This window comes from Zophobas morio, unplaced genomic scaffold (assembly GCF_036711695.1).
Source record: "Zophobas morio isolate AGI-343-1 ecotype UQ-CSIRO unplaced genomic scaffold, CSIRO_AGI_Zmor_V1 ptg000040l, whole genome shotgun sequence".
Lineage (NCBI taxonomy): Eukaryota > Metazoa > Arthropoda > Insecta > Coleoptera > Tenebrionidae > Zophobas > Zophobas morio.
Window position 1 is genome coordinate 5062916 of NW_026972145.1, and position 284504 is coordinate 5347419.

General features: G+C 31.8%; 31 protein-coding genes, 1 long non-coding RNA gene and 1 other non-coding gene across 44 annotated transcripts; 19 read left to right on the forward strand and 14 right to left on the reverse strand.

Moving 5' to 3' along the window:
- Positions 1 to 822: 822 nt before the first annotated feature.
- LOC135140422 (zinc finger protein ZFAT-like) lies at positions 823 to 16025 on the forward strand. Its single transcript, XM_064070955.1, has 3 exons — positions 823 to 927; positions 975 to 2640; positions 15977 to 16025. Exon 2 carries the CDS (start codon positions 984 to 986, stop codon positions 2592 to 2594), a length of 1611 nt encoding a protein of 536 aa, XP_063927025.1. The 5' UTR covers positions 823 to 927; positions 975 to 983; the 3' UTR covers positions 2595 to 2640; positions 15977 to 16025.
- Positions 14388 to 19310, reverse strand: LOC135140423 (uncharacterized). 4 transcript variants are annotated; one of them, XM_064070959.1, is made up of 6 exons: positions 17087 to 17224; positions 16728 to 17035; positions 16573 to 16674; positions 16193 to 16517; positions 15174 to 16042; positions 14941 to 14953 (listed from the first exon to the last, which is right to left on the reverse strand). In XM_064070959.1, the coding sequence occupies exons 4-6, from the start codon at positions 16281 to 16283 to the stop codon at positions 14948 to 14950; spliced, it is 966 nt and encodes a 321-aa protein (XP_063927029.1). In that variant the 5' UTR covers positions 16284 to 16517; positions 16573 to 16674; positions 16728 to 17035; positions 17087 to 17224; the 3' UTR covers positions 14941 to 14947. The 4 variants fall into 4 exon arrangements, with proteins under 4 accessions (XP_063927028.1, XP_063927027.1, XP_063927026.1 ...); XM_064070958.1 differs by having other exon boundaries at positions 14388 to 15805; positions 17087 to 17229; XM_064070957.1 differs by lacking the exon at positions 17087 to 17224 and adding an exon at positions 19228 to 19310 and having other exon boundaries at positions 14395 to 16042.
- Positions 17146 to 19169, forward strand: LOC135140421 (zinc finger protein 845-like). The gene is made up of 2 exons (XM_064070954.1): positions 17146 to 17206; positions 17257 to 19169. The coding sequence occupies exons 1-2, from the start codon at positions 17164 to 17166 to the stop codon at positions 19134 to 19136; spliced, it is 1923 nt and encodes a 640-aa protein (XP_063927024.1). The 5' UTR covers positions 17146 to 17163; the 3' UTR covers positions 19137 to 19169.
- Positions 19311 to 19381: 71 nt separating the features above from the next.
- On the forward strand, positions 19382 to 20437 carry LOC135140351 (zinc finger protein 711-like). Its single transcript, XM_064070843.1, has one exon. It carries the CDS (start codon positions 19382 to 19384, stop codon positions 20435 to 20437), a length of 1056 nt encoding a protein of 351 aa, XP_063926913.1.
- Positions 20438 to 25694: 5257 nt separating this feature from the next.
- LOC135140605 (putative zinc finger protein 66) lies at positions 25695 to 28488 on the forward strand. The gene is made up of 3 exons (XM_064071224.1): positions 25695 to 25771; positions 25819 to 27230; positions 27278 to 28488. The coding sequence occupies exon 3, from the start codon at positions 27286 to 27288 to the stop codon at positions 28387 to 28389; it is 1104 nt and encodes a 367-aa protein (XP_063927294.1). The 5' UTR covers positions 25695 to 25771; positions 25819 to 27230; positions 27278 to 27285; the 3' UTR covers positions 28390 to 28488.
- LOC135140352 (zinc finger protein 142-like) lies at positions 25828 to 26883 on the forward strand. The gene has a single exon (XM_064070844.1). It carries the CDS (start codon positions 25828 to 25830, stop codon positions 26881 to 26883), a length of 1056 nt encoding a protein of 351 aa, XP_063926914.1.
- Positions 28489 to 34614: 6126 nt separating the features above from the next.
- On the forward strand, positions 34615 to 36992 carry LOC135140445 (zinc finger protein 711-like). Its single transcript, XM_064070991.1, has 3 exons — positions 34615 to 34675; positions 34723 to 35793; positions 35848 to 36992. The coding sequence occupies exon 2, from the start codon at positions 34732 to 34734 to the stop codon at positions 35605 to 35607; it is 876 nt and encodes a 291-aa protein (XP_063927061.1). The 5' UTR covers positions 34615 to 34675; positions 34723 to 34731; the 3' UTR covers positions 35608 to 35793; positions 35848 to 36992.
- LOC135140353 (zinc finger protein 711-like) lies at positions 35857 to 36957 on the forward strand. The gene has a single exon (XM_064070845.1). The coding sequence runs from the start codon at positions 35857 to 35859 to the stop codon at positions 36955 to 36957; it is 1101 nt and encodes a 366-aa protein (XP_063926915.1).
- A 6818-nt stretch (positions 36993 to 43810) lies between the features above and the next one.
- On the reverse strand, positions 43811 to 45234 carry LOC135140486 (zinc finger protein 418-like). Its single transcript, XM_064071058.1, has 2 exons — positions 45203 to 45234; positions 43811 to 45145 (listed from the first exon to the last, which is right to left on the reverse strand). The coding sequence occupies exon 2, from the start codon at positions 45031 to 45033 to the stop codon at positions 43852 to 43854; it is 1182 nt and encodes a 393-aa protein (XP_063927128.1). The 5' UTR covers positions 45034 to 45145; positions 45203 to 45234; the 3' UTR covers positions 43811 to 43851.
- Positions 45235 to 50649: 5415 nt separating this feature from the next.
- Positions 50650 to 52920, reverse strand: LOC135140596 (zinc finger protein 64-like). The gene is made up of 2 exons (XM_064071207.1): positions 52004 to 52920; positions 50650 to 51921 (listed from the first exon to the last, which is right to left on the reverse strand). The coding sequence occupies exon 2, from the start codon at positions 51910 to 51912 to the stop codon at positions 50704 to 50706; it is 1209 nt and encodes a 402-aa protein (XP_063927277.1). The 5' UTR covers positions 51913 to 51921; positions 52004 to 52920; the 3' UTR covers positions 50650 to 50703.
- On the reverse strand, positions 52337 to 52795 carry LOC135140354 (zinc finger protein 236-like). The gene has a single exon (XM_064070846.1). The coding sequence runs from the start codon at positions 52793 to 52795 to the stop codon at positions 52337 to 52339; it is 459 nt and encodes a 152-aa protein (XP_063926916.1).
- A 9898-nt stretch (positions 52921 to 62818) lies between the features above and the next one.
- LOC135140469 (zinc finger X-chromosomal protein-like) lies at positions 62819 to 64335 on the reverse strand. Its single transcript, XM_064071028.1, has 2 exons — positions 64139 to 64335; positions 62819 to 64087 (listed from the first exon to the last, which is right to left on the reverse strand). Exon 2 carries the CDS (start codon positions 64073 to 64075, stop codon positions 62903 to 62905), a length of 1173 nt encoding a protein of 390 aa, XP_063927098.1. The 5' UTR covers positions 64076 to 64087; positions 64139 to 64335; the 3' UTR covers positions 62819 to 62902.
- A 204-nt stretch (positions 64336 to 64539) lies between these two features.
- LOC135140416 (zinc finger protein 142-like) lies at positions 64540 to 67020 on the forward strand. The gene is made up of 2 exons (XM_064070949.1): positions 64540 to 64618; positions 64670 to 67020. The coding sequence occupies exons 1-2, from the start codon at positions 64576 to 64578 to the stop codon at positions 66559 to 66561; spliced, it is 1935 nt and encodes a 644-aa protein (XP_063927019.1). The 5' UTR covers positions 64540 to 64575; the 3' UTR covers positions 66562 to 67020.
- A 3774-nt stretch (positions 67021 to 70794) lies between these two features.
- LOC135140576 (zinc finger Y-chromosomal protein-like) lies at positions 70795 to 72342 on the reverse strand. Of its 2 annotated transcripts, none has more exons than XR_010282265.1 (2): positions 72003 to 72342; positions 70795 to 71958 (listed from the first exon to the last, which is right to left on the reverse strand). XR_010282265.1 is itself a non-coding variant. In XM_064071184.1 (2 exons), exons 1-2 carry the CDS (start codon positions 72087 to 72089, stop codon positions 70863 to 70865), a joined length of 1164 nt encoding a protein of 387 aa, XP_063927254.1. In that variant the 5' UTR covers positions 72090 to 72342; the 3' UTR covers positions 70795 to 70862. The 2 variants fall into 2 exon arrangements, 1 of the variants encoding a protein (XP_063927254.1); XM_064071184.1 differs by having other exon boundaries at positions 70795 to 71939.
- Positions 72343 to 72465: 123 nt separating this feature from the next.
- Positions 72466 to 74993, forward strand: LOC135140577 (uncharacterized). The gene is made up of 4 exons (XR_010282266.1): positions 72466 to 72880; positions 72934 to 73035; positions 73091 to 73415; positions 73566 to 74993. It is a non-coding gene; the product is annotated as an uncharacterized LOC135140577 (long non-coding RNA).
- Positions 74994 to 75775: 782 nt separating this feature from the next.
- Positions 75776 to 77679, forward strand: LOC135140420 (zinc finger protein 711-like). Its single transcript, XM_064070952.1, has 2 exons — positions 75776 to 76065; positions 76117 to 77679. Exons 1-2 carry the CDS (start codon positions 76023 to 76025, stop codon positions 77547 to 77549), a joined length of 1476 nt encoding a protein of 491 aa, XP_063927022.1. The 5' UTR covers positions 75776 to 76022; the 3' UTR covers positions 77550 to 77679.
- A 4498-nt stretch (positions 77680 to 82177) lies between these two features.
- Positions 82178 to 83772, reverse strand: LOC135140489 (zinc finger Y-chromosomal protein-like). The gene is made up of 2 exons (XM_064071063.1): positions 83714 to 83772; positions 82178 to 83649 (listed from the first exon to the last, which is right to left on the reverse strand). Exon 2 carries the CDS (start codon positions 83529 to 83531, stop codon positions 82227 to 82229), a length of 1305 nt encoding a protein of 434 aa, XP_063927133.1. The 5' UTR covers positions 83532 to 83649; positions 83714 to 83772; the 3' UTR covers positions 82178 to 82226.
- A 4369-nt stretch (positions 83773 to 88141) lies between these two features.
- LOC135140539 (zinc finger protein 711-like) lies at positions 88142 to 89244 on the forward strand. Its single transcript, XM_064071131.1, has 2 exons — positions 88142 to 88754; positions 88809 to 89244. The coding sequence occupies exons 1-2, from the start codon at positions 88195 to 88197 to the stop codon at positions 89236 to 89238; spliced, it is 990 nt and encodes a 329-aa protein (XP_063927201.1). The 5' UTR covers positions 88142 to 88194; the 3' UTR covers positions 89239 to 89244.
- Positions 89245 to 94504: 5260 nt separating this feature from the next.
- LOC135140598 (zinc finger Y-chromosomal protein 1-like) lies at positions 94505 to 96368 on the forward strand. Its single transcript, XM_064071210.1, has 2 exons — positions 94505 to 94781; positions 94831 to 96368. Exon 2 carries the CDS (start codon positions 94841 to 94843, stop codon positions 96200 to 96202), a length of 1362 nt encoding a protein of 453 aa, XP_063927280.1. The 5' UTR covers positions 94505 to 94781; positions 94831 to 94840; the 3' UTR covers positions 96203 to 96368.
- Positions 96369 to 96515: 147 nt separating this feature from the next.
- Positions 96516 to 97448, forward strand: LOC135140355 (zinc finger protein 492-like). The gene has a single exon (XM_064070847.1). The coding sequence runs from the start codon at positions 96516 to 96518 to the stop codon at positions 97446 to 97448; it is 933 nt and encodes a 310-aa protein (XP_063926917.1).
- A 238-nt stretch (positions 97449 to 97686) lies between these two features.
- LOC135140356 (zinc finger protein 737-like) lies at positions 97687 to 98982 on the forward strand. Its single transcript, XM_064070848.1, has one exon. The coding sequence runs from the start codon at positions 97687 to 97689 to the stop codon at positions 98980 to 98982; it is 1296 nt and encodes a 431-aa protein (XP_063926918.1).
- Positions 98983 to 99278: 296 nt separating this feature from the next.
- Positions 99279 to 101182, forward strand: LOC135140470 (zinc finger Y-chromosomal protein 2-like). Its single transcript, XM_064071029.1, has 2 exons — positions 99279 to 99368; positions 99698 to 101182. The coding sequence occupies exon 2, from the start codon at positions 99707 to 99709 to the stop codon at positions 101048 to 101050; it is 1344 nt and encodes a 447-aa protein (XP_063927099.1). The 5' UTR covers positions 99279 to 99368; positions 99698 to 99706; the 3' UTR covers positions 101051 to 101182.
- A 5359-nt stretch (positions 101183 to 106541) lies between these two features.
- LOC135140409 (uncharacterized) lies at positions 106542 to 124555 on the reverse strand. The gene is made up of 5 exons (XM_064070938.1): positions 124278 to 124555; positions 124023 to 124111; positions 115546 to 115703; positions 114631 to 115496; positions 106542 to 108545 (listed from the first exon to the last, which is right to left on the reverse strand). Exons 1-5 carry the CDS (start codon positions 124349 to 124351, stop codon positions 107837 to 107839), a joined length of 1896 nt encoding a protein of 631 aa, XP_063927008.1. The 5' UTR covers positions 124352 to 124555; the 3' UTR covers positions 106542 to 107836.
- On the reverse strand, positions 106576 to 107439 carry LOC135140357 (zinc finger protein 64-like). The gene has a single exon (XM_064070851.1). The coding sequence runs from the start codon at positions 107437 to 107439 to the stop codon at positions 106576 to 106578; it is 864 nt and encodes a 287-aa protein (XP_063926921.1).
- LOC135140407 (tyrosine-protein kinase transmembrane receptor Ror-like) lies at positions 107513 to 152303 on the forward strand. Of its 2 annotated transcripts, XM_064070937.1 has the most exons (11): positions 107514 to 107606; positions 107659 to 107813; positions 131974 to 132227; positions 136426 to 136916; positions 136968 to 137323; positions 137381 to 137525; positions 137848 to 137933; positions 137986 to 138104; positions 145649 to 146056; positions 146109 to 146341; positions 151447 to 152303. In XM_064070937.1, exons 2-11 carry the CDS (start codon positions 107768 to 107770, stop codon positions 152075 to 152077), a joined length of 2769 nt encoding a protein of 922 aa, XP_063927007.1. In that variant the 5' UTR covers positions 107514 to 107606; positions 107659 to 107767; the 3' UTR covers positions 152078 to 152303. The 2 variants fall into 2 exon arrangements, with proteins under 2 accessions (XP_063927006.1, XP_063927007.1); XM_064070936.1 differs by having other exon boundaries at positions 107513 to 107813.
- Positions 152304 to 157256: 4953 nt separating this feature from the next.
- LOC135140382 (uncharacterized) lies at positions 157257 to 163073 on the reverse strand. Its single transcript, XM_064070887.1, has 4 exons — positions 162954 to 163073; positions 162668 to 162826; positions 158567 to 158690; positions 157257 to 157496 (listed from the first exon to the last, which is right to left on the reverse strand). The coding sequence occupies exons 2-4, from the start codon at positions 162820 to 162822 to the stop codon at positions 157359 to 157361; spliced, it is 417 nt and encodes a 138-aa protein (XP_063926957.1). The 5' UTR covers positions 162823 to 162826; positions 162954 to 163073; the 3' UTR covers positions 157257 to 157358.
- On the forward strand, positions 158385 to 172684 carry LOC135140381 (U11/U12 small nuclear ribonucleoprotein 25 kDa protein-like). 2 transcript variants are annotated; one of them, XM_064070886.1, is made up of 3 exons: positions 158385 to 158495; positions 163839 to 164070; positions 172439 to 172684. In XM_064070886.1, exons 2-3 carry the CDS (start codon positions 163840 to 163842, stop codon positions 172682 to 172684), a joined length of 477 nt encoding a protein of 158 aa, XP_063926956.1. In that variant the 5' UTR covers positions 158385 to 158495; position 163839. The 2 variants fall into 2 exon arrangements, with proteins under 2 accessions (XP_063926956.1, XP_063926955.1); XM_064070885.1 differs by lacking the exon at positions 158385 to 158495 and adding an exon at positions 163441 to 163532.
- A 7-nt stretch (positions 172685 to 172691) lies between these two features.
- Positions 172692 to 181811, forward strand: LOC135140380 (carbohydrate sulfotransferase 11-like). The gene is made up of 3 exons (XM_064070884.1): positions 172692 to 172901; positions 181045 to 181296; positions 181344 to 181811. Exons 1-3 carry the CDS (start codon positions 172692 to 172694, stop codon positions 181755 to 181757), a joined length of 876 nt encoding a protein of 291 aa, XP_063926954.1. The 3' UTR covers positions 181758 to 181811.
- Positions 181743 to 193122, reverse strand: LOC135140379 (phosphoglucomutase-like). Its single transcript, XM_064070883.1, has 7 exons — positions 193005 to 193122; positions 192660 to 192909; positions 192162 to 192600; positions 191870 to 192066; positions 191554 to 191819; positions 182121 to 182445; positions 181743 to 182070 (listed from the first exon to the last, which is right to left on the reverse strand). Exons 2-7 carry the CDS (start codon positions 192900 to 192902, stop codon positions 181852 to 181854), a joined length of 1689 nt encoding a protein of 562 aa, XP_063926953.1. The 5' UTR covers positions 192903 to 192909; positions 193005 to 193122; the 3' UTR covers positions 181743 to 181851.
- An 18362-nt stretch (positions 193123 to 211484) lies between these two features.
- Positions 211485 to 218809, forward strand: LOC135140651 (alpha-tocopherol transfer protein-like). Its single transcript, XM_064071292.1, has 5 exons — positions 211485 to 212170; positions 212218 to 212368; positions 212418 to 212545; positions 218203 to 218444; positions 218500 to 218809. Exons 1-5 carry the CDS (start codon positions 212011 to 212013, stop codon positions 218749 to 218751), a joined length of 933 nt encoding a protein of 310 aa, XP_063927362.1. The 5' UTR covers positions 211485 to 212010; the 3' UTR covers positions 218752 to 218809.
- A 65-nt stretch (positions 218810 to 218874) lies between these two features.
- On the reverse strand, positions 218875 to 220233 carry LOC135140358 (cytospin-A-like; the record flags this gene model as incomplete). The annotated part of the gene is made up of 4 exons (XM_064070852.1): positions 218875 to 219305; positions 219356 to 219630; positions 219685 to 219792; positions 219849 to 220233. Coding segments are annotated over 4 exons (858 nt in total), but the record flags the coding sequence as incomplete, so codon positions are not given.
- A 91-nt stretch (positions 220234 to 220324) lies between these two features.
- LOC135140650 (putative leucine-rich repeat-containing protein DDB_G0290503) lies at positions 220325 to 279404 on the reverse strand. Of its 6 annotated transcripts, none has more exons than XM_064071287.1 (9): positions 279220 to 279404; positions 279079 to 279162; positions 256791 to 256849; positions 245069 to 245153; positions 244912 to 245018; positions 225614 to 226127; positions 225430 to 225563; positions 224396 to 225374; positions 220325 to 224340 (listed from the first exon to the last, which is right to left on the reverse strand). In XM_064071287.1, the coding sequence occupies exons 2-9, from the start codon at positions 279082 to 279084 to the stop codon at positions 220378 to 220380; spliced, it is 5847 nt and encodes a 1948-aa protein (XP_063927357.1). In that variant the 5' UTR covers positions 279085 to 279162; positions 279220 to 279404; the 3' UTR covers positions 220325 to 220377. The 6 variants fall into 6 exon arrangements, with proteins under 6 accessions (XP_063927357.1, XP_063927360.1, XP_063927359.1 ...); XM_064071290.1 differs by lacking the exons at positions 279079 to 279162; positions 279220 to 279404 and adding an exon at positions 256913 to 257155 and having other exon boundaries at positions 220325 to 224132; positions 224178 to 224340; XM_064071289.1 differs by lacking the exons at positions 279079 to 279162; positions 279220 to 279404 and adding an exon at positions 256913 to 257155 and having other exon boundaries at positions 220325 to 222943; positions 222980 to 224340.
- Trnac-gca (transfer RNA cysteine (anticodon GCA)) lies at positions 245362 to 245433 on the reverse strand. Its single transcript has one exon. It is a non-coding gene; the product is annotated as a tRNA-Cys (tRNA).
- Positions 279405 to 284504: the final 5100 nt, after the last annotated feature.

Below are 284504 nucleotides of genomic sequence, written 5' to 3' on the forward strand. Positions count from 1 at the left end.
AAAATTCTGAAAAAATTCAGGGACGTAGATCTCGACGTGCTGATTCCAAAAATATAGGGTGTTGATGATCACGGAGCAACATTTTCGAAAGAATCGCTACGAAATGCGAATTTTTGAGAATTTCAAAAAATTTCGATATTTCAACGGTGGATTCCGGAAAAACGGTTGGAGTTATCAAAAAAACGAGGCCGAAAGTGAGTTCTAGAGCTCGAAATCTACAAGAAAATGCGTTTGGTTGGGTTTCGAAAATGTCAAAATTTGGCCGAAATTTGAAGAAGGGGGGACCATTGGAAATAATTCACTTTTCAAAAAGTCGTCTAAAGATTCAGAAAAAATTCAGGGACGTAGATCTCGACGTGCTGATTCCAAAAATATAGGGTGTTGATGGTCACGGAATAACATTTTCGAAAGAATCGCTACCAAATGCGAATTTTTGAGAATTTCTAAAAATCTCGATATTTCAACGGTGGATTCCGGAAAAACGGTTACAGCTATCAAAGAAACAAACCCGGAACTGAAATCTAGAGCTCGAAATCTACAAGAAAATGTGTTTAGTTGAGTTTCGAAAATGTCAAAATTTGACCGAAATCTGAAGAAGTGGAAAAATTTCACTATTCAAAAAGTTGTCCAAAAATTCTGAAAAAATTCAGAGACGTGGATCTCGACGTGCTGATTCCAAAAATGTAGGGTGTCGATGGTCACGGAGCAACATTTTCGAAAGCACTGCACACAACCGCAGTTTGATTGGTTGAAAACCCAACGTCCTTCAAGGTCTCACCGTCGCATAACCTCTAAAGCAAACTGTTGTTTTATTAAAAAAAAATCGAAACGTCAAATGTGACTTAAGAATGTTAGGTTAGAAGTCTGGTTTTTGTAAAATTACGAACTATCGCAGGCGATAATATTTAGCTTTTTGACGAGACTTAGGTAACTAAAATTGCAACCGCTTCCGTAGTGTAATAAAATTTTTTTAGACGACGAAAATGTCAACTTTGGAGTATTCGGAAGCACCCTCAACACAGGGAATATCATCATGGAAAAACGCGCACAATTGTAAACTATGTCCATACTTTACAAAATCGTTGTTTCGTATGACGAACCACGTGAGGCGACACCGTGCATCTCTGGAAAAATTTACATGCGACAAATTCGAATTTTATTACTGTAAAGAGTGTGAATTTCAAACTGAATTTACAGTTTTGTTCAAACAACACATCAATAAATATCATGGTCTTAAAAGAGAATTATCAAGCGAGGATTTCCACATACAAAAGTACGTTTGCGAAAAATGCAACTTCGAAACAAATTTCTCGTTGAAGTGGGTTAAGCATAGTCTGACTTGCCTGGGAACAAAGGGCAAGGAAGAATCCGCATATCATCCCTATTTTAAGCAAACTCACGAAAAACGTTGGTACTACTGTACGAAATGTTCCTACAGAGCTAAAGTCAAATATACCCTAAAACGTCATACGGAAAGTCGCCATTTGAACGAACGATTTGCATGCAACAAGTGTCCATATGAATGCGAATATAAAGAAGATTTAAAAATCCACGTAAAAACGAACCACTCAGACGAACAAGACGTTACATGGCACGAATGCAAAAAGTGTCCTTTTAAAACTAGGTGGAAAAGAAATTTAAATATCCACATAAGCGAAAAACACGTAGATGCGGAAAAAATTAAGTGGTACGAATGTAAAAGTTGCCCCTTCAAAACTAAATGGGTATCAAATTTAAGAAAACACGTAATTTGTCAACACACCAAAGAAGACGAAATTAAGTGGTATGAGTGTGAGAGCTGTTCATACAAAAGTAAAAAAAAACAAAACTTAAAAGATCATGTAACTGTTCACCATTCAGACGCCAAATCCTTTCAATGCAAATATTGTGCATATAATACTAAATTGAAAAGTTATTTAAACGATCACATCAACAATCGCCACTCAGACGGAAACGATTTCTACGAATGCGACAAGTGTCTATTTAAAAGTAAACGTAAATCTGATTTAAAAGTCCACATAAATTGCATCCATTTAGACGAACAAGACGTTAAATGGTTCCAGTGTGAGCAATGTCCACTTAGAACTAAATTCAAAGGCCATTTAAACAGACACGTGAATACAATGCACGACGCAGACATTAAGTGGTACGAATGCGAACATTGTCCGTTTAAAACTAAGCACAAATCGTCTTTGAAGCCACACATGACCGTGAAACATCTAAACGAAGAAGAAATTCAGTGGTACGAATGCGAAAAGTGCCCGTTCAAAACTAAGCTGTTGTCGAGTTTGAAAAATCACGTGGTTTGTCGACATTTGGATGAAGAAGATAGGTGGTACGAATGTACGGGGTGTGCGTATAAAACTAAACGGAAAGATAAATTGAAGGATCATATAACTGTCCATCATTTGGATGTCAAGTCGTTTGAGTGCGAATTTTGTCCGTATAAGGCTAAATTGAAGCGTTATTTGAACTGTCATGTGAACACGTGTCATTCGGATGGGAAGGGGGTTAAGTGGTACAAGTGCGACAAGTGTCCTTTTAGAAGTAAAATTAGTTCGGCGTTAAATAAGCACATGAGTGTTAAACATTGATGCAAATGTTGTTTATTTGAAAATTGAGAAAATTTAATTGATGAATGTTAGTTCAAATATATTTTTTGTAGTATACCCAATTTATTATTTATCAACAAGTGAAAGTAGATTGGAGAAATTTGTGGAGTTACTGACACCTGCGGTGATTTTGCGCACTTTAAAAAATTGGAAAGATGATAAAAATCCTAATGATATGAAAATATTTGAAATTCTAGAGATACTGAAGTATGTAAAAATCTAAAATTTAAAAATCCAAAAATTGAAAAATCGAAAAAGTAAAACACATCGAAAAATCCAGAAGTCAAAAATAGAAAAACCGAAGAATTGAAATATTAAAAAATCCTAAAACTGAAATATCTAAAAACTGAAAAATCGAAAAATCAAAAATGTGATAGTCGAAAAATAGAAACCTTAAAAAATCGAAAAATTCAAAAATCAAAAACCTGAAAAATCAAAAAATTAAAGAATTGAACAACAGAAAAATCGAAACACTCGAAGGTCAAGAAATCGGAAAATCAAAACATCGATTAATTGAAAAATCTAAAAATTGAGAGTTTATAAAAGTCAAATTTGAAAAATTAAAAAATCGAAAATTTGACAAAATGACATGTGAAAAACAGAAAAATTAAAACCGCGAATTCGAAAAATCAAAAGATTAAGAAATCGAAACATTTGAAAAATTCGAAAACTTGAAAAATTGAAATATCGCAGAACTGAAATGAAAAATCGAGAAATCGAAAAATCTAAAACTTTAAAAATTAAAAAATCGAAAAAGTAAAAAAATCGACACATCAAAAAATCCAGGAGTCAAAAATCGAAAACTCGAAGAATCAAAATATTGAAAAATCCCAAAACTGAGATATCGAAAAACTGAAAAATGGGAAAACCTGAAAAATCCGAAAACTGAAATATCCAAAAACTGAGAACCTAAAAAGTCAAAAAATTGAGCAATCGAAAAATCCATAAAGTGAAGTCGAAAAATCGAAACCTTAAAAAAACTAAAAATGAAAAATCAAAAACCTGAAAAATCGAAAAATTAAAGAATTGAACAGGAATATCGAAACCGTCGAAAATCAAGAAATGGGAAAATCAAAACATCGATTAATTGAAAAATCGAAAAATTAACAGTTTATAAATGTCAAATTTGAAAAATTGAAAGATCGAAAATTTGAAAAAACGACAATTGAAAAACAGAAAATCTAAAACGGGAAAGTCGAAAAATCGAAAGATTAAGAAATCGAAACATTTGAAAAATTGAAATATGGAAGAGCTAAAATGAAAAATCGAGAAATAGAAAAATCTAAAATTTTAAATATTGAAAAATTAAAATACAAAAAAATTGAGAAATCTAAAATTTAAAAATCGAAAAAGTAAAAAGTCGACACATCGAAAAATCCAGAAGTCAAAAATGGAAAAGTCGAAGAACAGAAATATTGAAAAATCCCAAAACTGAAATATCGAAAAACTGAAAAATGAAAGAAAAACTGACGAATCGAAAAACTGAAAAATCCCAAAACTGAAATATCCAAAAACTGAGAATCTAAAAAGTCGAAAAATTGAAAAATCAAAAATCTGCAAAATCGTAAGATCGAAAAATTGAATAATAAGTAAACTGAAAAATCCTAAAACTGAAATGTCGAAAAACTGAGAAATTAAAAAATTGAAAAATTTTGAAATCGAAAAATCAAAAAAGTGAAGTTGAAAAATCGAAACCTGAAAAAATAGAAAAATTGAAAAACCAAAAAACCTGAAAAATCAATTCATTGAAAAATCGACAAATGAAGAGTTTATAAAAGTCAAAAATTGAAAAATCGAAATATTTAAAAATCGTAAAATTGAAGAGAAAAACTGGAAACCGAGAAATTGAAAAATTGAAAAATTAAAAATTAAATAATAAATAGGAGTAAACTGAAAAGTGCCCAAACTAAAATTTCGAAAAACTGAGAATTCGAAAGTTGAAACAGCAAATATAATTGGAAAGATGATAAAAATCCTAAAGATCTAAAAATATTTAAAATTCTAGAGATACTGAAGTATGAAAATCTGAAAGCTCTAAAGATTATAGATTTTTCTAGTGATTCTAGATTCTAGAGATTCTAAAGATTCCAAAGTGGTTTGAAGGATTCAAAAAATACACTCACCGGCAAAAAAAGCGAATCACCCAAAGTTTGTATTGAAAATGGTTCCTTTTTTAAACGTTTGGCTACAGTCAATATCAGTTTTGAAAAAATCACACAAAATATACTAACACTAGGTTTTTGCTTCTTTTTTGTACATGATATGAACCTCAAATCTGAAGATGATAAGTTTTTTCCAACAATGAGATTTGCAGTTGTGACGTTTAGAGGGCATTAACAGACGGTTTGTCATTGTGACTTGATGAAAACTGTTTTTTTGTCAATTAACATGAGTATTGTGGCCATTAATGCAGCACGAGCAATTGCTCTTATTCAGGATGGTCGAAGTTAACGGTACGTTGCCAATACGTTAGGGGTATCACAAGTGAGCATTCACAGAACTGTACGACGGTTTATTGAGACTGGATCATACAGCCGAAGACCTGATTCGGGTCGTCCAAAGAAAACATCGGCTCGGGATGACCATTTTTTAACGCTGACCGTGTTCCGTAATAGGGATACGACCGCAGTTGAGGCCAGAAATCAACTTGAAGAAACACGAGGAGTTAGTGTAAGTGAAAGAACTGTAAGAAAAAGGTTAACTGCAGGTGAATTGAGGGCCCGTAGACCTGCAAGTGGCCCAGAACTTCTCCCACGACACAGAGTAGCCCGACTTGCATTTGTTCGAGAACACGTTAACTCGGATCTTGCCCAATGGGGCCAAGTACTCTTTACAAATGAGTCGCAAGGTAGGCTCAGTGCAATATTGTTTCCAGACTAAGTTTTCATGGAGGTTCAGTGATGGCCTGGGCAGGAATTTCTGCCGAGGCTCGCACGGAACTTGTAGTGGTGGATAGAGGCACAATGAATGCTGATCGATATGTAGCAAATATTCTTCAAGAGCATGTCGTACCTTTTGCTCTTTTTATTGGCGATAATTTTATTCTAATCTATACTTATATAATAAAGTTGAAGCTTTTGTTTATTTGAACACGCTAATCTCAGAAACTATTAGTTCAAATTCAAAAAATCTTTTTGTGTTGGATAGTCCAGATATCATATCTACATATAGACTATATAACATCACGCTACGATCATGAGGAGCGAAGTAGCAATGAAAAATTCGGAAAAACGGGAAAATTATTCCTCCTTTGACAGCTTCCGTTGCTTACGCTGCTTAAACGGTTAAAGTTACGTAAAAATCATGTATGACGAAATTGTTCCCCTCTAAAAGTTCTAAAGAAAAGTGCCTGACAGCATACGTCTATCTTTTAAGGTCGAGTCAGTATAACCTTTTTTATGGTTTTGAAATTTGTTCTAAAATAATAATGCTTTATTTATATTAACAAAAATGAATCGCCGAAATGTATGTACGCTCATAACTTCAGAACGACTGCACCGAATTGGACGATTCTTTTTTTTACGTGTACCTTATTGTCAGGACAAGGTTTATATGTAAGAAAATTTATAAAAAATAAGACGGCTAAAAGATAAAAAAAAATTAAAAATGTTGCATGGGAATCGCCACTTCGAATGAATTTGAATAGTTGGCGTTCCTGACGGACCTTTCGCCTAACTGACGTGTCATACAAAACTATTTCTTCCGTGCGATTGTGAAAAAAGTATTATTGAATTTCAAATTGTTCTTTGTTTTTTCGTAAAAAAAAACGTCGTGTCTTATTAATTTTGATCTGCCATTCTATTTACCTATGTTCACTTTGTTGGTTTCGACAAAACTTCAAACTTTACCGTTATTCGAGGATTTAATTTGAAGTTTTCAATATTTTAAAATTCTCAAGACAAAATTTACAGGTTTGATTGACTGTGAAAATAATTCTCTGTCGTTTTATGAAGTTCATGACAATGCCGAGAAGACGACAAGCTGACATAAGTCCACGAAGTCAAACAAATGTGCGACGAACTACCTAAGGTGCAAATCGCGATGATTTATTTGAAGGGTAATTCGGATCCGGAAGTTGATCAGCGTTGTGCTCATAATCAACATCATAATCAAACATTGAAGCGAGACATTGGACGGTATGAATAAAACTGAGTAGATACTCATATTCGAAGTACGAAGTACCTACTTCATTATTACTCTCATATACCTGAGCATCTACCCGATGTACTGTGTATCTACTTGCAAACATTGTATCTCCCCGGACACAAATTGAACATTTACGCGTTTTGTGAGCATTTAATCTAAAAATGAGCATCGGCGTGGCAAATGACTATTTGTCCTTATAAATGATAAATTAAATGTAATATTTTTTTTCCTTAAGAATATAGAGTTAACAAAGTTAGTTGAGTTACAAAAGTCTCTTTTGCTCCACGTTGGCCACCAACGAGCGATTTTCTTGATTTTTGTGGAACTTTGCTGGTTTTGAATTTGAATTTTCTGTCCTCGATAGTTGATGCTCAGCAAGAACCACGGGAAGGTCTGGAGCAGATCTCGCTAGGAAAGGAGAGGGCTAGGAATTGTTAATGAGGGATAGAACGTTATACAGTACAATACAACGGAAATACAATACAGGTACCTACAATCTAGCTACAATGCAGAATACACTATAGATACAGATACAGATACAATTCAGATACAATACAAATGCAAAGTTAGTACCCAATACACCACCGGAAGAAATTGCACCAAAAATTGAGAATGTTGCAAAATGAAAACCCAAGCAAGCACACCGATGGAACTCGGGACGAAATCTATTGGTCGCAGCGCTCACACGCCCAAGGGAGAACGCAGCCGCATAAATCCAAGGTCGTCTTACCTCATTCTCAAAGAACGATGCAACCCAGCGTCTAAGGGCCAAAAGAACCCCCCCAGGCCAAAGCGTCTGACGACATGGAGAATTCAAACCCGGAACCAAAGAATGCACTGTTGCAAAATTAAAACCCAAGCAAATGCACCATGAAAACAAAGCATTTGCACCACTGGAGCTAAATTGGCAAGACCCAAGTTAAGTTAATAACACATACAATATACAGTACAAAATGCTTCAATTACAAAAGTTACAATATACAAATTTCTCCACGTTTGCCAACAAAGAGCGATGACTCTGCTCGCTCGTTGCTGTTGCCCAGCAAGAACCAAACAATACGAGGAGGTCTGGAGTGCGTCTTGCCATTAAAAGAGAGGACTAGGGTTTGATAGCATGGGTGAAGGACACCGTATTTTGTAAATTTGAACGCCGTAGTTTAAAAATGATGCATACGGTATTTTGTGAATTATGAACGCTGCACTTTAACAACATATTTAAAAAAAAAACGGGCGTTTTTGGGAAAATATCCACTTTCCTTCGTGTTCACAACACGTAACACAAAATATTTTCGCTAATATTTATTAACAATAAATTAGAAATTCGCGAACACGTGCTACTTTTAAGCCAAAACGCAGCTCCAGTGTTGCCGCTACCAGACCGGAATCAAAACTAAACACAGAGGATGGAAAAATGGACCTTTTATCAGGTAGCTCACGTGACAGTGACGTCATCGTACGTCACGATGAGATTGCAAAAATTATTTTTCATATTTTAGATTAGAAATTGTATATTTTCGGGATTAATTTAACAATGTTTAAACAAACTGATTAGTTTTTGCTAACCTCGTGTTCTTAGGAAGATGGATTTCGGCTTAATTATCATATATTGATAGTTATCATATTTGAAGATTATGAATTCTATTAATTATGTTTAAATTTTATTTAATTATATCGCGAAAATGTATAGCTTTGACCACCAACTTCAATCGTTTCGAAAATTTATCCAAAATGTAAACATTGTCGACCAAACGAATCACGGAATCCGATAAATTAAAACTGAAGTCGTACTTATCCTGTTTTCGGTCTTTTTCGGAAAAATATTCATTTTCGTCCGTGTTCACAGCACTAACACAACAAATTTTCCTTAATATGTATCAATAATAAAATTGAAATTCGCTGAAACGCTCCACTTTTACGCCAAAATGACGCGACGATCTCGCCGCCATCAAACAGAAATTAATACTGAACACAAAGGACCGTAAAACGTGACCTTTATACAGGTAGCTCACGTGACATTGACGTCATCGTACGTCACCATGAGACTGCAAAAATTATTTTTCATGTTTCGGCCAGGAAAATGCACATTTTCGGAGATAATTTAACATTGTTTAAACAAATTAATTTGTTTTTAATAATTTCGGGTTTGTAGGAAAATGCGTTTCGGTTTAATTATCGTATATTGATGCTTATCATATTTAAACATTATAAATAATATTAATTATGTTTAAAATTTATTTATTTATATCGTGAAAATGTATAGCTTTGAACAAGCGATTTCAATCGTTTCAAAAATGTCCCCAAAATTTAAACAAAGTCGAGTGAACGAATCACGGAATCCGATAAATTAAAACTGAAGTCGTACTTACCTCGTTTTCGGTCCTTTTCGTAAAAATATCCATTTTCGTTCGCGTTCACAGCAATAACACAACATATTTTCAGTAATATTTATTAATAATAAAGTAGAAATTCGCTAAAACGTCCACTTTTACGCCAAAATGAAGCGACGATCTTGCCGCCATCAAACAGAAATTAATACTGAACACAAAGGACCGCGAAACGTGACCTTCGGACAGGTAGCTCAGGTGACAGTGACGTCATCGTACGTCACGATGAGATTGCAAAAATTATTTTTCATATTTTGGCCGGGAAATTGCACATTTTCGGGAATAATTTAATAATGTTTAAACAAATTGATTTGTTTTTAATAATTTCGGGCTTTTAGGACAACGATTTTCGGTTTAATTATCATATATATTTATGCTTATCATATTTAAACATTATAAGTGATATTAATTGTGTTTAAAATTTATTAATTTATATCATGCAAATGTATAGCTTTGATCAACCGACTTCAATCGTTTCGAAAATTTTCCCAAAATTTAAACATTGTCGAGTGAAGGAATCACGGAATCCGATAAATTAAAACTGAAGTCGTAAGATAATTAGTTTTATTTATGCATAAATTGTGCAGTGCGTTCTTTCTAACACTGACCATAGAGAATCCCAACTCAAGGTGTCTACCCCATATTAACTGATATTTTGGTGACTCGATTTTTGCCTTGATGGTTGAACACTGTCACTGTTTTCCGTTTTTGTTGTATCGAGATACTACTTGAGCATCAACTGTTACCTACTGAAGTATTAGCATCATCTAGAAAAACTAGAAATATTTTGATTTGATATTCGAGTAGATACTTCGTATTTCGAGTATGAGCATCTACTGAGTTTCATTTATATCAACCATTGTCAAAAATTTGATCGAACGTTGTTTGGACAGAACTTCCTTCGCACCAAAAGTATAATGAAACATATTCAGCATTTTCGAGTTGAGTCTTTTCTTCACACAATTTTGTGATGACCTAATCAACATTTACGATCAACACGTATACCATCTTGGATTGGTGCAGTGTAATACTAAAAATAACTGTATTGTATTTCCAAAATTATCTGCGAAAATCGAGTGGGCCTTTCCATCAATTTTTTGGGGGGAATAAGTAAATATTCTTAACAATTTACCATGCTTATAATAACTTTAAAACGTCTGCAAGATCTCAAAGAAGTAATTTCTTCAACTCTTGAGTTATTCTCTAAAATAAATTGACTGATCCATACATTTTTTCGAGTCACTGTAAAAGCAGATCCAAAAAATATGAATGCAGTGATAAATTACGAAAATATATTGATGATATTTGGCACATTTTAGACAGGATTTTTTCGGCAAAATCTTGAAATGACGTCATCAAGTTTTTGGGCTTGATAAACAGATATATTTTGATTAAAAACCTACCATGCCAAGCAGAAACTTCAAAAAGTCTGCTATATTTCAAAATTCAGTTTTGCAATTCTTGATTCAATCAATAAAATAAATTGACTCAGTGATTAATTTTTTTGACACACCTCCTCTAAGCAAAACTAAAAAATATGAATGGAATGATAAATCACAAGTATAGTCTCATCCTATTTTGGACATTTTAGATAGGATTCAATTGGCAAAATTTTCGGCTGACGTCATCAATTTTTTGGAGGGAATAAGTAAATATATTTTGAAAAAAAAAATATGTATTATGCTTATTATATGTTTAAAACATCTGCAAGATTTCAACGCATTCGGTTTTGAAGATTCAAAATTAAATTGTGGGTGAAACGAAGTTCACGGGGTCAGCTAGTGCATGATAATGCTAGACCACATATCGCTAGAGTTGTACAAACCTACCTCGACGAATTGGGGATTTCACGTATGGAATGACCAGCACCGAATCCAATTGAGCATGTGTGGGACATGTTAGGTAGACGTATCAGAGCACGTGTGCCGGCCGTACAATACATAAGAGATCTTGCAGATGCGCTAGTTGAAAAATTTGACCAATTAGCCCAGGCTGAGATTAGACACCTCATAGAAGGCATGGGAAGACGTATGGCAACCGTAATGCAAGCTAGAGGCGGCAACAGTCGTTAATAATGATATGTTAAGTAGTCTTTTGTTGGTTTAACGTAATGGATTTTTTGGTATTTTTTAATAAACTCGTAATTGTTGCAACTTCAGCGAAGGTCCCGTTACCTTCTCATCTCCTTTGTCCTAGATAAACTAATTTGTCTTATAAATGTGACGCACACCAGAATTTATTGAAGATTTCTACAAAAATACTAATGATTCGATTTTTTTGCCGGTGAGTGTATAAAAGCTTTCACATATTACATACACTAGAAACTGCGAATTGTAAAGACACTTAAGATTCTAAATAAACTAAAGTTCTAATGTTCCAAATATAAAACAAATCCAACGAAATCTTAAAAATTTTAAAGAACCTGGGGGTACTAATGATCCTAGAAATTGCAGAAATTTTAGCACACTGGAAAGGCTCTAAAGGGTCTCAAGATTCTAAGGACTCTAAGGGGTCAGAACTAAAATTCTGTTTCGAATACTTGAAAGATTCTAAAGGTTATAGAGAAATTCCAGAAGGCCAAAGATTCTAAAACTCATAAAAATCGCGTGAACTCTTAAAATACCAAAGATTTAAAAAATTCCAAAGACTTTAAAGAAAACAAAAATCTTAAAGACCTAAAAATGCGTTCTTTAATTTTTATAAATCCTAAAAGCACTGAAGGCCTTGAACACCCTAATTATTATTTTATAAATCTTGGAGACTGTAAAGATTTCAAAGATTCCAAAAATTCCAAAGATTTAGACTTCTGAGTTCTATAAATTTTAGAAAATCTGAAAAAATTTAGAAAGTGTGAGAAGTCTTGAAACTATTGGTAAAGGTTGAATTTCAAAATTCTGGTATAACTGGAGCCTGATAATTTTAGAAATTTTGGAAGATGTGGAAATTCTGGTCATTTTGTTTACTTCGGAAAATCTGAAAAACCGGGCTAATTTGGAAAATCTGAACATTCTGGGAATTTCGAAAATCTTGCAAATTACGAAAATCCCCAAAAATTAAAACAAAATAAAAAATATTGAATCTCAAATTTTCAAAAGTTTACACAATCTTAAGATTGTAGATATTCTAAAAATTCCAAAGTTTACAAATGTTTGAAATATTTAAAAGGTTTCAAACCTTTCAAAAAATTCTAAAAGTCCTGATTTTGGCAAATGACATATCCTCTAAGAAAAGAGAGGGTGGGTGGGCGGGGCTAGCACCTAATAAAATAAGAGTGATTTTGGCAAATGACTTATCCTTTAAGAAATTTAATTAAATTATTATAATATATGACATTAGAGGCCCCGAAGCACTTTTAAATTCTTTCCTAGAACCTCAAGATTGTTTTAAATTTTTCAAAAAAAAAAACGGGGTTCCAAAATCAACTCAAAAACTGGATATCGAAATCTACAAGAAAATGAGTTCAATTATTTCGAAAATGTTGTTGACCTAACGTGACCTGTCCTGTTCTGACTTTTCTATTGTCTTAAATAAACAAATTTTAAACATTTCTGTGAGTATGTAAAAACCACAAAGTACATTCTTAAAATGATTGTATTGTATGAAGCAGAAATTAATAAGTATTGCTTTTCTTATCTGCATATCTGCAAAATTTTTATACCGAGCTATTTTGACGGAACTGTAAACATTGCTATACTTAAGTTGGCGATTTGGAAAAACGGTAGGAATTTCCGAAGAAATGAAGCCGAAAATGACTTCTGGATGTCGAAATCTACAAGAAAATGTTTTCAAGTATTTCGAAAATTGGTCGAAAATGTCAAAAATGCCAAAATCAATTTTATCTTATCAAATACTAGCCCCGCCCACCCACCCTTTCTTTTCTTGGAAGGTATGTGATTTGCCAAAATCAGTATTATCTTAGCAAATAAGTACTAGCTAGATCAGATAAAACTGATTTTGGCAAATTACATACCCTCTAAGAAAAGAGAGGGTGGGTGAGCGGGGCTAGTACCTGCTAAGACACTGATTACTATAACTATAACTATAACCACAGAATATCATACAGTAATGACAGCTTTTGAAAGCCCCATAAGAAATACACGTAACGGACCAGAACAACAATAATCGACCGTTGGGTAAGGACATGACCTTGAATTTTGGCTTGAAATTGTAGTGGCAAACCTTGTTACAAAATAAAATTTACCACCATGTCAACATTGTGCGTCAAATTTGACATTTTAGATGTTTGCTATTTAATATTGTAACTGTGACTTATTATTTTTACTGAATATAAAATGCGCGTTCGAAGAAATACATAGAATAAATAATCTTGTGGAAACTGTACACAGGGCGAAGGGGTGCGGTATGCTGGTATGGACACAGTAACGAGGGCTACTTTTATACATCGGCCACATGAAGGTAAAATTGAGTTGGTAGAAAATAGGTAGTTGATACGTTTATGTTGAAATTAACTTGGTAAAGTGACTTTTATTAATGAATAAAATAAATATAATCACAATTCTTTTTTATTGTTCAAAATGGTATTTTTTTCGTAGTCTCATACCACACTCCAAAAATTGGTCTCAGTTTATTAATATTCATCCGATGTTTATGATATCAGTTCCTTTTACATTATTTTATGGACGAGCTGTATTTGTAATTTAGGCAACCAATATTCCACTTCGTTTCAAAAATCCCGCTTACTAAAAACGGTTGGGTAAGGACCAGAGATATGTATATATCTTTGGTAAGGACACGTTGTTCCAATATTTGACGAGAGCATACGGTATTTGTGCCTAAAAACCTGTATGTATGCGCATGCCTGAGCTGTCATTGAAAAACCCGGTAAATTCAAACGTAGGTGTTTACACTTGTCATTTAAAAAATGTGGTAAATTGAAATATATGTAATCTCGGCGAATTACCAAAAGGATTAACCCCCACTTATCATAACAGAATTAGTATCGAAATGATAAATATAATTCATAATAAGTTGATCATCGTTTGTGTTTGCGTATAACCTGCCTTAAAATTTAATATTAATGTACTTAAGGTCACACCAAAAACTGTATAATCATGCTTTCCTCCAGACATACCTACTTGCATTGAATAACCAACGTATGTGATTATAATTGTATATGATTGTTGCTTCTTTTACCCAACATAATGAAACTTAATAATACAACTTTAGTTTTTTTTTATTAATTAATGTGCTATTTCAATCAAGCGTAACATACAAAAAACGCATAAAATAGAAATGTATTTGTAAAAAATGTGTATTTGCTTTATAGAAATAATCTGAATCAACAAAAAATACAACAACAGAATTCATCTTTACCTAACAGAAAAATACATAGTAATAGTAGCAGTAATAAAAATTATAATTACTAAATTGTAGAAATAAAATTTTCATCCTATTATTTATAAAGGTGATTCTATGAGAACCTATTAATAACCCATGTTACAAAAATCCACTCATTTCTCTAGTGGTGCTTCATATTTGTTCACTTACGGGATAATATTGCTGCGTCTCTTGCACTCTTTTCTTTGTTAAAGTCTTCTCGTTTTTTTTTTCTTAACCATCCATCAATATTGCTCATCAGTTCTTTAAAATCATCTATGTTAAGTGCATTCAAAGTGTTATTAAGTGACTCCTGCTTTAATTTTCGAAAAGTTTCATCATCCAAAGGCAACGGTGTTTGCTGATTATTTTCTATTAACATTTTTATTTCTTCATTTTTGTGCATATCACAATGATTGTGTTCATTTTCTGTTTCCATTAATACTCTTTTCCAATAATTATGTTCTTCTATATCTGTAAAAGTGTCTTTAGTCTGCCCTAACCCACATTCATACCGTTCCCTTTCAAACAAAGCAACCATATGCATGTTATTTTTTACCATAAACTCAGGACACTGGCATTTGTAATGATGCAAACAGATTTGGCAAACTACACAATACATGAGCCTACAATCATTTCTACACACTCTGTCTCCATGCACAACCTTATAAATCTTACTGGAATTAGATCTTACTGAAAACTCTCCAAAACCAACTTCCTCCACCATATTTTGTAAATTTTCTGCTTTTCTATGTCTGTCTCTTACAATTCTGCTTTGATACGTTTCTGTAGAAGGTCTTTCTGTTTCTATTATTCTGTTCCATTCCTTGTCTTCCACTACTCTGTCTAACATTTCCAATAACTTCTCTATTGTATTATTTCTCTTCTTATTCAACTCATCATATTTAATAAATTTGTTCAGACTTTCAATTGCCATATTTGTATTAATCCCAGCATTTAGTCTGTAACAGTGAGCCCACATTTTAATACGTTCCATATTCCGAAAATAATGTTTTTTTAAATAATTCAAAAAATTAATTTCCCCCGCTTCAAAAAGTATCTGAAAATAACTGTCGTATAGCTCTTTAAATTTATCTTCATTTGTTTCCTTTAAAATTTTTCCCATCTCGGTCTTCATATTTTTCTTCAATTCTGTATTTTTTAATTTTGCTTGAATGTTCCAATTTTTTCTAATATGCCAACTACACAATAAATGTCTTGGTTTTGTTTCCATAACGTTTATCCATGCATTATAATATTTTGGGTCATCATCTGTCATAAAATAGGTGGGACATAATTTTTCACCAACTTTTTTCTTTAAAGCATCTAAAAAAATTTCAAAAATTAACTGATATTTTCTACTAGACACTAAAAATGCAACGGGAAAACCAACACCCCTATCATCTTTAACTAAAACTGTTGTTAACTCCCATCCTCTAATATTTGTGTTGTGCGTCCCATCCATACAAATAATATTTGTGAATTGTTTCAATTTAGATTCCATCACCTGGTTCATAAAGCCCACTGCAAAATCTTCATTTCCAAGAATGGAATGCCTTTCCCCTACAAGCCAAGCTAAGCATGTGCTAAACAACCAACACCACCAACTACAATCTACATGCATGAATATTTCTCTTAATTCACAGATTTTAAACAAAAATTTTAATTGTAAAAAAACCACATGCTAACAAAATAATAAATCATATACATTACCAATTTGTTTAAATAAAAACCCATAATTTTGGCCACTTTGATTCCATTCATGGAAAACCTTTATTGTGTGTTGCAGCCATATCATCAGCATTTCTAGTTTTTGATAAACTTCGACTCATGTCTCTCAAATCCATTTTTGTTAGTAAGTGTAGTCTTTCCAATTTATTCCCTTTAATGGTCCGAGCTTCTTCTAATATTCTCTTTTTACATACTTCATTCTTCAATTTTGAATAAATTTCTTGTTTTTCATTTTTTGTCAACCCTTGATATCTCAGCTCATCTTCATGTCCTACATGTGTTTTTATATATTTAATTTTCACTGTTCCTATAAACAATTGATGCAATTAATATACAGTAAAGTGTGCACATAGATAACATACCTTCATCAAAAATTTTTGCAGTGATTCTTGATGGACAAGTACCACAGATTTTCTTACTACCCCCTGCCTTTGGAAATCTCTTAAACGCTTTACTTTCATAGCCTAAAATGTCCAATAATACAATATATTCTTAACAAATTACAATAATAATGTACCATTGTAGCTTCTGTTGCAGTTATAATATATCAGCTGATAGCGGTAACGCACATCTTTCTTTTGCTTTCGACTAATATATTTAACATCTCTTCGTTCGTCGCAAATCCAATTTTTAAAATCTTCATGACTTAGTATCAATTCTTCTACCTCTAATGTTATATTATGCTTTATTTCAAGCTGAGTTTTGAGTTCTTCGTGGGATTTCAAATTTCTCTCTAGTTCATCCCCACACATTGGACAAAAAATCTTTGTTTTGCAAATCCTACCAACACTTTGATCACGGTGAAAACGCCTAAAATGTCTATTCCTGGAAGTAACAAAATTAAAACTATAGTGACAGCAATTAATGATATTTTGCCTTTCCCGCCTTTTTGTAATGACACTAGGGTTAGGGATTTCTTCAGGCCAACTGTTTTTCGAAGTTGGCAGTCCTGAATGTTCTTATGCACAAATGCTGTATGCTCGAGATTAGATTTCGGTAAGTAATCAAACTGCGACTCTTTCAGTAGTGAAATCAAACAATTTTAGTCAAAATGGCAATTTTGGAATACTCGGAAACATTCATAGCACCGGGAAAGTCGTCATGGAAAAACGTCCACAACTGTAACCTATGTCTGTATTTCACGACGTCGTATTTCTTTATGGTGAACCACGTGAGACGACACCGCGCCCCCCTGGAACGATTTACGTGCTCAGAGGCCGAAATGGAACATTACTATTGCAAAGACTGCGATTTTAAATCGGAACTGTCGGTTCTATTCAAGTTACACATTAATAATCACCACGGACTTAAAAGAGAATCAAGTGAGGACTTTGTTTTACAAAACTACGTTTGCGAAAATTGCCACTTCCAAACAAATTTGTCGTTAAAGTGGCTGCGACACACTTCACAATGTACAGAAAAAAATAAAAATTGGTACTACTGTCCAGAATGTAGCTACAAAGCCAAATTCAAACGTAACCTAAAACTTCACATTGAAAGTCGCCATTTAAACAAACAGTACGAATGCGGCAAGTGTCCATTTAAAAGCAGGTGGAAAACTTCCGTAAGAATCCACCTAAAGATGGTCCACTTGGATGAGCAAGACGGTGAATGGCACAAGTGCCAAAAATGTCTTTTCAAAACTAGAATAAAAAGTCACTTGAGCAGACACATGAACAACTTACACTTGAACGAAGGCGACATTAAATGGTACGAATGCACCGAGTGTCCGTTCAAAACCAAGTATAAACAGTCGTTAAAGTCACACGTAACCGCAAAACACCAAGATGAAGAAAAAGTTAGGTGGTACGAATGCAAAAAGTGTCCATTCAAGACCAAACTAAAACCGGTATTGAAAACCCACATATACAACTTACATCCGAACAAGGAAGACGTTAAATGGTACGAATGCAAACAATGCCAGTTTAAAACTAGGTACAAAATATATTTAAACAAGCACGTAACTACGAGACATCTAGACGAGGAAAAAGTTGAGTGGCACCAATGTGAACATTGTCCTTTTAAAACCAAGTTGGAAAGTAGTTTAAAAAAACACGTACAGTTCATGCACGCGAACGACGAGGATATTAAATGGTTCGAATGTAACGACTGCCCTTTCAAATCTAAATATAAAAAACATTTAAAAACGCACGTGTTGGTGAAACATTCGGACGAAAAAATTAAGTGGTTCAAATGTAAACTGTGTTTATATAAAACTAAACGGGCAGAGAATTTAAAAACCCACATAAACAGTCGGCATTTAGATGAAGCCAAAATCAAGTGGTTCGAATGTCAACAGTGTCCGTTTTTTACTAGGGACGAAGGCGATTTAAACCAACACGTAACCGCGAAACATCCAGCCGAAGAAAAAGTTAAGTGGTACGAATGTGACAAGTGCCCGTTCAAAACCAAACTAAAAAGTAGCTTAAAAAACCACACAAACTACTTACATTTAAGCGACGCGGACGTTAAATGGTACGAATGCGACCAATGCCAATTCAAAACCAAGTATAAACGGTCTGTGGACGCTCACGTCACTGCTAAACATTCCGGCGAAAAAATCGAGTGGTACAAATGTAACAACTGCCCATACAAAACTAAACAACCCGAGCTTTTAGAAAGTCACATAAATTGTCAACATTTGGACGAAGCCAAAGCCAAGTGGTACGAATGTGCGAACTGTTCCTACAAAAGTAAAAAACAATGTGACTTAACCAAGCACTTAAAAGTGCATTTAGAAACGAAGTCGTATCAGTGCGGGTATTGTCCATACAAGGCGAAACGCAGCGACGATTTAAAAACTCACATAAATTGTCGACATTTAGATGGAGCCGAAGCGAAATGGTACAAATGCGAACGCTGTCCTTACAAGAGTAAAAGTGGAGCGTCTTTTTATAGACACAGACGGAACGCGTGCGGAATTTAGCAATTTTGTGACTCGAATAAATAAAAAATCAAATATTAATGTATTTTTTGTGTTAAATAGTCGTGACGTAGTGACATTTGAACGAGCTCACCTGTTCGTTGTTACCTGGTTGTTTCAATTTTTGAGGTTATGTCAACCAATGCAGACTTTTATTAACAAATTATTAAATAGTTGGGGCTCGTTGCCTTAATTAACGATGAAATTTGTCCAAAACGGTCAGTAATTAACCCTGTTCCAAGAAAAAAATGTCGATTTTGGAGTATTCCGAAACCGGGGTTTGGGGCAGATCTTCGTGGAAAAACGTCCACAACTGTAACCGCTGCCCATATTTTACCACCTCACTCTTTATGGTTAACCACGTGAGACGACACCGCTCATCCCTGGAAGAATTTACATGTTCAGACGCCAAAATTGAAACCTATTTCTGCAAAGACTGTGATTTTAAAACCGAACTGACAGTTTTGTTCAAACAACACATTAATAACTATCACTGTGTTAAAAAAGAGTGTACAGATCGTTTCCACGTACAAAACTACGTCTGCGATAAGTGCAAGTCGGAAACACATTTCTCCCTCAAGTGGTTTCAGCACATTTTGGGGTGCACTGCAAAGCCAGAAAATCTTCGAACTTACAACCAGTCTGACACAGTCCGTTGGCGACATTGTTCCCAATGTTCCTACAAAACTAAATTCAAAAGCAATTTAAACCGTCACGTCCAGAAGCACGACTCGGACAAGAGGTACGCCTGTGATAGGTGTCCCTTCAAGACTAAAACCCAGTGCGGTTTAACCAGACACATTTATTCGTTACATTTGAACGAAGAAGAAGTTAAATGGTACAACTGCAGCCAGTGTCCGTTCAAAACCAAGCATAAAAAGTACTTGAAGACGCACGTCGCGCTCAAACATCTAGCCGAAGAAGAGATTAAGTGGTACGAGTGCGAGGATTGCCCCTACAAGACTAAACTGGCGTCGCATTTGAAAAATCATGTGATTGCGCGACATTTGGACGAGAAGGAAGTGAAGTGGTACGAATGTGCGAGGTGTCCGTATAAGAGTAAAGCGAAGAGTGATTTGAAGTGTCATGTGAATGTTCATGTGGAGGTGCGGTCGTATCAGTGCGAGTATTGTCCGTATAAGGCGAAAGACAATGGTAGTTTAAAGCGGCATATTAATATCCGGCATTTGGATGGGGCTGATGCTAAGTGGTACAAATGCGAACACTGTCCGTACGTGACGAAAAATGGGCCGTGTTTTTATAAACACAGAAAAAGACATATCGGGGGTGTGGTTCGGGTTTAGTTGGGTGTGGTGGTGTTGATTTGATTGTATATAAGCTCTTGTTTTGTTTGGCTAGTGGTTTTTTGTTATGAATTTGAATAAAAACGTGTTTTATGTTTTATTATTTCTAACTAGTTTTCCTGAAGACCAAGAAGTAGTAAAAGAATGCTTAATAGTTTTGGGGAAATATGATTTTTTCGAAGTAACAAATGTTATGTAAATTTGTGTATAACTGGTTGCATAAACAACATATACAAGACACAGTATAGACTGTGGTATAGAGATCTGCATGATTTTGATGTTCTGAGGATTTGGGGATTTTGTTGTTTTGAGGATTTGAGGATTCTGGTGTTCTGAAAATTTGAGGATTATAGTGTTCTTAGGATTTGAGGATTCTGGTGTTCTGAAAATTTGAGGATTATAATGTTCTCAGGATTTGAGGATTCTGGTGTTCTGAGGATTTACGGATTATGGTGTTTTGAGGATTTGAGGATTCTGGTGTTCTGAAAATTTGAGGATTATAATGTTCTGAGGATTTGAGGATTCTGGTGTTCTGAGGATTTAAGGATTATGGTGTTTTGATGATTTAAGGATTATGGTGTTTTGAGGATTTGAGGATTCTGGTGTTCTGAGAATATGAGCATTCTGGTGTATTGAAGATTTGAAAATTTGAGAATTCTGGTGTTCTGAGGATTTGAGGATTCTGGTGTTCTGAGGATATGAGTATCATGGTGTATTGAAGATTTGAGGATTATGATGTTCTGAGGATTTAAGGATTTAAGGATTCTGATTTTCTGAGGATTTGAGGATTCTGGTGTTTTGAGGATTTAAGGATTATGGTGTTTTGATTATTTAAGGATTATGGTGTTTTAAGGATTTGAGGATTCTGGTGTTCTGGGGATTTGAGGATTATTATATGTTGAGGATTACGGTGTTCTGAAGATATGAGAATTCTCGTGTTCTGAGGATTTGAGGATTCTGGTGTTCTGAGAATATGAGTATTCTGGTGTTTTGAGGATTTAAGGATTATGGTGTTTTGATTATTTAAGGATTATGGTGTTTTGAGGATTTGAGGATTCTGGTGTTCTGGGGATTTGAGGATTATTATATGTTGAGGATTACGGTGTTCTGAAGATATGAGGATTCTCGTGTTCTGAGGATTTGAGGATTCTGGTGTTCTGAAGATATGAGGATTCTGGTGTTCTGAGGATTTGAGGATTCTGGTGTTCTGAGAATATGAGTATTCTGGTGTATTGAAGATTTGAGGATTATGATGTTCTGAGGAAATCCTCAAATGAGGATTTAAGGATTCTGGTCTTCTGAGGATTTGGGGATTCTGGTGTTTTGAGGATTTAAGGATTATGGTGTTTTGAGGATTAGGGGATAAAAAATTACGAAAAGGATGAAAAAAAAAAACGGAAAGAACGAGCACGAATAGGATGAAAAGCACGAAGAAGGACGAAAAGGACGCAAGAAAAAACGAAAAGGATGAAGAAGGACCAAAAAGGACGAAAAAGGATAATAAGGACGAAAAAAGACGAAAAAGGACTAAAAGGACGAAGAAGGGCGAAAAGGACGAAAAAGGAGGAAAAAGGACAAGAAAGGACAAATACGACGAAAAGTAGGAAAAAGAACGAAAAGGATGAAAAAGGATAACAAGCACGAAAAAGGATAAAAAGGATGAAAACGACGAAAAGGACGAAAATGGACGAAAACAGACGAACAAGGACGAAAAAGGACAAAAACATACGAAAAGAACGAAAAAAGACGAAAAGGAAGAAAAGGACAAAAAAGGACGAAAAAGGATAATAAGAACGAAATAGGACGAAAAGGACGAAAAAGGATAAACAGGACGAAAAGGACGAAAGAGGACGAAAAGGACGAAAGAGGACGAAACGGATGAAAAAGGACGAAAAAGGACCAAGAAGGACGAAAATGGACGAAAAAGGACGGAAAGGACGAAAGAGGACGAAGAAGGACGAAAAAAGACGAAGAGGACGAAAAGGACCAAAAAGGACGAAAGTGGACGAAAAAGGACGGAAAGGACGAAAAGTAGGAAAAAGGACAAAAAATGACAAGGGCGAAAAAGAACCAAGAAGGACGAAAAAGGACGGTAAAGAAGGAAGAAGAACGAAAAGGGCGAAAAAGGACGAAAAAGACGAAAAAGGACGAAATAGAACGAAAATGACGAAAAAGGACCAAGAAGGAAGAAAAAGGACGCAAAAGGACATAAAGGACGAAAAAAGACGAAAAGTATGAAAAAGGACGAAAAGGAATAAAAAGGACGAGGAAGAAAAGGACGAACAGCACGAAAAAGGACGATAAAATAAATAATAAACTACTTGATAAGGACGAAAAGTACGACAATGGACGAAAAAGAACGGAAAGCACGGAAAGGATGAAAAAAGACGAAAAGCACGAAGGACAAAAAATGACGAAAAAGGACAACAAGGACGAATAAGGACAAAAAGTACGTAAAGGACGAAAAAGAACGAAAAAAGACAAAAAGGACGAAAAAGGAGGAAAAAGAACGAATAAGGACGAGAAAGGACGAACAGGACGAACAGGACGAAAAGTAGGAATAAGGACAAAAAAGGACGAAAAGGATGAAAGAGGATAATAAGGACGAAAAAGGATAAAAAGGACGAAAACGACGAAAAGGACGAAAACAGACGAAAAGGACGAACAAGGACGGAAAGGATGAAAAAGGACGAAAAGGACGAAAAAGGTCAATAAGGACGAAAAGGAGGAAAAAGGACAAAAACAGACGAAAACGACGAAAAAGGGCGAAAACTACGAAAAGGACGAAAAAGGACGAAAAGAAAGAAAAGGACGTAAAAGGACGAAAAAGGACGAAAACGACGAAAACGACGAAAAGGACGAAAACAGACGAAAAGGACGAACAAGGACGAAAAGGATGAAAAAGGACGAAAAAGGACAAAAACAGACGAAAAGGACGAAAAAGGACTAAAAGGAAGAAAAGGACACAAAAGGACAAAAAAGGATAATAAGAACGAAAAACGGACGAAAAAGGATAAACAGGACGAGGAGGACGAAAGAGGACGAAAAGGATGAAAAAGGACGAAAAAGGACGCAAAGGACGAAAAAGGACGCAAAGGACGAAAAGGACGAATAAGGACGAAAAAGGACAAAAACAGACGAAAAAGGACGAAAAGGAAGAAAAGGACAAAAAAGGGCGAAAAAGGATAATAAGAACGAGAAAGGACGAAAAGGACGAAAAAGGACGAATAAGGACGAACAGGACGAAAAGTAGGAAAAAGGACGATAAAGGACGAAAAAGGATAATAAGGGCGAAAAAGGACGATAAAGGAGGAAAAAGGACCAAGAAGGAAGAAAAAGGACGAAAAAGGACGAAGAGGATGAAAAGGACGAAAACAGACGAAAAGGACGAAAAAGGACGAAAAAAGACGAACAGGACGAAAAGGACGAAACAGGATGAAAAAGGATAATAAGGGCAAAAAAGGACGAAAAAGAACGAAAACAGACGAAAAGGACGAAAGAGGACAAAAACAGACAAAAAGGACGAAAAAGGACTAAAAGGATGAAAAGGACACAAAAGGACAAAAAAGGATAATAAGAACGAAAAAAGGACGAAAAAGGATAAACAGGACGAGGAGGACGAAAGAGGACGAAAGAGGACGAAAAGGATGAAAAAGGACGAAAAAGGACGCAAAGGACGAAAAAGGACGCAAAGGACGAAATAGGACGAAAAGGACGAATAAGGACGAACAAGGACAAAAACAGACGAAAAAGGACGAAAAGGAAGAAAAGGACAAAAAAGGACGAAAAAGGATAATAAGAACGAAAAAGGACGAAAAGGACGAAAAGGACAAATAAGGACGAAAAAGAACCAAGGACGAAAATGGACGAAAAAGGACGGAAAGGAACCAAGAAGGACGAAAATGAACGAAAAAGGACGGAAAGGACGAAAAAGAACGAAAGAGGACGAAGAAGGACGAAAAAAGACGATGAGGACTAAGAAGGACGAAAATGGACGACAAAAGGCGTAGAAGACGGCAAAGGCCAAAAACGGACGGAAAAGAAGGAAAAAGGACGAAAAGGCCGAGAAAGGACGAAAAAAACCGAAAAAGGACGAAAAAGGACGCAAAAGGACGAAAAGGACGAAAAAGGCGAAACGTACGAAAAAGGACGAAAAGGGATAAAAAGGACGAGGAAGAAAAGGACGAACAGCATGAAAAAGGACGATAAGGACGAAAAGTACGAAAATGGACGAAAAAGGACGGAAAGCACGAAAAGAATGAAAAAGGACGAAAAGCACGAAGAAGGACAAAAAAGGACGAAAAAGGACAAGAACGAACAAGGACAAAAAGTACGCAAAGGACGAAAAAGAACGAAAAAAGACAAAAAGGACGAATAACGACAAAAAGTACGTAAAGGACGAGAAAGAACAAAAAAAGACAAAAAGGACGAAAAAGGACAAAACGGACGAAAATAGACCATGAGGATGAAAAGAACGAAAAAGACAAAAAGGGACGAAAAGAACGAAAAACGGCGGAAAACGAAAAGGACGAATAGGACGAAATGACGAAAAATACGAAAGGGATGAAAATAACGAAAAGGACGAAAAGAACGACGAATAGGACGAAAACGACGGAAAGAACGAAAAAGACGAAAAGGACGACTAAAGGATGAAAAGAACGAAATGACGAAAAGGACGAAAAGAACGAAAAAGACAAAAAGGACGAGGTTGAGGATTACGAAGTTCTGAGGATTTAAGGATAATTGTGTTCTGAGGATTGAGGACTTTGGTAGGATTATGATGTTCTGAGGATTTGAAGATTCTGGTGTTCTAAGGGTTTGAGGATTATGATTTTCTAAGGATATGAGCATTCTGGTGTTCTTAGGATTTGAGGATTATGGTGTTCTGAGGATTTGAGGATTCTGGTGTTCTGAGGATTTGTTATATTATATCCCAAAAATTTCGATAATTCAGAGAAGGTTTTAGAGAAAGTATTTAAAATATCTCAAAAACGTAACATAAAATTTAGGTTAGAAAAATGCTAGCTAGGTTTGCAAGAAATTAAATATGGGCGTTCAAATCGAGAACGAGAAAATAGAAATTCCGATTCCTCAAAATAAAAAAGAACTACAAGGTTTTCATCGCCGAAATAAGCGGTGAAACACAGAACCAGTGAAATTAATTTGATAACGGAGCCTCGTCCCGATTGGGTATTACTGGTTGCCTACTTATGTTGACATTATTATTTTTATAGCTGTCAAACAGCAACGCCCAGTCCAAATTCCAAATAGGTCAATAATGATGAACTGACGAAGCTTCTAGTTTATGAAAAATTTTATAATCACGGGATTTACGTAAGAAAAATGCCACAATTCTTCCCCGGTGTGACGATCGGTTTCAGCTGGCCTAAATGTCAACTTTGGAGTACTCCGAAACTGTTGAACCATGGGGACGATCTTCATGGAAAAACGCCCACCGGTGTGAAGAATGCCCCTATTTCACAACCTCACTTTTTCTTATGGTGAACCACTCGAGCCGACGGCATTCATCCTTAGAAAAATTCGCATGCTCAAACGCCAAAATCGAAGAATATTACTGTAAAGATTGCGATTTTAAAACATCACTAACGATCGAGTTCAAACAACACTTGAATAAAAATCACGGCCTTAAGAGACAGTTTGGAGACGATTTCATCATACAAAAGTACGTTTGCGAAAAATGCAACTTTGAAACAAATCTCTTGTTAAAGTGGCTTCAGCATTCTTCGACATGCACAAGACAGAAATCAAATCATCAAAGTGTGAGGTATCACTGTACTGAATGTCCATTCGAAACCGTACATAAAAATTATTTAAAGACACACATAACTTTGAAACATCTAGATGAAGAAAAGGTTAAGTGGTACGAATGTAAACATTGTCCATTCAAAACCAAACTAAAAAGCACTTTAAAAAGCCACATAGACCGCTTACATTCGAACGACGAAGACGTTAAATGGTACGAATGCGACCAGTGCCTTTTCAAGAGCAAGTATAGACGTTCTTTGGTGGTTCACGTGACTGCTAAACACACAGACGAGGAAAAAATTAAGTGGTACGAATGTAAGGACTGCCCGTACAAGACTAAACAAGCGGAACATTTAAAAACTCATATAAATTGTCGACATCTGGATGACGAGAGAGTTAAGTGGTACGAATGTGCGAAATGTTCGTACAAAAGTAAAGCAAGGTGTGATTTAAAAGTACACATGAAAGTCCACGTGGAGACTAAATCGTATCAGTGCGAATATTGTCCACATAAGGCGAAACGCAGTGGCGATTTAAAGCGTCACATAAATTGTCGACATTTACATGGAACCGAAGCCAGATGGTACAAATGTGAACACTGTTGTTACAAGAGCAAAAGTGGGGCGTCTTTTTACAGACACAAAAAAAAACACGCGGCGGATTTAGTTGAGGGTATTTAATTGTAACTATTTTATTATATTACATATTTATTTTAAATAATTATTAATATTACTATTATTAAAGTGAAATACGGAACGGGCCCACCTCTTTCTTGTTTCCCATTGACTCTCGTGTCATTGGTTGATTCAGTTTTTGAGGTTATGTGTACCCACACAGTAGTATAATTAAGTATAATATGTGTAATGTTCTAACTCAGATTATTATACCTAGTTTTCTTACTCATTTTTCTATTTTCTATGCATTTTTCCAAAAATCGTCACATCAAATGTGACGTCAAAATGTTAGGTTAGAACTCTGGTGTTTTGGAATAACGTGTCAAATATCCACTTTAACACGATTTATTGAGGTAACTAAACTCACAACTGCTTCTCTCGTGTAATAAAACGATTTCAGGCACCAAAATGTCGACGCTGGAATTTTCGGAAGCACTCGCAGCACTGGGAAGATCATCCTGGAAAAACGTCCATAACTGTAAACTGTGCCCCTATTTTTCAACATCGCTCGTCTTAATGGTGAACCACGTGAGGCGGCACCGTTCTACCCTGGAAAAATTTACTTGTTCGAACCCCAAAATCGAATCCTATTACTGCAAAGACTGCGATTTTCAAACGGAACTAACAATTTTGTTCAAACAACACATTAATAAGTATCACGGTCTTAAACGAGGCGATTTATCAAGCGAGGACTTCAGTATACAAAACTACGTGTGCGAAAAATGCCACTTCCAAACAAATTTCTTGTTCAAGTGGCTTCAGCATAGTTCGACATGCGTGGAAACGAAAGTGAATCTTCAAAACTTGAGCAAGCGCTACGCATGCTCCGACTGCCCATTCAGATCTCATTATAGCTCATGTTTAAGAGAGCACAGTCGTCTGTTCCACCTAGGTGATGAACACAAGTGCGAAAAATGTATTTTCAAAACTGGGTCGAAAAGTGTTTTAAAAAAACACGTGCATAATAACGATGTCGAATGGTGCAAATGCGACGAGTGTTCTTTCAAAACTAAGTGTAAACGATACTTAACATTCCACGGAATTTACAGACACTTAAACTTGATTCAATATAAATGCGAACAGTGTCCTTTTAAAACCAAACGTAAAGCAGACTTGGAACTCCATCTGAGTCGTTTCCACTCCAAACAAAACGATGTCGGATGGTCTGAAAAGTGCCCATTCAAAGCCAAATCCGGAAATAGTCTAAAACAACACCCACAACTAATTCACCTGAATAAAGAAGACGTTAAATGGTTTGAATGTGCAAATTGTTCGTACAGAACTAAAGCACGAAGGAATTTAGTGAGGCACGTAAAGGTGCATTCAGAGATCAAACCGTATCAGTGCGAATATTGCCCATATGAGGCGAAACGCATCAATGAGTTAAAGTGTCACATTAATTGCCGCCATTTGAACGGAAAGGACGTTAAGTGGTACAAATGCGAACAGTGTTCGTACAAAACTAAATATGGATCGAGTTTGTATAAGCACAACAAAGCACACGAGATTTAGATTTAGTGTTGTTTTTTTTAACATTCATGTAAGCATTGTGTAAAGTGTTATATTTTGAGACTACCTGTTTAAGATTTTTAATAAAAAATAATTGATGGTGGTTTAAATCTAAACATGCGGACTTTGTAGTTAAGCTCCGCCTCCCGATCTCATAACGAATAAAAAATTCATTACAATTGAGATGGGGCGGGTGGGCGGGGCTTATATTTAGCTTTTTGTCTTCTTCATATACATAGCCATCTTTTCACAACAAGAAACTTAAAACATGCCTAAAATGGTAAATTTCTATAGGGAAATATCGATTTTGCAATTACGCTCCGCCCCTCGGTCTGACAACGAATGAAACATTCATCACGCTTGTGATCGAGACGAATGGGTGGGGCTTCTATTTTGGTTTTCTTTTTTAATTATGTAATACATTTAGTTTTTTTTGTATAACACGATTACTTAAGAACACATTTAACATGATAATTTTACGTAGAAAAATAAGGATTTTACAATTAAGCTCCGCCCCTCGACTCACGACGAATAAGAAAAATCATCACAATTGAGATAGGGTGGGTGGGCGGGGCTTATATTTTTCCGTTTGTTCTTAATATGTGTATTCATATTTTCACACAAAGAAACTTAAAATATGTTTAAAATGGTTAATTCTTCTAGACAAATATGGAAATTGCAATTAAGCCCCGCCCCTCGATCTCACAACGAATGGAAAATTCATCACAACGGAGAATTGAGATCGGGGCGGGTATGGGTAGGGCCTAATCTTTGGCTTTATTTTTTACTTAATATACATAGTATTCTTTGAACAACACGATACTCAAAAACATATTTTTAATTTTTCATAGTAGAGAAATAAGGATTTTGTAGTTAAGCTCCGCCCTCTTGGCTCACGACGAATAACGAAAATCATTACAAGTGAGACAGGGCGGGTGGGCGGGGCTTATATTTTGCTTCTGTCTTTTTAATATACATAGCCATCTTTTCCCAACAAAAAACTTAGAACATCATTAAAATGGTACATTTTTGCAAGGAAATATGGATTTTGCAATTATGGGGCGGAGCTTAATAGTAAAATCGATATTTCCTTCTACAAATTTCCATTTTAAACATGTTTTAAGTTTCATGTTGTGAAAAGAAGTCTACACATATTAAAACAAAAAGACAAAATTTAAGCCCGCCCACCCGCCCTATCTCATTTGTGATTAATTTTTTATTCGCCGTGAACCAAGAGGGCGGAGCTTAACTGCAAAATACTTTTTTCTTTACCAGAAATAAAAAAATTGGTTTTGAGTATCGTGTTGTTCAAAGAATACTATATACGTTAGAAAAAAAGGCAAAATTTTAACCCCGCCCACCCACCCCGTCTCGATTGTGATGATTTTTTTTTATTCTTAGAAACTCGAAACACATTTAAAATGGTAAATTTTGGTAAGGAAATATGGATTTTGCAATTAAATTCCGCCCTCTTGACTTATGACGAATAAAAATATGATCACAATTGAGATAGGGCGGGTGGGTGGGGCTTATATTTTGAGCGTTTTCTTATTATACGTAGCCGTCTTTTCACAACAAGAAACTTAAAACATGCCTAAAATGATAAATTTCTATAGGGGAATATCGATTTTGCAATTACGCTCCGCCCCTCGGTCTGACAACGAATGAAAAATTCATCACGCTTGAGATCGAAACGGATGGGGGGGGGCTTCAATTTTGGTTTTCTTTTTTAATTATGTAATACATTTAATTTTGTTTGTATAACACGATTACTTCAGAACACATTTAACATGGTAATTTCATGTAGAAAAATAAGGTTTTTACAATTATGCTCCGCCCCTCGACTCACTACGAATAAGAAAAATCGTCACAATTGAGATAGGGTGGGTGGGCGGGGCTTATATTTTGCCGTTTTTTCTTAATATGTGTATTCATCTTTTTACACAAAGAAACTTAAAATATGTTTAAAATGGTTAATTCATCTAGACAAATATCGATATAGCAATTAAGCCCCGCCCTCGATCTCACAACGAATGGAAAATTCATCACAACTGAGAATTCTGATCGGGGCGGGTATGGCTGGGGCCTAATCTTTGGCTTTATTTTTTTCTTAATATACATGGTATTCTTTGAACAACACGTTACTCAAAAACATATTTTTAATTTCTCATAGTAGAGAAATAAGGATTTTGTAGTTAAGCTCCGCCCTCTTGGTTCGCGACGAATAACGAAAATCATTACAAGCGAGACAGGGCGGGTGGGCGGGGCTTATATTTTGCTTTTTGTCTACTTAATATACATAGTCATTTTTTCACAACAAAAAACTTAGAACATCATTAAAATGGTACATTTTTGCAAGGAAATATGGATTTTGCAATTATGGGGCGGAGCTTAATAGTAAAATCGATATTTCCTTCTACAAATTTCCATTTTAAACACGTTTTAAGTTTCATGTTGTGAAAAGAAGTCTACAAATATTAAAACAAAAAGACAAAATTTAAGCCCGCCCACCCGCCCTATCTCATTTGTGATGAATTTTTTATTGGCCGTGAACCAAGAGGGCGGAGCTTAACTGCAAAATACTTTTTTCTTTACCAGAAATAAAAAACATGGTTTTGAGTATCGTGTTGTTCAAAGAATACTTTATACGTTAGAAAAAAAGGCAAAATTTTAACCCCGCCCACCCACCCCTTCTCGATCGTGATGATTTTTTTTATTCTTAGAAACTCGAAACACATTTAAAATGGTAAATTTTGGTAAGGAAATATGGATTTTGCAATTAAGCTCCGCCCTCTTGACTTATGACGAATAAAAATATCATCACAATTGGGATAGGGCGGGTGGGCGGGGCTTATATTTTGCGCTTTTTCTTCTTATACGTAGCCGTCTTTTCACAACAAGAAACTTAAAACGTGCCTAAAATGGTAAATTTCCATAGGGAAATATCGATTTTACAATTAAGCTCCGCCCCTCGACTCACGACGAATAAGAAAAATCATCAGAATTGAGATAGGGTGGGTGGGCGGGGCTTATATTTTGCCGTTTTTTCTTAATATGTGTATTCATATTTTCACACAAAGAAACTTAAAATATGTTTAAAATGGTTAATTCATCTAGACAAATATGGATATTGCAATTAAGCCCCGCCCCTCGATCTCACAACGAATGGAAAATTCATCACAACTGAGAACTGAGATCGGGGCGGTTATGGGTGGGGCCTAATCTTTGGCTTTATTTTTTTCTTAATATACATGGTATTCTTTGAACAACACGATACTCAAAAACATATTTTTAATTTCTCATAGTAGAGAAATAAGGATTTTGTAGTTAAGCTCTGCCCTCTTGGCTAACGACGAATAACGAAAATCATTACAAGTGAGACAGGGCGGGTGGGCGGGGCTCATATTTTGCTTTTTGTCTTCTTAATATACATAGCCATCTTTTCACAACAAAAAACTTACAACATCATTAAAATGGTATATTTTTGCAAGGAAATATAGATTTTGCAATTATGGGCGGAGCCTAATAGTAAAATCGATATTTCCTTCTACAAATTTTCCATTTTAAACATGTTTTAAGTTTCATGTTGTGAAAAGAAGTCTGCACATATTTTATTTTATTTTTTTTATTTTTTTTTTATTTTCCAACGGGGTTACACCCAATTACAGGAAAAACTAAAAATTAAAATTAAAAATTAACAATAACAAGAAACAAAAAGACAAAATTTAAGCCCGCCCACCCGCCCTATCTCATTTGTGATGAATTTTTTATTCGCCGTGAACCAATAGGGCGGAGCTTAACTGCAAAATACTTTTTTCTTTACAAGAAATAAAAAACATGGTTTTGAGTATCGTGTTGTTCAAAGAATACTATCTACGTTAAGAAACAAAGGCAAAATTTTAACCCCGCCCACCCACCCCGTCTCGATTGTGATGATTTTTTTTATTCTTAGAAACTCGAAACACATTTAAAATGGTAAATTTTGGTAAGGAAATATAGATTTTTCAATTAAGCTCCGCCCCCTTGACTTATGACGAATAAAAATATCATCACAATTGAGATGGGGCGGATGGGTGGGGCTTATATTTTGCGCGTTTTCTTATTACACGTAGCCGTCTTTTCACAACAAGAAACTTAAAACATGCCTAAAATGGTAAATTTCAATAGGGAAATATCGATTTTGCAATTACGCTCCACCCCTCGGTCTGACAACGAATGAAAAATTCATCACGCTTGAGATCGAGACGGATGGGTGGGGCTTCTATTTTGGTTTTCTTTTTTAATTATGTAATACATTTAGTTTTGTTTGTATAACACGATTACTTAAGAACACATTTAACATGGTAATTTCATGTAGAAAAATAAGGTTTTTACAATTATGCTCCGCCCCTCGACTCACGACGAATAAGAAAAATCGTCACAATTGAGATAGGGTGGGTGGGCGGGGCTTATATTTTTCCGTTTGTTCTTAATATGTGTATTCATATTTTCACACAAAGAAACTTAAAATATGTTTAAATTGGTTAATTCTTCTAGACAAATATGGATATTGCAATTAAGCTCCGCCCCTCGATCTCACAACGAATGGAAAATTCATCACAACTGAGAATTGAGATCGGGGCGGGTATGGGTGGGGCCTAATCTTTGGCTTTATTTTTTTCTTAATATACATGGTATTCTTTGAACAACACGATACTCAAAAACATATTTTTAATCTCTCTAAGTAGAGAAATAAGGATTTTGTAGTTAAGCTTCGCCCTCTTGGCTCACGACGAATAACGAAAATCATTACAAATGAGACAGGGCGGGTGGGCGGGGCTTATATTTTGCTTCTGTCTTTTTAATATACATAGCCATCTTTTCTCAACAAAAAACTTAGAACATCATTAAAATGGTACATTTTTGCAAGGACATAAGGATTTTGCAATTATGAGGCGAAGCTTAATAGTAAAATCGATATTTTCCATTTTAAACATGTTGTAAGTTTCATGTTGTGAAAAGAAGTCTACAAATATTAAAACAAAAAGACAAAATTTAAGCCCGCCCACCCGCCCTATCTCGTTTGTGATGAATTTTTTATTCGCCGTGAACCAATAGGGCGGAGCTTAACTGCAAAATACTTTTTTCTTTACAAGAAATAAAAAACATGGTTTTGAGTATCGTGTTGTTCAAAGAATACTATCTACGTTAAGAAACAAAGGCAAAATTTTAACCCCGCCCACCCACCCCGTCTCGATCGTGATGATTTTTTTTATTCTTAGAAACTCGAAACACATTTAAAATGGTAAATTTTGGTAAGGAAATATGGATTTTGCAATTAAGCTCCGCCCTCTTGACTTATGACGAATAAAAATTTCATCACAATTGGGATAGGGCGGGTGGGTGGGGCTTATATTTTGCGCTTTTTCTTCTTATACGTAGCCGTCTTTTCACAACAAGAAACTTAAAACATCGTTAAAATGGTAAAGTTCTATAGGGAAATATCGATTTTGCAATTACGCTCCGCCCCTCGACTCACGACGAATAAGAAAAATCATCACAATTGAGATCGGGCGGGTGGGCGGGGCTTATATTTTCCCTTTTTTCTTAATATACGTAGTCGTTTTTTCAGAACAAGAAACTTAAAACATGTTGAAATTGGTTAATTCTTCTAGACAAATATGGAAATTGCAATTAAGCCCCGCCCCTCGATCTGACAACGAATGGAAAATTCATCACAACTGAGAATTGAGGTTGGGGCGGGTATGGGTGGGGCTTGATCTTAGGCTTTATTTTTTACTTAATATACATAGTATTCTTTGAACAACACGATACTCAAAAACATATTTTTAATTTCTCATAGTAGAGAAATAAGGATTTTGCAGTTAAACTCCGCCCTCTTGGCTCACGACGAATAACCAAAATCATTACAATTGAGACAGGGCGGGTGGGCGGGGCTAAATTTTGCCTTTTTTTCTTAATAGGTCTAGACTTATTTGGACAACAAGAAACTTAAAACATGTCTAAAATGGTAAATTTTTGTAGTAATCAACTTAAATCCTCGTACTATGATAAAAATGCAAAAAATAATGTAACAGATGTAAAGAAGCAGAAAAGTCTAGTTGGCTAAGATTAAGTAGCTAGAGTCAATATATCTACCGAAAATTCGAAATGGTACACCACCATTTAAAATTTCCCGGACCCGGAAGTGCGCTATTCGCTCCAATTTGTGTGGTTAGGTGTGTCGAAGTTGCACGTGTATGAAAAAATTTTAATCGTTTCTAGTCTTAATCCACCTGGCGAGGTTTGGGTAAGAAAGTGCCACCATTCTTCCCTCGTGTGATAAAACCCTTTTAGTCGGCCGAGATGTCAACTTTGGACTACTGCGAAGCCATCGCAACACACGGTAGATCGTCATGGAAAAACGTCCACATCTGCAAACTGTGCCCCTATTCCACAACCTTGCTTTTTCTTATGGTCAACCACGTGCGACGCCACCGGTCACCTCAGCAACAATTTACTTGCGACAGCGCCAAAATCGAAGCCTACTACTGCAAAGACTGCGGTTTTAAGACAGAATTGACGGTTTTGTTCAAACAGCACATCGATGAACACCGTGACCTGAAAAGTGACTTTCACGTAGAACACTACGTTTGTGGGAAATGTGGTTTCGAAACAAACACGTGGTTAAAGTGGCTCCAGCATACTTTAGACTGTTGTAGGGATAAGAAAGAAAATGACGACGTGCGTTGGTATTACTGTGCGGAATGTCCTTACAAAGCTAACGTCATAGATAATTTAAAACGTCACTTTGAAAGCACCCATTTTTCGAACAAACATACGTACAAGAAAGCTTTAAAAGTCCACTTGACGCGACTGCAGTTGGACGATCGAGACGTTGGGTGGCACAAGTGTGACAAGTGTCCGTTCAAGACTAAAACAAAAATTAGTTTAACTAGACACGTTAACACCTCACACTTGAACGACGATGTCAAATGGCACAAATGTGATGAGTGTCCGTTCAAAACTAAGTACGAAAAATCTTTAAAGACACACGTGAGTAGAAAACACCCAGACGTGGACAAAATCAAGTGGTACGAGTGTGATAACTGTTCGTTCAGAAGTAGGACTAAAACACAATTAAATCGCCATGTGGAGGTCCATATGGAGATCAAGTGGCATCAGTGCCAGTATTGTTCATTTAAACCGAAACGCAGCGGCAGTTTAAAGCGTCACAAATAGCCACAAATGTGTCAGATTTTAGTTGAATGTGTATATTTTGTGTGACCTAATCTTTTCAACAAGATTATGAATAAAAACGAATTTAATAGTGTTTGACATTTGTTGCAGTCGTGCCAACCGTGAATCTAGGTTGGCAATGCGTGGATGTGTCAATTTTTGACACATATTGAGGTTATGTGCAAAAATGTTAGGTTAGTTTTATCAAAACAGTGCATTTTTAATTTAAACAAACTATTGTAGCCCCCCGAAATGTCAATGTTGGAATATTCAGCACCCCAGGGACGACTTCCATCGAAAAACGTCCACAAGTGCAGACTGTGCCCCTATTTCACCACTTCGTTCTTCTTTATGACGAATCACGTCAGACGCCACCGGTCACCTTTATGTCTGAACGCCACAATCGAGCCTTATTACTGCAAAGACTGCAATTTTGAAACACAATTAACAGTTTCATTCAAACAACACATCGATAAATATCATGGTTTTAAAAGTGGCGCTTTTTCGACGATTTTCAACGTACGAAACTACGTTTGCGAGAAGTGTGATTTCCAAACAAACCTGTCGTTGACGTTGCTTCGGCACAGTTCGTTATGTACGGGACAGGGTTGGTATTACTGTTCCGAATGTCCCTACAAAACCGAAACCAAAAACTATTTAAAACTACACACAGACAAGCGCCACTTACACAAACGCTACGCGTGCGACAAGTGTCCATTCATGAGTACAACGAACCGAGGTTTAAAAAACCACATGAATTGTATCCATTTAGACGAACAACACGCCAAATGGTACGACTGTGAAAAGTGTCCGTTTAAAACTAAGCTAAAAAAGAGTCTACGGAGACACATAAATTCCCGGCACTTGAAGCACGAGGACGTTAGGTGGTACCCGTGTAAAAAGTGTTCATTCAAAGCTAAGACCAAAGCAGATTTGAAGATACACGTAATTCGGAAACATTTAAACGAGGAAGAAATCAAGTGGTACGAATGCGAAAGTTGTCCATTTAGAGCTAAACACGTGTCGAATTTAAAACGTCACGTAAATAATCGACATTTGGATGACGAAGAAGTTAGGTGGTACGAATGCAAACAGTGTCCATTTAGAACTAAGCACGAAAAATCGTTGAGGTCACACGTGAATACGAGACATTTAGACGAAGATAAAGTCAGGTGGTACGAATGTGGGGATTGTGCGTTCAGAACTAAGTATAAAAACAATTTGGGCATGCATGTCACTGCGAAACACGTAGACGAAGACAAAATTAAGTGGTACGAGTGTGGCAGTTGTCCGTTCAGGAGTAAAAATTCGTCGCATTTAAAACGGCATGTAACTCGTAAACATTCGGAGTAAAGGGTAAAAGTAATGCAAACATTTAACGACTGGTGTACCTGTAATATGTTTTATATTTTGACTTTTGATTAAAATTTTGAAAAAAAATTCGTCCAAGTTGTTTATGTAGAACTTCCCTTGCAAGATTTCAAAGCATTCGGTTTTACCCTATTTCAGGATTTATAGGATCAAAAAGTTCTCAGTTTTTCGAAATTTTAGTTTGGGGACTTTTCAGTTTACTCCTATTTATTATTTAATTTTTAATTTCTCAATTTTTCAATTTCTCGGTTTTCAGTTTTTCTCTTCAATTTTGCGATTTTTAAATATTTCGATTTTTCAATTTTTGACTTTTATAAACTCTTTATTTGTCGATTTTTCAATTAATTGATTTTTCAGGTTTTTTGGTTTTTCAATTTTTTTTTTCAGGTTTCGATTTTTCAACTTCACTTTTTTGATTTTTCGATTTCTCAATTTTTCAATTTTTTAATTTCTCAGTTTTTCGACATTTCAGTTTTAGGATTTTTCAGTTTACTTATTATTCAATTTTTCGATCTTACGATTTTGCAGATTTTTGATTTTTCAATTTTTCGATTCTTTAGATTCTCAGTTTTTGGATATTTCAGTTTTGGGATTTTTCAGTTTTTCGATTCGTCAGTTTTTCTTTCATTTCTCAGTTTTTCGATATTTCAGTTTTGGGAATTTTCAATATTTCTGTTCTTCGACTTTTCCATTTTTGACTTCTGGATTTTTCGATGTGTCGACTTTTTACTTTTTCGATTTTTAAATTTTAGATTTCTCAATTTTTTTGTATTTTAATTTTTCAATATTTAAAATTTTAGATTTTTCTATTTCTCGATTTTTCATTTTAGCTCTTCCATATTTCAATTTTTCAAATGTTTCGATTTTTTAATCTTTCGATTTTTCGACTTTCCGGTTTTAGATTTTCTGTTTTTCAATTGTCATTTTGTCAAATTTTCGATTTTTTAATTTTTCAAATTTAACTCTCAATTTTCAGATTTTTCAATTAATCAATGTTTTGATTTTCCTATTTCTTGACATTCGAGTGTTTCGATTTTCCCGTTCTTCAATTCTTTAATTTTTTTACTTTTCCGGTTTTTGATATTTCAATTTTTCGATTTTATAAGGTTTCGACTTCACTTTATGGATTTTTCGATTGCTCAATTTTTTGACTTTTTAGGTTCTCAGTTTTTGGATATTTCAGTTTTCGGATTTTTCAGGTTTTTCCATTTTTCAGTTTTTCTTTCATTTTTCAGTTTGTCGATATCTCAGTTTTGGGATTTTTCAATATTTTGATTCTTCGACTTCGATTTTTGACTCCTGGATTTTTCGATGTGTCGACTTTTTTACTTTTTCGATTTTTCAATTTTTCGATTTTTAAATTTTAGATTGTTTAATTTTTATAATTTTAGATTTTTCGATTTCTCGATTTTTCATTTCAGTTCTTCGATATTTCAGTTTTTCAAGTTTTCGAATTTTTCAAATGTTTCGATTTCTTAATCTTTTGATTTTTCGAATTCGCGGTTCTAGATTTTCTGTTTTTCAATGTGATTTTGTCAAATTTTCGATTTTTTAATTTTTCAAATTTGAATTTTATAAACTCTCAATTTTTCGATTTTTCAATTAATCGAATGATTTTCCCATTTCTTGACCTTCGAGTGTTTCGATTTTCCTGTTCTTCAATTCTTTAATTTTTTGATTTTTCAGGTTTTTGATTTTTCAGTTTTTCGACATTTCAGTTTTAGGATTTTTCAGTTTACTTATTATTCAATTTTTCGATCTTACGATTTTGCAGATTTTTGATTTTTCAATTTTTCGATTCTTTAGATTCTCAATTTTTGGATATTTCAGTTTTGGGGTTTTTCAGTTTTTCGATTCGTCAGTTTTTCTTTCATTTTTTCAGTTTTTCGATATTTCAGTTTTGGGATTTTTCCATATTTCTCTTCTTCGACTTTTCCATTTTTGACTTCTGGATTTTTCGATGTGTCGACTTTTTACTTTTTCGATTTTTAAATTTTAGATTTCTCAATTTTTTTGTATTTTAATTTTTCAATATTTAAAATTTTAGATTTTTCTATTTCTCGATTTTTCATTTTAGCTCTTCCATATTTCAATTTTTCAAATGTTTCGATTTCTTAATCTTTCGATTTTTCGACTTTTCGCTTTTAGATTTTCTGTTTTTCAATTGTCGTTTTTTCAAATTTTCGATTTTTCAATTTTTCAAATTTGACATTTATAAACTGTTCATTTTTCGATTTTTCAATTAATCGATGTTTTGATTTTCCCAATTCTTGACTTTCGAGGGTTTCGATATTCCTGTTCAATTCTTTAATTTTTCAATTTTTCAGGTTTTTGATTTTTCATTTTTTAGTGTTTTCAAGGTTTCGATTTTTCGACTTCACTTTATGGATTTTTCGATTGCTCAATTTTTTGACTTTTTAGGTTCTTAGTTTTTGGATATTTCAGTTTTCGGATTTTTCAGGTTTTCCCATTTTTCAGTTTTTCTTTCATTTTTCAGTTTTGGGATTTTTCAATATTTTCATTCTTCGACTTTTCGATTTTTGACTTCTGGATTTTTCGATGTGTCGACTTTTTTACTTTTTCGATTTTCAATTTTTCGATTTTTAAATTTTAGATTTTTCGATTTCTCGATTTTTCATTTCAGTTCTTCGATATTTCAATTTTTCAAGTTTTCGAATGTTTCCATTTCTTAATCTTTTGATTTTTCGACTACCCGGTTTTAGATCTTCTGTTTTTCAATTGTCGTTTTGTCAAATTTTCGATTTTTTAATTTTTCAAATTTGATTTTTATAAAATCTCAATTTTTAGATTTTTCAATTAATCGATGTTTTGATTTTCCCATTTCTTGACATTCGAGTGTTTCGATTTTCCTGTTCTTCAATTCTTTAATTTTTTGATTTTTCAGGTTTTTGATCTTTCAATTTTTCGATTTTTTACAGTTTCGACTTCACTTTATGGATTTTTCGATTGCTCAATTTTTTGATTTTTTAGGTTCAGTTTTTGGATATTTCAGTTTTCGGATTTTTCAGGTTTTCCCATTTTTCAGTTTTTCTTTCATTTTTCAGTTTTTCGATCTCAGTTTTCGGATTTTTCAATATTTTGATTCTTCGACTTTTCGATTTTTGACTCCTGGATTTTTCGATGTGTCGACTTTTTTACTTTTTCGATTTTTCAATTTTTCGATTCCTAAATTTTAGATTTTTTAATTTTTAAAATTTTAGATTTTTCGATTTCTCGATTTTTCATTTCAGTTCTTCGATATTTCAATTTTTCAAGTTTTCGAATTTTTCGAATGTTTCGATTTCTTAATCTTTCGATTTTTCGAATTCGCGGTTTTAGATTTTCTGTTTTTCACATGTCATTTTGTCAAATTTTCGATTTTTTAATTTTCCAAATTTGACTTTTATAAACTCTCAATTTTTCGATTTTTCAATTAATCGATGTTTTGATTTCGCATTTCTTTACCTTCGAGTGTTTCGATTGTTCTGTTCTTCAATTCTTTAATTTTTTGATTTTTCAGGTTTTTGATTTTTCAATTTTTCGATTTTTAAATTTTAGATTTTTTAATTTTTAAAGTTTTAGTTTTTTCGATTTCTCGATTTTTTATTTCAGTTCTGCGATATTTCAATTTTTCAAATTTTCGAATGTTTTGAATGTTTCCATTTCTTAATCTTTTGATTTTTCGACTATCCAGTTTTAGATTTTCTGTTTTTCAATTGTCATTTTGTCAAATTTTCGATTTTTTAATTTTTCAAATTTGACTTTTATAAACTCTCAATTTTTCGATTTTTCAATTAATCGATGTTTTGATTTTCCCATTTCTTGATTTTCGAGGGTTTCGATATTCCTGTTCAATTCTTTAATTTTTCGATTTTTCAGGTTTTTGATTTTTCATTTTTTAGTTTTTTTAAGGTTTCGATTTTTCGACTTCACTTTATGGATTTTTCGATTGCTCAATTTTTTGACTTTTTAGGTTCTTAGTTTTTGGATATTTCAGTTTCCGGATTTTTCAGGTTTTCCCATTTTTCAGTTTTTCTTTCATTTTTCAGTTTTGAGATTTTTCAATATTTTCATTCTTCGACTTTTCGATTTTTGACTCCTGGATTTTTCGATGTGTGGACTTTTTTACTTTTTCGATTTTCAATTTTTCGATTTTTAAATTTTAGATTTTTTAATTTTTAAAATTTTAGATTTTTCGATTTCTCGATTTTTCATTTCAGTTCTTCGATATTTCAATTTTTCAAGTTTTCGAATGTTTCCATTTCTTAATCTTTTAATTTTTCGACTACCCGGTTTTAGATTTTCTGTTTTTCACATGTCATTTTGTCAAATTTTCGATTTTTAATTTTTTAAATTTGACTTTTATAAACTCTCAATTTTTAGATTTTTCAATTAATCGATTTTTGATTTTTCCATTTCTTGACCTTCGAGTGTTTCGATTTTTCTGTTCTTCAATTCTTTAATTTTTTATTTTTCAGGTTTTTGATTTTTCAATTTTTCGATTTTTTAAAGTTTCTATTTTTCGACTTCACTTTTTTGATTTTTCAATTTTTAAAGTTTTAGATTTTTCGATTTCTCGATTTTTCATTTCAGTTCTGCGATATTTCAATTTTTCAAGTTTTCGAATTTTTCGAATGTTTCGATTTCTTGATCTTTTGATTTTTCAAATTCGCGGTTTTAGATTTTCTGTTTTTCACATGTCATTTTGTCAAATTTTCGATTTTTAATTTTTTTAATTTGACTTTTATAAACTCTCGATTTTTCGATTTTTCAATTAATCGATGTTTTGATTTTCCCATTTCTTGACATTCGAGTGTTTCGATTTTCCTGTTCTTCAATTCTTTAATTTTTTGATTTTTCAAGTTTTTGATCTTTCAATTTTTCGATTTTTTACAGTTTCGACTTCACTTTATGGATTTTTCGATTGCTCATTTTTTTTATTTTTTAGGTTCAGTTTTTGGATATTTCAGTTTTCGGATTTTTCAGGTTTTCCCATTTTTCAGTTTTTCTTTCATTTTTCATTTTTTCGATATCTCAGTTTTCGGATTTTTCAATATTTTGATTCTTCGACTTTTCGATTTTTTACTCCTGGATTTTTCGATTGTCGACTTTTTTACTTTTTCGATTTTTCAATTTTTCGATTTCTAAATTTTAGATTTTTTAATTTTTAAAATTTTAGATTTTTCGATTTGTCGATTTTTCATTTCAGTTCTTCGATATTTCAATTTTTCAAGTTTTCGAATTTTTCGAATGTTTCGATTTCTTAAATCTTTCGATTTTTCGAATTCGCGGTTTTAGATTTTCTGTTTTTCACATGTCATTTTGTCAAATTTTCGATTTTTTAATTTTCCAAATTTGACTTTTATAAACTTTCAATTTTTAGATTTTTCAATTAATCGATGTTTTGATTTTCCCATTTCTTTACCTTCGAGTGTTTCGATTTTTCTGTTCTTCAATTCTTTAATTTTTTGATTTTTCGATTTTTCAGTTTTTAGATATTTCAGTTTTAGGATTTTTGAATATTTCAATTCTTCGATTTTTCTATTTTTGACTTCTGGATTTTTCGATGTGTTTTACTTTTTCGATTTTTCAATTTTTGGATTTTTAAATTTTAGATTGTTCAATCTTTTGATATTTTAGTTTTTCAATATTTCTTAGTCTTTCGATTTTTCGACTTCCTGGTTTTAGATGTTCTGTTTTTCAATTTTTCGATTTGTTAATTTTTCATTCCCGATTTATCGAGATTTGATTGTTCAGGTTTTCGATGTATTCGTTTTTCAATTTTTTATTTTAGCCTATTTCGGTTTCTCATTTTTTCCAGTTTTCCATTTTTTCGTTTTTTTATTTTTCCGCTTTTCCAATTTTTCAAATTTTAACTTTATTTTTGTCGATTTCTCTATTTTTCAATTTTTCGACTTCATCACTTTTCGATTTCTCGTTCTTTTGATCATTCAATCTCTCAATTTTTCAATTTTTCGAATTTTAAGTTTTTTGATTTCTCGATTTATCGAGATTTGGATTTTCCGATATTTTGATTGTCAATTTATAAATTGTTCAATTTTTAACTTTTCGATTTTTCGATTTTGGCCTATTTCGGTTTCTCAATTCCTCGACCTTTCGACTCCATGATTTCTTGATCTTTTGATTTTTCGATTTCTCGGTTTTTCGATTTTCCAGTTTTTCGATGTTTCGATTTTTCAGTTATCCGACTTTTTAAATTTGGGAGTTTCGATTTCTCAATTTTTCGTTATTCGATTTTTAAATTTTACATTTTTTCGATTTTCTGATGTTGCATTTTTCGATTTTCAGTTCTTCGATATTTCGATTTTTCAATGTTTCGGTTTTACGATTTTTGAAGGTTTCGATTTTTCAAATTTTCGATTATTTTAATTTTTCATTTTTTTCTCACTGTTAATATCATACAGTGTATTGAAAACAAGTGTTTTTATTGGCATCGACTATTTAAATTTGGCGCTTGAGGACTCCAATGTCAATAAGGGTGGTTTTGCAAAATCAGACTGTATGTCGCATCTATATTAATCTATGCGTATACATTTACCCAGACGTTGGTTATGCAACCAGTTATACAGATAATATGTCAAAAATGGTATCGCTTTATATTTAAATTGATAGGTTTCCAAAAATTCTTTATTCCCCAAAATCAGTCTTATTTATATTCTCTCGTTTCCTAGCTAACTACTAACTATCTTAACTAATTAGATTACAATCTATATAAAAATGCGATTATTTAATAATACTCAATACACATAACCTCAAAAATTGAATTTTTATTCGAACGTATACATTTTTCGTACTGAGTGAAAAAAACACAATCTAAACAAAAAATATAATTATTTATTTACATTATTTCCACCATCACACAGTCGAATTAACCAAAACCGACCCGTGTTTTTTCCTGTGTTTATAAATCGACGTTTTGCTTTTATGTCTGTACGGACAATGTTCGCATTCGTACCACTTCGCTTCAGTCCCGTCCAAATGCAAGCTATTCATATGCCGCTTCAAATCAGCACTGCGTTTCGCCTTATACGGACAACATTCGCACTGATACGACCTGATCTTGAGATGAACCGTTACATGGTTTTTTAAATTAACTTTGGTTTTACTTTTGTACGGACATTCTTCACATTCGTACCACGTAACTTCGCCTTCGCCCAAATGTCGCACAGTTACATGGTATTTTAAATGTGAAGCCTGTTTAGTTTTGAAAGGGCAATGTTCACATTCGTACCACTTTATCTCCTCTGCGTTCAAGTGTTGCCTCATTATGTGTGTTCTCAAGTCTCCCTTTACTTTAGCTTTGAATAGACACACGTCACAGTGGTGCCACTTAAGTTCACCTTCTTTCAAGTGTAAGTAGTTTATGTGGCGTTTTAAGCTGCTTTTTAGCTTGGTTTTAAATGGACAGTTTTCGCACTGGTGCCACCGAACACTTTTTTCATCTACATGGATACAGTTTATGTGGATTCTTAAGCCTCGTTTGCTGGTACTTTTAAATGGGCACTGGTCGCATGGGTACGACTGGTTCGAATGGCGCCTTCCTACATGACTAACTAAATTCCGTTTGCGGGTGGCTTTGTAGGGACATTCCTCGCAGTAATACCAACGTATTTCTTCAGTTTGTTTACAAGAACTCACAAGATTTTCTTTGTTTTGGTTGCACGTTGAGACATGTTTGAGCCATTTCAACGACAGAGTTGTTTCAAAGTCGCATTTTTCGCAAACGTAGTTTTTGATAACAAAGTCTTGACTTGATAAAGTGTCTCTAAATTCCCTCTTAAAACTGTGATACTTATCAATGTGTTGTTTGAACAAAACTGTTAGTTCTGTTTTAAAATTGCAGTCTTTACAGTGGTACGATTCAACTTCGGAGTGTGAGCACGTAAATTTTTCTGAAAGTGAGCGGTGTCGTCTGACGTGGTTCACCATAAGAAAAAATGACGTCGTAAAGTATGGACATAGTTTACACCTGTGAACGTTTTTCCGTGAAGATCTTCCCGGTGTGGTGAATGCTTCTGAATATTCCAGAGTTGACATTCTGGTCGTATTAACCTAACATTTTTACGTCAAAGTAGATATTTTTATTTTTTTATTAATAACGGTTTGAAGCAGGTTGAACGATGAAAGGTCAAGTGTATTCTCGTTTCAGCTAAAACACAACGAAAATAATACCTACATGTAATAATTTTCATACAGAAATAATTACAAAAATTGTGTGTACATAACCTCAACAACCAGTGACATTTAAATTTGGCTGAGGGCGGATTTATAAGTACCAATATTTGTCCAAATAGGCGCATTTATATGCACAAAATTTCTTCTTCAGACAGATTCAGACATTTATTTAGGTAGTTAAATTTCGAAAATGACAAAAATTGGTCTAAGTTTTACAAAAGTTGTCTAAAAATTCTGAAAAAATTTAGGGACGTAGATCTCGACATGCTGATTCCAAAAATATAGGGTGTTGGTGGTCACGGAGCAACATTTTCGAAAGAATCGCTACGAAATGCGAATTTTTGAGAATTTCTAAAAATTTCGATATTTCAACGATTCGGGAAAAACGGTTGCAGCTATCAAAGAAACGTAGCCGGAACTGAGCTCTAGAGCTCGAAATCAACAAGAAAATTTGTTTAGTTGAGTTTCGAAAATGTCAAAATTTGGCCGAAATTTGAAGAAGGGGGGACCATTGGAAAAATTTCACTTTTCAAAAAGTCGCCCAAAAATTCTGAAAAAATTCAAGGACGTAGATCTCGACATGCTGATTCCAAAAATATAGGGTGTTGGTGGTCACGGAGCAACATTTTCGAAAGAATCGCTACGAAATGCGAATTTTTGAGAATTTCTAAAAATCTCGATATTTCAACGGTCGATTCCGGAAAAACGGTTGCAGCTATCAAAGAAACGAAGCCGGAACTGAATTCTAGAGGGCGAAATCTACAAGAAAATGTGTTTAGTTGAGTTTCGAAAATGTCAAAATTTGGCCGAAATTTGAAGAAGGGGGGACCATTGGAAAAATTTCACTTTTCAAAAAGTTGTACAAAAATTTTGAAAAAATTCAAGGACGTAGATCTCGACATGCTGATTCCAAAAATATAGGGTGTTGGGGATCACGGAGCAGCATTTTCGAAAGAATCGCTACGAAATGCGAATTTTTGAGAATTTCTAAAAATCTCGATATTTCAACGGTCGATTCCGGAAAAACGGTTGCAGTTATCAAAGAAACGACTCCGGAACTGATCTCTAGAGCTCGAAATCTACAAGAAAATGTATTTAGTTGAGTTTCGAAAATGTCAAAATTTGGCCGAAATTTGAAAAAGGGGGGACCATTGGAAAAATTTCACTTTTCAAAATGTCGTCCAAAAATTCTGAAAAAATTCAAGGACGTAGATCTCGACATGCTAATTCCAAAAATATAGGGTGTTGGTGGTCACGGAGCAACGTTTTCGAAAGAATCGGCGCCAAATGTGAATTTTTGAGAATTTCTAAATATCTCGATATTTCAACGGTCGATTCCGGAAAAACGGTTGCAGCTATCAAAGAAACGAAGCCGGAACTGAGTTCTAGAGCTCGAAATCTACAAGAAAATGTGTTTAGTTGAGTTTCGAAAATGTCAAAATTTGGCCGAAATTTGAAGAAGGGGGGACCATTGGAAAATTTTCACTTTTCAAAAAGTCGTCCAAAAATTCTGAAAAAATTCAAGGACGTAGATCTCGACATGCTGATTCCAAAAATATAGGCTGTTGGTGGTCACGGAGCAACATTTTCGAAAGAATCGCTACGAAATGCGAATTTTTGAGAATTTCTAAAAATCTCAATAATTCAACGGTCGATTCCGGAAAAACGGTTGCAGCTATCAAGGAAACGAAGCCGGAACTGAGTTCTAGAGCTCGAAATCTACTAGAAAATGTGTTTAGTTGAGTTTCGAAAATGTCAAAATTTGGCCGAAATTTGAAGAAGGGGAAAAATTTCACTTTTCAAAAAGTCGTCCAAAAATTCTGAAAAAATTCAGGGATGTAGATCTCGACATGCTGATTCCAAAAATATAGGGTGTTGGTGGTCACGGAGCAACATTTTCGAAAGAATCGCAACAAAATGCGAATTTTTGAGAATTTCTAAAGATCTCGATATTTCAACGGTCGATTCCGGAAAAACGGTTGCAGCTATCAAAGAAACTAAGCCGGAACTGAGCTTTAGAGCTCGAAATCTACAAAAAAATGTGTTTAGTTGAGTTTCGAAAATGTCAAAATTAGGCCGAAATTTGAAGAAGGGGGGACCATTGGAAAAATTTCACTTTTCAAAAAGTCGTCAAAAAATTCTGAAAAAATTCAAGGACGTAGATCTCGACATGCTGATTCCAAAAATATAGGGTGTTGGTGGTCACGGAGCAACATTTTCGAAAGAATCGCAACAAAATGCGAACTTTTGAGAATTTCTGAAAATCTCGATTTTTCAACGGTCGATTTCGGAAAACGGTTGCAGCTATCAAAGAAACGAAGCCGGAACTGAATTCTAGAGGGCGAAATCTACAGGAAAATGTGTTTAGTTGAGTTTCGAAAATCTCAAAATTTGGCCGAAATTTGAAGAAGGGGGGACCATTGGAAAAAATTTCATTTTTAAAAAAGTTGTCCAAAAATTCTGAAAAAATTCAGGGACGTAGATCTCGACATGCTGATTCCAAAAATATAGGGTGTTGGTGGTCACGGAGCAACATTTTCGAAAGAATCGCTACGAAATGCGAATTTTTGAGATTTCTAAAAATCCCGATATTTCAACGGTCGATTCCGGAAAAACGGTTGCAGCTATCAAAGAAACGAAGCCGGAACTGAGTTCTAGAGCTCTAAATCTACAAGAAATTGTGTTTAGTTGAGTTTCGAAAATGTCAAAATTTGACCGAAATTTGAAGAAGGGGGGACCATTGGAAAATTTTCACTTTTCAAAAAGTCGTCAAAAAATTCTGAAAAAATTCAAGGACGTAGATCTCGACATACTGATTCCAAAAATATAGGGTGTTGGTGGTCACGGAGCAACATTTTCGAAAGAATCGCTACGAAATGCGAATTTTTGAGAATTTCTAAAAATCTCGATATTTCAACGGTCGATTCCGGAAAAACGGTTGCAGCTATCAAAGAATCGAGGCCGGAACTGAGTTCTAGAGCTCGAAATCTACAAGAAAATGTGTTTAGTTGAGTTTCGAAAATGTCAAAATTTGGCCGAAATTTGAAGAAGTGGGGACCATTGGAAAAATTTCACTTTTCAAAAAGTAGTCCAAAAATTCTGAAAAAATTCAGGGACGTAGATCTCGACATGCTGATTCCAAAAATATAGGGTGTTGGTGGTCACGGAGCAACATTTTCGAAAGAATCGCTACGAAACGCGAATTTTTGAGAATTTCTAAAAATCTCGATATTTCAACGGTCGATTCCGGAAAAACGGTTGCAGCTATCAAAGAAACGAAGCCGGAACTGAGCTCTAGAGCTCGAAATCTACGAGAAAATCTGTTTAGTTGAGTTTCGAAAATGTCAAAATTTGGCTGAAATTTGAAGAAGGGGGGACCATTGGAAAAATTTCACTTTTCAAAAAGTCGTCCAAAAATTCTGAAAAAATTCAAGGAGGTAGATCTCGACATGCTGATTCCAAAAATATAGGGTGTTGGTGGTCACGGAGCAACATTTTCGAAAGAATCGCTACGAAATGCGAATTTTTGAGAATTTCTAAAAATCTCGATATTTCAACGGTCGATTCCGGAAAAACGGTTGCAGCTATCAAAGAAACGAAGCCGGAACTGAATTCTAGAGGGCGAAATCTACAAGAAAATGTGTTTAGTTGAGTTTCGAAAATGTCAAAATTTGGCCGAAATTTGAAGAAGGGGGGACCATTGGAAAAATTTCACTTTTCAAAAAGTCGTCCAAAAATTCTGAAAAAATTCAGGGACGTAGATCTCGACATGCTGATTCCAAAAATATAGGGTGTTGGTGGTCACGGAGCAACATTTTCGAAAGAATCGCTACGAAATGCGAATTTTTGAGAATTTCTAAAAATCTCGATATTTCGACGATCGATTCGTGAAAAATGGTTGCAGCTATCAAAGAAACGAAGCCGGAACTGATTTCTAGAGGGCGAAATCTACAAGAAAATGTGTTTAGTTGAGTTTCGAAGATGTCAAAATTTGGCCGAAATTTGAAGAAGGGGGGACCATTGGAAAAATTTCACTTTTCAAAAAGTCGTCCAAAAATTCTGAAAAAATTCAGGGACGTAGATCTCGACATGCTGATTCCAAAAATATAGGGTGTTGGTGGTCACGGAGCAACATTTTCGAAAGAATCGCTACGAAATGCGAATTTTTGAGAATTTCTAAAAATCTCGATATTTCAACGGTCGATTCCGGAAAAACGGTTGCAGCTATCAAAGAAACGAAGCCGGAACTGAGCTCTAGAGCTCGAAATCTACAAGAAAATGTGTTCAGTTGAGTTTCGAAAATGTCAAAAATTGGCCGAAATTTGAAGAAGGGGGGACATTGGAAAAATTTCACTTTTCAAAAAGTCGTCCAAAAATTCTGAAAAAATTCAAGGACGTAGATCTCGACATGCTGATTCCAAAAATAAAGGGTGTTGGTGGTCACGGAGCAACATTTTCGAAAGAATCACTACGAAATGCGAATTTTTGAGAATTTCTAAAAATCTCGATATTTCAACGGTCAATTCCGGAAAAACGGTTGCAGCTATCAAAGAAACGAAGCCGGAACTGAGTTCTAGAGCTCGAAATCTACAAGAAAATGTGTTTAGTTGAAGTTCGATAATGTTAAAATTTGGCCGAAATTTGAAGAAGGGGGGACCATTGGAAAAATTTCACTTTTCAAAAAGTCGTCCAAAAATTCTGAAAAAATTCAAGGACGTAGATCTCGACATGCTGATTCCAAAAATATATGGTGTTGGTAGTCACGCAGCAACATTTTCGAAAGAATCGCTACGAAATGCGAATTTTTGAGAATTTCTAAAAATCTCGATATTTCAACGGTCAATTCCGGAAAAACGGTTGCAGCTATCAAAGAAACGAAGCCGGAACTGAGTTCTAGAGCTCGAAATCTACAAGAAAATGTGTTTAGTTGAAGTTCGATAATGTCAAAATTTGGCCGAAATTTGAAGAAGGGGGGACCATTGGAAAAATTTCACTTTTCAAAAAGTCGTCCAAAAATTCTGAAAAAATTCAAGGACGTAGACCTCGACATGCTGATTCCAAAAATATAGGGTGTTGGTGGTCACGGAGCAACATTTTCGAAAGAATCGCTACGAAATGCGAATTTTTGAGAATTTCTAAAAATCTCGATATTTCAACGGTCGATTCCGGAAAAACGGTTGCAGCCATCAAAGAAACGATGCCGGAACTGAGTTCTAGAGCTCGAAATCTACAAGAAAATGTGTTTAGTTGAGTTTCGAAAATGTCAAAATTTGGCCGAAATTTGAAGAAGGGGGGACCATTGGAAAAATTTCACTTTTCAAAAAGTTGTCCAAAAATTCTGAAAAAATTCAGGGACGTAGATCTCGACATGCTGATTCCAAAAATATAGGATGTTGGGGGTCACGGAGCAACATTTTCGAAACAATCGCTACGAAATGGGGAATTTCTACGTAAATAACTTTCGAGCAATTTTTTTCAAACTTTTATTTGATAAAGTCGACAAATATAAAACGGTACAAGAAAAAACAATCGTTATACTGAATGACTAGCACCAATGTGCTTCTCTAAACCCGAATGTTTACGAATCGCATGCCGTTTTATATGCGACGAATTTTTACTCCTAAACGGACAACTCCCACACTCGTACCACTTAATTTTATCTTCATCTAGATGTTTCGCATTGACGTGCATGTTCAGACTAGTTTTATACTTAGTTTTAAACGAACAATCCACACATTCGTACCACTTAATTTTATCTTCGTCTAAATGCATCGTAGTCACGTGTGTCCTTAAAGATTTTTCGCGCTTAGTTTTAAACGGACACTCCTCGCATTCGAACCACTTAATTTTTTCTTCATCCAAGTGTCGATTCTTGACGTGACGGTTTAAATTAGACGCGTGTTTGGCTTTAAACGGACAACTGTCGCATTCGTACCACTTGATTTCTTCTTCGTTTAGATGTTTCCTGATTGTGTGTAGCTTTAAATCTGCTTTAATTTTAGCTTTGAACGAACACTTTTTGCAGTGGTGCCACTTAACGTCTTCTTCGTTCAAGTGTCGGGAGTAGGTGTGTCTTCTTAGACTCTTTTTTAACTTAGTTTTAAATGGACATTTTTCACACTCGTACCATTTGGCATCTTGTTCGGCTAAATGGATACAATTTATGTGATTCTTTAAACCTTGGTTGCTTGTACTTTTAAAGGGACACCGGTCGCACGCGTAGCGCTTGTTTAAATGCCGTCGGTCTATGTGAAGCTTTAAATAATTTTTAGACTTGGCTTTGTAGGAGCAGTCCCTACAGGAATACCAACGTATTTGGTCAATCTGGTTTTCTTTCGGAGAACTCACCCTTTCAACTAATTCGTCTTCATCCATGCATTCTGAATAATGCTGAAGCCACTTCAACGAGAAATTTGTTTCAAAGTCGCATTTTTTGCAAACGTAGTTTTCGATAACAAAGTCCTGACTTGATAAATCGTCTCTAAATTCTCGTTTAAAGCTGTGGTGTTTGACAATGTGTTGTTTGAACAGAATCGTTAGTTCTGTTTTAAAATCACAGTCTGTACAGTAATACAGTTCGATTTTGGCGTCTACACACAACGGGGAACGGTGTCGTCTCACGTGGTTGGTCAGAAGGAAAAACGAAGTTGTAAAATAGGGGCACAATTTACACTTGTGGACGTTTTTCGATGACGGTTTTCCTTGGGCTATGGATGCTTCGGAATACTTGAGTGTTGACATCTTGGTTGTCTGAAATAGTTTTATTACAATAGGGGAATGAATAGAATAGCAAAAAACGTTAAAAGTCAGACGAAACATACGAAATACTAACCTAACATTTTCCTTTTGCACATAACCTCAAAAATGTAAACTTCAGCAGCGTTGCTAAACCAAGCTAGCGTTTAATCGGAAGATGAACATTTCATAATGCATTCACGATCTTCTTCGATAAGGACATACCGATTTAGTCATTTGCAAGTTGTTTTTTTTTAGTTTAAAAAGGGTATTAAAAATAAGGTTATGAATTCGATCATCCAATCAGCATCTAATTATGAAGCTGCGTTGCCAAAGTTAGCTTTCCCTTAAAAATCGAAATCGAATTAAAATATTCTGAGCAAACGAAAAAATGAAACTTTTATTCAGAATTTGACATGTTAAAAAGTGTTTAATGACGGAAATTCACATGACTCCTTAAATCACCACTGCGTTTCGCTTTATACGGACAATACTCGCACTGATACGATTTAATGTCCAAATGCACCCTCACGTGATGTTTTAAATGATCTTTCGTTTTACTTTTGTACGAACAGTCTTCACATTTATGCCACTCGATTTTTTCTTCATCTAGATGTTTTACAGTCACGTGTAGCTTCAAAGACTTTTTATACTTGGCTCTGAAAGGACACTCAGTGCATTCGTACCACTTAACGTCTTCGTCGTTCAAGTGTAACGTATTAATGTGCCTTGTTAAACTGCCTTTCGTTTTGGTCTTGAAAGGACATTTAACACACTCGTGCCATTTAACGTCTTGTTCGTCCACGTGCATTTGGTTTATGTGGTTTCTTAAACTCGAGTTATATTTACTCCGAAATGGACACTTGTTGCATGCATAGCGCTTGTTCATATTGTGATTTCTTACATGACGGGTTAAATTACGTTTGAGTTTAGCTTTGTAGGGGCATTGCGGACAGTAATACCAACGCAATTCATCATTTTGAAGATTTTTTTTCCGTGTTGTACATGCTGAAGTGTGTTAATAATAATAATAATAATAATAATAAGTTTATTGTCCCACAGGTTTCCCTAATTACAGGACAAAATATAAAAAATACATAATAATAAATATACAAATAACTAAATAAAAAAAATAAATAAATAAATACGAGTAAATCAGCACTCTCGATCATAATATAAACAGAACTAACCCAAGAAAACATCACTCACGAGCTTATTAGCACATTTGCACATCACTGAAATCGGTGAACGGCATAAGACGTTCGTGCGTGGAGACGGCACATAAAAGGTAACTACATGTCGTGAAGAGAATTGCGGCACATTAAATTCAACTTTCGATAGTAAGGACGCACAATCAATCCTATTATTAATTAATTTTACAATAAAGTTCGCACACTGCCCATCACGCCGAGATGAGAGGGACATCAATCCATGACGCTGGAGCAGGATCACCATATCACAACCTCTACTAGGATAAAATCCGTCGAGTTTATATGACAGATATTTAAGGAACTTCCTGTGGATTCTATCTAGTGGCATATGTTGGCACAAATAAATTGGGTACCATATAATTGACGCATACTCCAACTTGCTCATCACAAATGAAAAGAAAAGAGACTTAAGCAGATCGATGTCATTGAAATATTTAGAGACACGCATTATGAAGCCAAGTGATTTACTAGCAGAACTGCTGACGCATTGTATGTGGTCATTGAAAGTAAGTTCCGAGTCAAATATCACTCCTAAGTCCTTAATAGATGTCTTTCGTTCCAATGATTCTAAACCGAAGTTGAAGCCACTTCAACGAGAGATTTGTTTCGAAGCCGCATTTCTCGCAAACGTAATTTTGTATGGTGAAGTCCTCACTCGATAAATCGTCTCTAGGTTTTCTTTTAGGGTCGTGATGTTTATTAATGTGTAGTTTGAACAGAATCGTCAGTTCCGTTCTAAAATCGCAGACTTTACAATAGTACACTTCAATTAAGCCCTTTGAGCACGTAAATTTTTCCAAGGAAGTTGACATTTTGGTGACCTAAAAGCGTTTTATTGCATTGTGGCTACCTCGGGACGGTTAAAACTGGAAGACATCGTCTGCGGTACTTGGTTTAGGAAATAGGATCTTCTGACACTTCGAAATGAGTCAGTTCTTAACCTAAAATTTCTACGTCAAAAATGACACTTCGTTTTTGCTCACGGCATCTGGCAACGTTGCGACTGGTCATTAACCAATCATAAAAAAGTCTTGAGGTCGAATTCAAACTAGTGCAATTTGAAATTTTATTTCAAATATAATTATATACATACAACTTAATACAATCACACACCAACTAAATCCGACACGTGTTTTTTTTTGTGTTTATATAAACATGATTTAGTTTTACTTTTGTAAGAACACTGCCCGCATTCGTACCACTTAGCTTCAATTCCATTCAAATGGAAGCTATTTATGTGACGCCTTAAATCACCCCGGCGATTCGTTTCATATGGACAATTTTCGCATTGATGCGATTTGAACTCCAAATGGACCTTTCGATGGTCTTTTAAATTAACTTTGGTTTTACCTTTGTACGAACAATCTCCACATTCGTACCACTTCACTTTTTCTTCGTCCACATGTTTCACGATTATATGTTTTTTTAAACAATTTGAGTGTTTAGTTTTGAATGGGCAATGTTCACATTCGTACCACCTTATCTGTTCTTCGTCCAAGTGTTTCCGAATTATGTGTACTCTTAAATCCGACTTCGCTTTAGTTTTAAATGAACACTCTTTACACTGGTGCCATTTAACGTCTCGTTCGTTCACGTGTAAGCGATTTATGTGCCCTTTTAAACTTCTTTTGACTTTTGTTTTAAATGGGCATTGTTCACACTTGTACCATTCAGCACTTTGTTCATCTAAATGGACACGATTTATGTGATTCCTTAAGGCTTCATTATCCGCACTTTTAAATGAACACTTGTCACAAGCATATCGTTTCTTTCTGACGTAAATCACACGTCGAGAATGAATTAGTTTCTTCCCTGTGCATTCCGAAGTGTGCTGGAGCCACTTTAGTGAGAAATTTGTTCGAAAGTCGCAATTTTCGCAAACGTAATTTTGTACGGTGAAGTCCCCACTTGATAAATCGTCTCTAGATTCTCTCTTGAGGCCGTGATATTGAGTAAAGTGTTGTTTGAACACAACCATTAATTCCGTTTGAAAACGGCAATCTCTACAGTAATAAACTTCAATTTTGGAGTTAGAACATGTAAATTTTTCCCTAGATCGGTGTCGTCTCACGTGGTTCATTATAAGAAATAGTGACGTTGTAAAATATGGACATTGAGTGCAGTTGTGAACATTTTTCTTTGAAGATTCCAACTCCAATGTTGACATTTTGGTTCACTAAAACCGTTTTATTACACCAGAGAAGCAGTTGCAATTTTGGTTACTTAATTTAAATTTTGTTGGAATAGTTAAAATTGGAAATTCTCACCTGTGATAATTCTAACAGATTAGAGTCTTTGTAGGTTATGAAACCAGAGAACATAGAGAAGCGTCCTCAACTTATGTTGGCAACAGTGTTCGTTTCTAACTAGGAATAAAATTAACTAGAAAAAATGTAATAATATTTTTAACGACGCGTTTTAGTTTCGACAAATTGACACTAGATTTACCAGAATATTACAAGCTGCTTATTTGTTTGATCTACAGACCAAAGCGCACTCAGGCCAATGTCGACTCTAAGCGTTCGGAAACGATTTGATTTATAAGCCACGATCCGTGACCTGATACACATCCTAACCTATAATTTCTTGCTGTTTCAACTTTCGAATTCTCAGTTTTTCGAAATTTGACTTTGGGGACTTTTCAGTTTACTCCTATTTATTATTTAATTTTTAATTTCTCAATTTTTCAATTTCCCGATTTTCAGTTTTTCTCTTCAATTTTACGATTTTTAAATATTTCGATTTTTCAATTTTTGACTTTTATAAACTCTTTATTTGTCGATTTTTCAATTAATTGATTTTTCAGGTTTTTTGGTTTTTCAATTTTTCTATTTTTTCAGGTTTCGATTTTTCAACTTCACTTTTTGGATTTTTCGATTTCTCAATTTTTTAATTTCTCGGTTTTTCGACATTTCAGTTTAAGGATTTTTCAGTTTACTTATTATTAAATTTTTCGATCTTACGATTTTGCAGATTTTTGATTTTTCAATTTATCGATTCTTTAGATTCTCAGTTTTTGGATATTTCAGTTTTGGGATTTTTCAGTTTTTCGATTCGTCAGTTTTTCTTTCATTTTTCAGTTTTTCGATATTTCAGTTTTAGGATTTTTCAATATTTCTGTTCTTCGACTTTTCCATTTTTGACTTCTGGATTTTTCGATGTGTCGACTTTTTACTTTTTCGATTTTTAAATTTTAGATTTCTCAATTTTTTTGTATTTTAATTTTTCAATATTTAAAATTTTAGATTTTCCTATTTCTCGATTTTTCATTTTAGCCCTTCCATATTTCAATTTTTCAAATGTTTCGATTTCTTAATCTTTCGATTTTTCGACTTTCCGGTTTTAGATTTTCTGTTTTTCAATTGTCGTCTTTTCAAATTTTCGATTTTTCAATTTTTCAAATTTGACATTTATAAACTGTTAATTTTTCGATTTTTCAATTAATCGATGTTTTGATTTTCAGATTTCTTGACTCTCGAGGGCTTCGATATTCCTGTTCAATTCTTTAATTTTTCGATTTTTCAGGTTTTTGATTTTTCATTTTTTAGTTTTTTTAAGGTTTCGATTTTTCGACTTCACTTTATGGATTTTTCGATTGCTCAATTTTTTTGAATTTTTACGTTCTCAGTTTTTGGATTTTTCAGGTTTTCCCATTTTTCAGTTTTTCTTTCATGTTTCAGTTTTTCGATATCTCAGTTTTGGGATTTTTCAATATATTGATTCTTTGACTTTTCGATTTTTGACTCCTGGATTTTTCGATGTATCGACTTTTTTACTTTTTCGATTTTTCAATTTTTCGATTTTTTACTTTTTAAAGTTTTAGATTTTTCGATTTCTCAATTTTTCATTTCAGTTCTTCGATATTTCAATTTTTCAATCCTAACCTATAATTCTTGCTGTTTCAACTTTCGAATTCTCAGTTTTTCGAAATTTTAGTTTGGGGACTTTTCAGTTTACTCCTATTTATTATTTCATTTTTAATTTCTCAATTTTTCAATTTCTCGGTTTTCAGTTTTTCTTTTCAATTTTACGATTTTTAAATATTTCGATTTTTCAATTTTTGACTTTTATAAACTCTTTATTTGTCGATTTTTCATTTAATTGATTTTTCAGGTTTTCTGGTTTTTCAATTTTTCTATTTTTTCAGGTTTCGATTTTTCAACTTCACTTTTTGGATTTTTCGATTTCTCAATTTTTCAATTTTTTAATTTCTCGGTTTTTCGACATTTCAGTTTTAGGATTTTTCAGTTTACTTATTATTCAATTTTTCGATCTTACGATTTTGCAGATTTTTGATTTTTCAATTTTTCGATTCTTTAGAATCTCAGTTTTTGGATATTTCAGTTTTGGGATTTTTCAGTTTTTCGATTCGTCAGTTTTTCTTTCATTTTTCTGTTTTTCGATATTTCAGTTTCGGGATTTTTTAATATTTCTGTTCTTCGACTTTTCCAGTTTTGACTTCTGGATTTTTCGATGTGTCGACTTTTTACTTTTTCGATTTTTAAATTTTAGATTTCTCAATTTTTTTGTATTTTAATTTTTCAATATTTAAAATTTTAGATTTTTCTATTTCTCAATTTTTCATTTTAGCTCTTCCATATTTCAATTTTTCAAATGATTTGATTTCTTAATCTTTCGATTTTTCGACTTTCCGGTTTTAGATTTTCTGTTTTTCAATTGTCGTTTTTTCAAATTTTCGATTTTTCAATTTTTCAAATTTGACATTTTTAAACTGTTAATTTTTCGATTTTTCAATTAATCGATGTTTTGATTTTCCCATTTCTTGATTTTCGAGGGTTTCGATATTCCTGTTCAATTCTTTAATTTTTCGATTTTTCAGGTTTTTGATTTTTAATTTTTAGTTTTTTTAAGGTTTCGATTTTTCGACTTCACTTTATGGATTTTTCGATTGCTCAATTTTTTTACTTTTTAGGTTCTCAGTTTTTGGATATTTCAGTTTTCGGATTTTTCAGGTTTTCCCATTTTTCAGTTTTTCTTTCATTTTTCAGTTTTGGGATTCTTCAATATTTTGATTCTTCGACTTTTCGATTTTTGACTCCTGGATTTTTCGATGTGTCGATTTTTTTACTTTTTCGATTTTTAAATTTTAGATTTTTTAATTTTTAAAGTTTTATATTTTTCGATTTCTGGATTTTTCATTTCAGTTCTGCGATATTTCAATTTTTCAAGTTTTCGAATTTTTCAAATGTTTCGATTTCTTAATCTTTTGATTTTTCGAATTCGCGGTTTTAGATTTTCTATTTTTCACATGTCATTTTGTCAAATTTTCGATTTTTTAATTTTTCAAATTTGACTTTTATAAACTCTCAATTTTTCGATTTTTCAATTAATCGATGTTTTGATTTTCCCATTTCTTGACTTTCAAGGGTTTCGATATTCCTGTTCAATTCTTTAATTTTTTGATTTTTCAGGCTTTCGATCTTTCAATTTTTCGATTTTTTAAGGTTTCGACTTCACTTTATGGATTTTTCGATTGCTCAATTTTTTTACTTTTTAGGTTCTCAGTTTTTGGATATTTCAGTTTTCAAGGTTTTCCCATTTTTCAGTTTTTCTTTCATTTTTCAGTTTTTCCATATCTCAGTTTTGGGTTTTTCCAATATTTTGATTCTTCGACTTTTCGATTTTTGACTCCTGGATTTTTAGATGTGTCGATTTTTTTACTTTTTCGATTTTTTAATTTTTCGATTTTTAAATTTTAGATTTTTTTAATTTTTTAATTTTTAAAGTCTTAGATTTTTCGATTTCTCGACTTTTCAATTCAGTTCTGCGATATTTCAATTTTTCAAGTTTTCGAATTTTTCGAATGTTTCTATTTCTTATTCTTTTGATTTTTCGACTATCCGGTTTTAGATTTTCTGTTTTTCAATTGTCAATTTGTCAAATTTTCGATTTTTTAATTCTTCAAATTTGACTTTTATAAACTCTCAATTTTTCGATTTTTCAATTAATCGATGTTTTGATTTTCCCATTTCGTGACTTTCGAGGGTTTCGATATTCCTGTTCTTCAATTCTTTAATTTTTTGATTTTTAGGTTTTTGATTTTTCATTTTTTAGTTTTTTTAAGGTTTCGATTTTTCGATTTCACTTTATGGATTTTTCGATTGCTCAATTTTTTGACCTTTTAGGTTCTCGGTTTTTGGATATTTCAGTTTTCGGATTTTTCAGGTTTTCCCATTTTTCAGTTTTTCTTTCATTTTTCAGTTTTTCCATATCCCAGTTTTGGGTTTTTTCAATATTTTGATTCTTCGACTTTTCGATTTTTGACTCCTGGATTTTTCGATGTGTCGATTTTTTTACTTTTTCGATTTTTCAATTTTTCGATTTTTAAATTTTAGATTTTTTTAATTTTTTAATTTTTAAAGTCTTGGATTTTTCGATTTCTCGATTTTTCGTTTCAGTTCTGCGATATTTCAATTTTTCAAGTTTTCGAATGTTTCGAATGTTTCCATTTCTTAATCTTTTGATTTTTCCACTACCCGGTTTTAGATTTTCTGTTTTTCACATGTCATTTTGTCAAATTTTCGATTTTTTCATTTTTCAAATTTGAGTTTTATAAACTCTCAATTTTTCGATTTTTCAATTAATCAATGTTTTGATTTTCCCATTTCTTCACATTCGAGTGTTTCGATTTTCCTGTTCTTCAATTCTTTAATTTTTTGATTTTTCAGGTTTTTGATCTTTCAATTTTTCGATTTTTTAAGGTTTCGACTTCACTTTATGGATTTTTCGATTGCTCAATTTTTTGACCTTTTAGGTTCTCAGTTTTTGGATATTTCAGTTTTCGGATTTTTCAAGTTTTCCCATTTTTCAGTTTTTCTTTCATTTTTCAGTTTTTCGATATCTCTGTTTTGAGATTTTTCATTATTTTGATTCTTCGACTTTTCGATTTTTGACTCCTGGATTTTTCGATGTGTCGATTTTTTTACTTTTTCTATTTTTCAATTTTTCGATTTTTAAATTTTAGATTTTTTAATTTTTAAAGTTTTAGTTTTTTCGATTTCTCGATTTTTCATTTCAGTTCTGCGATATTTCAATTTTTCAAGTTTTCGAATGTTTCCATTTCTTAATCTTTTGATTTTTCGACTATCCAGTTTTAGATTTTCTGTTTTTCAATTGTCATTTTGTCAAATTTTCGATTTTTTAATTTTTCAAATTTGACTTTTATAAACTCTCAATTTTTAGATTTTTCAATTAATCGATATTTTGATTTTCCCATTTCTTGACCTTCGAGTGTTTCGATTTTCCTGTTCTTCAATTCTTTAATTTTTTTATTTTTCAGGTTTTTGATTTTTCAATTTTTCGATTTTTTAAGGTTTCTATTTTTCAACTTCACTTTATGATTTTTCGATTTTTCAGTTTTTAGATATTTCAATTTTAGGATTTTTCAATATTTCAATTCTTCGGTTTTTCTATTTTTGACTTCTGGATTTTTCAATGTGTTTTACTTTTTCGATTTTTCAATTTTTGGATTTTTTAATTTTAGATTGTTCAATCTTTTGATATTTTAGTTTTTCAATATTTCTTAGTCTTTCGATTTTTCGACTTCCTGGTTTTAGATGTTCTGTTTTTCAATTTTTCGATTTGTTAATTTTTCATTCCCGATTTATCGAGATTTGATTGTTCAGGTTTTCGATTTATCAGTTTTTCAATTTTTTATTTTGGCCTATTTCGGTTTCTCATTTTTTCCAGTTTTCCGTTTTTTCGTTTTTTTTTTTATTTTTCCGCTTTTCCAATTTTTCAACTTTTAACTTTATATTTGTCGATTTCTCTATTTTTCAATTTTTCGATTTCATCACTTTTCGATTTCTCGTTCTTTTGATCATTCAATCTCTCTATTTTTCAATTTTTCGAATTTTAAGTTTTTTGATTTCTCGATTTATCGAGATTTGGATTTTCCGATATTTTGATTGTCAATTCATAAATTGTTCAATTTTTAAATGAGAGAATGAGAGAGAGTGATAAAGGGGGGAGAATGAGAGAGGCAGTGATAAATGGGAGAATGAGAGAGAGAGTGATAAATAGTAGAATGGGAGGGAGAGATAAATTTGAGAATGCGAGAGGGAGAGAGAGATAAATGAGCTCATAAGGTAATGAGATCACGAGAGATAATGGGAGATAACGAGATCATGAGATAATGAGAGATAATAAAATAATGGGAGATAACGAGAGATAATGAGAAATAACGGGAGATAATAAGATAATGAGGGATATTGAGCTAATGAAATAATGAGATGAGATCGTGGGATAATGAGAGAGTGAGGGAAGGATGAATGTGGGACATCAGAAAATGAGCTAAACAGAATAGGAGGAAAAGAAACAGAGAGTGAAAGTGAGAGGGTATGAGAGCACAATTGATGGAAATCGATAACAAATGAGAAAAAAGTGAGAAAAGACCGACAGAAAAAAGCAGGTGAGAATAAGACAGCGAGAGAGAAAAATGCGATCGCAGTCGAAGAATGAAAGACAGAGAGTGAGAACGACAGAAAATGAAAGGGAGCGAGAGGAAATGAAAGCGCGACGTTGATTGAAAAAGAGAGGAAGAGAGCGAAAATGAATGAGAAAATGAAAAGGAGCGAGAGGGAATGAAAGTAAGAAAGAATGGGAGAGACAGGTGGAAGAAGAAAAAAGCTAGAGAAAAAAGTGAGCGAGGAGAGAGAATGAGATATTAAGAGAGACAGGACGAGAGGGAGCATGAGAGCAAGAGGGAGAGAGTGAAACCGAAAGCGAAAACCATGAGAGAGAGAGAGAGATGGAGAACGTGAAATCGCAAGAGTGAATGCTAGAAAAAGGGAGCGAATAAGGGGGAGATACAGAGCGTCAATGAAATGAAGGCAAACACGAGAGATTGGGAAAGAAATTGCAAGAAAAAATTAGAGTTAGAGATATTGATAGCGAAGGAGGGAAGAGAGTGAGGGAGAAAACAAGATGAAGAGAAAATGAAAGAGAGCAGGAGTTAAAGTGGGCGGGGAGAATGAAACAACGAAAAAATGGGAAAAAGTGGGAGCGGTGAGAGCGAAAGAATGAGAGGGGAAGCGAGAGAAAATGAGAGAGAAAAAGAAGAATGAGATGTGATTTTGGCTGGAGGGGAGGAAAGACTGACAGTTATCGGACTTTTTAAATTTGGGAGTTTCGATTTCTCAATTTTTCGTTATTCGATTTTTGAATTTTACATTTTTTCGATTTTCTGAGGTTTCATTTTTCGATTTTCAGTTCTTCGATATTTCGATTTTTCAATGTTTCGGTTTTACGATTTTTTAAGATTTCGATTTTTCGATTATTAGATTTCTCGATTTTTCAAATTTTCGATTATTTTAATTTTTCATTTTTTTCTCACTGTTAAAATCATACAGTGTATTGAAAACAACCACAAAAATTGTCACTGAAAACATTTAAAAATTCACACAAAGTAGAACAGTGTTTCCAAACTTATCAATACTATTTAAATTTGGCGCTTGTTTTTGGCGGTTGAGGACTCCAATGTCAATAAGGGTGGTTTTGCAAAATCAGACTGTAAACAAATGACCAGTGTTGCCAGATTCCTCGTAATGAAGATCAATCGGAACTTTTCGGTACATTCCTTAAAAAATTCTGTAGATTTGATTCACGCGGCATCAGTCGTTAAAATGAGAAGAGGGTGGGTGGGCGGGTCGAAAAAGCACCAAATACGACAAACAAAAAAATTCAATCATTCGTTTTATTCTTTACAAGTGTAATATTTATTTAATCAATCAAAATAAATAAACAAAACTCACAAAAAACCTCCCCTACTCGTGTTTTTTTCTGTGTTTATAGAAACACGAAGGATTTTTACTTCTGTATGGACACTGTTTACATCGATGCCATTTAGCATCGTCTCCATCCGCGTGGCAGATGTTTACGTGAGTTTTTAGCGAACTATTCAGATTAGTTTTATACGGACAAAATTTGCATTGATACAACTTGTCGTCTGAATGGTGGATACTCATATGTAGTTTTAAATTAGACCTAGTTTTATTTTTATAAGAGCAATTCGCACACTCGTACCATTCCGGTTTTTCTGAATGAATACGATTTATGTGCTGCTTCAACGAACAACTGTATTTAGTTCTAAAATCGCACTGTTCGCATTCGTACCACTTCACCTTTACTTCGTCTAGATGTTGATACGTTATATGATTTTTTAAGCACGACGCATGTTTACTTTTAAATTGGCACTTTTCACATTGGTACCATTTGACTTTTTCTTCGTCTAGGTGGTGGTAACTTATGTGATTTTTTAAATTCGACGCCCGTTTGGTTTTGTACGGGCAATTTTTACATTCGTACCATTTAATTTTTTCTTCGTCTAGATGTTTCACGGTTACGTGAATTTTTAAATATCTTTTGTACAAGGTTTTAAATGGACATTCAGTGCACTGGTGCCATTTAGTTCCATAGTCTCTTTTTTTCCAGTGGACGTAATTGACATGTTGTCTTAAATTACGTTTCGCTCTGGCTTTGAAAGGACACTCGTCACATTTGTACCATTCGCCATCTTCGTCAGCCAAATGGTTGCTATTAATGTGGCTTTTTAAAGCTGCCTTCCACCTACATTTATACGAACACTTATCACATGCAAACCGCTTGGGTAAGTGGCGATTTCGTACATGTTGTTTTAAATTGTAGTTGAGTTTAGATTTGTAGGGGCATTCCGTACAGTAATACCAACGTTCGGTTTCCGAGCACGCTAAAGTATGCTGAAGCCACTTCAACGAAAAATTAGTTTCAAAGTGGCACTTTTCGCAAACGTAATTGTGTATGCTAAAGTCCTCACTTGACAAATCCTCTCCACATTCTCTCTTAATACCGTGGCGTGTACGAAAATGTTGTACGAATAGAATCGTCAGTTCGGTTTTAAAGTCGCAGCGTTTACAATAATAGATTTCAAATTTGGCGTTTTCACACTGGTGTCGCTTCATTTTTCCATTCACCTGAAACCGTTTATCACACTAGGGAAGGAACTGGTACTTTTATACTCATACACAAGCCTGCCCTATCCGAACTTCACCACATAACCTTAAAATTCTTCAACTTTGTTTAGGACGGTTTTTGCTGTGTCGCAGTTGGAAGCAGGTGCGTATTGTTTTGTGGTACCTTCAGGAACGACGGTGTAAATTAAGGGGTGCGTCGTGACGCGTCTGGAACGAACCCACTCATTTCCCCTAGATGTTATCTAGGGTTTTTCACTGGAGAGGTTGGTGGATACAGCGACCGCGAAAATATAAATAATTACAAACTTTTTTCTAACTCAATGCGTAAATAATTTCAAAAACGAGAAAACAGACTTGGAAAGTCAAATCGGAAACAATGTTATTAATATTAGTATTATTTTTGTGCAACACGTCAAATGATAGTGATTGCATCCGGTGAACGATTCAAGTGACAGCTATTTTGTTAGGTTAGAACTTGACTCCTTAGAATGTACGCAGACCAAAATTCGAATTGTAATCAACGAAATTCAGGTAACTAAAACTGCAATTAATTATATGTATAGTGTAATAAAACGATTTTAGGCACCGAAATGCCAACTTTGGAATATTCGGACGCACTTTCACTACAGGGAATATCTTCGTGGAAAAACGTGCCCAACTGTACACTATGTCCATATTTTTCGACTTCCTTTTTTCTTATGGTGAACCACGTGAGGCGACACCGCTCATCTCTGGAAAAATTTAAGTGCGAAAACGGCAAACTTGAGTGGTATTACTGTAAAGACTGCAATTTTAAAACGGAACTAACGGTTGTGTTCAAACAACACATTGATAAACATCACAGCGTTAAAAGAAAATCTGGCGAAGATGTATCGAGTGAGGATTTGTGCATTCAGACGTACTTTTGCGAGTGTGATTTCAGAACAAATTCGTTGTTAAAGTGTCTTCAGCATACTTCAGCATGCCCAGGAGAGAAGAAGAACGAAGAGAGATTCGTATTTTCTTCCAATTTTACACAAACGGATTTATATAATTTAAAACGTCGTGTAGAAAATACGGTCCAACAAGATGTTACATGGCACGAATGCAAAGATTGTCCATTTAAAACTAGGTGTAAAAGAAATTTAGAAATCCACGTGAGTGAAAAACATCAACAAAAAAAAATTGATTGGTTGGAATGTAAAAATTGCCCATACAAAACCCAATGGGTGTTGCATTTACAAAATCATATAATTGATAAACATACTAAAGGAGAAGAAATGAAGTGGTACGAATGTGACAGCTGTTCGTATAAAAGTAAAAAAAAATACACTTTAAAAGTACATGTAAAAGTCCACCATTCAGATGCCGAAGTGTTTGAGTGCAAATATTGTCCGTACAAGACTAAATTGAACCATCGTTTAAACGATCACCTCTACAAACGCCATTTGGGTGAAAGCGATCTTAAATGGTACGAATGTAATCAGTGCCCATTCAAAGCTAAACGCAAATTTCATTTAGAAAGACACATAGATCGTATGCATTCAGACGAACACGGTTCCGAATGGTACGAGTGTGAAAAATGCCCATTTCGAGCTAAATTCAAGCCCCATTTAAGAAAGCACATAAATACCGTGCACTGGAACGACGAAGACGCTAAATGGTACGAATGCGATCAATGCCCGTTCAAAACTAAACGCAAACCAAATTTAAACAAACACATAAACCATACCCATTTAGACCAACAAGATGCCAAATGGTACGAGTGTGAAAAATGCCCATTTAGAACCAAATTCAAAGCCCATTTAAAACGACACACAAACGACGTGCACTTGAACGACGAAGAAGTTAAATGGTACAAATGCAATCAGTGCCAATTTAAAACTAAACGCAGATCGGAGTTAAAAAATCACATAAATCGTAATCATTTAGACGAACAAGATATCGAATGGCACACGTGCGAAAAATGCCCATTTAGGTCTAAATTCAAAGGTCATTTAAAAAAGCACATGAAAACCGTGCACTCGAACGACGAAGACGTTAAATGGCACGAATGCAAAGAGTGTTCGTTCAAAACTAAGTATAAAATGAATTTGAAAGTACACGTGAATATAAAACATCTAAACGAGGAAAATATCAAGTGGCACGAATGCGACAAGTGCTCATTCAAAACCAAACGCTTGTCGTATTTAAAAAAACATGTGGCTTATCGACATTTGGATGAAGAGGTTCAGTGGTACGAATGTGCGGCGTGTTCGTATAAAACTAAAACGAAGGGTAATTTGAAAACGCACATCACTCTGCGCCATTTAGAGGTTAAATCGTTTCAGTGCCAATATTGCCCGTATAAGGCTAAACTGAAAAGTTATTTAAAGTGTCACGTGAAGCAGTGTCATCCAGATGGAAAGCGTGTTAAATGGTACGAGTGTGAAGAGTGTTCTTTCAAAACTAGAACTAGTTCGTCTTTAAAGAAGCACATGAGGGTTAAGCATTGATCCAAATATTGTTCTTATAGCAGTGAATTGAAAATGGATTAAGAAGGTGTGGAATTGTACAAAAGTGTATTGAAGATATTTTTGTACAAACTATTAGGTTATGCCACATGAAAAGTTCCAAGTTAATAAACTGTAACGTAAAGAGAATTGATTTAATATAGAAGGAGCAACGAGGGTCGAGCTAGAACTAAAATTTGTTGTTATTTATCTTCATTTTGGTTATGCAACCAAGTATACACAAAAATTGCCTTAACTGTATTTTTTGTTAAATGTCATCTACAATAACCGTCAGTTAATATTTTGTTGTTTTTCTTTTTGCCTTTTTATTTTAATATGTGTAGACTTTTTGCATAATATGAAGTTTAAAATGGAAAATTTGTATAAGGAAATATCGATTTTGCAATTAGGCTCCGAATGTTTGAAGTTTTTTGTTGTGAAAAGAAGGCTATCTGTGTTAAGAAAAAGAAGGCAAAATATAAGCCCCACCCACCCGCCCTCTCTCAATTCTGACGATTTTTTTTTATTCGCCGTATGTTTTACCTTTCTTGTTGTATAAGGGTAAAATGTAAGCCCTTGAGACAAATATCAATAAATTTTGTTGATTTAAACGTCGAGAACTATCTTTATAAGAATTCATAAGTACTGACAAAAAGCTACAGTGTTAGTGCTGTCAACTAGAAAAATGTTCCACCTACTTCAGGGGATTTTCCTTCAAGTTGGCAGCACTGTATGCCACCGCAATTTGATTGGTTGAAAACTCAACGTCGACGACAACGTAACTACAGCAGAGAACATAGAGAAGGCTCATAGTTTAAATTAAATGACGGTTGAAGACTCCTCGGCTTATGTTGGCAACAGTGTTCGTTTCTAACTAGGAATAAAACTAACTCGAAAAAATGTAATAATATTTTTAACGACGCGTTTTAGTTTCGACAAATTGACACTAGATTTATCAGAATATTACAAGCTGCTTACTGTTTTCTTCACTCTAATTCAGGTCACACGAATTACAGTTCGTCGTCTGAGAACTTGTTTGATCTACAGACCAGAGCGCACTCAGGCCAATGTCGACTCTAAGCGTTCGGAAACGATTTGATTTATAAGCCACGATCCATGATCTGATACACATCCTAACCTATAATTTCTTGCTGTTTCAACTTTCGAATTCTCAGTTTTTCGAAATTTTAGTTTGGGGACTTTTCAGTTTACTCCTATTTATCAATTTTTGACTTTTATAAACTCCTTATTTGTCGATTTTTTAATTAATTGATTTTTCAGGTTTTTTGGCTTTTCAATTTTTCTATTTTTTCAGGTTTCGATTTTTCAACTTCACTTTTTTGATTTTTCGATTTCTCAATTTTTTAATTTCTCAGTTTTTCGACATTTCAGTTTTAGGATTTTTCAGTTTACTTATTATTCAATTTTCGATCTTACGATTTTGCAGATTTTTGATTTTTCAATTTTTCGATTTTTTAGATTCTCAGTTTTTGGATATTTCAGTTTTGGGATTTTTCAGTTTTTCGATTCGTCAGTTTTTCTGTTATTTTTCAGTTTTTCGATATTTCAGTTTTGGGATTTTTCAATATTTCTGTTCTTCGACTTTTCCATTTTTGACTTCTGGATTTTTCGATGTGTCGACTTTTTACTGTTTCGATTTTTAAATTTTAGATTTCTCAATTTTTTTGTATTTTAATTTTTCAATATTTAAAATTTTAGATTTTTCTATTTCTCGATTTTTCATTTTAGCTCTTCCATACTTCAATTTTTCAAATGTTTCGATTTCTTAATCTTTCGATTTTTCGACTTTCCGGTTTTAGATTTTCTGTTTTTCAATTGTCGTTTTTTCAAATTTTCGATTTTTCAATTTTTCAAATTTGACATTTATAAACTGTTAATTTTTCGATTTTTCAATTAATCGATGTTTTGATTTTCCCATTTCTTGACTTTCGAGGGTTTCGATATTCCTGTTCAATTCTTTAATTTTTCGATTTTTCAGGTTTTTGATTTTTGATTTTTTAGTTTTTTTAAGGTTTCGATTTTTCGACTTCACTTTATGGATTTTTCGATTGCTCAATTTTTTGACTTTTTAGGTTCTCAGTTTTTGGATATTTCAGTTTTCGGATTTTTCAGGTTTTCCCATTTTTCAGTTTTTCTTTCATTTTTCAGTTTTTCGATATCTCAGTTTTGGGATTTTTCAATATTTTGATTTTTCGACTTTTCGATTTTTGACTATTGGATTTTTCGATGTATCGTTTTTACTTTTTCGATTTTTCAATTTTTCGATTTTTAAATTTTAGATTTTTTAATTTTTAAAGTTTTAGATTTTTCGATTTCTCGATTTTTCATTTCAGTTCTGCGATATTTCAATTTTCACAAGTTTTCGAATGTTTCCATTTCTTAATCTTTTGATTTTTCGACTATCCGGTTTTAGATTTTTTGTTTTTAAATTGTTATTTTTTCAAATTTTCGATTTTTCAATTTTTCAAATTTGATTTTCCCATTTCTTGACTTTCGAGGGTTTCGATATTCCTGTTCTTCAATTCTTTAATTTTTTGATTTTTCAGGTTTTTGATCTTTCAATTTTTCGATTTTTTAAGGTTTCGACTTCACTTTATGGATTTTTCGATTGCTCAATTTTTTGACTTTTTAGGTTCTCAGTTTTTGGATATTTCAGTTTTCGGATTTTTCAGGTTTTCCCATTTTTCAGTTTTTCTTTCATTTTTCAGTTTCTCGATATCTCAGTTTTGAGATTTTTCGATTTTTGACTCCTGGATTTTTCAAGGTGTCGACTTTTTTACTTTTTCGATTATTTAAATTTTTCGATTTTTAAATTTTAGATTTTTTAATTTTTAAAATCTTAGGTTTTTCGATTTCTGGAGTTTTCATTTCAGTTCTTCGATATTTCAATTTTTCAAGTTTTCGAATTTTTCAAATGTTTCGATTTCTTAATCTTTTGATTTTTCGAATTCGCGGTTTTAGATTTTCTGTTTTTCACATGTCATTTTGTCAAATTTTCGATTTTTTAATTTTTCCAATTTGACTTTTATAAACTCTCAATTTTTCGATTTTTCAATTAATCGATGTTTTGATTTTCCCATTTCTTGACCTTCGAGTGTTTCGGTTTTTCTGTTCTTCAATTCTTTAATTTTTTGATTTTTCAGGTTTTTAATTTTTCAATTTTTCGATTTTTTAAGGTTTAGTCTATTTTTCGACTTCACTTTTTTGATTTTTCGATTTTTCAGTTTTTAGATATTTCAGTTTTAGGATTTTTCAATATTTCAATTCTTCGACTTTTCTATTTTTGACTTCTGGATTTTTCGATGTGTTTTACTTTTTCGATTTTTCAATTTTTGGATTTTTAAATTTTAGATCGTTCAATCTTTTGATATTTTAGTTTTTCAATATTTCTTAGTCTTTCGATTTTTCGACTTCCTGGTTTTAGATGTTCCATTTTTCAATTTTTCGATTTGGTAATTTTTCATTCCCGATTTATCGTGATTTGATTGTTCAGGTTTTCGATTTGTCAGTTTTTTTTCCAGTTTTCCATTTTTTCGTTTTTTTTATTTTTCCGCGTTTCCAATTTTTCAACTTTTAACTTTTTGTTTGTCGATTTCTCTATTTTTTCATTTTTCGACTTCATCACTTTTCGATTTCTCGTTCTTTTTATCATTCAATCTCTCAATTTTTCAATTTTTCGAATTTTAAGTTTTTTGATTTCTCGATTTATCGAGATTTGGATTTTCCGATATTTTGATTGTCAATTTATAGATTGTTCAGTTTTTAACTTTTTGATTTTGGCCTATTTCGGTTTCTCAATTCTTCGGCTTTTCGACTCCATGATTTCTTGATCTTTTGACTTTTCGATGTTTCGATTTTTCAGTTATCCGACTTTTTAAATTTGGGAGTTTCGATTTCTCAATTTTTCGTTATTCCTTTTTTGAATTTTACATTTTTTCGATTTAACTGTTTGTTCTTCTGTAGAGTGGGAAGTGAATTAATAAGAAGTAAAAAAAGCTATAATCGTAATGTTTTCTGTTGTACTTCTTGCTATAAGATTTATTTATTTCAAAAGAAAACAATGAGACAACGGGTGGGAGGGCGGGGCTAACTTTAACTTTTTCCAACCAGTCTTTTATAAGCAAGCGATTACGTCAAAAATGACACTTCGTTTTTGCTCATGGCATCTGGCAACGTTGCGAATGGTCATTAACAAATCGTAAAAAAGTCATGAGGTCAAATCCAAACTAGCGCAATTTGAAATTTTATTTCAAATATAATTATATACATACAACTTAATACAATCACACATCAACTAAATCCGACACGTGTTTTTTTTTGTGTTTATATAAACATGATTTAGTTTTACTTTTGTAAGGACACTGCCCGCATTCGTACCATTTAGCTTCAATTCCATTCAAATGGCAGCTATTTATATGACGCCTTAAATTACCCCGGCGATTCGATTTATATGGACAATTTTCGCATTGATGCGATTTGGATTTGGACACCAAATGGACCTTTCGATGCTCTTTTAAATTAACTTTGGTTTTAGCTTTGAACGAGCAATCTCCACAGTCGTACCACTTCACTTTTTTTTTGTTCACATGTTTCGCAATTACATGTTTTTTCAAACTATCTGAGTGTTTAGTTTTGAATGGGCAATGTTCACATTCGTACCACCTTATCTGTTCTTCGTCCAAGTGTTTCCGAATTATATGTACTCTTAAATCCGACTTCGCTTTAGTTTTATATGAACACTCTTTACACTGGTGCCATTTAACGTCTCGTTCGTTCACGTGTAAGCGATTTATGTGCCCTTTTAAACTTCTTTTGACTTTTGTTTTAAATGGGCATTGTTCACACTTGTACCATTCAGCACTTTGTTCATCTAAATGGACACGATTTATGTGATTCCTTAAGCCTTCATTATCCGCACTTTTAAATGAACACTTGTCACAAGCGTATCGTTTCTTTCTGACGTAAATCACACGTCGAGAAAGAATTAGTTTCTTCCCTGTGCATTCGGAAGTGTGCTGAAGCCACTTTAGTGAGAAATTTGTTCGAAAGTCGCAATTTTCGCAAACGTAATTTTGTATGCTGAAGTCCCCACTTGATAAATTGTCTCTAGATTCTCTCTTAGGGCCGTGATATTGAATAAAGTGTTGTTTGAACACAACCATTAATTCCGTTTGAAAATGGCAGTCTCTACAGTAATAAACTTCAATTTTTGAATTAGAACATGTAAATTTTTCCTTAGATCGGTGTCGTCGCACGTGATTCATTAAAAGAAATCGTGACGTTGTAAAATAGGGGCATTGAGTGCAGTTGTGAACATTTTTCTTTGAAGATTCCGACTTCAATATTAACATTTTGATTGCCTAAAACCGTTTGATTACACTAGAGAGAGGCAGTTGCAATTAGTTAAAATTGGAAATTCTCACCTGTGATAAATCTAACAGATTGAAATTTTTGTAGGTTATGAAACCATAGATGCACAGACAGAAAACCAGCATACGGTATTGGTGCATAAGAACATTCAGGACTGCCAACTTCGAAAAACAGTTGGCCTGAAAAAATCCCTAACTCTAGTGTCATTACAAAAAGGCGGGAAAGGCAAAACATCATTAATTGCTGTCACTATAGTCTGAACCATGGTAGAAGGAGACATGGTATAGGCATACGCATCGGGTGTGACGTCAAGTGGGGTGAAATTAGCGCGAAATTTAAAATACAATTCGTTATCCGACAACTAATTGACGTATTGGACAGAGCACTGACAACTCAAGCTGAAATTCCCTAGACTTCCCTAGCGAAGCTCACAAGAGTCACAAGGTCGTTGATGCCACCTAACGTCACAAATGGATGCGCAGACCATTTTTAAATTGGTACATCGGATGCCTATACCATGTCTCCTTCTACCATGGTCTGAACGCGCTTTTTCTATATTCTTCCAGAATGGAATCCATAAAGTGTTCTGTCTGTGACAAACAATTTAATTTTGTTACTTCCAGGAATAGACATTTTAGGCGTTTTCACCGTGATCAAAGTGTTGGTAGGATTTGCAAAACAAAGATTTTTTGTCCATTGTGTGGAGATGAACCAGAGAGAAACTTGAAATCCCATGAAGAACTCAAAACTCATCTTGAAATAAAGCATAATATAACATTAGAGGTAGAAGAATTGATACTAAGTCATGAAGATTTTAAAAATTGGATTTGCGAAGAACGAAGAGATGTTAAATATATTAGTCGAAAGCAAAAGAAAGATGTGCGTTACCGCTATCAGCTGATATATTATAACTGCAACAGAAGCTACAATGGTACATTATTATTGTAATTTGTTAAGAATATATTGTATTATTGGACATTTTAGGCTATGAAAGTAAAGCGTTTAAGAGATTTCCAAAGGCAGGGGGTTGCAAGAAAATCTGTGGTACTTGTCCATCAAGAATCACTGCAAAAATTTTTGATGAAGGTATGTTATCTATGTGCACACTTTACTGTATATTAATTGCATCAATTGTTTATAGGAACAGTGAAAATTAAATATATAAAAACACATGTAGGACATGAAGATGAGCTGAGATATCAAGGGTTGACAAAAAATGAAAAACAAGAAATTTATTCAAAATTGAAGAATGAAGTATGTAAAAAGAGAATATTAGAAGATGCTCGGACCATTAAAGGGGATAAATTGGAAAGACTACACTTATTAACAAAAATGGATTTGAGAAACATGAGTCAAAGTTTATCGAAAACTAGAAATGCTGATGATATGGCTGCAACACACAATAAAGGTTTTCCATGAATGGAATCAAAGTGGCCAAAATTATGGGTTTTTATTTAAACAAATTGGTAATGTATATGATTTATTATTTTGTTAGCATGTGGTTTTTTTACAATTAAAATTTTTGTTTAAAATCTGTGAATTAAGAGAAATATTCATGCATGTAGATTGTAGTTGGTGGTGTTGGTTGTTTAGCACATGCTTAGCTTGGCTTGTAGGGGAAAGGCATTCCATTCTTGGAAATGAAGATTTTGCAGTGGGCTTTATGAACCAGGTGATGGAATCTAAATTGAAACAATTCACAAATATTATTTGTATGGATGGGACGCACAACACAAATATTAGAGGATGGGAGTTAACAACAGTTTTAGTTAAAGATGATAGGGGTGTTGGTTTTCCCGTTGCATTTTTAGTGTCTAGTAGAAAAGATCAGTTAATTTTTGAAATTTTTTTAGATGCTTTAAAGAAAAAAGTTGGTGAAAAATTATGTCCCACCTATTTTATGACAGATGATGACCCAAAATATTATAATGCATGGATAAACGTTATGGAAACAAAACCAAGACATTTATTGTGTAGTTGGCATATTATTATTATTATAAAAAATTGGAACATTCAAGCAAAATTAAAAAATACAGAATTGAAGAAAAATATGAAGACCGAGATGGGAAAAATTTTAAAGGAAACAAATGAAGATAAATTTAAAGAGCTATACGACAGTTATTTTCAGATACTTTTTGAAGCGGGGGAAATTAATTTTTTGAATTATTTAAAAAAACATTATTTTCAGAATATGGAACGTATTAAAATGTGGGCTCACTGTTACAGACTAAATGCTGGGATTAATACAAATATGGGAATTGAAAGTCTGAACAAATTTATTAAATATGATGAGTTGAATAAGAAGAGAAATAATACAATAGAGAAGTTATTGGATATGTTAGACAGAGTAGTGGAAGACAAGGAATGGAACAGAATAATAGAAACAGAAAGACCTTCTACAGAAACGTATCAAAGCAGAATTGTAAGAGACAGACATAGAAAAGCAGAAAATTTACAAAATATGGTGGAGGAAGTTGGTTTTGGAGAGTTTTCAGTAAGATCTAATTCCAGTAAGATTTATAAGGTTGTGTATGGAGACAGAGTGTGTAGAAATGATTGTAGGCTCATGTATTGTGTAGTTTGCCAAATCTGTTTGCATCATTATAAATGCCAGTATCCTGAGTTTATGGTAAAAAATAACATGCATATGGTTGCTTTGTTTGAAAGGGAACGGTATGAATGTGGGTTAGGGCAGACTAAAGACACTTTTACAGATCTAGAAGAACATAATTATTGCAAGAGAGTACTAATGGAAACAGAAAATGAACACAATTATTGTGATATGCAGAAAAATGAAGAAGTAAAAATGTTAATAGAAAATAATCAGCAAACACCGTTGCCATTGGATGATGAAACTTTTCGAAAATTAAAGCAGGAGTCACTTAATAACACTTTGAATGCACTTAACATAGATGATTTTAAAGAACTGATGAGCAATATTGATGGATGGTTAAGAAAAAAAAACGAGAAGACTTTAACAAAGAAAAGAGTGCAAGAGACGCAGCAATATTATCCCGTAAGTGAAGAAATATGAAGCAACACTAGTAAAAATGAGTGGATTTTTGTAACATGAGTTATTAATACGTTCTCATAGAATCACCTTTATAAATAATAGGATGAAAATTTTATTTCTACAATTTAGTAATTATAATTTTTATTACTGCTACTATTACAATCTATTTTTCTGTTAGGTAAAGATGAATTCTGTTGTTGTATTTTTTGTTGATTCAGATTATATCTATAAAGCAAATACAATTTTTTTACAAATACATTTCTATTTTATGCGTTTTTTGTATGTTACGCTTGATTGAAATAGCACATTAATTATTTAAAAAAACTAAAGTTGTATTATTAAGTTTCATTATGTTGGGTAAAAGACGCAATAATCATATACAATTATAATCACATACGTTGGTTATTCAATGCAAGTAGGTATGTCTGGAGGAAAGCATGATTATACAGTTTTTGGTGTGAACCTAAGTACATTAATATTAAATTTTAAGGCAGGTTATACGCAAACACAAACGATGATCAACTTATTATGAATTATATTTATCATTTCGATACTAATTCTGTTGTGATAACTGGGGGTTAATCCATTTGGTAATTCGATGAGATTACATATATTTCAATTTGCCACATTTTTTAAATGACAAGTGTAAACACCTACGTTTGAATTTACCGGGTTTTTCAATGACACCTCAGGCATGCGCATACATACAGGTTCTTAGGCACAAATACCGTATGCTCAGAAAACCACTTAACTATCTAGGGTTTTTTACTGGAGAGGTTGGTGGAATACAGTGACAGGACAGATGTCCATTAGGTTACTCTTCCGCGCAGACTAGCCCTCTTCCGTGAAGATATCGACGTTACATCTTTTTTCTAATTCAATGCTTTCCATTAAAAATAATTTCAAAAACGACAGAACACACGTGGAAAGTCAAATGTTGTTTGTATTAGGAATAACATTATTTTTAGTGCAACACGTCAACTAATAGTGATTGCATCTGATGAACGATTCGAGTGACATAAGGTTGTTTGCTGTTTTGTTAGGTTAGAACCTTTTCGGAATGCACTCAGAACATAATTCGGATCGTAATCAACGAGATTCAGGTAACTAAAACTGCAACTGCTTATATGTATAGTGTAATAAAACGATTTTAGGCACCGAAATGCCAACTTTGGAATATTCGAACGCACTCTCGCCACCGGGAATATCTTCGTGGAAAAACGTGCACAACTGTAAACTATGTCCGTATTTTTCGACATCCTTTTTTCTTATGGTGAACCACGTCAGGGGACACCGCTCGTCTCTGGAAAAATTTAAGTGCGAAAACGCCAAAATTGAATCGTATTACTGTAAAGACTGCAATTTTAAAACGGAACTAACAGTTTTGTTCAAGCAACACATTGATAAACATCACAGCAAAAGAAAATCTGGGGAAGATGTATCAAGTGAGGATTTCTCCATTCAGAACTACATTTGCGACTGTGATTTCAAAACAAATTTCTTGTTAAAGTGGATTGAGCATACTTCAGCATGCTTAGGAAAGAAGAAGAAGAGGGAGCAGAGATTCATATTTTCTTCCTATTTTATACAAAGGGATTTATATAATTTAAACCGTCGTATAGAAAATATGGCCTATTTAGATGAACAAGATGTTACATGGCACGAATGCAAACAGTGTTCGTTTAAAACAAGATGGAAAAGATATTTAAAAATGCACGTGAGTGAAATACATCTAAATAAAAAAACTAAGTGGTTCGAATGTAAAAAGTGCCCATACAAAACTGAATCAAAGTCGCATTTAAAAAATCATATCACTTGTAAACATACTGATGAAGGTGAAATTAAGTGGTACAAATGTTGCAGCTGTTCATATAAAACTAAAAGAAAAGACAATTTAAAAATACATCAAACGATCCACTATTCAAATGCCAAATCGTTCCAGTGCCAATATTGTCCATTTCAGACTAAATTGAAAAATCAATTAAATGAACACCTCTACATCCACGAAAGCGATATTAAAAGGTACGAGTGTGTTCAGTGCCCATTCAAAACTAAACACAAACCAGATTTGAAAAAACACATAAATCGTACCCATTTAAACGACCAAGATAGCGAATGGCACAAGTGTGAAAAATGCATATTTAGGACTAAGATCAAGTCCCATTTAAAAAGGCACATAAATAACAAACACTCGAAGGATGAAGACGTTAAATGGTACGAATGCAAAGAATGTTCATTCAAAACTAAGTATAAATCAAGCTTAAATGATCACGTGAGTGTGAAACATCGAAACGAAGAAAGCGTTAAGTGGTACGAATGCCAAAATTGCTCATTCAAAACCACACGCATGCCGTATTTAAGAAAACATGTGAATTATCGACATTTGGACGAAGAGATTCAGTGGTACGAATGTGCGGTCTGTTCGTTTAAAACTAAAATTAAAGATAGTCTAAAAAAGCACATAACTGCGCGCCATGTGGAGATTAAATCGTTTCAATGCCAATATTGCCCGTATAAGGCTAAACTGAAAAGGTATTTAAACCTTCATATGAATCGGTGCCATTCAGATAAAAAGCATGAGAAATAATACAAATGCCAAGAGTGTCGTGGAGAAGGTGTGGAATGGTACAAATGAGTATTGAAGATGTGTCTGTACAAACTAATATGTAGGTTATGCTGTATGAAAAAATTCCAAGTTAATAAACTGTGTGACGTAACGAGTATTGATTTAATATAGACCCAAACCAGAGAACATAGAGAAGCGTCATAGTTTAAATTAAATGACGGTTGAGGACTCCTCGACTTATGTTGGCAACAGTGTTCGTTTCTAACTAGGAATAAAATTAACTAGCTTTTCAATTTTTCTATTTTTTCAGGTTTCGATTTTTCAACTTCATTTTTTTGATTTTTCGATTTCTCAATTTTGAAATTTTTTAATTTCTCAGTTTTTCGACATTTCAGTTTTAGGATTTTTCAGTTTACTTATTATTCAATTTTTCGACCTTACGATTTTGCAGATTTTTGATTTTCCAATTTTTCGATTCTTTAGATTCTCAGTTTTTGGATATTTCAGTTTTGGGATTTTTCAATATTTCTGTTCTTCGACTTTTCCATTTTTGACTTCTGGATTTTTCGATGTGTCGACTTCTTACTTTTTCGATTTTTAGATTTCTCAATTTTTTTGTATTTTAATTTTTCAATATTTAAAATTTTAGATTTTTCTATTTCTCGATTTTTCATTTTAGCTCTTCCATATTTCAATTTTTCAAATGTTTCGATTTCTTAATCTTTCGATTTTTCGACTTTCCGGTTTTAGATTTTCTGTTTTTCAATTGTCGTTTTTTCAAATTTTCGATTTTTCAATTTTTCAAATTTGACATTTATAAACTGTTAATTTTTCGATTTTTCAATTAATCGATGTTTTGATTTTCCCATTTCTTGACTTTCGAGGGTTTCGATATTTCTGTTCTATTCTTTAATTTTTCGATTTTTCAAGTTTTTGATTTTTCATTTTTTAGTTTTTTGAAGGTTTCGATTTTTCGACTTCACTTTATGGATTTTTCGATTGCTCAATTTTTTGACTTTTTAGGTTCTCAGTTTTTGGATATTTCAGTTTTCGGATTTTTCAGGTTTTCCCATTTTTCAGTTTTTCTTTCATTTTTCAGTTTTTCGATATCTCAGTTTTGGGATTTTTCATTATTTTGATTCTTCTTCGACTTTTCGATTTTTGACTCCTGGATTTTCCGATGTGTCGACTTTTTTCCTTTTTCGATTTTTAAATTTTAGATTTTTTAATTTTTAAAATTTTAGATTTTTCGATTTCTCGATTTTTCATTTCAGTTCTGCGATATTTCAATTTTTCAACTTTTCGAATTTTTCAAATGTTTCGATTTCTTAATCTTTTGATTTTTCGAATTCTCGGTTTTAGATTTTCTGTTTTTCACATGTCATTTTGTCAAATTTTCGATTTTTCAATTTTTCAAATTTGACATTTATAAACTGTTAATTTTTCGATTTTTCAATTAATCGATGTTTTGATTTTCCCATTTCTTGATTTTCGAGGATTTCGATATTCCTGTTCAATTCTTTAATTTTTCGATTTTTCAGGTTTTTGATTTTTTATTTTTTAGTTTTTTAAGGTTTCGATTTTTCGACTTCACTTTATGGATTTTTCGATTGCTCAATTTTTTGACTTTTTAGGTTCTCAGTTTTTGGATATTTCAGTTTTCGGCTTTTTCTTTTTTTCCCATTTTTCAGTTTTTCTTTCATTTTTTAGTTTTTCGATATCTCAGTTTTGGGATTTTTCAATATTTTGATTCTTCAACTTTTCGATTTTTCAAATTTTCGATTTTTAAATTTTAGATTTTTTAATTTTTAAAATTTTAGATTTTTCGATTTTTCATTTCAGTTCTGCGATATTTCAATTTTTCAACTTTTTGAATTTTTCAAATGTTTCGATTTCTTAATCTTTTGATTTTTCGAATTCTCGGTTTTAGATTTTCTGTTTTTCACATGTCATTTTTTCAAATTTTCGATTTTTCAATTTTTCAAATTTGACATTTATAAACTGTTAATTTTTCGATTTTTCAATTAATCGATGTTTTGATTTTCCCATTTCTTGACTTTCGAGGATTTCGATATTCCTGTTCAATTCTTTAATTTTTCGATTTTTCAGGTTTTTGATTTTTCATTTTTTAGTTTTTTAAGGTTTCGATTTTTCGACTTCACTTTATGGATTTTTCGATTGCTCAATTTTTTGACTTTTTAGGTTCTCAGTTTTTGGATATTTCAGTTTTCGGATTTTTCAGGTTTTCCCATTTTTCAGTTTTTCTTTCATTTTTCAGTTTTTCGATATCTCAGTTTTGGGATTTTTCAATATTTTGATTCTTCAACTTTTTGATTTTTCAAATTTTCGATTTTTAAATTTTCGATTTTTTAATTTTTAAAATTTTAGATTTTTCGATTTCTCGATTTTTCATTTCAGTTCTTCGATATTTCAATTTTTCAAGTTTTCGAATTTTTCAAATGTTTCGATTTCTTAATCTTTTGATTTTTCGAATTCTCGGTTTTAGATTTTCTGTTTTTCACATATCATTTTGTCAAATTTTCGATTTTTCAATTTTTCAAATTTGACATTTATAAACTGTTAATTTTTCGATTTTTCAATTAATCGATGTTTTGATTTTCCCATTTCTTGACTTTCGAGGATTTCGATATTCCTGTTCAATTCTTTAATTTTTCGATTTTTCAGGTTTTTGATTTTTCATTTTTTAGTTTTTTTAAGGTTTCGATTTTTCGACTTCACTTTATGGATTTTTCGATTGCTCAATTTTTTGACTTTTTAGGTTCTCAGTTTTTGGATATTTCAGTTTTCGGCTTTTTCTGGTTTTCCCATTTTTCAGTTTTTCGATATCTCAGTTTTGGTATTTTTCAATATTTTGATTCTTCAACTTTTCGATTTTTAAATTTTAGATTTTTTAATTTTTAAAGTTTAGATTTTTCGATTTCTCGATTTTTCATTTCAGTTCTGCGATATTTCAATTTTTCAAGTTTTCGAATGTTTCCAATGTTTCCATTTCTTAATCTTTTGATTTTTCGACTACCCGGTTTTAGATTTTCTGTTTTTCAATTGTCATTTGGCAACTTTTCGATTTTTTAATTTTTCAAATTTGACTTTTATAAACTCTCAATTTTTAGATTTTCCAATTAATCGATGTTTTGATTTTCCTGTTTTTCAATTCTTTAATTTTTTGATTTTTCAGGTGTTTGATCTTTCAATTTTTCGATTTTTTAAAGTTTCGACTTCACTTTATGGATTTTTCGATTGCTCAATTTTTTGACTTTTTAGGTTCTCAGTTTTTAGATATTTCAGTTTTCGGATTTTTCAGGTTTTCCCATTTTTCAGTTTTTCTTTCAATTTTCAGTTTTTCGATATTTCAGTTTTGGGATTTTTCAATATTTTGATTCTTCGACTTTTCGATTTTTGACTCGTGGATTTTTAGATGTGTCGATTTTTTTACTTTTCGATTTTTCGATTTTTAAATTTTAGATTTTTTAATTTTTAAAGTTTTATATTCTTCGATTTTTCATTTCAGTTCTGCGATATTTCAATTTTTCAAGTTTTCGAATGTTTCGGTATCTTAATCTTATGATTTTTCGACTACCCGGTTTTAGATTTTCTGTTTTTCAATTGTCATTTTGTCAAATTTTCGATTTTTTAATTTTTCAAATTTGATTTTTGTAAACTCTCAATTTTTGTTTTTGCAATTTTTTCAGGTTTTCGATTTATCAGTTTTTCAATTTTTTATTTTGGTCTATTTCGGTTTATCATTTTTTCCAGTTTTCCATTTTTTCGTTTTTTTTTATTTTTCCGCTATTCCAATTTTTCAACTTTTAACTTTTTGTTTGTCGATTTCTCTATTTTTCAATTTTTCGACTTCATAACTTTTCGATTTCTCGTTCTTTTGATCATTCAATCTCTCAATTTTTCAATTTTTCGAATTTTAAGTTTTTTGATTTCTCGATTTATCGAGATTTGGATTTTCCGATATTTTGATTGTCAATTTATAAATTGTTCAATTTTTAACTTTTCGATTTTTCGATTTTGACCTATTTCGGTTTCTCAATTCTTCGACTTTTTGACTCCATGATGTCTTGATCTTTTGATTTTTCGATTTCTCGGTTTTTCGATTTTCCAGTTTTTCGATGTTTCGGTTTCTCAGTTATCCGACTTTTTAAATTTGGGAGTTTCAACTTTTTCTCAATTTTTCGTTATTTGATTTTTAAATTTTAGATTTTTGAATTTTACATTTTTTCGATTTTCTGATGTTTCATTTTTCGATTTTCAGTTCTTCGATATTTCGATTTTTCAATGTTTCGGTTTTACGATTTTTGAAGGTTTCGATTTTTCAAATTTTCGATTATTTTAATTTTTCATTTTTTTTCTCACTGTTAATATCATACAGTGTATTGAAAACAAGTTTTTTTATTGGCATCGACTATTAAATTTGGCGCTTGAGGACTCCAATGTCAATAAGGGTGGTTTTGCAAAATCAGACTGTATGTCGCATCTATATTAATCTATGCCCAAACTACAGTATAGATATCTATACTACGATTTGACGTTTCATTTATGCAACACACAATACACACACCAAATATTGCAAAGGGTAATTAATGCAAAAACTTTATTAATATTGGAAAGTACAAAAAAAAATCTTCACAAATTACTTTTGTTCTTAGTTTTGAAAGTACATTAGACTTTTTAGTCCTCCAAATGCCGCGCTTTTATGTGTTTCTTTAAATATGGGCGCGTTTTTGTTTTGTATTGACATTTTTCACAATTGAACCATTTGACCTCATTTCCCTTCATATGGCATGCATTCCCAATCAAATGCACGGTTAACACATGCCTCCTCAAATTCGAACTATCTCTAGTCTTGTACGGACACTGTTGACATTCGTACCACTTGGCGTTCTTCGCGTCCAAATGACAAACGTTCACGTGTCTCTTCAAATACGTGTTGCATTTACATCTAAACGAGCACTGTTTACATTCATACCACTTGGCGTCTTGATCGTCCAGATGCCGTGCGTTAATGTGTTTTTTCAAACTGCCTTTATCTTTGCTCTTGAAAGCACACAAAGTGCAGTGGTGCCACTCGATTTCGTCCTCGTCTAAATGCCGCGCGTTTATGTGCGAATTTAAACATTGTCGGGATTTCGTTTTGTATTCGCATTGCTCACAGTTGTACCATTTGAAGCCGCCTTGGTTCAAATGTATCGCATTCATCAGATGTCTCTGTAAAACCCCCTCGTATTTTGTTTTAAAAGGACACTCTGTACAGTGATGCCACGTGATTCTTTGTCCTTTCAAATGCTGGGTTATCACGTGCCGTTTTAAATTGGAAGTATCTCTAGTCTTGTACGGGCACTGGTGGCATTCGTACCATTTGCCGTCCTCTTTGTCTGAATGACAATTGATCACGTGTTGTCTCACACATTGGTTGTGTTTTGATCGAAATGAGCACTGTTTACAGTTGTACCATTTGGCGTCAAGGTCGTCCACATGTCGTGCGTTAATGTGCCCTTTCAAACCCGCTTTGTCTTTGCTCCTGAAGGTACACTCACCACAGTGGTGCCACTTGATTTTGTCCTCGTCCAAGTGCCGCTTTCGTATGTGTCTACTTAAATTTTTGCGGTTTTTGTTTTGGTAGTGGCATTTTTCACACTTGTACCACTTGATGTCTTTTTCTTCGTGATGCCCCTGAATGTGCTGTTTCGAATTTGGTTGGTCTTTACTTTGTTGACACTGTTTCATGTGACGTAACCATTTAAGCGAAAAATGCGTCTCAAAGCCGCACTTTCCACAAACGTACTTTTGATTATTGTGTTGTACAATTAAATCGTTGTTTTCTTGTTTGATTCCATGACGGTCTTTAATGTGTCGCTTCAAAAGCAACGTTAATTCGGTTTTAAAATTGCAGTCTTTGCAATGGTAAGAATCAAGGGGGTTTTCACAGTTGAAATATGGCAAGGCCGACTGATGAAAGCCAATGTGGTTCATCATCAGAAAAAACGATGTTGTAACGAATGGGCGAATTTTACAAAGGTGAACTTTTACCAGGGAAGACTTCCTGTGTGTCTTGTAAGCTGCGGAATATTTCAAAGTTTCCGTCTTTACTAGTCTGAAATTCATGCAGCATTGTTACGTTAAAAGTTTATTATAAAAACGAATCTTGTGTTACGTACCTGTAAATTAAATTAAAAACAATTCAAAATGTTTTCGACATAACCTCATAACGTTGGTACTTTTAGGGGTTTCATGTTGGTATTAAATTCGCTAAATAGATTCAGAGTATGCAACATGTAATACACGTACCTGTCATTTACATTTATACGTTCGAATCAAGTTCATTCAGCAGATAAGTAATTTAATGTTTTTTTAAGTTTCGTGACCTTTAGAGTTTGAAAAATTATGTCTCTTGTTTCCGTCCGAATTGTAAAATTCTTAGTTTTCTACGAGAAATTACCATGTGAAATATATTCTTAAGTAATCGTGTTTTACAAAGAAAACTAAATGTATTAATTAAGAAAGAAAACCAAAAGAGAAACTCCACCCATCCGTCTCGATCTCAATCGTGATGAATTTTTCATTCGTTGTCAGATCGAGAGGCGGAGCTTAATTGAAGATCATATTTGTCTACAAAAATTTACCATTTTAAACATGTTTTAAGTCTCTTGTTCCGAAAAGGCGACTACGTATTATTAAGAAAAAAATGCTAAATATAAGCCCCGCCCACCCACCCTATCTCAATTCTGATGATTTTTTTTTATTCGTCGTAAGCCGAGGGGCGGAGCTGAATTGCAAAATCGATATTTCCCTACACAAATTTACCATTTTAAATATGCTTTAAGTTGCTTGAGGTGAAAAGAAAGAAAACAATTTGGTTTTTGGGTGTTTCGATTTTTTTTAATTTTAAGTTTTTCAGGTAAATTTTATCCCCAACACTTCACTAGAAATTTACCCTATGTACACATATTAGAAAAAAGAAGGCATAATATTTATAAGTAGCTAATTTTTTACAACAAGCAACTTAAAACGTGTTTAAAATGGTAAATCTGTATAGGGAAATATCGATTTTGCAATTATTAGATAGGGTGGGTGGGTGGGCGGGGCTTACATTTTGTCTTTTTTTTTCTGAGTATACATAACCATCTTTTCACAACTTACTGGGATTTCAATGTTTTCATTTTTTGATTGTTCAATTTCTCGATTTTTTGAATTTTTAGTTTTTGATACGATTTTCTTTTTCAATTTTCAGTTTTTCAATTTATTAACTTTACGATACTTCAGTTTTGCTCGATTTCGATTTCTCAATTTTTGGACATCTTACTGTTGGGATTTTTCAATTTATCGATTCTTCATATTTTCGGTTTCTCGAATTTCTTCATTTTTCGAATTCTCAATTTTCCGATGTTTCAGTTTTACGATTTTTAAATTTTTTTATTTTTCGGTTTTCAATTTTTGACGTTTCTAAATTTTTCGATTTCTCAATTTTTCGATTAACTGATTTTTTGATTTTTCCGTTTCTCTATTTCTCTATTTGTCAATTCTTTCTTCAATTGTGATTTTTCAATTTTTCGATTTCTGAATTTTTCAATGTTTCAGTTTTGGATTTTTTCACTTTTCCGATTCTTCAATTTTCTTTCCATTTTTCAGTTTTTCAAGATTTCAGTTTTGAATTTTTTCACTTTTTCGATGTTTCAATTTTCCTTCCATTTTTCAGTTTTTCAGTATTTTAGTTCTGGGATTTTGCAATGTTTCGGGTTCTTCAATTTTTCCATTTTTTGATGTTTAGATTTCTCGGATTTTCAATTTTTCGATAGGTATTTTAATTTTTCAATTTTTAACTTCTAGATTTTCCGTTAATTTTTTTGGTTTCCTTGAAGTTTTGATTTGTTGATTATTCGATTTTTCAAGTTCTCGGTTTTCCAATTCTTCGATTTTTAAATTGTTTAATTTTTAGATCGTTCAATTTCTCGATTTTTAGATTTTTCAATTTTTCGGTTTACCGATTTTTTTTCATTTATAATGTTTCAATTTTTCAATTATTAACTTTTCGATTTTTCAATTTTCGTCTAATTTGATTTCTTAATTTTTTGATTTTTTGACTCCTCTACTGTTGATGTTTTGATTTCTCGATGTTTCAGTATTTGAACATTCCGATGTTTCGATTTTTCGACTTTTTGGCTTTTCGAGTGTTCAATTTTTTGAATTTTGAATTTTAGATTTTTGTTTTTTTGATTTTTTTGGTGTTTCGATTTCCCAATTCTTCAATTTTTCGATATTATAATTTTTCAATTTTTCGAATTTTTAAATTTTTGATTTTTCTTTTCTTTTATTTCTCAATTTTTGGATTTTTAAAATTTTACATTTTTCGATTTTACTATTTTTTGATGCTTGGATTTCTCAATTTTTCAAGTTTTCAATACTCATTTTTTCAGGATTTGATTATTGAGAACTTTTCAATTTCTGGATTTTCAATTTTCAGATATTTTAATATTTTGGTTTTTTAATGTTTCGATTTTTGGGTGTTTTGATTTTTCGATTTTTAAAGTTTTTGATCTTTTCACAACAAGAAACTTAAAACATTGTCAAAATGGTACATTTTGCAAGAAAATATTCATTTTGCAATTATGGGGTGCACCAAATGAAGACACTATTATCATAAAACAGAATAAGAAAAAATGAATAATATTGAAAAATGAAAGAATCGAAAAATCGAAATGTCAAAAAATGTGAAAATCTAGAAAATAAAAAAAAATGCATGCCTTGGGTAAAAATTCAATACAGATTCATAAACCACGAGCAGAGAAGTATGTCATTTTATACAATTTAATAGCTATTTATGGTATAAGTGAATAAAGGGAATTTTATCCAACGAAAAAACAGTTTAGCACACGAGGCGAAGCCGAAAGATTATATAAACATTTTATTCACCCTTACGATTAAACTATTGTTTTAATAGCGAGATTTAACATACGAAATGAGCATTTTATTAGTATAAATTGGAAAAATAACATTTACTATTGTAAAATTTGGACTCGTAGTAGTTTTTATATATTTACACAAAAGTATAAATTTCTTCACTTAGGACAATAGAAAAAGTGAGGACAGGTCAGCTCAGGTCAGGTACATAAAATAAGAAATAAATTTTATAGCAAATACTATAACAAAAAAAAAGATTAGTGCTTTTTACTTCCCGAGCGTAAGCAAAGGAAGTATTGTAATCAAGTCCGTCGGCTGACTCTCTACTTTTACGTTTTCTCGATCTCTCATAACCCCTAGAAGACGAAGAAACAGGTCTCCCATTTCCGTCTGTCTGTCCGTCCGTCCGTCTGTCCGTCTGTCTGCCGTCCCGGATTTTTATTAGACAGATAATCTCCGAAAGTACTGGACCGATTGTTGTGAAATTTTGTACTTATATAAGGAATATCATGTAGGTGGTAAAACGCTAACTAAAATTTGTCTAATCATCCCCACCACTTATGCGATGACGTCACTTCAAAATTGTACATAGTAAATGGGTTTTAAATTGTATAAAATAACATAGACCTACATCTGTAGTTTACGACTCCGAATTGAGTTTTTAAGTGAGTGAGTAATTAAGTGATTAAGTGATCACTAATCACTAATCACGAATCACGAAATCACGATCTCACAAAATCACGATCAGTGATCAGTGATTAGTGATTTTATTTGTTTGGTGGTTTGCAATCTTGGGGTTTTTTCTTTCTGATTTTCCTTTCGGATTTTTTAATTTCTAAATTTTGCAGTTTTATTTTTCAATGTCCTATTTTTTCCGATTTTTGAAGTATTTTTTAATTTTTCGTGGTTTGGAATTTTGGAATTTTTCAACTTTTAGTTCTTCGATTTTTAATTTTTCAGTTTCTCGATTTAAATTTTTAGATTTTTAAATAACAACCATTTATTTACGAAAGTGTTCATTACATAAATCAAACTAAACAAAATAAATCAATTTTTATGTTTAGTGTTCCGATTTTTAGTAGTTTGATTTTTAAGTTTTGATGTTTCAATTTTTCGTTTCTTCAATCTTACGATTTTTTAGAAATGTGTTAGATTGTTACATTTTTTACTTTTTCAATGTTGCAGTTTTAACATTTTTAAGTTTTTCATTTTTGATTATTATTAATTTTCTCGGTGTCTCAACTTTTCAATTTTTCGATTATTTAATTTTTCAGTTCCTCAAATTTTCGATTTTCCATTCTTCAATTTTTCAATTTTTTAGACATTTTAATGTTTCCTTCAATTTTGCGTTTTTTCTTTTTTTTTACAATTTTTCAATTTTTATATTTTCTATTTCCCAAAGTCTTAAACTTTTCGATGTTTCATTGTTATAATTTTTCGGTTTTAGTTCGTTTTTTCCGATTTTTGAACAATTTTTTAATTTTTAGTTATTTTATTTTTTGCTGGTTTTTCCTTTCCGAATTTTTAATTTCCAAGTTTTTCAATTTTTACTTCCCGAGCGTAAGCAAAGGAAGTATTGTAATCGAGTCCGTCGGCCGACTCTCTACTTTTTCTATTTCTATTTCCAAAGTTCTTAAATTTTTAGATGCTTCATTATGCATACTAGGTCCATGGTTGATTATCATAACCTCAACAAAACAATAAAGAACAAACCTAACTTATCCGTTTTTAGTAACAGAAAATGTTTATACAACGTTTCAACTGTGAAGCCTCCAACATCAACCCTTATCACTGCAAACACTGCTCCTTCCGAACTGAATTATCACTCCTCTTGAAACAACACTTCAGAGAATGCCACCTCACCATCAAAAAAAGCGACCATCCGCTAACTTCCCCTAAAATCGACATTCCGACCTACGTTTGCGAAAAGTGCGCCTTCGGAACCCACTTTTCACTGAAATGGCTCCAACACACTGTGACCTGTTCACAAAATCCAGAAAAAAACAACCACAACCTTGTACCAAATTGGTTTCAATGTGCCAACTGCACCTTCCGAAGCACCTACAAGCATTCCTTGACGCGCCACATAAACGCACGCCACTTTGACGACACCGACAACACCTGGAACAAATGTGACCACTGCCGGTTCAAAACCAGACAGGAGCGAAGTTTAAAAAGACACGTAAAGGCGCACCATTCGGACGATATCAAATGGTACAAGTGCGACATGTGTACATTCAGGAGCAAAAAAGAAGCCACTTTGAAAAATCACGTTCAGACGTGGCATGTGGACGTGAAATGGTACGAATGCGAAAAGTGTCCTTATAAAGGAAAACTAAAGCAATGTTTGAGCAGGCACGTAATCGCCCGTCATTTGGACGCAAAGGACGTTGAGTGGTTCGAATGCCAACAGTGTCCGTTCAGAACTAGACATAAGGGAAGTTTAAGGATGCACCTAAGCACCCAGCATTCAAGTGGGAAGAGTGTCATGTGGTATGAGTGCAAGGAGTGTCGGTTTAAAACCAAGCAGAAGAGGCATTTGCAGAAACACGAGGAAGCGATGCATTTGGGGGTTACGTGGTTCGAATGCGAAAAGTGTCCGTTTAGTAGCAAACAAGAGTCGAATTTAGCGCGGCACGTGAAAAGTGAACATGTCGATGAAGGGGGTGTTGAGTGTGAAGCTAAAAATGAGATATTAAATGTTAAAAATATTAAAGTGTATGGTTCTAGGCGACAGAGAACTGCAAAACCAACATGTAGACAAATTTCAATAATAAATAAATAACTTTGATTTGTCTACTTTACTACCAACATCAAGCAACTAAACTAAACTACCATAGATTAATATAGGTGCGACATACAGTCTGATTTTGCAAAACCACCCTTATTGACATTGGGAGTACTCAAGCGTCAAAAACAAGCGCCAAATTTAAATAGTAATGATAATTTTGGAAACACTGTTCTATTTTGTATGAATTTTTAAATGTTTTTAGTGACAATTTTTGTGGTTGTTTTCAATCACTGTATGATAATAACAGTGAGAAAAAAAATGAAAAATTAAAATAATAGAAAATTTGAAAAGTCGAGAAATCTAATAATCGAAAAATCGAAACCTTAAAAAATCGTAAAATCGAAATATCGAAGAACTGAAAGTCGAAAAATGAAACATCAGAAAATCGAAAAAGGTAAAATTCAAAAATCTAAAATTTAAAAATCGAATAACGAAAAATTGAGAAATCGAAACTCCCAAATTTAAAAGTCGGATAACTGAAAAATCGAAACATCGAAAAACTGGAAAATCGAAAAACCGAGAAATCGAAAAATCAAAAGATCAAGCAACCATGGAGTCGAAAAGTCGAAGAATTGAGAAACCGAAATAGGTCAAAATCGAAAAGTTAAAAATTGAACAATTTATAAATTGACAATCAAAATATCGAGAAATCAAAAAACTTAAAATTCGAAAAATTGAAAAATTGAGAGATTGAATGATCATAAGAACGAGAAATCGAAAAGTGATGAAGTCGAAAAATTGAAAAATAGAGAAATCGACAAACAAAAAGTTAAAAGTTGAAAAATTGGGAAAGCGGAAAAATAAAAAAAAAAACGAAAAAATGGAAAACTGGAAAAAATGAGAAACCGAAATAGGCCAAAATAAAAATTGAAAAACTGATAAATCGAAAACCTGAACAATCAAATCTCGATAAATCGGGAATGAAAAATTAACAAATCGAAAAATTGAAAAACAGAACATCTAAAACCAGGAAGTCGAAAAATCGAAAGACTAAGAAATATTGAAAAACTAAAATATCAAAAGATTGAACAATCTAAAATTAAAAAATCCAAAAATTGAAAAATCGAAAAAGTGAAACACATCAAAAAATCCAGAAGTCAAAAATAGAAAAACCGAAGAATTGAAACATTGAAAAATCCTAAAACTGAAATATCTAAAAACTGAAAAATCGTGAAGTCGAAAAATAGTAGAAACCTTAAAAAATCGAAAAATTGAAAAATTAAAAACCTGAAAAATCAAAAAATTAAAGAATTGAAGAACAGAAAAATCGAAACACTCGAAGGTCAAGAATTGGGAAAATCAAAACATCGATTAATTGAAAAATCTAAAAATTGAGAGTTTATAACAGTCAAATTTGAAAAATTAAAAAATCGAAAATTTGACAAAATGACATGTGAAACAGAAAATCTAAAACCGCGAATTCGAAAAATCAAAAGATTAAGAAATCGAAACATTTGAAAAATTCGAAAACTTGAAAAATTGAAGAACTGAAATGAAAAATCGAGAAATCGAAAAATCTAAAACTTTAAAAATTTAAAAATCTAAAATTTAAAAATCGAAAAATTGAAAAATCCAGGAGTCAAAAATCGAAAAGTAGAAAAATCAAAATATTGACAAATCCCAAAACTGAGATATCGACAAACTGAAAAGTGAAAGAAAAACTGAAAAATGGGAAAACCCCAAAAAAAATCCGAAAACGGAAATATCCAAAAACTGAGAACCTAAAAAGTAAAAAAAATGAGCAATCGAAAAATCCATAAAGTGAAGTCGAAACCTTAAAAAATCGAAAAATTGAAAGATCAAAAACCTGAAAAATCAAAAAATTAAAGAATTGAAGAACAGGAAAATCGAAACACCCGAATGCCAAGAAATGGGAAAATCAAAACATCGATTAATTGAAAAATCGAAAAATTGAGAGTTTATAAAAGTCAAATTTGAAAAATTAAAAAATCGAAAATTCGGCAAAATGACATGTGAAAAACAGAAAATCTAAAACCGCGAATTCGAAAAATCAAAAGATTAAGGAATCGAAACATTTGAAAAATTCGAAAACTTGAAAAATTGGAATATCGAAGAACTGAAATGAAAAATCGAGAAATCGAAAAATCTAAAATTTTAAAAGTTAAAAAATCTAAAATTTAAAAATCGAAAAATTGAAAAATCGAAAAAGTAAAAAAGTCGACACATCTAAAAATCCAGGAGTCAAAAATCGAAAAGTAGAAGAATCAAAATATTGACAAATTCCAAAACTGAGATATCGACAAACTGAAAAATGAAAGAAAAACTGAAAAATCCGAAAACTGGAATATCTAAAAACTGAGAACCTAAAATGTAAAAAAATTGAGCAATCGAAAAATCCATAAAGTGAAGTCGAAATCTTAAAAAATCGAAAAATTGAAAGATCAAAAACCTGAAAAATAAAAAAATTAAAGAACTGAAGAACAGGAAAATCGAAACACCCGAATGTCAAGAAATGGGAAAATCAAAACATCGATTAATTGAAAAATCGAAAAATCGAAAATTTGACAAAATGACAATTGAAAAACAGAAAATCTAAAAGCGGGTAGTCGAAAAATCAAAAGATTAAGAAATGGAAACATTCGAAACATTCGAAAACTTGAAAAATTGAAATATCGCAGAACTGAAATGAAAAATCGAGAAATCGAAAAATCTAAAATTTAAAAATCGAAAAATTGAAAAATCGACACATCGAAAAATCCAGGAGTCAAAAATCGAAAAGTCGAAGAATCAAAATATTGAAAAATCCCAAAACTGAGATATCGAAAAACTGAAAAATGAAAGAAAAACTGAAAATGGGAAAACCAGAAAAATCCGAAAACTGAAATATCCAAAAACTGAGAACCTAAATAGTAAAAAAATTGAGTAATCGAAAAATCCATAAAGGGAAGTCGAAACCTTAAAAAATCGAAAAATTGAAAGATCAAAAACCTGAAAAATCAAAAAATTAAAGAATTGAAGAACAGAAAAATCGAAACACGCGAATGTCAAGAAATGGGAAAATCAAAACATCGATTAATTGAAAAATCGAAAAATTGAGAGTTTATAAATGTCAAATTTGAAAAATTAAAAAATCGAAAATTTGACAAATTAACAATTGAAAAACAGAAAATCTAAAACCGGATAGTCGAAAAATCAAAAGATTAAGAATTGGAAACATTCGAAACATTCGAAAACTTGAAAAATTGAAATATCGCAGAACTGAAATGAAAAATCGAGAAATCGAAAAATCTAAGACTGTAAAAATTAAAAAATCTAAAATTTAAAAATCGAAAAATTGAAAAATCGAAAAAGTAAAAAAATCGACACATCGAAAAATCCAGGAGTCAAAAATCGAAAAGTCGAAGAATCAAAATATTGAAAAAACTCAAAACTGAGATATGGAAAAACTGAAAAATGAAAGAAAAACTGAAAAATGGGAAAACCTGAAAAATCTGAAAACTGAAATATCCAAAAACTGAGAACCTAAAAAGTCAAAAAATTGAGCAATCGCAAAATTCATAAAGTGAAGTCGAAACCTTAAAAAAACGAAAAATTGAAAGATCAAAAACCTGAAAAATCAAAAAATTAAAGAATTGAAGAACAGGAAAATCGAAACACCCGAATGTCAAGAAATGGGAAAATCAAAACATCGATTAATTGAAAAATCGAAAAATTGAGAGTTTATAAATGTCAAATTTGAAAAATTAAAAAATCGAAAATTTGACAAATTAACAATTGAAAAACAGAAAATCTAAAACCGGATAGTCGAAAAATCAAAAGATTAATAATTGGAAACATTCGAAACATTCGAAAACTTGAAAAATTGAAATATCGCAGAACTGAAATGAAAAATCGAGAAATCGAAAAATCTAAGACTTTAAAAATTAAAAAATCTAAAATTTAAAAATCGAAAAATTGAAAAATCGAAAAAGTAAAAAAATCGACACATCGAAAAATCCAGGAGTCAAAAATCGAAAAGTCGAAGAATCAAAATATTAAAAAAACTCAAAACTGAGATATGGAAAAACTGAAAAATGAAAGAAAATCTGAAAAATGGGAAAAGCTGAAAAATCTGAAAACTGAGATATCCAAAAACTGAGAACCTAAACAGTCAAAAAATTGAGCAATCGCAAAATCCATAAAGTGAAGTCGAAAAATCGAAACCTTAAAAAAACTAAAAAATGAAAAATCAAAAACCTGAAAAATCGAAAAATTAAAGAATTGAACAGGAATATCGAAACCCTCGAAAGTCAAGAAATGGGAAAATCAAAACATCGATTAATTGAAAAATCGAAAAATTAACAGTTTATAAATGTCAAATTTGAAAAATTGAAAAATCGAAAATTTGAAAAAACGACAATTGAAAAACAGAAAATCTAAAACCGGAAAGTCGAAAAATCGAAAGATTAAGAAATCGAAATATTTGAAAAATTGAAATATGGAAGAGCTAAAATGAAAAATCGAGAAATAGAAAAATCTAAAATTTTAAATATTGAAAAATTAAAATACAAAAAATTCAGAAATCTAAAATTTAAAAATCGAAAAAGTATAAAGTCGCCACATCGAAAAATCCAGAAGTCAAAAATGGAAAAGTCGAAGAACAGAAATATTGAAAAATCCCAAAACTGAAATATCGAAAAACTGAAAAATGAAAGAAAAACTGACGAATCGAAAAACAGAAAAATCCCAAAACTGAAATATCCAAAAACTGAGAATCTAAAGAATCGAAAAATGGAAAAATCAAAAATCTGCAAAATCGTAAGATCGAAAAATTGAATAATAAGTAAACTGAAAAATCCTAAAACTGAAATGTCGAAAAACTGAGAAATTAAAAAATTGAAAAATTGAGAAATCGAAAAATCAAAAAAGTGAAGTTGAAAAATCGAAACCTGAAAAAATAGAAAAATTGAAAAACCAAAAAACCTGAAAAATCAATTAATTGAAAAATCGACAAATAAAGAGTTTATAAAAGTCAAAAATTGAAAAATCGAAATATTTAAAAATCGTAAAATTGAAGAGAAAAACTGAAAACCGAGAAATTGAAAAATTGAGAAATTAAAAATTAAATATTAAATAGGAGTAAACTGAAAAGTCCCCAAACTAAAATTTCGAAAAACTGAGAATTCGAAAGTTGAAACAGCAAGAAATTATAGGTTAGGATGTGTATCAAGTCACGGATCGTGGCTTATAGATCAAATCGTTTCCGAACGCTTAGAGTCGACATTGGCTTGAGTGCGCTCTGGTCTGTAGATCAAACAAGTTCTCAGACGACGAACTGTAATTCGTGTGACCTGAATTAAAGTGAAGGAAACAGTAAGCAGCTTGTAATATTCTGGTAAAACTAGTGTCAATTTGTCGAAACTAAAACGCGTCGTTAAAAATATTATTACATTTTTTCTAGTTAATTTTATTCCTAGTTAGAAACGAACACTGTTGCCAACATATGACGCTTCTCTATGTTCTCTGAAACTACCAACATTTTTAGGTTATGTTTAAACCAATTCGACTTGATAACTTGTTTATATTTCAACCAACAGGTAAAAAATCCAAGATTCAGTTCTACAATCACGTTCGAACTAATTTCAGACTAGTCGAAATGGTGACTTTGCAATATTCCGCTCCCAAGAAACTCTCTCTGGTAAACGTCCACGACTGTAAAATCTGCCCATACGTTACAACATCGTTTTTCCTGATGATGAACCACATCCTCCGCCACCAGCTACCTTTGGTATCTTTCAACTGTGAAAACCCCCTTGATTCGTACCATTGCAAAGACTGCAATTTTCAAACCAATCTAACGCTACTTTTCGAGCGACATATTAAAGACCGACATGGAATCAAACAAGAAAAAGCCGACTCAGTTACCCAACACAATAATAAAAAATATGTGTGTAGAAAGTGCAACTTTGAGACGCATTTTTCGCTTAAATGGTTGCATCACATGAGAGCTTGTACAAGAAGTAGACACAAAGTTGCAGCGAATAGTGATAAAACTTTAAAGTGGCATAAATGTGACCAGTGCGAGTCTAAATACAAGTACAAACATTCGTTAAAAGAGCACAAAACTTTTAAACATTCGACTGATGAAAAACCCTGGCGTCAGTGTAGCGAGTGCTCCTACAAAACCAAACGGGACTACGACTTAAGAAAACACATGCGGGCCCGACACGGCATCGAAAAACCCGGATTAATCTACGAAACTAGTTGCATTAAGTGGCACGAATGTCAGCAGTGTTCGTACAAAACCAAAAAACAGTCAAACTTAAAACAACACATCCAGTGGCATCACGTCGACGAAAAAGACATCAAGTGGTACGAATGCCAGAAGTGCCAATACAAAACCAAATACAGCTCATCATTAAACAAACACATAAACGCGCGACATTTGAAAGAAGAAGACATCAGATGGTACAAATGTGACAAGTGCCCATACAAAGCCAAAGAAAGCGGGAGCTTAAAAAATCACACGATCGCGTTTCATGTAGACGAGCAAGACGTTAAATGGTACGAATGCAAAGAGTGCGAATTCAAAACTAAACGGAACTATTGTTTGAAAAAGCACCTCGTGTGCCATTTAAACGAAAGCAGTATTCAGTGGTTCGAATGTAAAGAGTGTCCCTTCAAAACTAAGAGGAGCAACTCGTTGAAAAAACACACGATTGTGCGCCATCTACCCGAAGACGATGTTAAATGGTACCAATGCGAACAGTGTCCCTTCAAAACTAAGGTCAGTTATTCGTTGAAAAAACACACGAGCACGTGCCATTCAGACGGAAGCGACATTAAATGGTACGAGTGCCAGAGTTGCTCGTTCCGAAGCAGACAGAGCTGGAATTTGAAGTGTCACGTGAATTGTAGACATTTGGGGGAGAAAGCGACGTGGTATGAGTGTGACAAGTGTACATATAAAGTGAAAAATAAGTCGTCGATGTCGATACACATGAGGGGACATCCATGAATCAATCTAGGTGATTCAAATGTAGGTTATGTAATTATAAAACCAAACAGAACGAAAATTTGTGCATGTTTAGCTAGCATTAGGAACACAATTGACTGCGGCAGCCACTCGAAGCTTGTTTTTGTTATTTTATTATTAATTTTTAAATAAATTAATCAAAAACAAATTATGGATTCTAGTTACTTTTGGTTTTTGCAGCTGTCATTTTGTCACTTTCTAGTGACTTGCATGTCATTTTTTTGAGGTTATGTTAACGAATTGCAGTTTTCAGCAATTTTCACGCTTTTCCCACACTGCAGCCACTTTTTGCGCGATGGACAACCACCCAGTGCACCGTTTCGACTGTGAAACCACCACCATCGAAACCTTTTTCTGCAAGGACTGCAATTTCCGCACACACCTCACCCTTCTTTTCAAGAGACACCTAAAGGAGCCCCATTTCAAGCACCCAAACGAAGACCTAGCCTACACCATCCACCAATACGTTTGTAAAAAATGTGGCTTCGAAACCCACTTTTCCATGAAATGGCTCCAACACATCACCACCTGTCTAAACACCGAGAAACCCCCCCCGAGAAAGAAAACCGTCCTCAAATGGTACAACTGCGCCCAATGTGGCCACTCTTACAAACAAAAACGCTCCTTAATGAGCCACCAAACCGAAAAACACTCCTCAATTCGGAACATTAAATGGTACAAATGTGAGTTGTGTCCGTTCACGACTAAACAAAACTCGCATTTGAAGAGCCACCAGAACGCGCGACACTCAAACGAGCAGGACATCAAGTGGTACAAATGTGACAAGTGTCCGTACAAAGCTAAACAAAATTCGAATTTGAAACAGCACGTCAAGGCGCACCATTTGCTCGAAGAGGAAGTCAAGTGGTACAAGTGTGATCAGTGTGAGTACAGGAGCAGGTACAAGGCACACTTGAAGCGCCACGTTGTTAAACATTCAGGCGAAGCGGCGGTTAAGTGGTTTAAATGTGATCAGTGTCCGTACGAAAGCAAGTTCAGTTTTCACTTGAAAACGCACATCACGGCGCGGCATTTGGACGAGAAGGATATTAAATGGTATAGGTGTGACAAGTGTCCATACAGGGCTAAGCAGAAGTCGCATTTGAACAGTCACGTGGCGAGGAGGCACTTGTACGAGGAGGACATTAAGTGGTACTGTTGTGACAAGTGTTCGTACAAAAGTAAGGAGAGTTGGCATTTAAGAAGACACATGAGTGCTCGGCACTAGGATAAATAGCGTCAATTGTAGCATTTTTAAAAATTTGGCAATAAAATTTTACTTCCGATCTAGGGAATTTCGTGTTACAAAATGTCAACAACAAAGTGAGGTTATGTTCATCAAAGTTATTTTTGTAATTTTTCACAATTTAAACAATTTTCGGTCGTTTCTGACCGTTTTAAAACCCCCAGCAATAATTTTTGTTGCGTAATGAACCGTCTATGACCCAAATCAAGTCTTTAGCAAAATGTCATTTCCAGATTGCTCCAACTCATTTTCTTCAAAAGCGAAAATTACTCGAGACGGACCTTTCAACTGTGAAAACTCCATCCTAGACAGTTATTGGTGCAAGAATTGCAATGTTCAGACACAACTGACGATTACTTTCAAACAACACACCCTAGAAAAACTTAACGAAGCAGACATTCTTCGAACTTATCGGTGTAAAAAGTGCAGCTTTGAAACAAATTTTTCGCTAAAGTGGCTGCACCACACCCACTCGTGTCTCACAAACGTCTACAAATGTCACCACTGTGACTTCAGTACGAAATACAGATGGTACTTGAAACAACACATAATCAACAAGCACTTGTCCGACGATGAAATAAAGTGGCACTTTTGCCCCAAGTGTCCCTACAAAAGTAAAGAAAAGCAAAATGTGCGACAACACACGATAGCGCGCCATTTAAACAAAGACGACATTAAATGGTTCGAATGCCCCCAGTGCTCCCTCAAGACCAAAAAAAAATCCAACTTGCAACGTCACATCAATCTGTACCATTTAGGCGACCAGAATATTAAATGGTACGAATGTAAAATGTGCCCGTATAAAAGCAAGTACCACAGTCATTTAAAAACCCACACCCGAGTGCGTCATTTGGACACCTTCAAATGGTACAAGTGTGACAAGTGCCCATTTAAAACCAAACACAACGCATCGCTAACCCAACACAAAGTGCTTCATTTGGAGGGTGAAGACCTCAAGTGGTACGAATGTGAACAGTGCACTTTTAAAACCAAACACAACTCGTCGTTAAAACTACACATAAACGCGCGACATTTAGACGACCACGATACCAAATGGTACGAATGCTCTGAGTGTCCATACACAACTAAACGTCCCACGTGTTTGCGGACCCATCGGGGCACCCATCACTTTAAAGAACAAGTGGTTTGGTTTAAGTGTGAAAAGTGTCCGTATAGAGCCAAGTACAACTATATTTTGAAGAAACACGAAAATGTGCACCATTTGGGTGAACAAGAGATCGAGTGGTTTAAGTGTGAAAAGTGTCCGTATAGAACTAAGCACAAACACCATTTGAATGGTCACACGATTACGCAGCATTTGGATGAAAGGGACGTTAAATGGTACGAATGCGAAGAGTGTCCCTATAGGGGTAAAAATAAATCGTATTTGAAGAGTCACGTGAAGTACCAACATACCCATGGAGATATTAAATGGTACGAATGCGACAAGTGTCGTTTCAAGACCAAATTTAAATCGAGTTTGAAGTCTCACATGAATTCGCACCACAATAAATAACTGCAAAAATGAAATAAAGTTTCGTGTGACAAAACGCTTTGTTGTTTGTAATTTTCAAATTACTTAATTTTTAGAATGAAGATAGTCGTTTCAAGTGTTGCATAATCTTCAGGGGCAAAATTGAGGTTACGTTATTGTCATTAATAACGTTTCAAATTTTTATTTTTCTTACGAATTTTCAAAGCAGGTTTAATGCGAAGACACTCTTTTTTCCACTTTAAACGCACTTGCGATCGTTATTTTAGTGGTATTTAGTGTCAAGTTTGAGGGTATAATGTGTTGCATAAATCTAACCTTCAACGTCAATTTTTGAGGTTATAGCTCTGTAATCAAAAATATTTTTTTACACGTTTCGAGTGTCTGCAAGCACACCATCAACGTATTAGGTGAGAAAACGCACCCTCTTTCATAACGTTTGTAATTTTACAAGATTATATAAAAATCATGAAAACACAAATTCGTTGTTCAAAAACCTAACCTCACTTTCAACATCAACAATAATAAATTTAACAATTTTGAAGAAATTGGCGTGTGTTGATTTATATACCACTACATTAATTTTTAAGCTTCACTGTGACGACTATTTTTATAATGAGTGAACCACAAACCTAGAAAAAATAGACAGCGTAGTAGTTTTTTTGCATTTGTGGTGGCACTCTTTGTGGACAGTCAGAGTAGCCAACATAAATTCGAATAATTATTTTTTAATTTACAGCCAACCAAAATGACGACTTTGGGACTTTCAAAAAAACTCCGCCTAACCCCTTTCAACTGTGAACAAACCGAGATCGAGAATTACCACTGCACCATGTGCAAATTCCAAACAAAACTCGCCTTTTTTTTCAAAAACCACCTAAAACAACACACTGGAAGCACCTTACTGAGTGAAGACTACGTCGTCCAGAAGTATGTGTGTGAACAATGCGACTTTGAAACTAATTTCTGTATTAAGTGGCTGCAGCATACCACGACATGCGTGACTAGTGAAAAAAATCCCCAGTTGATAAGTTCCAACGTCATGTATAAGTGCGATCTTTGTGAATACCAGACTAAGTATAAGTCAAATTTGAAGCAACATTCACGCTCCAAACACCTAACCGATGACGAAATATCGTGGCACCAATGTGAAAAGTGCCCCTTCAAAGCTAAATGTCGCACTTATTTAAACAAACACGTAAACACGCGCCATCTGGTAGGCGACGAAATCAAATGGTTGCAGTGCCAACACTGCCCCTACAAATGTAAATACCGGTCAAGCTTAAGCGTCCACCGAAACTTGTACCATCTGGAAGGTGAAGCTATTAAATGGTACAAATGCAACGAGTGCCCATACAAAGCCAAAAGCAATTCGTATTTAAAAACCCATATAAAAGCGCACCATTTAGACGAAGACGACATTAAATGGTGCGAATGCAAGCAGTGTCCTTTCAAGACTAAGTACAAATCGGTTTTGAACGAGCACGTCAACATGTACCACTTGGACGAAAAAGACATTCGATGGTTTCAATGCGAACAATGTCCCTACCGAACTAAACGCAAGTCGCATTTAAAACGACATATAACTTTGCGGCATTTGGACGAAGGCGACGTTAAATGGTTCGAATGCACTTTGTGTCCATACAAAGCCAAAATCAACTCTCATTTGAAAATCCATATAAACATTCGGCACGCGATTGATAGTGACGTTAAATGGTACCAGTGCGACCAGTGTCCATTCAGGACCAAACACGATTCGTCGCTGCGGAAACACGTGAGTGCGCAACACGTAGACGAGGGCGAGTTGAAATGGCACGAGTGCCAGAAGTGTTCGTATAAGTCTAAACAGAAGTCGAATTTGAAGAATCACGTCAATGTGCACCATTTTTGCGAGGAGGGGGTTAAATGGTACGAGTGCAAGGAGTGTCCGTATAAGGCTAGGATAAAAGCGTATTTGAAGAGTCATATGATGAATGCGCGGCATGGGGATGCGAGGGAGGTTAAATGGCACGAGTGCAGCCAGTGTTCGTACAGGAATAGGTACAGGTCGAATTTCAGGAGGCACATTCAGAAATTTCATTCGAAAAAGTAGAGTGTGAGGCAGGGGTGCCAACCGGACTGCGAATACCATGACCTGCTACGAGTCGCGAAGTTTCCGGGCTTGTTATTAATTTAATGTTGATTTCAAGCTAACAATAAATTTTGTGTTTGCTGGATGCTTTCATCCGTGTAATGCTAGTTTTCTTTGAGCACACACCAATTTCGACTCTGTTTCTAAGTTTTGAGAAAAAGTGAGGTTATTTAATTTAATCATCTGTCAACAGAGTAGGCAACACACAATACCCATTCAGGGCAAAAATATCATCGCCGTAAATCGGCGCAAAGACGATTATAGCAAAAAATTCGTGTATTTAATTACAAGATTAAATAAATGTTTGTTTGATTTTTTGACCCAAATGGGTATTATCATTGTTTAAGTATATTATAGTTGGACAACCTAATACAAATTTTACTTCGCCTAAATAGTGAGCTTTAGGACAAGGAATCCAGGGGGCGTGGGACAAATTTTTCGTCAACGCGCATTTTCACTACAGTGAGCCAACGTATTAGGTTTATTTTACTCTAAATCAGATGGCGCCATCAAACATTAGCAAAGGCAAACACCCTTCACTCTGCTCTTATACGAGGAGTTATCCATAAATCCATAATTAACATTGTTCCGTAAACAGTAATGTGTATAAACATATATGTACAAAATATGAAAATATACTTGACATAAAAAATATGAAGCAACGCGTTGTAACGTGATAAGAAAGAATTGAATTTAAATGAATTTGGCGCATATTTTTATTTGACTATATCTGAAGACTGACAGAAACTTCCGAAGGGTTTTTAAACTGGTATAATTGTTTAGTTTTACAAGATTAAAATAAGACAAGATTTTAAGTAAAATTTAGATTCGTGGTGTTCTAGAATATGGTCAAAATCACACTAATATTACATCTGATTTTGTTAACCACATGAATATAATTTACATTAAAATAAGTTACACACATTGTTTGAAATGTTTATTATAGTTCGAAAACAAGATAAAATAAATAAATAAAATGTGCAGTTTATAAACTTCAGAATTTTAGTATAAAAATAATCATGTTTGAAGCTTTATTTTGTCTGTTCGATTTTATTGGGTGTATTGGGCCCCTCTCGGGATATAACATCGACATCAGTGCACCGACCCAACGTTCTTCAACCGATGGGATGATTTATTACTTCCGTTATGTTGGCCCTACACACAGCGATCTGGTTTTCGGATTTTCGGCTAGATCTGCACAGTTAACTCTTTGCGCACTGCACACTGACATAGAGTATTTTGTTCACGCGAGCATCAAAAATATTACGCCGAAAGCACTTCTTCAAGTGTTATTTTTTTTAAGATGTCATATTTGTCAGCGTTTCCAAAATTTTCTTCTTTGCACAGGTCAACTAATTTTTCGTAAACCGCATTTTAAAATTTTTGTTATTGTATTTTTTACTTTTTAATTTTCTAAGGCATGAAAAAATCCCTTATAGGTTTCTATGAATTTATTAACGAAATCAACTGATGACTTGCGCGCCATTTTGTGTTAATTAATACCAATAGTGATTATGATAATTTTATAATTATCATTTTAATGAAATTGTGTTCTTCACTTCGCGAACGACAGCAAACAATTTAAAATTACCGCTAGTCAAGCACCTGAAAATCCATCTCTCCCAAATATGTCTTTCTTGGCACGATTTGTAATCCGAAGTCTCCCTCCACAAGCAATTTTTCGTCGCCTGAGAACTTGTTTGATCTACAGACCAAAGCGCACTCAGGCCAATATCGGCTTTAAGCCATTTATCTACAAACCGATATTCATTAGAGTTGATCTGATACACATCCACTACGAAGAACTAACCCATTTCGACCATTGGACTTTACAACGAATAAGTGAACAAAGTTCTTGAACATCTTAACGATTTAATACATAATGTTCCCGAATGACAAAATTTACATTTCAAATTGTATTATCAAATTACACTCTCCAAAATTTGTCAGGAACAATGAAATGACGCAATCTTCAAATTTTACAATAGTAAAATTGTAGTTTCGCCCCGTTAACGGTTTATGCATCCGTGTCGAGTTTTCACCTTAGACGTCAAGATTTTTGGAAAAAAAAAATCAACATTTTCCAATTTATAATGTTATGTATTTAAATTTTAAAAAATAGAATAGTCCTGATCTTGTGATTCATACCTAAATACGCTATTGGGATTTTTCGGCTTGTCGATTTCTCGATTTTTCAACTTTAAATGTCTCAATTTTTCAATATTTCAATTTTGGGCTTTTCCGATTCCTTCATTCCTTAAATTTTCTATTTCTCGATTTTTTTATTTTTCGATTTCTCAATCTTACGATGTTTCAATGATACGATTTCTCATTTTTTGTCCTCTTCAATTTTACGGTTTTTAAATATTTCGATTTTTCAATTTTTCAAATTTTCACGTTTCTAAATTTTCAGTTTGCCGATTTCTAAAGTATTTTTTTTATTTGTCCATTTCTGGATTTCCTAAAGTTTCGATTTTTCACATCTTCAATTCTTCAATTTTTCGATTTTTTAAGATTACGATTTTTCAATTTTGCTTTTTTAGATTTTCGATTTCTCAATTTTCCAATTTTTTAATTTCTCAATTTTTTGAATATTTCTTTCAGTTATGAGATTTTTCAATATTTCAATTTTTCAATTTTTCGATTTTTTTAATTTTAATTTTCGATTTTCCAGTTTTTCTTTTTTAAAATTTTTCGATTATTCAAGTTTTTAATTTCTCAATTTATCGAATTCAGATGTTTCGTTGTTTTGATTGTTCAATTTCTCAATTTTTCAATTTTTAACTTTCCTTTTCGGCTTCCGACTCCTCAATTTCTCGATCCTCCGATTTTTCGATTTCTCGAAGTCTCAGTTTTTGAATTTTTCGATGTTTCGATTTTTGGATTTCTCGGTTTTTCGATTTTTTTCTTTTGAGCTTTTCAATTTCTGGATTTTCCAATTTTTCAATGCCCTGATTTTTCAATTTTTCAAATTAAATTGGATCTCTCGATTCTTCAATTTTGCGATAGTTTAATTATTCAGTGTTTTAAATTTTAGTTTTTTCGATTTCTCGATTTTTTGACTTTCCAGTTCTTCAGTATTTAAATTTTTCAATTTTTCAAATTATTGCGTTAAATTTTCAGTTTTTTGATTTCTCAATTAATCTATTTTTGATTTTCCCATTTCTCAAGGTTTCGATTTTTCAGTTCTTCAATTCTTCGAGTTTTCGACTTCGCTTTATTGGTTTGTCGATTTCTCAATTTTTGGATATTTCTTTCAGTTTTGATATTTTTCAATACTTCGATTCTTTCATTTTTCGACTTCTAGATTTTTCTATTTTTTATTTTTGGATTTTCAGTTTTTTGTTTTTTATTTCAATTTCTCAATTTTTCAACTTTTCCATATTTTAATTTTTAAATTTCTAGATTTTTCAGTTTCTCGAGTTTCCAGTTCTATATTTTAATTTTTTAAATGTACGAATGTTTAAATTTTTTGAGATCTCAATTCATTGAGATTCGGATGTTTCGATGTTTTGATTATTCAATCTCTCGCTTTATCAATTTTTCCAAATTTAAGTTTTCGATTTTTCGATTTTGGCCTACTTCGGTTTCTCAATTTTTTGATTTTTCGACTTCTCGATTTTTCGACTCCTCGATTTTTTTTGTCTTTTGATTTTTCGATTTCTCGATGTCTCAATTTTTGAATTTTACAATGTTTCGATTTTTCGATTTGTTGGTTTTTCAATTTTTTGCTCTTCGGTTTCTCGATTTTTCGATGTTTCGATTTTTGGTTTATCCGATTTTTCAATTGTCCAATTTTTTAAATTCTCAACTTCTCGATTCGTTGATTTTTCAGTTTTTCGATTATTAAATTTTAGATTTTTATTTATTTTTTTTTTTTTGATTTTTTGATGTTTGGATTTCCCCATTTTTCAGTTTTAGGATATTTTAACTTTTCAATGTTTTAATTTTTAGATTTTTCGATTTTTTAGTTCTTCAATATTTTTTTATTTTTCAAATTTTGACGTTTCTGAATTTTTAGTTTTCGGATTTCTCAATTAATGAATTTTTTATATTCCCATTTCTCCACTTCCTAAAGTTTCGATTTTTCAGTTCTTCAGTTCTTCAATTTTTCGATTATTCAGGTTTTCGATTTTTCAATTTTTCGATTTTTTAAGTTTGCGATTTTTAGACTCTGCTTTTTTGACTTTTTTGTTTCTCAATTTTTTAATTGCCTAATTTTTTGATATTTCGTTCAATTTTGTGATTTTTCAGTTTTTCGATTTCTCAATTTTAACTTTTCAATTTTTGAAATTATTAATTTTTTTCGATTTTTTGAGTTTTCAGTTCTCTATATTTCAATTTTTCAATTTTCGGAATTTTTAAATTTTCGATTGTCCATTTTTTTTTATTTTTCGATTTTCCAATTTTTCGATGTTTCGATTTTTGAATTAACCGATTGTTCAATTTCTCGATTTTTAAATTTTAGATTTTCCAATTTTAATTTTTTTGATTTTTTTATGTTTCGATTTCTCGATTTTACAATTTTCCCATATTTGAATTTTTCAGTGTTTTAAATTTTCGATTTCGAGGATTTACTGTGTTACAGTAGTCATCAGTCATTACTCATCAAGAACGATTATTGCTGTGCGTTAAAATGTCCACATACTGATAAGCACGTACATACAAGACACATTTAAGGCTGTTTTAGTATAATTTTTGCAATTTTAAATTTATTTCTTGATGTCTAAATCGTATATATTTAAATGGTGATGAATATTTTGTGATACAATCTTAGGATAAAATGCATTTTAGTTTCAAAAATAATATGTATTTAATGATTTGACTACTGTTAATAAAAAAAAATACGTAAGAAGATGTTCATATTGAATTAATATGGTGTTCATAGTTTGATGATTCTGGAGGCAAATTAGATGACTTGTTACTTATTAATTAAAGTAGTGGTCGTTTAATTTCGTATACCTTTAAAGTGGACGAAGGGACGCATATTTGTTAGCCATGCAGTTCATGGATAATAGGTATACCGCGATAATATTAAATTTTTGTTACCTTAACCTTGAAACAGGTATGCACTACATGTACATATATTACAGTAAAGTCTTCAACACGTACGTTTGCTTATTTTGTGACTGCTCCCCGTACAAAGTACTGATTAATATGTCCGTTTACTACCTTATCGACATCACGTGCTTACGGACTATTTTTACCCTCTTTCGTAAGGTACCGCCACCTCATAGTGAAGCGAGTGAGATGTAAAATATATATTCATTCTTTTCTACATGGGAAGGTGATTGTCCGTATAGGTTGTCCAACTATAATATACTTAAACAATGGTATTATCGTGCATTTAATGCAAAATAAGTAGGGACTTTCGTTACTATACTTGACATTTCTGCAAACATGGGTTGCTATAGCAACGATTGTTTACTTTCAATCAAAAGGACAAGGAAAAAACTTGTTGAATTTATTTTATTTTATCAATTTTATTAACAAATTTCAAACCCATGTTGGGCTTTCATGTGTCGTTTCACACTAAATTTCACTTTGGCTTTGAACGGACACTTCGAGCACTTGTACCATTTAATGTCCTTTTCGTCCCCATGTCGCGAGTTCGTGTGTCTATTTAAACACGTCTTGAATTTGGCTTTGTATGGACACTGGTCACATCTGAACCACACGATATCCTCTACACGCTTGTGGTGCGTGATTATGTGCTTTTTGAGCCCAAAATTGAACTTACTTTTGTAGGAACACTTCTCACAGTTGTACCATTTAACATCGTGTTTGTCTAAATGGTGCACCATTATGTGTTTTGTTAAATTAGAATTCTGTTTAGCTTTGTACGGGCACTGGTCACATCTGTACCATTTGATGTCGTCGCCTGCCAGATGGTGCACGTTCATGTGGACTTTCAAGTGTGACTTATAACCGGTTTTGAAGGGGCAGAGAGCACAGGGGTGCCAACACATTTGGGAGTGATTTGGGGGCAACTTAACATGTTTGTATTCGTGCCTAGAGTAACTATGATCATTTATAACCCTATCCAAGTCCGGAGTTTTGTTATTTGTCGTACACTCGGTTGTGTGCTGAAGCCACTTAATAACGAAATGAGTCTCAAAGGGGCACTTATCACAGACGTAAGTTCGGACAAGGGGGTCTCCATTCACTCGCGTATGTTGTTTGAACACTATGGTGAGTTGAGTTCGAAAATTGCATTCCTTGCAGTAGTAGGGCTCGATTTTGCTGCTTTCGCACCTAAAACGCTGTTTGTGGTTGTTTTTGAGAATTCCAGAACGGACATTTCTGGAAATTCGTTCACTTTGTGTTTTATTGCTATTTCGGGTCAACATAACCTCAAAAATTCGCGCCTCGTACCAACCCACACGAATGACAGAAAAATCCCCAACGGTGACCAATCTGTCAACAGTGTCAATCCAACAAAAACACCACCAAAACCCTCAAACCCTTTGTTTCTTCAAGAAAGTCGGCGTTTTATTTATTTAATCGTTTTATTTCCGTAAACAACATCGTTTTTGTGCGAATCCCGCTTATGTGTCGTTCAATTTCAGTTCCGGCCAGTGCATCGACCTCTTGCCCTCTTGACCCACACCTCAGGGACACACAAACACAGAACCTTTGAAAGAATGTCACCGCAGCCGAGGATGCCCTAAACCCGAAATGAACAAGCTCGTGTGTCTCTTCCTGCTAACAGCAACCATCTTCGGTAAGTCTCACTTAAGTACTAAACTAAATACACCCGTTGCCCCAGCACCCGCACCACGGCACCTTCCCGCTCAGCGGAATGTTCGAAATGTTCGACATCTTCCTCGTCTTCACCGTCTCGCAACTGCTCAGACTGTTCGTCCTTTCCCGCTCCGAAGGCGCCCCGTCGTCGTACAGCCCCAGCTTGTGCTCCGAGCGCTCCGTGCACACCGAGAACGAGCGCTCGCGGTGCAGCCTGTCCACGCTCGTGATGGTGCCCCGCCGGTTTTTGCCCCGGTCGCTCTTCCGGTGCTTCTTGTGCTTCTTCTCGTCCTTGACGTGCACGTGCTTGCGGTCGGGGCTCACGGAGACGCTCTTGCGGGGTTTGTCCTTCTTGCGCTCCGAGCCGGTCTTGCTGTCGGAGCTGGTGGGGGTCTTGGGCTCGGCGTCCGTGGTGGACTTGCGCGACTCGAGGCTGGGGGTTTTCTTGGCGTCGCCGAAGCGCAAGTCGAAGAGGGAGTGCTTTTTCTCGGGGGGCTTGAGCGAGCGGTCGCGTTTGCCTTTGAAGTGGATGGAGACCTTGCGGCGGATGCTGAGTTTGGGGGATTTCTTCTCGGGGAGTTGGTCGAGCTTGGTGGTCTGGAATTTGAGGTTTTCTTCGTTCTCGCTGGAGATGAGGTCGGAGGAGGTGAGCTCGAGGAGGTTGCTCTTGGAGCCGGCGGGGTTCTGGGGCTTGTCGCCGTCGGGGTTGTACCTGGAAAAAGTACATAGATATAAAGGGAAACTAAATCGTTCGGCAACATTTTCTTTTATCCCCTCCCAAAAAGTGATGACGTGTCAAAATTTTGCTGAATAAAGCCGCTCTGAAATTTGTATTCTGACTATAACTGTGGTTTATCAATGCACTTATTGATCTTAGAATTACTAATCATTTTACTGCTACTATTTTTATAAATACTTATACTCAAAAAAATTTTTTCAATTTTTCGATATTACAGTTTTTCATTTTTGATAATACACAATTGAAAAATGGAAAAACCAAAAAAATCGGAAAAAATCGAGGAATTTAAAAATCGAAAAAAAATCGGAGGATTATAGAACTGTAAAAATTGTAAAATCGAATAAATGAAAAAGTTTTAAAATCCAATAATTAAAAAATGGAAAAATTTCCAAAAATTATAAATATTAATCAAGCAACTGAAAAATCTAAAATTGAAAAAACGAAAGATTGAAATATCCAAAAATTGAAAATTTTTCGGTTTTTTAATTTTCATTTTCTCGTTTTTGTATCACAATTTTTAGTCTGTTTTGTCAGTGTTTCTTTCGATTTTATAATTTATCGTTTATTCAATTTTTCAAATTTTCAATCTTTGATTTTTCAACTCCCCGATTTTCCAATTTTTAGATTTTTCAATTTCGCAAATTTTCCCAATTATCCGATTTTTCGATTTCTTTAATTTTCAATATTTCGATTTTACGATATTTGGAGTTTTCAATTTTTCGTTTCTTCAATTTTTGAAATTCTTGATTTCCAGTTTTTAGATTTTTCAAAGTTTTCATTTTACGCTTTTCGTTTTTTCATTTTATTTTTAAATTTTACAATTTTGTAATTTTTACGGTTTTTTTTTTATTCGAAAAGTTGAAAAATAGAACAATTAAAAAATGGAAAAACTAAAAAATCGGAAAAATAGAAAAATTACAAAATCGAAAAACTGAAAAATGGAAATATTGAAAAACTAAAAATTGAGAAACTTAAAAATCGAAGAAAATTTGATTCGAAAAATTGGGAAGAAGAAAACGAATCTATTCGAAAAATTGGAAAATCGTTAATGAATATTACATTACATTGAAAAATTATAAATTGGAAAATTGAAAAATCGATAAAAATGAAAAAAATTAAAATCCAATAATTGAAAAATGGAAAAATTCAAACATCGTAAAAAAGAAAAATTCTAAAAATTATAATTGTTAAACAAGAAACTCTAAAATCTAAAATTGAAAAAACGAAAAATTGGAAACTAAGAAATTGAAATATCCGAAAATTGAAAAATTTCACAATGAAAAAAAATTATAAAATCAGAACATTGGAAAGCCGAAAAATTGAAAAAATAAAGAAAATAAAAAACCTTCGTTTTTCCTTTTTCTTCAATTTTACAATTTTTTGAAATCACAATTTTTCGATTCTTCAATTTTTCGATATTAAAATTTTTCATTTTTCGATTTTTCAAGTTCTTGATTTTTATTTTTCATTTTTCCGATTTTTTGATTTTCTGATCTAAAATTGAAGAAACGAAAAGTTGAAAACTGAAAAAATTTCACAATGCAAAGAAAGTTACATAATTAGAACACTGGAAAACCGAAGAACTGAAAAAATAAAAAAAATGAAATCCGTTTTTCTTTTTTTTTCAATTTTACAGTTTTTTGATATCACAATTTTTCGTTTTTTCATTTTCTTTAATTTTGCAATGTTTCCATTTTTCATTGTTTTGGTTTCACAATTTTTCGTCTTCAACTTTAATTTTTTCAATTTCTGGACTTCAAAATTTTTCAATTTTTCGACATTAATATTATTCATTTTTTTCATTTTTCCGATTTTTTAATTTTCTGATCTAAAATTTAAAAATGCAAAAATTAAAAACAGAAAAATTTAAATATCCAAAAATTGAAAAATTTGGACATTGGAAAACCGAAAAATTGGAACTTGAAAACTGGTGAAACTGCAAATCAAAAAATTGAAACTGACAAAACAAAAAAAAAAGTAAAATCGGAACATCTAAAACTCAAAAAATTAAAAACAGAGAAAATAAAAGACCGAAAGGAAAATTTGAAAACGGAAAATTTGAGGAAATGAAATGTTAAAAATTCGAAAAATTGAAAAATTAAAAATTGAAAACTCGATAAATTTTATATTCCAAAATTACAAAACTTTCAATTTTTAAATTTTGAATTTCGAAACAAAAAAAAATGAAAAATTGCAAATCGAAAGATTGAAGAAACGAAAAATTAAAAAAGCGGAAATTGAAAAAATAAAAAATTATAGAATCGGAACATGGAAAACTAGAAAAATTGCAAAAACAATGAAAACAAAAAACAGAAACGAAAAATTGCAAATCGAAAATTTGAAGAAATGAATAATTAATGAATTGAAAAATTGAAAACTCGAGAAATTTTAAATGGAAAAATTACAAAATCTTCAATTTTTAAATTTTGAATTTCGAAACAAAAAAAAAAGAATTGAAAAATTGCAAATAGAAAATTGAAAAAACAAAAAACTATAAAATCGGAATCTGGAAAACTCGAAAAATTGCAAATCGAAAATTTGAAGAAATGAATAATTAAAGGACCGAAAAATGTAAATTTAAAACTGAGAAATCTTATTCGAAAAATTACAAAATTTTAAATCTTTAAATTTTGAATTTTGACACAAAACAATTGGAAAATCGCAAATCGAGAAATTGAAGAAACGAAAAATAAAAAAAATGGAAATTGAAAAAACAAAAAATTATAAAAAAAAAATTGGAAACTCGGAAAAGTGTAAATCGAAAAATTACAAAATTGAAAATTTGCAAAACGAAGAGTTGAAAAAATTGAAATCGAAAAAACAAAACATTAGAAAATCTGAACATGGAAAACTCGAAAAATTGTAAAAATTAATGTTCTCAATTTTCGAAAGTTCCAATTTTTCGATTTTCTATTCACATTCGATTATCCAATTTTACAATTTTTTGATTTTTAAAATTTTTTATTTTTAGTTTTCTAATTTTTCGATCTTTCGATTTTTGATTGTTTGATTTTTTGTTTCCATTTCTGGATTTTGCACTTTTTCGATTTTTTGATTTCTCGATTTTTCGGATTTTTGATGTTTCAATTTTTCGGTTTTCCGATTTTTTGAGGTTTCGATTTCTCGATCTTCCAATTTTTTGATTTTTCAATTGTTCAATTTTTCGATTTTTAGCCTTTTCGGTTTTTAGTTTTTAAGCTTTTCCATTTTATTTTTAATTTTTCGATTTTTCTATTTTTCGTTGTTTTGGATTATTCGATTCTTCGATTTCTCTATTTGTCAATTTTGCGATTTTTCAGGTTTTTGCTCTTTCAATTTTTCGATTATTCGATTTGCGAATCGAAAAACTGTGACAATGAAAAGTCGAAAAATTGAAAAATTATAAATCGAAAAATTACAAAGTGAAAAATTCTAAAGTTTATAATTATTAATCAAGAAACTGAAAAAACGAAACATTTAAGTATCCAAAAATTGAAAAATTTCATAATGAAAAAAAGAAAAATTATAAAATTAGAACATTGGAAAACCGAAAAATTGAAAAAATAAAGCAAATAAAAAACCGTTCATTTTTCCGTTTTCTTCAATTTTACATTTTTTTGATTCTGTATCGAAAAATTACAAAATTTTCTATTTTTAGATTTTGAACTTGGAAAAAAAATGAAAAGTCGCAGATCGAAACGAAAAATTGCAGATCGAAAAATTGAAAACTTGCCAAACTGAAATCGAAAAAATCCAAAATCTAAAAATTCAAAAGTCGGAAAATTGAAAAACTGAAAAATTCGAACTTACGGTCTGATCTAATTTCGATTCTTTTTCCGATTTTTTGATTTTCTGATCTAAAATTGAAGAAACGAAAAGTTGAAAACTGAAAAATTGAAATATCCAAAAATTGAAAAAATTTCACAATGCAAAGAAAGTTACATAATTAGAACACTGGAAAACCGAAGAATTGAAAAAAATAAAAAAAATGAAATCCGTTTTTTTTTTCAATTTTACAATTTTTTGATATCACAATTTTTCGTTTTTTCATTTTCTTTAATTTTGCAATGTTTCCATTTTTCATTGTTTTGGTTTCATAATTTTTCGTCTTTTCAACTTTAATTTTTTCAATTTCTGGACTTCGAAATTTTTCAATTTTTCGACATTAAAATTTTTCAATTTTTCGACATTAAAATTATTAATTTTTTTAATTTTTCCGATTTTTTAATTTTCTGAACTAAAATTTAAAAAGCAAAAATTAAAAACAGACATTGGAAAACCGAAAAATTGGAAATTGAAAACTGGTGAAACTGCAACTCAAAAAATTGAAACTGACAAAACAAAAAAAAAAAATGTAAAATCGGAACATCGAAAACTCAAAAAATTGAAAACAGAGAAAATAAAAGACCGAAAGGAAAATTTGAAAACGGAAAATTTGAGGAAATGAAATGTTAAAAATTCGAAAAATTGAAAAATTAAAAATTGAAAACTCGATAAATTTTATATTCAAAAATTACAAAACTTCCAATTTTTAAATTTTGAATTTCGAAACAAAAAAAAATGAAAAATTGCAAATCGAAAAATTAAAAAAATGGAAATTGAAAAAATAAAAAATTATAAAATCAGAACATGGAAAACTAGAAAAATTGCAAAAACAAAGAAAACAAAAAACCGAAACGAAAAAATGCAAACCGAAAATTTGAAGAAATGAAAAATTAAAGAACCGAAAAATTGAAAAATTAAAATTGAAAACTGATAAATCTTATTCGAAAAATTACAAAATTTTAAATCTTTAAATTTTGAATTTTGACACAAAACAATTGGAAAATCGCAAATCGAGAAATTGAAGAAACGAAAAATTAAAAAAATGAAATTGAAAAAACAAAAAATTGTAAAATGGAAACCCGGAAACTGAAGAAATGAAAAATTGAAAACTCGGGAAATTGTAAATCGAAAAATTACAAAATTGGAAATTTAAAAAATTGAAAATTTGCAAAACGAGGAGTTGAAAAAATTGAAATCGAAAAAACAAAATATTAGAAAATCTGAACATGGAAAACTCGAAAAATTGTAAAAATTAATATTCTCAATTTTCTAATGTTTCAAATTTTCGATTTTCTATTCACATTTTCGATTATCCAATTTTACAATTTTTTGATTTTTTAAATTTTTAATTTTTAGTTTTCTAATTTTTGGGTGTTTCGATTTTTGATTTTTTGATTTTTTTTGTTTCCATTTCTGGATTTTGCACTTTTTCGATTTTTTGATTTCACAATTTTTTCGATTTTTTAATTTTTCGATTTTGCGATTTTGACTTTTCGGTTTTCCGATTTTTGAATTTTTCGATTTCTGAATTTCTCGGTTTTTCGATTTTTCAGTTTTTCGACTTTTTAAATTTGATTTTTATTGTTCGATGTTTCGATTTTTCGACTTTTCGAGTTTTCAATTTATCGAATTTTCGATCTTTCAATTTTTCGGTTTTCCGATTTTTTGAGGTTTCGATTTCTCGATCTTCCAATTTTTCGATTTTTCAATTGTTCAATTTTTCGATTTTTAGCCTTTTCGGTTTTTAGTTTTTAAGCTTTTCCATTTTGTTTTAATTTTTCGTTGTTTTGGATTATTCGATTCTTCGAGTTCTCTATTTGTCAATTTTGCGATTTTTATAATTATTAATCAAGAAACTGTAAAAACGAAACATTTAAGTATCCAAAAATTGAAAAATTTCATAATGAAAAAAAGAAAAATTATAAAATTAGAACATTGGAATTTTTCCATTTTCTTCAATTTTACATTTTTTTGATTCTGTATCGAAAAATTACAAAATTTTCTATTTTTAGATTTTGAACTTGGAAAAAAAAATGAAAAGTCGCAAATCGAAACGAAAAATTGCAAATCGAAAAATTGAAAACTTGCCAAACCGAAATCGGAAAAATCCAAAAGCCTTCAATGGGCACACAAAAAAATTCAGATAGTTAAAAAAATTCCAACAAATTTCTTTTTCCTACCGACTACGCCACCTTTGGTATCGGCTTTAGAAAGGTCGAATACAAACACGTAACTTCATGGCAGTTTTATTTACCTGTTGAAGAAATCGGAACTCGTGTCGCTCACGGGCCCGAAGTAGAACGGGTTGTGCTCGCAGTGTGACGCCGACGTCATCGGTGGCGACGTGATGGGGGGCGAAGTCACCGGGGGCGTCAAGATCGAGGGGGTCAAGATCGAGGGCGAAGCCACGCTCTCGTCCGCCTGAGACAACTTCTCAGCGGACTTCGAGTTCAAGCTATCATAGCTACTTTTGATATTCCTATACTTGTCGAACCCCAGAAGCGGCATCGGATTGGGCATCAACACCACACTCAGTTCGCTCTTGTACGGTTTACCCTGCGACTGGTCCAAGTTCACTTGGTCGTTCGTGATCTTCAAAATATCCTGCGAGATCGTCTCTATATCGTTCAACAACTCCTCCAGGTTCCCCCCGTTGCTAAAAGTACTCCTGCTCGAAGCCCCATTGAACGGCTGATTGTCCGTCTTCACCAGCAAATCCGTGGCGGTCTTCGGCCTGGGGGGCACCTCCTCGGGCTTCGGCACCAGCACCATGTTCTGGTAGAAGCTCGTGGCGTCGGTGCTCACCACCTTCTCGCTCGTGTAGAAATCCTCGTTGCTCTTGCTCACTTTAATCGGGGAGAAGAAGTTCCTCGGAGGCAACGTCGGCAAAGTACTAGCTTTCCCGTACGTGGGGTAGCTCTGGTCCGGCTTGATGATGTTGCACTCGTTCCACTGGTCGTTCGGGATGGAGTTCTTGTCGGAGTTCTCGGTGCTGTTCTCCTCCGGCACCACCGACAAGTGGTCGAACTCCGCGTGGAGGTTCTTCATGTTCTGGACGTTCTGGAGGTTCTGGGAGGTCTCGACTTCGTCGAACTCTTCGGTGCACGAGCTGCAACTTTCCTAAGTTTGAGGAGTTGCGGGTTTTGGGGGGTGGGTGGGTGGTATTTACCGAGTCGCTGGTGGTGCAGGTGGTGGACGACGACGAGGAGAAGTCGTACTCCTTCTCCTTGAGGAGTTTGTCGAGCTTCTCGTATTCGTCCCTCAAGCACCAGATTTCCTTCTTGAGCATTTCGTTCTCGCGTTTGAGTTTCTTGATGTCGTATTGGCCTGGAAGAAGGCGGAATTTTTCGTGTTTACGTAATGCGAAAAATTAAATTAAATTAAATAGTGAGCGTTATTTATGCGAATATACGTAAATATTTATTGTAAATCGAGCTATTTTATAAAAATAGGGTTTACGGGTTTTAAAAATAATCATTTTTCATAATTTACGTGGTTTCTGGAAATATGGGTGGTTCGTGGATGCTTCGCGGCGAGCGGTAATTGATATTTTCAAACAAGTGTCAAGTGTATTTTCAACAATTATTTACGCGAGAACTGTGGAAATGAGTCACTTTATTCTATTTTTTGTGCAAGCGGAAATACTTCAATAAAAATATCGAAATCTGTTTCGAAACGTTGATGGAAAGATGGATTTCTAAAGTATGGAGTGGCTTTCGAATCAGATTTTTCGGGAAAATTACGCTGTATGATTTTTTTTTCATAATTATCGTCATTTTTACAAATTGAAATTTACGAAAATTTTTTGGGAGATGTACCAATCAAGGGAAAATCGTTTCTAAAAATGAGAAAGAATCTGTAGGGGTTCTTCTGATTCGTTTGAAAATTTAAAAATATTTAGGAGACTCCTGTTTTTCCCCCTAGTCTTTTCTTTTCATGTTTTGAAATACTGTGGAGTAAGAATCCACTGTGTCGTTTGTTTCATTTGAAAATTTGAAAAAATGTCAAGGGTCCCTTTTTTAAGAAATGAAGAATCGTAGGGACCCCCAAGGGTGTTTTTTTCCAAAAGTGTTTTATTTTGAAAGGAACTGAAAAAAATTCCTTGGTGCTTTTTTTTTTCTGATAGATGTTACAAAAGTAAAGAATCTTTTGGACCCCAGAGCCGTTTTTTTTAATGTTATGAAAGAATCTTCAAGATCCATTGTTTTATTTTTGAAAAGGACTGGCAAAAATCTCCGGGAGGACCCCTTGTGTTTTTTCTTTTCTAAAAAATGTTGAATGAATCTTTGGGACTCCGTGTGTTTTAATAATAATTTGTAAAAAAGAAGTCCGAAGGGGTCTCTGGTGTTTTTTCCTTTTCTGGAAGATGTCGAAAGAATCTTCCAAGGTTCATCATGTTTCGTTTGAAAATTTGAAATATTTCAGGTACTTTTTTTTTTTTAAATTGAAGAATCTTAGAGATCCCCTTGAGTGAAAAAATTTCTGGGGAGACCTTTTTCTTAAGAATTTTTAGGACTCCTGCAGTGTTTTTTTTTTTTTTTAGGAAAGTATTTTGAGGGCGCTTTATGTTTTATTTTTGAAAGAATTTGAAATAATCTCCGGGGTTCATAGTGTTTTTTTTTTTTTTTTTTGTGGAAAATGTTGAAAGAATCTTCAGTGCCTCGTGATTCGCTTGAAAATTTGAAAAAAATTTCAGGAACCTTTTTTTTGAGAGATTGAAGAATTTTCGAGAGCCCAAGAGTCTTTTTTTAAAAATGTTAAAGAATCTTCGGAACCCCTTGAGTTTTATTTTTGAAAGGATTTGAAAAAAATCTCTAGGGTACCTTTGGTCTTTTTTTTTTTTCGAAAAGATGTTGAAAGAATCTGGGATTCCGACGGTTTTTTAAGGACTTTTTGTGTTTCATTTTTGAAAGAATTTGTAAAAAATTCCGGTGGGACCTTTGGTTTTTTTTTTTCTGAAACATTTTGAAAGAATATTTGGGACGCCAAGAGTGTTTTTTTTTTGAAGAATATTGTGAAAGAATCTTCGAAACCCCCTGTGTTTTATTTTTAAAAGATTAAAAAAAAAACTGATCGACACGTCATTTTTTTTCGGAAAGATGTTGAAAAAACTCTTTGGAACCCTAAGAATAAAAGCTTTTTTTTTTAGAAAATTTGGGACCCCTACAATGTTTTTTAGGAAGGTATCTTGAGGACGCTTTGTGTTTTATTATTGAAAGCATTTGAAAAAATATCCGGGGCTTATAGTGTTTTTTTTTTCTGGAAAATGTTGAAAAAATCTTCAGAGTCAGAAAATTTGAAAAAAAATTCAGGTATTAAGGGATTTGAAAAAATCTCTGGGGCATCCGTTTTTTTTTTTTTCGAAAAGATGTTGAAAGAATCTTTGGAACTTCTACGGTTTTTTAAGGAATATTGTGAAAATACCTTGAAGATTTTTTGTGTTTCATTTTTGAAAGAATTTGTAAAAAATTCCGGTGGGACCTTTGGTGTTTTTTTTTTCTGAAACATTTTGAAAGAATATTAGGGACGCCAAGAGTGTTTTTCTTTTAAGAATATTGTGAAAGAATCTTCGAAACCCCCTGTGTTTTATTTTTAAAAGATTAAAAAAAAAAACTGATGGACCCGTCATTTTTTTTTCGAAAAGATGTTGAAAAAAGTCTTTGGAACCCAAAGAATAAAACCTTTTTTTTAGAAAATTTGGGACCCCTACAATGTTTTTTAGGAAGGTATCTTGAGGACGCTTTGTGTTTTATTATTGAAAGAATTTGAAAAAATATCCCGGGCTTAGTGTTTTTTTTTTCTGGAAAATGTTGAAAAAATCTTCAGAGTCAGAAAATTTGAAAAAAAAATTCAGGTATTAAGGGATTTGACAAAATCTCTGGGGCATCCCTGTTTTTTTTTTTTCGAAAAGCTGTTGAAAGAATCTTTGGAACTTCTACGGTTTTTTAAGGAATATTGTGAAAATACCTTGAAGATTTTTTGTGTTTCATTTTTGAAAGAATTTGTAAAAAATTCCGGTGGGACCTTTGGTGTTTTTTTTTTCTGAAACATTTTGAAAGAATATTTGGGACGCCGAGAGTGTTTTTTTTTTTTTTAAAGAATATTGTGAAAGAATCTTCGAAACCCCTGTGTTTTATTTTTAAAAGATTAAAAAAAAAAACTGATGGACCCGTCATTTTTTTTTCGGAAAGATATTGAAAAAAGGCTTTGGAACCCTAGGAATAAAACCTTTTTTTTAGAAAATTTGGGACCCCTACAATGTTTTTTAGGAAGGTATCTTGAGGACGCTTTGTGTTTTATTATTGAAAGAATTTGAAAAAATATCCGGGGCTTATAGTGTTTTTTTTTTCTGGAAAATGTTGAAAAAATCTTCAGAGTCAGAAAATTAAAAAAAAAATTCAGGTATTAAGAGATTTGAAAAAATCTCTGGGGCATCCGTTTTTTTTTTTGTTTTTTTCGAAAAGATGTTGAAAGAATCTTTGGAACTTCTACGGTTTTTTAAGGAATATTGTGAAAATACCTTGAAGATTTTTTGTGTTTCATTTTTGAAAGAATTTGTAAAAAATTCCGGTGGGACCTTTGGTGTTTTTTTTTTTCTGAAACATTTTGAAAGAATATTTGGGACGCCAAGAGTGTTTTTTTTTTTAAAGAATATTGTGAAAGAATCTTCGAAACCCCCTGTGTTTTATTTTTAAAAGATTAAAAAAAAAACTGATGGACCCGTCATTTTTTTTTTTCGGAAAGATGTTGAAAAAAGGCTTTGGAACCCTAGGAATAAAACCTTTTTTTTAGAAAATTTGGGACCCCTACAATGTTTTTTAGGAAGGTATCTTGAGGACGCTTTGTGTTTTATTATTGAAAGAATTTGAAAAAAAATGTACGGGGCTTAGTGTTTTTTTTTTCTGGAAAATGTTGAAAAAATCTTCAGAGTCAGAAAATTTGAAAAAAAATTCAGGTATTAAGGGATTTGAAAAAATCTCTGGGGCATCCCTGTTTTTTTTTTTCGAAAAGCTGTTGAAAGAATCTTTGGAACTTCTACGGTTTTTTAAGGAATATTGTGAAAATACCTTGAAGATTTTTTGTGTTTCATTTTTGAAAGAATTTGTAAAAAATTCCGGTGGGACCTTTGGGTTTTTTTTTTGAAGAATATTGTGAAAGAATCTTCGAAACCCCCTGTGTTTTATTTTTAAAAGATTAAAAAAAAAACTGATCGACACGTCATTTTTTTTCGGAAAGATGTTGAAAAAACTCTTTGGAACCCTAAGAATAAAAGCTTTTTTTTTTAGAAAATTTGGGACCCCTACAATGTTTTTTAGGAAGGTATCTTGAGGACGCTTTGTGTTTTATTATTGAAAGAATTTGAAAAAATATCCGGGGCTTATAGTGTTTTTTTTTTTCTGGAAAATGTTGAAAAAATCTTCAGAGTCACAAAATTTGAAAAAAAATTCAGGTATTAAGGGATTTGAAAAAATCTCTGGGGCATCCGTTTTTTTTTTTTTCGAAAAGATGTTGAAAGAATCTTTGGAACTTCTACGGTTTTTTAAGGAATATTGTGAAAATACCTTGAAGATTTTTTGTGTTTCATTTTTGAAAGAATTTGTAAAAAATTCCGGTGGGACCTTTGGTGTTTTTTTTTTCTGAAACATTTTGAAAGAATATTTGGGACGCCAAGAGTGTTTTTTTTTTGAAGAATATTGTGAAAGAATCTTCGAAACCCCCTGTGTTTTATTTTTAAAAGATTAAAAAAAAACTGATGGACCCGTCATTTTTTTTTCGGAAAGATGTTGAAAAAGTCTGGAACCCTAAGAATAAAACCTTTTTTTTAGAAAATTTGGGACCCCTACAATGTTTTTTAGGAAGGTATCTTGAGGACGCTTTGTGTTTTATTATTGAAAGAATTTGAAAAAATATCCCGGGCTTATAGTGTTTTTTTTTTCTGGAAAATGTTGAAAAAATCTTCAGAGTCAGAAAATTTGAAAAAAAATTCAGGTTTTAAGGGATTTGACAAAATCTCTGGGGCATCCTGTTTTTTTTTTTTTTTCGAAAAGATGTTGAAAGAATCTTTGGAACTACTACGGTTTTGTTTTTTAAGGAATACTGTGAAAATACCTTGAAGATTTTTTGTGTTTCATTTTTGAAAGAATTTGTAAAAAATTCCGGTGGGACCTTTGGCTTTTTTTTTCTGAAACATTTTGAAAGAATATTTGGGACGCCAAGAGTGTTTTTTTTTTAAACAATATTGTGAAAGAATCTTCGAAACCCCCTGTGTTTTATTTTTGAAAGAATTAAAAAAAGCTCCGAAAAGACCCCTATTTTTTTTTCTGAAAGATGGAATCTTTGGGATCCTAAGAGTGTCCTTTTAAGAATGTTATGAGTCAATTTTCGGGACCTCTTGAGTTTTATTTTTGGAAGAATTTGCAAAAAAATAACCCCTTGTACTTATTTCTGAAAGATAATAAAAAATTTTTGCAACTCCTGTTTTAAGAGCCCTTTGTGTTTTATTTTTGAAATAATTAGAAAAAATTTCCGGGGCTTAGGGCTTTTTTTTCTGGAAAATGTTGAAGAATCTTCAGAGTGCCTCGTGATCCGTTTGAATTTTTTTTTTAGAGATTGAAGATTCTTCAGCCCCCCCCCGTGTTTGAAATAATTTTAAAAAATAATAATAAAATCTTCGGTGATCTTTTTTTTTCTGAAAAATATTCAAGAATCTTTGGGACCTCTATAGTGGTTTTTTTTTTTTTTTTAAGAATCTGCGGAACCTCTTGAGTATTATTATTGTTGAAGGTATTTGAAAAAAATCTCTAGGGCATCCCTGGTGTTTTTTTTTTTTAAGATGTTGAAATAATAAACTTTGGAATTTCTACGGTTTTTTAAGGAATGTTGTGAAAATATCTTTGAGTTTTTTTGTGTTTCATTTTTTAAAGAATTTGTAAAAAATTCCAGTGGGACCTCTGGTGGTTTTTTTTAAGAATATTGTGAAAGAATCTTCGAAACCCCCTGTGTTTTATTTTTGAAAAAATCAAAAAAAGCTCCGAAAAGACCCCTAATTTTTTTTTCTGAAAGATGGAATCTTTGGGATCCTAAGAGTGTCCTTTTAAGAATGTTACGAGTCAATGTTCGGGACTTCTTGAGTTTTATTTTTGGAAGAATTTGTAAAAAAATAACCCTTTGTACTTATTTCTGAAAGATAATAAAACAATTTTTGGTACTCCTGTTTTAAGGGCCGTTTGTGTTTTATTTTTGAAATAATTAGAAAAAATCTCCGGGGATTAGGGCTTTTTTTTCTGGAAAATGTTGAAGAATCTTCAGAGTGCCCCGTGATCCGTTTGAAATTTTTTTTTAGAGATTGAAGATTCTTCAGGACCCCTTCTCTCCCCCCAGAGTGTTTGAAATAATTAAAAAAAATATATAAAATCTTCGGTGATCTTTTTTTTCTGAAAAATATTCAAGAATCTTTGGGACCTCTGGAGTGTTTTTTTTTTTTTTGTTTTTAAGAATCTTCGGAACCTTTTGAGTATTATTTTTAAAGGGATTTGAAAAAATCTCTTTGGCACCCCTGTTTTTTTTTTTCGAAAATATGTTGAAGGAATCTTTAGAATTCCTACGGTTTTTTTAAGGAATGTTGTGAACGGACTGTGAGGACCTTTTGTGTTTTATTTTTGAAAGAATTTGAAAAAATATCTGGGGCTTATGGTGTTTTTTTTTTCTGGAAAATGTTGAAAGAATCTTCAGTCAGAAAATTTGAAAAAAAATTCAGGTATTAAGGGATTTGAAAAAAATCTCTGGGACATCCCTGTTTTTTTTTTTTTTTGAAATATATTGAAACAATCTTTGGAACTTCTACGGTTTTTTAAGGAATCTTGTGAAAATATCTTTGAGTTTTTTTGTGTTTCATTTTTTAAAGAATTTGTAAAAAATTCCAGTGGGACCTCTGGTGTTTTTTTTTAAGAATATTGTGAAAGAATCTTCGAAACCCCCTGTGTTTTATTTTTGAAAAGATCAGAAAAAGCTCCGAAAAGACCCCTAATATTTTTTTTGTGAAAGATGGAATCTTTGGGACCCTAAGAGTGTTCTTTTAAAAATGTTATGAGTCAATTTTCGAGACCTCTTGAGTTTTATTTTTGGAAGAATTTGTAAAAAATAACCCCTTGTGCTTATTTCTGAAAGATAATTAAAAAATTTTTGGTACTCCTGTTTTAAGTTCCTTTGTGTTTTATTTTTGAAAGAATTAGAAAAAAATTTCCGGGGCTTAGGGCTTTTTTTTTCTGGAAAATGTGAAGAATCTTCAGAGTGCCTCGTGATCCGTTTGAATTTTTTTTTTAGAGATTGAAGATTCTTCAGCTCCCCCCCCGCAGTGTTTGAAATAATTAAAAAAAATATATAAAATCTTTGGGAGATCTAGAGTGTTTTTTTTTTAAGAATCTTCGGAACCTTTTGAGTATTATTTTTGAAGGGATTTGAAAAAATCTCTGGCACCCCTGGTGGTTTTTTTTTTTTTTTTTCGAAAATATGTTGAAGGAATCTTTGGGATTCCTACGGTTTTTTTAAGCAATGTTGTGAAAGGACTTTGAGGACCTTTTGTGTTTTATTGTTGAAAGAATTTGAAAAAATCTCTGGGGTTTATGGTGTTTTTTTTTCTGGAAAATATTGAAAGGTCGAGTCCCTCGTGTTTCGTGTGAAAATTTGAAAAAAATTTCAAGTACTTTTCGTGTTTTTTTTTTTAATATTGAAAAATCAAAGGGACCCTAAGAGGGTTTTTTTTTTAATTTGACAATCTTAGGGACCTCTTGCGTTATTATTTTTGAAATAATTTGAAAAAAAAATCTCCGGGATCCTGTTTTTTTTTTTTTCTGAAAAATGTTGAAAAGATCTTCTGCTACGTTTTTTTTAAGGAATGTTGTGAAAGTACCTTGATGATTTTTTGTTTTATTTTTGAAAAAATTTGTAGATAAAAAAATCTTCAAATCTTTGGGACTCCTTGTTTTCTTTTTTTTTTTTTTTTAATTTGTAAAAATACTCGAGAGTGGTGGAGGGTGGGGGGCTGTTTTTTTTTTTTTTTGAAAAATGTTGAATCTGCGATTCCTGAAGTACCTTGGGTTCAATTTTTGAAAAAAAAAATCCAAGGATTACTTTTTCTGAATGATGTTGAAAAATTCTTGGGACCCCTAGATTACTTTTTTAATGTTGTGAAATAATCTTCGGGATCCCTTGTGCTTCGTTTGAAATTTTGAAAATATCTGAGGGACTTTTTCTTTCTTTTTTATTTTTTTGGAAATCGAAAGAACATTGGGCCCATGGTGTTTAATTTTTGAAAGAATTCACTGATATTGGAATCGGAGGTATCAAAACAGAAAAATAAAATTCACATAATCAAATTTTGTAATTTACAAAGTGGCGAGAGAAGTTCTGTGTAAACAACTTCAAGCCAATTTTTTATTGCTAATTTTCTGTGTCGCAAAAAATCCACACCACTTCCTCGCCCAGAATAAAATTATAACGAATCATCCAGCTAAACACCTGTCACATTTTGACAAGTGACAAATCGTGAATAACCCGCGTAAACAAAAATCTTCAATCGGATTATTTAGAAATTGGCAATTCTAAAATAGAACCCGAAGCCTCGCTCTCTCAAACTATTTACTTTACCTCTCTCGATCTCCGCGTTGATGTTGATCGTCCTCAATCTCAGCTCTTCGTTCTCGTAAATCATGCCCCTCGACGACTTCCTGTCCAACCTGCGCAACAACGAAAAAATTTACCGCCTTCGAAAAAAAATCAAAAAAATAAAAAAAAACTACTGGGTACCGACCTGCACCCCGCCGCCTCCCTGCAAAAACCACGACACGTATATAACCTCTCGCTGCGTGTACTCGAATTTTGGGTCCTAGTGTGTCAACTCACCTCCTGTTGGGCTTGACGTTGTTGTCCCTTCGTCTCGTTCTCAGCATATTCGTCGACTTTGACATACTTCTCATCGGCTCAAAAACACCCAACGAGTTTGTTTATGGTAGTCCCCATGGTAAACAAGCACTCGGGCGCCCATCTCGCCACCCTCACTGTTTACATCTCGCCGGTTATTAGCACGTGTCGAAATGTTGAGCGTTATAAATATTTGTCCGGTGCTCGGCGGGGTTCGAACGCCAAACGCGCCCCGTTACGTCATCGCGCCTTTCCGTCACGTGGTGGCTGGAACCAATGGCGTGACGTCGCGTTCTAACCCTCCAATTGAGAGGCCGCGCTTCGCTCCGGCGATTGCGATCTCGGAAACGTGACTAAGTCGAGTTGTGATTTCGCGGACGCCGGGACGGGGGGCGGGGGCGGCGCTTGTTTCCTTGTCCGACGCGCGGCGTCGCGGCGCTCGACTGTTTATAATCTAGAGGGATCTAAATTTATCGGCGTCTTATTTCGAGAATGTTGGAGTATATTCGGCGGTGGGCGTGGCTTGGGGTCGCGAAATGATTTGCGGCGGGGGGCGGGGGGGCGGCGAGTGCGATTATTGTCGCTGTTGATGTCACAGTTTTCGTTGGGTCGGGGCCAAGTGTGGCGGTCGAGGGTTAATGACAGATTTTTTTTAGAGTGCCAAGTGGGTTCATTCATTTTTTGCTGGATTTTGTCGCGGCGGCGAGAATGGGTCGGGAATGCGGTGGAGGTGTTTGTTTTTGGAGGATTACGACCTACACGCTGATTAAAATATACAAACACGCGTGTTTACGTTTTTAGTGACACTAATTAAAATAAGGTCAAACAGAGCAGAGGCGGGGAATGGGTTTTTTCGAGGGGGTGGAAATTTTTTTAACGCGTTTTTTTGAGGGCTAAAATAATTACAAAATGGTAAATAGTCGCCGACGAAATATGTTTAAAAATGTCAAGGACGACACAACATAATCCACACAGAGTGTGTAGTTTTTTTTATTTTTTACATTTGACGACTAGATTTTTGGAAAAAAAAAATTGTAAAACTTATATCATAAAATCAATTTTTCCCAATTCGCTTGTACGTTGCATTTTTTTCTTATTTTTAATTTTTTGTTCCTTTGTTGACTCTTTTTTTTTATTTTTCTTCTCTTTTTTGACGCCTTTTCTGTTCCTTTTTTTTTCGATTTTTATTTTTGGACGCTCTTTTTGATTTTTTAGGCGCATTTTTCCGCGTCTTTTGTTCTATTTTTTATTGCGGTTTTTGTTAATTTTTTGTCTCTTTTTTAGTATTTTTGTAATTTTTTGACACCTGTTTTTTGGCCGCTGCATTTTTTAACAGATTTTTTACGCCTTTTTTATTATTATTTTTTTGTTGCTTGTTTCTGTTTTTTTTTAAATCTTTTTTCATGTTTTTTGTTTCTTTTTCTTTTTCGATTTTGTGTTAATTTTTGCATTTTTATTATCGTTTTTGTAGACCTTTTTTGTCATCTTTTTGTTGCCTGCTTCTGTTTTTTTTTTGCAATTTTGAAAAAAAAGAAAAGGAAAAAACTGAAGAAAAATTGAAAAATCCCGAAACTAAAACGTTTGAAAAATTGTAAAATCCAAAAGTCGGAAAGCTGAAAAATTGAGAAATGAAAAATCGAATAACTGAAAAATTGAAAAATCCAGAAATAGGAATTTGAAATTTTCAAAATTTTAAAAAATGGTTAAATCAAATCAGTGAAAAATTTAAAAATCGGGAAATTGAACAATCGAAAAATAGAAAAATGGAGAAATCGAAAAGTCGAAAAAATCAAAAACCTGAAAAATCGAAAATTTGAAAAATCAGAAACATGAAAAATCGAAATTGAAAAATGAGAAAATTGATAAATTGAAAAACTGAAAAATAAAAACCCGAAAAACCGAAAAATTAAACAAAATGAGAAACTAAAAAAACGAGAAATCGAAATTGAAAAATTGGAAAGCTGAAAAACTAGGAAATCAAAAATCGAATAATTGAAAAATTGAAAAATCGCGAAAATTTAAAAAATAAATAATTTTAAAAATTAAAAAACCTAAAATATGGAAAAATTAACGAATTGAAAAATCGAAAAATTGGAAAATCCAAAAATTGGAAAGCTGAAAAACTGAGAAATCAAAAATCGAATAAATCGAGAAATCGAAACACGGAAAGATCGAGTAATCGAAATAACCCAAACGAAAAAAGGAATTTGAAAACTTCAAGGTTTTCAAAAATGGTTAAATCATCATCATGGAAAAATTTAAAAATCGAGGAAATTGTACAATTGAAAAATTGAAAAATGGAGAAATCGAAAAGTCGAAAAAATCAAAAACTTGAAAAACCGAAAATTTGAAAAATCAAAAACCCGAAAAATCGAAAAATTAAACAAAATGAGAAACTGAAAATACGAGAAATCGAAATTGAAAAATTGGAAAGCTGAAAAACTGAGAAATCAAAAATCGAATAATTGAAAAATTGAAAAATCGAGAGATCGAAATAATCCAAACGAAAAAAGGGATTTGAAAATTTCAAAATTTAAAAAAATGGTTAAATCATCATCATTGAAAAATTTAACAATCGAAAAATTGAAAAATAGAGATTTTAAAAAGTCGAAAAATCGAAAATTTTCAAAATCAAAAACCTGAAAAATCGAAAAATTAACGAATTGAAAAACTGAAAAATCGAAACATGGAAAGGCAGATAAATTGAAATATTCCAAAACTGAAACGTTTGAAAAATTGTAAAATCCAAAACTCGGAAAGCTGAAAAATTGAGAAATGAAAAATCGAATAATTGAAAAATTGAAAAATCCAGAAATCGAAATAACCCAAACGAAAAATAGAAATTTGAAAATTTCAAAGTTTAAAAAAATGGATAAATCAAAAATTGAAAAATCGTGAAACTGAACAATCGAAAATTAAAAAAATAAATAATTTTAAAAATTAAAAACCTAAAATATCGAAAAATTAACGAATTGAAAAATCGAAAAATTGAAACATCCGAAACTGAAACGTTGAAAAATTGGAAAGCTGAAAAACTGAGAAATCAAAAATCGAATAAATCGAGAAATCGAAATAACCCAAGCGAAAATAGGAATTTGAAAATTTCAAAATTTTGAAAAATGGTTAAATCAAATCATTGAAAAATTTAAAAATCGGGAAATTGAACAATCGAAAAATGGAAAAATGGAGAAATCGAAAAGTCGAAAAAATCAAAAACCTGAAAAATCGAAAATTTGAAAAATCAGAAACATGAAAAATCGAAATTGAAAAATGAGAAAATTGATAAATTGAAAAACTGAAAAATAAAAACCCGAAAAACCGAAAAATTAAACAAAATGAGAAACTAAAAAAACGAGAAATCGAAATTGAAAAATTGGAAAGCTGAAAAACTAAGAAATCAAAAATCGAATAATTCAAAAATTGAAAAATCGCGAAAATTTAAAAAATAAATAATTTTAAAAATTAAAAAACCTAAAATATGGAAAAATTAACGAATTGAAAAATCGAAAAATTGAAACGTTGAAAAATTGGAAAATCCAAAAATTGGAAAGCTGAAAAACTGAGAAATCAAAAATCGAATAAATCGAGAAATCGAAACACGGAAAGATCGAGTAATCGAAATAACCCAAACGAAAAAAGGAATTTGAAAATTTCAAGGTTTTAAAAAATGGTTAAATCATCATCATGGAAAAATTTAAAAATCGAGGAAATTGTACAATTGAAAAATTGAAAAATGGAGAAATCGAAAAGTCGAAAAAATCAAAAACTTGAAAAACCGAAAATTTGAAAAATCAAAAACCGGAAAAATCGAAAAATTAAACAAAATGAGAAACTGAAAATACGAGAAGTCGAAATTGAAAAATTGGAAAATCCAAAAATTGGAAAGCTGAAAAACTGAGAAATCAAAAATCGAATAATTGAAAAATTGAAAAATCGAGAAATCGAAATAATCCAAACGAAAAAAGGAATTTGAAAATTTCAAAATTTAAAAAAAATGGTTAAATCATCATCATTGAAAAATTTAACAATCGAAAAATTGAAAAATAGAGATTTTAAAAAGTCGAAAAATCGAAAATTTTCAAAATCAAAAATCTGAAAAATCGAAAAATTAACGAATTGAAAAACTGAAAAATCGAAACATGGAAAGGCAGATAAATTGAAATGTTCCGAAACTGAAACGTTTGAAAAATTGTAAAATCCAAAAATCGGAAAGCTGAAAAATTGAGAAATGAAAAATCGAATAATTGAAAAATTGAAAAATCCAGAAATCGAAATAACCCAAACGAAAAATAGAAATTTGAAAATTTCAAAGTTTAAAAAAATGGATAAATCAAAAATTGAAAAATCGTGAAACTGAACAATCGAAAATTTAAAAAATAAATAATTTTAAAAATTAAAAACCTAAAATATCGAAAAATTAACGAATTGAAAAATCGAAAAATTGAAACATCCCGAAACTGAAACGTTGAAAAATTGGAAAGCTGAAAAACTGAGAAATCAAAAATCGAATAAATCGAGAAATCGAAATAACCCAAGCGAAAATAGGAATTTGAAAATTTCGAAATTTTAAAAAATGGTTAAATCAAATCATTGAAAAATTTAAAAATCGGGAAATTGAACAATCGAAAAATAGAAAAATGGAGAAATCGAAAAGTCGAAAAAATCAAAAAACTGAAAAATCGAAAATTTGAAAAATCAGAAACATGAAAAATCGAAAATTTGAAAATTCGAAAAATGGGACAATTGATTAATTGAAAAATTCCAAAATTAAAACTTAGAAAAACTGAAAAATCAAAAACCCGAAAAATCGAAAAATTAAACAAAATGAGAAACTGAAAAACTGAGAAATCAAAAATCGAATAATTGAAAAATTGAAAAATCGAAAATCCAAAAATTGGAAAGCTGAAAAACTGAAAAATCAAAAATCGAATAAATCGAGAAATCGAAACACGAAAAGATAGAGTAATCGAAATAACCCAAACGAAAAAAGGAATTTGAAAATTTCAAGGTTTTAAAAAATGGTTAAATCATCATCATGGAAAAATTTAAAAATCGAGGAAATTGTACAATTGAAAAATGGAGAAATCGAAAAGTCGAAAAAATCAAAAACTTGAAAAACCGAAAATTTGAAGAATCAAAAACCCGAAAAATCGAAAAATTAAACAAAATGAGAAATTGAAAATACGAGAAATCGAAATTGAAAAATTGGAAAATCCAAAAATTAGAAAGCTGAAAAACTGAGAAATCAAAAATCGAATAATTGAAAAATCGAGAAATCGAAATAATCCAAACGAAAAAAGGAATTTGAAAATTTCAAAATTTAAAAAAATGGTTAAATCATCATCATTGAAAAATTTAACAATCGAAAAACTGAAAAATAGAGATTTTAAAAAGTCGAAAAATCGAAAATTTTCAAAATCAAAAACCTGAAAAATCGAAAAATTAACGAATTGAAAAACTGAAAAATCGAAACATGGAAAGGCAGATAAATTGAAATATTCCAAAACTGAAACGTTTGAAAAATTGTAAAATCCAAAAATCGGAAAGCTGAAAAATTGAGAAATGAAAAATCGAATAATTGAAAAATTGAAAAATCCAGAAATCGAAATAACCCAAACGAAAAATAGAAATTTGAAAATTTCAAAGTTTAAAAAAATGGATAAATCAAAAATTGAAAAATCGTGAAACTGAACAATCGAAAATTTAAAAAATAAATAATTTTAAAAATTAAAAACCTAAAATATCGAAAAATTAACGAATTGAAAAATCGAAACATCCCGAAACTGAAACGTTGAAAAATTGGAAAGCTGAAAAACTGAGAAATCAAAAATCGAATAAATCGAGAAATCGAAATAACCCAAGCGAAAATAGGAATTTGAAAATTTCAAAATTTTGAAAAATGGTTAAATCAAATCATTGAAAAATTTAAAACTCGGGAAATTGAACAATCGAAAAATAGAAAAATGGAGAAATCGAAAAGTCGAAAAAATCAAAAAACTGAAAAATCTAAAATTTGAAAAATCAGAAACCTGAAAAATCTAAAATTTGAAAAATCGAAAATGGGAAAATTGATAAATTGAAAAATTCCAAAATTAAAACTTGGAAAAACTGAAAAATCAAAAACCCGAAAAATCGAAAAATTAAACAAAATGAGAAACTGAAAAACTGAGAAATCAAAAATCGAATAATTGAAAAATTGAAAAATCGAAAATTCAAAAATTTTAAAAATCGAAAAATCGCGAAAATTTAAGAAATAAATAATTTTAAAAATTAAAAACCTAAAATATGGAAAAATTAACAAATTGAAAAATCGAAAAATTGAAACGTTGAAAAATTGGAAAGCTGAAAAACTGAGAAATCAAAAATCGAATAATTGAAAAATTGAAAAATCGAGAAATCGAAACACGAAAAGATCGAGAAATCGAAAAATTGAAAAATCCAAAAGGCGAAAATTTAAAAAATAAAAATCGAAGAATTGCAGAACTGACAACTGAAAAATCGAGAAATCGATTTTTGTCATTCTTTTGGCCACTTTTTTCTTCCGTTTTATTTTGCATATTTTTGTTTTTTTGGTTAATTTTGGCTTCTTTTTTCTTCTGAACATTTTCTGAGCTCTTTAAAGAGGTTTGTGTTTGTGCTTTTTTGTTTTTTTATCCTTGTTTTGATGCCTTATATTTTGGCGCTTTTTTGACACCTTTTTTATAGAAATGTTTGTCTGTTTTAACACCTCTTTGTTTCGCTTTTTTGACGTTCGTTTTCGGTTTTTTGGCGTTTTTTTCGCTTTTTTACATTTTTTTCTGTTTTGTTCTGTTTTGGTGTCTGCTTTTTCGACCTTTTGCTTTACGTTTTTTGATCGTTTTTCTGGTTATTGCTGGACAAAATCAATGAAATGTAGTAGGGGTGGGTGGGCGGGGCTAAACTTTATTTTTTCATATGTGAACTGCATTTAAACACAAAATGAGAAAAACGAGAAGCCAATTTTAATTTTTATAGTACACAATGAACTAGCAAAATTGTCACCACGTATCGATTATTATCGCCGATTTTTTTCAGTCCTGCTGTGTACTTTCCAGACTTCGATAAAACCGAAAACATTTATCAGCGCAAATTCCTTAAGTGAATCACTGTTTATAAATTATCTTAGATAACTGCATCGACTACTGGTCTATTTTTGATATATCATAAAAATGTCATCGACAACTGAAATAAAAAGACTCAAAGAGATTTTTATGTTGTTTATTTTATTTCTCGCTAACACAGACCCACCGGCAAACAGACTTTCCGTCATTCCATTTTTCAAAATGATGTATACTTTTATTACTCATCAAAATACTGTTCGTCGGCAATAATTTGCCGTATTTTTAATTTTATCGTACTAACCTACATCCCGTCGAATCAAGACTCTCAGGACCGACGACTTTCCGACAACAAATTACCAACTTTACGACTCGGTGATTCAATATGAAGTCATCAGATTTTCCACGTGTCATTTTTCTTTCAATAATTCGCTTCGACCATAAATCAGGTCGCACTCCGCAAATAAACACAAACTTGTTAATTACATAAACAACGACGCCGTTTCAATTGTCTTAATACCCCCAAGGTCGGGCGTGTTTGTTGTTTCGAGCGGGCTTTGAGTTTTCGCGTCGAGTTTTCAACGAATTGGGTGGTGTTGCAGCGCTGGGGACCGACGAAGAGTACGACTATGAGGAGGAGGAGGACGACAAGGCGGCGACGAATTCGTCCTCGAACGCGACCCTCGTGTTCACGAAGCGGCTGGAGAACGTGACCGTGGACGTGGGACAGAAGGTCGTCAAGTTGGTGTGCGAAGTGCAGAATTTGGACGCGAATGGGACGCGAGTGACGTTCTCGTGGAGGAAGAATAACGCGCCGGTGGAGAAGAGCGGACGTGTGAACACCAAAATGACGAAGGTAAAAGGAAAAAATTGGTCTAAAGAGTTTAGACAGTACTTCCCTCGCTGTCGGAAACTTGACGACTGCATGCCTATTGTGTTTTTTCTCATTACATTTTTGTAGTGGGAATTTAAAAAAAAATTGCGATGACGTCATCAACATTTTTGCAAGGACACGTATATCAGTTGGGATAGATGTAGTGTAATACTAAGAATAAAATTATTATATTCTCAAATTTTCGGGAAAATGAATTGGGTCGTTTTGAATATTGATTTGTAATAATCAATAAAATAACGAAACAATTTACTCACGTATACGTATCCCAGGCAGCTGAAAATCGTGTATGTATAAACATTCTTAATTTAAGATGACAGGCGTAACAGCATACTTGAGAGTCAAACAGAGAAACTGTAAACAAAACGACCATCGGTTTTATTGCTTCGACTTCCGCTTATTATATAAAACATTGGGTTTTATTTTAATTCTTGACGGTGAAATTCACAAGTGGTTGATTATAAACATGTCTATTTCACATTCGCGGAACCAAGTGAACGCATAAAACAAATGCAGGTCTGTAATGTTAAAGTCAATGTAAATAAGCATGCTACTCTTATGTTTCAACCGAGTTTTTCCTTTAACAAATTTTTTGTCTACCAAATTGGGTTGGTTGGGGTGTAATACTAATAATAAGTGTTGCCTTTAATTTAATCAATAAAATAAATTGACTTCATTAATTTTTTTGAACCACCTCTTAAGAAAATCTAAAAAATATGAATGGAATGATAAATCACAAGTACAAACTCATCATATTTTTTGCATTTTAGATAGGATTTATTCAGCAAAATTTAAGGGTGACGTCATCAATTTTTTTAGGAGGGATGAACAAATACATTTTGAACAAAAGTTTACCATGCTTATAATAACTTTAGAATATTCCCAAGATTTCAAAGCATTCGGTTTTGTAATTCCTGATTAAATCGATAAAATAAATTCACGCCTTCATTAATTTTTTTGAGTCACCCTGCATATGCAAATCCAAAAATATGAATGAAATGATAAATCACAAGTACAGACTCATCATATTTTGTACATTTTAGATACGATTTATTCGGCAAACTTTTGAGCTGACGTCATCAGTTTTTTGTAGAAGATAACCAAATATATTTTGACTAAAAATTTATTATGCTCTTTATAACCTTAAAACATCTGCAAGATTTCAAAGCATTCGGTTTTGTAGTTCCTGATTAAATCAATAAAATAAATTTACGCATTCATTAATTTTTTTGAGTCACCCTGTTTATGCAAATCGAAAAAATTTGAATGGAATGACAAATTACAAGAAGAGACTCACCATATTTTGTACATTTTAGATAGGATTTATTCAGCAAAATTTTGTGGTGACGTCATAAATTTTTTAGGGGGGACGACCAAATACGTTTTGATCAAAAATTTACCATGCTTATGATAATTTTAAAATATCTTCAAGATTTCGAAGCATTCGGTTTTGTAGTTCCTGAGTAAATCAGTAAAATAAATTTACGCTTTCATTTATTTTCTTGAATCACTCCGTATATGCAAATCCAAAATATCTGCACTTACCAGGCAACAATTATTGTAACTTGGTCCAATTTTTAAAATTTGGAGATATATATCCTCAATGACATTCACTCTTCAACAGTTTTTACTTCCCGAGCGTAAGCAAAGGAAGTATTGTAATCGAGTCCGTCGGCCGACTCTCTACTTTTACGTTTTGTCGATCTTTCATGACCCCTAGAAGACGAAGAAATAGGTCTCCCATTTCCGTCTGTCTGTCCGTCTGTCCGTCTGTCCGTCTGTCCGTCTGTCCGTCCGTCTGTCCGTCTGTCCGTCTGTTGTCCCGGATTTTTATTAGACAGATAATCTCCGAAAGTACTCGACCGATTGTTGTGAAATTTTGTACTTATATTAAGAATATCATGTAGATGGTAAAACGCTAACCAAAATTTGTCTAATCATCCCCACCACTAATGCGATGACGTCACTTCAAAATTGTACATAGTAAATGGGTTTTCAATTGTATAAAATAACATAGTCCTACACATGTAGTTTACAACTCTGAATCGACTTTTCACCCGAAACGTCCAGATTTTTGGAAAAAAAATCAAAATTATAAAACAACATTTTGAAATTTAATTTTTAATCTGCTAACCAGAATGCTTTGAAATGTTGCAGATGTTTTAAGGCTATAAAGAGCATCATAAATCTTTAGTTAAAAAATATTTGCTTATCCCCTCCACAAACTTGATGACGTCAGCTCAAAAGTTTGTGGAATAAATCATATCTAAAATGTACAAAATATGATGAGTCTGTACTTGTGATCTATCACTCCATTCATATTTTTTGGATTTGCATATACAGGGTGACTCAAAAAAATTAATGAATGCGTAAATATATTTTATTGATTTAATCAGGAACTACAAAACCGAATGCTCTGAAATCTTGCAGATGTTTTAAGGTCATAAAGAGCATAATAAATGTTTAGTCAAAATATATTTGCTTATCCCCTCCAAAAACTTGATGACGTCAGCTCGAAAATTTGCCGAATAAATCATATCTAAAATGTACAAAATATGATCAGTCTGTACTTGTGATCTATCACTCCATTCATATTTTTTGGATTTGCATATACAGGGTGATTCAAGAAAATAAATGAAAGCGTAAATTTATTTTACTGATTTACTCAGGAACTACAAAACCGAATGCTTCGAAATCTTGAAGATATTTTAAAATTATCATAAGCATGGTAAATTTTTGATCAAAATGTATTTGGTCGTCCCCCCTAAAAAATTTATGACGTCACCACAAAATTTTGCTGAATAAATCCTATCTAAAATGACAAAATATGGTGAGTCTCTTCTTGTGATTTATCATTCCATTCAAATTTTTTCGATTTGCATATACAGGGTGACTCAAAAAAATTAATGAATGCGTAAATTAATTTTATTGATTTAATCAGGAACTACAAAACCGAATGCTTTGAAATCTTGCAGATGTTTTAAGGTTATAAAGAGCATAATAAATTTTTAGTCAAAATATATTTGGTTATCTTCTACAAAAAACTGATGACGTCAGCTCAAAAGTTTGCCGAATAAATCGTATCTAAAATGTACAAAATATGATGAGTCTGTACTTGTGATTTATCATTCCATTCATATTTTTGGATTTGCATATGCAGGGTGACTCAAAAAAATTAATGAAGGCGTGAATTTATTTTATCGATTTAATCAGGAATTACAAAACCGAATGCTTTGAAATCTTGAGAATATTTTAATGTTATTATAAACATGGTAAACTTTTGTTCAAAATGTATTTGTTCATCCCTCCTAAAAAAATTGATGACGTCACCCTTAAATTTTGCTGAATAAATCCTATCTAAAATGCAAAAAATATGATGAGTTTGTACTTGTGATTTATCATTCCATTCATATTTTTTAGATTTTCTTAAGAGGTGGTTCAAAAAAATTAATGAAGTCAATTTATTTTATTGATTAAATTAAAGGCAACACTTATTATTAGTATTACACCCCAACCAACCCAATTTGGTAGACACAAAATTTGTTAAAGAAAAAACTCGGTTGAAACATAAGGGTAGCACGCTTATTTACATCGACTTTAACATTACAGACCTGCATTTGTTTTATGCGCTCACTTGGTTCCGCGAATGTGAAATAGACATGTTTATAATCAACCAATTGTGAATTTCACCGTCAAGAATTAAAATAAAACCCAATGTTTTATACATTAAGCGGAAGTCGAAGCAATAAAACCGATGGTCGTTTTGTTTACAGTTTCTCTGTTTGACTCTCACGTATGCTGTTACGCCTGTCATCTTAAATTAAGAATGTTTATACATAAACGATTTTCAGTTGCCGTATACGCGAGTAAATTGTTTCGTTATTTTATTGATTATAAAAAATCAATATTCAAAACGACCCAATTCATTTTCCCGAAAATTTGGGAATACAATAATTTTATTCTTAGTATTACACTACATCTATCCCAACTGATATACGTGTCCTTGCAAAAATGTTGATGACGTCATCGCAATTTTTTTTAAATTCCCACTACAAAAATGTAATGAGAAAAAAACACAATAGCCATGCAGTCGTCAAGTTTCCGACAGCGAGGGAAGTACTGTCTAAACTCTTTAGACCAATTTTTTTTGTTATGGTTTCAGGATAAGGAGCGCCACTTGTTCAAATCCACCTTACGCATTAGCAACGTCGAGGTGTTCGATAAAGGTTTCTACGACTGTACGGCATCCAACGGCAAAGATAAAATCCAGTCTGATGGGGTCCTAGACGTCTTTGGTGACGTCAGCCGGAGTAGTAGCACTTCTTCGCTCAACACTCTCAAAATAGATCGAGAAATAACCACCATCCTACCGAACAAGCCCGCTTCGGGCGTGTTCGAAGCCAAACTGACGGACTTCCCCCACGGACAACCCCTCCAGGAAACCAACGGGAAAACCTTCGACTTAACATCGACCGGAAAAATGATAGAAATCACGCGTCAGTACAATCTGAGTACCCCTTTCTGCCAAATCTACACCGGAGAGACCTGTGAAGACTACTTGAAAAACCAGCACGTGTTCGTGCAGCCCCCATACAGCCAAAACGACATCGAACAGATGCTCCACGACGCCTTTCTGGTCATCTCGCAGTCCAAGTAAGTCTAGACACTTCTTTTCCCCCTTGACTGATTTTTTTTGTTTGACAGCGATATCTCGGCCAGCTGCGATAAATTCGCCAGACCTAGCCTCTGCTACTCGGCCTTTCCGTTGTGTGCGGACCCGAAACAAGTCAACATCGACCAGACCAGGATGAGCAAAACGAAGATGGCGGATTACAAGGACATCAGGAACAAGTTTGGGATTCACCTGCGGCGGATTTGCAAGGAGGATTGTATTTTGCTGGAGACGGAGTTGTGCAGCAAGGAGTACGCGATAGCGAAGAGGCATCCTGTTATCGGGAAGACGCTGGAGTTGGAGGAGTGCCAGTTCCTCCCGAACGAGACCGAGGCGAGTTCGAGGCATTGTCTCGAATTGGGGGTGGACCACGAGAGCGTCGACAAAGGTTGGGGGATTTTTTCGACAAGAGTGTGATATATATATATATATATTTTTTTTGTAGAGGATACGTGCTTTTGGGACAACGGGGCGCTGTATAGGGGTGTCCAGAACGAGAGCGAGTTCGGGAATAAGTGCCTGAGGTGGGCCCACCAGTTCAACGTCGATTTGTCTCAACACCCGGAATTGACAGGGCATAACTATTGCAGGTAAGGGGCTAATTCAATTTTTTCCATTCAGGGAGTTGTATAAAACACGCATATCAAACAGATCAACTCCATTCTAACCTTGAATTCTCCTATTTGTTGAAATGAAAGTAACAGTATTAAAATTAGTCGTTACAAAAGCGAAGGGGTGGGTGGGCGGGCCTAGTGCTTATTTACACAAGACTGATTTTTATTGGCTGTGAGATGAAAAGCAGATTATATTGGCAAACAATAGATTCTTAGAAAAAAAAATCAAGTTATAAGTACCATTATCTCTGTTATAGTTAAATATAATAATAGAATAATTTTTTAATTAACTTTGTAGAAATCCTGGTGGCGCCGAATCCCAACCGTTCTGTTACGTAGATGGTGATCCAATTAGAAAAGAAATTTGCAACGTCACTAGATGTAGTAAGTTGTCGTAGTTTTCGCACAAATTCTTCCTTATGCAGTGTCCTTGTAGATCACGTAATATGGCTATACGTCGTCGGTACTTTCGTGGCGATTTCCGTAGCATGCACAGTATTATTTGGGGTCTTCTGTTGCCGAAAGAAGAATAAACTTGCCAGAAATTTGCAGAACGTTAGTAGACTCACACTAAAGTGCCTTGACGTATTATGCCGTTTTTAAGAGTGAAACAGAGACATTTATTGTTTGAGAGAAAAAAATAAGTTTCAATTTAGAGAATTTAGACATTAATCACAAACTGGTGATTGCAGGTAAATTTAGAATAAACGAAGAAGTGATTACACTTTTTCCAAAAATTGGATTTTGCAATTAAATTAAACACATATAAAACATAATTCTAACTTCAAATTTAACATTTGATATTTTAAGTATTTTATTGTTTTTCAGTTTTTGAATTTTTCGATGCTTCGATTGTTCGATTTTTGCTTTTCCCAATTTTGCGCCATTTCAGGTTTGGAATTTTTCGATTCTTTAATTTTTCAGTTTTTCGATTTTTTTATTTAGTATTCGGTTTTTCGATTTCTCGATTTCTGGACTTTTTGATTTTTTAGTTCTTCTTTATTCCTGTTTTTCAATTCTTCTATTTTTTTGTTAATTTTACATTTCCCGATTTTACGATTTTTCTTCAACTTTTTGACTTTTAGACTTCTCGATTTGTCATATTTTCAATTTCTGGATTTTCCAAATTTTCGATGTTTTAATTTTTCGAATTTTTAATGTTTCGATTGCTTATTCTTTCGATTTTATAATGCTCAAATTTTCAATTGACAATTCCAAAACTGTCGAACAATTCAAAAGCCCGAAAGTTCGATTTTTGAAGGCCTATTTCGATTTCTCAATTTTTCGATGAATCAATTTTTTGATTATTCGATTTCTCAATTTTTTAGTTTTCAATTTATCGATTTCTCGTTCTCTGGATTCCTCGATTTTTCATATCTTGGATTTTTTTTCAATTTCTCGAAGTTTTAAATTTTTTGTTTTTCAGTTTTATGGTTTTCTCCGTTTTAAATTTTTCGATTTTTAGATTTTTCGATTTCTCAATTTTTCGATTTTTAAACTTTTCTTCCATTTTTCAAGTTTTCGATATTTCAGTTTCGGATTTTTTCAATATTCCGATGTTTCGATTTTGTTATTATTCAATTTCTCTTTTTTATTTAAAATTTTTCAGTTTTTCTATTTTTAATTTTTAGATTTCCCGATTTTTCACCTTTGGAATTTTTCAGTATTTCGATTCTTCAGTTTTTTTCTTCGATTTATTTGATTTTTCGACCTTTCGATTTTCCAATTTTTTGATGATTCGATTTTTCAATTTATCGCTTTTTTTTTCACTTTTTCGATTTTTCAATTTCCTATTTTTCAATTTTTTTATTTTGGATTTTTGCTTTTTCAGTGGTTAAATTTTAGTTTGTTTAATTTTTCTACCATTTCAATTTTAGGTTTTTCGATTTCTCGATTTCTGGATTTTTTTTTATTTTTCAGTTCGTCCATATTTCTGTTTTTCAGTTCTTCTATTTTTTTTTTTTTTTAATTTTACATTCGTCGAGTTTACGATTTCTTGATGTTTCGATTTTTTGATTATTTCCCGATTCCTCAATTTTTCGATTTTTTAACTTTTCGATATTTCAATTTTGGAATTTTTCAATATTTCGATTCTTCAATTTTTTGTTTTTCGATTTCTTGATTTTTTACTTTTTTCGAGCATATTTTGATTTCTCGATTTATCGAGATTCCGCTGTTTCGATTTTTTTATTCTTCATTTTCTCTTTTGGTGTTTCGATTTCTCGATGCTTCAATTTTCCTTTTTTTTCGGTTTATCGATTTTTCAATTTTTTGATTTTTAAAATTTCCGATTTTCAGTTTTCGATTTTTCAATTGTTAATTAAATTTTAGATTTTTTAATATTTCGACATGTTTATTTTTCACTTTTTTAAACTTTCGGTTTTTCAATATTTCGAAGTTTAAATTTTGAACTTTTTTGATTTTTCAATTTTTTTTTTTTTTCATTTTAAATTCTTCGATTTCACGACATTTTGTTTGTACTTTAATTTTTTGATGTCTCGGTTTTTCGACTTCGATTTTTCATGTTTTCGGTTTTCTCAATTTTTGAATGTTTCAATTTTGAGAATTTTTCAATTTTGTTCTTTTTCGAATTTCGAATTTTTTGATATTTTAATTTTTCGACTTTTAAATTTTCGGTCCGATTTTTCGATTTCCGGCATTCTTTTAGTTTTCATTTCTCCGATATTTCTGTTTTTCAATTTTTCTATATAAATTTTTTTATTTTAGTTCCAGGATTCTCGATTTTACGATTTTTTTTGTTATTCAATGTCTTTCCTTTTATTAATTTTTTTTTATTTGAAATTTTTTCGTTTTTAATTTTTAATTTTTAGATTTTGGTCCATTTCGATTTCTAATTTTTAGATTTTTCGACTTCTCGATGTTTCGATTTCTCGATCTTTTGGTGTTTTGATTTCTCCAATTTCGGAATTTTTCAATATTTCGATTCTTCAATTTTTTATTTTTCGATTTCTTGATTTTTTACTTTTTTAGAGCATCTTTCGATTTATCGAGATTCCGCTTTTTCGATTTTTTTATTCTTCACTTTCTCTCTTTTGGTGTTTCGATTTCTCAATGTTTCAATTTTCGATTTTTTTTTTTCGGTTTATCGATTTTTCAATTGTTAATGAAATTTTAGATTTTTTAACATTTCGACGTGTTTATTTTTCGCTTTTTTAAACTTTCGGTTTTTCGATTTCCCCATTTCTGGAGTTTTCGATTTTTCATATCCTCGATATTTCAATTTTTTAATTTTTCGAAGTTTAAATTTTGAACTTTTTTGATTTTTAATTTTTTTTTTCATTTTAAATTCTTCGATTTCACGACATTTTGTTTGTATCTTAATTTTTTGATGTCTCGGTTTTTCGACTTCGATTTTTCATGTTTTCGGTTTTCTCAATTTTTCAATGTTTCAATTTTGAGAATTTTTCAATTTTGCTCCTTTTCGAATTTCGAATTTTTGATATTTTAATTTTTCGACTTTTAAATTTTCGGTCCAATTTTTCGATTTCCGGCATTTTTTTAGTTTTCATTTCTCCGATATTTCGATTCTTCAATTTTTTATTTTTCAATTTCTTGATTTTTTACTTTTTTCGAGCATCTTTCGATTTCTCGATTTATCGAGATTCCGCTGTTTCGATTTTTAAATTCTTGACTTTTTGATTTTTTAATTTTGCGAGCTTTAAAGTTTTTTGATTTCTCAATTTGGCGATTTATCGATGTTTTGATTTTTCAGTTTTTCAATTATTCAACTTTCAGCTTTTGATCTTTCAACGTTTTGAATTTTAGACTTCGATTTCTCGATTCTTCAACTTTTTTTTATTTTTCGATGTTTCAATTTTTTTTATTTTGGATTTTCGGTTTTTCGACTTTTCAGTTTTTCAGTTTTTCATTTCTTAAATTTTAGATTTGCCAATTTTTCTATATTTTAATTGTTCTACTTTTTAAATTTTATGTTTTTCGATTTCTCGATTTCTGAATTTTTTGATTTTTCAGTTCTTCTATATTCCTGTTTTTCGATTCTTCTATATATATTTTTTTAATTTTACATTTCCTGTTTCGATTTCTCAGTTTTTCAAATTTTTCGATGTTTCATTTGTTCGAATTTTAAAATTCTTGATTTTAGAATGCTCCAATTTTCTATTGAAAATTCCAAAACTAAAAAATCGACAAATTGTAAAAATCAAGAAATTTGAAAAATAAACTTCCATTTTTTTTTAAATTTTTCGAAGTTTTTAAAAATTTTTATTTCTCAATTTTTTGATTTTTGACATGTGGTTTTTTCGATTTTTAAAATTTTTCGACTTTTCGATTTTTAGATTTTTCATTTCTCAATTTTTCGATGTTTCAATTTTGGCATTTTTCAATTTTTCGATTCTTAAACTTTTCTTCCATTTTTCAAGTTTTCGATATTTCAGTTTCGGAATTTTTCAATATTCCGACGTTTCGATTTTGTTGTTATTCAATTTCCCTTTTTTTATTTAAAATTTTTCAGTTTTTCTATTTTTAATTTTTTGATTTTTCGATTTTGGTCCATCTCGATTTCTCAATTTTTAGATTTTTCGACTTCCCGATCTTTCGGTTTCTCAGTTTTGGAATTTTTCAATATTTCGATTCTTCAATTTTTTTTCTTCGAATTCTAAATTTTTCGCCGATGTTTCGATTTCTCGATGATTTTCACTTTGAAAATTTTTCGATTCTTTAATTTTTCGAAATTTCGATTTTCCAATTTTTTTATGATACGATTTTTCAATTCTTGTTATTTCCCAATTTTTCGCTATTTCAGGTTTGGAATTTTTCAATTTCACGTTTTTTTTTTCACTTCGATTTTTCAATTTCCCATTTTGCAATTTTTCAATTTTTTTGTTTTGGATTTTTGGTTTTTCAGTTGTTATTTAAGTTTTTTAAATTTTTCTACCATTTCAATTTCAGGTTTTAGATTTCTCGATTTCTGGATTTTTTGATTTTTCAGTTCTTGCATATTTCAATTTTTCAATTCTTCTAGTATTTTTTTTTTAATTCCTCGATTTTACGATTTCTTAATATTTCGATTTTTAGATTATTTCTCGATTTCTCAATTTTTCGATTTTTTAACTTTTCTTCCATTTTTCAAGTTTTCGATATTTCAATTTCGGGATTTTTCAATATTTCGATTCTTCAATTTTTGAATTTTTCGTTGTTTCGATTTTTCAATTTCTCATTTTTTCAGTTCTTGAATTCAATTTTTTGATTTTAAAAATTTTCGATTTTTCAATTGTTAAATGTTAAATTTTTTAATATTTCGACATTTTTATTTTCCGCTTTTCTAAATTTTAGGTTTTTCGATTTTACGATATTTTAATTTTTTGATGTCTGGATTTTTCAACTTTTCGATTTTTAGGTATCTCGATTTGTCATGTTTTCGGTTTTCTCAATTTTTCAATGTTTCAATTTTGTGAATTTTTCAATTTATGGATTTTTCGATTTTTAAAATTCTTGATTTTTTGTTTTTTTCAATTTTTAAATTTTCGAGTCTTCAATTTTTCTTCTTCTATTTCTAAATTTTTCGTTGATGTTAAGATTTTCCTGTTTTATAGTTTTTGAATTTTTCGATTCTCCGATTTTTCGCAATTTCAAGTTTGGAATTTTTCAAAATCTCTTTTTCTTCTCAATTTTTCAATTTTCCTACTTTTCAATTTTTCAATTGTTAAATTTTAGATTTTTCAATTTTTAGACGATATTTTAGTTTTTCTACTTTTAAATTTTCGGTTCAATTTTTTCTGTTTTTCAATTTTTCTATATATATGTTTTTAATTCTACGTTTCTCGATTTTACGATTTTTTTATTATTCAATTTCTTTCGTTTTATTTATATTTTTTATTTAAAATTGTTCCGTTTTTAATTTTTAGATTTTGGTCCATCTCGATTTCTCAATTTTTGGACTTTTCGACTTCTCGATCTTTTGGTTTTTGATTTCTCGATGGTTCAATTTTCGAATTTTTCTTTGGTTCGATTTTTCGGCTTTTTGATTTTTCAGCGTCTCAGTTTTTCAGTTCTTCGATTCAATTTTCCGATTTTTCATTTTTTTTTATTTTAAAATTTTGGATTTCAGTTTTCGATTTTTCGACTTTTCTATTGTTAAATTTTAGATGTTTTAATTTTGCGGCATTTCTATTAATTTTTTTTAATTTTAGGCTTTTCGATTTTTTGTATCTTCGATATTTATATTTTTCAATTTTTCGAAATTTTAAATTTTTGATTTTTTTGTTATTCAATTTCTCTCTTTTTATTTTTTCGCTTAAAAATTTTTCGATTTTTCGAGTTTTAATTTTTAGATTTTTCTCGACTTATCGATTTCTCTACCTTTGGTGTTTTGATTTCTCGACTTTTCGGTTTTTCAGTGTCTCATTTCTTCAGTTCTTCGATTCAATTTTCCGATTTTTTGATGTTTTTGATTTAAAAATTTTGGATTTCAGTTTTCGATTTTTCGACTTTTCTATTGTTAAATTTTAGATTTTTTAATTTTACGGCATTTCTATTCGCTTTTTTAAATTTTAGGCTTTTCGATTTTTTATATCTTCGATATTTCTATTTTTCAATTTTTCGAAGTTTTAAATTTTTGATTTTTTTGTTATTCAATTTCTCTATTTTTATTTTTTCGCTTTAAAATTTTTCGATTTTTCAAGTTTTAATGTTTACATTTTTCTCGACTTATCGATTTCTCGATCTTTTGGTGTTTCGATTTCTCGATGTTTCAAATTTTGAATTTTTCTTTGCTTCGATTTTTCGGCTTTTCGATTTTTCAGTGTCTCATTTCTTCAGTTCTTCGATTCAATTTTCCGATTTTTCATTTTTTTTATTTTAAAATTTTGGATTTCAGTTTTCGATTTTTCGACTTTTCTATTGTTAAATTTTAGATGTTTTAATTTTGCGGCATTTCTATTCACTTTTTTAAATTTTAGGCTTTTCGATTTTTTATATCTTCGATATTTCTATTTTTCAATTTTTCGAAGTTTTAAATTTTTGATTTTTTTGTTATTCAATTTCTCTCTTTTTATTTTTTCGCTTAAAAATTTTTCGATTTTTCGAGTTTTAATTTTTACATTTTTCTCGACTTATCGATTTCTCGATCTTTTGGTGTTTTGATTTCTCGATGTTTCAAATTTTGAATTTTTCTTTGTTTCGATTTTTCAGTGTTTGATTTTTTCAGTTCTTCAGTTCAATTTTCCGATTTTTCATGTTTTTGATTTTAAAATTTTGGATTTCAGTTTTCGATTTTTCGACTTTTCTATTGTTAAATTTTAGATTTTTTAATTTTGCGGCATTTCTATTCACTTTTTTAAATTTTAGCCTTTTCGATTTTTTATATCTTCGATATTTCTATTTTTCAATTTTTCGAAGTTTTAAATTTTTGATTTTTTTGTTATTCAATTTCTCTCTTTTTATTTTTTCGCTTTAAAATTTTTCGATTTTTCCAGTTTTAATTTTTAGATTTTTCTCGACTTATCGATTTCTCGATCTTTTGGTGTTTCGATTTCTCGATGTTTCAAATTTTGAATTTTTCTTTGCTTCGATTTTTCGGCTTTTCGATTTTTCAGTGTCTCAGTTTTTCAGTTCTTCGATTCAATTTTCCGATTTTTCATGTTTTTGATTTAAAAATTTTGGATTTCAGTTTTCGATTTTTCGACTTTTCTATTGTTAAATTTTAGATTTTTTAATTTTGCGGCATTTCTATTCGCTTTTTTAAATTTTAGGCTTTTCGATGTTTTATATCTTCGATATTTCTATTTTTCAATTTTTCTACTTTTTAAATGTTAAATTTTTCGATTTCTCGATTTCTGGATTTTTTGATTTTTCAGTTCTTCTATATTTCTTTCTCGATATTACGATTTATTGACATCTCATTGACAAAATTCTCTCTATATTTACATAAAATGAAACTTGATCACCAAATTGTAAGTTTTAGATTGCCAGTTTGTCATAAATTAAACTAAAAATTTCAACTTTTTTTTTGTACAATAAAAAAGAAAATTTTAGAATCTCACTCATAAAAACGCCATAATACGTCAAGACACTCCCCTTCGCACTAAACACCCACCCCACCAAAACCCCGCCTCTTCTAGATGAACGTCCCCACCGCCGACAAGAACATCTACGGAAACACCGGCCCCAACTCGCCCATGGAAATGAACAACCTCCTCCCCCCCAACATCCCGCCCCACAAAAGCCACCACGCCTCGAAAAACGGCTACCAAAACGTGCCCCAGTACACGTACAAAGAGGTGGCTTTCGTGGAGGAGCTGGGCGAGGGTGCCTTTGGGAAAGTGTACAAAGGCGAGCTCAAGACCAAATCCGGGAAAGTCATCGTCGCCGTCAAGTCGCTCAAGGAAAATGCGAGCGCCAAAACGCAGGCCGACTTCCAGAGGGAGATCGAGCTCATCTCGGAACTGAAGCATCCGAACATCATTTGCTTGCTGGGGGTGGTGGTGAAGCAGGAGCCCATGTGTATGCTGTTCGAGTTTATGTCAGAGGTTGGTGATTTTTTTTTTGTGTGTTGGTGGTGATGGTTTGGTTTGGTTTTAGGGGGATTTGCACGAGTTTCTCATCACGAATTCACCCAGTGAAGGAAAAAGTTTGACGCAGAACCAGTTCTTGCACATCGCGATCCAGATCGCTCAGGGAATGGAGTACTTATCCGACAACCATTACGTCCACAGGGATCTAGCCGCTAGGAATTGTTTGGTTTCGAAGGATTTGGTGGTCAAGATTAGCGACTTCGGGCTCAGCAGGGACATGTACAGTTGCGATTATTACAGGTGATTATCCCTTTAATCGTTGGTAAAAAAAAACGAGTACGAATGCGACGTTGTAAGCTTTATTTCAAGGATTACAAGGAAATTCACATTGTTGATCTCCTATAATTGATTTTTGGGCTTTTTGATTTTTCAGTTTCTCATTTTTTCAGTTTTTCGATTTTTGAAATTTTGGATTTTCGGTTTTCGATTTTTCAATTGTTAAATTTTAGAATTAATTTTTCAATTATTCGCCATTTTTATTTTTCAGGTTTTCTCGATTTTTCGGTTTCTCGATTTTTCAATATTTCATATCTTCGCTTTTTTTTTTCAATTTTTCAAAATCTTTAATATTTGATTTTTCAGTTTTTTTATTTTTTCCATTTAAAATTTTTCGATTTTAAAAAAAGTTCAATTTTTGGATTTTTAGGTTTCTCGATTTGTTATGTTCTCCATTTCTTAATTTTTCGACATTTCAATTTTGGGAATTTTTCAATTTTTCAATTTTTAGATTTCCCAATTTTTCGTAATTTCAGGTTTGGAATTTTTAGTTTCTAGTTTTTTTTTACAATTTTTCAATTCTTCAAAATCCTCATTTTGCAGTTTTATGTTTTTTTTTTATTTTGGACTTTCGGTTTTTCGATTTTTCAATTTTTCAATTGTTAAATTTTAGAATTAATTTTTCAATTATTCGCCATTTTTATTTTTCAGTTTTTTAAATTGTAGGTTTTTCGATTTATCAATTTCTGGATTTTCAATATTTCATATCTGCGATTTTTTTTTAATTTTTCAAAGTCTTAAATATTTGATTTTTCAATTTTTTGATTTTTTTCATTTAAAATTTTTCGATTTTAAAATTTTTCGACTTCTCGATTTTTAGGTTTCTTGATTTTTGTTTTCCATTTCTTAATTTTTCGACATTTCAATTTTGGGAATTTTTTAATTTGTGGATTTTTCAATTTTTCGATTTTTAAAATTCTTGACTTTTCGATTTTTCAATTTTTTTTTCGAGTTTTGAAGTGTTTGATTTTTCGATTTCTTGTTGTCTCGACTCTCCAATGCTCCGATATTTCTGTTTTTCAATTCTTCAATTTTTCAGGTTTTTGATTTTTCAACTTTCCGATTCTTCGCCTTTTCAATTTCTCGATTCTTCAATTTTTTACTCTTTCGATTTCTAAATTTTTCGTTGATGTTTCGATTTCTCGATATTTTTCAGTTTTTGAATTTTTCGATTCGTCGATTTTTCAATTTTTGGATTTCCCAATTGTTGGCAATTTCAGGTTCGGAATTTTTTAATTTCTCGTTTGTTTTCAGTTTTTCGATTCTCCACTTGTCCCATTTTGCAATTTTTCGTTTTTTTTTATTTTAGATTTTCGATTTTTCAATTTTTAAATTTTTAAATTTTAGGTTTTTCAAATTCTCGATTTCTGGATTTTTTGATTTTTCAATTCTTCAATATTTTTGTTTTTCAATTCTGTTATTTTTTTTAATTCTACATGTCTCGATTTTACAAATTCTTGATATTTTGATTTTTAGATTATTTTTATTTTTTTAATTTTTCAATTTTTCGGCATTTTTATTTTTAAATCTTTTAAATTTTAGGTTTTTCGATTTCTCCATTTCTGGAATTTTTCATATCTTCGATTTTTTTCATTTTCAATATTTCGGTTTTACGATATTTTGATATTTAATTTTTTAACGTCTCGATTTTTCGAGTTTTAAAGCTTTTTGATTTCCCAATTTTTCGATTTCTCAATTTTTTAGTTTTTCAAATTTTGAATTTTCAGTTTTCGATTTCCCAATTTTTCGCAATTTCAGGTTTGGAATTTTTCAGTTTCTAGTTTTTTTTTCCAATTTTTCAATTCTTCAATATCCTCATTTTGCAATTTTACGATTTTCCACTTTTCTATTTTTCGATTTTTTAATGGTTAAATATTAGATTTTTGAATTTTTCAATTTTGCGACATTTTTATTTTGCATTTTTTTAAATTTTAGGTTTTTCGATTTCTGGATATCTAGAATTTTCGATTTTTCAAATGTACGATTTTTTTTCAATTTTTCAAAGTCCTAAATATTTGATTTTTCAATTTTTTGATTTTTTCCATTTTACATTTTTCGACGTTTCAATTTTGGGAATTTTTCAATTTGTGGATTTTTCAATTTTTCGGGTTTTTGATTTTTCAACTTTCCGATTCTTCGCCTTTCAATTTCCCGATTCTTCAATTTTTTACTTTTTCGATTTTTAAATCTTTCGTTGATGTTTCGATTTCTCAATTTTTTTGCACTTTTTGAATTTTTCGATTCGATTTTTCAATTTTTAGATTTCCCAGTTTTTCAATATCCTCATTTTGCATTTTTACGATTTTTTTTAATTCTCCATTTCCCGATTTTTCGATTTTTTGATGTTTCGATTTTTCAATTTCTCATTTTTTCAGTTTTTCGATTCAATTTTCTGATTTAGTTAATTTTTTTATTTTTTAAATTTTGGATTTTCGGTTCCCGATTTTGCAGTTTTCTATTTTTCGATTTTTTCATTGTTAAATTTTAGATTTTTGAATTTTTCAATTTTGCGACATTTTTATTTTGCAATTTTTTAAATTTTAGGTTTTTCGATTTCTGGATTTCTGGAATTTTCGATTTTTCAATTTTTTAATTTTTGCCATTTTTAGGTTTCTCGATTTTTCGTCTTTTCGAATTTGGAATAATTTTTGATTCTTCAATTTTTAGAGATTCAATTTTTTTTTTCGATTTGTCAAAGTTTCGGTTTTTCCATTTTTCAGGTTTTTGATATTTTTTGATATTTCGAATTTTTCGATGTTTTTCAGTTTTTGAATTTTTAGATTCTTTGATTTTTCGACTTCCCGATTTTGCAATTTTTTGATGATTCGATTTTTCAATTTTTCACCATTTGAGGTTTGGAATTTTTCAATATCTCGTTTTTTTCAGTTTTTCGATTTTTTTATTTTACCATTTTTCAATTTTTCGATTTTTTTTATTCAATTTTTCGATTTTTTTTATTTTGAATTTTCAGTTTTTCGATTTTTCAATTTTTCAATTCTTAAATTTTAGATTTTCCAATTTTTCGATTAATCAATTTTGGCATTTTTCAGTTTTCTATTTTTCGACTTTTCAATTGTTAAATGTTAGACTTTTTAATTTTTCAATTTTTAATTTTTCGAGTTTTAAAACTTTTTGATTTCTCAGTTTCTCTGTTTATAGATGTTTTCATTGCCCAATTTCTTGTTTTCTTGAATTTTCAATGTTTCGATTTTTCAGTGTTTCGATTCTTCAATTTTTCAGGTTTTTGATTTTTCTCAATTGTTCTCAATTCTTCAACTTTTTACTTCGATTTCTAAATTTTTCGTTGATGTTCTCCCATTTTGCAATTTTTCGATTTTTTTTTTTATTTTAGATTTTCGATTTTTCAATTTTTAAATTTTAGGTTTTTCAAATTCTCGATTTCTGAATTTTTTGATTTTTCAATTCTTCAATATTTTTGTTTTTCAATTCTGCTATTTTTTTTAATGCTACATTTCTCGATTTTACGATTTCTTGATATTTTGATTTTTAGATTTTTTGATTTTTTTTTTACAATTTTTAGATTTTTTAATTTTTCAATGTTTCGGCATTTTTATTTTTAAATTTTAGGTTTTTCGATTTCTCGATTTCTGGAATTTTTCATGTCTTCGATTTTTTTCATTTTCAATTTTTCGACTTTTATATTTTTAAGTTTCTCGATTTTTCATGTTTGTCTTTTCGAATTTTGAATTTTTGATTTCCCAATTTCTCGATTTATCGCTGTTTTGATTTTTCTACTTTCGATATTCCTGTTTTTCAATTTTTCTATATACATATATTTTTTTAATTCTACGTTTCTCGATTTTACTATTTTTTTATTATTCAATTTCTTTCGTTTTTTTCTTTGCTTCGATTTTTCGGCTTTTCATTTTTTCAATTCTTCGATTCAATTTTCCGATTTTTAATTTTTTTGATTTTTAAAATTTTGGATTTCAGTTTTCGATTTTTCGACTTTTCTATTGTTAAATTTTAGATTTTTCAATTTTTCGATTGTTTAATTTTTCTACTTTTTAAATTTTAAGTTTTTCGATTTCTCGATTTTTGAATTTTTTTATTTTTCAGTTGTTCTATATTTCTGTTTCTCGATTTTACGATTTATTGACATCTCATTGACAAAATTCTCTCTACAGGGTGTTTCTTTTATTTGATACAACCCCTGTAACTTTTTTATTCTTAAAGATAAACCTGTAGTTCTTTGAGCAAATGCATCATTGCAAAAGATAGAACCGGAAATGACATCAACTTTTTTTTTAATGGAACACTAGGTATATTTTTTCATAAATGGAGAGACTGATTTTTTCTAAAAATCAAAGGCACCAATATTTCTAAATTCAATAGTAAAATTTTTCGTTGATGTTCTCCCATTTTGCAATTTTTCGATTTTTTTTTTATTTCAGATTTTCGATTTTTCAATTTTTAAATTTTAGGTTTTTCAAATTCTCGATTTCTGGATTTTTTGATTTTTCAATTCTTCAATATTTTTGTTTTTCAATTCTGCTATTTTTTTTAATTCTACATTTCTCGATTTTACGATTTCTTGATATTTTGATTTTTAGATTTTTAGATTTCTCGATTTTCTTGATATTTTGATTTTTAGATTTTTTGATTTTTTTTTTACAATTTTTAGATTTTTTAATTTTTCAATGTTTCGGCATTTTTATTTTTAAATTTTAGGTTTTTCGATTTCTCGATTTCTGGAATTTTTCATGTCTTCGATTTTTTTCATTTTCAATTTTTCGACTTTTATATTTTTAAGTTTCTCGATTTTTCATGTTTGTCTTTTCGAATTTTGAATTTTTGATTTCCCAATTTCTCGATTTATCGCTGTTTTGATTTTCCAATTTCATGTTTTCTCGACCTTCTGTGTTTTTGAATTTTCAGTTTTCGATTATTCTATTTTCAATTTTTCTCAATTTCTCGATTAGCTGATGCTGTTATTTTCTGATTTCTCGACTTTTCAATGTTTCAATTCTTCAATTTTTTTATTTACTACACTAATAAATACTGCCACTACAACGAAACTAAAATCTAAAACCACCTCTGTATTCCAGAGTCCAATCAAAATCCCTCCTCCCCGTGCGCTGGATGCCCCCCGAGTCCATCCTCTACGGCAAGTTCACCACCGAGAGCGACGTCTGGTCGTACGGCGTCGTCCTCTGGGAGATCTACAGCTACGGCCTCCAGCCCTACTACGGCTACAACAACCAGGAGGTGATCAACATGATCCGGTCCCGCAAGCTTCTGCCGTGCCCCGACGCCTGCCCCGGCTACTGCTACGCCCTCATGGTGGAGTGCTGGGCCGAGCTGTCCATCCGGCGCCCCAGCTTCGCCGAGATCAGCCACCGCCTGCGCGTCTGGAAGCAGAACGGGACCTCCAACGGTGCCTACTTCAAGGTGGACGGCCACCGGCCCGCCCACGGCTCCAAGTCCAGCCACTCGGACTCGGCGGCGGCGGCGGCCGACGAGGGGGCGGCGACGTGGGAGCGCAAGCGCCTGCACGAGAGCCAGAGCAGCCTGACGTCGCGGTCGTCGAGTCTCGGCAACAAGACGCAGAGCACGAGCTTGAGCAACGAGCACTCGAAGAACAGGCGGAGCCACCGGAGGAAGGAGGACTCGCTGGACCGCAAGAACACGGTGGTCAGCTCCAACGGAGACAACGTGGAGATCAAGCTGTCGCACTGACTGACTTGTGGAGAATTTGTTGTACGGTTTTTGTGTGTCGGTTTACATATCGGACTTGATTGGAAATTTCGTTCCTAGTTTTTCCCAAAATCGGTTAAGTTTTTGCCATTTTAGGTGATCGAGTCAGTTTAAGCCAAATTTTTATGGGTTTTGTATGTGGTTTTTAGTTTTTATTTATTTCGTGGCATTCTTTCATTATTGTAACATGTTCACGTGTATGTCTGTCTGTGTGTTTATAAAATATATATGGAATTTTTATAAAATATTTTTATTAAGGGACTGATGCTTTTACTTACTTGTGTAAAGTCCTTTCTTATGTATTTTTAAAATTATATTTTAAGTTAAAAGAGAACGCTGTAACTGAATATTTTGAAGTTCAAAAATATTAAAGATAAAGCTCCATTCAGAATTATCAATTCAGAAGAAGCAATTAATGGAAAAAAATCAAAATTTGTTATCTAAAAAACAAAACAGTTTAAATTGCATTTGGTAGAGACTGGGTTTATTTTGGAACATCCACGCTCATCTGTGGCACTTGAATTTTATGCTTAGGTTGGTACCCATAGACATCCCTCTCCACAAAATCCCCCTCTCTTGCTTTGTCTATGTTGGTACGCCTGTGTCGCGGGAACAGTAGGATGCCATAACCTCTTACAGTCTTTTCGTTGAAAGCGGCGATTGTTTTAACGCACAATGGACCATAGACTAGATAATTCCTTAGCCCCTTGGAAATTCTTTGTGGCCTTCATGTTGACGTTTTCCGGGACACAAATGAACATTTCAGTGAGTAACACTTTCATTAAAATAAATCTATCCGTGTTCGTGAAATTGAGACAGCCATCAACTAGATATTAGTTTTTTTGTGCTTTCAGATATTTAACCCCAAAATTTAATCAATGACAGCTGTCAACGTAGAACCGGAATGATGTAACCTAACCACACTTTTTCGTGTACTAAACATTAAAACTAACACTCCCAAACCAAAGATATTGGAAATAGTGGGCGAGCTGGCGAGCAACATTATTTGCAATCCAGTCATCCCTGGAAAACATTTTGCATGTCTGTGATTAAACCACAAATAAATGATAAATGTCAAAAAATGACAAGTGGAAAAGGAAAAATGGCGGACACTTTTAATAAAATCAGTGTGAAAAAGGAAATTCCCCTTTTACTCTCAAAAACTCCACTTTAATAAATCCTTTCATTGGCTCGGAGAAGCGGAGCGGCGTTTATAATTGTATCTCACTGTGTCTATTTTATATGATCATTACTATTTACATAAGTCAGTGAAATAGAGAAAGAAAGTGGGCAGGGCTGACGCCCACCCACCCCTTATTTATTCCAGTTTTTGGATTTTTCAATTTTTTTTGTTTTCAATTTTTCGTTTCTTCAATTTTTGATTTGCAGGATTTCTAGTTTTCATTTTAGATATGTAATAATAATTATAATTTTTATTAGAGTTGTTCACTTTTTCAATTTTTCGTTTTTGGAATTTTTTAATTTTTCGATCTTTGAATGTTAGTTTTTGGACTTTACATTTTTCGATTTAATTCGTTCTTTGATTTTTTAATTTTTTCTCGAATTTTAGTTTTTCAATGTTTCTATTTTTCGTTTCTTCAGTTCTACAGTTTTGTCAAATAAATGTTATATAAATTAAAAAAAAAATAACAGTGTATCTATGGTTTATGAATCCGTGTTGAATTTTTATCTTCGACATCGAAATTTTTGTGGAAAAATAAAACAAAATTGAATTACAATTTGATTTCTCGATTTTTAGTTTACGTAATTTTTCGATATTTTAGTTTTACAATTTTTCAATTTTTGCCTTTTTTAAATTTTCATTGTAACATTTCTCAATTTCTCTATTAATCAATTCTTTGATTTTTCGATTTTTCCTCTTTCCAATTTACCGATTTTTGAAGTTTTCGTTGTTCCAATATTGGGATTTTTCAATGTCTCCAATTTTTTAATTTAAAATTTTTCACTTTTTTGATATTTCGATTTCTCGATGTTTCGATTTTTAAAATTTCTGATTTTTTCAATTTTGAATATTTTGATTTATCGTTTTTTTTTTTAAGTTTAAATATGTATTTCAGGTTTAAATTTTCCGGTTTTTCGATTTCGGGCTATTTCGATTTCTCCATTTCTCGGATCTTTTGATGTCTCAATTTTTTAATTTCGATTTCTCTGCTTTTCCATTTTTCAATTTTTTATTGCTTCAAGTTTTTAGATTTTTAAAATTCTCCATTTTTGGATTTATGTTTTGTTATGCTTCGATCTCCCGATTTTAACCTTTTTAACGTGTATTCCAATTTTTCGATTTTGAAATTTTCAGTTTCTTACATCTCGATTATTCGTTTTTTCGATTTTAAAATGTTTTTACTTTTCGTCCTTTTTTTCGATTTCTGGATTTATCAAGTTTTCGATTTCTCAATTTTTCAACATTTCAATTTTGAGAATGTCTTACATTTTTCAGTTTTTTGATATTTTCATTTTTCAACTTTTTAAATTTTAATTTTTCGACTTACCGGAAATCGTTTTTTGGGTTTTTCAATTTTTCGACTTTTCAGTTTTGAGATTTTTCAATTTGTCGATTTTTTAGTTTTTCATTTCTTCAGTTTTTCGGTTTTTCAAGTTTTCGAATTTTTAAATTTAAAATTTTTCAATTTTTCGATTTTATTTTTTTTTTACGTTCGGATTTCTCGATTTTAATTTTTTTATGCTTTTCAATCTTTGGTTTTTCTAAATTTTCATTTTTCCATTTCTCGATTTCTCGATTTTTCGACTTTTTAATTTTGTGTTTTTTTTTAATGTTAAATTTTTCGTTATTGTAATTTTTCTATTTTTTAAATTTTATATATTTAGATTTTTCGACATCTTGAATTCTCGATCTTTTTTCAGTTTGAATTCCTCGATTTTTCGATTTTCCAAATTTCGATTTTTCAATCTTTCGACTTTTCAGTTTTGAAAATTTTCGATTTCTCGATTTTTCAGTTTTTGATTTTCCAAATTTTAGATGTTTCAAATTTTAGAGTTGCAAATTTCACGAGTTTTCAGTTTTTAATTTCGTCAATTTTTCGATTTGCAATTTTTCGTGTGGGTTTTTAATTTTCTTTATTTTTTCAATTTTTGGCTTTCAATTTTCCGTTTTTTTAATTTAAAAAAGGTAATGGAAAAATGAAAAATTCCCAAAATTGCGATGTTTAAAATTGAGATAGCGAAAACTTAAAAATCGAGAAATCGAAAAATTTTTTAAATTGGAAAATTGAGATATGAGAAATCGAAAATTCCAAAAATGGAAAAATTGAAACACATTAAAAAATTAAAATCGGGAAATCGAAACATAAAAATTATAAAAGGGAAAAATGAAAAATTTTAAAAGTCGAAAATTTAAAATATATACTAGAAAAATCGAAAATTTTGAAAATCGAAAAACCAAGAAATTGAAATCGAAAACTTGAGACTTCAAAAGATCGAGAAATCGAAATAGGCCGAAATCGGAAAATTCTAAATTGAAATATTTACTTAAAAAAAGATAAACGGAAAAATCGAAAAACTCAAAAAAATCGATAAACCTAGATATGAGAAACAGAAAATTCCAAAAATCGAAAAATTGAAATACAGATTAAAAAATTTAAAAAATCGAAGTTAAAAAATCGTAAAAACAAATTCGATTCGATTTTCCGTTTTATCGATTTTGCAATTTTTTGTTTTTTCAATTTTTTCCAATTTTTTAATTTTCCGATTTTTCAATTTTTCGAATTTTCTACTTTCCGAATAAACAAAATGGAAAAGTTATAAAATAGAAAAATTGTAAAATAGAAAACTCAAAATGAAAAAACGCAAAAGTATAAAATGAAAGCTTCGAGAAATCTAAAAACTTGAGAAATTGAAGAAACGGAAAATTCAAAAATCGAAAGATTAAAAATTGAGAAACTTAAAGATCGAAAAATTGCGGTCGAAAACACGAAAATTATTGTAAAATCTAAATATTGAAAATTGGAAAATCTTATAAGTAAGAAGTAGCCCCGCCCATCCATCCCCTCTTCATTCTAGCAACTACTCCGAATATTGGTCAGTTTTATCTTAACGAAAATTAAGCCCCTCCCACCCACCCTTGAATTTCTTAGAGAATATGTGATGTGCCAATATCAATCTTATCTTAGCAAGAATTGGGCCCGCCCACCCGCCCTCTATTTTCTTAGAGGATATGCCATTTGCCAAAATCAGACTTAACCCGAGTTGTTCTCATTATAACGATATTATTTCTGTTCAGTATAAGATCCACGTTTCATTCAGACCAAATAAAATAAATCACTGAAATGGAGGCGGGTGGGTGGGCGGAGTTAATCATATATTCTTCTATAGAATGGGAATGCGAACTAATAAAACCTAGGCTGTTAAAAAAAGTTCGTTAAATTGAAAAATCACCCAGAGTAGACACTGGAAAATCATTTGACACAAACGGCATGTCTGTTCTTGTAACATATAGCATGTAACAGGTTATGTTTCTGCCAAATGGATGTTATAAGAACAGACATGCCGTTCGTGTCAAATGAAATTCCAAAGCCTTGTTTAATAAGTGATTTTTCAACTGAACACCATTACATTTAGTTATGGTTCATATTTTAAAAGACGGGATTATGCAACCCAACATACACATATCAAAGGTAACTTCAAACATTGAATAACGAAAAATTTTAGTTTATAAATAAAACACTTAAAAAAAAAGTGAAATCGGCCAAAAGATTTGTAATCAAGTCTTGCTTGGAAAATCTGCAGATGCTCCGTATTTTCAGATTTTGAAAATGAATGAAAAATCCAACCAAGATTTGTAGATTTCTTTGTTGTGTGTCTGGATCATACACGCATTAAAGACAAGATCACATTAAATGACGAAAATTTTTAGGTTATAAATGAAATAATATCACAGAAAATCAAGAAAACAACTTGTTGATTTTGCTCTAGAATAAGCCAAAATTTAATCGATGTCGGTTGACGGAATACGAACAAACAATTTTTGTTATATCTGATTACCAACATAGTTTCTAATCGAGTTATCCTTAGGAAGGTAGTGTATGTCGGTGATTAAACCACACTGCTGTCAAAAAACGTCGAATGGAAAACTGTGACCAACCAGAATCGAGTATTCTTGGCACGTTGAAATTCAACACACACATTTCCGATAAACTATTTTATTAATAACATATTAACAAATTTAGTATGTACAAAACTATAACAATTAGACGCGTTAATGGATTTAGTGGAGGCCCGGCTCGCCCTAACCTAACCTATTTTTCAAGTGAACCTTCTTCTTATCGTCCACCTTCATCACATAAAACTCTCTGTCAACATCAATAAACCTGGCCAACCTGTCTCCCTCGAAAGCGTCTTCACCACCTGGTGGATGCATCCGCATCTGTGGAAAGCAAAGTCAGAGCTTCGTCACGTTCTAGAGCCCCGATTACCGCCACAAAAAGCGCACACCAAGAAGCGCCCTTCCTCGTTATTGTGTGGTTACGTATCTTCTCGTCTTCGTTGCACGTTTTATTAAATTATTAAATTTGTTTATTAAATTTACAAAACCGGGTTTACCCTATACCTCAACTATGTCTAATAAATCTATGTCGGGACTTACAATACCGAAGGGATTAAATGATAAGCAAGGGGTGGGGGTTAATGATTAAAGCTGTTATTGGATTAAGAGCTTGTCGTTATTCCTCAAATGAAGCCTTTTTCAGTCGTTTCTGAAAAAAATCGATTTTAATATACAGGGTGGTCGGGCTCAGCACAACGGGAAAGTTTTTTAAACATGTAACTGTTTACATGTTTAAAAAGAGTGGAGTTTCCCGTTGCGCAAGCAGTGGACACTCTGTATGTTATAAAAAATGCCTGCACATATGTGTGTTTTTTGAATATGCCACACGTGTTTCCAAAATTAGAGTGATTAAAAAAATGATGTAGTTCTAACAATACCACTATATACTAAGTGAGGAGTGAAGTTTTAGCTACACAATTTAGTTACGAAATTAACTAACACTAATTCTAACCCTACCATCACCGCCTATTAAAAACTACTGACGTATTGTGTTATAAAAGTGAGAACGAAGCAGTTTCCACACAAAAAATTATCATATAAAAATCATCTCTATTTAAATTTCGTTTTTATCACAGCGATGACCCCTAACACTTGTTTACATGCACCAACTTTCACTATCTCCTCAGTGACATAAACAGTGCTAATTGTGGAAACTACTCCTCCACTCGAGTTAATTCCAATTCATTAATTAATCGTTATTCGTAAAACGTAAAACAACAATTCTAAACTAGATGAAAAATGCAACACGTGTGGCAAACGGGTCTCTTTCAAGACTTTGAACCGAAAACACGTTATACGTCCGGCATTTTTTACAAAACAGTACGTATAATTTTGTGTCTTTGTTATCATGTTCCTCATTGAAGCCATTAATTCACCAACACTCAATTTACCATAATCCTGTATTTCTCTTTGCATGCATAACTCGTTTCGTCTATGTCTTGGTAGCAGTCGCTCTTGTAGTCGTCGGGGAGAGGTTCGCCTTCAAATTCGCATAATTTCTTCAAAGGTCTGGCTCTAAAAAAGACATAAATTATTTTAATGTGGTTGTGTTTTACGTAACAGGTTTGCTAATATTTGTTTTTCACAGAAAAAATTGTCGCGTTTAAAAATTCAGATGCGCGATCTTTAAAAATGGAGGGCTAATTATATTTTTCTGATCGCTAATCGTAGCTTTTTTGTTATGAGATTTATTTCTTATTTCAGAAGAAAAAAAAAAGGGAGAACGGGTGGGTGGGCGGGGCTAAGTTTAACTTTTTCCTAGAGTCTTTTATAGGCAAGCAGTCGACCCACCCACCCACCCCCTCTCCATTCTGATGACTACTCTTAATATTGTTCATTGATTACCATTTATTATTTTATTACAATTTTAGGAAAATCCGTTAACTTGTTGGTGAGAAAAGAGATAAATTGTTAAATGAAGCATCTACAAAGTATTAATCTGGTGTTAAATAAGCATACCAAACGTGACAATCATATTTAAAAAGCAAAATTAGCGATTCTCCTCCCACTTGCAAAAGCTCCGCCTTAATGAATAATTTCATTGGCTTGGAAAAGAAGGGGGCGGAGTTTATAATTGTACCTCATTGGGTCTATTTTCGGCAAGGTCGTTGTTAAAAAATAGAAAAAAATAAATTTTTATTAACAAAAAAAATGGCATTCTAGATTCTATTATTTATCAATATAAAATCGCACTTCTGTCTCAGAGCCAATAAAACGAGTGATCAAAATGAAATAGGGGTGGGCGGGGCCACTTTTGACCTTATTTTAAAATCTTATATTCTGCCGCTTATTAAAATAGAATTCAAGTGCCCTTTTCCAGTAAATTAAAGAAGTTGGTGAAATGAAAAAAGGCGGTGGGCGGGGTTGAATTTAGTTTGTCTCGCCACCCACCCCCTCTTCATTCTAGTAACTACCCATATATTGTTCAGTCTTATTTCAGCAAGTATTAGCCCCGCCCACCCACCCTCTATTTTCTTAGGGGCTGTATCATCTGCCAAAATTAGTCTTATCTTAGCTTAGTTTTCATTCTTAAACGATTTTATTTCGGCTCAGTATAAGATCCACCTTTGATTCGCACCAAATATAACAAATCATGGAAATGGGGGCATAGTGGGTGGGCGGGGCTAATTATTCGGTAGAGTGCGAATGGGAACTAATAAAATCTAGGCTGTTAAAAAAAAACAGAAAAAAGCGCTAATCGTATTTTTTTGTTATACTAAATGCTATAAGATTTAGTTCCTATTTCAGAAGACAAAAAAATGAGAGAAAGGGTGGGTGGGCGGGGCTAATTTTGACTTTTTTCTACAAAATCTTTTATAACCAAGCGTACATAATATTGTAAACTAAATTTTATTCCAAAAAAATGTAATCTTAGATTCCAACTATTATTTGTCAATACAAAATTCAACATCTGTCTCAAAGCCAATAAAATAAGTGATCAAAACAGAATAGGGGTGGGTGGGCGGGGCCACTTTTGACTTTGTTTGAAATCTTAGATTCCACCACTTGTCAAAATAAAATTCAATTCCTATTTTACAATAAATAAAATAAGTAAGTGAAATGAATCCCCCCTCTTCATTCTAGTAACTACCCATAATATTGTTCAGTTTTATGTCAGCAAGTATTAGCCCCACCCACCCATCCTCTATTTTCTTAGGGACTATATCATCTGCCAAAATTAGTCTTATCTTAGCAAGTACTAGTCCCGCCCACTCGCGTCGTTCTCATTGTAACGAATTTATTTCTTCTTATTTCAGAAGGCAAAAAATGAGAAAACGGGTGGGTGGGCGGCGCAAATTTTGACTTTTGAAAATTTTATTAAAAAATTATGTAGTCCTAGATTTGATTATTTGTAAACATAAAATTAAACATTCACAGGGCCAATAATATGAGTGACCAAAAGGAATAGTGGTGGGTGGGCGGGGACACTTCTAACTTCGTTTTAAATCTTAGTCTATTGCTTATCAAAATATAATTCAATTTCCATTTTAAAGTAAAGAAAAGAAGTTGGTGAAATGGAAAAAAGCCGGTGGGCGGGGTTGAGTTTAGCTTTACTCTACAGAGTCCTATAAGCAAGCCGTAGGTCCGCCCATCCACTCCCTCTTCATTCGAGTAACTAACTACCCATAATATTGTTCAGTTTTATCTAAGAAAGTGTTCGCCCCGCCCACCCACCCTCCATTTTCTTAGAGGCTGTATCATCTGCCAAAATCAGTCTCATCTTAGCAGGGTACTAATCCCGCCCACTCGCGCTGTTTTCATTCTAAAACGATTTTATTTCGGCTCAGTATAACGAATCATGGAAATGGGGGCGTGGTGAGTGGGCGGGGCTAATTATATTCGGTAGAGTGGGAATGAGATCTAATAAAATTTAGGCTGTTAAAAAAAAACAAAAAAAGCGCTAATCGTATTTTTTTGTTAAACTGTATGCTATAAGACTTGGTTCCCATTTCAGAAGACAAAAAAATGAGAGAAAGGGTGGGTGGGCGGGGCTAATTTTGAATTTCTTCTACAGAATCTTTTATAACCAAGCGTACATAATATTGTAAACTAAATTTTATTCCGAAAAAAAATGTAATCTTAGATTCTAACTATTATTTGTCAATACAAAATTCAACATGTCTCAGAGCCAATAAAATAAGTGATCAAAACGGAATAGGGGTGGGTGGGCGGGGCCACTTTTGACTTTGTTTGAAATCTTAGATTCCACCACTTGTCAAAATAAAATTCAATTCCTATTTTACAATAAATAAAATAAGTAAGTGAAATGAATCCCCCCTCTTCATTCTAGTAACTACCCATAATATTGTTCAGTTTTATGTCAGCAAGTATTAGCCCCGCCCACCCACCCTCTATTTTCTTAGGGGCTATATCATCTGCCAAAATTAGTCTTATCTTAGCAAGTACTAGTCCCGCCCACTCGCGTCGTTCTCATTGTAACGAATTTATTTCTTCTTAGGCAAAAAATGGCAGAACGGGTGGGTGGGCGGGGCTAACTTTGACTTTTTTTCACAGAGACTTTTATAAGCAAGCAATATTACATAAGCAAAATTTTATTTAAAAAATATGTAATCCTAGATTCTATTTATTATTTCTAAATATAAAATTCAACTTTCGCAGCTCCAATAAAATGATTGACCAAAATAGAATACGGGTGGGTGGGCGGGGTTCACTTTTGATCTTATTTTAATTCTTAGATTTTTAAATAAAATAAATCAATAGCCCCGCCTACCCGCCCCCTCTTCAAATCCAGTGACTACTCTTAATACTGTTAATTAATGACAACACTATATATTATTACGATCTTAGACAAATCTGTTAAATCGTTGGTGAGAAAATAGATAAATTGTTAAACAAAGTAACTACAAAGAGAATAATGTTTACAATGCAATATTGCTGAGGCTCCTCCCACTCACACAAACTCCACCTTAATAAATCATTTCATTGGCCTGGAGAAGAAGGGCGGCGTTTACAATAGTTGTACTTCATTGTGTTTATTTTACGTGATTTGTTATTATTTAAGTGTAATCTCTGACGGCGATCGCGTTTTCAAAAAAAATTAAAAAATTATATTCGTCAATACAAAATCTAACTTGTGTCTCAGACCCAGTAAAATCAGGGATCCAGACGGAATAGGGGTGGGTGGGCGGGGGCGCTTTTGACCTTGTTTTAAATGTCTTGTCAAAATGAAATTCAAAACCCATTTTACAGTAAATAAACGGAGAAAGAAGGTGGGTGGGGCTAGTTTTACCATCTTTGTCCAGATATAACAGTGATTTTATTAGCTCTGAGGTGAAAGGGGGATTCTACAAGGCCAAATGGACGATCTCAGACAAAACAAAAAAAAAAAATCATTGGCTCTTAAAGATTTCGCATCAGGACAAAAAAAAAATCTTGTGTCATTTTAACAATAATAAAAAAAACATGTTTTAAAAACACAAAACAACTTTCCAGCCCACGTGATTCGTGTTAATTACCTAAAAAAAACTTACTTGACGATCATTTTGTCAAATCCAGTAGGTTTGTGAATGGGACAGTAGAAAACATCTGGCGTGTTCTTGTCGAAGACGATGTTCCTCATCATGTCTTTGGCCCCCACGACCCCCAGGAGCACCACGAGCCCCAACACCACGAATGACGTATGCATTTTGCTAAAAATGACCAAATTGAGAGTCGCCCACAAGCCAAACTCGACAAAACTTTCACCGTTATTAAACCAAACAAATTCAACAATTTTAACACTGCATACCTAGTACGAAACTAGTCCGAAATACTCACTTTTTCGAAAATACTCAAAGCCTTCTGGGACTAGAACTGTTAAACCCGTCGTCAACAAACCAGCAACGAGCAGGTATTAGTCACAGCGACGGGCGACGGTAAACGGTCCTCCAGCGATGAAGAAATCGCGTTGACCGCGAAAAGTGAAAGAAGTTGGTCGGAAAGCGCAGCGAGTCATGGAAGTGTCATAAATTATTTAAACTCGAGTAGTCGATAAGTAACCAAACAAGCAAAATTAGGTATCGTAGAATAAGTCAGTGATTGATTTTAGTGAAAAAAATCGTGCTATGACCAGCGGAAAAACCCGATTTATGACTCCAGTTCTATGACTCTGAGGCCACGCCTCTCAGGTGAACCTCACAAATGCCACAGGTGGGTTCATAGTCGCCCAAATCCTCACTCAAACCTCGCCTTCACGCACCTTGGCGACCAACCACCTGGCCGACTGTTACCTTGTAAAATAATTTTTCAGCTTGTTAGATCATAAACATTCAAAATTAATCCGCAGAAGGTCGCGGTAATTATCCAACTTTTACGCTCTTTCCGCTCGAACGACTCAACAATTTCGAAAAAAAAGTGGTGAGTTTTTTCCCTCTTCATTCATAAACTGTGTCCACGAGCACCACGAGTGTGTACGTCTACTCTAACTGCATGACACCCTTTCGTAGACCACCACCACCGCACACACCCCCTCCTCCATACATTTCGGCAACGATTAACCCAAAAAGCGATTTTTTCCCGCATTAATTACCAGTTTCAGTGGCGTGCGTCGCATTAAAATAATTCTAGACACGCCACTGTCGTCTGTCAAACGTCAAACCCGTGTCGTCATAACCTCAATATTTATTGTTGTTTTGACTGAACGCTCTGGTTATTTTCACGCAGGATGGACGACGATAAACAGAACTTGGAGCAAGAACTGGATAATTTGAGCTACGAGGATTTGTGTGAGATCACGCAGAGCAGTCTGCGGAGGTTAATAGCCGCGGACCCCCTTCTTCAGGACCTTCCGGGGGATGTCACCACCGAGGAGGTGCTGGCGCAGATCGCAGTGGCCCAGGGCAAGTCCATCACGGTGGTGGTGTTGAGGCACTACGAGACTCCTCTGCACGTCGTGGTAAGAAAAATGAGGTTATGTGCATTTTTTTTATACATGGTGATTTTTAAAATACGACTTTTTTTGGAAAATTATTGTGGGATTGGTATAATTAGTTCCGTAACGCCAACATGTGCACTTTAATTAATCTCGTTAAGGCTTTATAACTTCGATAATAGTAATTATGTGATGGTTATCTCCGTCATCGGCGCTCTGTTATTGCTTTTTGATGACTTCAGTAAACTACAATTAACGTCCTTTCTATTGTAATCTTCCTACTTTAATCAAAGTCACGACACGTGATGTCATAAATTGAACAAATTAAATGCAAACATTTAACAGTTCGAGTTAGCGGTGTGATTCATGGTCTTGATTAATCCTTAAACGTCCTTCCATCAAGACAGTTAAATTGCTAACGCATGTGTGATATGCGTTAGCGAACGTCAATATTTTACTAAATAATGTAACAACAACAACTAGTCCGTACTATGTTACAATAAAACTAGGAGCGAAAATTCATATTTTTTTGACATTGATAATTTCCACTCAATACTCACATTTATTAAGCTCTTCAGTTCGCTCTGATTACGTCAAGTGATTCGTTTAAGGCGAGTATTTGAATCTTTTTCATTCATTGTGCTTGTGCCAAGTGGAGTGCTGATATCGCGATAACATTTTCTACGCAATAATAACGGGATTCTACACAATAAATCTTGATTTTGTATGCAGTGTCTTGGTACGTATTGACTTGATTAAATTTTACACCGACCACGTGTTTCTGCAATAAAATCGAAAGTAAGTAAATTGTGACTAACGGTGATGCGTTCATTGATGTTTTACGATGTTTGTTCAGCGGATTCAGGTTTGTCCGGAGGCTATAAAATGTGGTAATCGATAACTGAGTCGATTCGTGGTAAAGGTTTGGTTGTTTTCGTAAAAGCGCGTTGCGCCGTTTCTAAATATAAAATTTAATATTCGAAAATATTCGCGGAAATGAACGTGCTCGAGTCACCAGATTGGGTTTCTTTCGTGGAAGTCGCGCTTGTAAAAATTGCAAACTTGACGAAAATATGCCAGATTATCTCACGGTAAACTCTCGAGATAAATTTTTGTTGTTTGTTTTGTGCCAATTTTTTTAATAAAACCTGTTCAGTCTCGTGGAACTAAGAAAGAATTTCGACGAAGCTGTCTGGTAATTATAAATCATTTGCTTGAAAAAAATTAATGAATGAGCTAATCTACTTTGAGTCACCTGTATAAACAGTTCTAAAAAATGTAACTGCAAGATTTCAAATCATCGGTTTTGCAGTTCCTGATTTAATCAATAAAACAAATTGACACAATCATTTTTTCCACCTTGTGTAAGCAATTCTAAAAAATAATAACATTTTAACTAGGATTTATTGGCCAAAATTTTGAGATGACGTCATCATTTTGATTAAGAATTTAGCGTAGTTGTTTCAAAAGGAACGTAGTCCTGAACTTGTGGTTTTTGAATCGAGATTTTTGGAAAAAAAATCAAATTTTTCGATTTCTCGATTTTTCAAATTTCGGGTTCTCAATTTTTCCACATTTCGGTTTTGAAAAATACGGATTCTAAAAATTCTAAACATTCTAAAGATTCCAAGGATTCTGAAGATCCTGAATCTTTCGACGAGTGTAGATTCCAGAAAATCTGAAAACTGAAAACTTCGAACGAATATATAAAGAGTGCAAAGGTCTCAGATGTTCTAAAAATTTCAAAAATTCCGGAGAGTCCAAGACCAGAGATTCGAAAGATTCTGAGTATTTCGGTTCAAAAAAACTTAAGACTGAAGATTCTAAGGATTATATAGATTCCAAAGATTTAAAAATTCCAGGAATTTCAAAATATTCTGAGTATTTCGAAGGTTGAAAATTCCAAAAATCTGAAGACTGAAGATTCCGTAGATTGCAAAGATTATAAAGATTCCAAAGGTCCAGAGATTCCAGATAATTAAAAAATTCCGGATGTTCCGGGACTCTGGAGATACCAAAAATTCCAATAATTCCGGATCTTTGGAGACCCTAGAAATTCCCGAGATTCTTAAGATTCTGGAGATTCTAAAGATTCTGAAAATTCCTCAGATTCTAAAAATTTCAAAGATTCTGAAGACTATAAAGATCTCAAAAGTTCCAGAGTTATTCCGAGACTTTAGAGATAGTAAAAATCTCAAAGATTCTGGATATTCCGAGATTCCAGGGATTCTAAAAATTCTAAATGTTCTAAACATTCCAAAAAATTTGAAAATTGAAGATTTCAAAGATTCCAAACCTTCCAGAGATTCCAGAAATCACAAAAATTACGAGTATTTCGAGACTTTCGACGGAGATTCCAAAGATAATCTGAAGATTTTGAGGATTCTGAAGACCCTGAATTTTTCTAAGAGTGAAGATTCCAGAAAATCTGAATACTGAAAAAATTCGAACGAATATAAAGATTCGAAAAATTTCAAAGAAGAGTCCAAAAAATATTAAGACTTTGGATTATAAAGATTCCAAAGATTTAAAAATTCCAGAAATTTCAAAATATTGTGAGTATTTCGAAGGTTTTTTTTTGGTTGGAAATTCCAAAATCTGTAGACTGAAGATTTCGTAGATTGCGAGTATTTCGAAGAGTGAGGAGTCCAAAAAATCTTAAGATTTTTGAAGATTTTGAAGATTCTAAAGATTTCAGAAATTTTAAAAATTCCGGATGTTCCGGGACTCTAGAAATTCCAATAATTCCGGATCTTAGGAGATTCTAGAAATTTCCGAGATTCTAAAGATTGTGGAGATTCTGAAGACTCCAAAGATTCAGAATATTCTAAAGATTCCGAAGATTCTGAGTAACTCGGAGGATCCAATAATCTAAATACTTTAAAATTCCAAAGGTTATAAAAATATCAAAGGTGCTAGAAATTCCAGAAATTCGAAAGGTTCGAAAGATTCTAAAGGTTCTGGAAATTTTAAAAATTCTGAAAATTCTGCGGATTCTAAAACTTCAAAGGATTCTGAAGATTATAAAGATCCCAAAAGTTCCAGAGGCATTCCGAGACTTTAAAGATTCTAAAATTCTCAAAGATTTTTAAAATATTTTATTTTAAAAATTTTTCACTTTCTCAATCATTCAACTTGTCGATTTTACATTTTTCATTTTTTTTTTTTTTGGTTTTTAAATTATGATTTTTTGGGTTTTCATTTTTCAATTTCCCGATTTTTGGATTTTTCAATTTTCCGATATTTCGATTTAATTTTAAATTTTTCAGTTAATTCTTCGATTTTGGACTATTTCAATATCTCAATGTATCGGTTTTTCAATTTTTCGATGTTTCGGTTTTTCAATTTCTTTAATTTTACATTTTCGATTTTTTTAATTTTACATGACGATTTTACGATTTTTTGATGTTTGAGTCTCCCGATTTAAAAATTTTTTAATATCCCAATTTTTCGTCTCGTGTTTTTCGATTTTTAAAATTTTTCAAGTTTTCGATTTCTCAATTCTGGGAATTTTTCAATTTCTGGATTTTAATATTTTTCCATATTTTAGTTTTTCGATTATATAAATTTTAGATTTTTCGACTTTTTGATGTTTCTTCAATTGCTTGATTTTTCGACTTTTTCGGATTTCGGTTTTTAGATTTTCCTATTTTGAAAATGTTTTGATTTATCGACATTCCGATGTTTCGACATTTTGATTTGGCAAAGGTCCAGAGATTCCAGAAAATTAAAAAATTCCGACTGTTCCGGGACTCTGGAGATTCCAAAAATTCCAATAATTCCGAATCCTTGGAGATCCTAGAAATTCTCGAGATTCTTAAGATTCTGGAGATTCTGAGGATTCCAAAGATTTTGAATACTCTGAAGATTCCGAAAGATTCTGAAGGTTTTGGAGATACTAAAAATTCTGAAAATTCCTCAGATTCTAAAAATTTCAAAGATTCTGAAGACTATAAAGATTCCAAAAGTTCCAGAGTTATTCCGACATTTTAGAGATAGTAGAAATCTCAAAGATTCTGGATATTCCGAGATTCCAGGGATTCTAAAAATTCTAAATGTTCTAAAGATTCCAAAAAATTTGATAATTGAAGATTTCAAAGATTCCAAACCTTCCAGAGATTCCAGAAATTTCTAGACTTTCGACGGAGATTCCAAAGATATTCTGAAGATTTTGAGGATTCTGAAGACCCTGAATTTTTCTAAGAGTGAAGATTCCAGAAAATCTGAAAACTGAAAATTTCGAACGAATATAAAGATTCCAAAAATTTCAAATAATCCAAAATTGCCAGAGATTTTAAACATTTCAGAAATTCCATGGAGTCCAAGACTCAAGAGATTCTAAAGATTCTGAGTATTTCGAAGACTGAAAAGTCCAAAAAATCTTAAGACTTTGGATTATAAAGATTCCCAAGATTTAAAAATTCCAGGAATTTCAAAATGTTCTGAGTATTTCGAACGTTGAAAATTCAAAAAATTTGAAGACTGAAGATTCCGTAGATTGCAAAGATTATAAAGATTCCAAAGGTCCAGAGATTCCAGGAAATTAAAAAATTCCGGCTGTTCCGCGAATCTGGAGATTCCAAAAAATTCCAATAATTCCGGATCCTTGGAGACCCTACAAATTCCCGAGATTCTTAAGATTCTGGAGATTCTGAGGATTCCAAAGATTTTGAATACTCTGAAGATTCCGAAAGAAGGTTCTGGAAATTCTAAAAATTCTGAAAATTCCTCAGATTCTAAAAATTTCAAAGATTCTGAAGACTATAAAGATTCCAAAAGTTCCAGAGTTATTCCGAGATTTTAAAGATAGTAGAAATCTCAAAGATTCTGGATATTCCGAGATTCCAGGGATTCTAAAAATTCTAAATGTTCTAAAGATTCCAAAAAATTTGAAAATTGAAGATTTCAAAGATTCCAAACCTTCCAGAGATTCCAGAAATTTCGAGACTTTCGACGGAGATTCCAAAGATATTCTGAAGATTTTGAGGATTCTGAAGACCCTGAATTTTTCTAAGAGTGAAGATTCCAGAAAATCTGCAAACTGAAAACTTCTAAAAATTTCAAATAATCCAAAATTTCCAGAGATTCTAAACATTTCAAAAATTCCATGGAGTCCAAGACTCCAGAGATTATAAAGATTCTGAGTATTTCGAAGACTGAAAAGTCCAAAAAAATCTTAAGACTTTGGATTATAAAGATTCCAAAGATTTAAAAATTCCAGAAATTTCAAAATATTGTGAGCATTTCGAAGGTTTTTTTTTTGGTTGGAAATTCCAAAATCTGAAGGCTGAAGATTCCGTAGATTGCAAAGATTGTAAAGATTCGAAAAATTCTGAAGAGTATGAGTATTTCGAAGAGTGAAGAGTCTAAAAAATCTTAAGATTTTTGAAGATTTTGAAGAATATAAAGATTCTAAAGATTTCAGGAATTTTAAAAATTCCGGATGTTCCGGGACTCTAGAAATTCCAATAATTCCGGATCTTCCGAGATTCTAGAAATTTCCGAGATTCTAAAGATTCTGAAGACTCCAAAGATTCAGAATATTCTAAAGGTTCCGAAGATTCTGAGTAATTTGGAGGCTGAAAATCCAATAATCTAAATACTTTAAAATTCCAAAGGTTATAAAGATATCAAAGGTTCTAGAAATTCCAGAGATTCGAAAGGTTCGAAAGATTCTAAAGGTTCTGGAAATTCTAAAAATTCTGAAAATTCTGCGGATTCTAAAACTTCCAAGGATTCTGAAGATTATAAAGATCCCAAAAGTTCCAGAGGTATTCCGAGACTTTAAAGATTCCAGAATTCTCAAAGATTTTTAAATTATTTTAATTTCAGATGTTTGAATTTTTCACTTTCTCAATCTTTCAACTTGTCGACTTTACATTTTTAATTTTTTTTTGGTTTTTAAATTATGATTTTTCGATTTTTCAATTTTAAATTTTTCATTTTTCGATTTCTCGATTGAGCGTGATTTTGGTTTTCCGATTGTTCAATTTCTCGATTTTTGGATTTTTCAATTTTCCCATATTTCGATTTCTCAATTTTGGGAATTTTACAATTTGTTGATTTTTCGGTTTTTTTAAACCATAGATTTTTCAATATTTCGATTTATGGAATTTTTGAATTTTAAATTTTTCAGTTAATTCTTCGATTTTGGACTGTTTCAATGTCTATAGATGTTACGGTTTTTGAATTTCTCCGTTTCTTTTTTTTACATTTTTCAATTCTTTTGATATTTAAATTTTTCCATTTTTTAAATTTGAAACTTTTTGATTTTGGATTATGTATTTCAATTCCTGGATTTCTCGGTTTTTTGGTTTTCCAATTTTTCCATGTGTCGGATTTTCAGTTTTCCAATTTTTCGAGAATTTAGTTCGGGTTTTTTTTTTATTTTTCAGTTTTTCAAGTTTTCGATTTCTGAAATTTTATATTTTCGATTTTTCAATTTTTCGATGTTTTAAATTTCACATGACGATTTTTCAATTTTTTGATGCTTAGGTTTCCCGATTTTAAATTTTTTTTTAATATCCCTCCCCCAAGTCTCGTGTTTTTCGATTTTTAGAATTTTTCAACTTCTCGATTTCTCAATTGTGGGAATTTTTCAATTTCTGGATTTTAAAATTTTTCGCTTTTTTGATGTTTTTTCAATTGCTCGAGTTTTCGGATTTCGATTGTTAAAATTTTTCATTTTTTGGTTTTTAAATTTTCCGATTTTTTAAATTTTTTGATTTATCGACATTCCGATGTTTCATTTTTTCAATTATTCGATTTTTCCATCGTTCAACTTTTCGGTTTTACATTTTTAATTAAAAAAAAAAGTTTTTTTGCTTTTTAAAATTGATTTTTTCGATTTTTCAATTTTAAATTTTTCACTTTTCATTTTTCGATTTCTCGATTGAGCGTGATTTTGGTTTTCCGATTGTTCAATTTCCCGATTTTGGGATTTTTCAATTTTCCGATATTTCGATTTCTCAATTTTGGGAATTTTACAATTTGTTGATTTTTCGGTTTTTTTAAACTATAGATTTTTCAATATTTCGATTTATGGAATTTTTGAATTTTAAATTTTTCAGTTAATTCTTCGATTTTGGACTGTTTCAATATCTAGTTGTTACGGTTTTTGAATTTCTCCGTTTCTTTTTTTTTTACATTTTTCAATTCTGTTGATATTCAAATTTTTCCATTTTTTAATTTGAAACTTTTCGATTTGTTGATCTTTCAATTTTTCAGGTTTTCAAACTTTCAATTATGTATTTATTTTTATAGTTTTGGGTTATTTCAATTCCTGGATTTCTCGGTTTTTTGGTTTTCCAATTTTTCCATGTGTCGGTTTTTCAATTTTCCAATTTTTCGAGAATTTAGTTCGGGTTTTTTTTGATTTTTCAGTTTTTCAAGTTTTCGATTTCTTAAATTTTATATTTTCGATTTTTCAATTGCTCGATTTTTCGGATTTCGATTGTTTTTAAATTTTCCGATTTTTTAAATTTTTTGATTTATCGACATTCCGATGTTTCATTTTTTCAATTATTCGATTTTTCCATCGTTCAACTTTTCGGTTTTACATTTTTAATTAAAAAAAAAGTTTTTTTGGTTTTTGAAATTAATTTTTTCGATTTTTCAATTTTAAATTTTTCACTTTTCATTTTTCGATTTCTCGATTGAGCGTGATTTTGGTTTTCCGATTGTTCAATTTTTCGATTTTTGGATTTTTCAATTTTTCGATTTCTGAATTTTGGGAATTTTACAATTTGTTGATTTTTCGGTTGTTTTAAACTATAGATTTTTCAATATTTCGATTTATGGAATTTTTGAATTTTAAATTTTTCAGTTAATTCTTCGATTTTTGAATGTCTCCGTTTCTTTTTTTTTTTATTTTTCAATTTTTCGGTTTTTCCATTTTTCGATTTCCAAAATTTTACATTTTTTGATTATTTTCTTGATTTTTAAATTTTTGGGTTTTTCAATTTTTCAGTTATTAATTTTTAGATTTTGGGCTATTTCAGTTCCTCGGTTTTTCGATTTTCCAATTTTTCGGTTTTTCAATTTTCCAATTTTTCGAGAATTGAGTTCGGGGATTTTTCAGTTTCTCGATTTCTCTGTTTTTTGATTTAACGACTTTTTGATGTTTTGATTTCGCAATTTTGGGAATTTTTCAATTTCTGTTAATTTTCAATTATTGAAAACCTAAATTAGTCTGAAAAAATGAACTTCGAGATTTTATATAAGTCATTAAAAAAAAATGAATGAATCAGTGAACTTTATTTTTGATAACAATTCTCACCAAAGAGTTGACCCACTCATCCCTCCGAATGCGATTTTTTTTTTAATAAATTTTCAAAAACATTTACTTAATTTAATTTTTCAATACCGAAAATCACACCCTTCTGAATTCCAGATCCCCCAGCTGGGCACGACCGTCCGCGACCTCAAGCGCGCCATCCAGCGCAACTTCACCCTCCGCCAGCAGCGCCTCCGCAGCAAGACCAAGATCTCCTGGGGCTACGTCTGGCGCACGTACGACCTCCTCCACTGGGGCAAGCCGATGAGCAAGGACGGCGAGCTGGTGAGCAACTACGGGGTGGTGAACAGGTCGGAGATCCGTTTCGGGAAGAAGTTGCGGCGCAAAGCCGAGACATGTTAGTGCGGGCATGGTGGGGTTCGACAGACTCATTTTCGGGCAGTTGTTGGTGCTGGTGGTGCAGGGCCGGTACCCGTGGCTGGAGCAGGTGACGAGGCAGGAGCAGCTGACGAGAGGGTGCGCCAGGTACGGCGGGGGCGCGCGCAGGATCGACTACGACCAGCTCGACCACGTGCTGGTGGACCATAAGCACAAGATGCTCTATTGCTACGTGCCCAAGGTGGGTGTTTTTCTGGGTAGATGGTAAAAACCAACCGACAATTGGCTGATTTGTTTTTATTTTAATAAAATGTATTTGTGGTCTATGAATCCGTGGTGAGTTTTCACCCTACACGACATTTTGCAATTTAAGTTTTTTCAATTTTGCAATATTTCGATTTTTTATTTTTATGATTTTTTTTTTCATTTTTATTTTCTCGATTTTGTATCACAATTTTTTTTTTTATTATTGACTTTATGTTTTTTCGATTTTATAATTTTGCAGGTTCTCGATTTTCCAATTTTAAAATTTTTCGATTTTTCAATTATCCGATTTTCCGATTTCTATAATTTTCAATAATTCGATTTTTTTTTATTCGAAAATCCAATAATTAAGAAATGGAAAAATCCTAAAATAGTAAAATTGAAAAACTTTAATATTTAAAATGAAAATTAGAAAAAATTGCAAATCAAAAATCGAAGAAACGAAAAATTCAAAAATCCAAAAACTGAAAAATCTAAAAGTGAAAAAATGAAAAAACTAAAAAATTTAAGAATGCACAATTGAAAATGGGAAATCGCATAAATGAATCCAATAATTGAAAAACGGCGAGTTTCTGGAAACGTGAAATTTAAAAATTGTAAAATTTTAAAAATTATTATTAAAATTGAAAAATCCAAAAATCGGAAAATCAAGTAAGTGAAAAAATCCTAAAATAGTAAAATTGAAAAAATACATATTTAAAATGAAAACAAAAAAACAGTAAATCAAAAATTGAAGAAAAAAAAATTGAAAAATCCAAAAACTGAGAAATCAAAAAGTGAAAAAACGAAAAATAAGTTGAAACATTCAAGTGTTGGAAAATCGAAAGATTAAAAAAATTAAAAATCAAGAATCGAAAAATTGAAAATGGAAAATCGAATAAATTTAATGCAATAATTGAAAAACGGAAAAATTCTGAAAACGTGAAATTGAAAAATCCAAAAATTGGAAAATTGAAACACATTGAAAAATAAATTTAATCAGTACATTGAAAAACGGAAAATTTGAACAAATTAAAAAAATCAAAAACCGAAATGAAAAATTGAATAAATAACAATTTCTCGACCTTCCAAATTTTTCAATTTTGCAATATTTCGAATTTATAAGTTTTCATTTTCCTAATTTTTTTCATTTTCTCGATTTTATATCGGAATTTTAAGTTTCTCAATTTTTAATTTTTCCTTTCTTCAATTTTTCAAGTTTTTGATTCCAATTTTTAGATTTTTTAAAGTTTTCGTTTTACACGTTTTCCCTTTTTCATTTTTGATTTTTCAATTTTACAATTTTGCGGTTTTCCCAATTTTTTATTCGAAAAGTTGAAACATCGAAACACTGAAAATCGAAGAAGTGAAAAAATTTTAAAATCCGATAATTGAAAAATGGAAAAATCCTAAAATAGTGAAATCGAAAAAACGAAAAACGGAAAAATTTTAAAATGGAAACTCGAAAAGTCGCGTTTCGTAAAATTGAAGAAAAAAAATTGAAAAATTGCAAATCGAAAAATTTTAAATTTTGAAAATGGAAACACAAAAAAATGTGAAAAAATATATAAAATACAGAAAATGAAAAATCGAAACGAGAAATTGTAAATCAAAAATCGAATAAACGAATTATTGAAAAATAGAGAAATTCTAAAAACGTGCAATTGAAAAAGTGGTAAATTTTAAAAATTATCATTACATATTTAAAATGAAAAGTAGAAAAATTACGAATCAGTACACTGATTTTTTTTCATTTTCTCGATTTTATATCGGAATTTTTCGTTTATTTAACTTTTCAAATTTTCAATCTTTGATTTTTCATTTCGTCGGTTTTTCAATTTTTTAATATTTCGTTTTTTCGATCTTTAAGTTTCTCAATTTTTAATTTTTCCTTTCTTCAATTTTTCAAGTTTTTGATTCCAATTTTTAGATTTTTTAAAGTTTTCGTTTCACAATTTTTCCCTTTTTCATTTTTGATTTTACAATTTTGCGGTTTTTCCAATTTTTTATTCGAAAAGTTGAAACATCGAAACACTGAAAATCGAAGAAGTGAAAAAATTTTAAAATCCAATCATTGAAAAATAGAAAAATCCTAAAATAGTGAAACTGAAAACACGAAAAACGGAAAAATTTTAAAATGGAAACTCGAAAAGTCGCATTTCGTAAAATTGAAGAAAAAAAATTGAAAAATTGCAGATCTTTAAATTTTGAAAATGGAAAAACAAAAAAATGTGAAAAAATATATAAAATACAGAAAATGAAAAATCAAAAAAAATTAAAAATTGAAAAAAATTACCGCAAAATCAAAAATCGAATAAATGAATCCAATAATTAAAAAATGGAGAAATTCTGAAAACGTATGACAGAATAAGTGTGTAATTTTAAAAATTATAATTACATATTTAAAATGAAAACTAGAAAAATTACAAATCAAAAATTGGCAAATCCAAAAATTAGAAAACTACATTGAAAAAAAAATTAATCACATCAAAATCTAAAAAACGTAAAAGTTTTGAAAATCGAAAAACTAAAAAACAAAAAAAAAATGAAAAATTCAAAAACTCAAGTCAAAAGTTTTCCAACTTATGGATGTTTCAACTTTCTATTTCTTAAATTTTTCGTTTCGGTTTTTTATTGTCTTTATTTTTAAAATTTCGCGATTTTTCAATGCTCTAATATTATAATTTTTTTCTTTTTTCAGTGTGAAATTTTTCTATTTTTCATCTTTAAAGTGTTTCAATCAAAACTTGGAAAATTCGCATGTCGTAAAAATTAAAATTGCAAATCGAAAAATTGAAAAGTTTGAAAGTGAAAAAACAAAAAATTATGAGGAAATATAAAAAATAAAGAAAAGGAAAAACGAAACCAGAAATTGCAAATCAAAAATTCGAAAAACTGAAAAATTGAAAAATGGAGAAATTCTGAAAATTGAAATTGAAAAAGTGTAACATTTTAAAAATTACTATTAAATTTGAAAAATCCAAAAATTGGAAAATTGAAAAATTGAAACACATTGAAAAATAAATTTAATCAGTACATTGAAAAACGGAAAATTTGAACAAATTAAAAATATAAAAAACTGAAATGAAAAATTGAATAAATAACAATTTCACGATCTTCCAAATTTTTCAATTTTGCAGTATTTCGAAATTATAATTTTTCATTTTCTCGATTTTATATCGCAATTTTTCGTTTATTCAATTTTTCAAATTTTCAATCTTTGATTTTTCAGTCGTCTGTTTTCCAATTTTTAGATTTTTTAAACTTTTCGTTTTACACTTTTGCAATTTTTTATTCGAAAACACTGAAAAATGAAGAAGTGAAAAAATTTTAAAATCCAATAATTAAAAAATGGAAAAATCCTAAAAGAATAAAATTGAAATACTTCACACATTTAAAACGAAAACTAGAAAAAATTGCAAATCGAAAATTCAAGGAACGAAACATTGAAAAATTCAAAACGTGAGAAAAGGAAAAACTGAAAAATTTCAAAATGGAAACTCGAGAAGTCGCATTTCGAAAAAATTGAAGAAAAAAAGTTGAAAATAAGTGTGAAATTTTAAAAATCATAATTACATATTTAAATGAAAACTTGAAAAATTACAAACCAAAAATTAGAAAACTACATTGAAAAAAAAATTTTAATCAGTAATCGAAATATTCAAGCAAGGAAAAATTAAAAAAAATATAATTCGGAACATGGAAAAATCGAAAATTTCAATAAATGAAAAAATAAAGAATCGAAAAACTGAAGTAAATGAGAAATTGAAAAAACAAAAAATCACACATCAAAATCAAAAAAACGTAAAATTCAAAACTTTTGAAAATCGAAAAACTGAAGAAACAAAAAAAAATGAAAAATTTAGAAACTCAAGTCAAAAATTTTCCAACTTATGGATGTTTCAATTTTTCGATTGCAATGTTTTGTTTCGGTTTTTTCTAGTCTTTTATTTTTTGAATTTTTGGATTTTTCAATTTTTCAAGTTCTTGATTTCCAATTTTTAGCTTTTTCAATTTCACAATGTTGCAATTTTTCCATTTTTTTGATTCGAAAAGTTGATAAATCGAAAAACTGAAAAAAAATTGCAAATCGAAGAACTGAAGAAACGAAAAATTGAAACATTGAAAAACTAAAAATTGTGAAACGTAAAAATAATGTCGAAAACTGTAATACTGCAAGATCCAAAAACTAAAAATTTAAAATCCAAAAATTGAAAAATCGAGTCAGTGAAAAAAATTGAAACACTACATATTTAAAATGAAAACTAGAAAAAATTACAAATCAAAAATCGAAGAACGAAAAATTCAAAAATCCAAAAACTGAAAAATCTAAAAGTGAAAAAATGAAAAATAAGTTGAAATATTAAAAAGTTGGAAAATCGAAAAATTCGAAAATTTAAAATGAAAAAACTAAAAATTTAAGAATGCACGATTGAAAATGGGAAATCGAATAAATGAATCCAATAATTGAAAAACGGAGAATTTCTGGAAACGTGAAATTTAAAAATTGTAAAATTTTAAAAATTATAATTAAAATTGAAAAATCCAAAAATTGGAAAATCAAGTAAGTGAAAAAGTGTTAAAATCCAATAATTGAAAAATGGAAAAATCCTAAAATAGTAAAATTGAAAAACTACATATTTAAAATGAAAACAAAAAAACAGTGTAAATCAAAAATTGAAGAAACAAAATTGAAAAATCCAAAGAAGTGTTGGAAAATTGAAAGATTATAAAATTTAAAAGTGAAAACTCGAAAAGTCGCAAGTCGTGAAATTAAAGGAAAAAAATGTAAAAACAAAAAAAAAAATGAAAAATCGAAACGAGAAGTTGCAAATCAAAAATTCGAAAAAATTAAAAATCAAGAATCGAAAAATTGAAAATGGAAAATCGAATAAATTTAATACAATAATTGAAAAACGGAAAAATTCTGAAAACGTGAAATTGAAAAATCCAAAAATTGGAAAATTGAAACACATTGAAAAATAAATTTAATCAGTACATTGAAAAACGGAAAATTTGAATAAATTAAAAAAAAACCGAAATGAAAAATTGAATAAATAACAATTTCTCGACCTTCCAAATTTTTCAATTTTGCAATATTTCGAAATTGTAAGTTTTCATTTTCCTGATTTTTTCCATTTTCTCGATTTTATATCGGAATTTTTCGTTTATTTAACTTTTCAAATTTTCAATCTTTGATTTTTCATTTCGTCGGTTTTTCAATTTTTTAATATTTCGTTTTTTCGATTTTTAAGTTTCTCAATTTTCAATTTTTCCTTTCTTCAATTTTTCAAGTTTTTGATTCCAATTTTTAGATTTTTTAAAGTTTTCGTTTTACACTTTTTCCCTTTTTCATTTTTGATTTTTCAATTTTACAATTTTGCGGTTTTTCCAATTTTTTATTCGAAAAGTTGAGACATCGAAACACTGAAAATCGAAGAAGTGAAAAAATTTTAAAATCCAATAATTGAAAAATGGAAAAATCCTAAAATAGTGAAATCGAAAAAACGAAAAACGGAAAAAATTTAAAATGGAAACTCGAAAAGTCGCGTTTCGTAAAATTGAAGAAAAAAAATTTTTAATTTTGAAACTGGAAAAACAAAAAAATGTGAAAAAATATATAAAATACAGAAAATGAAAAATCGAAACGAGAAATTGTAAATCAAGAATCGAATAAATGAATTATTCAAAAATAGAGAAATTCTGAAAACGTACAATTGAAAAAGTGGTAAATTTTAAAAATTATCATTACATATTTAAAATGAAAAGTAGAAAAATTACGAATCAGTACACTGAAAAACCGAAAATCTGAACAAAAATCAAGAAATTAAAAAAACTGAAAATCCAAAAGTGGGAAAATTGAAAAATCCAAAAAATTTAAAAATGGAAACGAAAAACAAAAAAAATTGGTCTGATTGGAAAATTGAAAAGTTTTGAAAATTCAAACACTGAAGAAACAAAAAAATTAAAAAAATGAAAAATTGAAAAAATCAAGTCAAAAATTTTCCAACTTATGGATGTTTCAACTTTTTATTTCTTAAATTTTTCGTTTCGGTTTTTTATTGCCTTTATTTTTAAAATTTCGCAGTTTTTCAATGCTCTAATATTATAATTTTTTTCTCTTTTCAGTGTGAAATTTTTCTATTTTTCATCTTTAAAGTGTTTCAATCAAAACTTGGAAAAATCGCATGTCGTAAAAATTAAAATTGCAAATCGAAAAATTGAAAAGTTTGAAAGTGAAAAAAGAAAAAAATATGAGGAAATATAAAAAATAAAGAAAAGGAAAAATTGAAAATGGAGAAATTCTGAAAATTGAAATTGAAAAAGTGTAACATTTTAAAAATTACTATTAAATTTGAAAAATCCAAAAATTGGAAAATTGAAAAATTGAAACACATTGAAAAATAAATTTAATCAGTACATTGAAAAACGGAAAATTTGAACAAATTAAAAATATAAAAAACCAAAATGAAAAATTGAATAAATAACAATTTCACGATCTTCCAAATTTTTCAATTTTGCAGTATTTCGAAATTATAATTTTTCATTTTCTCGATTTTATATCACAATTTTTCGTTTATTCAATTTTTCAAATTTTCAATCTTTGATTTTTCAGTTCGTCTGTTTTCCAATTTTTAGATTTTTTTAAACTTTTCGTTTTACACTTTTGCAATTTTTTATTCGAAAACACTGAAAAATCGAAGAAGTGAAAAAATTTTAAAATCCAATAATTAAAAAATGGAAAAATCCTAAAACAGTAAAATTGAAATACCTACTTTACACATTTAAAACGAACACTAGAAAAAATTGCAAATCGAAAATTCAAGGAACGAAACATTGAAAAATTCAAAACGTGAGAAAAGGAAAAACTGAAAAATTTAAAAATGGAAACTCGAAAAGTCGCATTTCGAAAAAATTTAAGAAAAAAAGTTGAAAATAAGTGTGAAATTTTAAAAATCATAATTACATATTTAAATGAAAACTTGAAAAATTACAAACCAAAAATTAGAAAACTACATTGAAAAAAAAAATTTAATCAGTAATCGAAACTTTTGAAAATCGAAAAACTGAAGAAACAAAAAAAAATTAAAAATTTAGAAACTCGAGTAAAAAATTTTCCAACTTATGGATGTTTCAATTTTTTGTTTCTTAAATTTTTCGTTCCCAGTACACATCGTGAAAAAAAAAGAAAAATTGAAATTGGAAAAACAAAAAAATTGGTCTAATTGGAAAATTGCAAAGTTTTGAAAATTCAAAAATTGAAAAAAGTCAAGTCAAAAATTTTCCAATTTATGGATGTTTCAATTTTTCGATTGCAATGTTTCGTTTCGGTTTTTTAGTCTTTATTTTTTAAATTTTTGGATTTTTCAATTTTTCGAGTTCTCGATTTCCAATTTTTAGCTTTTTCAATTTCACAATATTGCAATTTTTCCATTTTTTTGATTCGAAAAGTTGATAAATCGAAAAATTGAAAAAAAAATGCAAATCGAAGAACTGAAGAAACGAAAAATTGAAACATTGAGAAACTAAAAATTGAGAAACGTAAAAATAATGTCGAAAACTGTAACACTGGAAGATCGAAAAACTGAAAATTTAAAATCCAAAAATTGAAAAATCGAGTCAGTGAAAAAAATTGAAACACTACATATTTGAAATGAAAACTAGAAAAATTTCAAATCAAAAATTGAGAAATCCGAAAATTAGAAAACGTCACATTGAAAAAATTAAAACAGTGCCTTGAAAAACAGAAAAATTGGTCCAAACTTAAAAACACGGAAAATTGGAAATTGAAATAGTGAAGAAACAAAAAAAGGAAAACATGAAACTCAAGTCAAAAATTTTCCAACTTATGGATGTTTCAATTTTTTATTATTTTTCGTTTCGATTTGTTATTGTCTTTATTTTTTCAATTTTTCGGTTTTCAAATTTCGTTTTTCAACTTCTAGATTTTTGAATTGTTGGATTTTAAAACTTTTTCTTTTATTCGACTTTTTTTCAAACTCTCAATATAATTGAAAAATCAAAATGAAAAAAACCAAAAAATGTGAAATGAAAATTTTGAAAAATCGAGAAAATAGAAACTAAAAAATTCTGAAAATGAAACCTTTATAAATAATTCTAAAAATTGACTTGTCGTCCAGGTGGCTTGCACCAACTGGAAGCGCCTCCTCATGGTCTTGACCGGCACGTCGTCGTCGTCCAACCTCGTCGACATCCCCGGGTCTCTAGCCCACGCCGACAACTCCACCCTCAGGCTCTCCCAGCTGGACCCCCCCGCCGTGCGCCACTGCCTCGAGCACTACACCGCCTTCGTCATGGTCCGCCACCCCTTCGAGCGCCTCCTCTCCGCCTACCGCAACAAGTTCGAGAACACCTACAGCCAGTACTTCCAAGTAAGCCCGAATCTAGTTAGTCGTGCCAGTACTCCACCCCCTTACAGCTCCGCTACGGCCGCACCATCATCCGCAAGTACCGCCACAACGCCACCGACAGCGACCTGGACACCGGCACCAACGTGACCTTCCGCGAGTTCGTCTGGTACGTCCTGGAGGACGGCAGCGCCAACGAGCACTGGGCGCCCGTGTTCGACCTGTGCCACCCCTGCTCTCTCAACTACAGCTTCATCGGGCGGTACGAGACCCTCGTCGAGGACGCCGCCGCCCTCCTCGACATGATCGGCGCGCCGCCCATCGCCTTCCCCTTCACCAGGTCGTCGAACACGTCCCACAAGCTCAGGACGTACTTCCAGCAGCTGTCGATGGACGACATCCGCGGACTGTACAAGAAGTACGAGTACGACTTCAGGTTGTTCGGGTACACGCTCGAGGACTTGCTCGGCTTTGATTTACCGTAATTTATTAAGTTTTGTACAAAGAAATAGACAAATAAAACAATCGAAAATGTGCAACGAAGATCACAATAAATGCCACCACTCTACGGGGAAGGGTTTAGGTTATGACGGTGGGCTGCTCCCGCCCGGTGAACTTCTTGAGTTGGGAGATGTCGAGGGCGACGTTGATGAGGGGCTTCAGCATGGTCTGGGCGCTGCAGGTGACGTTGTCCTTCTCGTAGCTGTCGATGTAGAGGCGCACGGTGGCGCCGCTGCTGCCGGTGCCAGAGAGTCTGAAAATCACTCGGGAGCCGTCGTCGAAGAGCACCCGAATACCCTAGGTCAAACAATTAACAACCGTTTTTTAATTTATTTGATTTTTCGAACCTGGTTCTTGGTGAAACTCTTGTCGATGGGGTCCACGTACGAGAAGTTGTCGGCTTGCTTGACCTTGTAGGTTTTCCCCTCCGCCGTGAAGGTCTTCCCGACGAAGGCGGCGTCGGCGATGGTGTGCTCCAGGTGGGCCATCATTTTGTTAGCGTCGTCGCTGTCGCACTCCTCGTAGTCGTACCGGGTGAAGTAGTTCCGACCGTAGGTCTTCCAGTGTTCGGTGAGGATGTCCTCCACGCTCATGTTCTTGTGGGCGATGATGGACAGCCATGCCAGGACTGCCCAAATGCCGTCTTTCTCGCGAATGTGGTCGGAGCCGGTCCTGACAACAACAACAACAAATAAAATTATAAAATTGCAAAACCCCATGTGGCACAAACTTTGACGTAAACTACTCAAAGTTGTTTGTTTTCGGCTAAAATAATTACTACGACTAGTTTTAACTACTTTTTTTATGTGTGACTTCACGGATAATTATAGCGTGGTGCAGAAATCGCTATTTACTCGACTGTTTATTGTTACAAAGGCTGCAATAAACAAATTATCCTTGCAAAGTATGTATTCATTATTTATTTAACGACGTTCCAAGAAAACATTCAAGGTAGCTTAACGCTACAAAATAAATATTAAAGTTGACGACGATCGAAGTTTTTGTCGCCATATGTCGCTTTTTGCTTTGTTTGAAAGTTGCGTAACGACACGGAATGTGCATTTTTATAAAATATGAAATTCGTCACGTGTTTTTCTTGTGAAAGATGTTGATACACATGATGCAGGATCGTCTAACGAATATCTAAAAATGGTAAAATGCCAACAAAAATTTGTCTCTTGGCTGTCTCGAAAAAACTGATGACGTCATCTGAAAATACTATCCACTTTTAACTATTAGCCCTGCCCGCCCACCCACCCCTCCTTTTTACTGGCTACAGGGGTAAAGTGTGTTGTTGCGTTTCAAATCTATTTTTCATAATGAAATTTTGTGATTAAGATGAAAAAAACGTAAAATTTTAAAAAATAATTCACAAAAATGTGGAAGAAAAGCGATTAAAAGGATCCAAGAATGGGACTACAAAAAGTGATAAAAAATAAAAAATGCTAAAAAGAACAAGAAAAAAGTGACGAAAGAAAGGTAAGGAAAAAGAGGACCAAAAAAAATCGAAAAAAGTTGGCAAAAATTGTCGAAAAGAGCGGGAAAAAAAATGACGACAAAAATAGGTCCTACAAAATGTGAAAAAAAGGACCAAAAAAAAAACTCGACTACAAAAACCAAATATAATACACAAAAAGAATGTTAAAAATAGGGCAAAAAAAAAATGGAAAAAAAAATGTGGAAAAAAGGGACGACAAAAAAAGCGATAAAAACAGGACGAAAAATCCTGAATCAAGTTTAAAAAAAAAAACAAGAAACCAAAAGTGACAAAAATGAAAGTAAAAAACGCCATAAAAACGACAAAAAAAACGAAGACAAAAAATGCGACTAAAAGGACATCAACAAAAATGTTACAAAAAAACGACTATCGGAAAAAAGCTTCAAAAAAAAGAATGGAAACAAAAATAAAAAATGCGATTAGAATGAATGGAAATAAGGTCACAAGAAGAGGACAAAAAGAGAAAAATAAAGACGGCTCACGGAGTCAGAAACGGCGACAGAATTGGTTACAAAAAATGGAACAAAAAAAAACCTTTAAAAATAGGTCAAAATATCGAAAAAAGGGCAAAAAAAAATACTAAAGGTTAAATGTCCAAAGAAGGCAATAAAAAAGAGACCAAAAAGAAGAGAGTAAAAAAACTATGAAAAACAGACAAAAAAGAAAAAACTACAAAAAAATTTATTCAACATAAAAAAGACAGACAAAAACAGACGGTAAAGAAACCAGAAAAAGCAACCACGAGGGGAAAAACAACCAAAAAGATGACAAAAATGCGACAAAAAATGAAATGGAAAAAGTTGACAAAAAAAGTACAACAAAAAAGAGCAAACAAGCCAAAATCCAAACAAAATGCAAAAAATGGTAATAAAGAGACCAAAAAAAAAACGACTAGAACAAAAAAAGAGGTCACAAAATAGGCAACTAAAAATACGACGAAAACTGTACAAAAAAAAAACACGCTGAAAAACTACAAAAAACGGAAATACAAAAAATAAAAAAAGTGTCAAAAAAATGCGATAAAAAATCCATACATGTTAAAAAAATGGGATTACAAAAAACAAACAAATAAGCGGTGGTGGTGAGAAAAAATGCTAGTAACAGAGGACAAAAAACTCCGTAAAAAATGTGGAAAAAAACAAATACAAAAATAGGTGACAAAAACACAAGATAAAATATTCCATGAAAAATTCGAACAAAAGCGATTTTTCAATTTTTCTTTTCGTCAGTTTTTCAAGTTCTTGATTCATTTTTGAATTTGTCAATTATCCGATTTTCCATTTCTTTAATTTTCAATATTTTCGATTTTATATTTCGTTTCTTCTTTTCGATTTTTAAGTTTCCTAATTTTTTATCTTTCGATTTTTCAATTTTTGAACACATTGATTTCTAGTTTTTGAATTTTCCAACTGACGAAAACGGGTGATGGAAAAGCAAGAAAAAATGCAACTAAAAAAATGGAGTTAAAAAGGGCCAAAAAACAAAGAAAAAAATACAAAAAAAGCCACAAATAAATTTTAAAAATGTGTCCAAAAACTCAAAAAAAGGGTTACAAAAAATTCATAAAACACGTTAAAAAAATGGGATTACAAAAAAATTAAAAACGCGACGAAAGAATGATGCGAAAAAAATGCTACCAACTGAGAACAAAAAATTGCAAAAAAAATGTAGAAAAAAAAAATCGATTTTTTAATTTCACATTTTCCCGATTTTATATCACACTTTTTCGTTTTTTCATTTCCTTCATTTTTTCAATGTTTCTTCCGATTTTATAATTTTTCAATTCCTCGATTTTCCAAGTTTGAAATTTTGAATTTTGCAATTTTTGGATTTCTCAATTAACAGATTTTCAGATTTCTCTAATTTCCAGTATTCGGATTTTCTTAATTTTCAATATTTCGTTTTTTTTTATTTTGCACTTTTTCGTTTCTTCAATTTTTCAAGTTCTTGATTTCCAACTTTTAGAGTTTTCAAAGCTTTCGTTTTATACTTTTTTCGTTTTTTTTCACTTTTGATTTTACAATTTTGCAATTTTTCCATTTTTTTTATTCGAAAAGTTGAAAAATCGAAAAACTGAAAAAACGGGAAATTACAAAATCCGAAAAACTGCAAATTGAAGAACTCAAGAAATGAAAAATCGGAACATTGAAAAACGAAAAATGGAAAAACTTAAAAATCGAACAAAAATTACTGAATCGAAAAATTGAAAAGAGGAAAAAACGAATCGAATCGAAAAATTGGGAAACCCAAAAATTATTAAATTGAAAAATTATACGATTGTCAAAATTGTAAAGTCGAAAAATGGGATTACAAAAAAAAAAAAAAACAAAAAAACGACGAAAGAAAGGGGAGAAAAAATCCGAGTAACAGAAGACAAAAAGGTCCGTAAAAAATGTGAAAAAAAAACAAAAACAAAAATAGGTGACAAAAACACAAGATAAAATATTCCATGAAAAATTCGAACAAAAGCGATTTTTCAATTTTTCTTTTCTCCAGTTTTTCAAGTTCTTGATTCATTTTTGTATTTGTCAATTATCCGATTTTCCATTTCTTTAATTTTCAATATTTTCGATTTTATATTTCGTTTCTTCTTTTCGATTTTTAAGTTTCCTAATTTTTTATCTTTCGATTTTTCAATTTTTGAACACATTGATTTCTAGTTTTTTGAATTTTCAAACCGACAAAAACAGGTGATGAAAAAGCAAAAAAAAATCCAACTAAAAAAATGGAGTTAAAAAAGGGCCAAAAAACAAAGAAAAAAAATACAAAAAAAGTCACAAATAGATTTAAAAAATATTTCCAAAAACTCAGAAAAAGGGCAACAAAAAATCCAAAAAACACGTTAAAAAAATGGGATAAAAAAAACAAAAATGCGACTAACAGAGAACAAAAAAATTACAAAAAAAACGTGGACAAAAAGCGACAAAAGTATGTGACAAAAGCACAACATATAAAAATTCCTTGAAAAATTGAAAAAAAAAAACGCCAAAAAGCGATTTTTCGTTTCCCCAGTTTTTCATTTTCTGGATTTTTTAATTTCACATTTTCCCGATTTTATATCACACTTTTTCGTTTTTTCATTTCCTTCATTTTTTCAATGTTTCTTCCGATTTTATAATTTTTCAATTCCTCCATTTTCCAATTTTTAAATTTTGAATTTTGCAATTTTTGGATTTCTCAAATAACCGATTTTCCGATTTCTCTAATTTCCAATATTCGTTTTTTTTATTTTGCACTTTTCGTTTCTTCAATTTTTCAAGTTCTTGATTTCCAATTTTTAGACTTTTCAAAGTTTCGTTTTATACTTTTTTCGTTTTTTTTTTCACTTTTGATTTTACAATTTTGCAATTTTTCCATTTTTTTATTCGAAAAGTTGAAAAAACAGGAAATTACAAAATCCGAAAAACTGCAAATCGAAGAACTGAAGAAATGAAAAATCGAAACATTAAAAAACGAAAAATGGAAAAACTTTAAATTCGAACAAAAATTACTGAATCGAAAAATTGAAAACAAGAAAAAACGAATCGAATCGAAAAATTGGAAAACACGCAGAAAAACTACAAAAAAACGGGAATACAAAAAATAAAAAAGTGTCAAAAAAACTAAAAAAATGCGATAAAAAATCCATACATGTTAAAAAAATGTGATTACAAAAAAAAAACAAAAAAGCGACGAAAGATAGGTGAGAAAAAATGCTAGTAACAGAGGACAAAAAAACTCCGTAAAAAATGTGGAAAAAAACAAATACAAAAATAGGTGACAAAAACACAAGATAAAATATTCCATGAAAAATTCGAACAAAAGCGATTTTTCAATTTTTCTTTTCGCCAGTTTTTCAAGTTCTTGATTCATTTTTGAATTTGTCAATTATCCGATTTTCCATTTCTTTAATTTTTAATATTTTAGATTTTGTATTTCGTTTCTTCTTTTCGATTTTGCACTTTTTCGATTTTTAAGTTTCCTAATTTTTTATCTTTCGATTTTTCAATTTTTGACACATTGATTTCTAGTTTTTGAATTTTCCAACTGACGAAAACGGGTGATGGAAAAGCAAGAAACAATGCAACTAAAAAAATGGAGTCAAAAAGGGCCAAAAAACAAAGAAAAAAATACAAAAAAAGCCACAAATAAATTTTAAAAATGTGTCCAAAAACTCAAAAAAAGGGTTACAAAAAATTCATAAAACACGTTAAAAAAATGGGATTACAAAAAAATTAAAAACGCGACGAAAGAATGATGCGAAAAAAATGCTACCAACTGAGAACAAAAAATTGCAAAAAAAACGTAGAAAAAAAAAATCGATTTTTCAAATTTTCGTTTCCCCAGCTCCTGATTTTTATTTTTCAATTTCTCGATTTTTTAATTTCACATTTTCCCGATTTTATATCACACATTTTCGTTTTTTCATTTCCTTCATTTTTTCAATGTTTCTTCCGATTTTATAATTTTTCAATTCCTCGATTTCCCAAGTTTGAAATTTTGAATTTTGCAATTTTTGGATTTCTCAATTAACCGATTTTCAGATTTCTCTAATTTCCAGTATTCAGATTTTCTTAATTTTCAATATTTCGTTTTTTTTTATTTTGCACTTTTTCGTTTCTTCAATTTTTCAAGTTCTTGATTTCCAACTTTTAGATTTTTCAAAGTTTTCGTTTTATACTTTTTTCGTTTTTTTCACTTTTGATTTTACAATTTTGCAATTTTTCCATTTTTTATTCGAAAAGCTGAAAAATTGAAAAACTGAAAAAACGGAAAATTACAAAATCCGAAAAACTGCAAATTGAAGAACTCAAGAAATGAAAAATCGGACCATTGAAAAACGAAAAATGGAAAAACTTAAAAATCGAACAAAAATTACTGAATCGAAAAATTGAAAAGAGGAAAAAACGAATCGAATCGAAAAATTGGGAAACCCAAAAATTATTAAATCGAAAAATTATAGGATTGTCAAAATTGTAAAGTCGAAAAATGGGATTACAAAAAAAAAACAAAAAAACGACGAAAGAAAGGTGAGAAAAAATGCGAGTAACAGATGACAAAAAAGTCTGTAAAAAATGTGAAAAAAAAAACCTAAAACATAAATAGGTGACAAAAACACAAGATAAAATATTCCATGAAAAATTCGAACAAAAGCGATTTTTCAATTTTTCTTTTCTCCAGTTTTTCAAGTTCTTGATTCATTTTTGTATTTGTCAATTATCCGATTTTCCATTTCTTTAATTTTCAATATTTTCGATTTTATATTTCGTTTCTTCTTTTCGAATTTGCACTTTTTCGATTTTTAAGTTTCCTAATTTTTTATCTTTCGATTTTTCAATTTTTGAACACATTGATTACTAGTTTTTTGAATTTTCAAACTGACAAAAACAGGTGATGAAAAAGCAAAAAAAGATGCAACTAAAAAAAATTGAGTTAAAAAAAGGGCCAAAAAAACAAAAAAAAATGCAAAAAAAGTCACAAATAAATTTAAAAATATATCCAAAAACTCTGAAAAAGGGTAACAAAAAATCCATAAAACACGTTAAAAAAATTGGATTACAAAAAAAAAACAAAAACGCGACGAAAGAATGATGCGAAAAAAATGCTACCAACTGAGAACAAAAAAAATGCAAAAAAACGTAGGAAAAAAAACTCCAAAAAGCGATTTTTCAATTTTTCGTTTCCCCAGTTCTTGATTTTTATTTTTCAATTTCTCGATTTTTTAATTTCACATTTTCCCGATTTTATATCACACTTTTTCGTTTTTTCATTTCCTTCATTTTTTCAATGTTTGTTCCGATTTTATAATTTTTCAATTGCTCGATTTTCCAATTTTAAATTTTGAATTTTGCAATTTTTGGGATTTCTCAATTAACCGATTTCCGATTTCCAATATTCAGATTTCCTTAATTTTCAATATTTCGTTTTTTTAATTTTGCACTTTTTCGTTTCTTCAATTTTTCAAGTTCTTGATGTCCAACTTTTAGATTTTGAAGGTTTTCGTTTTTTTCACTTTTGATTTTACAATTTTTCCATTTTTTTATTCGAAAAGTTGAAAAATCGAAAAACTGAAAAAACGGGAAATTACAAAATTCGAAAACCTGCAAATCGAAGAACTGAAGAAATGAAAAATCGGACCATTGAAAAACGAAAAATGGATAAACTTAAAAATCAAACAAAAATTACTGAATCGGAAAATTGAAAAGAAGAAAACACGAATCGAATCGAAAAATTGGGAAACCCAAAAATTATTAAATCGAAAAATTATAGGATTGTCAAAATTGTAAAGTCGAAAAACGGGATTACAAAAAAAAGGCGAAAGAAAGGTGAAAAAAATGCTAGTAACAGAGGACAAAAAAAAAGTCCGTAAAAATGTGGGAAAAAACCAAAACAAAAATAGGTGACAAAAACACAAGATAAAATATTCCATGAAAAATTCGAACAACAGCGATTTTTCAATTTTTCTTTTCGCCAGTTTTTCAAGTTCTTGATTCATTTTTGTATTTGTCAATAATCCGATTTTCCATTTCTTTAATTTTCAATATTTTCGATTTTATATTTCGTTTCTTCTTTTAGATTTTGCACTATTTCGATTTTTAAGTTTCCTAATTTTTTATCTTTCGATTTTTCAATTTTTGACACATTGATTTCTAGCTTTTTGAATTTTCAAACTGACGAAAACGGGTGATGGAAAAGCAAGAAAAAAAGCAACTAAAAAAAGGAGTTAAAAAAAGGGCAAAAAAAAACAAAGAAAAAAAAATACAAAAAAAAGTCACAAATGAATTTAAAAAATGTGTCCAAAAACTCAAAAAAAGGGTAACAAAAAATCCATAAAACACGTTAAAAAAATGGGATTACAAAAAAAACAAAAACGCGACGAAAAAATGATGCGAAAAAAATGCTACCAACTGAGAACAAAAAAAAAATGCCAAAAAAAAACGTAGGAAAAAAACTCCAAAAGTGATTTTTCAATTTTTCGTTTCCCCAGTTCTTGATTTTTATTTTTCAATTTCTCGATTTTTTATTTCACATTTTCCCGATTTTATATCACACTTTTTCGTTTTTTCATTTCCTTCATTTCTTCAATGTTTCTTCCGATTTTATAATTTTTCAATTCCTCGATTTTCCAATTTTAAATTTTGAATTTTGCAATTTTTGGATTTCTCAAATAACCGATTTTCCGATTTCTGTAATTTCCAATATTCGTTTTTTTTATTTTGCACTTTTCGTTTCTTCAATTTTTCAAGTTCTTGATTTCCAATTTTTAGACTTTTCAAAGCTTTCGTTTTATACTTTTTTCGTTTTTTTTTCACTTTTGATTTTACAATTTTGCAATTTTTCCATTTTTTTTATTCGAAAAGTTGAAAAAACGGGAAATTACAAAATCCGAAAAACTGCAAATCGAAGAACTGAAGAAATGAAAAATCGAAACATTGAAAAACGAAAAATGGAAAAACTTCAAAATCGAATCGAATCGAAAAATTATTAAATCGAAAAATTATAGAATTCTTAAAATTGTAAAGCCGAAAAATTTAATTTTCAATATTTTCGATTTTATAATAGTTCGTTTTCGATTTTTAAGTTTCCTAATTTATATTATATAAAATTTACAACAAACTTGAATAAAAAAATGTGCCAAAAAACTAAAAAATGCGATAAAAAATCCACAAAACATGTTAAAACAATGGGAAAAAAGCGACAAAAATAGGTGACAGAACGCAAGATGAAAAAAATCCATAACAATTTCGAAAAAAAACGTCGCTACAAAAAATTACAAAACAAGGTGACGCGGAAACAAGGAAAAATCCCACAAAAAAAGCAACGAAAAAATTAAAAAAAAAAGGAGTAAAACTACAAAAATATTACAAAAAAATACGTTTAAAAAAAAGAGGGAAAAAACAAAAAAAAGACAAAAGGAGGACCAATAAAAGGGATTTAAAAAAAGTCCACCAAAAAAGGGCTTCAAAAAATTGACCCATATATGCGAAAAACGGTCCACAAAAACCGGAAAAAAAAAGTTGCCAATTAATTTTTTTCCAAAAAAAAAAACACCCAAACCCCGACCTCCACCAACCGCCAATAAATCCCATTTCCGCCTTAAATTAATCAACCGCGCCGTCTATATTTATCGCAAAAATAATAACCCATCAATTACCCAATACCACCAATCAATTCAGCCAACAAAAAAAAGTAATAACTCAAACCACAAGTCCAATTACCAACATAAACAACATTTACGCCGCCTCTAAAACCCGACCTTGGCACGCCACAATTCTCCCGATAACGCTATCGCCGCCCCTCACCCGAAACTCTCCTCGCCGCACAGCGACAGCCGCCCGGCGTCCATCAGATTCCCGAAGTACTTCCACCCGGTGGGCACCTCGAACATCTCCTTGCCCAGCTTGGCGGCGACCCGGTCCACCGCCGCCGCCGTCGGCATGGATCTAGCGAAGCCGTGGACCCCCTTGCTCTTGAAGTACGGAATGCAGTCCAGGTTGTTGGCGATCACAGCCAGACTGTCGCTGGGGGTGACGAAGAAGGCGTGCTTTCCGATGATCATGTTGCGGTCCTGGAGTTAGATTTGTTAGAGTTAGGTTTGAGTGTGGAGGAGAGGGTTACCCCGTCTCCGTCGAAGGCGGCCCCCAGGTCGTAGGTGGTGTCGTCTTTGACCTTGTCAACGAGGTCTTTGGCGTAGGTGAGATTGGGGTCGGGGTGGATCTCCCCGAAGTTGTCCAGGGGGATTATTCGACGGACGTTGTTATCAGGGCTGGCTCCTAATTCTTCCACGAAAATTCGAGTCACGTAGACACCAGTGACTAATAATAGTGATAGTTTATCGTTAATTTTTTTACTAATTGACGTTATCATGAGTGATTATGGGGGCCATAAATACTAATTTTTTTAGACTTACCCCCGTTCATGGAGTCAATTAACACGTTGAAGGGCGGCCTGTTGCCATCCCCCCGAATCAGCTCCTTCAGTTTCCCAAAATCGAAAATCTCCTTCATCAGAGTAACGTAATCATCGGAAGAATCTATGACTTCCACCACGAATTGCCTCCCGTCGACCTCGAAAGTCTGGGTCCCCGTCTGCGAAAATTCGCAGTCCAAATCCGGGGTGAATTTATACAGACTAATCTTCTTCGTGAGCTCGTACACCGCATCCGTGAAGCTATCAGGCGCCGGGCCCCCATTCTCAATATTAAACTTAATCCCGAAGTCGTTCCTGATGCCCCCGGGATTATGCGACGCCGTCAGAACAATCCCCCCTAACACTTTATGTGTACGGATCAGCGAAGACACGGCAGGCGTCGACAAAATCCCCCTTTGTCCGATGATCAACTTGGCCACCTTAAAAACAACCCCTCAATTAAACAAAAACACTCACACACCCTTAAACAAAAGTTTACCCCATTAGCCGCCGCGATCCTAATAATTATATTAATCGCCTGCTTCGAAAAGTACCTTCCATCGCCGCCTACGATGAGCGTCGCCCCCTTGAGCTTGTCCCCCAAGGCGTCCAAAATACACTGTACGAAGTTCTCAGTGTAGTTCTTCTCCATGAACACCTTGACCTTCTTGCGTAGCCCGCTGGTGCCGGGTTTCTGCCCCTCGAAGGGCGTAGTGGGAATAACGACAGAAGTGAGACTCATTGTCGGCCTACGGGAACAAAGTTTTCATTGAAAACGAGCACTTGTAAAATTTTAAGGTTAGGAAATTGGTCGGGGGGGTTCACTCAGGCGACGAGCACCTACCTTGGTTAGGTTAAAACGCGTCTATGGTGCGTAATTCAGTCTAATCTAGCTCTAAGCTCGTTTTTAATCTTTACGATTTCTTGAAATTTGAACTTTCAATGTCAAAGAGGTCAAGTTAGCGATGGTGCGCATGGGTGGGGTGAAAACCGGCGCGAGATTTGAATTTGACGTTTGAGTGGACAGGCCCGGATTGCGGCAATTGTTGGCCACTCTAAAGACTCAGTTTCATAAAAAAGTGTACTCATACTATATTAGTTACACTAAAAAGAAATAATAATTTATTGTTTAATTTCGTAGTTGGTTAATTTTTTTCAACTTCCTTATTTCCAAGCGGATGGTGTTATCTCTGAGATGACGCTACACAACTTGTGGTTTGTCAAGCCGCCACAACCAAGTCCGTTATCTCGCTGCTAAGCAAATGTGAAATATTTATTTTTATATTTTAATATATCTCGGGACTCAAAAATTCTTTATGCGGGCCTGTCCGTATGAAATTGCCTTGGAATCAGTTCAATTTGTGTAAGTAACGTGCCAAAATTAATTGGCTTGTTTGTTATGACTCTAATGTAAAAGTTCAACATACTTGGCTTTAAATAAATCACTTGCTTTTAGGAGGCGCTTGACTTTTGAAAAGGAATTTTTACGTAGACTTTGCCCGAATGCAAAAAAAGTGGTTCGGGTGCCAACCCTGGAAATTTTCCACGAAAAAAATTCTTTCTGCAGGTGTATTGGTTGTGTTTTAAAAGCCACTTTGGCCTAAATAATTTTGTAGTTCAAAAAAAAGTTGACCCGCCCACCCACCCCTTCCCCATGTCTGGGAACCAATTGCTTTGTTTTAAAATAAAACAGGGGTTTCACATTACTAAAAACAAAGAAACGTGAAAAATGAGTACTATTTTCGAAATTTTTCCAAGAAAATGGTTAAAATGGTTTTCTTCGACTAAGAATTGGTGGCAAATAATCTTTGGCCAATTACAAATCCGAAACCGCCGACAACTCATCTGTTCCAATAAACGTGAAAAGAGTTCAAAATTTTCAAAATTTTTCCAAAAAATGGTTGAAATGGATCCAGTCGACTGAGAAATTGTCTTAAATTGTACATAATCTTCCGCTAATTACAAATCCTAAATCGCCGACAACTCAGTAATTCAATCATACTTGAAAAGTGTGTCCAAAATTTTCAAATTTTTTTCAAAAAAATGGTTAACATGGGTTCAGTTCACTGAGAAATGGTCTAAAATTGTAGATAATCTTCCGCCAATTACAAATCCGAAATCGTCAACAACTCGTTTATTCAAAAAAGAGTTTTGACTTTTCAAAATTTTTACAAAAAAAATGGTTAAATCTGGTTCAATCGAATTGATTAAAAAAAGGTCAAAAAAAACTCGAATAAGGGTATTAAAAATGAGTATAAAAGAAGGGAGTCAAAAAAAGGCAGAAGAAATTGTAACAAAAAGACAAAAAAAAACTAAAAGTGTGATAAAAAATTGCAAATGAACTAGGAAGGATACAAAAAATCCTTTAAAAAATGGACTAAATAATTACAAACAATTGATGGAAAAAGTAAAAAAAAAAAACCAAAGAAGTCCACAAAAAATGGAATTAAAATAAAAAGAAGACCATAACAGAGGACTAAAAAATGACAAAAAAAGGCAACTACAAAGTGACAAAAAAACGACGAAAAAAAGTTGCTGAAAAAAAATGCGAACAAAAAAAGGAAAATACAAAAAGTGACAAAAAATGTTACTGAAAGAAGGAAGTCAAAAGGACCAAAAAAAAGTGACAAAAAAATTCTTCAAAAATGCGAGATTAACGAAAAAAGTAAAAAAATGCGAAAAAGTCCACAAAAAAATGAGACTGAAAGAAGGGAGTTTAAGAAAGGGTCACAAAAAATTGTAACAAAAAAAGAAAAGTCAAAAAGTGACAAAAATGCTGAAAAAAATGAAAAAAATTTGACTAAACGAAAAAAATCAAAAGAAGGCGATAAAAGAGATGATAAAGACAGGACAGAAAAGGATGACAAAAACAAAGGACAGAAAAATTACAAAAAAATGGTCAAAAAAACGCCAAAAAAGTGAAACTAGAAAAAAGAGAATAAAAAAAAGGTCACAAAAAATTGCAAAAAAACATAAAAGAGGAGAAAAATGCGACCAAAAAAAACAACAAGAAAAAAAAATGCGAACTAAAAAAATGGAAGTATAAAAAATGACAAAAAACGGCGAAAATGTGACTAAAATAAGAGAGCCAAAAAAATGCGACAAAAAAATCAAAAAAAGGACCATAAAACAGGACTAAAAACCGATAAAAAACGACAAAAAAGCATGCTGAAAAAAGAAAGTACAAAAAAAAGGCAAAAAAGCACAAAAATGGTACCGAAAGGAGGAAGTCGAAAGAAGGCGATAAAAAGGCGGTAAAAAAGGAACAAAAAGATTATAAAAACAGAGGACAGAAAATGCTTCAAAAAAGCCACTAAAAAAAGTTCAAAATCAACGAAAAAAGGTCAAAAAATGAGAAAAAGTTCACAACAAATGAGAAGAAGATCACAAAAATTGCAACAACAAAAATACCCCAAAAGAGGACAAAAACACTTTAAAAAATAACAAAAAAAGGTGACTACAAAGTGACAAAAAAATTCGGCTGACAAAATGTTAACAAAAAAAAGAAACCAAACAAGTAACCAAAAAAAAAACGAAAAGAAATGACAAAAATATTATTAAATGAAGGCAATGAAAATAAGGCGATAAAAAGACAATAAAAACAGAACTAAAAGCGTAACAAAAATACAGGACAAAAAAAATCCTTAAAAAAATACAAAAAAAGGAAAAAAAACAACAGCAAAAGCGCAAAAAAGGAGACAAAAAAAGGTTAAAAAAAGGTCACTTGAAAAAAAAATGGGAATGAAAAAATTAAAATTCAAAAAGTGACAAAAAAGGCGAAGAATAGACAAAAATGTTACTAAAAGAAGAGAGTAAAAAAATGTCACAAAAAATGCACAAAAGACCTTAAAAGAGGACTAAAACATCGACAAAAAGGCGACTACAAAGTGATAAAAAACAACAAAAATATCGGCTGAAAAAAATACGAACAAAAGAGAAAAAGTCAAAAAGTGATTAAAAAAAAGGTGAAAAAAAAAGAAAAATGTTACAGAATGAAGGAAATCAAAAGAAGGCCATAAAAAAGACAATAAAAACATGACCAAAAAGTGTAACAAAAACAAAGGACAGAAAAATCCTTAAAAAAGTTAAAAAAAATAGAAATATGTAAATGGTCAAAAAAAGCCCAAAAAATCCGCAAAAAGCGAAAATAAAAATAAAAGAGGAGCGAAAACGGGACAAAAAAACAACAAAAAAAGCACAAAAAAAGGAGGCAAAAAAAGACAATAAAAACAGGACTAAAAAGTGTGATAGAAAAATCCTTAAAAAGTTACAAAAAAAAATTACAAAGAATGGAGAAAAAAACATGCCAAAAAATCTACAAAAAAAAGGTGAAACAAAGAAAGAGAAAAAAAATGTCATAAAAAATTGCAAAAAACTATAAAAGAGGAACAAAAACACGAAAAAAAACAACCAAAAAGGGGACAAAAAAGTCACTTGAAAAAAAGTGGGAACTAAAAAAAATGAAACTACAAAAAGTGACAAAAACGGCGAAGAAAAGACAAAAATGTTACTAAAAGAAGGAAATAAAAAAAGCGCTTAAAAAGGACCAAAAAGATGACAAAAACAGAAGAAAAAAAATCTTTAAAAAATGTGACAAAAAAATGCAAAAAAGACTACAAAAGAGGACTAAAAAGCGATAAGAAGATTAAAAAGAAGACGATTAAAAAGGACCAAAAAGTGACAAAAACAGAGTACAAAAAAATCCTTAAAAAAGTTACAAACACATTACGAAAAAATGGTCAAAAGAATCCAAAAAAATGCATAAGAGTGTAACTAATGGACATGAGTCAAAAAAAGCACAAAACAAATAAAAAAAAGGAAGAGCAAAAATGCGACAAAAAACAACAAAAAATGGGACAAAAAAAGGCAAAAAATGTATTCTGAAAAAAATGCGAACAAAAAAATGAAACTACAAAACGTGACAAAATAGCGGCGAAAAGAAATGACAAAAATGTTACTAAAAGAAGGAAATCAAAAGAGGGTGAAAAAAGAAGACCAAAAAGGTGACAAAAAATCGTTAAAAAAAGAACAAAAAATCCACAAAAAGTGAAACTAAAAGAAAGGAATAAAAAAAATGTCGCAAAAAATGCATTTTAAAGACTATAAAGCAAGACTAAAAAACGACAAAAAAAATGTTACTAAAAGAAGGAAGTGAAAAGAAGGCGAAAAAAAGACGTTAGAAAGGAGACTAAAAACGGCAACAAAAAGAAAAAATCCTTAAAAAGATGGATAAAGTTTAAAAAACGCAAAAAAGTCAAAAAAGTCCACAAAAAATGAAACTGAAACAGAAGAGCCAAAAAAATGCTACCAAAAAAATACAAAAAAAAACATAAAACAGGACTAAAAAACAACAAAAAGGCGACTGCAAAGTCACAAAAAAAACGACAAAAATTTTCGAAAAAAAAAAGAAATACAAAAAAGCAAAAAAATTACAAAAATTTTACTGAAAGAAGGAAATCAAAAGAAGGCGATAAAACAAGGACCAAAAAGAGGACAAATAATCCTTAAAAAATGCAACTAAAAAAAGTTACAAATTTAATTAACAAAAAAGGTCAAAAAAAACGCGAAAAATTCACAAGAAATGAAACTAAAGAAAGGGGCTCAAAAAAAGATCACAAAAAATTGCAAAAAAAGACCATAAAAGAAGACAAAAAACACGATAAAAAATAACAAGAAAAAGGTGATTACAAAGTGATAACAAAGCGACAAAAAAAATTCGGCTGAACAAAAATGCGAACAAAAAAAAAGGGTATTTCTAAAACTGACAAAAAAAGCGAAAAGAAATGCCAAAAATATTATTAATTGAAGGAAATGAAAAGAAGGCGATAAAAAGACAATAAAAACAGGACTAAAAAGTGTGACCAAAACGAAGGATAGAAAAATTTTTTTAAAAGTTACAAAAAAAATTACAAACAATGGAGAAAAAAAACCCAAAAAAATTTACAACAAAAAATGAAACAAAAAAAAGAGAAAAAAAGTCACAAAAAATTGCAAAACACTCTAAAAGAGGAGCAAAAATACGAAAAAAAAACAAAAAGCACAAAAAAGGGGACAAAAAATACAAAACAGGGGACAAAAAAAACAAAAAATGTCACTTGAAAAAAATGGGAACTAAAAAAACTACAAAAAGTGACAAAAACGGAGAAGAAAAGACAAAAATGTTACTAAAAGAACGACATAAAAAAAAGCGCTTAAAAAGGACCAAAATGGTGACAAAAACAGAAGAAAAGAAATCTTTAAAAAATGTGACAAAAAAATTACAAACCATTGATGGAAAAAGTTAAAAAAAAGCAAAAAAAAGTCCACAAAAAATTAATCTAAAACAAGAAAGTAAAAAAAAATCCAAAAAAAATGCAAAAAAGACTACAAAAGAGGTCTAAAAAATGACAAAAAGGCAACTATAAAGTGATTAAAAAAACAACAACAAGCGAAAAAAAATTGAGAACAATGTTACTAAATGAAGGAAATCAAAAGAAGGCAATAAAAAAGACAATAAAAACAGGAACAAAAAGTGTGACAAAAACAAAGGACAGAAAAATCCTTAATAAAGTTTCAAAAAAAATAGGAAAAAAATGGCCAAAAAAAGACCAAAAAGCCACAAAAAGTGTAACTAAAGGAAAGGAGTAAAAAAAAAACGCACAAAAAATAGAAAAAAATAAAATAGGAGCAAAAATGGGACAAAAAAGACACAAAAAAAATGACAAAACAACGGCCAAGAAATAACAAAAAATGTTACTACAAGAAGGAAGTCAAAAAAAGACGATAAAAAAGGACCAAAAAGTGACAGAAACAGAGTACAAAAAATCCTTAAAAAGTTACAAAAAATTACAAAAAATGGTCAGAGGAGCAAAAACGCGACAAAGAAACAACAAAAAATGACACAAAAAAGGTATTCTGAAAAAAAAAAATGCGAACAAAAAAATGAAACTACAAAACGTCACAAAATAGCGGCGAAAAGATGTGACAAAAACGTTACTAAAAGAAGGAAATCAAAAGAAGGTGATAAAAAAAGACCAAAAAGTTGACAAAAAATCGGTAAAAAAAAATAACAAAAAAAAGAACAAAAAGTACACAAAAAGTGAAACTAAAAGAAAGGAAAAGAAGGCGAAAAAAGACGTTAGAAAGGAGACTAAAAAGGGTAACAAAAACATAGGAGAAAAAATCCTTAAAAAGACGACTGTCACCAAAATTGACGAAAAAAAGTCAAAAATGCGAAAATAAGTCCCCAAAAATTAGACTAAAAAATGCGATAAGAATCAACAAAGTGTCATAAAAAAACACGCTAAAAATGCGAGAAAAAAACACAAAATTTTCCTTTCGACTCAGATTATCTTGGACGAAGTCTTTTAGAGGTCTCCAGAATGACTTTCACGACGTTATTTTATTCAGAAATGTAACTTCGAGACGTAGCTGTGTTTTGTCACACGAATTAACATTCCTCCACAAAATTAAAAAAAAATATGCAGAATTGCTCCGGTATTGCTTGTGCTTTCCGCACCAGGAATGTTCGTTTCAATACCTCCACACAAAAACCCCAACCACCAATAGTCAAAATTTTCTCAATTCCGAGCAGTTCGTCGCCCCGCGCCCGCCTCCTCCAATTTTTTTCCCCTTTCAATCGAAAACCACATGTTGATTCTGTTTTTCACATGTGGCATCGACGTTGTTCATATCGCACCCAATTATTATTTCACTCCAACTCGCTCCCCGACCATAACATCGTCCTCGTCGGCGGCCGGAATTCTCACGTTACCATCGCGCCGAGCCGCGATTCTCGCCCCTATTCCCTCGGCCATAAGCGTCGCCCATTTTTTCACCATCGGCGGCTCTGTGCGCTTCAAACAAATTTTTCAGTATCGAAGAGTGTTAACACAAGTGTCGTAACAACATTCCCGGTATCGAGTACGAGCTGGAATTATCGAAAGGAAGCTGATTGCGGCCGGGAAGCGGTGGTCAGACCGAGATTTTTTGTAAATTAGTGTGCTGGACAGCGAGTTCTGGAGTGATAAGAGTGCGTTATCGGAGATAAAAGAGACTGCTGCTTCCGGCGGGGTATCGCGTTGCTTGTGGAAAAATTGGACCGGTGGTCCGAACACTGGAAAAAAGAAAAAATTGACACGTTTTTTGGGGGGTTTTGGGCTGGAGTGGGTCCGGGATGGGTGAGGAAAGTCGGGTGCCGGGGGCTGGGTTTGCATTGTTGGAAAATAACCGCAGCGCTGCGATAACGCTATCGGTGCAGGACACGAGTCGGAAAGACAGGAAAAAGCCCCTCCTCTGTGGGGATATAAAAGGAAAAGTACGGTTTTTGGGTTTATTTTGGTCGGAGTTGTGGTGGTGTTTGGGGTTTGGGTGTCTGGCAACTTGGTGCCACAGGGCTCGTCATGGGGTAGCTAGCGTGTAATTGCTGCCAGCTGCCTTTTGAAGGGCTATATGGCATTAGTTTGTTTCAACGGTTTTGTGGTGTTTTTTTTTGGTGAGTGTTTTTGCTTTTCTGCTTATTTATTTTGTGGATTCACAAAAAACCTTGAATAAAAATGTGATTTTTAACCTTTACAATGACGAAATGTAAATGAAAATATAAAAAAATGTTTAAAATTATCCAGACACACTTTCGTTGCTAAATTGTATAATTTGAAAAAAAAAACCTAATTCTTAAACAAAAAGACATTAGAACTCTATAGCAAAAAAAACAAATAAAATATTTTTTTGCACTCACCACAAAATAAGTCGCTTTAAAAATTGTTTTTTCCTGTTGTGGTTGGAGCGAAGACTTTTTATCCTCCCGAAAGCCATCTCCAAAGCCATCGCTACAAGACGGAATTCACCGAACACTATTCTCTGAACCATTACAGAAAATATTATAATCTAACTTCTTTATTTTCACAGTTTACGACCACGATCTTAATGGTACAAAAATATATACATTCGTTATTACTTACAAAGAAAATATTAATTAACACAGATAATAATTATTACGCGACGAAAACTGACAGAAATAATTAACTAAAAAGTCATTCAATTGTCAAAAAACTAATCACATTTTTTTATGACTTTTTGATGAAGTCAAACTGTGAATATTAAAACTTTTATTTTTGTATAGTTTGTTTTCGTCTTTCGATCTCCTTTTGCTTTTGGGAGAATACTTTGCAGTTAAGCTCCGCCCCCCGATCTCATAACGAATAAAAAATTCATCACAATTGAGACGGGGCGGGTGGGTGGGGCTTACCCTTTGATTTTTTTAGTACATATACATAGTCTTCTTTCAACAATAAAATACTTAAAATATTAAATAGTAAATCTGAGATTAGATTTATGCCCCACCCACCCGCCCCTGTCTCAGTTGTGATTAATTTTTTATTCGTTATCAGACAGAGGGGCGGAGTTTAATTGCAAAATCCACATTTTTCTACAAAAATTTACCATTTTAAACATGTTTTAAGTTTCTTCTTCTTCTTTACTTCGATTTTGTCAACTTTTAAATTTAATTAATAAAAAATTTCGTGTAATATACCTGGGTAGAACTTGATATGTTCTATTTTTCGACGTAAACTACGTAAAGATGGCAACAACTACTTTAATTTTAATAAAAATTCGTAGCCTGAAGAACCGCAAAAAATTTTAATCGACAGTGATTTTTCTACAGTCTCGAGGCGCCATCTCCTTAGTTTTTTTTGTTATTTAAGTGCATTCGTAATCACTTCTTCGTTTATTCGAAATTTACCTACAATCATCAATTTGTCATTAATCAACCAAAATTTTGGACAGTTTGTCATTAATTTTTAAATTTTATAAATTTAAACCGTTAATTTTTTCTTTTCCACAATAAATTTCGCCCTCTTTCTGTTGCAATAAATTTTAGTAGTACTTTTTTTTTATAAAATTCATGACCGAAAAGGAGGCGGGTATGTGGGCGTGGTTGATAATATATTCTTCTGCAGAGTGGGAGTGGTAAGTAACTGATACAAACTAGCCTGTAAAAAAGCTCTGTTGTGAATTTTTTGTTGTATTATTTGTTATAAGATTTATTTATTATTTCAGAAGAAAAACCAATGGAGAAGAGGGGGTGGGTGGGTGGGGCTAAGTTTACTTTTTCCTAGAAAGTCTTTTACAGGCAAGTATTAGCCCCGCCCACCCACCCCCTCTTCCTTCTGGTGATCACTCTTAATACTGTTAATTATTATTGACAAAATTATTGTCTTATTACAATCTTCGGCAAATCTGTTAAACCGATAGTGAGAAAACAGATAAATTGTAATTTTCCTTCTATAAAATATTCGATCCACACCGTATATTTGAAAGTTTTTTCTTGTTTATAGTGACAGTGATAGTGATATTTTATTCCCCATTTTGTGAGATAAAAATACAAAAAATAGAAGGTGTAATAAAGAAAATATAAAATAAATGAAAGTGTAAATAGTCTAAAGCAACCAAAATTTTGGACAGTTGGTCATTAATTTTTAAATTCTCTAAATTTAAACTGTTAATTATTTCTTTTAAACAATAAACTTTAGAAGTACTTTTTTATAAAATTAATCACCGAAATAGAGGCGGGTGGGTGGGCGGGTTAATAATATGTTCTTCTGTAGAGTGGAGGTGATAGAAACTAGTAAAAAAAGTAATCGCAACTTTTTTGTTGTACTCTTTGTTGCAAGATTTATTTCTTATTTCAGAAGAAAAATCAATGAGAGAAGAGGGGGCGGGTGGGCGGGGCTAATACTTGCCTGCAAAAGACTCTCTAGGAAAAAGTAAACTTAGCCCCGCCCACCCACCCCCTCTTCCTTCTGGTGACCACTCTTAATAATGTTAATTATTGACAATATAATTGTCTTATTAGAATCTTCGGCAAATCTGTTAAACGGATGGTGAGAAAACAGATAAATTATTATTGACCTTCTATAATTTATTCGATCTACGCCTTATATGTATTTCGGTTTTTTTTTCTTCGTTTATAGTGATAGTGATAGTGATGTTTTATTCCCCATATTGTGAGATAAAATACAAAAAATAGAAGGTGTAATAAAGAAAATATAAAATAAATGAAAGTGTAAATAGTTTAAAGCAACCAAAATTTTGGACAGTTGGTCATTAATTTTTAAATTCTCTAAATTTAAACTGTTAATTTTTTCTTTTAAACAATAAATTTTAGAAGTACTTTTTTAATAAAATTAATCACCGAAATAGAGGAGGGTGGGTGGGCGGGTTTATAATATGTTCTTCTGTAGAGAGGAGGTGATAGAAACTAGCTTGTAAAAAAAGTAATTGTAACTTTTTTGTTGTACTCTTTGTTGCAAGATTTATTTCTTATTTCAGAAGAAAAATCTGTGAGAGAAGAGGGGGTGGGTGGGTGGGGCTAAGTTTACTTTTTCCTAGAGAGTCTTTTACAGGGAAGTATTAGCCCCGCCCACCCACCCCCGCTTCATTCTGGTGACCACTCTTAATACTGTTAATTATTATTGACAAAATTATTGTCTTATTAGAATTTTCGGCAAATCTGTTAAACCGGTGGTGAGAAAACATATAAACTGTAATTTTCCTCCTACAAAATATTCGATCTACACCGTATATTTGAAAGTTTTTTCTTGTTTATAGTGACAGTGATAGTGATATTTTATTCCCCATATTGTGAGATAAAAATACAAAAAATAGACGGAGTAATAAAGAAAAAATAAAATAAATGAAAGTGTAAATAGTCTAAAGCAACCAAAATTTTGGACAGTTGGTCATTAATTTTTAAATTCTCTAAATTTAAACTGTTAATTTTTTCTTTGAAACAATAAATTTTACAAGTACATTTTTTATAAAATTAATTACCGAAATAGAGGCGGGTGGGTGGGCGGGGTTTATAATATCCTCTTCTGTAGAGTGGGAGTGATAGAAACTGCCTTGTAAAAAAACTAATCGTAACCTTTTTGTTGCACTCTTTGTTACAAGATTTATTTCTTATTTCAGAAGAGAAATCAATGGAGAAAAGGGGGTGGGTGGGTGGGGCCAAGTTTACTTTTTCCTAGAGAGTCTTTTACAGGCAAGTATTAGCCCCACCCACCCACCCCCGCTTCATTCTGGTGACCACTTTTAATACTGTTAATTTATTGACAAAATTATTGTCTTATTACAATCTTCGGCAAACTTGTTAAACCGATGGTGAGAAAACAGATAAATTGTAATTTTCCTTCTATAAAATATTCGACCTACACCGTACATTTCAAGGTTGTTTTCTTCGTTTATAGTGACAGTGATAGTGATATTTTATTCCCCATATTGTGACATAAAAATACAAAAAATAGACGGAGTAATAAAGAAAAAATAAAATAAATGAAAGTGTAAATAGTCTAAAGCAACCAAAATTTTGGACAGTTGGTCATTAATTTTTAAATTCTCTAAATTTAAACTGTTAATTTTTTCTTTTAAACAATAAATTTTACAAGTACTTTTTTTTATAAAATTAATCACCGAAATAGAGGCGGGTGGGTGGGCGGGGTTTATAATATGTTCTTCTGTAGAATGGGAGTGATAGAAAATAGCTTGTAAAAAAAAATGATCGTAACTTTTTGTACTCTTTGTTGCAAGATTTATTTCTTATTTCAGAAGAAAAATCAATGAGAGAAGAGGGGGCGGGTGGGCGGGGCTAATACTTGCCTGCAAAAGACTCTCTAGGAAAACGTAAACTTAGCCCCGCCCACCCACCCCCTCTTCCTTCTGGTGACCACTCTTAATAATGTTAATTTATTGACAAAATTATTGTCTTAGTACAATCTTCGGCAAACTTGTTAAACCGATGGTGAGAAAACAGATAAATTGTAATTTTCCTTCTATAAAATATTAGATCTACACCGTATATTTCAAAGTTTTTTCTTGTTTATAGTGACAGTGATAGTGATATTTTATTCCCCATATTGTGAGATAAAAATACAAAAAATAGACGGACTAATAAAGAAAAAATAAAATAAATGAAAGTGTAAATAGTCTAAAGCAACCAAAATTTTGGACAGTTGATCATTAATTTTTAAATTCTCTAAATTTAAACTGTTAATTATTTCTTTTAAATAATAAATTTTAGAAGTACTTTTTTTATAAAATTAATCACCGAAATAGAGGCGGGTGGGTGGGCGGGTTTATAATATGTTCTTCTGTAGAGTGGAGGTGATAGAAACTAGTAAAAAAAGTAATCGCAACTTTTTTGTTGTACTCTTTGTTGCAAGATTTATTTCTTATTTCAGAAGAAAAATCAATGAGAGAAGAGGGGGTGGGTGGGTGGGGCTAATACTTGCCTGCAAAAGACTCTCTAGGAAAAAGTAAACTTAGCCCCGCCCACCCACCCCCTCTTCCTTCTGGTGACCACTCTTAATTATGTTAATTATTGACAATATAATTGTCTTATTAGAATCTCCGGCAAATCTGTTAAACGGATGGTGAGAAAACAGATAAATTGTTATTGACCTTCTATAATTTATTCGATCTACACCTTATATGTATTTCGGGTTTTTTTTCTTCGTTTATAGTGATAGTGATAGTGATGTTTTATTCCCCATATTGTGAGATAAAATACAAAAAATAGACGGAGTAATAAAGAAAAAATAAAATAAATGAAAGTGTAAATAGTCTAAAGCAACCAAAATTTTGGACAGTTGGTCATTAATTTTTAAATTCTCTAAATTTAAACTGTTAATTTTTTCTTTTAAACAATAAATTTTACAAGTACTTTTTTTTATAAAATTAATCACCGAAATAGAGGCGGGTGGGTGGGCGGGGTTTATAATATGTTCTTCTGTGGTGAGGAGGTGATAGAAACTAGCTTGTAAAAAAAGTAATCATAACTTTTTTGTTGTACTCTTTGTTGCAAGATTTATTTCTTATTTCAGAAGAAAAATCAATGAGAGGAGAGGGGGCGGGTGGGCGGGGCTAAGTTTACTTTTTCCTAGAGAGTCTTTTACAGGCAAGTATTAGCCCCGCCCACCCTCCCCCGCTTCATTCTGGTGACCATTTTTAATACTGTTAATTTATTGACAAAATTATTGTCTTATTACAATCTTCGGCAAATCTGTTAAACCGATAGTGAGAAAACAGATAAATTGTAATTTTCCTTCTATAAAATATTCGATCCACACCGTATATTTGAAAGTTTTTTCTTGTTTATAGTGACAGTGATAGTGATATTTTATTCCCCATATTGTGAGATAAAAATACAAAAAATAGAAGGTGTAGTAAAGAAAATATAAAATAAATGAAAGTGTAAATAGTCTAAAGCAACCAAAATTTTGGACAGTTGGTCATTAATTTTTAAATTCTCTAAATTTAAACTGATAATTTTTTCTTTTAAACAATAAATTTTAGAAGTACTGTTTTAATAAAATTAATCACCGAAATAGAGGCGGGTGGGTGGGCGGGGTTTATAATATGTTCTTCTGTAGAGTGGGAGTGATAGAAAATAGCTTGTAAAAAAAAACTAATCGTAACTTTTTTGTTGTACTCTTTGTTGCAAGATTTATTTCTTATTTCAAAAGAAAAATAATAAGACAACAGGGGGTGGGTGGGCGGGGCTAAGTTTACTTTTTCCTAGAGAGTCTTTTACAGGCAAATATTAGCCCCGCCCACCCGCCCCCTCTTCCTTCTGGTGATCACTCTTAGTACTGTTAATTATCGACAATATAATTATCTTATTACAACCTTCGGCGAACCTGTTAAACTGATGGTGAGAAAACAGACAAATTGTTATTCATCTTCTATAAATTACTCGATCTACACCTTATATGTATTTTGAGGATCTTTTTCTTCGTTTATAGTGACAGTGACAGTGACATTATATTCCCCATGTTACATATACATAAAACATACGGTTAATGGTATGTGAGATAAAAATACAAAAAATAGCAAGTGTAATAAGGAAAATATAAAATATATAAATAATACAAGTGTAAACAGTCTAAACCAATCAAAATTTTGAACAGTTTGTCATTAATTTTTAAATTCTCTAAATTTAAACTGTTAATTTTTTCTTTTAAACAATAAATTTTAGAAGTACTGTTTTAATAAAATTAATCACCGAAATGGAGGCGGGTATGTGGGCGTGGTTTACAATATATTCTTCTGCAGAGTGGGAGTGGTAAGTAACTGTTACTAACTAACCTGTAAAAAGGCTCTATTGTGACTTTTTTGTTGTACTATTTCTTATAAGATTTATTTCTTATTTCAGAAGAAAAATCTGTGAGAGAAGATGGGGTGGGTGGGTGGGGCTAACTTTACTTTTTCCTAGAGAGTCTTTTACAGGCAAGTATTAGTCCCGCCCACCCTCCCCCTCTTCCTTCTGGTGACCACACTTAATACTATTATTTATTGACAATATAATTGTCTTATTACAATCTTCGGCAAACCTGTTAAACCGATGGTGAGAAAACAGATAAATTGTTATTCACCTTTTATAAATTATTCGATCTATACCTTATATGTATTTCGAGGCTTTTTTCTTCGTTTATAGTGATAGTGATAGTGATATTTTATTCGCCATATTACATATACTACATACGTTAATGGCATGTCACATAAAAATCCAAAAAATAGAATGTGTAATAAGGAAAATATAAAATACAAGTGTAATAGTCTAAACCGACCAAAAATTTTGGACAGTTTGGCATTAATTTTTAAATTCGCTAAATTTAAACAGTTATTTTTTTTACAATAAATTTCGTCTTCTTTCTGCTGCAATAAATTTTAGTAGTACTTTTTTTTATAAAATTAATCACCGAAATCGAGGTGGGTGGGTGGGCGGGGTTTATAATATGTTCTTCTTCAGAGTGGCGGTGCTAAGTAACTGGAAAAAAACGCTAAACATAACTTTTTTGTTGTACTGTAATGAGAGAACGGGATGGTAGGCGGGGCTAAGTTTAACTTTTTCCTAGAGAGTCTTTTATAGGCAAGCGGTAGGCCCGCCCACCCACCCCCTTTTCATTTTGGTGACTGCTCTTAATATTGTTAATTATTGACAATTTTGCAATTAGGCTCCGCCCCTCGTTTTTACAACGAATCAAAAATTCATCCCGATTGAATTCCAGACGGATGGGTGGGGCTTCTCTTTTGCTTTTCTTTTTTAATTAATACATTTAGTTTTCTTTGCAGAACACGACTACTTAAAAACATATTTCACATGGTAATTTCTTGTAGAAAAATAAGGATTTTACAATTAAGCTACGACGAATAAAAAAAAATAGACATTGAAAACGAGTCTACACATATTAAAACTAAAAGGCAAAAAGTAAGCCCGCCCACCCACCCTATCTCATTTGTGATGATTTTTTTTATTCGCCGTGAACTAAAGGGGAGGAGCTTAACTGTAAAACACTTACTTCTTTACAAGAAATTAAAAACATGTTTTTGAGTATCGTGTTGTTCAAAGAATAGTATGCATATTAAGAAAAAAAAAGACAAAATATAAACCCCAGCCACCCACCCACCCCCTTTCAATTGTGATGATTTTTTTTATTCTTAGAAACTTAAAACACGTTTAAAATGCTAAAATTTTTGTAAGCAAATATGACATTTGCAATTAGGCTCCGCCCCTAGGTCTGCCAACGAATGAAAACTTCATTACTATTTAAATCAGGGCAGGTATAGGTGGGGCTTAATCTTTGGCTTTAATTTTTTCTTAATATATTTAGCATTCCCTGAATAACACGATACTCAAAAACATGTCTTACATAATAATTTCTTTTAGAGAAATAATAAGGAATACAAAAATAATTTATTCAACGAAACTGAAATCTAATTTGATCGTTTTATTGTTGTACGATTTTATAAAATTTTAATGGAAAATATCAGTGAAATAAAAGTGTTGCAGATTTTTTTTTTAATTTGAGAAACTTTGATATTCCACGATTTTTAGGAACCTTGCGATTTTATAAAATTTCAGAGAAAAAGAAGTCAAATTCACGAATATTTTGCAATTATTTTTTGAGAATCTGAGAAAATCTGTTTTGGAAGTGAAATTTTAGTTTTTCTAATATCTTTTTAATCCAAAAATTTTAACTTTTTTTTAATTTATGAATTGTTACAAAGTGATTTTCAAAAAAAAAAGAAATGTGAATTTTACTAAAAAGATAAACTTAGAAATTGAAAAATATTGTACCATTTTTGGAATCCAGCGATTTTATAAAATTTTATGGTTAAAGATAACTCATATTGACGAAAATCTTGTAGTATTTTTTTGAAAATTTGGGAAATTCTATTTTGGAAGTCAAATTTTGAGGTTTCTGTATTTTCTTACTTCCAAAAAATTAAAGTTGTTTTCAATTTCTGAATCGTTTCAAAATTGTTTTCGAAAAACAAGAAAAAATAGTTATTTTAGAAATTATGAACATTTTGATTTTTTTAAATTGTTGAATTTGTTTTAGTTTGTCGAATTTTAAGAAGATTATGTATAAGGAAATTTTCAATATTTGCATGAAAAATTAGACTTTTACAAAAAGGAAAACTGAAAAACTTACAAAATACTCCACGATTTTTAGAAACCTTGCGATTTAATAAAATTTTAGAGAAAAAAATGTCTCAAATTTACGAAAATTTTGCAGTTATTTTTTGAGAATCTACAAAAATTTGTTTTGAAAGACTTTTTCTATCATTTTTTATTACAAACATTTGAAACTCTTTTTTTAATTTATAGATTGTTACAAAGTGATTTTCAAAAAACAAGAAATATGGATTTTACAAAAAGGTAAACTTAGAAACACAAAAAATATTTTATAATTTTTCGAATCTAGCGATTTTATAAAATTTTAAGAAAAAAGAAAATTCAAGTTTACAGTATTTTTTTGAAAAAAATTGCATTCCAGGGAACTGTAAAGAAATCACATTGTTTTTTTAATTTTCTGAAAGTCAAATTTTACTTATTTTGTATTTTCCTTAGTCCCAAGTGTTTTAAGTTTTTTTCTAAATTATGACTTATTTCAAAATGATTTTGTTTTGTTGTATTTCAGGAGCGAGGAAAATTCTGTCGAAATAACTTTGAACCAGTAAAACACGTTTAAAATGCTAAAATTTTTGTAAGGAAATATGACATTTGCAATTAGGCTCCGCCCCTAGGTCTGCCAACGAATGAAAACTTCATTACTATTTAAATCAGGGCCGGTATAGGTGGGGCTTAATCTTTGGCTTTAATTTTTTCTTAATATATTTAGCATTCCTTGAATAACACGATACTCAAAAACATGTCTTACACAATAATTTCTTGTAGAGAAATAATAAGGATTTTGCAGTTAAATTTCGCTCCCTCGGCTCTCGACGATTAAAAAAAATCATCACAATTGAGATAGGGCGGGTGGGCGGGGCTTTTATTTTGCCTTTTTTCTTAATATACGTAGTCGTCTTTTCACAAGAAGAAACTTAAAACATATTTTAAATGGTAAACTCTTGTAGACAAATATCGGTCTTGCATTTAAGCCCCGCCCCTCGATCTAACAATGAATGAAGAATTCATCACGATTGAAAATTGAGATCGGGGCGGGTATGGGTGGGGCCTAATCTTTAGCTTTATTTTTCTTAATCTACATAGTACTCTTTGAACAACACGATACTCAAAAACATGCTTTTAATTTCCCGTAGGGAAATAAGGATTTTGCAGTTAAGCTCCGCCCCCTTGGCTCACGACCAATAAAAAAAGATCATCACAATTGAGACAGGGCGGGTGGGCGGGCTAACATGTTGCATTTTTTTCTTAATAAGTGTAGACTTATTTCGACAAGAAGAAACTTAAAACATATATAAACGCTTTTAAATACGGCAAAAGTTTTTCACCAATTACCACGAAAAATGCACCAAAAATTTTACAATATGAAGATAAATGCAGTCTACATTAAAATGTGCAATAAATGAAAAAAAAAAAGTTAAATATGCAGAATCTGCAAAAATATGCATTTTGCATAATTAGCCTTAATTATTAGTTCTTCTGCAGAGAGGGAGTGGTAAGTAACTGATAGAAACTAGCCTGTAAAAAAAACGTTGATTGTAACTTTTTTGTTGTACCATTCGTTACAAGATATATTTACTTCAGAAGAAAAATCAATGACAGAAGATGGGGTGGGTGGGTGGGGCTAAGTTTAACTTTTTCCTTGAGAGTCTTTTATAGGCAAGCAATAGGCCCGCCCACCCACCCCCTCTTCATTCTGGTGACCATTCTTATTACTGTTAATTATTTCAGGAAAACCCGTCGAGAGAATTCCACACCACTTCCGCATGGTACGCTTTTGAATTACTAAATGTTAAATATTTTTTTTTGTTCATTAACTTTCCTATTAAAACTCATAAATTGTGTAAATTAAATCACTTGGTCAGTTAATTAAAATGCGTGAATTTATATCCACAAACAAGTATCATAAGGGAAATCCTTCACCGTATTTAAGAAAAATACCAGATTTTGGACGATTTTGCAACGCAGTTTAGTTAATAGCTACGTTAGAAATTCCCACAAGATCACGTTCAGGGTAATTATTTATTCACCCATTTTTTTATATTCTGGTCCAACTACAAAATGCTTGTAGTATTTTTGCCAAACAGGTCGAAAAAAAGTGAATAAACCCATCGTCACCATTACGTAACTGCATTATCGAAAACGCTGATTATAGCCCGAGGACCCATTAACCGTCCACCGCACCATTTTACCAGCTCAAGGTCCCTCGCACAAAAACCGCCAGCTCGACAAATTTTCCAATGTTTTCCTTCTAAAACAAACAATCGTTTTTAATTTTCGAGAGCACGTACCACCAGAAGGCCGCCAACATCCTCCAGACATCCCAGCCGACTTTGCTCCTGAGGTCACCGCCGCCTATAAAACCCGCCGAACTGCCTCTAGATCAGTTTAGTTGGCCATGATCCGAACGCGGCACGTGGAGGACTTCTTCGACGTGTCGGAGCGAGACGTCGACGACGTCAAGAGGATGATCTGCGAAGACGACGCCAAGCTGCAGCACCTGGAGGAGCTGCTGAGGGTGTGGATCGAGAGCCAGCCCCACTTCCCGAAGAATTACGGTTGGTTGATAAAGGGTCGAAATTTGCGTGTATCGACAGTTTTGCAGACCGAGGGATGATGAGGAATTTTCTTAGGGGGGCGAAGTTCAGTCTGGAGACGGCGAAGCGGAAGCTGGAGGGGTACTTCTGGGCGAAGGTGGCGTACCCGAACTTCTACCAGAGGCGGGTGCCGGGGGACGTGAAGACGGCGCAGATTGTGTAAGAGGCTGGGGGTGGAGTGTGGAGGCGGCTGACGGTGGTGTTTTAGGAATGTGGTGCGGCTGCCGAGGCTGACGGAGGCAGGGGAGAAGATCTGTGTGGTGGGGCTGGCGTGCAACGACCCGGATGGGGCGGAGTTTGATATGGTGGCGGCGATAAGGCTGTTCTGGATGTTGTGTAAGTTGAAGTTGTTTATGATTTGTTAATTAGTTAGATCAGAGTTTCGCTTTCAATATTTTTTGCAATTTTTTTTTTGTCGCTGGAAATTTACTTGGAACCAGGTTTAATCGATCGAAAAACCGAGAAACAAATCACGCATTAGCACATTCTGCATTAATTGGATAATTGGCACTTAACATTAATACCTACTGACCATGAAATCGCAACAAGGTAACATTTTAAACACCCATTGGTCAAATTCCCGCTCCATTAAAATTATACAATTTTTGCTTCCTGTAATCGAGTCGACTGAATGACTGCTACTGTTTTGTCGACCCATAGACTACGAAAAAATAGGTTTCCCGTTTCCGCCTTTTCGATTTTTCATTTTATGCTTTTTTGTTTTGACATTTTTCAATTTTACAATTTTTCCTTTTTGTTTTGAATCGAGAATTTGAAAAATCGGAAAAACTGAAAAATCGTAGAACTGCAAAAACGAAAAATTGAATCATTTAAAAACTAAAATCGAGAAACTTAAAAATCGAAAAACTGTAAAATCCAAAAATTGTAAAACCGAAAAATTATAGAATCGACAAAATTTTAAAGTCGAAAATATGTAACATTGAAAAATCAAATAAATGGAAAAATTTTAAAATCCATTAATTGAAAAATGGAAAAATTCTAAAATCGTAAAATTGAAAAAGTGAATTTTTTTAAAAAATATCATATATTTATAATGAAAACTAGAAAAATTGCAAATCGAAAATTGAAGAAACAAAATAATAATTGAAATTGGAGAAACAAAAAAATTATAAAATCGGAACATTGAAAAATCGAAAATTTTAAAATTGAAAGCTCGAGATATTTTAAATTGAAAGCTCGAGATATTTTAAATTGAAAAATTACAAAATCCAAAAACTGAATAAATTAAAAAAAATAGAAAACCAAAACGAAAAAAAATGGAAAATTGAAAAATTGAAAAATTTCGTATTGAAAAAAGAAAATTTATAAAATCTTAACATTGAAAATCCAAAACATTGTAAAAATTGAGAAAATTAAAAACCGAAACAAAAAAGAAGTTGGAAAATCGAAAATCTGAAACTTTTACATATCGTAAAATTGAAGAAACGAAAATTTGAAAAAATTGAAATTGAAAAAACAAAAACTCATAAAATCTAAACATTGAAAAAACAAAAAATAAATGAAAAATTCCAAAACGAAAAACTGAAATTAAAAAAAAAATTAATAAATTGGAAAATCGCGAACTCGAAAAATTGGAACAATAAAGAAAATAAAAACCAACACCAAAAATTGCAAGTTGAAAATTTGAAGAAACGAAAAACGAAAGAATTGAAAAATTGGAAAATTTAAAATTGAAAATGCTAGAAATTTTACATCGAAAAATTGCAAAATCCAAACATTGAAAATTTTTTTTTAGTGAAACAAGAAGAATGATAAAATCAGAACATCGAAGAACCAAAAAATTTTAAAAATTAAGAAAATAAAGAACCGAAACGAAAAGAAATTGGCAACTTGAAACACTGAACAATTTTACATTCGTAAAATTGAAGCAAAAAAATGAAAAATTGCGAATCCAAAAAACTGAAGAAATTAACAGCAAAAAAATAAATAAAAAACAAAACGAAGAATTGCAAGTTGAAAATTTGAAGAAATGAAAAATTATAAAATCAGAACATTGAAGCCCAAAAAAACTGAAAAAATTAAGAAAATGTATTGTACAATTGAAAAAAATAAAAATAAAAATTGTGAATCCAAAAAATTGAAGAAAGCAAAAATTGAGGAAATTGAAATTGAAAACCAAATTGAAAATTAAAAAAATTCTGAAAATAAAAAATAAAACAAAGAATTACAAGTCGAAAAATTGAAGAAATGAAAAATTATAAAATCAGACCATCGAAGAACCGAAAAATTGAAAAAATTAAGAAAATAAAAAACCGAAGCGAATAAAGTTGGAAAGTGGAAAACTGAAAAATTTTAGATATCCTAAAATTGAAAAAAAAAGATGAAAAATTGCAAATCCAAAAAATTGACGAAAGGAATAAATTGAAAAACAAAAAATCATAAAATCGGAACATTGAAAATTTAAAAAATTCTAACAATTAAAAAAAAGAAAATACAAAAAAACGAAATTTTAAATGGAAAATGCAAAAAATTGAAAAATTCAAAAGTTGGAAAATCGAAAAACCTAAAATTTTTCCACATCGTAAATTTGAAGAGACAAAAAAAAGAAAAACTGAAACACTGCAGATCGAAAAATTGAAGAAACGAAAAATTGAAAATAATTGAAATTGGAGAAACAAAAAAATTATAAAACCGGAACATTGAAAAATCGAAAAATGGTAAAAATAAGAACTGAAAACTGGAGAAATTTTAAATCGAAAATTTTAAAATTGGAAGCTCGAAATATTTTAAATTGAAAAATTGCAAAATACAAAAACTGAATAAATTAAAAAAATAAAAAACCAACACAAAAAAAATGGAAAATCGAAAAACTGAATAATTTTACATATCGTAAAATTGAAGAAACGAAAAATTGAAGAAACGAGAAACTGAACAATGGAAAATTTGAAAAATTTGAAATTGAAAAAACAAAAAACCATTAAATCGGTACATAAACCCCAACGAAAAATTCCAAATCGAAAATTTGAAAAAATGAAAAATTCAAAAATCGAAAAATTTCGTATTGAAAAAAGAAAATTTTAAAATCTGAACATTGAAAATCAAAAACATTGTAAAAATTGAGAAATTTGAAAACCGAAACGAAAAAGAAGTTGGAAAATCGAAAATCTGAAAAGCTTTTACATGTCGTAAAATTGAAGAAACGAAAATTTGAAAAAATTGAAATTGAAAAAACAGAAACTTATAAAATCGAAACATTGAAAAAACAAAAAATAAATGAAAAATTCCAAACCGAAAAATTGAAATTAAAAAAAAAAAAATAAATTGGCACATCGCAAAATCGAAAAATTGGAACAATAAAGAAAATAAAAACCAAAACCAAAAATTGTAAGTTGAAAATTTGAAGAAACGAAAAACGAAAGAATTGAAAAATTGGAAAATTTAAAATTGAAAACGCCAGAAATTTTACATCGAAAAATTGCAAAATCCAAACATTGAAAATTTTTTTTTAGTGAAACAAGAAAAATGATAAAATCAGAACATCGAAGAACCAAAAAATTTAAAAAATTAAGAAAATAAAGAACCGAAACGAAAAAAAATTGGCAACTTGAAACACTGAAAAATTTTACATATCGTAAAATTGAAGCAAAAAAATGAAAAATTGCGAATCCAAAAAACTGAAGAAATGAAAAGCAAAAAAAATAAAAAACAAAACGAAGAATTACAAGTTGAAAATTTGAAGAAATGAAAAATTATAAAATCAGAACATTGAAGCCCAAAAAAACTGAAAAAATTAACAAAATGTATTGTACAATTGAAAAAAATAAAAATAAAAATTGTGAATCCAAAAAATTGAAGAAAGCAAAAATTGAGGAAATTGAAATTGAAAACCAAATTGAAAATTAAAAAAAATCTGAAAATAAAAAATAAAACCAAGAATTACAAGTCGAAAAATTGAAGAAATGAAAAATTATAAAATCAGACCATCGAAGAACCGAAAAATTGAAAAAATTAAGAAAATAAAAAACCGAAGCGAATAAAGTTGGAAAGTGGAAAACTGAAAAATTTTAGATATCCTAAAATTGAAGAAAAAAGATGAAAAATTGCAAATCCAAAAAATTGAAGAAAGGAATAAATTGAAAAGCAAAAAATCATAAAATCGGAACATTGAAAATTTAAAAAATTCTAACAATTAAAAAAAAGAAAATACAAGAAAACGAAATTTTAAATGGAAAATGCAAAAAAACTGAAAAATTCAAAAGTTGGAAAATCGAAAAACCTAAAATTTTTCCACATCGTAAATTTGAAGAGACAAAAAAAAGAAAAACTGAAACACTGCAGATCGAAAAATTGAAGAAACGAAAAATTGAAAATAATTGAAATTGGAGAAACAAAAAAATTATAAAACCGGAACATTGAAAAATCGAAAAATGGTAAAAATAAGAACTGAAAACTCGAGAAATTTTAAATCGAAAATTTTAAAATTGGAAGCTCGAGATATTTTAAATTGAAAAATTGCAAAATCCAAAAACTGAATAAATAAAAAAATAAAAAACCAACACGAAAAAAAATTGAAAATCGAAAAACTGAATAATTTTATATATCGTAAAATTGAAGAAACGAAAAATTGAACAATGGAAAATTTGAAAAATTTGAAATTGAAAAAACAAAAAACCATTAAATCGGTACATAGACCCCAACGAAAAATTGCAAATCGAAAATTTGAAAAAATGAAAAATCCAAAAATTGAAAAATTTCGTATTGAAAAAAAAAATTAATAAAATCTGAACATTGAAAATCAAAAAAAAACGTAGAAATTGAGACAATTAAAAACCGAAACGAAAAAGAAGTTGGAAAATCGAAAATCTGAAAAGCTTTTACATGTCGTAAAATTGAAGAAACGAAAATTTCAAGAAATTGAAATTGAAAAAAAAAACTCATAAAATCGAAACATTGAAAAAACAAAAAATAAATGAAAAATTCCAAATCGAAAAATTGGAACAAGAAAGAAAATAAAAACCAAAACCAAAAATTGCAAGTTGAAAATTTGAAGAAACGAAACATGAAAGAATTGAAAAATTGGAAAATATAAAATTGAAAACGCTAGAAATTTTACATCGAAAAATTGCAAAATCCAAACATTGAAAATTTTTTTTCAGTGAAACAAGAAAAATGATAAAATCAGAACATCGAAGAACCAAAAAATTTAAAAAATTAAGAAAACAAAGAACCGAAACGAAAAGGAATTGGCAACTTGAAACACTGAAAAATTTTACAAATCGTAAAATTGAAGCAAAAAAAATTGCGAATCCAAAAACTGAAGAAATGAAAAGCAAAAAAAAAAATAAATAAAAAACAAAACGAAGAATTACAAGTTGAAAATTTGAAGAAATGAAAAATTATAAAATCAGAACATTGAAGCCCTAAAAAATTGAAAAAATTAAGAAAATATATTGCACAATTGAAAAAAAAAAAATGAAAAATTGTGAATCCAAAAAATTGAGGAAAGCAAAATTTGAGGAAATTGAAATTTAAAACCAAAAAATCATAAAATCGGAACATTGAAAATCAAAAAAATTCTAAAAATAAAACAAAGAATTACAAGTCGAAAAATTGAAAATTTTATAATGAAACAAGAAAAATTATAAAATCAGACCATCGAATAACCGAAAAATTGAAAAATAAGAAAAATAAAAAACCGAAGCGAAAAAAGTTGAAAAGTCGAAAACTGAAAAATTTTACATATAAAATTGAAGAAAAAACATTGAAAATTCAAAAAATTCGAAAAATAAAAAAAAGGAAAATACAAAACGAAGAAACACAAGTTGAAAATTTAAAGAAATGAAAAATTCAATTTGAAAAAACAAAATATCAGAAATAAAATCGAAACATTGAATGAAGAAATGAAAATTGAAAGAATCGAAAATTCAAGTCAGTGTTACCAAAAATCGCGAAAATTTGTATAATTTTTAAGGAAGTTCAGTCGAAATAACCTTCAACCAATTTCTTGACCTCCTCATTTCTCCCTTTTTCAGTCGACCTGAGCCTGACCTGCGCCTTCCCCACCTCCGGCGAAATCCTCGTATTCGACGCCGCCTCCGCCTCCGCCCGAGTCATCGCCCAGCTGCTCACCCCCGCCTTCAAAAACTCCATCTCGGTACTACGCCACGCCTACGCCATCCGAATCACCGAGGTCCACGTGATCAACTGCCCCTCAGTGGCGGAGAAAACGGTGGCGGCGATCCGACCCTTACTACCAGAGAAATTGAAACAGAGGGTAGGTTGGCAGCACTGGAACTATAGTCCGTATTATACTGCAACAATTTTTGCAGTTTACCATCCACAAGGACTTGGGGTCTTTGAAGGAACACCTCCGACCCGAGTTGCTCCCGTCGGACTATGGTGGTACGCTTGACAGCTTAAAAAGTTACATGGAACGGTGGACGGACATTCTACAAGAGAACGCCGATTGGTTCGAGGAGCAAGAAAGCGTGAAAATTGTGGGTAAACCACCGAACAAGGTTAACTGCTTTACTAGCGACATCGGCGTCGACGGCAGTTTCAGGCAGCTCAACATCGACTAACCTCAAATTTTCTAAATGTAAATTATTTAATTTTTCACAAATATAAAATCGAAAGTGATTTTGGCTGTTGTAATTGGGGTTTAGCAGTGGTGCCAACCCTAGTGAAACCAAACAAACTACTCCTTTTTGTAATCGAGTTTAAATAATTTTATTTTCCACAAACAAATACAAAATAACTTTACAAACAACAATTGGCAACTGAGTAACTAAACCTTAACCTAAGCTTAAGTCCTCGAAACGCTAACTTAAATTACGACTAAACAGTCTTGTTACTTCTCAATACGTGACGTATTGACAGTGACGTCACTCCCGTGACCAATGTAGTAAAACCTCGTGACTAGACATAAAACGTGAGTAAATATTATATAAAATAACTTCTTCCTCATTAGTAAAAGCAAATAATTCCAAAATTCGTGCCCCGTCTTTGGTAACCTAAATAAGCCACAATCTGCATATCACAGAGTTTAAGTCTCGAAGTGTTTATAGATCGCAGTCACGTAGCCCATGACTTGTTGCCAGTCGGGGCGCTCTAGTTGTATCATGTCGTTGATATTCTACAACAAACATAATAACGAAAAAATCCCCAAAGACTGTGATTTTTTACCAAAGTGGTCGGAATCCCTACACTTTCAGCGGCCCCAAACGCCAGTGAAAAATTGCGCCGCTTCTCCTGCGCCGTCAGACTGTCGTAAGGGATGCGGTCCGGAAGGTAAGTGTGTAAAAGGGCACAAAGGGCCAGCCCGTCGTTCCACGAACTACTAAAATTCGTGATATCTATATTTCGATACCCGACTGTCTTATTCTGGCACCACTTGAGCAAGGCGTTGCGCTTGGAGCCCCCATTTTTCACCAAACCGTTCAAAGGGTCCTTCCGCTCACCTACAAAAACACGAATTTAGGGTTTTTGCTTGTCACTCCAATCGTGCCAATTACTTAAATCCGAGTAGCTATTTCGGCGCGAAAAATCCAAACCTTTTTGAAGAAGCGACTCCTTGAACCCGTCCTCGGGCTTCTTCACTAGGTCGCTCTTCGTCAAGGAGTCTGAATCACAACGGTTGGTTAATTAATAACAATTACATAACCTCATTTTTCGCTACCTGATATGACAGTCTTGCTCCAGTCTCTGTTGATTTTGTTGGGTTGTTGTTCTTTCAGAGGCGTCTTGATCGGCTCGCTCCAGTCCCCGCGCAGCGGCGACCCTGCAGACAACGACGGCACCCCCAGGGGACTGGACGGACTCCTGGCGTCCGACGTCATCGAGTTGATACTCGAAGCCGAACTGCTCCGAGACACCGAGTTCAAGCTAATCGTTTTCGTCACAGGTTTACCGGCATTTTCGATGCTTTCGATCAAACTCTTGACGCTCTGTCTGCTGTTCTGGCGACTCAGAGTGACCTTAGGTCTCCGACTTAAATCCTCGACTTGGAAGCTCGTGGGCCGGATCGGTAAAGGTTCGCTAGTGGCTGCAAAAAACAAACCTAGTCAAAGACAGACAAAAGCGGCATTATTATTGAAGCACATGGCAAGACGTGGACAACTAAACAAACACCGTACTTCAATAAGAACACGAAGGTACAAAATTTATTGCTTTATTACTACTAGTACTAGTACAATAAAGGGGCTGCGCTACGATTTCGCCCCCTCGAATATCGCTCTCAAGTCGCTCACTCTCGCCGACTTCTCTTCGTTCTTCTCTTTAAAAGAGTCCCCCTTTTTTCGCTCGTACGTGATGCTGAAGCGCGTTTTCCTCACCTGGCCGGCGAACTCTCGATAGATGGCTTCGGTGCTATCAGGATCAGGGAACGACACTCTAGGCGAAGCCACCGGTTTCTTGTTGACGACGACAGGAGGGAGCGTCGACCTGGTGGACGACGGCCCCAAGACGTTGGCATACACGGGCTCGTAAATCGGCGCCGTGTCGAGTTTCCTGGGGGCCAAAATCTGAGGGAAAACGTGTCTCTCGTGGGGGTTCTCCTCGAAGTCTAGGTATCGATAGCGCAACTCGTCCACCAAGGACAAGTCTTCGGAGTTAATATCGGACAAAGGCTGCGAAATGCGGCGGTTGGAGTAGTGGTCGACGAGCTGGGACTCTTCTTCGGTGAGGTGGGGCTGCCCGATAACTTCGTAGATGGGTTCGGGTGTCTTTTGGGTATTCAAGAGGTAGTGGTTGTCATGATTGGTTTCTGGTGAAGTTTCGTCAAAATCGAAATGATCTTCTTTGGTAGGGGAGGGTTTGGGTTGGTCTTCGACTCTTCCAAAGTCTTCCAGGAAATCAAAGTGGGTCTTGCTTTTAACCAAAGGGTCTGGTTTGTCTGGAAAACGCTCCAGAATGTTGAAATCAACTTCCTTTGTTTCTTCATAGATGTCGAAAGATTCTTCTTTTTCTTTAGAGGCGTTTAGATCTTTGTCAGACTCTTTATCAAGATATCTTGGTTCAGTTTCTATAATGTGAGGGCCTTTGATATCGATTATTTGTGGAAGATTTTCTTCTTCGAGCGAACCAGTTTTTCTTGGATCTTTATCAAAATCTTTTGGTTTCTTCGTAGTTTTATCATCAAACGTGTCAAAAGTTTCTTCTGTCTTTTGATACTTAGAATCTTTATCAAGATCTCTTGGCTCACGTTCTATATCTTTATCCTCTGTATCCAAAATGTGGGCGTCTTTATCCACATTTTTAGACAATTGTGATACGATTATTTGTGGAAGAATTTCTTCTTTGAGCGGAACAGTTTTTCTTACATCGTTTGCTTTCTTCGTAGTTTGATCATCAAAAACGTCAAAAGTTTCTTCTGACGTTTGATACTTAGAATCTCTATCAAGATCTCTTGCCTGACGATCGTCTGTATCCAAAATATGAGGATCTTCATCCACACTTTTAGACAATTGTGATTCTGTTTCTTCACTCTCGATGACGATTATTTGTGGAAGATTTTCTTCTTTGAACGAACCAGTTTCTATTGGATCTTTATCAAAATATGTTCGTTTCTTCGTAGCTTCATCATCATCATCATCATCATACTTTTGATACTTAGAATATTTATCAAGATCTTTGGACCCACTTTCTGTATCTTGATTGGTATCCAAAATGTGAGGATCTTCATCCACACTTCTAGACAATTGTGATTTAGATTGTTTAGTCCCGATGTCGATTATTTGTGGAAGATTTTCTTCTTCGAACGAATCAGTTTTTCTCACATCTTTATCAAAATCTTTTGGTTTCTTGGTGGCTTTATCATCAAACGTGTCAAAAGTTTCTTCGAACTTCTTTGTCTTGTCTTTTGTTGAGTCATCTGACTTTTGATACGTAGAATCTTTATCAAGATCTCTTGGCCCACTTTTTATATCTTGATCGTCGATTATTATCAGTGGAAGATTTTCTTCTTCGACCGTCTTAGTGTTTCTTTCTTCCGTTTCTATATCATTATCAAAATCTTGAAACACCTGTAAATCTTCCATTCTAATACTGACAACTCTGTCCAAATCTTCATCGTCATTCTTCTCCCGTTCTTCGTAATCGGATTTTTCGACCGCTCTCGGAACGTAAAAATCTTTATCAAAATCTTCAGACATCTTCGCCTTTTTGTCTGTGTCATCGTCGCGCTTTTGTACTTTAGGTGTATTAAAAACGTAATCTTTATCAAAAATTTGGACCACCAACTCTTCGTATTCTTCCCGTTCTTTTTCAGTTGTCTTCTGACTATCAACTGAATCCAAGTCGATCCCAGAAGAATCTTTATCAACACCTTGATCATCTTGATAATCTTCCTCGTCGCTCGACTTCTCGAACTTCCCCTTCATTTCTTCAATCACGTGACTGTACCTCTGCCTCGTCCCTCTTCTAGCCGCGACCACTTCTTCATCTAGCTCTTCGTACGTGAAACCGTCTTCGTACTCCAGGCGCCTTAATATCGCCTCGTTCAGAGTTTCGGCCACGTTCTCACCACCATCAGGACGCATCTGCTCATCGTCGTCTTGATCCTCTTCGGAAATTTTCATCTGTTCATCTTTATCAAAATTGTCAACAACAGTTTCGGCCACGTTATCATCACTATCAGTATCAGGACGCATCTGCTCATCCGAAACCTTCATCTGTTCATCTTTATCAAACTTATCAACGACAGTTTTGGCCACGTTATCATCACCATCAGGATCCGAACGCATCTGGTCGTCCGAAATCTTCACCTGTTCATCGTTATCAAACTTATCGACGACGTCCACGCCACGATCTTTATCAAAATTATCAACGCGATCGTCGTCTAGGTAATTGTGCTCCTTCTTGAAGGTGTTGTTGTTGGTCTGGAAATTCTTGAACACCGAATCCTCCATGGCCGGATCGCGGAACTCCTCAGGGGGAAGCACCGGGTCCACGTCACTCTTATTTTCTTCCTCTGAGTACATATTGGGTACTTGGAACTTGAACGTGATGTCGTTATAGCTCTTGCTCTTCTTCAAAGTGTCTTGATTCCACTGGTATGACAACGGCACGCTGTATCTGTCTTTGGTTTTCTTCAGCTGCTTCTTCGCCCGTTTCGTCACTTTGGGGTCTTCGGCAGCCACGCTCTTCATCACCGGGTCCCTCAGGATGTCGTAGAGTTTGCTGTTGCGCTCGACCGACTCCTGGGTGGGTCGACTGATGACGGGTTTCTTGCGCCCCAGGTTGGGCCTCTTCTTCAGCGTGGTTTTCTTTTCCTCCTTGCTTAAAACGTCGCGCAAGCGCAGCGCCAGCCGCTGCTCCTTCGTGAGTTGATCTTCAGGTGTGTTGGGGTCGATTTGGCTGCAGATGCTCTCCAAAGTGTTGAAATTGACGCTACTCTTCTTCCGTTTCTTGACTCGCTTCGAGTCTTTGGAGAGAGTTAGAAGGTCGTCGGTGCTGTCATATCTCCGGAGCGACGTCTTCTCCAGAGTCGTGGGTAAATCTGACAAACTCTTGCTGCGTCTGTGGACATCGTCGTCGTCGCTCTTGTTAGTAACCCCCACGTCGCTTTGTACCTTCTGGAACGACTCAATCCTCTGGAGGTTGAGGTCGTCCACCGACGCTCCAATAGCGTCAATCAGAGAAATCCTCGCCGGAGACAAACTCCTCTGACCCTCCTCCACGTTCGTCAACTTCTCATCCTTGACGATTTTCCCCAGCTTCGGGTTGGATATCACCGACTCCAGGGACGGTTTGCTGATGGCGAGTTCGTTCTTGGGTTTGTGGGCTACGGGTTTCTGGCGCGGGAACTCGGTTTCGTAGTGCCTTTTGAGTACTTTGACGGCGCGCTGTTCTTCGGTTAACAGCGCGTCCGACAAGTTCTCGATTTCTTTGTAGCGGCGGTCCAGCGACGACATCAGCATCTCCTCGTTCGACAAGCGCGGCGACGGTTTTCTCTTGCTGCCACCTAGTGGAGACTTGGAAGGTTGGGTCTTTGGAGGTGAGGACGTACCTTTGAGTTTGTCGATTTGGGACTCCAGCTGCTTGATTCGTTCGCGGCTCGCTTTGTTCTCCATGATGAGCTTCTGGAGGTCTTGTTGGGCCTCGGTTTTGAAGTCGTTGGCCACGCGGACGGAGGTGAGGAGGTCGTTCTGGAATTTCTCCCATTCTTCTTCCTGGAAGGAGGAAACGAAAATGACTCGATTACAATCAAGAACGTCATCGACTTACCTGCTCTTGTTTCGTCTTCTTCAACTCAACCAACTCGTTCTCCAGGTCCATTACTCTTCGTTCCGATTCGTTCAAGTTCCGCTGCGTCTCGGACAACACCGTCGAAAGCTGCCGCTTATCGTCCAACTGACACTGCGCCTGCACCTGGAGCTCGTTTACAGCTTCCTGAAACTGCTGCAGCTGCTCCGTGGTTGCGTTCTTCTCGTTCACCACCGTCTCCAGCTTGTACTCTAGGTCTGACTGCGTCATCTTCGCGTTGTTCCGAATCACTTTACACTCCTCCTGCAGAATCGAGACTTGCTCCTTCAGTTTTTCGTTCTCGTTCTTGCTTAACGCTAGCTTCTCCTTCAGGTGCGCTACTTCCGACTCGAGCGCGTCTTTCTCCTTGCGCGCGTTGTCCAACATCTCGTCCAGCTCCGACTTGTCGCTCAGCGCGCGGTCCTGCTCCAGCTCGTTGATCTTCGTCCTGGCGTTCTCGAGGAGGTCCTTCAGTCGGTTGATCTCGATCTGTCTGCCGCTACTCTGGTCTTTGGCTTGCGCCAACTCCTGGTCGAGCTGCTTGTGCTCGGCGTGTTTGGCGTCCAAGGTGCTCTCCAGAGTTTTGACGCGCTCGCTCAACTGGGAGATCTCGCTCGAGTGGTGCATATTCACCGACCGGGATTCCTCCAGGTCGTTCCCGAGCTGCTCATGCTTCATCAACAAAGTTTCGGTTTCTTCTTGTGCCGATTTTAACAAGTCTACGAGCTTCTGCTCGCGTTCTGCAGCCGTCTCGAACTGGCCGCTGTCGTCTTTGTAGAGGAGTTGTTTTAAAGACTCGACTTCGCCTCGCGAGTCGTTCAAGCGCTCGGTTTGCCGACACAGAGACTCGAACATGAGGTTTTTCTCTTCGTTGAGACGCACGTTTTCTTGCTGGAGCTCCGTGAGCTGCCGCTGGAGGTCGGTCAGCTCTTGGAGGGTCGCTTGGAGTTCTTCGTTGGTGCTGAAATTGTCGATGTTTTGAGTGAGTCGTGGACGTCGTCGTCGTCGTGGCTCACCTGTAGTGCGTCTCCTGCATCTGGTTGATCTTGTCCTGGAGGCACGCCACCGAGACCTCGCTGACGTTGCTACTGGAATGCTTGTCCCATTCCGGCGTGGGACAGCTCGTAATGTCACCGCCATCGTCCAGCAACTGTCAAAGTGACACAATGAGTCATAGTTACCCCTAGACACCCTACTCACGTTCGTGGCGATGGACGCCGGCGCCGAGCTGTGGTGCCTGGCCTCGTACAGCAGCTGCTGCTTCTCGTTGTCCGAGAGCGGCGAGTGCGCCACGTCCCGGAGGCGGTTCCTCAAAATAGTGTTCTCCTCCGCCAACTGGTCCACCTTTTGCGCCGCCTCCTCCTGGAGCATCCGCAGGTGCGTCACCTCGCCCTGCAGCTTGCCCAATTGGCCGCTCTGCTCGCCGAGCTGCAGCGCCAGGGAGGATTTGTCGCTGGCCATCTGGGCCAGCTGCCTCTGCAGCTCGTCGACGTCGACGGCGCCGTCGCCGTCGGACTCGCGGTTGTTGTTCTTGCTTAAGGCGCGGCCGCGGTCATGCTTCTTGTCGGCGGCGGTCTTGTCTAGGCGGTCCTTGGAGTCGGCCTTCTTGGGGCGGGCGCCCTTGGGCTTGTGCTCGGCATTGAGGTTGCTGGCGGAGGACGAGCGGGAGAGCTCCTCGGGGGTGGGGGTCTCGGGCTTGGAGGGCTGCTGGCCTCTGCGGAATATGGCTTTGATGCTTTTCATTTTCACCATAGCAAGGGCGCGAGGACGGTGTGGCGGCGGCGGTCAGAGGCGCTAGAAGGACGCGAGTGAGGCGGGGGCGGTTTTTTCCCACGGGTTTGAGGTGGAGAATGCGTGGGAATTTGAGTGCGCATGCGCAGAAATTCGAATTTAGTTCTAGATCTAGTTTGAACGCTTTAGTTTCAGAAATTTTGAACATTTGGTATCTTAAAACAAATACATAATTATATAATTTTCAAGATTAAATTAAGATTTTCACGCGATTTACAGAATTTTTTTTAAATTTGTGTACTTTTAACAAAATCAACTAAGATTTTCACGTGATTTACACATTTAAATTTTTAGATTTATCTTTAACAATATCAACGAAGATTTTTGGATTTCAGAAGTTTCTCAACGAGAGTTCAGAAATTTCGAAAACGGAAATTTTAGATTTATCTTCAACAAAATCAACGAAGATTGTTGAATATCGGAATTTTCTCAAGAATTTAAAAACTTCGAAAACAAAACTTTTTGGATTTACCTTCACCAAAATCTACGACGATTTTTGGATTTCAGAATTTTCTAAAGGAGAATTTAGAAACTTCGAAAACGGAAATTTTAGGTTTACCTTCAACAAAAACAACGAAGACGTTTGAATTTCAGAATATTTTTTAAACGAGAATTTCGAAACTTCAAAAACGGAAATTTTAGATTTATTTAATTTCAACAAAATCAACGAAGGTTTTTGGATTTCAGATTTTTTTCAAAGAGTTTAGGAAGTTCGAAACGGACATTTTATATTTACCTTCAACAAAATCAACGAAGATGGTTGAATTTCGGAATTTTCTCAAGAATTTAAAAACTTCGAAAACGAAACTTTTTGGATTTACCTTCACCAAAATCAACGACGATTTTTGGATTTCAGAATTTTCTAAAGGAGAATTTAGAAACTTCGAAAACGAAAATTTTGGGTATCCCTTCAACAAAAATAACGAAGACGTTTGAATTTCAAGATATTTTTTAAACGAGAATTTCGAAACTTCAAAAACGGAAATTTTAGATTTAATTTCAACAAAATCAACGAAGGTTTTTGGATTTCAGATTTTTTTTCAAAGAGTTTAGGGAGTTCGAAAAAGGAAATTTTATATTTACTTTGAACAAAATCAACGAAGATTGTTGAATATCAGAATTTTCTCAAGAATTCAAAAACTTCGAAAACGAAACTTTTTGGATTTACCTTCACCAAAATCAACGACGATTTTTGGATTTCAGAATTTTCCAAAGGAGAATTTAGAAACTTCGAAAACGGAAATTTTGGGTTTACCTTCAACAAAAATAACGAAGACGTTTGAATTTCAGAATATTTTTTAAACGAGAATTTCGAAGCTTCAAAAACGGAAATTTTAGATTTATTTAATTTTAACAAAATCAATGAAGGTTTTTGTATTTCAAATTTTTTTTCAAAGAGTTTAGGAAGTTCGAAAAAGGAAATTTTATATTTACCTTGAAGAAAATCAACGAAGATCGGTGAATATCAGAATTTTCTCAAGAATTTAAAAATTTCGAAAACACAACTTTTTGGATTTACCTTCACCAAAATCAACGACGATTTTTGGATTTCAGAATTTTCTAAAGGAGAATTTAGAAACTTCGAAAACGGAAATTTTGGGTTTACCTTCAACAAAAATAACGAAGACGTTTGAATTTCAGAATATTTTTTAAACGAGCATTTCGAAACTTCAAAAACGGAAATTTTAGATTTAATTTCAACAAAATCAACGAAGGTTTTTGGATTTCCGAATTTTTTTCAAAGAGTATAAGAAGTTCGAAAAAGGAAATTTTAATTTTACCTTGAACAAAATCAACGAAGATTGTTGAATATCAGAATTTTCTCAAGAATTCAAAAACTTCGAAAACGAAACTTCTTGGATTTACCTTCACCAAAATCAACGACGATTTTTGGATTTCAGAATTTTCTAAAGGAGAATTTAGAAACTTCGAAAACGGAAATTTTGGGTTTACCTTCAACAAAAATAACGAAGACGTTTGAATTTCAGAATATTTTTTCAACGAGAATTTCGAAACTTCAAAAACGGAAATTTTAGATTTAATTTCAACAAAATCAACGAAGGTTGTTGGATTTCAGAATTTTTTTCAAAGAGTTTAGGAAGTTCGAAAAGGGAAATTTTATATTTACTTTGAACAAAATCAACGAAGATTATTGAGTATCAGAATTTTCTCAAGAATTTAAAAACTTCGAAAACGAAACTTTTTGGATTGCAGAATTTTCTAAAGGAGAATTTAGAAACTTCGAAAACGGAAATTTTGGGTTTACCTTCAACAAAAATAACGAAGACGTTTGAATTTCAGAATATTTTTTCAACGAGAATTTCGAAACTTCAAAAACGGAAATTTTTGATTTATTTAATTTCAACAAAAGGTTTTTGGATTTCAGAAATTTTTTCAAAGAGTTTAGGAAGTACGAAAAAGGAAATTTTATATTTACCTTGAACAAAATCAACGAAGATTGTTGAATATCAGAATTTTCTCAAGGATTTAAAAACTTCGAAAACAAAACTTTCTGGATTGACCTTGATCAAAATCAACGAAGATTTTTTAATTTCAAAATGTACGGAGAATTCAGAAACTTCGAAAACGGAAATTTTTGGTTTACCTTCAACAAAATCAACGAAGACTTTTGGATTTCAAAATTTTTTTCAAAAAGTTTAGAAAATTCCGAAATCAAGGAAGATTTTCGGAATTGAGAAATTTGTCAACAAGAATTTTAGCAAATTAAGGTTTTGAGAAGAAATTTAAACATTTAGTTCTGACGAGAATTTAGAATTTTCTGCTAGTATCTGGTAAGATATGACTGATTTTGGCAAATGAGAACCCTCTAAGAAAAGAGAGGGTGGGTGGGCGGGGCGAATACCTGCGTAAGACAAGTCATTTTGAGAAATGAGATAAAAATAATCGAGTTTTCAATTTTTCGGTCTTTGTTTTTTTGATTTTTCGACTTCTCGACTTTTAGATTTTTCGATATTTTGATCGATATCTCGATGTTTCGGTTTCTAAACTTCTCGATTTTTCAATTTATCCACTGTTGAATTTTTTACTTATCGATTCTTCGACTTGTCGACGTCGATTTCAGAATTTTTCTTTTAACAAATTAACGCTAAAAAACATTTAGTTCTCACGAGAATTTAGAATTTTCGAATGCAGAAATTTTAGGTTTTTCTACTCTCAACAAAATCAAGGAAGATTTTCGGATATGAGAATTTTCTCAACAAACAAATTTTAAAGGTTTATCAAATTTCAGAATTTCGTCAGCGAGAATTTCACATTCCGATTATTCGAACTCTTCAATATCACGTTATTATTGGGCGGAGCTTTGAACGACCAATCAGAACCCAAAACCCGTCGACCATTCGCAACCCCAACCCATTTAATTCCGAAAATCAAACCCCCACGTCACACCATTTTCACATCCGGGGTGGCTTAAAGTCGACACTCGCTTCACACGGATGACGTAAGGCCGTGATTAACTTAAATTGGATTATGTTGTTGTTGTTGAACCGTTGAACTTACGAACTAGGCGCCGATTAGACGTCGCGGAAAAATTAATACGAGAGATAAACAAGATTTTTTCTTTTTCTAGATTTATGAATGGTTCGAAAAATGGTCGAAGGTCACTCGACGTCTATTTATAGAACTGTACATTTCTCATAAATGAATGGCTGCGGCGTCTGAAACTCGGGCAATTTATTATTGCACAAAAATAATTAATCAGAGAATGCAGGTGGTGGCAATTAAATTCTGGGTAAAATTTGCAATAACGCAATGTCGCAAATGCGATAAAAACGGTAAAATGATTGCTGCATTGTGTTGAGTAATAACATTTCAAAGTATAATTTTTAATTAAAAATTCAATGATCTTCACTTTCGTTCTCCGAATTAACACCGCCGAAAAAAATTTGCGTTCGAGTTGGCCTATAAGTATAAGATGATTCACATTTCCGCGATGATCGAAATAATAGTGCAACCTTTTGGGAAAACCTTCAATGAGTAATGTTATCGTACGACACATTTTTTTGTTACACCATCTTCCAAAATAAATACCGATAACGGTTCCAAATAAACACCGACTACAATTATAAATCGATCGAACGATAAGGGGTCAATCTAAGTCGGCGTCGATTATTATTATCCGATATCGAGAAAAATTTAATCGCGAGGAATTCGTTCGCCTACTCCAAACCGAGCAAAACACCTAGATATAAATTAAATTTACAACAGCGCATACACCGTCCGACCTTGGAGAAGAATTCGAAGCAGATTAACACCGTGAGAAACACACATTAAACAAGTATGCCATCCTTCCTTATCTTTGAAGTACAGTCACGCTCTAATTAATCAAAAAATGACGACGAGCGAGACGTTGTGCAGCTGTCGCGACCTATGCACATCTGGTCAGGTAGGTTTCTGGGTCGAAGAAAATGCCGATTTCCACTGGCCTGAATGCACTCTAGTCACTCTTTCCGTCCAACGTGAAGGAACCCTAGTCACTCGATCCGTCTCCGGCCGCGGCACGAAAGTGCCATTTTGTTTGCGGTCACGTGTAAACATGGAGGCCCGTTTTTCGTACGAAAACGGCAATCAAGTAGGCTCGAGCACGGTCCGGTTTCGCTCCCAGCTCCGCCCAACGATTCCGATTTTTTATCTAATCTAGATAACGCGCTACGCAAACAAATTCCTTTTGTCATCTTCGCGGAACGACAAAAATCGTCGCCTACCTCGAAAAAATTCTTCCGGAGAAAGTAGGCCACGCACATCTCCACCAATTTGTTTTTACAGTTCCGATCCAGAAAACACTCGGTTGCACAACAAAAGCGAGGGAAAAAACCGCCTGTGCAGCAACAATGGCCCGTTATTCGCAGAAAGGCGGCGTCGCATCGCGGCTTTCCACCATCGCGGAAGTGCTCGACGCCGATTCGGAAGTTTCGAAAAGGCCGCCCGTTTTTCCGAAACGAAAACTTTTCGTGGGTACACTCCGGGGAAAAAGCGTCGCGTGGAAGGAATGAACGCGCACGACCACCTTGACAACGTAAACTCGCCGCTTCGAATAGCTATCAAGAAGGCGACGGTTGGCGATGGGAGTGGTGGGGGGAGTGAGGTAGACCAGGGCCGTATTGCCGTATTCGGAAATTATTATGGCTTGTTTATGGGATTCGGAGGTCTGGGATGGCGCTGTTGACGGGTCGGGCGTGTGGGCTGGAACTGGATCGGGCACGGGGGGTGCGTGGGGTCACCTCTCAAGGTCACGGCGAGGCGAGGTCGAGTCGGTCCAGGTTGGAATTCGAGCGACTTGAATTTTTAATTACGGGCCTGGTTTGTGCATGGCACGCCGCGACCCCTTCGACTATCGACGAACAAAAAACCTGACCGTTTCGGGTTTCACGAGTACGCGGAAAAACGCCCTTAAAAAAGGGAATTTGTCTCTTTCCTGTTCCCACGATCGCTCCTCTAAGGTCTCCACATGCCGCCGCCGTCATATTAATTCCCTATTATTTTTAAAACGGGCGGAAATGCGTTCCAGATTATTTTGGTGTTTTTAAATCCCGTGATTCAATGTTTCTCTTCCACCGAATGTATTTCTGGAAGTTTCCTAAATGCAGCAGCGTATTTATCATAAAAAATTTAAAGTTTTGAGATTAACTAGGATTTTCAGATTTTACAATTTTGGCGAATTCAGTTTTCGCGTGATTGAAACACTTAATTTTCAAGAGAATTTCGAATTTTCGAAATCGGAAATTTTAGATTTTTGTATTTTCAATAAAATCAACCAAGATTTTCAGATTTTGGAATTCCATACACTAAAATTTCAGCGCGAATTAGATTTTCACGAGTTTTAGACCTGGTTTGTGTAAGTTAACACAGGATTAAAGTGCCACGTGACCGATTCTACGCCAATCAGACGTCGCTAAACGCCTCGTTAAATGCGTGATCTTAATCTCAGTTAAAAGATTGTGTAATCTGGCCCTTAAACATTTAATTTTCACGAAACCTTTAGAATCTTCAAAAACGGAAATTTAGATTTGCCTTCTCTAAAATCAACCAAGATTTCCAAATTTTGAATTTGGAATTAAGATTTCCACGTGATTTAAACATTTAATTTTGAAGAGAATTTAGCATTTTCGAAAAAGAAACTTTGGATTTGCGCACTTTTCACAAAATCAACCAAGATTTTCGGATTTTGGAAATTTGGAAACGAAAATTTCAGCAAACAATTAAGATTTCCACGTGATTTAAACATTTAATTTTCAAGGGATTTCCGAATTTTCGAAAACAGTGATTTTTAAATTTTCCTTCAACAAATCAACCGAGATTTTCAGATTTTGGAATTTTGTAAACGAAAATCCCGGCAAATAATTAAGATTTTCACGAAATTTGAAAATTTAATTTTCAAGAGAATTTCGAAATTTCGAAAACTGGAATTTTTGATTTATCTTAAAGAAGATCGACGAAGATTTTCTTCAGATGTAATTTAAACATTTGGTTCTCAGAATTTTCGAAAACGACTTTGGATTTGTCCATTTTGAACAAAATGAACCAAGATTTTTGAATTTTGGAAATTTGGAAACGAAAATTTCAGCAAACAATGAAGATTTCCACGTGATTTAAACATTTAATTTTCAAAGGAATTACGAATTTTCGAAAACAGTGATTTTTAAATTTTCCTTCAACAAAATCAACCGAGATTTTCAGATTTTGGAATTTTGAAACGAAAATTCCGGCAAATAATTAAGATTTTCACGAAATTTGAAAATTTAATTTTCAAGAGAATTTCGAAATTTCGAAAACTGGAATTTTTGATTTATCTTAAAGAAGATCGACGAAGATTTTCTTCAGATGAAATTTAAACATTTGGTTCTCAGAATTTTCGAAAACGACTTTGGATTTGTCCATTTTGAACAAAATGAACCAAGATTTTTGAATTTTGGAAATTTGGAAACGAAAATTTCAGCAAACAATTAAGATTTCCACGTGATTTAAACATTTAATTTTCAAAGGAATTCCGAATTTTCGAAAACAGTGATTTTTAAATTTTCCTTCAACAAAATCAACCGAGATTTTCAGATTTTAGAATTTTGGAAACGAAAATTCCGGCAAATACTAATTAAGATTTTCACGAAATTTGAAAATTTAATTTTCAAGAGAATTTCTAAATTTCGAAAACTGGAATTTTTGATTTATCTTAAAGAAGATCTACGAAGATTTTCTTCAGATGTAATTTAAACATTTGGTTCTCAGAATTTTCGAAAACGACTTTGGATTTGTCCACTTTTAACAAAATCAACCAAGATTTTCGGATTTTGGAAATTTTGAAACGAAAATTTCAGCAAACAATCAAGATTTCCACGTGATTTAAACATTTAATTTTCAAAGGAATTGCGAATTTTCGAAAACAGTGATTTTTAAATTTTCCTTCAACAAAATCAACCGAGATTTTCAGATTTTGGAATTTTGAAACGAAAATTCCGGCAAATAATTAAGATTTTCACGAAATTTGAAAATTTAATTTTCAAGAGAACTTCAAAATTTCGAAAACTGGAATTTTTGATTTATCTTAAAGAAGATCGTCGAAGATTTTCTTCAGATGTAATTTAAACATTTGGTTTTCAGAATTTTCGAAAACGACTTTGGATTTGTCCACTTTTAACAAAATCAACCAAGATTTTTGAATTTTGGAAATTTGGAAACGAAAATTTCAGCAAACAATTAAGATTTCCACGTGATTTAAACATTTAATTTTCAAGGGATTTCCGAATTTTCGAAAACAGTGATTTTTAAGTTTTCCTTCAACAAAATCAACCGAGACTTTCAGATTTTGGAATTTTGAAACGAAAATTCCGGCAAATAATTAAGATTTTCACGAAATTTGAAAATTTAATTTTCAAGAGAATTTCGAAATTTCGAAAACTGGAATTTTTGATTTATCTTAAAGAAGATCGACGAAGATTTTCTTCAGATGTAATTTAAACATTTGGTTCTAAGAATTTTCGAAAACGACTTTGGATTTGTCCATTTTGAACAAAATGAACCAAGATTTTTGAATTTTGGAAATTTGGAAACGAAAATTTCAGCAAACAATTAAGATTTCCACGTGATTTAAACATTTCATTTTCAAAGGAATTGCGAATTTTCGAAAACAGTGATTTTTAAATTTTCCTTCAACAAAATCAACCGAGATTTTCAGATTTTGGAATTTTGCAAACGAAAATCCCGGCAAATAATTAAGATTTTCACGAAATTTGAAAATTTAATTTTCAAGAGAATTTCGAAATTTCGAAAACTGGAATTTTTGATTTATCTTAAAGAAGATCGACGAAGATTTTCTTCAGATGTAATTTAAACATTTGGTTCTCAGAATTTTCGAAAACGACTTTGGATTTGTCCATTTTGAACAAAATGAACCAAGATTTTTGAATTTTGGAAATTTGGAAACGAAAATTTCAGCAAACAATTAAGATTTCCACGTGATTTAAACATTTAATTTTCAAAGAAATTACGAATTTTCGAAAACAGTGATTTTTAAATTCTCCTTCAACAAAATCAACCGAGATTTTCAGATTTTAGAATTTTGGAAACGAAAATTCCGGCAAATAATTAAGATTTTCGCGCAATTAGAAAATTTAATTTTTAAAGGGATTTTGAAATTTCGAGAACGGGAATTTTAGATTTATGTTAAAGAAAATCGACGAAGATTTTCTTCAGATGTAATTTAAACATTTGGTTCTTAGAATTTTCGAAAACGACTTTGGATTTGTCCACTTTTAACAAAATCAACCACGATTTTCGGATTTTGGAAATTTTGAAACGAAAATTTCAGCAAACAATTAAGATTTCCACGTGATTTAAACATTTAATTTTCAAGGGAAAACCCGAATTTTCGAAAACAGTGATTTTTGAATTTTCCTTCAACAAAATCAACCGAGATTTTCAGATTTTAGAATTTTGGAAACGAAAATTCCGGCAAATAAAGATTTTCGCGCAATTAGAAAATTTTATTTTTAAAGGGATTTTGAAATTTCGAGAACGGGAATTTTAGATTTATGTTAAAGAAAATCGACGAAGATTTTCTTCAGATGTAATTTAAACATTTGGTTCTCGGAATTTTCGAAAACGACTTTGGATTTGTCCACTTTTAACAAAATCAACCACGATTTTCGGATTTTGGAAATTTTGAAACGAAAATTTCAGCAAACAATTACGATTTCCACGTGATTTAAACATTTAATTTTCAAAGGAATTCCGAATTTTCGAAAACAGTGATTTCTAAATTTTCCTTCAACAAAATCAACCGAGATTTTCAGATTTTGGAATTTTGAAACGAAAATTCCGGCAAATAATTAAGATTTTCACGAAATTTGAAAATTTAATTTTCAAGAGAACTTCAAAATTTCGAAAACTGGAATTTTTGATTTATCTTAAAGAAGATCGTCGAAGATTTTCTTCAGATGTAATTTAAACATTTGGTTTTCAGAATTTTCGAAAACGACTTTGGATTTGTGCACTTTTAACAAAATCAACCACGATTTTCGGATTTTGGAAATTTCGAAAATAAATTTCAGCAAACAATGAAGATTTCCACGTGATTTAAACATTTAATTTTCAAAGGAATTGCGAATTTTCGAAAACAGTGATTTTTAAATTTTCCTTCAACAAAATCAACCGAGATTTTCAGATTTTGGAATTTTGCAAACGAAAATCCCGGCAAATAATTAAGATTTTCACGAAATTTGAAATTTTAATTTTCAAGAGAATTTCGAAATTTCGAAAACTGGAATTTTTGATTTATCTTAAAGAAGATCGTCGAAGATTTTCTTCAGATGTAATTTAAACATTTGGTTCTCAGGATTTTCGAAAACGACTTTGGATTTGTCCACTTTTAACAAAATCAACCACGATTTTCGGATTTTGGAAATTTTGAAACGAAAATTTCAGCAAACAATTAAGATTTCCACGTGATTTAAACATTTAATTTTTAAAGGAATTCCGAATTTTCGAAAACAGTGATTTTTAAATTTTCCTTCAACAAAATCAACCGAGATTTTCAGATTTTAGAATTTTGGAAACGAAAATTCTGGCAAATAATTAAGATTTTCGCGCAATTAGAAAATTTAATTTTTAAAGGGATTTTGAAATTTCGAGAACGGGAATTTTAGATTTATGTTAAAGAAAATCGACGAAGATTTTCTTCAGATGTAATTTAAACATTTGGTTCTCAGAATTTTCGAAAACGACTTTGGATTTGTCCACTTTTAACAAAATCAACCACGATTTTCGGATTTTGGAAATTTTGAAACGAAAATTTCAGCAAACAATCAAGATTTTCAAGTGATTTAAACATTTAATTTTTAAAGGAATTCCGAATTTTCGAAAACAGTGATTTTAAATTTTCCTTCAACAAAATCAACCGAGATTTTCAGATTTTGGAATTTTGAAACGAAAATTCCGGCAAATAATTAAGATTTTCACGAAATTTGAAAATTTAATTTTCAAGAGAACTTCAAAATTTCGAAAACTGGAATTTTTGATTTATCTTAAAGAAGATCGTCGAAGATTTTCTTCAGATGTAATTTAAACATTTGGTTCTCAGAATTTTCGAAAACGACTTTGGATTTGTCCATTTTGAACAAAATGAACCAAGATTTTTGAATTTTGGAAATTTGGAAACGAAAATTTCAGCAAACAATTAAGATTTCCACGTGATTTAAACATTTAATTTTTAAAGGAATTCCGAATTTTCGAAAACAGTGATTTTTAAATTTTCCTTCAACAAAATCAACCGAGATTTTCAGATTTTAGAATTTTGGAAACGAAAATTCTGGCAAATAATTAAGATTTTCGCGCAATTAGAAAATTTAATTTTTAAAGGGATTTTGAAATTTCGAGAACGGGAATTTTAGATTTATGTTAAAGAAAATCGACGAAGATTTTCTTCAGATGTAATTTAAACATTTGGTTCTCAGAATTTTCGAAAACGACTTTGGATTTGTCCACTTTTAACAAAATCAACCACGATTTTCGGATTTTGGAAATTTTGAAACGAAAATTTCAGCAAACAATCAAGATTTTCAAGTGATTTAAACATTTAATTTTTAAAGGAATTCCGAATTTTCGAAAACAGTGATTTTAAATTTTCCTTCAACAAAATCAACCGAGATTTTCAGATTTTGGAATTTTGAAACGAAAATTCCGGCAAATAATTAAGATTTTCACGAAATTTGAAAATTTAATTTTCAAGAGAACTTCAAAATTTCGAAAACTGGAATTTTTGATTTATCTTAAAGAAGATCGTCGAAGATTTTCTTCAGATGTAATTTAAACATTTGGTTCTCAGAATTTTCGAAAACGACTTTGGATTTGTCCATTTTGAACAAAATGAACCAAGATTTTTGAATTTTGGAAATTTGGAAACGAAAATTTCAGCAAACAATTAAGATTTCCACGTGATTTAAACATTTAATTTTTAAAGGAATTCCGAATTTTCGAAAACAGTGATTTTTAAATTTTCCTTCAACAAAATCAACCGAGATTTTCAGATTTTAGAATTTTGGAAACGAAAATTCTGGCAAATAATTAAGATTTTCGCGCAATTAGAAAATTTAATTTTTAAAGGGATTTTGAAATTTCGAGAACGGGAATTTTAGATTTATGTTAAAGAAAATCGACGAAGATTTTCTTCAGATGTAATTTAAACATTTGGTTCTCAGAATTTTCGAAAACGACTTTGGATTTGTCCACTTTTAACAAAATCAACCACGATTTTCGGATTTTGGAAATTTTGAAACGAAAATTTCAGCAAACAATCAAGATTTTCAAGTGATTTAAACATTTAATTTTCAAGGGAATTCCGAATTTTCGAAAACAGTGATTTTTAAATTTTCCTTCAACAAAATCAACCGAGATTTTCAGATTTTGGAATTTTGGAAACGAAAATTCCGGCAAATAATTAAGATTTTCACGATATTTCAAAAATCTAATTTTCAAGAGAATTTCGAAATTTCGAAAACTGGAATTTTTGATTTATCTTAAAGAAGATCGTCGAAGATTTTTTTCAGATGTAATTTAAACATTTGGTTCTCAGAATTTTCGAAAACGACTTTGGATTTGTGCACTTTTAACAAAATCAACCACGATTTTCGGATTTTGGAAATTTCGAAACGAAAATTTCAGCAAACAATTAAGATTTACACGTGACTTGAACTTTTAGTTTTCAAGAGAATTGCGAATTTTCGAAAACAGTGTTTTTTAAATTTTCCTGCAACAAAATCAACCGAGATTTTCAGATTTTGGAATTTTGGAAACGAAAATTCCGGCAAATAATTAAGATTTTCACGATATTTCAAAAATCTAATTTTCAAGAGAATTTCGAAATTTCGAAAACTAGAATTTTTGATTTATCTTAAAGAAGATCGAGGAAGATTTTCTTCAGATGTAATTTAAACATTTGGTTCTCAGAATTCTCAAAAACGACTTTGGATTTGTGCACTTTTAACAAAATCAACCAAGATTTTCGGATTTTGGAAATTTCGAAACGAAAATTTCAGCAAACAATTAAGATTTCCACGTGATTTGAACTTTTAATTTTCAAGAGAATTGCGAATTTTCGAAAACAGTGTTTTTTAAATTTTCCTGCAACAAAATCAACCGAGATTTTCAGATTTTGGAATTTTGGAAACGAAAATTCCGGCAAATAATTAAGATTTTCACGATATTTCAAAAATCTAATTTTCAAGAGAATTTCGAAATTTCGAAAACTAGAATTTTTGATTTATCTTAAAGAAGATCGACGAAGATTTTCTTCAGATGTAATTTAAACATTTGGTTCTCAGAATTTTCGAAAACGACTTTGGATTTGTCCACTTTTAACAAAATCAACCACGATTTTCGGATTTTGGAAATTTTGAAACGAAAATTTCAGCAAACAATGAAGATTTCCACGTGATTTAAACTTTTAATTTTCAAGGGAAAACCCGAATTTTCGAAAAGAGTGATTTTTAAATTTTCCTTCAACAAAATCAACCGAGATTTTCAGATTTTGGAATTTTGGAAACGAAAATTCCGGCAAATAATTAAGATTTTCACGAAATTTAAAAATTTAATTTTTCAAGAGAACTTCAAAATTTCGAAAACTGGAATTTTTGATTTATCTTAAAGAAGATCGTCGAAGATTTTCTTCAGATGTAATTTAAACATTTGGTTTTCAGAATTTTCGAAAACGACTTTGGATTTGTGCACTTTTAACAAAATCAACCAAGATTTTTGAATTTTGGAAATTTGGAAACGAAAATTTCAGCAAACAATTAAGATTTCCACGTGATTTAAACATTTAATTTTCAAGGGATTTCCGAATTTTCGAAAACAGTGATTTTTAAATTTTCCTTCAACAAAATCAACCGAGATTTCAGATTTTGGAATTTTGGAAACGAAAATTCCGGCAAATAATTAAGATTTTCACGAAATTTGAAAATTTAATTTTCAAGAGAATTTCGAAATTTCGAAAACTGGAATTTTTGATTTATCTTAAAGAAGATCGACGAAGATTTTCTTCAGATGTAATTTAAACATTTGGTTCTCAGAATTTTCGAAAACGACTTTGGATTTGTCCACTTTTAACAAAATCAACCACGATTTTCGGATCTTGGAAATTTTGAAACGAAAATTTCAGCAAACAATGAAGATTTCCACGTGATTTAAACTTTAAATTTTCAAGGGAAAACCCGAATTTTCGAAAAGAGTGATTTTTAAATTTTCCTTCAACAAAATCAACCGAGATTTTCAGATTTTGGAATTTTGAAACGAAAATTCCGGCAAATAATTAAGATTTTCACGAAATTTGAAAATTTAATTTTCAAGAGAATTTCGAAATTTCGAAAACTGGAATTTTTGATTTATCTTAAAGAAGATCGACGAAGATTTTCTTCAGATGAAATTTAAACATTTGGTTCTCAGAATTTTCGAAAACGACTTTGGATTTGTCCATTTTGAACAAAATGAACCAAGATTTTTGAATTTTGGAAATTTGGAAACGAAAATTTCAGCAAACAATTAAGATTTCCACGTGATTTAAACATTTAATTTTCAAAGGAATTACGAATTTTCGAAAACAGTGATTTTTAAATTTTCCTTCAACAAAATCAACCGAGATTTTCAGATTTTGGAATTTTGGAACGAAAATTCCGGCAAATAATTAAGATTTTCACGAAATTTGAAAATTTAATTTTCAAGAGAACTTCAAAATTTCGAAAACTGGAATTTTTGATTTATCTTAAAGAAGATCGTCGAAGATTTTCTTCAGATGTAATTTAAACATTTGGTTCTCAGAATTTTCGAAAACGACTTTGGATTTGTCCACTTTTAACAAAATCAACCACGATTTTCGGATTTTGGAAATGTTGAAACGAAAATTTCAGCAAACAATTACGATTTCCACGTGATTTAAACATTTAATTTTTAAAGGAATTCGGAATTTTCGAAAAGAGTGATTTTTAAATTTTCCTTCAACAAAATCAACCGAGATTTTCAGATTTTGGAATTTTGAAACGAAAATTCCGGCAAATAATTAAGATTTTCACGAAATTTGAAATTTTAATTTTCAAGAGAACTTCAAAATTTCGAAAACTGGAATTTTTGATTTATCTTAAAGAAGATCGTCGAAGATTTTCTTCAGATGTAATTTAAACATTTGGTTTTCAGAATTTTCGAAAACGACTTTGGATTTGTGCACTTTTAACAAAATCAACCAAGATTTTTGAATTTTGGAAATTTGGAAACGAAAATTTCAGCAAACAATTAAGATTTCCACGTGATTTAAACATTTAATTTTCAAGGGATTTCCGAATTTTCGAAAACAGTGATTTTTAATTTTCCTTCAACAAAATCAACCGAGATTTTCAGATTTTGGAATTTTGGAAACGAAAATACCGGCAAATAATTAAGATTTTCACGAAATTTGAAAATTTAATTTTCAAGAGAATTTCGAAATTTCGAAAACTGGAATTTTTGGTTTATCTTAAAGAAAATCGACGAAGATTTTCTTCAGATGAAATTTAAACATTTGGTTCTCAGAATTTTCGAAAACGACTTTGGATTTGTGCACTTTTAACAAAATCAACCACGATTTTCAGATTTTGGAAATTTCGAAACGAAAATTTCAGCAAACAATGAAGATTCCCACGTGATTTAAACTTTTAATTTTCAAGGGAAAACCCGAATTTTCGAAAACAGTGATTTTTAAATCTTCCTTCAACAAAATCAACCGAGATTTTCAGATTTTGGAATTTTGGAAACGAAAATTCCGGCAAATAATTAAGATTTTCACGAAATTTGAAAATTTAATTTTCAAGAGAATTTCGAAATTTCGAAAACTGGAATTTTTGATTTATCTTAAAGAAGATCGACGAAGATTTTCTTCAGATGTAATTTAAACATTTGGTTCTCAGAATTTTCGAAAACGACTTTGGATTTGTGCACTTTTAACAAAATCAACCAAGATTTTCAGATTTTGGAAATTTCGAAACGAAAATTTCAGCAAACAATGAAGATTCCCACGTGATTTAAACTTTTAATTTTCAAGGGAAAACCCGAATTTTCGAAAACAGTGATTTTTAAATCTTCCTTCAACAAAATCAACCGAGATTTTCAGATTTTGGAATTTTGGAAACGAAAATTCCGGCAAATAATTAAGATTTTCACGAAATTTGAAAATTTAATTTTCAAGAGAATTTCGAAATTTCGAAAACTGGAATTTTTGATTTATCTTAAAGAAGATCGACGAAGATTTTCTTCAGATGAAATTTAAACATTTGGTTCTCAGAATTTTCGAAAACGACTTTGGATTTGTCCATTTTGAACAAAATGAACCAAGATTTTTGAATTTTGGAAATTTGGAAACGAAAATTTCAGCAAACAATTAAGATTTCCACGTGATTTAAACATTTAATTTTCAAAGGAATTACGAATTTTCGAAAACAGTGATTTTTAAATTTTCCTTCAACAAAATCAACCGAGATTTTCAGATTTTGGAATTTTGGAACGAAAATTCCGGCAAATAATTAAGATTTTCACGAAATTTGAAAATTTAATTTTCAAGAGAACTTCAAAATTTCGAAAACTGGAATTTTTGATTTATCTTAAAGAAGATCGTCGAAGATTTTCTTCAGATGTAATTTAAACATTTGGTTCTCAGAATTTTCGAAAACGACTTTGGATTTGTCCACTTTTAACAAAATCAACCACGATTTTCGGATTTTGGAAATGTTGAAACGAAAATTTCAGCAAACAATTACGATTTCCACGTGATTTAAACATTTAATTTTTAAAGGAATTCGGAATTTTCGAAAAGAGTGATTTTTAAATTTTCCTTCAACAAAATCAACCGAGATTTTCAGATTTTGGAATTTTGAAACGAAAATTCCGGCAAATAATTAAGATTTTCACGAAATTTGAAATTTTAATTTTCAAGAGAACTTCAAAATTTCGAAAACTGGAATTTTTGATTTATCTTAAAGAAGATCGTCGAAGATTTTCTTCAGATGTAATTTAAACATTTGGTTTTCAGAATTTTCGAAAACGACTTTGGATTTGTGCACTTTTAACAAAATCAACCAAGATTTTTGAATTTTGGAAATTTGGAAACGAAAATTTCAGCAAACAATTAAGATTTCCACGTGATTTAAACATTTAATTTTCAAGGGATTTCCGAATTTTCGAAAACAGTGATTTTTAATTTTCCTTCAACAAAATCAACCGAGATTTTCAGATTTTGGAATTTTGGAAACGAAAATACCGGCAAATAATTAAGATTTTCACGAAATTTGAAAATTTAATTTTCAAGAGAATTTCGAAATTTCGAAAACTGGAATTTTTGGTTTATCTTAAAGAAAATCGACGAAGATTTTCTTCAGATGAAATTTAAACATTTGGTTCTCAGAATTTTCGAAAACGACTTTGGATTTGTGCACTTTTAACAAAATCAACCACGATTTTCAGATTTTGGAAATTTCGAAACGAAAATTTCAGCAAACAATGAAGATTCCCACGTGATTTAAACTTTTAATTTTCAAGGGAAAACCCGAATTTTCGAAAACAGTGATTTTTAAATCTTCCTTCAACAAAATCAACCGAGATTTTCAGATTTTGGAATTTTGGAAACGAAAATTCCGGCAAATAATTAAGATTTTCACGAAATTTGAAAATTTAATTTTCAAGAGAATTTCGAAATTTCGAAAACTGGAATTTTTGATTTATCTTAAAGAAGATCGACGAAGATTTTCTTCAGATGTAATTTAAACATTTGGTTCTCAGAATTTTCGAAAACGACTTTGGATTTTTCCACTTTTAACAAAATCAACCACGATTTTCGGATTTTGGAAATTTTGAAACGAAAATTTCAGCAAACAATTAAGATTTCCACGTGATTTAAACATTTAATTTTTAAAGGAATTCCGAATTTTCGAAAACAGTGATTTTTAAATTTTCCTTCAACAAAATCAACCGAGATTTTCAGATTTTGGAATTTTGAAACGAAAATTCCGGCAAATAATTAAGATTTTCACGAAATTTGAAAATTTAATTTTCAAGAGAATTTCGAAGTTTCGAAAACTGGAATTTTTGATTTATCTTAAAGAAGATCGACGAAGATTTTCTTCAGATGTAATTTAAACATTTGGTTCTCAGAATTTTCGAAAACGACTTTGGATTTGTCCATTTTGAACAAAATGAACCAAGATTTTTGAATTTTGGAAATTTGGAAACGAAAATTTCAGCAAACAATTAAGATTTCCACGTGATTTAAACATTTAATTTTCAAAGGAATTACGAATTTTCGAAAACAGTGATTTTTAAATTTTCCTTCAACAAAATCAACCGAGATTTTCAGATTTTGGAATTTTGAAACGAAAATTCCGGCAAATAATTAAGATTTTCACGAAATTTGAAATTTTAATTTTCAAGAGAATTTCGAAATTTCGAAAACTGGAATTTTTGATTTATCTTAAAGAAGATCGACGAAGATTTTCTTCCGATGTAATTTAAACATTTGGTTCTCAGAATTTTCGAAAACGACTTTGGATTTGTGCACTTTTAACAAAATCAACCAAAATTTTCGGATTTTGGAAATTTCGGAACGAAAATTTCAGCAAACAATTAAGATTTACAAGTGATTTGAACATTTAATTTTTTAAGGAAATTCCAAATTTTCGAAAACAGTGATTTTTAAAATTTCCTTCAACAAAATCAAGCGAGATTTTCAGATTTTGGAATTTTGGAAACGAAAATTATTAGATTTGTGTAGTTTTAAAAAAATTAACCAAGGAAGATTTTTGGAATTTAGAATTTTCCCAACGAGAATTTTAGCAAATTAAGATTTAGAGGTTTCAAATTCCCCACTACTTTTAAAACGGGCGGAAATGCATTCCAGATTATTTTAATGTATTTCAGTCCATTAATAATAAAAACTTTGCACTCAAAACGGTGTTTCCTTTCCGCCAGCCACCTGTTGATAGCGAGGTCGTGTAAATTGGATTAAGTTGGTATGAATGATTCACATTTCGTCCTTGATACCACCGAAGATAATTATTTGTATGCAATGAGGCACGGAATGCGTATCCATAAAAAGGTCATAAAACACTAAACGGGCTAAATAACGGAAAAAAAAAGCTCCTTACGCCACAGAAACCGTCCTCGCCTCGAAAACACAAAAAACTCACCTCCTCAGCGTAATGTTCGAGTCCGTGGCGATCGTCAGCGGCCTGGCGCTCTTCTTGCCCTCATTGTTGTTGTTCAGGGCCGGCGAGGACGCCGAAATCGGCTTTATCTACGACAAGCTAGATAACGCAATCGCGTCGTTTCCGACTTTCTGCATACCTGGACGTCCCTGCTCTTCGCCGGCTTCGTCGGCTTGCTTCCGAACCACGATTTCGACTCGCCGTTGGGTGTCCTGGATCCGGTCCTGCGGCCGAAAGCAGAGTATTGGGTGAGAACAATGAGAGCCATTGTGAATAACAATCAATGACCGATTGACCTTAAACCTTTCAGCGCTCGATAGTGACCGGCGTCTGGGCGACAAATAATTACCGAAATCGTCAATTGTGATTCATTTTGTTGTTGTGATGGAGCGGACGTTGATGGAGAGGAGAAAAAAAAAAGAAAAAAGACTGAGGGGGCACCCGGGTTTGAACCGGGGACCTCTCGATCTGCAGTCGAATGCTCTACCACTGAGCTATACCCCCGATGAACACACGAGCGCGGCGGATGCTAGTAATGGCACGGCTTGAGCCCACGTGTTTCCTTTTTTGGTGACTTTGGATTAAACGTGATTGTTATTTGAATTTGGCGAGACTTATACGGGACAATGATTTTTAGCTATTGATTTTTAAATTGTAGGAATTAATTTTCTAAGTTGTGATGTCATCGATATTTTTTTCAATTGTGACTATTTTTTTAATCGCAAGGTAGGCGTCGGACGTACAATTTAAAGAAATTTAAACAAATCGAGTTTTTCAGGTAACTTATAAAATTTGATTTTGCGAATCCACGACAAAAAAATGGAGTAAAACTCATAAAAAATGATAAAAAAAAAGTTGAAAAAAAAAACTACAAAAATGCATAAAAAAAGGTAAATAAGTGGGAAAAAAAAGGTGGCAAAAATAGACACAAAAAAATTACTATAAAAAAGCCATTAAAAATGCTAAATGAAAAAAGAAGTAAACCACGCAAAAATTAGAAAAAAGACGGGAAAAAAAATAAACCGAGATAAATAAAGCGACGAAAAAAGCGGTAAAAATGCAACAAAAAACTAAGAAAAATTGACAAAAAAAACCTTCAAAAATGCGTCAAAAGAAGTGAAAAAACGGACAAAAAATGCTCAAAAACTTGATTTCAAAAAATGCGTTAAAAAAAAATGTGTTAAAAAAGAGACACAAAAAGATAAAAAAAAGACAAGACGTTTTAAAAAATTATAAAAAACAACAAAAATGCGTAAAATATTTATTATTAAACAAAAAAGACAAAGAAGAGGTGACAAAAAAAAAGAAGAAAAAAACCCTGGTCAACAAAAAAGGGTGAAACAGCGACAAAAAAATAATAATAAAAAGCCGACCGAAAAACGAGAAAAAAGCGACAAAAAATAAGAAAAATGCCCAAAAAAAAAGCAAAAATGCGTAAAAAAAGCTACAAAAGAATGTGTAAATAAAGGCACAAAAATGCCGAACAAAAAAAGGGGTACACATATTTAAACATAAAATAAAAAAATCCTTATTAAAAAAATAACCTTTATTTTGCGACAAGTCCCAGATCCAATTACGGTAAAATTCATAAGAAAAGTATAACAAAAGATTTAAGGAAAAAAAAAATGCGTGAAAAAAGGAACAAAAAAAGAGGAAAAAACCGACAAAAAAGGGAGGATAAAAGAGTCACAAAAATGCCACTCAAAAAAGAGGTAAAATTACGCGCAAAAAATTACAAAAAAGGTGAAAACAAAAACAACAAAATGCAGCATCAATGCGCAAAAAAAAAACAAAACAAAAAAAATGTGTCAAAAAATGACAATAACTGAAACTGAAACGCAGGAAAAACTTTTCAAATTGTCAATGGTAATATTTTATAATTTTTCGTTTTTCAATTTTCCGATTTTTCAATTTTACTTCATATTCGATTTTTCAGTTTTACAATTTTTCAATTTTTAATTCCACTTCCAGAATTGGTAATTTTGGAATTTTTTAATTTTACAATTATCCAATTTTTGGTTTTCTCACATTTCAATTTCTTGATTTAGAATCTTTCAATTTTTCGATTTCGCAATTATCGGATTTTTCCAGTTTTTCGATTCTCAGTTTATAATTTTCGATTTTCGATTTTAATTTTTCAAGCTTTCCATTTTTCGGTTTTTCAATTTTGAAAATTTCCGATTTTACAATTACCCAAACTTTGATTTTTTCGATTTTAAAATTTCTCGATTTCAGAATTTTTCGGTTTTTCAACTTTTCTACATACATAGTTTATAATTTTAAAATGTTTTGATTTTACAATTTAATAATATGATTTTTAATTTTTTCTATACTCAAATTGTTCAATTCTTATAATTTTACAATTTTAAAATTTTTCGATATTTCAATTTTGCAATTTTGAATTTTTCAATTTGTAATTTATAATTTTTACGATTTTGCAGTTTTACAATTTTACATTTTTTTGAAAAGTCTGAAAACTGACGAACCGAAAAATTTAAAAATCGAGAAAAAAAAAACGAAAATTGAAGAAACAGAAAATTAGGTATATATTTAAAAGTAGAGAAATTACAAATCGAAAAACCGAAAAAACGACAAACAAGAAGTAATTGAAAAAACCAAAAAAGTGAAACAGCGATAAATAAAAAAACAAAAAACTAAAGAAACGAAAAACAAAATTGAAATTTGGAAGATCAATGAAATGCAAAACGAAAAACTGCAAGAACTAAAATGTTCCCTAAAAACTGAAAAAAGAAAAAAATTCCAATCACAAAATTGAAGCGAAAAATTGAAAAAACGCGAAACAAAAAAAATATTGAAAAATTCGAAAAATGAGGAAACAAGAAAAAATCGAATAATTGGAGAAATAAAAAATTATGTATAATAACAACTAAGATATGGAAAAATTCAAGAAACGAAAAATTTTACATAAAAACTGAAAAAACGAAAAAATCAAATCCAAACATTGAAGAAACGAAAAATTGAAGAAAAGAAATCGATACAATTAAAAATCCATAAACTGACAAGTCGAAAAATTGTGAAATTTAAAAAAATCGAAAAATTTAAAAATTCACAGGTTGAAAAAATAGCAGAAAAGATAAAAAAAAATCGTTGAAAAAATGACAATAACAGGAAATTGAAACATCGGAAAATTGGAAAAATTTTTCAATTAGTCAATGTACACATTTTAATTTTTCGTTTTTCAATTTTCCGATTTTTTAATTTGACTTCACATTCTCGATTTTTTAAAATTTTAAATTCTCAATTATTCAATTTTGCAATTCTTCGAATTTTCAGTTTTACAAGTCGAAACATGAAAAATTTTGAGAGAAAATTGAAGGTCGAGAAACGGAAGAATTAAAAATTTAAAATTGAAGATCGAAAAACTAAAAAAAGTCAAACAATTGGAAAAGTAAAACATTGAAAAATTCCAAAGTGAAAACAGACAAAATTTAGAAAAAAAGCGAAACATCGAAAAAATCAGAAGACAAAAAATTTTAAATTGAAGTGAAAATCGAACAAGAAAAAAACAAAAATCGAAGAATTAAAAATCTATAAACTGAAAATCCGAAAAATTGAAGAATAAAAAGAGTTTAAAAGTTGAAAAGCCGGTATATTGAAAAATCATAAAACTGTAGACGAAAAACTGAAAAACAGAACAATAAAAAAATCAAACTAAACTGTTCCCTAAAAATTGAAAAAAAAATCCAATCACAAAATTGAAGAAGGGAAAATTTTAAAAAACGCGAAACAAAAAAAAATAGAAAAATTCGAAAAATGAGAAAAGAATCGAATAATTGGAGAAAGAAAAAATTATGTATAATAACCATAAGAAATCGAAAAATTGAAGAAACGAAAAATCTTACTTAAAATTGAAAAAAACGAAAAAGAAACGGAAAATTGAAAAATCGAGAAACAAAAAATAATCGAGAAATTCAAGAAAGGAAAAATTGAAGAAACGAGAAACAAAAAAATAGAGAATTTGAAGAAACGAAAAACTTCACCTAAAAACTGAAAAAACGAAAAAATCAAATCCAAAAATTGAAGAAACGAAAAACTGAAGAAAAGAAATCGATAAAATTAAAAATCCATAAACTGACAAGTCGAAAAATTGAAAAATTGAAAAAATAGCAGAACTGAAAATTGAAACACCGGGAAATTGGAAAACGAAAAATGTTTCAATTAGTCAATCTACACATTTTAATTGTTCGTTTTTCAATTTTCCGATTTTTTAATTTGACTTTACATTCTCGATTTTTTTAAATTTTAAATTCTCAATTATTCAATTTTGCATTCTTCGAATTTTCAGTTTTACAATTTCTCAATTTTTTATTGTTTAATTTATCGATCTGATTTATCGATTCAATTTTCGACTTTTTAAATATTCAGGTCCAGAATTTTTTAAATTTACAATTATCCGATTTTGGTTTTCTAATTTTTCAATTTCTCGATCTAGAACCTTTCAATTTTTCGGTTTTGCAGTTGTCCGATATTTTGCGACTTTTCAATCTTACAATTGTGCAATTTTTCGATTTTTCAGCATTTGATTTTTGAATTTTCGTTCGATTTTTCATTTTTTCAGTTTTTCAACTTTTCTGTTTCATAATTCTGAATTATTTTGACTTTACAATTTATTAGTACGGTTTTTAATTTTTTCGATTTTCAAATGGTTCAAATCTTATTTATAATTTTACAATTTTGCAAAGTGAAAACGGACAAAATGTAGAAAAAAAAAAGCGATACATCGAAAAAATCGGAAGACAAAGAATTTTAAATTGAAGTGAAAATCGAACAAGAAAAAAACAAAAATCGAAGAATTAAAAATCCATAAACGGAAAATCCGAAAAATTGAAGAATAAAAAGAGTTTAAAAGTTGAAAAACCGAAATATTGAAAAATCATAAAACTAGACGAAAAACTGAAAAATCGAACAATAGAAAAATAGAACAATAAAAAATCAAACTAAAATGTTCCGTTAAAATTGAAAAAAAGAAAAAAAAAACAATCACAAAATTGAAGAAGGGGAAAATTGAAAAAACGCGAAACAAAAAAATAGAGAAGTTGAAGAAACGAAAAACTTCACCTAAAAACTGAAAAAACGGAAAAATCAAATCCAAAAATTGAAGAAACGAAAAACTGAAGAAAAGAAATCGATAAAATTAAAAATCCATAAACTGACAAGTCGAAAAATCGAAAAATTGAAAAATTCACAGGCTGAAATAATAGCAGAACTGAAAAAAGGTAAAAAAACAGAAAAAAATCGGTGAAAAAATGACAATAATTGAAAATTGAAACACCGGAAAATTGGAAAACGAAAAATGTTTCAATTAGTCAATCTACACATTTTAATTGTTCGTTTTTCAATTTTCCGATTTTTTAATTTGACTTTACATTCTCGATTTTTTTAAATTTTAAATTCTCAATTATTCAATTTTGCATTCTTCGAATTTTCAGTTTTACAATTTCTCAATTTTTTATTGTTTAATTATCGATCTGATTTATCGACTCAATTTTCGACTTTTTAAATATTCAGTTCCAGAATTTTTTTAATTTACAATTATCCGATTTTGGTTTTCTAATTTTTCAATTTCTCGATCTAGAACCTTTCAATTTTTCGGTTTTGCAGTTATCCGATATTTTGCGACTTTTCAATTTTACAATTGCGCAATTTTTCGATTTTTCAGCATTTGATTTTTGAATTTTCGTTCGATTTTTCATTTTTTCAGTTTTTCAACTTTTCTGTTTCATAATTCTGAATTATTTTGATTTTACAATTTATTAGTACGGTTTTTAATTTTTTCGATTTTCAAATGGTTCAAATCTTATTTATAATTTTACAATTTTGCAATTTTTCGATATTTCAATTTTGAAAAATTGAAGACGAGAAATTGGAAAAATTCACAAGTTGAAAAATCAAACCAAAATTCTAAATCGAAAACTTGGGAAAACGAAAAATTGAAAAATACAAAAACTACAAAACTGTGAAATTGAAGAATCGAAAAATCGTAAAATTCAAAAGTCGAAACATGAAAAATTTTGAATTGAGCTGCAGCAAAATTGCAAATTAAATATCGAGAAAATTGAAGGTCGAGAAACTGAAGAATTAAAAATCTAAAATTTAAGATCGAAAAACTAAAAAAATCAAACAATTGAAAAAGTAAAAAATTGAAAAATTCCAAAGTGAAAACGGACAAAACGTAGAAAAAAAAAGCGAAACATCGAAAAAATCGGAAGACAAAAAATTTTAAATTGAAATGAAAATCGAACAAGAAAAAAACAAAAATCGAAGAATTAAAAATCCATAAACAGAAAATCCGAAAAATTGAAGAATAAAAAGAGTTTAAAAGTTGAAAAGCCGAAATATTGAAAAATCATAAAACTAGACGAAAAACTGAAATATTGAACAATAGAAAAATAGAACAATAAAAAATCAAACTAAAATGTTCCGTAAAAATTGAAAAAAAGAAAAAAAATCCAATCACAAAATTGAAGAAGGGGAAAATTGAAAAAACGCGAAACAAAAAAATAGAGAAGTTGAAGAAACGAAAAACTGCACCAAAAACTGAAAAAACGGAAAAATCAAATCCAAAAATTGAAGAAACGAAAAACTGAAGAAAAAAAATCGATAAAATTAAAAATCCATAAACTGACAAGTCGAAAAATCGAAAAATTGAAAAATTCACAGGCTGAAAAAATAGCAGAACTGAAAAAAGGTAAAAAAACAGAAAAAAATCGATGAAAAAATGACAATAACTGAAAATTGAAACACCGGAAAATTGGAAAACGAAAAATGTTTCAATTAGTCAATCTACACATTTTAATTGTTCGTTTTTCAATTTTCCGATTTTTTAATTTGACTTTACATTCTCGATTTTTTTAAATTTTAAATTCTCAATTATTCAATTTTGCATTCTTCGAATTTTCAGTTTTACAATTTCTCAATTTTTTATTGTTTAATTATCGATCTGATTTATCGATTCAATTTTCGACTTTTTAAATATTCAGTTCCAGAATTTTTTAAATTTACAATTATCCGATTTTGGTTTTCTAATTTTTCAATTTCTCGATCTAGAACCTTTCAATTTTTCGGTTTTGCAGTTATCCGATATTTTGCGACTTTTCAATTTTACAATTGCGCAATTTTTCGATTTTTCAGCATTTGATTTTTGAATTTTCGTTCGATTTTTCATTTTTTCAGTTTTTCAACTTTTCTGTTTCATAATTCTGAATTATTTTGATTTTACAATTTATTAGTACGGTTTTTAATTTTTTCGATTTTCAAATGGTTCAAATCTTATTTATAATTTTACAATTTTGCAATTTTTCGATATTTCAATTTTGAAAAATTGAAGACGAGAAATTGGAAAAATTCACAAGTTGAAAAATCAAACCAAAATTCTAAATCGAAAACTTGGGAAAACGAAAAATTGAAAAATACAAAAACTACAAAACTGTGAAATTGAAGAATCGAAAAATCGTAAAATTCAAAAGTCGAAACATGAAAAATTTTGAATTGAGCTGCAGCAAAATTGCAAATTAAATATCGAGAAAATTGAAGGTCGAGAAACTGAAGAATTAAAAATCTAAAATTTAAGATCGAAAAACTAAAAAAATCAAACAATTGAAAAAGTAAAAAATTGAAAAATTCCAAAGTGAAAACGGACAAAACGTAGAAAACAAAAGCGAAACATCGAAAAAATCGGAAGACAAAAAATTTTAAATTGAAATGAAAATCGAACAAGAAAAAAACAAAAATCGAAGAATTAAAAATCCATAAACAGAAAATCCGAAAAATTGAAGAATAAAAAGAGTTTAAAAGTTGAAAAGCCGAAATATTGAAAAATCATAAAACTAGACGAAAAACTGAAATATTGAACAATAGAAAAATAGAACAATAAAAAATCAAACTAAAATGTTCCGTAAAAATTGAAAAAAAGAAAAAAAATCCAATCACAAAATTGAAGAAGGGGAAAATTGAAAAAACGCGAAACAAAAAAATAGAGAAGTTGAAGAAACGAAAAACTGCACCAAAAACTGAAAAAACGGAAAAATCAAATCCAAAAATTGAAGAAACGAAAAACTGAAGAAAAAAAATCGATAAAATTAAAAATCCATAAACTGACAAGTCGAAAAATCGAAAAATTGAAAAATTCACAGGCTGAAAAAATAGCAGAACTGAAAAAAGGTAAAAAAACAGAAAAAAATCGATGAAAAAATGACAATAACTGAAAATTGAAACACCGGAAAATTGGAAAACGAAAAATGTTTCAATTAGTCAATCTACACATTTTAATTGTTCGTTTTTCAATTTTCCGATTTTTTAATTTGACTTTACATTCTCGATTTTTTTAAATTTTAAATTCTCAATTATTCAATTTTGCATTCTTCGAATTTTCAGTTTTACAATTTCTCAATTTTTTATTGTTTAATTATCGATCTGATTTATCGATTCAATTTTCGACTTTTTAAATATTCAGTTCCAGAATTTTTTAAATTTACAATTATCCGATTTTGGTTTTCTAATTTTTCAATTTCTCGATCTAGAACCTTTCAATTTTTCGGTTTTGCAGTTATCCGATATTTTTCGACTTTTCAATTTTACAATTGCGCAATTTTTCGATTTTTCAGCATTTGATTTTTGAATTTTCGTTCGATTTTTCATTTTTTCAGTTTTCCAACTTTTCTGTTTCATAATTCTGAATTATTTTGATTTTACAATTTATTAGTACGGTTTTTAATTTTTTCGATTTTCAAATGGTTCAAATCTTATTTATAATTTTACAATTTTGCAATTTTTCGATATTTCAATTTTGAAAAATTGAAGACGAGAAATTGGAAAAATTCACAAGTTGAAAAATCAAACCAAAATTCTAAATCGAAAACTTGGGAAAACGGAAAATTGAAAAATATAAAAACTACAAAACTGAAATTGAGAATCGAAAAATCGTAAAATTCAAAAGTCGAAAACATGAAAAATTTTGAATTGAGCTGTAGCAAAATTGCAAATTAAATATCTAGAAAATTGAAGGTCGAGAAACTGAAGAATTAAAAATCTAAAATTTAAGACCGAAAAACTAAAAAAAAATCAAACAATTGAAAAAGTAAAAAATTGAAAAATTCCAAAGTGAAAACGGACAAAACGTAGAAAAAAAAAAGCGAAACATCGAAAAAATCGGAGGACAAAAAATTTTAAATTGAAATGAAAATCGAACAAGAAAAAAACAAAAATCGAAGAATTAAAAATCCATAAACCGAAAATCCGAAAAATTGAAGAATAAAAAGAGTTTAAAAGTTGAAAAGCCGAAATATTGAAAAATCATAAAACTAGACGAAAAACTAAAAAATTGAACAATAGAAAAATAGAACAATAAAAAATCAAACTAAAATGTTCCGTTAAAATTGAAAAAAAGAAAAAAAATCCAATCACAAAATTGAAGAAGGGGAAAATTGAAAAAACGCGAAACAAAAAAATTGAGAAGTTGAGGAAACGAACAACTTCACCTAAAAACTGAAAAAACGAAAAAATCAAATCCAAAAATTGAAGAAACGAAAAACTGAAGAAAAGAAATCGATAAAATTAAAAATCCATAAACTGACAAGTCGAAAAATTGAAAAATTGAAAAATTCACAAGCTGAAAAAATAGCAGAACTGAAAAAAGGTAAAAAAACAGAAAAAAATCGGTGAAAAAATGACAATAACTGAAAATTGAAACACCGGAAAATTGGAAAACGAAAAATGTTTCAATTAGTCAATCTACACATTTTAATTGTTCGTTTTTCAATTTTCCGATTTTTTAATTTGACTTTACATTCTCGATTTTTTTAAATTTCAAATTCTCAAATATTCAATTTTGCATTCTTCGAATTTTCAGTTTTACAATTTCTCAATTTTTTATAGTTTAATTATCGATCTGATTTATCGATTCAATTTTCGACTTTTTAAATATTCAGTTCCAGAATTTTTTAAATTTACAATTATCCGATTTTGGTTTTCTAATTTTTCAATTTCTCGATCTAGAACCTTTCAATTTTTCGGTTTTGCAGTTGTCCGATATTTTGCGACTTTTCAATTTTACAATTGCGCAATTTTTCGATTTTTCAGCATTTGAGTTTTGAATTTTCGTTCGATTTTTCATTTTTTCAGTTTTTCAACTTTTCTGTTTCATAATTCTGAATTATTTTGATTTTACAATTTATTAGTACGGTTTTTAATTTTTTCGATTTTCAAATGGTTCAAATCTTATTTATAATTTTACAATTTTGCAATTTTTCGATATTTCAATTTTGAAAAATTGAAGACGAGAAATTGGAAAAATTCACAAGTTGAAAAATCAAACCAAAATTCTAAATCGAAAACTTGGGAAAACGAAAAATTGAAAAATACAAAAACTACAAAACTGTGAAATTGAAGAATCGAAAAATCGTAAAATTCAAAAGTCGAAACATGAAAAATTTTGAATTGAGCTGCAGCAAAATTGCAAATTAAATATCGAGAAAATTGAAGGTCGAGAAACTGAAGAATTAAAAATCTAAAATTTAAGATCGAAAAACTAAAAAAAATCAAACAATTGAAAAAGTAAAAAATTGAAAAATTCCAAAGTGAAAACGGACAAAACGTAGAAAAAAAAAAAAAGCGAAACATCGAAAAAATCGGAAGACAAACAATTTTAAATTGAAATGAAAATCGAACAAGAAAAAAACAAAAATCGAAGAATTAAAAATCCATAAACTGAAAATCCGAAAAATTGACAGAATAAAAAGAGTTTAAAAGTTGAAAAGCCGAAATATTGAAAAATCATAAAACTAGACGAAAAACTGAAAAATCGAACAATAGAAAAATAGAACAATAAAAAATCAAACTAAAATGTTCCGTAAAAATTGAAAAAAAGAAAAAAAATCCAATCACAAAATTGAAGAAGGGGAAAATTGAAAAAACGCGAAACAAAAAAATTGAGAAGTTGAAGAAACGAAAAACTTCACCTAAAAACTGAAAAAACGGAAAAATCAAATCCAAAAATTGAAGAAACGAAAAACTGAAGAAAAGAAATCGATAAAATTAAAAATCCATAAACTGACAAGTCGAAAAATCGAAAAATTGAAAAATTCACAGGCTGAAAAAATAGCAGAACTGAAAAAAGGTAAAAAAACAGAAAAAAATCGGTGAAAAAATGACAATAACTGAAAATCGAACAAGAAAAAAAAACAAATCCAAGAATTTAAAATGCATAAACTGAAAATCCGAAAAATTGACAGAATAAAAAGAGTTTAAAAGTTGAAAAGTCGAAATATTGAAAAATCATAAAACTGTACAGACGAAAAACTGAAAAATAGACACTTAAAAAAATCAAACATTAATTTAAAAAATCAAGAAGTCAAAGGAGTAAAAAAGCAAAAAGCGAAAAAAAGGGAGTCCTCACAGTTGGCCACGGAAACATTTGTTTGTATTTCGATAACCTGACTCTGGCAACGCCACCGTTTTTAGCTCACAGGTGGCAGCCGATCTCAACAAAACACATTTTTCAACGACTCCAACAAATTCCGTTACAATTTCTCGCTCCAGTGCCGCCACCCATCACGCACTCCTGCTTAACGTGTTGCCTGCCCCTCCCAACCCAATTCCGCCCGGGACCGTTCCGCGTACCGTTGCCCAATCGTCATTATCACACGCAGAACGCGTAACGGTCCTAACCCAGAGTTCCGCCACCATGCCTCCGGCCGTAAACTTCCGCCCCCGTCCCGCCGCGGGAACCTCCGACTTCCGGTACCGTGAGTCACGCGCCTACCAATCATTCCGTAGGCGTAGCGCTCGCAACCCGGAAAACTCCGGCACGCAAAAACTGCACACACAAACAAAAAAGCGCCTACCTGTTCGACGGCGCTTGACCCCTCCTCGAGGACTTCGCCGGCGACTTCCCGGACTCCTTCTGCAAGAAAACGCACCATTAGAACGCACTCGGACGCCCCCGGAGCCCAAAATCCGCACACACCTTGCTCCGGAACAGATTCAGCATCGCTTCGGCTCGAATCACTTCATTATTTCGGGGAACGAGGCGCGGAATGTTGTGTTTGCGGCGATTATCGGCGTAATCGCCATCTTATCAGCGCTGATAACGCGACACGGTTTCGTTGGCGAAAGTAGCGGCAAGTTCAAATGGGAGTCGGTCGGTTGCGGAGTGCAACAACCTCGGAAGCCGGAAAGGTCTTAATCTTGGTGCGCGATCAAAGCGACACTGGCACCACCTGACGTTACGTAATGCCGGTTTCAAGGTCGTTGGGTGTGGAGGCGGCCGAAATTTTTTACCGTTAGGTGAGCCTTGCCCCAGGTCGTAACTGCGACTGAGGCGAGGTTGGGTTTTTTATGGAGAGGATGTACTGCATCCAGGGTGCAAGCGGATCGATAGTGCAGGATGCAGCATCCCCCGGTAGACAGGGGTTCCCAAAATGTGGGGGCGGAAACGAGGAGCATAAACATAGCTTCTGTTCCAAGTTAGATTTTTCATTTTTCGAAGTTTATTTTTTAATTTTTTGAGATTTTAGTTTCTTCAGTTTCTCGATTTTTCATTTTGTGAATTTTCGAAAAACTAAAATTGAAAAAACCGAAAATTAAAATGTCTAAAAATTGAAACGTCAGGATATTAAAAAGACGACAAATTTCAAAAAAGAGAAATACAAAATTTAAAAGTTAAAAAATCGAAAAACTGTAAAATTCTAAATTGAAAACTAGAAAAAATTGAAAAATTCAAAGATAGTAAAATGTAAATATTGTAAAATTGAAAAGCTACAAAATTGTGAAACTAAAAGAACAAAAAATTGAAAAACACGATAACAAAAATATCTAAAAATTTAAAAATTGTAAATTTTTAAACTTACAACACAAAAAATGAAAAATTCAAAAAATGAAGTCAACTGAAAAACTAGACGTCTAGGACATTAAAATAAAAAACTGAAAATTGAAACATTGGAAAATTGCAAAACGAAAAACTGTAAAATCGATGAACGATAAATGGAAAAATATTTTGAAAAATTTATATTCTAAATATTTATACATCAAAAAATCTACGACCTGATAAAACGAAAAATAGAAAAACTACAAAACTGTGAAAATAAAAAATCGAAAAATTGTAAAATTCAAAAATCGAAAACACGAAAAATTTTGAACTGAAGATCGAAAGACTGAAGAATTAAAAAATCAAAATCGAAAAACTAAAAAAATCAACCAATTGAAAAAGCCAAAAATTGAAAATTCCAAAGTGAAAACATTGCACAAAAAAAATAAAACATCGAAAAATAAAAAATTGAGAAATCAAAAAATTGTAAAATAAAAAAATCGAAAAACTGAAAATTAAATATTGAAAAGTGAAGAAACAAAAAATTGAAAAATTTTAAACTGAACTGAAAAATCGAACAAAAAAGAAACGAAAAATCGAAGAATTAAAAATCGATACAGTGAAAAGCCGAAAAACTGAAAATTTCAAAAATTTTAAAATTGAAAAGTCGAAATATTGAAAAATCATACAATTGAACAAATCTAGAACTTGAACAATAGAAAAAATGAAAAATAAAAAAATCCACGAATTGCAAAATCGAAAGATTGAAAAATTTAAAATTGAAAGGGAAAAAAATCTAAATCGAAAAGTTGGGAAAACGAAAAATTTGAAAAATAGAAAAACTACAAAACAGTGAAATCTAAGAATCGAAAAATTGTTAAATTCTGTAAAAATTGCAAATTTAAAAATTAAACATCGAGAAAATAAAAATTTTAAGGTCGAGAACCTCAAGAAAAGCCAAAAAATCAAACTAATGAAAAAGCGAAAAATTGAAAAATTCCAAAGATAGAATAGAAACATTGTAGAAAAAATCGGGAAAATGAAAAATTAAAATAAATCTAATTGAAAAATCGAAAAATTGTAAAATTAAAAAATTTCAAAACTGAAAATTAGAAATTGAAAAATTTAAACATCGAGAACATAAAAAATTTAAGGTCGAAAGTCGAAAAACCAATTGAAAAAGCCAAAAATTGAAGATTCCAAAGTGAAAACATTGCACAAAAAATACAACATCGAAAAATCAAAAATTGAGAAATCAAAAATTGAAAAGTGAAATCGAAAGATTGGAAAATTTAAAACTTGAAAAATCGGAAAGATGAAATTAAAATCTAATTGAAAAATTGTAAAATTAAAAAATCGAAAAACTGAAAATTAAATATTGAAAAGTGAAGCGACAAAAAAATTGAAAAATTTTAAACTGAACTGAAAAATCGAACAAAAAAAAAACGAAAAATCGAAGAATTAAAAATCGATACAGTGAAAAGCCGAAAAACTGAAAATTTCAAAAATTTTAAAGTTGAAAAGTCGAAATTGAAAAAATGTAAAATTGGAAAATTGAGCAAATCTAGAACTTCAAAACAGGAAAAATGAAAGATAAAAATATCCAGGAATTGACAAATCGAAAGATTGAAAAATTTAAAATAGAAAGGGAAAAAAATCTAAATCGAAAAGTTGGGAAAACGAAAAATTTGAAAAATAGAAAAACTACAAAACTGAAATCTAAGAATCGAAAAATTGTTAAATTCTGTAAAAATTGCAAATTTAAAAATTAAACATCGAGAAAATAAAAATTTTAAGGTCGAGAACCTCAAGAAAAGCCAAAAAATCAAACTAATGAAAAAGCGAAAAATTGAAAAATTCTAAAGATAGAATAGAAACATTGTAGAAAAAATCGGGAAAATGAAAAATTAAAATAAATCTAATTGAAAAATCGAAAAATTAAAATAAATCTAATTGAAAAATCGAAAAATTGTAAAATTAAAAAATTTCAAAATTGAAAATTAGAAATGGAAAAATTAAACATCGAGAACATAAAAAATTTAAGGTCGAAAGTCGAACGACCAATTAAAAAAGACAAAAATTGAAAATTCGAAAGTGAAAACATTGCACAAAAAAATACAACATCGAAAAATCAAAAATTGAGAAATCAAAAAATTGAAAAGTGAAATCGAAAGATTGGAAAATTTAAAATTTGAAAAATCGGAAAAATGAAATTAAAATCTAACTGAAAAGTTGTAAAATTAAAAAATCGAAAAACTGAAAATTAAATATTGAGAAGTGAAGAGGCAAAACATTGAAAAATTTTAAACTGAACTGAAAAATCGAACAAAAAAAAAAACGAAAAATCGAAGAATTAAAAATCGATACAGTGAAAAGCCGAAAAATTAAAAAATTTTAAAGTTGAAAAGTCGAAATATAGAGAAAAATCATAAAAATGAAGAGACGAAATAGAAAAAATGAACAATAAAAAAATCCACGAATTGACAAATCGAATGATTGAAAAATTTAAAATTAAAAGGGACAAAAAATTGAAATGGAAAAGTTGGGGAAACGAAAAATTTGAAAAATAGAAAAACTACAAAACTGAAATCTAAGAATCGAAAAATTGTAAATTCTGGAAAAATTGCAAATTTAAAAATTAAACATCGAAAAAATAAAAATTTTCAGGTCGAGAACCTCAAGAAAAGCCAAAAAATCAAACTAATGAAAAAGCGAAAAATTGAAAAATTCCAAAGATAGAATAGAAACATTGTAGAAAAAATCGGGAAAATGAAAAATTAAAATAAATCTAATTGAAAAATCGAAAAATTGTAAAATTAAAAAATTTCAAAATTGAAAATTAGAAATGGAAAAATTAAACATCGAGAACATAAAAAATTTAAGGTCGAAAGTCGAAAGACCAATTGAAAAAAACAAAAATTGAAAATTCGAAAGTGAAAACATTGCACAAAAAATACAACATCGAAAAATTAAAAATTGAGAAATCAAAAAATTGAAAAGTGAAATCGAAAGATTGGAAAATTTAAAATTTGAAAAATCGGAAAGATGAAATTAAAATCTAACTGAAAAGTTGTAAAATTAAAAAATCGAAAAATTGAAAATTAAATATTGAAAAGTGAAGAGACAAAAAATTGAAAAATTTTAAACTGAACTGAAAAATCGAACAAAAAAAAACGAAAAATCGAAGAATTAAAAATCGATACAGTGAAAAGCTGAAAAACTGAAAATTTCAAAAATTTTAAAGTTGAAAAGTCGAAATTGAAAAAATGTAAAATTGGAAAATTGAGCAAATCTAGAACTTCAAAACAGAAAAAATGAAAGATAAAAATATCCAGGAATTGACAAATCGAAAGATTGAAAAATTTAAAATTGAATGGGAAAAAAATCTAAATCGAAAAGTTGGGAAAACGAAAAATTTGAAAAATAGAAAAACTACAAAACTGAAATCTAAGAATCGAAAAATTGTTAAATTCTGTAAAAATTGCAAATTTAAAAATTAAACATCGAGAAAATAAAAATTTTAAGGTCGAGAACCTCAAGAAAAGACAAAAAATCAAACTAATGAAAAAGCGAAAAATTGAAAAATTCCAAAGATAGAATTTAGAAACATTGTAGAAAAAATCGGGAAAATGAAAAATTAAAATAAATCTAATTGAAAAATCGAAAAATTGTAAAATTAAAAAATTTCAAAACTGAAAATTAGAAATTGAAAAATTTAAACATCGAGAACATAAAAAATTTAAGGTCGATAGTCGAAAAACCAATTGAAAAAGCCAAAAATTGAAGATTCCAAAGTGAAAACATTGCACAAAAAAATACAACACCGAAAAATCAAAAATTGAGAAATCAAAAAATTGAAAAGTGAAATCGAAAGATTGGAAAATTTAAAATTTGAAAAATCGGAAAAATGAAATTAAAATCTAACTGAAAAGTTGTAAAATTAAAAAATCGAAAAACTGAAAATTAAATATTGAGAAGTGAAGAGGCAAAACATTGAAAAATTTTAAACTGAACTGAAAAATCGAACAAAAAAAAAAACGAAAAATCGAAGAATTAAAAATCGATACAGTGAAAAGCCGAAAAATTAAAAAATTTTAAAGTTGAAAAGTCGAAATATAGAGAAAAATCATAAAAATGAAGAGACGAAATAGAAAAAATGAACAATAAAAAAATCCACGAATTGACAAATCGAATGATTGAAAAATTTAAAATTAAAAGGGACAAAAAATTGAAATGGAAAAGTTGGGGAAACGAAAAATTTGAAAAATAGAAAAACTACAAAACTGAAATCTAAGAATCGAAAAATTGTAAATTCTGGAAAAATTGCAAATTTAAAAATTAAACATCGAAAAAATAAAAATTTTCAGGTCGAGAACCTCAAGAAAAGCCAAAAAATCAAACTAATGAAAAAGCGAAAAATTGAAAAATTCCAAAGATAGAATAGAAACATTGTAGAAAAAATCGGGAAAATGAAAAATTAAAATAAATCTAATTGAAAAATCGAAAAATTGTAAAATTAAAAAATTTCAAAATTGAAAATTAGAAATGGAAAAATTAAACATCGAGAACATAAAAAATTTAAGGTCGAAAGTCGAAAGACCAATTGAAAAAAACAAAAATTGAAAATTCGAAAGTGAAAACATTGCACAAAAAATACAACATCGAAAAATTAAAAATTGAGAAATCAAAAAATTGAAAAGTGAAATCGAAAGATTGGAAAATTTAAAATTTGAAAAATCGGAAAGATGAAATTAAAATCTAACTGAAAAGTTGTAAAATTAAAAAATCGAAAAATTGAAAATTAAATATTGAAAAGTGAAGAGACAAAAAATTGAAAAATTTTAAACTGAACTGAAAAATCGAACAAAAAAAAACGAAAAATCGAAGAATTAAAAATCGATACAGTGAAAAGCTGAAAAACTGAAAATTTCAAAAATTTTAAAGTTGAAAAGTCGAAATTGAAAAAATGTAAAATTGGAAAATTGAGCAAATCTAGAACTTCAAAACAGAAAAAATGAAAGATAAAAATATCCAGGAATTGACAAATCGAAAGATTGAAAAATTTAAAATTGAATGGGAAAAAAATCTAAATCGAAAAGTTGGGAAAACGAAAAATTTGAAAAATAGAAAAACTACAAAACTGAAATCTAAGAATCGAAAAATTGTTAAATTCTGTAAAAATTGCAAATTTAAAAATTAAACATCGAGAAAATAAAAATTTTAAGGTCGAGAACCTCAAGAAAAGACAAAAAATCAAACTAATGAAAAAGCGAAAAATTGAAAAATTCCAAAGATAGAATTTAGAAACATTGTAGAAAAAATCGGGAAAATGAAAAATTAAAATAAATCTAATTGAAAAATCGAAAAATTGTAAAATTAAAAAATTTCAAAACTGAAAATTAGAAATTGAAAAATTTAAACATCGAGAACATAAAAAATTTAAGGTCGATAGTCGAAAAACCAATTGAAAAAGCCAAAAATTGAAGATTCCAAAGTGAAAACATTGCACAAAAAAATACAACACCGAAAAATTAAAAATTGAGAAATCAAAAAATTGAAAAGTGAAATCGAAAGATTGGAAAATTTAAAATTTGAAAAATCGGAAAAATGAAATTAAAATCTAACTGAAAAGTTGTAAAATTAAAAAATCGCAAAACTGAAAATTAAATATTGAGAAGTGAAGAGGCAAAACATTGAAAAATTTTAAACTGAACTGAAAAATCGAACAAAAAAAAAACGAAAAATCGAAGAATTAAAAATCGATACAGTGAAAAGCCGAAAAATTAAAAAAATTTAAAGTTGAAAAGTCGAAATATAGAGAAAAATCATAAAATTGAAGAGACGAAATAGAAAAATGAACAAAAAAAAAATCCACGAATTGACAAATCGAATGATTGAAAAATTTAAAATTAAAAGGGACAAAAATTTGAAATGGAAAAGTTGGGAAAAACGAAAAATTTGAAAAATAGAAAAACTACAAAACTGTGAAATCTAAGAATCGAAAAATTGTAAATTCTGGAAAAATTGCAAATTTAAAAATTAAACATCGAAAAAATAAAAATTTTCAGGTCGAGAACCTCAAGAAAAGCCAAACAATCAAACTAATGAAAAAGCGAAACATTGAAAAATTCCAAAGATACAATAGAAACATTGTAGAAAAAATCGGGAAAATGAAAAATTAAAATAAATCTAATTGAAAAATCGAAAAATTGTAAAATTAAAAAATTTCAAAATTGAAAATTAGAAATGGAAAAATTAAACATCGAGAACATAAAAAATTTAAGGTCGAAAGTCGAAAGACCAATTGAAAAAAACAAAAATTGAAAATTCGAAAGTGAAAACATTGCACAAAAAATACAACATCGAAAAATTAAAAATTGAGAAATCAAAAAATTGAAAAGTGAAATCGAAAGATTGGAAAATTTAAAATTTGAAAAATCGGAAAGATGAAATTAAAATCTAACTGAAAAGTTGTAAAATTAAAAAATCGAAAAATTGAAAATTAAATATTGAAAAGTGAAGAGACAAAAAATTGAAAAATTTTAAACTGAACTGAAAAATCGAACAAAAAAAAACGAAAAATCGAAGAATTAAAAATCGATACAGTGAAAAGCTGAAAAACTGAAAATTTCAAAAATTTTAAAGTTGAAAAGTCGAAATTGAAAAAATGTAAAATTGGAAAATTGAGCAAATCTAGAACTTCAAAACAGAAAAAATGAAAGATAAAAATATCCAGGAATTGACAAATCGAAAGATTGAAAAATTTAAAATTGAATGGGAAAAAAATCTAAATCGAAAAGTTGGGAAAACGAAAAATTTGAAAAATAGAAAAACTACAAAACTGAAATCTAAGAATCGAAAAATTGTTAAATTCTGTAAAAATTGCAAATTTAAAAATTAAACATCGAGAAAATAAAAATTTTAAGGTCGAGAACCTCAAGAAAAGACAAAAAATCAAACTAATGAAAAAGCGAAAAATTGAAAAATTCCAAAGATAGAATTTAGAAACATTGTAGAAAAAATCGGGAAAATGAAAAATTAAAATAAATCTAATTGAAAAATCGAAAAATTGTAAAATTAAAAAATTTCAAAACTGAAAATTAGAAATTGAAAAATTTAAACATCGAGAACATAAAAAATTTAAGGTCGATAGTCGAAAAACCAATTGAAAAAGCCAAAAATTGAAGATTCCAAAGTGAAAACATTGCACAAAAAAATACAACACCGAAAAATTAAAAATTGAGAAATCAAAAAATTGAAAAGTGAAATCGAAAGATTGGAAAATTTAAAATTTGAAAAATCGGAAAAATGAAATTAAAATCTAACTGAAAAGTTGTAAAATTAAAAAATCGCAAAACTGAAAATTAAATATTGAGAAGTGAAGAGGCAAAACATTGAAAAATTTTAAACTGAACTGAAAAATCGAACAAAAAAAAAACGAAAAATCGAAGAATTAAAAATCGATACAGTGAAAAGCCGAAAAATTAAAAAAATTTAAAGTTGAAAAGTCGAAATATAGAGAAAAATCATAAAATTGAAGAGACGAAATAGAAAAATGAACAAAAAAAAAATCCACGAATTGACAAATCGAATGATTGAAAAATTTAAAATTAAAAGGGACAAAAATTTGAAATGGAAAAGTTGGGAAAAACGAAAAATTTGAAAAATAGAAAAACTACAAAACTGTGAAATCTAAGAATCGAAAAATTGTAAATTCTGGAAAAATTGCAAATTTAAAAATTAAACATCGAAAAAATAAAAATTTTCAGGTCGAGAACCTCAAGAAAAGCCAAACAATCAAACTAATGAAAAAGCGAAACATTGAAAAATTCCAGAGATAGAATAGAAAAATTGTAGAAAAAAATTGAAAGATGAAAAATTTTTAATTTGGAAAATCGGGAAAGTGAAAAATTAAAATAAATCTAATTGAAAAATCGAATAACAAAAACGAAAAATCGAAAAATTAAAATAAACTGAAAATTCCAAAAATTCAAAAATAAAAACATTTAGAAGTTGAGAAATCGACATTTTTAAAAAGCACAAAATTGACGACAAACTGCAAAATGGAAAAACTTTAAAATTCAAAACTGGAACGAAAAATTACAAATCGAAAAGTAAAAAAACTGAAGAATTGAAAAATTAGAAATTTATAAACACTGAAAAATTAAAAAATCTAAAAAGTTCAAATATGAAACATTGAAATACATACTAAGAATCTAACTGAAAAACTGTAAAATAAAAAAATCTGAAAACCAAAAAATTCACAAGTTGAAAAACCAAAGAATTGAAAAATTTTAAATTGAAAACTGAAAAATTCAAGAAAAAAACTTCCTTGGCTTACCTCCGGGAAATAAGAAGTGAAAGATCGAAAAATTTTAAAGCAAGAAACTAAAAACTCGAAAAACCGAAAAGTCGAAAAACACAAAAATTAATTGAAAATCTAAAAGTTAAAAAATCGGAAAAAGAAAAACTAAAAAATTATGAAATCGAAAATTTTCAAAATTGTGACACTTAATTTAATTCAACAAATGAAGAAACAAAAACTGAAAAATTGAAAATTAAAAAATCCATGAACTGAGAAGTCGAAACATTGAAAAGTTAAAAAACTTAAAAGTTGAAAAATCGAAAAATTGTGAAATTTAAAAAATTGGAAAATTGAAGAACAGAAAAATTCACAAGTTGAAAAAATCGAAGAACTGAAAAATTTCAAATTAAAAACTGAAAAATTGAAGAAAAATACTTGGTTACCTTATGCTCGGCCAATAAAAACTGAAATATCGAAAAATGAAAAATCAAGAAACCAAAAAATCGAAAAATAAATTCGAGAAATTGAAAAATGGGAAAGCTGAAAAGACGAAAAACACAAAAATTAATAAAAATTGAAGTGAAAACATAAGAAAAAAAAATGAAAAATCAAAGAGTTGAAAAATTAAAAATTCATGAAACGCAATCAATAAACTTGTAAAATAAAAAAATTGAAAAAGTGAAAAATTAAAAATTGAAAAGTGAGGAGACAAAAAATTGAAAAGAAATTCAAATTGAACTGTGAAATCGAACAAAATAAAAAAAAAAGAAAAATCGAAGAATTAAAAATCTAAAAGCTATGTCTAAAAATTGAAAAACAAAATCGAAAAATTTAAAGATGAAAATCGAAGAATTGAAAAATTCTAAATTGTAAACTAATAAACTGAAGAAAATTACTTCCTTAGGTTACGTTGGGGAAATAAAATGTAAAAAATAAAAAATCTAGAAACCAAAAAATTGTTCATACAAAATCGAAACATTTCAAAATTAATTGAAAAATTTTAGAAGTTAAAAAATAGCAAAAATAAAAAGTTGGAAAACCGTGAAATCGAAATATTTAATAATTTTATCATTAAAAAAAAATAAAAAATAAAAATCAAAAAATTCTAACGTTAAAAAATTGGAAACCTTTAAACTGAAAAACTGAAAAATTAGAAATCTATAAACATTGAAAAATTAAAAAATCTGAAAAGTTCAAATATGAAATATTGAAATACTAAGAAATTAACTGAAAAATGGTAAACTAAAAAATATATAAAATTGTGAAATTAAAAAAATTGAAAAATTGAAAATTTCAGAAGTTGAAAAATCACTCAAAAGATTTTAAATTAAAAACTGAAAAATTAAAGAAAATACTTCCATAGATTACGTCCGGGAAAGAAAAATTGAAAGATCTAAAAATTTTAAATTCATAATCAAAAAACTAAAAAATCGAAAAACACGAAAATTAACTGAAAAATCTCAAAGTTAAAAAACTGAAAAATTGGAAAAATTCACAACTTGAAAAATTGAAGAATTGAAAAATTTTAAATCGAAAACTGAAAAATTAAAAAAAAAAAATTTCCTTGGCTTACGTTCGGGAAATAAGAAGTGAAAGATCGAAAAATTTTAAATCAAGAAACTAAAAACTCGAAAAACACAAAAATTAATAAAAAATCTAAAAGTTAAAAAGTCGGAAAAAGAAAAACTAAAAAATTATGAAATCGAAAATTGTCAAAATTGTGACATTTAAGAAAACGAAAAATTGAAAAATTTTAAATCGAACAAACTGAAGAAACAAAAACTGAAAAATTGAAAATTGAAAAATCCATGAACTGAGAAGTCGAAACATTGAAAAATTAAAAAACTTAAAAGTTGAAAAATGGAAAAATTGTGAAATTTAAAAAATTGGAAAATTGAAGAACAGAAAAATTCACAAGTTGAAAAAATCGAAGAACTGAAAAATTTCAAGAAGAAATATAGAAGAAAAATATTTCGTTAACCAAAAAATCGAAAAATAAATTCGAGAAATTGAAAAATGGGAAAGCTGAAAAGACGAAAAACACAAAAATTAATAAAAATTGAAGTGAAAACATAAGAAAAAAAAATTGGTCTAAAGAGTTTAGACAGTACTTCCCTCGCTGTCGGAAACTTGACGACTGCATGCCTATTGTGTTTTTTTTCTCATTACATTTTTGTAGTGGGAATTTAAAAAAAAATTGCGATGACGTCATCAACATTTTTGCAAGGACACGTATATCAGTTGGGATAGATGTAGTGTAATACTAAGAATAAAATTATTATATTCTCAAATTTTCGGGAAAATGAATTGGGTCGTTTTGAATATTGATTTGTAATAATCAATAAAATAACGAAACAATTTACTCACGTATACGTATCAGAGGCAACTGAAAATCGTGTATGTATAAACATTCTTAATTTAAGATGACAGGCGTAACAGCATACGTGAGAGTCAAACAGAGAAACTGTAAACAAAACGACCATCGGTTTTATTGCTTCGACTTCCGCTTATTATATAAAACATTGGGTTTTATTTTAATTCTTGACGGTGAAATTCACAATTGGTTGATTATAAACATGTCTATTTCACATTCGCGGAACCAAGTGAGCGCATAAAACAAATGCAGGTCTGTAATGTTAAAGTCGATGTAAATAAGCGTGCTACCCTTATGTTTCAACCGAGTTTTTCCTTTAACAAATTTTGTGTCTACCAAATTGGGTTGGTTGGGGTATAATACTAATAATAAGTGTTGCCTTTAATTTAATCAATAAAATAAATTGACTTCATTAATTTTTTTGAACCATCTCTTAAGAAAATCTAAAAAATATGAATGGAATGATAAATCACAAGTACGAACTCATCATATTTTTTGCATTTTAGATAGGATTTATTCAGCAAAATTTAAGGGTGACGTCATCAATTTTTTTAGGAGGGATGAACAAATACATTTTGAACAGAAGTTTACCATGCTTATAATAATTTTAAAATATTCCCAAGATTTCAAAGCATTCGGTTTTGTAATTCCTGATTAAATCGATAAAATAAATTCACGCCTTCATTAATTTTTTTGAGTCACCCTGCATATGCAAATCCAAAAATATGAATGGAATGATAAATCACAAGTACAGACTCATCATATTTTGTACATTTTAGATATGATTTATTCGGAAAACTTTTGAGCTGACGTCATCAGTTTTTTGTAGAAGATAACCAAATATATTTTGACTAAAAATTTATTATGCTCTTTATAACCTTAAAACATCTGCAAGATTTCAAAGCATTCGGTTTTGTAGTTCCTGATTAAATCAATAAAATAAATTTACGCATTCATTAATTTTTTTGAGTCACTCTGTATATGCAAATCCAAAAAATATGAATGGAGTGATAAATGACAAGTACAGGCTCATCATATTTTGTACATTTTAGATATGATTTATTCGGCAAACTTTCGAGCTGACGTCATCAAGTTTTTGGAGGGGATAAGCAAATATATTTTGACTAAACATTTATTATGCTCTTTATGACCTTAAAACATCTGCAAGATTTCAGAGCATTCGGTTTTGTAGTTCCTGATTAAATCAATAAAATATATTTACGCATTCATTAATTTTTTTGAGTCACCCTGTATATGCAAATCCAAAAAATATGAATGGAGTGATAGATCACAAGTACAGACTCATCATATTTTGTACATTTTAGATATGATTTATTCCACAAACTTTTGAGCTGACGTCATCAAGTTTTTGGAGGGGGTAAGCAAATAATTTTTGACTAAAGATTTATGATGCTCTTCATAGCCTTAAAACATCTGCAACATTTCAAAGCATTCTGGTTAGCAGATTAAAAATTATATTTCAAAATGTTGTTTTATAATTTTGATTTTTTTTCCAAAAATCTGGACGTTTCGGGTGAAAAGTCGATTCGGAGTTGTAAACTACATGTGTAGGACTATGTTATTTTATACAATTGAAAACCCATTTACTATGTACAATTTTGAAGTGACGTCATCGCATTAGTGGTGGGGATGATTAGACAAATTTTGGTTAGCGTTTTACCATCTACATGATATTCTTAATATAAGTACAAAATTTCACAACAATCGGTCGAGTACTTTCGGAGATTATCTGTCTAATAAAAATCCGTGACAACAGAAGGACAGACGGACAGACGGACGGACAGACGGACAGACGGACAGACGGACAGACAGACGGAAATGGGAGACCTATTTCTTCGTCTTCTAGGGGTCATGAAAGATCGAGAAAACGTAAAAGTAGAGAGTCGGCCGACGGACTCGATTACAATACTTCCTTTGCTTACGCTCGGGAAGTAAAAATTGTAGAAAAAAATTGAAAGATGAAAAATTTTTAATTTGGAAAATCGGGAAAATGAAAAATTAAAATAAATCTAACTGAAAAATCGAAAAATTGTATAATTAAAAAATTTCAAAACTGAAAATTAGAAATTGAAAAATTTTAAATTGAACTGAAAAATCGAATAACAAAAACGAAAAATCGAAAAATTAAAATAAACTGAAAATTCCAAAAATTCAAAAATAAAAACATTTAGAAGTTGAGAAATCGACATTTTTAAAAAGCACAAAATTGACGACAAACTGCAAAATGGAAAAACTTTAAAATTGAAAACTGGAACGAAAAATTACAAATCGAAAAGTAAAAAAACTGAAGAATTGAAAAATTAGAAATTTATAAACACTGAAAAATTAAAAAATCTAAAAAGTTCAAATATGAAACATTGAAATACATACTAAGAATCTAACTGAAAAACTGCAAACTAAAAAAATCTGAAAACCAAAAAATTCACAAGTTGAAAAACCAAAGAATTGAAAAATTTTAAATTGAAAACTGAAAAATTCAAGAAAAAAACTTCCTTGGCTTACCTCCGGGAAATAAGAAGTGAAAGATCGAAAAATTTTAAAGCAAGAAACTAAAAACTCGAAAAACTGAAAAGTCGAAAAACACAAAAATTAATTGAAAATCTAAAAGTTAAAAAATCGGAAAAAGAAAAACTAAAAAATTATGAAATCGAAAATTTTCAAAATTGTGACATTTAATTTAATTCAACAAATGAAGAAACGAAAACTGAAAAATTGAAAATTAAAAAATCCATGAACTGAGAAGTCAAAACATTGAAAAATCGAAAAATTGTGAAATTTAAAAAATTGGAAAATTGAAGAACAGAAAAATTCACAAGTTGAAAAAATCGAAGAACTGAAAAATTTCAAATGAAAAACTGAAAAATTGAAGAAAAATATTTCGTTGGCTAATGTTCGGGCAATAAAAATTGAAATATCGAAAAATGAAAAATCAAGAAACCAAAAAATCGAAAAATAAATTCGAGAAATTGAAAAATGGGAAAGCTGAAAAGACGAAAAACACAAAAGTTAATAAAAATTGAAGTGAAAACATAAGAAAAAAAAAAGAAAAATCAAAGAGTTGAAAAATTAAAAATTCATGAAACGCAATCAACAAACTTGTAAAAATATAAAATAGAAAAATTCGGACATCTAGAAGCGAGTACCCAAGGAATCCTCCCCACCACGCGACCCCTATGCCAACAGTTTGACAACCACTACCTCACACCATTACGTCACCTGCCGCCCAACGTTTCCAGCCACAATTTAAACACCAGCAACACTTCACGCTCTGTTTACACCAATCTAGCAATTTCAACGAAATGACGTCACCACTCTTTCGGAGGGGCGTACCGCTTCCTAATTACGCTACGCACACCGCCGACCCCGATGTGGGCAACTGGGACACGCCAATCGCTTCCGGTGCGTTTCGCCCCCGATGCCCACTCAGGTTTCACTCAATTAATTAATCATCTGACAGATTCTCGCACCAATCGCCAATTAACCCCTCGACTCGCCAGGTAAACGCTCATTTCCGCCGTCCCCCGGCGAATTATTAGCGACAATTAGTGCATTACGTAGCCCCAGTGGCGTCCGTCACCATGAATAATGTATCGATTTTCAGACGCGCACTGAAAACCAACCAACCGCTTTATGTAACCGGGACTAGTTTAATAACGGCACTCTATAAAATCAATTAACATTAAAAGGCCACTTTATGGACATTCCAGCGCGCCCGAGCGCCGAATTTTCGCCGGAAAAAATACAACAATAATAATAATAATGACAATAATAAAAGTAATGGTTGGCAGCAATGACACTGACCTTTATAAACCACCCCTGCGAACAAAGACACCACCGCTAACTCTAACAAATGCACTGGTTGCTGACGAACTTGGACGGGTTTTCACACGGACTCGGGAGGGTTTTCGCACAACTGGGGTTGGGTCAGGGCACTTGGGGTTCGCGCGACGGTCTCGTGGTCGCTATCAAAACAAAAACAACACGACGGCGCGGCATCTACTATGAAGAGAGGAAGAGATTCCCGGCATGTGGGAATTTAGACGCATGCGTGATGGAGATTGTGATAGGATGAGGGGAGGGCTAAAGGGACCGGAACGGTGGTCGCGGGGCCGAGGAAGATCGAGGGGTGGATGTTGAACGAGGGTTGATCAATAGGGCGATTCCGGTTAGGGTTTGAAACCGAGGTTCGAATTTTTTGGTTGAAGAAGAATTTTATTGCCGATTATCGAAAAATTGAAGAATTGGGAAATCGAAACACCAAAAAAATAAAAAAAAACAAAAATCTAAAATTCAAAAATCAAAAAATTGAACACTCGAAAAGCCAAAAAGTCGAAAAATCGAAACATCGGAATGTTCACAAACTGAAACATCGAGAAATCAAAACATCAACAGTAGAGGAGTCAAAATATCAAAAAATTAAGAAATCAAATTAGACGAAAATTGAAAAATCGAAAAGTTAATAATTGAAAAATTGAAACATTTTTAATGAAAAAAAATCGGTAAACCGAAAAATTGAAAAATCTAAAAATCGAGAAATTAAACAATCTAAAAATTAAACAATTTAAAAATCGAAGAATTGGAAAACCAAAAAATCTAAACCGAGAACTTGAAAAATCGAACAATCGAGAAATCAAAACATCAAGGAAAACAAAAAAATGAACGGAAAATCTAGAACTTAAAAATTGAAAAATTAAAATACCTATCGAAAAATTGAAAAACCGAGAAATCGAAACATCAAAAAATGGAAAAATTGAAGAACCGAAACATTGCAAAATCCCAGAACTGAAATACTGAAAAACTGAAAAATGGAAGGAAAATTGAAAAATCGAAAAAGTGAAAAAATTCAAAACTGAAATCTTGAAAAACTGGAAAATGAAAAGAAAATTGAAGAATCGGAAAAGTGAAAAAATCCAAAACTGAAACATTGAAAAATTCAGAATTGGAAAAATTGAAAAATCACAATTGAAAAAAGAATTGAAAAATCGAGAAACAGAGAAATGGGAAAATCAAAAAATCAGTTAATCGAAAAATTGTGAAATCGAAAAATCTAGAAACGTCAAAAATTGAAAATTGAATAATAAAAAAAATTAAAAATCGTAGCACTGAAACATCGGAAAATTGAGAAATCGAAAAATGAAGAAATTCGAGAAACCGAAAATATGAAGAATCCAGAAATCGAAGAATCGATAAATTGAAAAATCCCAACAGTAATATGTCGAAAAATTGAGAAATCGAAATCGGGCAAAACTGAAGTACCGCAAAGTTAATAAATTGAAAAACTGAAAATTTTGAAAAAAAAATCGTATCAAAAACTAAAAATTCAAAAAATCGAGAAATTGAACAATCAAAAAATCAAAACATTGAAATCCCAGTAAGTTGATAAATAGGAAAATTTAAAAAACAAAAATTTTCAAAATCCAAGAATTGAACAACAAAAAAATCCAAGCCTGAAAACTCAGAAAATCGAATGATAGAGAACTCAATACAACAAAGAAAACAAAAAATCTAAAATTTAAAAATTCGACATATTGAAAAATCATGGAACTGAAAAATCGAAAAATCAAAACACCCAAAAATCGAAACATTAAAAAAATCAAAAAATTAAAATATCTGAAAATTGAAAATCCAGAAATTGAAAAGTTATCAATATTCAAATCCTGAAAAATTGAGTATGGAAAACTTGAAAAATTGAGAAATCCAAGCATCAAAAAAATAGTAAAATCGAAAAATGTAAAATTTAAAAAATCCAAAAATTGAGAAATAAAAGAAAAGAAAAATCCAAAATTTAAAAATTCGAAAAATTGAAAAAATCGAAAAATCGAAGAATTGGGAAATCGAAACACCAAAAAATAAAAACAAAAATCTAAAATTCAAAAATCAAAAAATTGAACATTCGAAAAGCCAAAAAGTCGAAAAATCGAAACATCGGAATGTTCAAAAACTGAAATATCGAGAAATCAAAACATCAACAGTAGAGGAGTCAAAAAATCAAAAAATTAAGAAATCAAATTAGACCAAAATTGAAAAATCGAAGTTAGTAATTGAAAAATTGAAACATTTTAATGAAAAAAAATCGGTAAACCGAAAAATTGAAAAATCTAAAAATCGAGAAATTAAACAATCTAAAAATTAAACAATTTAAAAATCGAAGAATTGGAAAACCAAAAAATCTAAACCGAGAACTTGAAAAATCGAACAATCGAGAAATCAAAACATCAAGGAAAACAAAAAAATTAACGGAAAATCTAGAACTTAAAAATTGAAAAATTAAAATACCTATCGAAAAATTGAAAAACCGAGAAATCGAAACATCAAAAAATGGAAAAATTGAAGAACCGAAACATTGCAAAATCCCAGAACTGAAATACTGAAAAATGGAAGGAAAATTGAAAAATCGAAAAAGTGAAAAAATTCAAAACTGAAATCTTGAAAAACTGGAAAATGAAAAGAAAATTGAAGAATCGGAAAAGTGAAAAAATCCAAAACTGAAACATTGAAAAATTCAGAATTGGAAAAATTGAAAAATCACAATTGAAGAAAGAATTGAAAAATCGAGAAATAGAGAAATGGGAAAATCAAAAAATCAATCGAAAAATTTAGAAACGTCAAAAATTGAAAATTGAAAAATAAAAAAAAATAAAAATCGTAACACTGAAACATCGGAAAATTGAGAAATCGAAAAATGAAGAAATTCGAGAAACCGAAAATATGAAGAATCGAGAAATCGAAATCGGGCAAAACTGAAGTACCGCAAAGTTAGTAAATTGAAAAACTGGAAATTTTTGAAAAAAAAATCCTATCAAAAACTAAAAATTCAAAAAATCGAGAAATTGAACAATCAAAAAATCAAAACATTGAAATCCCAGTAAGTTGATAAATAGGAAAATTTAAAAAACAAAAATTTTAAAAATCCAAGAATTGAACAACAAAAAAAATCTAAGCCTGAAAACTCAGAAAATCGAATGATCGAGAACTCAATACATCAAAGAAAACAAAAAATCTAAAATTTATAAATTCGACAAATTGAAAAATCATGGAAAAGTCGAGACAGTGAGACATCTAAAAACCTAAAACTTTAAAAACTGAAAAATTAAAATATCGAAAAATTTAAAAACCGAGAAAACACAATATGAAAAATTTGAAAAATTGAAGAAACAAAATGTTGCAAAATTCCTAAGCTGAAATATTGAAAAACCTAAATATGGAAGGAAAATTAAAGAATCGAAACAGTGAAAAAATCCAAAACTGAAACATTGAAAAATTGAAAAATTGAGAAATGGAGAAATGGGAAAATCAAAAAAATTGGTCTAAAGAGTTTAGACAGTACTTCCCTCGCTATCGGAAACGTGACGACTGCATGCCTATTATTACTTCCCGAGCGTAAGCAAAGGAAGTATTGTAATCGAGTCCGTCGGCCGACTCTCTACTTTTACGTTTTCTCGATCTTTCATGACCCCTAGAAGACGAAGAAATAGGTCTCCCATTTCCGTCTGTCTGTCCGTCCGTCTGTCCGTCCGTCTGTCCGTCTGCCGTCCCGGATTTTTATTAGACAGATAATCTCCGAAAGCACCCGACCGATTGTTGTGAAATTTTGTACTTATATTAAGAATATCATGTAGATGGTAAAACGCTAACCAAAATTTGTCTAATCATCCCCACCACTAATGCGATGACGTCACTTCCAAATTGTACATAGTAAATGGGTTTTCAATTGTATAAAATAACATAGTCCTACACATGTAGTTTACAACTCCGAATCGACTTTTCACCCGAAACGTCCAGATTTTTGGAAAAAAAATCAAAATTATAAAACAACATTTTGAAATTTAATTTTTAATCTGCTAACCAGAATGCTTTGAAATGTTGCAGATGTTTTAAGGCTATAAAGAGCATCATAAATCTTTAGTCAAAAAATATTTACTTATCCCCTCCAAAAACTTGATGACGTCAGCTCAAAAGTTTGTGGAATAAATCATATCTAAAATGTACAAAATATGATGAGTCTGTACTTGTGATCTATCACTCCATTCATATTTTTTGGATTTGCATATACAGAGTGACTCAAAAAAATTAATGAATGCGTAAATATATTTTATTGATTTAATCAGGAACTACAAAACCGAATGCTTTGAAATCTTGCAGATGTTTTAAGGTTATAAAGAGCATAATAAATGTTTAGTCAAAATACATTTGCTTATCCCCTCCAAAAACTTGATGACGTCAGCTCGAAAATTTGCCGAATAAATCATATCTAAAATGTACAAAATATGATCAGTCTGTACTTGTGATCTATCACTCCATTCATATTTTTTGGATTTGCATATACAGGGTGACTCAAAAAAATTAATGAATGCGTAAATTTATTTTATTGATTTAATCAGGAACTACAAAACCGAATGCTTTGAAATCTTGCAGATGTTTTAAGGTTATAAAGAGCATAATAAATTTTTAGTCAAAATATATTTGGTTATCTTCTACAAAAAACTGATGACGTCAGCTCAAAAGTTTGCCGAATAAATCGTATCTAAAATGTACAAAATATGATGAGTCTGTACTTGTGATTTATCATTCCATTCATATTTTTGGATTTGCATATGCAGGGTGACTCAAAAAAATTAATGAAGGCGTGAATTTATTTTATCGACTTAATCAGGAATTACAAAACCGAATGCTTTGAAATCTTGGGAATATTTTAAAGTTATTATAAGCATGGTAAACTTTTGTTCAAAATGTATTTGTTCATCCCTCCTAAAAAAATTGATGACGTCACCCTTAAATTTTGCTGAATAAATCCTATCTAAAATGCTAAAAATATGATGAGTTTGTACTTGTGATTTATCATTCCATTCATATTTTTTAGATTTTCTTAAGAGGTGGTTCAAAAAAATTAATGAAGTCAATTTATTTTATTGATTAAATTAAAGGCAACACTTATTATTAGTATTACACCCCAACCAACCCAATTTGGTAGACACAAAATTTGTTAAAGGAAAAACTCGGTTGAAACATAAGGGTAGCACGCTTATTTACATCGATTTTAACATTACAGACCTGCATTTGTTTTATGCGTTCACTTGGTTCCGCGAACGTGAAATAGACATGTTTATAATCAACCAATTGTGAATTTCACCGTAAGAATTAAAATAAAACCCAATGTTTTATATAATAAGCGGAAGTCGAAGCAATAAAACCGATGGTCGTTTTGTTTACAGTTTCTCTGTTTGACTCTCACGTATGCTGTTACGCCTGTCATCTTAAATTAAGAATGTTTATACATACACGATTTTCAGTTGCCTCTGATACGTAGGTATACGTGAGTAAATTGTTTCGTTATTTTATTGATTATTACAAATCAATATTCAAAACGACCCAATTCATTTTCCCGAAAATTTGAGAATATAATAATTTTATTCTTAGTATTACACTACATCTATCCCAACTGATATACGTGTCCTTGCAAAAATGTTGATGACGTTTTTTTTTAAATTCCCACTACAAAAATGTAATGAGAAAAAAAACACAATAGGCATGCAGTCGTCAAGTTTCCGACAGCGAGGGAAGTACTGTCTAAACTCTTTTGACCAATTTTTTAGTAATCATGTGTATTGAATTCAGGATTCTGAGTGGAGTAAAAATATTATAGTTCCCCAGTTTTAATTCGGTTTTATGATAGTACCTCATTGCGTAAAAGTTAATTTCCTTAACAATAGATTACTACGGCCGGTCCTGGCGGCTTGTTATAAAACTGAGTTCCTTACCATAAATTAGAAAAATCAGCCGAGAACGCTAACAATCAGCTTATGGTAGAGCAGGAGATAAGGGTTACCTGGAAAGTCGCTTCCGTAAATTTTAGTGGCGCTCCTATCGGCAAAGTACTGAACTAACGGCTCAAAATCTGTCGAATTGATACTCACTTTTTTCAATAATTGTTAGTTTTTGTTAAAAACTCTGCTAACCAATAGATCATTAATTTTCCTCTAATATTGCTGTTAAAATTATTCTACGTATTTTGCATTAATTTGTGGTATATTTTGATTTTAATAAACACATTATTATTTAAACAAATTGTACCACTAACAAACATTTAATGACTCTGCGCCCTGTAAAAAGTGATGTTTTATCCATGTGCGAATTTTCAAGCGATTCTGTGATGGTTATGACTCAAAAAACTTGAAAAGAAAACATACAATGGTGCTTTTTTTACGATATTTCTCTGTTCTCTGCGCTCTAGAATATGAAAAAAGCTGCAGTTTGATGTATGATACATCTATATTAATATCATTTTTTTCATACAAAAAAACAAAAAAATATTATACTTCGTCTAGCGAGTCCCCTTAACTAAGAACCAATAAAATGAGTCGCTGAAATGGAGAAGGGGTGGGTTGGTGGGCCTAATCTTATTTCTTTTAACTGAGATAATATTATTTACTAAGCCTGCCCTGCCTGCCCAAACGTCAAATTTGACATTCGCATCCACCTTTTCGACCTTGACACATTTCCCGCGCTTCACCCGCAACATTCGAAACTCGCCCCCACAAACCCACAACACCCTGTATATTAACCCGAGCCGACTCTTCGCCGACGCCGCCTTCGCTGCCCAAAAGCGTCTTTTCTAACCACACTCACATGCATCTTTGCCGCCTCCCACGGCCCCCTACATCTTCGTCCTCGCAACACCTGACCGCCAAACCGCCCGGATTTTTCTTGTCACTGCAACAACGAATAAATTATCGATAAATAGGCTACATGACACCTACAGATAATCACTTTTAAATAATACCTACTGAATACCTGGCACATGACAACCAAACCTCCAAAAATTCAACGAAACCACCCGTCCTGGTGTCAACGCCGCCGCCACCGCACTGTCACACCCCCAAAAACACCGCCACCCGCAACCAACGCGATTTTTTGGCCGAAAAAACCGACTTTTCACGCAAACTTTCAAATCGGATGTGTGTTGATGTTTGTTGTGTTTACATTTTAGGGAGGGTGGAGCTGCGACAAGGAAGGAAGGAGTGTCGCAGTCGGGCTGGTGCGATTAGGTGGGGGACGAGTTGGCACGTTGGGCGTAGCTCGGTTCACTGTTTAAAATGACAAGAGCGCGAAATTCGAACTGTGGTGTTGATAAAACAACAATTTTGATTTATTTCGTTCACAAGCAAGTTTTTTTACAAACTGCGCCTTAGGTTTATTTGTTACAGTCGTTTTTGAGTGATTTATTGCCTTGGGAAAGTTTTTTACGCGTCCGTTGCGATTTTGATTTTAAGTATTGTTGGTTGCCTAACTTCGACAACGTGCTAGTGTCCAGAACCGGATCTGGCTTTTAGCGGCCCACGCCGCACCGACTCGTTCTCGTTAAGATGATGTAAATTATTATCCAACAGCCCATCTGGTTATCTGGATAATTTCAGCCGTCAACGTGGGTCAAGTTGGTGTTTTATTGTTGTAACCGGATAACCGTGTTATTGAATAACTTAATTTTTGATTTAGGGAAATTCTGAAAGGTCTCCGGTGTCACTAGTTTCCCAATAATTATATAAGGTAAAAACGGGAATTACGGCCTTATTAGGCCCGAAATTACGTAGCGTTCCTCGAAATTAGGAAAATTTCGCGTGTTTTACTAATTAATATTAATTCTTGGATTACGCACGCGGATGTTCTTTACGATGTGTTGGAATTCACGGTGATGCTGGTTTCAATGAGGTTTAGTAAACAAACAAATGAGTCTTTATTTAAAAATTTTGCCAGAAATACTTAATTGAGTTAGAGTTAATTCAGTACGCGAAGCAAATTTGCGTAATTTTAATTAATGTAAGGGGTTTGGTATCCCAGCAGGACGCCCCCTACAGGTATAGTAATCTATGTGTTTTTAACTTTAATTGTTTTTAAACGGTTTTCAAGCCAATATTGTGCAAATTAAGTGGTGAGTTATGTCCGTGTTTGTCTCTAGACGAGCGCAAACATTTATATACAGAGTGCTTCAGATGTGTAATACAGTATTTTTTTTAGTATGACGTCACGAAATTGTGCAGGGGACAGTCATTGAACTGGAGAAGGGGTGGGTGGGCGGGGCTAGCCCATCAATGTTCTTGCAAGACACCAACAATAAATTTTATGTAATGTTTCGCTCTGAATTAGTATTTTTAAGTGTTGTAAAAAACGCCGTTGCGAAATAATAACAGGAAGCGTCTCCCCATTATAGTGTAATAATTAATGTGGGAAAAAAGGTAGATCTCGGCGGAATGCGGAACAAAATTAATATTTTAAACGACAAATGTATTATGGTATGATTGTGCAAATTTGTCCCTCTAAAAATTTTGTACCTTCTGTATAAGGTCACTGCGACATATAAACATATTTTGTTTAATTACTGTGACCTAACACGAAACGTTATTTTTACTATGCATTATCATCTGACGTATTGACAAATAGAGCTAAGCAGTTCACACTTTGATTGCTGAGATGAATACGTCAAGGATCAGAGGATGAACGTGTAGAAGTTGATCCGGGTTCGGTAATTGTGTTGTTCCTTTGAATAAATACACAATTATGCAAAGTAAACAGTGTTTATTAGTTATTGTTAGTTGTTAGTGTGTGGTTGCTGCAACCCGCAATACACCTGGAGTCTAAACTGGGTTAATTATCGTCATCCAGTACGGGGTGTCCGCTTGACATTTTTGGCCACAGAAAGGCCAACTCATTGTTCAAAACCGCGCTTTTTGTTTCTGCGTATGCGTTTGCTGTAGCCTTGCAAGGATGTGTAAGATGAGTTGGTCTCCTTGACGCCGCCACTTTCCCCGCATCCCAGACTCAATACATAAGTTTTGGGTCGTCAATGTACAAAATTGTTTGTTTGTGATGAATATTTTTTTTTTGTTAACCTTGATGGTTAATTATTGGCGACTAATGTGAGAATTTCGGGAGAAGTCTTGACGGATTAACATGACGGAGGAATCAGGAAGCGTCTAATAACTCACACGTGCTGCCTTTCTAAATAAATTCATTATCATATCGTTTTTTCGGATTGTTGCTAGCCGAGTTGGTGTTTTTTCGGAGAGGAGACGCAGCCGAGATGTTTCGACAACTTTTGACCTTATGAAGGTGTGATTAATTAACTAGGTTGGGTTTGGGGGCATGTTTATGGTGATGATGTTGTTTATGTTGAAGAACGGCGTTTCGACGTAATTACGAGACAGAGTGGACTAGGATGAGTGGTTTTTTTTGACTCATACAGGGTCAGTTGGAGACTTACGCGAGCGGTTTGCAAGAAAAATGTGACTCATGGGTGAAGCTTTGATTATTTATTTTTGTTATTTTGACATTTACGAATTAATTTCTGGCCTTGGTGATGGGCATAATTAAACGAGTCGCGAGCTTCGCTCGCTCCGCTCTCATATTTCGGCTCGCTTCGCTCGCCATATTAACTAACACCACTATTAGAAGGATATAAACTTCAAAAACTTGTTTATATTCTTTTGTTTATTTGTGCTACTAAAGAATCTAAAATATACTACAACTCCCTAAATGATAAATAAAAATTTTTCGTGTCAGGTCAGGTAAGGTCAGGTTAGATTAGGCCTGACTGACAGACATACTGATTTAGTGATGACACCAAGTCACTTACCGACCAAGTAACTTAGCGAATGAGTGACTTGGTAATTTAATAATTTCGAAAACTAAATATTAGCTAGCTACTTGGTGACTTATTGACTACCTGATTTAGTGACTGACTGACTTACTGACTTTAAGCCTTAGTGACTTAATGACGTAAGGCTTGTTGCTTAGTGACCTATCGTCATTCACATTAATTAGTTTCCAACTGACTGATTGACTGGCTGCCTGACCGATTGACCTAGTGATTAAATGACGTACTGATTGATTGATGACCTAGTGGCTCATTGACTGATCTAGTGACTTAGTAGCTCAGCGACGTAGTGACTGATTGATTGACTTATTGACTTGGTGGTTTGGTGATTTAGCTGCCGATTGACCAATAGGTTAGCTCAGTCAGGTCAAGTCAGGTCAAGTCAGGTCGGGTCGGGTCGGGTCAGGTCATTAGTGACTTAGCGACGAAGTGACTGATTCACTGATTTACAAGCTGACTGACTGATTGAGTGACTTAGTGACCTAGTTATCTAGTGACCAATTGACTTGACGACTTAGTTAATTCTTAGTGATCAAGTGACCAAGTGAATTAGTGACTTCGTGATTTACTCACTTACTAAATTTGTGTCTTACTGACCAAGCGATTTAGTGACTGACTGACTAATGACTAAGTGATTGAGTGTCTTTGTGACTTAAGGATAAAGGGACCAAATGACTTAGCGACTTGGTGACTTACTGACATCTTAATTTAATGACTGATTGACTTATTGACATAGTGAGCCATTGACCTAATAACTTGGTTTCTCGATCACTGATTGACTCGGTGGTGACTTAGTGACTTACAGGCTCACTGCCTTAGTGACATAGTCAGTTAGTGGATTCGTGAATTACTGATTGACTTTGTGAATTATTACTTCGTCACTGACGAACCGATTGACAGACTGATTGACTTAGTGACTAAGTGATGTAGTGACCCAGTGCCTTGGTGACTTAATGATTTAGCGACTTATTCACTGATTGACTAATGACTAAATGACTAAGTGATTGAGTGCTTTAATGATCTAGTGACCAAGTGACTTACTTGGTTTAGTGACTCATTGACTGATTGAGTTATTGATTTAATGACTTAGTGACCCAGTGATCGAATGACTCCGTTCTTCGGTTACTAACTAACGCAGTGACTTAGTGACTTATTGACCAAGTGACTTATTGACTTAGAGGCTGCTGCTTAGTAACATAGTGATTTAATGGTTTCGTGATTTACTGACTAACCATTTCGTGAATTATTACTTAGTTTCCGACTGAGTGATTGACTGGCTGGTTGACCGATTGTCTTAGTGATTAAGTGACGTAGTGACTGACCTAGTGGCTTAGTGGCTTATTGATTGAGTGACTGAAGGAGTTTGTGACTGACTGACTGATTGACTCACTGACTAATTTAGTGACTTAGTAGCTTAGCGACGTGGTGACTGATTGACTTATTGACTTAGTGGCTTAGTAATGTAGTGATTTAGTGACCAATAGATCAAGTCGGGTCAGGTCACTAAATATAGTGACTTACTAGCTTACTGACTGAGTGACTTACGGGCTGAGTGACTTAGTGACTGACTAACCTATTTAGTGACTGTGCCTTATTGACCGACTGACTTAGTGATTAGTGGCTTAGCGACGCCGACATAGTGGCTGAATCACTGACTTACTGGCTGACTGACTGACTGACTAACTTAGTGAACCAGTGATCCAGTGACCCATTGACTTGGTGATTTACCAACTTAGTCACTGACTGACTAATGACTAAGTGACTAAGTGATCGAGTGACCTAATGATTTAAGGATGAAGTGGCCAAGTGACTTAGTGACTTACTGACAAACTAATTTAATGACTCATTCTAAGTAATTGTGCGATTAACTGTCTTACCGACTTTGTGAGTGACTGACGAATGGCTTAGTGACTTAGTGACTTACTGTTTTAGTGACTGACTGACTTAATGACTTAGTGACCCAGTGACCTAAAGACTCCATTCCTCGGTTACTGACTGATTTAGTGTCTTGGTGACTTAATGACTTACAGGCTACTTTAGTGATCAAGTGACTTTGTGGTTTCGTGATTTACTGATTGACTTTGTGAATTATTACTTAGTGACTGATTGATTGGCATAGTGACTTGGCGATTTAGCGACTTGGTCACTGCCTGACTAATGACTAAGTGATTGAGTGATTTAGTGATCTAGTGACCAAGTGATTAAACGACTGACTATTTTACCGACTTAGTGAGTGACTGATTAATTTATTGACTTAGTGACTTAGTGACCCAGTGACCTAAGGACTCGGTTCCTGATTTACTGATTGACTTTGTGAGTTTTTACTTAGTCATTGGCTGACCAACTGACAGACTGATTGACTTAGTAACGCTCTGAGTAACTGACCAACTTTGCGATTTAGTGG

Coding starts and splice junctions, on each gene's coding strand:
- LOC135140422 (XM_064070955.1), top strand. CDS start 984: ATGTCAACTTTGGAGTATTCGGAAGCACCCTCAACACAGGGAATATCA.
- LOC135140423 (XM_064070957.1), bottom strand. CDS start 16,283: ATGCTGATGATATGGCTGCAACACACAATAAAGGTTTTCCATGAATGG. Junction 16,043..16,192: donor GTTTTTATTTAAACAAATTG/GTAATGTATATG, acceptor CTTGGCTTGTAG/GGGAAAGGCATTCCATTCTT.
- LOC135140421 (XM_064070954.1), top strand. CDS start 17,164: ATGTTCTTATGCACAAATGCTGTATGCTCGAGATTAGATTTCG. Junction 17,207..17,256: donor ATGCTCGAGATTAGATTTCG/GTAAGTAATCAA, acceptor AAACAATTTTAG/TCAAAATGGCAATTTTGGAA.
- LOC135140351 (XM_064070843.1), top strand. CDS start 19,382: ATGTCGATTTTGGAGTATTCCGAAACCGGGGTTTGGGGCAGATCTTCG.
- LOC135140352 (XM_064070844.1), top strand. CDS start 25,828: ATGTCAACTTTGGAGTACTCCGAAACTGTTGAACCATGGGGACGATCT.
- LOC135140605 (XM_064071224.1), top strand. CDS start 27,286: ATGTCGACGCTGGAATTTTCGGAAGCACTCGCAGCACTGGGAAGATCA.
- LOC135140445 (XM_064070991.1), top strand. CDS start 34,732: ATGTCAACTTTGGACTACTGCGAAGCCATCGCAACACACGGTAGATCG.
- LOC135140353 (XM_064070845.1), top strand. CDS start 35,857: ATGTCAATGTTGGAATATTCAGCACCCCAGGGACGACTTCCATCGAAA.
- LOC135140486 (XM_064071058.1), bottom strand. CDS start 45,033: ATGTCAACTCTGGAATATTCAGAAGCATTCACCACACCGGGAAGATCT.
- LOC135140596 (XM_064071207.1), bottom strand. CDS start 51,912: ATGTCAACACTCAAGTATTCCGAAGCATCCATAGCCCAAGGAAAACCG.
- LOC135140354 (XM_064070846.1), bottom strand. CDS start 52,795: ATGAACAAGCGCTATGCATGCAACAAGTGTCCATTTCGGAGTAAATAT.
- LOC135140469 (XM_064071028.1), bottom strand. CDS start 64,075: ATGAAGCGACACCAGTGTGAAAACGCCAAATTTGAAATCTATTATTGT.
- LOC135140416 (XM_064070949.1), top strand. CDS start 64,576: ATGTACGCAGACCAAAATTCGAATTGTAATCAACGAAATTCAG. Junction 64,619..64,669: donor TTGTAATCAACGAAATTCAG/GTAACTAAAACT, acceptor AAACGATTTTAG/GCACCGAAATGCCAACTTTG.
- LOC135140576 (XM_064071184.1), bottom strand. CDS start 72,089: ATGCACCAATACCGTATGCTGGTTTTCTGTCTGTGCATCTATGGTTTC. Junction 71,940..72,002: donor ATCTGTTAGATTTATCACAG/GTGAGAATTTCC, acceptor AAACGGTTTTAG/GCAATCAAAATGTTAATATT.
- LOC135140420 (XM_064070952.1), top strand. CDS start 76,023: ATGCACTCAGAACATAATTCGGATCGTAATCAACGAGATTCAG. Junction 76,066..76,116: donor TCGTAATCAACGAGATTCAG/GTAACTAAAACT, acceptor AAACGATTTTAG/GCACCGAAATGCCAACTTTG.
- LOC135140489 (XM_064071063.1), bottom strand. CDS start 83,531: ATGATGAACCACATTGGCTTTCATCAGTCGGCCTTGCCATATTTCAAC.
- LOC135140539 (XM_064071131.1), top strand. CDS start 88,195: ATGTTTATACAACGTTTCAACTGTGAAGCCTCCAACATCAACCCTTAT. Junction 88,755..88,808: donor TGGCATGTGGACGTGAAATG/GTACGAATGCGA, acceptor ATGTTTGAGCAG/GCACGTAATCGCCCGTCATT.
- LOC135140598 (XM_064071210.1), top strand. CDS start 94,841: ATGGTGACTTTGCAATATTCCGCTCCCAAGAAACTCTCTCTGGTAAAC.
- LOC135140355 (XM_064070847.1), top strand. CDS start 96,516: ATGGACAACCACCCAGTGCACCGTTTCGACTGTGAAACCACCACCATC.
- LOC135140356 (XM_064070848.1), top strand. CDS start 97,687: ATGTCATTTCCAGATTGCTCCAACTCATTTTCTTCAAAAGCGAAAATT.
- LOC135140470 (XM_064071029.1), top strand. CDS start 99,707: ATGACGACTTTGGGACTTTCAAAAAAACTCCGCCTAACCCCTTTCAAC.
- LOC135140357 (XM_064070851.1), bottom strand. CDS start 107,439: ATGTTGACCCGAAATAGCAATAAAACACAAAGTGAACGAATTTCCAGA.
- LOC135140407 (XM_064070936.1), top strand. CDS start 107,768: ATGAACAAGCTCGTGTGTCTCTTCCTGCTAACAGCAACCATCTTCG. Junction 138,105..145,648: donor TTGCCAGAAATTTGCAGAAC/GTTAGTAGACTC, acceptor CGCCTCTTCTAG/ATGAACGTCCCCACCGCCGA. Junction 146,057..146,108: donor TGTTCGAGTTTATGTCAGAG/GTTGGTGATTTT, acceptor GTTTGGTTTTAG/GGGGATTTGCACGAGTTTCT.
- LOC135140409 (XM_064070938.1), bottom strand. CDS start 124,351: ATGAGAAGTATGTCAAAGTCGACGAATATGCTGAGAACGAGACGAAGG. Junction 115,704..124,022: donor CAACGCGGAGATCGAGAGAG/GTAAAGTAAATA, acceptor GCCTTCTTCCAG/GCCAATACGACATCAAGAAA. Junction 115,497..115,545: donor CCTGCACCACCAGCGACTCG/GTAAATACCACC, acceptor CCTCAAACTTAG/GAAAGTTGCAGCTCGTGCAC.
- LOC135140382 (XM_064070887.1), bottom strand. CDS start 162,822: ATGCATACGTCATTCGTGGTGTTGGGGCTCGTGGTGCTCCTGGGGGTC. Junction 158,691..162,667: donor TTTGACAAAATGATCGTCAA/GTAAGTTTTTTT, acceptor TGTCTTTTTTAG/AGCCAGACCTTTGAAGAAAT. Junction 157,497..158,566: donor AAGAGAAATACAGGATTATG/GTAAATTGAGTG, acceptor TGCTTTCCACAG/ATGCGGATGCATCCACCAGG.
- LOC135140381 (XM_064070886.1), top strand. CDS start 163,840: ATGGACGACGATAAACAGAACTTGGAGCAAGAACTGGATAATTTGAGC. Junction 164,071..172,438: donor AGACTCCTCTGCACGTCGTG/GTAAGAAAAATG, acceptor TCTGAATTCCAG/ATCCCCCAGCTGGGCACGAC.
- LOC135140380 (XM_064070884.1), top strand. CDS start 172,692: ATGGTGGGGTTCGACAGACTCATTTTCGGGCAGTTGTTGGTGCTGGTG. Junction 172,902..181,044: donor TCTATTGCTACGTGCCCAAG/GTGGGTGTTTTT, acceptor CTTGTCGTCCAG/GTGGCTTGCACCAACTGGAA. Junction 181,297..181,343: donor CCTACAGCCAGTACTTCCAA/GTAAGCCCGAAT, acceptor ACCCCCTTACAG/CTCCGCTACGGCCGCACCAT.
- LOC135140379 (XM_064070883.1), bottom strand. CDS start 192,902: ATGAGTCTCACTTCTGTCGTTATTCCCACTACGCCCTTCGAGGGGCAG. Junction 192,067..192,161: donor AATTGACTCCATGAACGGGG/GTAAGTCTAAAA, acceptor CACTATTATTAG/TCACTGGTGTCTACGTGACT. Junction 191,820..191,869: donor CCGCCTTCGACGGAGACGGG/GTAACCCTCTCC, acceptor ATCTAACTCCAG/GACCGCAACATGATCATCGG.
- LOC135140651 (XM_064071292.1), top strand. CDS start 212,011: ATGATCCGAACGCGGCACGTGGAGGACTTCTTCGACGTGTCGGAGCGA. Junction 212,369..212,417: donor GTGAAGACGGCGCAGATTGT/GTAAGAGGCTGG, acceptor GTGGTGTTTTAG/GAATGTGGTGCGGCTGCCGA. Junction 218,445..218,499: donor CAGAGAAATTGAAACAGAGG/GTAGGTTGGCAG, acceptor CAATTTTTGCAG/TTTACCATCCACAAGGACTT.
- LOC135140650 (XM_064071286.1), bottom strand. CDS start 256,936: ATGCTGAATCTGTTCCGGAGCAAG. Junction 226,128..244,911: donor TCGAACATTACGCTGAGGAG/GTGAGTTTTTTG, acceptor CATATTCCGCAG/AGGCCAGCAGCCCTCCAAGC. Junction 224,341..224,395: donor AGAAGACGAAACAAGAGCAG/GTAAGTCGATGA, acceptor TCCTCCTTCCAG/GAAGAAGAATGGGAGAAATT.